The following is a 288,358-nucleotide window of genomic DNA, read 5'->3' as shown; positions in this document are numbered from 1 at the left end:
AGTAGAGCAGGAGAAGTTACTGCGCAGCATTTATGAAGGTCGCGTAGATCCCTCAGTTGTGCAGTACATTGAAGCCCACGGGACAGGAACTGCTGCTGGAGACCCCACGGAAGCTGCAAGCCTTGGTAATGTCATTTGTAAAAACAGACCTTCCCAAGTTCCTGCTCTGAAAATTGGTTCGGTGAAAGGAAATATTGGCCACACTGAGTCAGCTGCTGGAGCAGCAGGTTTGATCAAAGTGCTCCTGATGATGCATCACGGGAAGATTGTTCCATCTTTGCATTACTCAAAGGAGATGAGCAGCATCGATACAGAGAAGCTGAACCTTGCCATTCCCACTGCGGTTGAGCCCTGGGAAGATTCCAGTGAGTATGGAAGAGTAGCTGGCATCAACTGCTTTGGATTTGGAGGAACCAATGCCCATGTTGTAGTCAGGCAGGTTAAGCAGCCAGAGCCTCTTCCTGCCTATAAGAGGCCGCTGGAATTAGTCCTGCTGTCTGCAGCGTCAGCTAAGTCCCTTCAGATGACAATGGTAGACACGGCTGAGCATCTGAGTACAAGAAGCTGCATAAGTCTCCCAAGCCTGGCCTATACATCTGCCTGCAGAAGAAGCCACATCAACTACCGGTATCGAAAATCATTTGTGGCAAACTCTCTCCAACACTTGCAGCAAGAAGTTATGTCAGCAGCAAGCACTGACTTTGGCATGTCAAAGGTGGAGCCTCAACTGGTGTTTGTATTCTGTGGCAACGGTGTAACAGTGAAGGAGTTCAGTGAGGCACTGCTGAACTCAGAGCCGGTGTTCAGGGACAAGTGTAAGGAAATAGAAGCGCTCTTTCAGAAACACGCTCCCATCAGCCTTCTGCCAGCAAGAGGTCGCAGCTCAAAGGAGTTGCTGAATCCAGAACTCTCCCAGCCCATGCTTTTTGCCCTGCAGGTTGCCTTAGCTTCTCTTCTGAAGTACTGGGGCATTAAGCCAGTTGCAGCAGTTGGCCATTCCGTGGGGGAAGTTGCCGCAGCACATTTTGCTGGGTACCTTTCCCTGGCAGATGCGGTCAAAGTGATTTATCACCGGAGCAGGCTGCAGGCAAAGACTGCCGCGGGCAGAATGCTGGTGGTTGGAAACATCCCCGTTCAAGAGATTGCTGAATATCTGCGTTCCAACTTGGGAAGGGTGTGCATTGCAGCTTTCAACAGCCCAGTTTCCTGCACCTTGTCTGGAAATCCAGACGATGTGGACTTGGTCCAGAAAGATTTAGCAGAAGCCTTCAGCCACAGAAACATCTTTCTTCATGTTTTAAATGTCCCAGCTGCCTACCACAGCCCTAGCATGGATGTGATACTTGGGGAGCTGGAGCGGAGCATAGATCCTTTAGAAGAACAGAAAGGTGACATTGAAGTAATTTCAACACTGACGGGGGCAGCGGCTTCTGCAAATGACTTCTCTCGTGGCAAATTCTGGGCCCAGCATACCCGTGAGCCCGTTGCTTTCTCTCAAGCCATAGAAACTGCAGCTAGAGGCTGGGAAAATGTAGTGTTTGTTGAAATAAGTCCTCATCGTGTGTTGCAGCGAAATATCAAGGAGACTCTAGGAAAAGTCACTAAGGTGTTCTCTTCTTTGCAGTCTGATTCAGAGTATCAGGTACTCTTTAGCTTGGTAGGAAATCTGTTTGAGCTGGGCTATAATCCCAACTGGCAGCACTTTTATGAAGGATATCAAAGTGTTCCAGTGACCATTCCACGGTATCAATTTGATCGTAAAAGAGCTGTGCCCTCTCTGGATACCCATCAGCAAGCAAAGCCAAGTGATGTCAGCTCCAGTCATCCTTTGATTTATGTAAGCAACAGTGACAACACGGAGTTTGGCAGCCTGCTCTCCCAGGAAACAACATCGTATTTATATGAGCACAAGAACAATGGTGTGGCTTTAGTTCCTGGTGCTTTTTATGTGGAGCTTGCTCTGGCCTGCGTGATGAACAGGTCAAAACCTAAAGTGCCTCTGAGTGCTTGCCAGTTGAGCATCAGTTTTTCAGCACCATGTGTTCTCACACAGAGTTCCCAAGTCTTGAATATCAAGCTGAGTCCACAAAAAGCAGTGACAACCTTTGAGATACTCTCTTCCTCCAATGCACTTTATGCTTCTGGCCAAGTGAGAAAGGTGCCTGAGGCTGATGTGGAAGAAAGCACCATCTCATTTCAAGAGGTCTATCACAGATGCACATCAGTGATTAGCACAGAGGAGGTCTATGAAGCACTGTCTCAGGTTGGCTTTCAGTATGGTTCCATATTCAGGCAACTCAGGGATGTGCATTATTGCCAGGAACTAAAGGAAGCTATAACAAGCATCAGGGTGAACAAGGAGACCCTCGGGGAGATGTACAGCTACTGTATCCATCCAGTGCTGCTGGACTGTTTCATGCAGATGACTGCCGTCATGATCTCCAGGACGCAGCAGTCCAGAGCAGGCTTTCCTTCAGGAATAGGCAGCCTGGTGTTGCTGCGACCTCTGGAGGAAGAAATGATGATATATATGAGAACAAGCAAATCCATTGGGAACTGCTTTGAGGTCTGTGGCTGCTTCATGGACAAACACGGGTCCGTTTTGGCTGAACTCAAGCGTGTTGCCATCACTTTCATGAAGCCAGCATCTTCCAGAGACAATGAATTCATGTTTGAAAACAAGTGGTCAGAAATCTCTCCATCAAAGATGACTGGCCGTTTAGAAGCAGTGCCTAGAGTCCTAGTGTTTGCTGACAAGTTTGGGATAGCTGAGCAGCTCAGAAAATATTTGCATCCTGATTCCAGATATGTTATGTATGAAGACTGGGAATCCCTCTTGGATGACCACGCAGGGAATAAGATGAAAGCAGAGGTTGAGGATTATGATGAAGTTCTCTTCCTGTGGGGAATTCAGAAGGTGAATGAAGAGTTCCCAAGTAAAGCAGTAGACCAACTCTCAAAGTGTTGTGAAGCCTATCGCCAAGTTATCGTGGCATTAAGAGAGAAAGGGTCTCACTGTTCAATCCGAGTGATCAGCTACAGAACAACAGAAAGAAATGTAGACCACGTTAACTGTGGGTTTGTATTGCATGGCATGACCAGAACTTGTGTTGTTGAAGTTCCAGAAATCACTTTTCAGATAATCGACCTCAGCTCTTCCAGCTCCCTGGACATCTCAGCATTATCAGATGTCCTTGTCAAATACAGAGGTAATGATTATCCAGAAATCTACATCAGCCAAGGAAGAATTTATGCATCGGAAATCAAACGCACTCCGTTTGTAGATGCAGATTACAGCCAGCACGTAAGGTCTGTCCAGAATTCCGAAGCATTCACTTTGTACACTGCTGATCCATACTCAGCAAAAGACTTGTCTGCTGAACTATTCACCAGCACTGCTACTCACCTGGAAAATCAAAGTGTTGAAATTCAAGTGGATAAGATATGCATTCACTCTGAAGATTATTTTCCCATTAGCGTTTCTAGTCGTAACTTTGGTAATTCGCTCTACTGGAATTCCCAAGCAGCAGACAAACACAGACTTTTAGCTCTTGATTTCAGTGGCACAGTCACAGCAATAGGCACAGCTGTGAAGAAAATAAAAGTGGGTGATCATGTGGTTTCATGTTATCCAGCTGGTGCATCATCTAGAATTCAGGTCCCAGGAGCGGTTTGTTTAAACGTAAAGAAATTTCCATGCTTTCAAAGCGTCCCTTGTGTGTCCTACTTCATCGTTGCATGGGAGATCTTAAATCAGAGACTACCCAAGGGGAAATATGGCAGAACTTTGGGTATTATTTCTACAGAACCATCATCAGTTATTTGCCGTGTTCTTTCTGTGGCAGCAGAAGAGGTGGGCTGGAAAACAGTACTTGCAAGGCCCACTCCTGATATGCTGCAGCACATAAAGGCATGCAATGCCCTTGTTGTTCTTCCTCCAGCAGGCAGACTGTCTCAGGAGGATTTGGCTCACATGTACAGTCTGAAAGATGTGGTGATAGTATGTGGCCATCAACAATCGGAATGTATTCAGAATGTCAGTGGGCTTGATCATGAAAATATCAGCTTTCATATTGTCATTCTTAGCAGTATCTTCCAGAAGGCATCTCTAAAGGAACTCCAAAAGGCTGTGCAAGTGTGGATCAGTTCTTTAGATATGAAACGGTTTAGATATCTGCCAGGCTCTGTCTTTCAGCAATCTGAGAACTTTGAAAGGCTGCAGTCTGCAATGTGCTCCTTTACCTGCAAATCTGTCCCACTTGCTGTACTGAGAAAGCAGAAAGACAACCCCGTTGTTTCAGATATCCCATTGTATGAATCTAAGAAGAAGATATTTAAGCAGAATGCTGTTTATGTAGTAGCAGGGGGACTTACTGGCCTTGGCTTTGAAACTGTGAAATTCATAGCGGCAAATGGAGGAGGGTGTATTGCAATCCTCTCCAGGAAAATTCCGAGCAAGGAGAAACAAGATGAGATGAAGGATTTGCAGCTGAAATATGAAGGCAGCAAAATAGTGTTTGTGCAGTGTGACATTACTTTGACCAGTGATGTTGAGGAATCTTTCCAGATCATCGTAAAATTATTTCAAGGTTGTCCAATCAAAGGTGTCTTTCAAAGTACTGTTGTTTTACACGATGGTCGCCTTGAAGTTCTGAAGTTTGCTGACTTTCAGAAAGTGCTGAGCCCCAAAGTGGCTGGGACCCTAAATCTTCACTGGGCTACAAGAGGCGAACAGCTTGACTACTTTGTGTGCTACTCCTCTGTTACTTCCTTTCTAGGAAACTCCACACAGGCAAACTACGCAGCTGCAAACTCTTTCCTGGATGTCTTCTGCCTCTACAGGAGGAACTGTGGTCTTTCGGGCCAATCCATTAACTGGGGTGCTTTGAACCTCGGCATATTGCTCAATCAAAACCAGATTCAAAACATTCTGGGATCCAAGGGCATAGATATCCTGGAAGTGCATGAGATTCATGAGTATCTCAAGAAGAGCTTACTTTCAAATAACCCTCAGCAAGCTGTTGTCAAGTTAAATTTTAAAACTTTATTAAATCATGTTTTTATTCGCATTATTTCTCTCAAAAATCGGTTTACTTCACTCATGTTAGAAGAATTTGGAGGCAAGCTTGAAACCTCTGAGAAATCTCAAGTCCAGGATACTGCTGCAGTCAAGTCTGAAGACTATATTACCTCAGTGATGGCTGATCTCACTGGACTAAACCCAGATGAACTGACCATGAATACACCACTATCATCATTGGGCATAGACTCTATGTTAGCTATGACAATTCAGAACCGCATCTTCCAAGACAGAAAGGTGGACGTACCTCTTCTGAAACTACTCGATCCTCACACCACTCTGTCGAGTTTAGTAGTAGTACTAGGAGAAACAACCAATGCAGATGGAATTGTAGAGAAAGAAATGTATGCAATTGCGAGTGGAGAACATGAGAGCTGGCTGTAGAAATAATCTCTTTCAATAACTGTGTAGCTTTCAAGATGAATAGACCCTTTGCAGGATCTCAGAGTATGTCATGGCAGAGGCAAGTTAGAACATGCACATACGCTGAATGTAATCTGTGTTGCCCCTGAAAGACTCACATCAGTTTCTCCTGGCATTGCGCTAACTTTGTTTCTTTGGGATAGTAGTATGACATTATACTTCTCTTTTAACCTTCATTTTCATTATTTTAAACTGTAAATAGATAGTCTATATGAATTTTCCTTGATGAGTATGTATGTTAAAGGCACATTGTGTATTTTCTAGCCGTAGTAAAGTGCTGATTGAAGTGATGAGTTCACTGTTTGAAATGGTGAATGTCTATGTAAAGGAGCACTGCATTATCCCAGTTGTTTGTCATTATTACTTTTTTAGTGTACAGTAATTTTGTGATTCTTATTGAAGCTCTATAAACTGGACATCTTTTGAATGACTTTTCTAGATGTGTATTTAAGAGGTTTCTGTTTCAACAATTTAAAATTTGTATTTTGCTTCTACAGAAATATTAAAAATGGTCAGTGAAACAGCTGTATTTTTTGTCTTCTTTTATGAAAGAGTATATAAATGAAAATAGTAACATTTTAAAAGAAAACCAAGCATCACTTTCAGGGACAGCAGGTAAATTCCCTGAAGCCATCTCTTCCAAGCTAAACTAGACCATTTTCCTAAGCTACTTATCCACCAGTTCCTTCTGCAACCATAGGACTCTCTCTGGATGCATCCCATCAGGTCCTATGAAATTTTGCTCATGTTATCAAGCATAACATGACTCTTGCAATACAAGTGAAAGGGAGAGGTTTATCCAGCCCCAAATGTCCTTTTACACAATAAAGAGATGCTCTGACTAATTGCCTGGGGCAGAAGTTAAACTGTGCAGCTCTGAGCACATTTTCCAAATAATAGTTCTCTCTCTTTCCCATTACTTTATGCCACTGCTGTGGAGAACATATCTGACTAATTTAATTTGTGGGTATACTCAGATCCGGGGAGGCAGGCATCTCTGCAGATTGGCCACACGTATCATTTCAGGATATGGGTGGAAAAATTAGTATTTTTTTCACAGGCTGTGCTAGGGATGTGATTATCTGATTACCAAACGTGCATCCTGCTACTGGGATCCTTCCTCTGATAATGGGATTAAGAGTTTGGAGACTGAGAGCACAAAACCTTTAAAAATACACCCCAGGTGGTTAATGTTACATGAGGTTAATTGCAATGACCGAACAACATTGTCACTAAAAGCTTTCTGTGAAATGTAGATACTGACTTCTTTAACAAGTGATTTATCTAATTACTGTCCCGATTATGAACAGGACAGTTTTCCAGGCAGAAAGGGCAGCTGCAGCTTTCTGTTAGCTCATGTTCAGCAGCTTCCAGCTGCTTGCAGATTTCAGGCCGTCTAATGTATCTCTGACGTAGTGTGTTGTCTGCTTGCATTTCCCACTCTGTCTTTCTGCTTGTATGTCCTATATATTTGGCAGACAGAAGCAAAAGGGCCTTCAGCTTCCTGCCACTGCTGTGCTCCCCTGTACTGCGAGCTGCTGCTGTAGGGCTGTCAAATGCTCCCTGCACCAGCTGCAGCTGAAATGGGCATCTCCTGAGCCTTTTCAAAATCAGCTTTCTTATTGTGCTTCCTGTGTGTGGGCTATAACGGTCTTGGTTTTATTCAGATATTCTGTCCCCTTTATGGCAGATCCTGAGCAGCAACCAAAAGCAAGGCACGTGGAAGGCAGGAGCTGCCCGAGCACCACCTCAGAACACAAGTGCCATCTGGAGGTGATGAGAGCCTGGCTTTCCCCACAGTGCGTGGCTGGGTAGTGCTGGCCCAGCAGTAGCAGTTTGGGTAAGAGAAAGCCAGAGAGCAGCAGTGCCATCAGCCAGCCAGTACTGGTGCTTCAGTCTCATGGCTGGACATGGCTTCACCAAGGCTTTGATCAACAGATTACTACTCAGTGTGAAGGTGTACGTTAGATTCTCAGGTATACTTAACCCAACTTCACTGCCTGCAGTGCTGAATGTGTGTAACAGCCTGGTAAGCTGGGGATACAAGCTCTGGAATCATTCTGCTTCACATGATCCTGTCCATCTCTGCTTCAGTTTCTCCTCTGTTTCCTATTTCTCCTCCAGTTTCACAAAATCTTCTTCATTTTGGCTTTTATCAGAGCAATGCAGCAGCAATTTGCAAATCACATCTTTGTTTTGGAGTAACAACAGGTTTCTCATGCATTTTCTTGTCCTTTCAAACATTGTGTATGACCAAAGGACAATGTGATTGAAGTTGTAAAGCTATAATGAGTGATAAATATTGTATGAAAATATCTGACTCTGTTGTTGTGGGGGTTTTTTTTGTTTTTTTTTTGTTTTGTTTTTTTTTTTGTTGTTGTTGTTTTCTTGTGGGTTTTTGTTGTTGTTGTTGTTGTTGTTGTTATGGCTTAATTCTGAGATTACTGAATAAAATAACGGGCTGCAGACAATAATCGCCGTACTAGAAGATTTAGTGTCAAATAAAAGCATCCTTATATAAGTACATATAAAAGTCTTCAATTAAAAATCTTCCTGTCATCAGTAGATCCCACAGCTCACCCACTGGGTTTTTGTATTGCAGAAATCCATTGAGAGATGATAGTCTCCTTCAAGCACAGTTAATTCCCTCAGCTCACAGCAAATCATTCTAAATTAGCTTGTGGTGAAAAATATACTTTGTATTACACAGAAGAGATTTCAGTTTCCTTTATTGAGACAGGAATCAACATTTTAGATTAATCTTTTTCTTTAAGAGGTGTAGTATTCTTTAATTCTATACTGAAAGATAAACTGAGTGTTAAACCTTTTCTGCAAATTATATCTAACAGATACATTCTCAAATCTTTGCACTAAATTATGCACAAAGGACTCTGACTATTAACATCACTGGCCTAAGGACCCAAGAGAAATGAAACAGATGATGAATTGAGTCCTAGGTGATCTGAGAAATATTTGCTCAGTACTGGAGAAGCTCATATTCTTCAATATTCAAAATATGAAGAAATTAGCCCTGTGCAGAACTGTGATTTCTTGCCACTGATTCAGTTTATTTCCAAGGTGTAAGGAAATCCAATTAATGCAGTGTTTGAGATTATGCACAAAGGACTCTGACTATTAACATCACTGGCCTAAGGACCCAAGAGAAATGAAACAGATGATGAATTGAGTCCTAGGTGATCTGAGAAATATTTGCTCAGTACTGGAGAAGCTCATATTCTTCAATATTCAAAATATGAAGAAATTAGCCCTGTGCAGAACTGTGATTTCTTGCCACTGATTCAGTTTATTTCCAAGGTGTAAGGAAATCCAATTAATGCAGTGTTTGAGGTTGTGGTCAGCAATACATTCTGGTTGGAGGCCTGTAACTAGCAGTGCCCCCCAGAGATTGCAGTGACCTGGATGAAAGGGTAGATGATCTTAGAGGTTTTTCCAAACATAATGACTCTGTGATCCCCTTTGGGGCATTTTTGGGCAAGGCTGCAAGGATGTTAAGGCTGTTGATGTGGTCTACCTGGACTTCAGTAAGGCCTTTGACACTGTCCCCCACAACATCCTTATGGAGAAGCTGGCTGCCCACAGTTTGGATGGGTGTACGCTCTGCTGGGTGAAACACTGGCTGGATGGCCAGGCCCAAAGAGTTGTGGTCAGTGGAGTTAAATGCAGTTGGCAGCCGGTCACAAGTGGTGCCCCCAGGGCTCAGTGAGGTTTGGGGAAGAGTAGCTGGAAAGCTGCCTGATGGAAAGGGACCTTGGTGTACTGATGGACAGTCAGCTGAACATGACTTGATTCAGCAGAGGGTTGTTAGTTTGGGTAGTATGGTTGGATCGTGGTTGGACTTGATGATCTTTAAGATCTTTTCCAACTTGAGTGATTCTATGATTCTATTAATCTGTTCTATTACTCTAATGGCAGTAAGCTTCCTGATTCCTGTTGGCTCCTTCCAGAGCCATTTCTCAACAACAGTGCCTCCTGCATGTGAGTGCTTCCTGGATGGTGTTGGATTTTTGCTATGCAACTGTGCAGGGTAGATTACTGCAAGAGGCCTTCTGCCCATCTCATGCTATCTTCACGTCTGGGTTCTTTCAGGTTTCTGCAGACACTATGAAGGTTGTGTAGTGCTGCAGTGGGAAGCACTCTCAAAGCCTCTGCACTGCCAAATCTTCAACCCTGCCCCACAAGAATCCCCGAGTCCTCTCCATTCCCAGACTCTCTGCTGAGCAACTGAGCAGCAAACTTCATGTAGCACAAACCCTTCAGAAAATGACAACAACAACAGCAGAAAACCCCATATTTATTTATGCAGGTTTATTACAAAGAGGTTCGTTCTTAGCTCAGTGTGTGGTCACAAGTGAAAAAGAAGTCCAAAACCTTTAGAATTATCACAGGGCAGACTGGGAAAGGCGTTTTTGCACTATGGCTACCTCAGCCCAGAATGTGACTGGAGCCAGCAGCTCTTTGGTTTTAGTTGGGTTACATGTTTCAGGGCCAAAGCCTGACTGCCCTCCCCTCCTCTCCTTTCCCACTGCTTCCTTGTCTCCTTGTGGCGATATAAAGCAACTCCAGAGAACTCTTCAGGAGCTGGAGATGTGAATGTGAAACCTGGGAGGTTGTAGTGGAAATGCTAAGTCATGGCTTGAAACAGTGACTGAGCATCTGGCAAGAAGGCAGAGCATATATCCAGGCATACATGAAATCTGCTGAAACGATGGACTTAAACCTGGATTTCATCCATACATTTTGTCTGGGCCTGGTGTGTTCCTTTGACTAAGAACAGAGGTATCTACATCTAAACCAGGTTTAAGAGCTCCTTCCCTGTCAATTAAGAGAGGAACTTTTGAGGCAATGAACCACAAGTGAAGTCTATGCACAGAAACAGGCACAGGACTTGAAACTACAAGTCTTGCTTTTCTCCACTGGAAATGAAAAGAGCATAAGATGACCTGCTCAGCCTTGCACGTCTCCCTTCCACCTGTGATGCTTTCCTTATTCCTCTAGATGTTCTCTCTCCATTCTCCAGGACACCAGCTTCCCTGTGTTACTGAAACCAGCAGCAGTGAAGGTGGCATGGGCTGCTCGGCTGGTCTGGCAGGGCTGGTACTGGTAAATATATTCTGCTGAGCTGCCCTCAGCAAAACTGCACAGAAATCTCATAGATAATTACTTTGGCAGGCCTGGAATTCACAGAATCCCTGTAGCAACACAAGAATTTAATTTCTTCATGGTTCTGGACTGTCCTTCCTGTGCCATGCCATGGCACGCTATCTACTGCAATGGTTACTCAGGAGGTCCACGTAAGGCCAGCCATCTACAGCATATCCTTTTGTAAACTCATTAATCTTCTTAAAGCATGTTTGTTGCACTTAGGAATAGAACAGCACACTAAAAAAAGATGCAGCTGAATGTAAAATGTTCATCATTTTCTCTTCAGGTTTGAGTGTTGCAGTAACTAACTTAGAAAAACGTTCTAACACCAAAAAGGGTAAAAAAAAGTCAAGCACAAAAGAAGTGACAAAATATAAATCCATTCTGTGCATTTTCACTTCTTCTGTTACTTAATGCCTGGCTTTTCTTGAGTCTTTGCCTCTCTGATATACTTATTATCCCATCTTTCCTATCCTTCATTTCTTAAACTCACCGGAAGTCACTGCATTTTACTCTACACAAAATAAATAAGTTACATTGTACATTTAAGTTATGGGCAGTCTTTATTATCTCTGAACCTAGTGTGTCCAACAGATGGTGATTTTCCAAAGTATCCAAAAAAGGTCAGAAATACTGGAATAAACACCAGACCGTGAAGAGCCCCAAACAAAATAACAAGAAACATGATCTTAAAAAATGTTCTGAAGATGTAGGTTTTTGCTGCGGCCAGGACAACTACTCCTAGCACAGTGGATACTGCTCCTTGTAACACTGGGTAACCCAGCTGGTGCAGAGCTCCTATTGCCTTTGCATTGGCCGATGACTCTTCACTCGTAACAAAGGCATAGGAAATATGTGCAGAAAAATCTACCGAAAATCCAATGCAAATGACCAGGTTAATCATGGATATGGAGTCGAGGCTGATGTCCCAAAATGCCATGAAACCAGAAACGCCAACGATAACGGAAGCTATAGCAAAAGTCACCCACAAGCAACACAGTGGGCTGGGAATAAGCACAAGAGAGACAATGAGCATCGCCCCAGCAGCGATGGCAACATTCTGAATGGTGTTCTGCACTATTACCAGGTACTGGTCGTAGTAGATGAATGCTGGATGGTACACCATGAGTGGAACTACGCACTGCTCGGCTCTGTCTCTTAACTGATGTAACAGATTTTTTTCGTCAACGGCTGAGGTGACATTCACTGTCTGGATGAAGAAACGAGAAGCTGCAATTCCTTCTGCAGTCTTGTCAATGTCCCACTCAAAACTGGGAGAGGACTGGAATAGTACAGATAAATTATTAATGAAATTATCCTTATTGTTTATATTTATTGAACCATTTTCAGCAATTCCGGTGTACACTCGCAGCCACGACAGTGAGAGGTTCCTGTCTATGTAGGCAATGTCCTCTAAATCCCGCATGCAAGCCTCAATGTCATTACGAACGGACTCATCCCAGTAATTCACGCTGTCAGTAACGACAACCATGACCCTGGGTCCGTATTCTGAGAAGTATTTGTCATCGTCGTCATAGTATGCAATAACGTAAGAGTCATCGCTAGCCAGGTTTCGAAGATCTATGCCCTCCTTCATCTGGGTGCATCCATAAATACTGCCACCCAAATATGCTCCATACAGCAACACCACAAGAAGCTTGATCCATTTACCTGTCAAGAAAGGACCGTAATACTTTTTGAAGAATACGCTCATTGGATGCTCGCTTTCTGCCTCGCTGGTTTCTGGCTCAGGCGGCTCACTGGAACAGCTGCCTAAACAACATGCGTTATACAAGCAGGACTTCTTTCCTACTTTCACTTGCATACAAGTTAACCAGTGTCGGTTTCCTTTCACTCTTCTATGATCTAACACGATAATTGCCCCAAAGAAGGTAATAACATAGACATAGCAGAAGACAAAGGCAGTGCCGGTGTAGAGGCAGAATGACCTCACAGAAGGAAAAGCAGTCCAGGTGCCAATGAAGAAGGACAAGACATCTGTGAGAGTGGTGATTGTCACAGAAAGCGCTGCTTCGCTGTAAGTCTCGGCCAGCCGAGATTTAGTGTCTGTTTTGTCTGCCTTGCTTGAGCTCTGTTCCCAGGAAGAGATCATGATAAACATGTCATCCACACCGACTCCTGCAAGGGGAGAAAAAGTTAACTCTGCATGGCACAAGGCAGCTTCCACTGACGCACAGCAAAAGCACCACATAAACAGCATTTAAGGTTACACCGAATTCCCAAAAAGCAGGCGAGGCTGCTGGCTTTAGTGCTGCTGTGAGTTCAAGATACAAGAAAACACATCCTTTGGACGTACTTGGCTCTACCACCTTCCAAAAACTCACGGTGACCTGTCACATCATTGATCCTTCTCCCAGCTCTGCTGAAGGACTGAGCACACCTCACCCATCTCTGACAAGTGTTTTGTGTCTGCTGTTCAAGTACCCGCTGATACAGATTGCACAGATACAAATGCATTGCTTATTCTGTCACATCTCTGTCCTCATCTGTAGAAGCATCTCCTGCTGTCCCTGGAATCTGCCTAAAAGCGCAGCTTCTAGTATTCAATGATTAAGGAGCAATCTCAGTGCTCAGCCCTCTCATTTGTGCCTGTAACTTTGATACCACGAGGGAAAGCCTGAAAATGTAACCTAACAGACCATAAACACAAGCAGCTGTTCAGACCCACAAAGCAGAAGAATAAAAAACACATAGATTTTATTCCAGAAATGTCTTGTGATTTTAAACCAAGCTTGTGACCTTTACATGGTTGGGACTGGCACTCATCTCTCTGAGCATCAGCCTGAAACCCAGGAAAGGATGAGCAGTAAGCCCTAATTTATTTCCAGCAGCATTATTGGAAGATGTTTCGAAAGCTAAGCTCCGGCTGACAAGTGGTCTGTGTAACTGTGGCCATTATACTCAGTAACTTCCTTGTGCTCTTGTGGGGTGCTGATTCTAAGAACAAGCACTGCTTTAATGTTATACCAATAAGAGACCAAGATATAGTCATTATATTGCATAGGAAATTCCACATCATCTTAAAACAAGATGAACTTCTTTAAAATAGGAGACAATATTGATGTATTCAGGCTCTATTTTATTTGACAGAAGACTACGCTCCTAATATAGGACAGAAAAGCTCATAGTAACTTACTCCCAATATTCAGCTCATAATACATATACTGGCTTATGTCACTGCAAGTTCAGCCTAAGTTGCACATGGGGCATATGCTCCATTGTGCTTGCTGCTGAGCTACCTTAAAACAGATGTGAAGCAGCCAGATAGGGAGCTCTCAGTGTACTGTAAGAAAAGGTGTTCAATGTGCAGAACAGTGGAATGAGGGCAGGCAATGTTTTTTTCAAAGCAGCCCTTCTGCTTCTCTTAGCGTACCTGCACACTAACCCGACCAGCTCACTGTGATGTAGGAGGCCAGAGGAAGCTGCATCTCCATAGGCTACTTATGAACCAACGCCACTAAAAGTGTAACACTGTCAAGTTGTTTTAATTCCTGCTTTTCTCTTCAGACCAGACTCCAACACACTTTTTCTACTTACCAAGAATAAGAAATGGAGCATTTGCTACAGTTGCCACAAACGGAACTCCACAATACATCATCAATCCAAAGCTGCTTAATACAGCTAAACCGGAGGAAAGCACTCCACAGCATGCAAGCCAGATGTTATTTCTTACACAATTCAGCCTGAAAACATTTTAAGGAACAGCTTAGTTACATGTCAAGTATTTCACCACGGCATTTGGCATGACAACTGAATTCTCTGCAGAGATACGGATTGTATCCCAACCACGAAGAGAACCTGATGGAAGCTGCTATTTGCTAGGATTGCTTCCAAGCATTAAGACAAAATGAATGTATATGGCAGGTGCCACATGTACTATTACTGCTGGCCAGTTACAGAGAAACACATCTGAGGGTAAGCACGTACGAACCCCACAAAAGCAGACGGGATGCGTGTGTACTTTGGAGAGAAGGAACAAAGAAACGTGCTTTGCCTGTGATTACATTTCACGAGGGCCGCGTCTTTGGAACCACTTTGCTCAGCAGCAGCCCAAGGAGCCCAAACGCAGCTGCACCTGCAGTGGAAGCGCAGAGGCGGCCGCTCGCAGCCCCGGGGCTTCCAGGTACTTTACCTCAGGCAAGAGACGACCGAGAAGGTGATGGTCAAGAAGTAGGTGATGGAGAAGAGCGGGATGACGCTCTTGGTGTTCCCTTCAAACTCCTCTTGTCTGGACAGCGAGGTGAAGTACGTCACCTGGTGCGGAAACAGCGCGAGGTCAGCGGACGCGTTTCTTTCCCGGCCGCCGCTCGGCCCCGCTCCGCCGCAGCCGCAGCCCCCCGCCCCGGCGCTACCTCGACGGCCGTGAGGTTCAGCTCCCGCAGCTCGGCCGGGAAGTCCCGCACGAACGTCTCCAGCCACGCCCGGCTGTCGCCCGCCTGGCCGCCGTCCTCCCGCAGGTAATACATCAGCTTCAGGGCCCGCGCCCGCTCCACGCGCCCGCCGCCGTCCGTCCGCACGCCGCCCAGCGCCGTGCCCAGGAAGGCGGCGCCGCTGCCGGGGAAGCGCAGCTCGGACAGGGCGCTGCCGTTGTCCAGCATCGGCAGCAGCGGGTTGGCGAGGACGCAAGCGCCGCCGCTGCGGGCGCAGAGCCGCTCGTAGCCGAGGTGGCGCGTCAAGTTGTCCAGCCGCAGCACTTCGTTCCGCGCCGGCACGTCGAGCACCGAGGCGTCCCCCGCCGCCACGGCGATGAGCGCGGCGTAGGCGCCCTCCGTGGGCAGCCGCTCGGCGGAGAAGCGCTGCGAGTCGTCGGTGGGGAAGTGCCGCCGCACCGAGTCCCGCTCGGCCTTGGCGGGCCCGCCGGTCGGCGTGAACTGGCCCTCGATGTCGTTCGTCTGCAGGTCCGGCAGGAAGTAGAAGCCGGCGCCCAGCCCGGCCGACAGCAGCAGCGGCAGCAGCACGAAGGGCCAGGGCCGGGCGGCCACGACGCGCCCCAGCGCTTCGAAGAGCCGCGTCAGGGGCCGCTCCACGCAGTTGGTGTTGCTGCAGGAGCAGCGCTCCCGGCCGGACCGCGGCTGCCCCATGGCCGGGCTGGCAGCTCCTCCCCGCGGACCGGACGCGGCCCTTCGCCCCGCGGGCAGACGAGCGGCCGTTCCCCGTCCCGTAGCGGAGGCTCTGAGCGTTCTTTAGCCGCCCCTTGCAGGCCGTCCCCTTGCCGGCCGGTGGCCGCGCCCTCCGCCCTTCCCGCTCCCTCACCGCTCCCTCGGCCGCACCCCCTGCACTCAGGTGGGGCTGTGGTGCTGCCCGCTCCGCTCCGGGGTCGGTGGCCCCTCGAAGCGTAACGCTTCTCCAAGCCAAAAGCAGCGCTCGGCCTTCGGAGCGTGTGAGGAGCCGAACAAACTCACTGAGGGGCTGAGGAGTGTAGGGTGTGCACGGGGAAAGAATAACGAGCAGACGGACGTGGGAAGAGCAGCAAATTAGGCCGGCACGGTTGGCTCCAGTGAGCTTCTGTGTAGCTCATGGCTGGGGAGTCCAGGCTGCTGTAGCTGAGCACTGTAAAAAAGTTGGGGTTTGATTTTTAGGGTTATGGGAATAGTCTGGAAACGTAACAGCTCTTGTGCGGACCAGCTGGGCGTGAATGTCTCCTGTTTGTCTATAGACGTAACGGCTCATTTCTGTTTCTCTCTTTGGAACTGCAGAACAGGGGGGTGTTTCTGTATCCAGGCTACCTGTGGAAAGTGCTTTGCCAGATGTCTATAGACAAACAGGAGACGTTCAGCCCTGAGCTTCCTGACAAACAACACAGGCACTCTGGTGTGCACAAGAACAATTACAAGCAGGACGCTAATACATTTCTTTGTCCTGCTCTTTCTGCTGTAAGGCAGCGTCAGGTATGCCCACAGCACTTCTGAAGGAAGTTTGAGTAACTTGTTCTCTGTGGTGCCCACTGTTGTGCCCCACAATGACAGCAAAGCTGCCTTCTTGCCCAACACAGCCTTTCCGACCACCTGGATGGGGCGATGTGCTCAGTTGGTTGCCTACCTGCTTTTTCTGTTTGCATGCACGGCTGCCATCAAAGATAGGTCTTTGCCTCCAGTGCTTGGCAGCAACAGTTTGTATCCGTGACTTTAAACATGTGCAGATGATGGGAATGATGGGGATGTAGCCTGGTGATGAGCTATGTGGTGAGTGAATTCATTATTTCTTCTAGTGAAACTTATCTACTTAGGTAATAACTATTCTAAAGAGAACTTTGAGGTTACTCTGGCTCCAGGATGTGGGATGAGCTCATATTTATTCACACTGAAGATTTGCTTTTGTTATGCATAATAATTCTGTGGAATTGCCATCCACTGAGCAGTATCAGGATGAGTCAGGGTGCGTGACTGCTGCTCCTCTGATCAATTCTAAGAGTGGTGTTTGCTGTGATTATGTAACCTTAGGCCATGCGAGGAGGGACAGTGCCAATGCAGGTGGTCAAATCGTATGAAAAACTGTGACTGCCTTGTGTGGTATGGAAGAGTTGTCAATGTGTGTTAGGTGTGTTGTGGGGCTTTTCAGGAATTTCTGTACTTAGTTGAGTTTATTCATTTTTAGGAAGCGTGAAGTTGCATGTAGATTTTTAACTGACTAAATCGTGGGTATCCAACGTTTTGACTTGTCTGGGCTGCACTGTGTGAGAATGAATTTGTCTTGGGTCTTTGCTTGATCTGAGAGAAACCACTGAGCACCTAGGCTTACACAATCCTGAAATAAATAAGCAATGTCTCTCCTGAGTTTGTGATGATCGACTTATTGCACGGCGATGGCAAATCCATTTTATGGACAACAACATGGGTAAGGCGTGATTGTGAAGCGAGGGATATTTTCCTCTGGTAAGAAGAGGTCTTAAGGAAGTCTGGTAAAGAGATGTGATCAGATTTGATATCTGACTGCAACTCTACGTTCCATTTGAAAACTTTTAGGTAAAGTTTTTATGTCAGTGGAAAATGGAGACACGCAAATACCAAAAATTGGTGAGTCTTTTCAGCAATCTTGAAATTTATTCTCAAATCCCTTTATCCAAACAGAAAACAAGACTGCATATTTTTCACTGTTTGCAGGACTGTATTTAGGCAAAGTATCAAAATTTGCCATTATCTGCCACAGCTTGAGTGGGCGCCACCCCCCCTGTGCCCTGATTTCATCCCAGACAGCACCAATTATACACCTGTGTTTACATCTCCATATCCATATCCATATCTCCATATCCTTACATCTGGTCTCCATAAATATTCAGCAAGCATCAATGAATGTCGATGGGTGCAAATTTTTCAGCATGGAGGAATTCAGTTCCACAACTTTGTTGCATATGTACTTGTACGCCAGACACCATTCTGTCAGACTGCCCCTGTGCTGCCGTGTGTCATATGGCAACAACATATTGGTGTTATTGGGATATTGGATATTGGGATATTGGGATATTGGTGGGAAGGTTCTACCTCTCCTGCTATACCACCAACATCTGCCTTTGACATCTTGGGCCAACATATTAGAATAGGAGGCATTACTTTTAGAGGAGCCCCTGCACATGGGAATGGTGGTTGGAATTTCAGCTTGTTAATACTGGTTACCAGGAAGACAAGGTGAGCTGCTTGATTGTATTGTTTAAGCTCTGGGAATATTTCTTTTAGAGCTGCCATAAGTAATAATTCCTGTCTGCACAGTGATTTCAGAATAACGAAAACTGCTCTAAATTACACTTTTAAAACCCTGGAGGGCCATAAGTACTACGTAATGTGAGGATAATGGAGAACCTCATCAACTTTTGCATCACTACTCCCTTTATAAGAATTATAGAATTTTTTTCCTCAATAAATATAAATTATTTCAGAACTTCAGTGGAAACTGTAAGAAGTCAACCGCTTTAAACGTTATCTTATCAGTGATGGGGATATTGCCTTTGCAGGTGTTGTTATATTACACCTTCGAAAGCTTCCTTGTAAAATTCCCGGTAGGGTCAAGTAAGGGGAACAAATGATATAATTCTAGCATTTATGATGTTACCTATATAACCCATAAACTTTCATAGCTTATTACGGGAAAATAACAGTATACTTCACATGGATGGAAACTTTCTGCTAATCAATATCTGTGCCATTTTTCCTGTAACAAGAGAATGTTGGCAAAATTATCTCCTTCTCACGTCAGTCAAGATTGCCGAGGCATACGTATTTTTTTGTTATCAGCGTGACCAAGCAAAATAGCCCACTGTTGCTGTTGCTGTTGCGCATTCAGATCTTGTATCTTCACTCTTTTTCCTTGCTGGTCACCTACTGGAATACTGTTTAGAGAAATCTTTCCTGTTAGGCGAGGGATCTTCTGAGATTACTGTTTTTAAGAGAAAAATGTACCCATTGCTCCTACTTCCCATTTACCTTTCTTGGATAGAAATTGTTCACTTACTGAGAGTCCTTTCTGTCCATTTTCTGGATCATTCCAGTGCCTCTACTTGGAGTGGTATCAATGACATCCATCTCACCTACATTTAGATGTCTGTAGTGTAGGTAATTTTATGTGAGTGAGCTGTCTAAGTTCTCATTGTTTTTGGAGGTCTAAATGTTGTGAATGGGAGGCTGGAAACTGCATTGGTCAAAAGGCCAGCTCTCTGCAAAACTCCTCTACTTTTGTGGACTGTATGTCCACAGGCTGTAAAGGACACTTAGACACTCATCTTCCCGATGACTGTACTGTCACAGTCTAGAGTGACAATTGGTCAGTGGGCAATTCTTTGTAAAGACTCTTCAATTTATGTGCGCACCGTTTAGTGTTTAAATCTGCAGTTGAACCCAACTTCATAGAATCATAGATTGGCTTGGATTAAAAGGGATCTCAAGGATCATCAAGCTCCAACACTCCTACTGCAGGCAGTGCCGCCAACTTCCACATTTAATACTAGACCAGGCTGCCCAGGGCCCCATGCAACCCAGCCTTCAACACCTCCAGGGATGGGGCATCCACAGCCTCTCTGGGCAGCCTGTTCCAGAACCTCACCACTCTCACAGTAAAGAACTTCCCCCTGATATTCAACCTAAATCTTCCCTCCTTCAACTTAAAACTATTTATTTCCCCTTGCCCTGCTGTTATCTATCCTTTCAAAGAGTTGTCTCCCCTCCTGCTCATAGGCTCCTGTTAGGTACTGGAAGGCTGCAATGATGTCACCTCAAAGCCTTCTTCAGGCTGAACAAGCCCAGCTCCCTCAGCCTGTCTTTGTAGGGGAGGTGCTCCAGCCCTCTGATCATCTTTGTGGCCCTCCTATGGGCCCTCTCCAACAGTTCTCTGCCTTTCTTGTGTTGGGGGCCACATACCTGGACGCAGCACTCCAGATGGGGCCTTATGAGGGCAGAATAGAGAGGGACAATCACCTCACTGTCCCTGCTGGCCATCCACTTCATGATCCACACACCTGCCATTTCCATATAGTCTGTTTACAGGAAATATTTCTTATAAAGGAGTGATCTGAGAGTAAATATTAATATTACAGTGCTGAATATTAGGATACGTTTCCTTCTAGGTTAATCTTTTATGCTGTAAGGTGCCAAGGAATGCCATTTTGCTTCACACTTTGAACTTTTTTATGGCTTTTAAAGGAAGCCATATGTTCTTTGTACTTGATATTTCTGTGTGATGATATATCAGCTGCCTTTTCGGGAAGCAGCTTTGTTTCATGTAACGTCAGTATCAATTGTGGTCATGAGTAATTTTATGTTTACGACATTATTTTACAGTAAAAGACAGGCTTCTAACTTAGGGCAGACTTAGGTTTTCAAAGCAGCATAGTATGATTTCTGATTGTTTTCTGAATGCAGTAGAGAGAGCTTTTATTCTCAGTCCAGGCTGTGTGACAGTAGAACCATGCCTTGGTCAAGCAAATACCATTCCCTAGACTGGGAGAAAAAATTGCCAGTGAATTTTGGAGGATGCAGAAAGTCGTAGGCCTTTTCATTTATACAGTAACTACACAGATAAACAGTGCTATAAACTGAGGTCTGAACCTTCAGAAGATTCAAAGTTAAAAACAACAGCAAAAGTAGAACTTGCCTAATTTCTGTGTCTTTTGCCCGAGACCCTATAGAACAGAGCAACTGCTGAACTACTCATACAAACAGTGAGGCAGTCACATCTTCACCTGTACTATATGTCCAGAGGCTGCGTGGAGCATTTTCTTGCGCATCTTTTTTTCTGTCCAAAAAGTCTTTATGCTCTGTGGTGGATTTCTGTTCTGTTCTGTGCTGGTTTCCTCTGCCTGTGGCTGCGTACTGGGTTTGGTTGGGATGGAGTTAATTTTTTCCACAGCAGCCTGTATGGTGCTGTGGTTTAGATTTGTTACCAAAAAGGGGTTGCTAATACATCTCTGTTTTAGATCTTGAGCATCAAGTCTTTATCATTCTGCTACTTCTATGAATAGTCTGGGGATGAGCATGAAGACAGATGAGCAGGGGTCACATCTGGGATGTGTGACCTGAATTAGCCCAGGAGATATCCCATAGAATATAACACCATGCTCTGTGATAAAACTATGTGGAGTTTTACCAAGGTGGCCATTGCTCAGAGTCTCACAGCTCATCAGTATGCACATGAGAGGTGGCTAGCGATTGCCTTTGCTTCACCTGCTTGTTTTTTCCTTTTCCTTCTTTACCTTGACCAATCGATAATTCTTGCTTTTTTTGAATTCTCTTTGATTTCTCTTTTGATTTCTCTTTGTAAGAGGCACAAAACATAACCATGTTGCTTTCCAATCCAGTGCAGGCACATCCCACAAGAAAAAAATAGGTGACTCAGAGACACCATCAGACATCTTAGTTTGGTGTATAGAATCAGTAAGGGAATTATACAGTTTTCTAGAACCATGGTATATTACTATCCACCTTTACTAACGTGTTGGGTTTTTGTTTTCTTTTTTAATTATTCCCAGCACAGCAGAAAATTCCAAATATTACCAGCACTGCGTAAATTCTGTTGGTAGATCCCCTGTGACTCTCTGGGAGAAAGCAAAAGCAAATTAATACATTTGGGAGCTGTGTCATTTTTTGCACAGGCACATCACATTTTGGCATTGCTTGCTGAAGAGGTCTGTGGATTTATAAGCAAGACTATGGCCAAAAAGAGGGGAAAACTGCTGTTTGATGGGTAGGTCCAGTTGAACATTTTGGTGGTGGACACTCTCCTAACTGTTTGGCTTACAGACTTTAACCCAGAAACCAGAAGCTACTGGTAGGTGGCTATAGCTCCCCAGTGGGCTGAGGAGACAGAACCACAAAAGCCTGAACCACATTTTTATTTTTGTCCTGATGTAAAACTTGATTTCTTTAAGCATTTACTACCTTCAAGGAGGGAGCTTTGAACTTTAGTCAGGGAGAGGGCAGCTGACTAATCATAATGTAATTACTCAGTTACTGTTTTTCTTCTAAAAGGCGTTCACATTTTTGCTACGTTTTAGCATGCATTTGAATAAGAAACCTCCCAGAATGCTATATAAGGGACTTCTAGAGACTCAGCCTGTCACTCACCCCTACTGGAATCACATAAGGTAAGAGTTACATTTTTCAATGGTAGCTGTCATATTTAATGTTAAAAGGAGAAATCCCTTATTTTGTCCTATTAAATGCTATTTAGGTCCTAACTTAAAACAAGCGCTTTCACATATCTTTGTGGTAAGAGTATCTGTGTTGGGCTTTGCCACTTTAGGTTAGCAGTGAATTAAAATATGCAATAGAAATAACACGGAAATCAATAGAGCAAAAGTGGAAATGAAAAGCAAATTTAACTACAAATTTAATAGTGCTTAAATTGTGAAATGGAAATAAATCAAAGCTGAAACTCAAAATGTAAATTAATGAAGAGCTTGATAGGAATAGAAACTAGAATGTGAGGTTAGTGTAGGGGAAAAAATCCTAAGTAATAGATGTGTTTAAGATCATATTTATTTCCGACTATTTGGAAGGGATCTCCAGTCTTAAAAACAGGAGATTAGGAAAGAACCAGAAGTAAACATTTTATGGCATTTTACATTTACTATGACTGTTAAAATAGAATTTAATACTAGAAAGCTAGATCCTGACTTGCTTGTATATGCTAGTTTGTTCCCTAACTTTTTATCGCACAGTATGAATCTTAAGAGTTGTTTTAATTACCCATTCCAAAGATAACCTCCTTGAAATCATAGAGGTGATCTGTTGGACAGTGAATCAGCTTCATTTCTCCTTCAAAGCAGTCAGTAAGTCTGAAGGGCTCTTTGGGACCTACTCTGCTATGATGCTACAAGATGCTTGTGTTTAAAAAAAACCCTTTCACTGTGAATCTTCTCAGCAAGGGCTTTCAGGCAGGATTCTTTGGATGGAATTCATTTTTGTCTCCCAATTTAAATTCCCAGAATTAAACAAAGAAACTGACAAAAGAATCTTTGAAATCTATGCTGAGAAATTTCATTTGATACAATTTTTTCCCTTACCTTAATGTTAGTTGAAAAACGTCATGGATTTCTTTTAAATTTCTCATTTATCACAAGCTTTCTCTTTGAAGCTGTGGATGGGATACAAGGCAAGTGACTCCAGAGGCTGTAGCGGTGCTATTTGCAAATTGCTCAGTGTCAGGAATACAGAGGCTTGCTGTTGGTGGCTTTGAGCATAGTCTGTTCTCTCATTGAACCTCTCCAGTAAGAGGCAGTTTAGAGAAAAGGTAGGCAGCCATGGGATCCGCCAAAGCCCTGCCAAGAATAGGATTTTCTTTTCATGCGCTTTTTCAGAGAGTGGATGAAGCAACTTTTGTTCCTTCCCTTATCTGATTGTCTGTTGGCTCTTTAGCTGGTCTGATTTTAACTGGTAACACGCAGAACCTGTTTGGGAACTGTGCTTTCCGCTGAAGAGCAGATGAGGTGGTGATGGGTGTATCAGAGGCTAAAGAGTAAAAAGAGAGGTCTGTGTGTTAGGGAGTCTGGGGAATTAGTTAGGGACTTTCCTCTAAATGCAGAGTGTTAATGAGAAACACTCCTAAGGTCTGGCCACCTTTCTCACTGCAGCCAAAAACAGGGCAATCAAAATAAGCCAACCTTTGAGCAAATCTGTGTACTTATGTGATGATAATCTTTTAAACTAATATTTATCTTACGGTTAATGTAAAGTTGTATATTTCTAACTACACTTTGCTGCCCAGATGATGAAGATGGAGACAGGAGATGAAATTGCTATTGTGGGAATAGCCTGCAACTTTCCCGGAGGTAAGTTTTGAGTAAATACAAAGCAGGATGCTGATTAAATATTGAAAGGCACGGTCACTTGTTAATATTGAGGTGGAGTAAAACATGTTTTCCTATTTGTACAATAGGTGAAGGAATTGACAATTTCTGGAAAGTGCTGGAGGAAGGCAAAAACTGCACAGTAGAAATACCCCCAGAGAGATTTAATACCAAAGAGTGGTATGATCCAGACGGTAACAAGCCAGGAAAAATGTATACAACACGAGCTGCTCTTCTCAATGAGTAAGTGTGTTTCTGTGCCACAGATTTTTTTCTGTAGCTAGTCTGATATGTCCCACTTTTCAGAGAGAGCAAGCCACAGGGAGATTTTATATATTGGATGTAGAAGCGGGTTTTCTTTCATCTCACACATTGATCTTTTAGTTTTCAAATTTCAGGAATTCCTGTGATGGGACAGTTATGAGCACACTTCTTTGCAGGCTGTGATCTTTGGATCAGCATAATGCAAGTTGTGTATGCATACTTGTCATGCAATGAATGCATGTACGTTTTGGGTATATGCACATACATTATATACAAAAGTGTGTGTTTCAGATCTGAGATGGGCTACAGCCTGCCAAAGGATTTGTAAATCCAACTTCTGGCCTGTGGCAGAAAGTGGCAGAGTATGGACTCTGATAACGGTCTGCCTGTTGAATCTTGCCCAGTTTCAGTTTGAAGGTTGACCAGATCTGCTGGACTTCAGGTCGTAATTTTGTGATTGCAGGGGCAAGTAGCTCTATTTAAAATGAAGCTGTGCAGTTTTAATACAAAGTAAGGAAGTCCACATTTGTTAGATGTTCAAGAAGGGCTTCTTATGCTCAATTTGCTTGTGAAGGTGTCCACTTCTTATGAACAGTATTATGAGAACCCTGAACTGGACCATAATCAATCCTGCTTTCCCCTGAACTTGTACTGTCATGAAACAACAACAACAAAAATAATAAATTTAAAAAAATATAAAATAAACAATAATAAATAATAAAATATAAATAATAATAATAATAATAAAAATAATAATAAATTCACCCTTTTGACTCAAGTCAGTCCTTCATCATACTGGGGAATTATGTGTGCATAAATATTGGTTAATAATCTGTCTAGATTTAAATGAGTATTTTATATTCTGCTCTTTTTTGTTCTGTTTGCTTTAGATTTAACACATTTGACAACCAGCTGTTTGGAATAAATAGTATGGAAGCCGAAAGCATGGATCCACAACAGAAGTTATTGATAGAATGCACATACAAAGCACTGGAGGATGCAGGAGTCCCTGTAGAAGCCATCAGTGGCACCAAAACAGGTGTTTTTGTTGGTAAGACATAATTTCATGGTGAAGAATGTTCACTTTACACTCATTAAAATTGAACACTCCTTTTTAAGTTTATGTCTATCTCTGGCATAGGTGACCTTAAGGCTACTGCATTATGACACTACCGGAAAATTTTGATGAAGACAGACTCTTAGGTCACTGTAGAAGTTCATTATTAACGTTTAATTCAAGTTAATGTAATTAACACATCTACTTTTAGATGTCCCGGTTAGTACCTAGATGCACTGGTGTTGACAGAAAACAGTTAAAGTCTTCACCTCGCCAAGCCCTTTCCAAGACTGATACTCTCAAGCTAGTCTGACACCTTGGTATTTAGCAGTATACCAGTGGTTAAGGTGTTTTTGAGCTTAAGATTGTTTGAAAGCACCAGACATCATCCTGTAGTTAGTAGTATGCTACCGTGGTGCACTTGTCCAACTGCTGTTTGTCCCAAGGAGCTAACCCGTTTTTGGTTGGTGTAGTGTGCGTCTATTTCTAGAGTTGTCTAGCATAGTAAGACTGACAAAAGGTTAGGGACAAGCTATTTATGTTGTTCTACGGTCTGGAATATGCTCTTGCTACACCAAGGTGATCGTTCCTTGCTCTCTATATACATGTACTGCATTTTCCACACATGCCTTTGTACTTGAGATCCACTATAATGCAAGCATGTGTGTTCTGAGGGAGGGGGTTCAAATACTCCCCCAGAAACATGTCCTGTTCCTTTTTACTTCTCTGTTAACTTAATGGATCACAGTGAGCAAATTAAAGATACATGAAGAACACTTGATGTGACTGGGTTGTGTGATATTTAACTTAGAGCATCTGAGGAACTGAAGGTAATGCTCCGTAAGTTTCTGTTCCAGCTGCCCTCATTCTAACCTGTTAGTATCTGTTAGTATCTATTGTCATAGATAAGCCAAACCAACTACTCTGAAACTGAGATTCAGGGACCTAAACAGGCTATGTATACCTTAACTGTGTCATACAATGAGCTAAGCCAGTAGGATAAGTATGTAGTTTACTGTCTTTTGACTTGAGTAGAAAACGCTTCACAGTAGGAGTCCTTTGCTAAGTAGGTTAATGATGAAACAGAAAGATCAAAACACGGTGTCAAGTTCAGAGCTATACATCCCTTTTGTTTGCTCAGGGCAATGTGACATGTCTTTGTATTGTTACAGGCCTTATGAATCGAGACTTTGAAATCATAAGAAGCAAATCAGTAAGTGAAATAAATCATTATGCTGGTACAGGATCAGCAATGAGCATAGCTGCTAATAGGGTCTCCTTCACGTTTAACCTGACTGGACCATCGCTGACAGTTGACACTGCTTGTTCGTCATTTCTTTTTGCTCTGCATTATGCCTTGCGCGCAATTAAATCAGGTAATGGAACTGAGGAGATGGCAGGCAAAGAAACTTTGCATGTATGATGTAGTATGAAATTGCTGAGATATTACTATTTCATGTTTTCATTCTTCCTGAGATGTGATTAAGACCTTCATGTTCACCAGTAGGTGCCTGAATGGATTCCAGTGCCTCAGAAATATGCACTGTACCTGCAGAAGCAGTAATCCTTTTGCTGCAGGAAATTCTGTTACTTTCTCTAGCATATCCTGTTATAATTTTAGATAACTGTATTGGGTACTTTTCAACATCCAGTCACAATGTCAGATTCAATCTTAATAATAAAGATAGCACGGCTAAATTAGAGTATCAGTAAAGTCTTTCTGTAATATCTATCTTTTCAGTCAACCGTGTTATAGTTAATGTGTTTCTATGGGTGACCTTGAACACCTCAACTGAAATATGTTTATATTTTACTCCAGGAGATTGTGAGGCAGCTATTTGCGGTGGTGTGAACAGCATAATAGTTCCCAGTACCTTTGTGTCTCTCAGTAAAGCAAAAATGATCTCTCCAGATGGAATGAGTAAACCCTTCTCCAAAAAGGCAGATGGCTATGGAAGGGGAGAAGGCTGTGGTGTTGTTTTGCTCAAACCACTGAAAAAGGTAAGATTGTTGGTGAAGAAGCCTAAAATAAGCCTGGCTTCTTACTTGAATTTTGTATTTCCAGTTCTCAGAATTACCGTAGCAAAAAGCTTTTCTAATTCAAGCTCACTATTAGCATTAAGGAAACATTTATGCATCTCTCCTGCACCGGGAAATATACCTCAGATTTAAGGGTACTGATACCATCTGTCTATTTTGGGTTCTTTTTCTTGCAGATAGATAAAGGATGAGATGCTTAAAGATGATTTTCTCTTTCTGTGAAACAGGCAATGGAAGACCACAGCAAAATCTGGGGTGTTATAAACATCAGTGCAGTCAATCAGAATGGTCGGTCTATAACGCCAATCACAAGGCCATCCCAAGTAGAGCAGGAGAAGTTACTGCGCAGCATTTATGAAGGTCGCGTAGATCCCTCAGTTGTGCAGTACATTGAAGCCCACGGGACAGGAACTGCTGCTGGAGACCCCACGGAAGCTGCAAGCCTTGGTAATGTCATTTGTAAAAACAGACCTTCCCAAGTTCCTGCTCTGAAAATTGGTTCGGTGAAAGGAAATATTGGCCACACTGAGTCAGCTGCTGGAGCAGCAGGTTTGATCAAAGTGCTCCTGATGATGCATCACGGGAAGATTGTTCCATCTTTGCATTACTCAAAGGAGATGAGCAGCATCGATACAGAGAAGCTGAACCTTGCCATTCCCACTGCGGTTGAGCCCTGGGAAGATTCCAGTGAGTATGGAAGAGTAGCTGGCATCAACTGCTTTGGATTTGGAGGAACCAATGCCCATGTTGTAGTCAGGCAGGTTAAGCAGACAGAGCCTCTTCCTGCCTATAAGAGGCCGCTGGAATTAGTCCTGCTGTCTGCAGCATCAGCTAAGTCCCTTCAGATGACAATGGTAGACATGGCTGAGCATCTGAGTACAAGAAGCTGCATAAGTCTCCCAAGCCTGGCCTATACATCTGCCTGCAGAAGAAGCCACATCAACTACCGGTATCGAAAAGCATTTGTGGCAAACTCTCTACAACACTTGCAGCAAGAAGTTATGTCAGCAGCAAGCACTGACTTTGGCATGTCAAAGGTGGAGCCTCAACTGGTGTTTGTGTTCTGTGGCAACGGCGTAACATTGAAGGAGTTCAGTGAGGCACTGCTGAACTCAGAGCCGGTGTTCAGGGACAAGTGTAAGGAAATAGAAGCGCTCTTTCAGAAACACGCTCCCATCAGCCTTCTGCCAGCAAGAGGTCGCAGCTCGAAGGAGTTGCTGAATCCAGAACTCTCCCAGCCCATGCTTTTTGCCCTGCAGGTTGCCTTAGCTTCTCTTCTGAAGTACTGGGGCATTAAGCCAGTTGCAGCAGTTGGCCATTCCGTGGGGGAAGTTGCCGCAGCACATTTTGCTGGGTACCTTTCCCTGGCAGATGCGGTCAAAGTGATTTATCACCGGAGCAGGCTGCAGGCAAAGACTGCCGCGGGCAGAATGCTGGTGGTTGGAAACATCCCCGTTCAAGAGATTGCTGAATATCTGCGTTCCAACTTGGGAAGGGTGTGCATTGCAGCTTTCAACAGCCCAGTTTCCTGCACCTTGTCTGGAAATCCAGACGATGTGGACTTGGTCCAGAAAGATTTAGCAGAAGCCTTCAGCCACAGAAACATCTTTCTTCATGTTTTAAATGTCCCAGCTGCCTACCACAGCCCTAGCATGGATGTGATACTTGGGGAGCTGGAGCGGAGCATAGATCCTTTAGAAGAACAGAAAGGTGACATTGAAGTAATTTCAACACTGACGGGGGCAGCGGCTTCTGCAAATGACTTCTCTCGTGGCAAATTCTGGGCCCAGCATACCCGTGAGCCCGTTGCTTTCTCTCAAGCCATAGAAACTGCAGCTAGAGGCTGGGAAAATGTAGTGTTTGTTGAAATAAGTCCTCATCGTGTGTTGCAGCGAAATATCAAGGAGACTCTAGGAAAAGTCACTAAGGTGTTCTCTTCTTTGCAGTCTGATTCAGAGTATCAGGTACTCTTTAGCTTGGTAGGAAATCTGTTTGAGCTGGGCTATAATCCCAACTGGCAGCACTTTTATGAAGGATATCAAAGTGTTCCAGTGACCATTCCACGGTATCAATTTGATCGTAAAAGAGCTGTGCCCTCTCTGGATACCCATCAGCAAGCAAAGCCAAGTGATGTCAGCTCCAGTCATCCTTTGATTTATGTAAGCAACAGTGACAACACGGAGTTTGGCAGCCTGCTCTCCCAGGAAACAACATCGTATTTATATGAGCACAAGAACAATGGTGTGGCTTTAGTTCCTGGTGCTTTTTATGTGGAGCTTGCTCTGGCCTGCGTGATGAACAGCTCAGGACCTAAAGTGCCTCTGAGTGCTTGCCAGTTGAGCATCAGTTTCTCAGCACCATGTGTTCTCACACAAAGTTCCCAAGTCTTGAATATCAAGCTGAGTCCACAAAAAGCAGTGACAACCTTTGAGATACTCTCTTCCTCCAATGCAGTTTATGCTTCTGGCCAAGTGAGAAAGGTGCCTGAGGCTGATGTGGAAGAAAGCACCATCTCATTTCAAGAGGTCTATCACAGATGCACATCAGTGATTAGCACAGAGGAGATCTATGAAGCACTGTCTCAGGTTGGCTTTCAGTATGGTTCCATATTCAGGCAACTCAGGGATGTGCATTATTGCCAGGAACTAAAGGAAGCTATAACAAGCATCAGGGTGAACAAGGAGACCCTCGGGGAGATGTACAGCTACTGTATCCATCCAGTGCTGCTGGACTGTTTCATGCAGATGACTGCCGTCATGATCTCCAGGACGCAGCAGTCCAGAGCAGGCTTTCCTTCAGGAATAGGCAGCCTGGTGGTGCTGCGACCTCTGGAGGAAGAAATGATGATATATATGAGAACAAGCAAATCCATTGGGAACTGCTTTGAGGTCTGTGGCTGCTTCATGGACAAACACGGGTCCGTTTTGGCTGAACTCAAGCGTGTTGCCATCACTTTCATGAAGCCAGCATCTTCCAAAGACAACGAGTTCATGTTTGAAAACAAGTGGTCAGAAATCTCTCCATCAAAGATGACTGGCCGTTTAGAAGCAGTGCCTAGAGTCCTAGTGTTTGCTGACAAGTTTGGGATAGCTGAGCAGCTCAGAAAATATTTGCATCCTGATTCCAGATATGTTATGTATGAAGACTGGGAATCCGTCTTGGACGACCACGCAGGGAATAAGATGAAAGCAGAGGTTGAGGATTATGATGAAGTTCTCTTCCTGTGGGGAATTCAGAAGGTGAATGAAGAGTTCCCAAGTAAAGCGGTAGACCAACTCTCAAAGTGTTGTGAAGCCTATCGCCAAGTTATCGTGGCGTTAAGAGAGAAAGGGTCTCACTGTTCAATCCGAGTGATCAGCTACAGAACAACAGAAAGAAATGTAGACCATGTTAACTGTGGGTTTGTATTGCATGGCATGACCAGAACTTGTGTTGTTGAAGTTCCAGAAATCACTTTTCAGATAATCGACCTCAGCTCTTCCAGCTCCCTGGACATCTCAGCATTATCAGATGTCCTTGTCAAACACAGAGGTAATGATTATCCAGAAATCTACATCAGCCAAGGAAGAATTTATGCATCAGAAATCAAACGCACTCCGTTTGTAGATGCAGATTACAGCCAGCACGTAAGGTCTGTCCAGAATTCTGAAGCATTCACTTTGTACACTGCTGATCCATACTCAGCAAAAGACTTGTCTGCTGAACTATTCACCAGCACTGCTACTCACCTGGAAAATCAAAGTGTTGAAATTCAAGTGGATAAGATATGCATTCACTCTGAAGATTATTTTCCCATTAGTGTTTCTAGTCGTAACTTTGGTAATACGCTCTACTGGAATTCCCAAGCAGCAGACAAACACAGACTTTTAGCTCTTGATTTCAGTGGCACAGTCACAGCAATAGGCACGGCTGTGAAGAAAATAAAAGTGGGTGATCATGTGGTTTCATGTTATCCGGCTGGTGCGTCATCTAGAATTCAGGTCCCAGGAGCAGTTTGTTTAAACGTAAAGAAATTTCCATGCTTTCAAAGCGTCCCTTGTGTGTCCTACTTCATCGTTGCATGGGAGATCTTAAATCAGAGACTACCCAAGGGGAAATATGGCAGAACTTTGGGTATTATTTCTACAGAACCATCATCGGTTTTTTGCTGTGTTCTTTCTGTGGCAGCAGAAGAGGTGGGCTGGAAAACAGTACTTGCAAGGCCCACTCCTGATATGCTGCAGCACATAAAGGCATGCAATGCCCTTGTTGTTCTTCCTCCAGCAGGCAGACTGTCTCAGGAGGATCTGGCCCACATGTACTGTCTGAAAGATGTGGTGATAGTATGTGGCCATCAACAATCGGAATGTATTCAGAATGTCGGTGGGCTTGATCATGGAAATATCAGGTTTCATATCATCATTCTTAGCAGTATCTTCCAGAAGGCATCTCTAAAGGAACTCCAAAAGGCTGTGCAAGTGTGGATCAGTTCTTTAGATATGAAACGGTTTAGATATCTGCCAGGCTCTGTCTTTCAGCAATCTGAGAACTTTGGAAGGCTGCAGTCTGCGATGTGCTCCTTTACCTGCAAATCTGTCCCACTTGCTGTACTGAGAAAGCAGAAGGATATCTCCGTTGTTTCAGATATCCCGTTGTATGAATCTAAGAAGAAGATATTTAAGCAGAATGCTGTTTATGTAGTAGCAGGGGGACTTACTGGCCTTGGCTTTGAAACTGTGAAATTCATAGCGGCAAATGGAGGAGGGTGTATTGCAATCCTCTCCAGGAAAATTCCGAGCAAGGAGAAACAAGATGAGATGAGGGATTTGCAGCTGAAATATGAAGGCAGCAAAATAGTGTCTGTGCAGTGTGACATTACTTTGACCAGTGATGTTGAGGAATCTTTCCAGATCATCGTAAAATTATTTCAAGGTTGTCCAATCAAAGGCGTCTTTCAAAGTGCTGTTGCTTTACACGATGGTCGCCTTGAAGTTCTGAAGTTTGCTGACTTTCAGAAAGTGCTGAGCCCCAAAGTGGCTGGGACCCTAAATCTTCACTGGGCTACAAGAGGCGAACAGCTTGACTACTTTGTGTGCTACTCCTCTGTTACTTCCTTTCTAGGAAACTCCACACAGGCAAACTACGCAGCTGCAAACTCTTTCCTTGATGTCTTCTGCCTCTACAGGAGGAACTGTGGTCTTTCAGGCCAATCCATTAACTGGGGTGCTTTGAACCTCGGCATATTGCTCAATCAAACCCAGATTCAAAACATTCTGGGATCCAAGGGCATAGATATCCTGGAAGTGCATGAGATTCATGAGTATCTCAAGAAGAGCTTACTTTCAAATAACCCTCAGCAAGCTGTTGTCAAGTTAAATTTTAAAACTTTATTAAATCATGTTTTTATTCGCATTATTTCTCTCAAAAATCGGTTTACTTCACTCATGTTAGAAGAATTTGGAGGCAAGCTTGAAACCTCTGAGAAATCTCAAGTCCAGGATACTGCTGCAGTCAAGTCTGAAGACTATATTACCTCAGTGATGGCTGATCTCACTGGACTAAACCCAGATGAACTGACCATGAATACACCACTATCATCATTGGGCATAGACTCTATGTTAGCTATGACAATTCAGAACCGCATCTTCCAAGACAGAAAGGTGGACGTACCTCTTCTGAAGCTACTCGATCCTCACACCACTCTGTCGAGTTTAGTAGTAGTTCTAGGAGAAACAACCAGTGCAGATGGAACTGTAGAGAAAGAAATGTCTGCAGTTGTAAGTGGAGAACGTAAGATCCGTCTGTAGAAATCCTTTCTTTCAATAATTGTGTAAAGATGAGTAGACCCTTTGCAGGATCTCAGAGTATGTCATGGCAAAGGCAAGTTAGTACATGCACATACGCTGAATGTAATCTTCTGTGTTGTCCTAGAAAAACTAACACCAGTTTGTCCTGGCATTACGCTAACTTTGTTTCTTTGGGATAGTAGTATGACATTATACTTCTCTTTTTACCTTCATTTTCAGTATTTTAAACTGTAAATATGTAGGCTATATGAATTTTCCTTGATGAGTTTGCATGTTCAAGTCACATTATGTATTTTTTAGCCATAGGAAAGTGCTGACTGAAGTGATGAGTTCACTGTTTGAAATGGTGAATGTCTATGTAAAGGAGCACTGCATTATCCCAGTTGTTTGTCATTATTACTTTTTTAGTGTACAGTAATTTTGTGATTTTTATCAAAGCTCTATAAACTGGACATCTTTTGAATGACTTTTCTAGATGTGTATTCAAGAGGTTTCTGTTTCAACAATTTAAAATTTGTATTTTGCTTCTACAGAAATGTTATAAATGGTCAGTGGAGAAGCTGTATTTTTTAGTCTTCTTTTACGTAAGAGTATATAAATGAAAATAGTAACATTTTATATGCAAAATCAAAAGTGTATTTCTGTGCTGTTTTAACTTTTATCCTTCCCCCACAACTCTTAACTTTAAATGTTTGTAATAATAACAGCTGCCCTTACTTTACTCCTAAGAGAAAATACTGACTTTCCCCTGTGTGCACTGGAGGAAACTTGGTCAAGAACTGTTTAAAATGAGGACAATGTCCTTATATTGTTTCTCCATTTTATATCCAGTAGCCATTCCCCCTCAGATTTCTCTTGCACCTCTGGGAGCATCTGGACCTAACCTTATACAGGGATAGCACTACACCTGGCTGAGAAGGGAAGGCACCTCTGTAATAGTACAACTAATGCATGGCTTGCTTGCATGCTAACAAGCATGAATGTCACTTACAGTCGTGTGTCAAGCAGACAACACACTACGTCAGGGATACATTAGATGTCCTGAAACCTGCAAGCAGCTGGAAGGGAAGGAAAAGTTATCCAGAAGCAACAGGATGGCCTGGGAGAGACACAGAAACTGACTACATTGCTCTATGAGCAGTGACAGTCCTGCATGCTTTTCTGTACGACTAAATGTCATCACTGGAGCATGAGAACAGGCCTGTGCAGATCTTCCTCAGACCCCTGAATTAATTTCAGTGTTCTTTTTCTTCATCAAATGCTGTCTAACCTGAGCTAACAGAAAGCTGCAGCTGCCCTTTCTGCCTGGAAAACAGTGTTCCGTTCATAACTGGGACAGTAATTAGATAAAACACTTGTTAAAGAAGTCAGTATCTACGTTTCACAGAAAGCTTTTAGTGACAATGTTGTTCGGTCATTGCGATTAACCTCAGGTAGCATTAACCACCTGGGGTATATTTTTAAAGGTTTTGTGCTCTCAGTCTCCAAACTCTCAATCCCATTATCAGAGGAAGGATCCCATTAGCAGGATGCACGTTCAGTAATCAGATAATCACGTCCCTAGCACGGCCTGTGGAAAAATATTAATTTTTCCACCCATATCCTGAAATGATAACGTGTGGCCAATCTGCAGAGATGCCTGCCTCCCCGGTTCTGAGTATACCCACAAATGCAATTAGTCATGTTTTCCACAGCAGTGGCATAAATTAATGGGAGAGAGAGAGAACTTTTATTTGGAAAATGTTCTTAGAGCTGCACAGTTTAACTTCTGCCCCAGGCAATTTGTAAGAGCATCTCTTTGTACTGTGAAAAGACTTTTCAGGCTGAACTACAATTTCATACAAATAAACAATTATGTTTCTTGTTTTGCATGGATCATGTAATGCTTGATGATGTGCAGGTTGGACTGCATATGTGGTTCAGACTTGCATCAGGGGCTGTGGCCCCTAGCATCACCTAGATCTGTCTCCTGAAAACTTGATTTCCCCTACAATTTTTGCACCTGCACCTGATGTACATGGCAATATGAACAAGTGCTACCAAGAGACAAAATAGCGTTTATGAGACCAAGGCTTATCTTCATTTGCCAGGATCTGAATAGTGAAAAATCAGGTATAGCACTTTGCTGGGCAATGCACAAGGAAAGTGCAGAGATCTGTGAAGGTTAGGGATTGAGGGCTTGAGAACAAGTTCATGTCCCAGTATGTACCAAACCTGCTGAAGTGGTGGACTCAAATCTGGATCTCACATATGAGTAAGCTTTGCTTGGGCCTGATGGGTTGACTAAGAACACAGATATTCTCATCTAAACCAGGTTAAACAAAGTCCATATAAAGAACCAAGCACAGGAACTGAAACTACAAGTCTTGCTTTTCTCCACTGGAAGTGAAAAGAGCATAAGATGACCTGCTCAGGCTTGCACATCTCCCTTCCACCTGTGATGCCTTTCTTATTCCTCTGGGAGATGTCAGATGCTTTTGCCATTCTCTAGGACACCAGCTTCCCTGTGTTACCTAAACCAGTAGCAGAGAAGGTGGCATGGGCTGCTTGGCTGGCCTGGCAGTGCTGGGACTAGTAAATATTTTCTGCTGAGCTGCCCTCAGCAAAATGGCACAGAAATCTCATATAAAATTACTTTGACAGACCTGGAATTCACATACTTCCCGTGGCACAGCAAGATTTTAATCCATGCATGGCTCTGGACTGTCATGCAACGAAGGGCAAATTCTTAAAACCCACCTTGCATCAGAAGACTTAACATGCTGACTGTTTGTCTGTCTAAAATGTGTTTGCTTAATTCGCCTTTGAAAAGAACAAAACGCACAGAATTCAATATGCAACATGCAAGAAGAAAGTAAGTCTGAGAAAGAGGATGAGAGAGAGGGGATCAGTTTATATTCTGTGCCATGTTATATCAAATTAGAACCATCCTCAGCATCCAGACCACTTGTCTGCAGGTGGAATTTTAGCTGCTCATCCTGCCACTCTCCATCTTATGTTGCACTATTGCTTTTTTGTTCCACCTCTTTGCTCCTTTCTGTTTCTTTCTTTCTTTTTTTTCCTCTTTTTAAAAAATTTATTTTATTTGATTCATTAGTAGAGAAAATGCTCCACGATGGAACAATCAAAAGTTATGAAAGAAAATGCCTGTAGTCCTCCTCACAGTTACAGAAGTATAATGAAAGACAGCAAAGGCTGAGCCTGGGGAGCAGCTGGCATTTCATGTACAGAGCAACCAAAGGGCAGAGAGGACACTCAGCTGCTTCACTTACCTAGGGAAAACCTACAGCTTTGGAGATAAAATGCCTCTTTAAGTATTCTGAGGAGCGCCTTTAGGCCAGGCAGCCTGTGTGCACAGGGGACACAGGGCTGGAGCTTGCAGGTCCCATGTGGAACCTGGGGCTGGGTGTGGGCTCTCACCACCCTGCAGAGCTGCTGATGGATCCTCACCCCGTGCTGAACCATGGCAGTGGGCCAGGCAAACCCGTTCCACCTAATTTTCCCCCTTGACTTTCCACTACAGCCAGACTCTTCTGCACTTCTTCCTCACACCAGCACTGGGCAGGGAGCCCGTTAGCTGGGTGCTAGGATGATGGGATGTTGGCTGTAGGAAACACAGTTCCTGAAAACATTTTAGCTGTCAGTAAGATGATTTCCTTTTAAAAAAATTATTATTTTTTTAAAACTATTTTTCCATAATCTTTTTTTTTTTTCCTGTTTTTAATTCAGAGTCTTATGTTTACTTGCCGCTGAGGCCTTGGCAGCACTTTATCTGATGGCTCAAGTTTGGGGTAACTGCCATGAGCAGACAGGCCAGATGAAAAGCAAATACTGAAAATGCTGGCTAGAATCAGCAATGTCAAAACCAGGGAAGGAAAAACAAGAAGGGAGGCTAACAGGGCCTAGAAGGAGAAGCAACTATGCAACTAAAAGCACAGTCAGATCTGGATGGTGTGCAGAAATGTAGGAGAGACTTGTTCCAGGATTTTTTCTTCTGTTCAGTATTTTGAAGAAAGTCAAGGAAAAGATCCTAAGAGATAATTCAAAACAAGATGCATTCTCCTGGAACTTTTCTTGGCAGTTCCTTGTGTAGCCAATCCTTGAAAAAATCCTGCAATAGCAACACCACAGCACCCTTAAGTAATCTGTTTCAGCACTTAGTTACACTTACTGTAAATAAAGCTTTTCCTAATGCCTTGCTCTCCCTCTTGATATCTCTTTGTAATTCTGGCTGCTTTCATGGAATTGTTGAGTTCTATATTTATGATGCTTTGAAGCTCTATATTTGGTTTCTTAAAGCATCGAGGCAACTTGTTTTGTTTCATATTTACCACCGCTGATGATTCAGTTCCAAAATTGTTTTCATTTGCCAAAAACATTTCACAAATGTATGTTCACAATGAAACTATTTGCACTGCATATTTCTAAAGCAGCTCAATGATACAAGTATACTGAATCGGGGGAGGAAGGACCGTCTGTAGCCACATTGATAAAATTAATAATGTAAAAATTACCCTTGAAAAATATACACTGTCTGTTACACAGCCCATTGTTTCTTACATTTTCCTCCAGTGACTTCCCCGATATCAGTTATCAGTTCAGTGCTGAGTGAATAGATTGGCAAAACATTCAAAGCTTTCCGACTTGGCAGACCAGTGAGCACCAAAACCAGATGTTCATTCTGGTGTTCAAAGAAGTAGCAAATACACTTATTGCACAATAAGAAAAACAATAGAAATCAAGTTCTTTCCATGTACTGTGGATACAAACCATACAGTATGAGTTGGGAGAGGACATGCCTTCTTTTCTGCAGTGGCAAAATTAAAAGTTGTATATTTTTCTTAAAAAGAGAGCAACAACTGTCACTAGCATTACATAAGAGAGATCACTGGTTCTACCCTGCAGTCAGCTCAAAAAAGCAAAAGGTATGCATGGAAAAGTTATACTTCTCCTGCCTGCTGAAGGGCATGGAAATATCTGGAAATTGCTTATGGTGAGGAAAGAAGTCCTACTTTGAGATAAGAAGAAGAATATTTCATGACTTCTGATGTGCAGTAAGTTGTTTTGATGCTTTTGCTTTGAAGGGAGAAACCTAAACTTCTGCCAACTTAGAAATTAGAGGATTGTCTACATCAGCTCAGGTTGTTTGTATTCTAGGCACAGAGAGAAAACATCAATTTCATTTAATCCTCCAGGCTTTACAATGACTTTTTCACCAACACCTGGAACTGCTGGCCATGTAATATTTTTCTGCAGCCATAAGCTTCTGGGCAGCACGTTCTCTCTGTCTTTTGTTATTGTCAGCACTAGTCCTGCCATAATTTTAAGGGACTGCATCATAGCAAAGGCTCCACTGCATTAGGCACTGCGCCAAGGCAGATCAAAAGCTTCACAAACTTCACCTTTCCAAACGCAGCAGTAACTCTCTGAGTAATGTTTTTAAATCTGCCAAAATGACTTGGGCCTCTAAGCAAGAAATGACTTAGAGATGTAAGTTTGTAGGGACAAAAGTGTTTATGCTGTGCTTCACTGTTTCTCTGAATCTTTATGTGCCAAAGGGCAAGAGACAAGGAGACATCCATGCAAAATTTTCAGTTCATCCTTCCTGTACTGCTGTTGATTACCTTGTATGCATGGTGTTGAGTAAGTGGAAAGAGTAATGTCAGAAATACACACATTCGTCTCTCTCACACAGAAACATTTAATTCTTTGCAAGATTTACATTTTGGTGCAATGACTTCTGGCCTTCTTCTTTCTTAATTCCTGGTGCCAAAGCCGTATTTCTACAGTACAAATCTTCCCATGCTAACAGATTCTGGTCACACAAAGCTGATGGAACACGTACACTTTCCTGCCGACCAAGGAGGTGTTTCTTGGAGGTGATACAGCTAACTGTCAGGTCAGTGTCCCTCAGTAAATGTTTCTCAAAGGCAGCCTGGCTTGTTTGGCTCCATGGCTGATCCACTGCAAGTCTATGGCCCATGAGGAAGATCTCAGCACTTGGTCTTGTTGAAGCCTCAGCCCCGTGGTCCAGCTCATCCAAATCCTTCTGTAGGGCTCTCCTACCTTCAGGAAGGTCAGCACTTCCTCCCAGCTCAGTGTCATCTGTAAACTTACTGAACGTGCACTGAATTCCCTCATCACAGTCATCACTAAAGATATTAAACAGGACTGGTCCCAGTACTCGTCCCCAAAGAATACCCCTTGTGACTAATTGCCAGCTGGATTTAACTTCATTCACCATCAATCACTGGGCGCAGCTGTCCAGTTAGTTTTTTTTTTATACAGAGAAGAGCACACCTATCCAAAGTATGGGCTGCCAGCTTCTCCAGGAGAATACTGTGAGAGACAGAGTCAAAGGCTTTACTAAAGTCTAGATAGACTACATCCACAGCCTTTCCCTCATCCACTAGGTGAGTCATCTGGTTGTAGAAAGAGATGAGGTTCAGCTCCTTCAGTATCCTGGGGTAGATCCCATTTGTCCCAGTGGACTTGTGACAATCTAGGTGAAGTAGTACACTGTTAACTGTTCCCTTCTGAATAACTGAGGGTTTATTCTGCTCCCCATCCCTGACTTCTAGGACAGGGGCCTGAGTACCCTGAGGATAACTGTTCTGACTACTAGAGACAGAAGAAGGCATGGAGAACGTCAACCGTTTTCTTATCCTCAGTGGTAATGTTCCCTGCCGCATCCACTAAAGAACAGAGATTCTCCTTGACCCTCCTCTGCTGTTAATATATTAGTAATAACATTTTTTTTATTATTTTTAACAGCTGTGGACAGTCAATGGGGAGCTCGAGGGCTGCGCTACGGACAGCGCCCGGCAGGGGGCGCCAGGCGGCCGTGCTGAACGCTGCAGCGTCCGAGCGGGGCTAGGCGGGAAAACGCCGGTACCTCAGCGCTGAGCTCGCAGCCCCCGGAGCTCACCTCAGGTCGCTCAGAGCTCACCTCAGTTCCCTCAGAACCCACCTCCAGTTCCTCAGAGCTCACCTCCATTTCTCTCAACTCGCACGTCTGACTTCTCCGAAATATCGTGATGCCAAGGGCGGTTTTGGGGAAAGGATGCTTTCTGGGGAGCTGCTTGCAGTGACTGCTGGGAAGATCAGCAGTTCCCCCCCCTCCCCCTTATTTATTTGTTTAATTTTCACTTCATATAAGTGCAGAATTCAAAATGGAAAATCCAAGATTAAATCTAAAGCTGCCAGCTTACAAGTGAGAGGTGAAAAAGTGACAGCCTTCAACGTAATACTATTCCACATGGCAACCAGCAGGACTTTCCATTCCTGTTATTCTTTTCAAGTGTTTCTTTCTGGTGCTGCTGCACTTCTCACCCTCTTGCATGCTTTGATTTTCGATACAAGAAGTGCTGTGAGCTTGTCCTTGTTGAAAACAGCTCTGAATTGGGTGAGGTTTTGGTCAGACCACTTTTGAGATTTTGAAACCAGTTAGCAAAGGTTCTTTTGCTACTTCTTTGTCAGAAGGATCTGTATTCTTGACCTGAATAGATATGATATAAATACTATGTACTGGGTATATACTGAGCTGCTATATCAACACCAGTTGCTGCCATTGGATCACGATACTGTACAGAAAGGAAATGAGCCTGACAAATAGGATACATAGAATGTGTACAATATACTATGTAGAAAGAGCTGCCATTAGAAACCCCTGCTGGGCAACAGCAGTTCAGAGATAAACAGGAGTTGTGTAAAATGCCACAGCAGCAAGCACAGATTTCTCAGTTTCTTACTGCATATTTGCTCGCTGCAATCACCACTGTCCTAAGAGAAAAACTGGATTCTCAGGCATAGGAAAGCTGATGACTGGCGAAGAAAAGCAACTATAGTTGGAGGCATGGGTGAGAAACACACCGTGTCCTGAATTTGTCAGCTCCTCCTGAAGAGACTGGCAGGTATTTAACATTATAAATCCCCCAAGCATGTTTCAGTGTCAGAACCATGAATGTGTGCTGCATATAACATTTCAAAGCGATTGTACTGTTAGCACATTTACAAATACACTTGATTAAACCATCCTGTGTTATGAAAAGAATTTACAAAACCAATACATTCAGGGCCAATTTTTCTCCTTGGCACAGACCTGCTCAAGTAGGTTCAATTTACTGGCATAACCCAGCGGAGAGCTAAATTGGTGCATGAACTGTGTTGTCGAGTGAGTAAATTATACTTCATTGCTAAATTATTTTTGCTTTTTTCATTTGTTTTCACAGGGACTAAGCAGTGGGATTTGTGCTATTCGTACAAACTAGCAGGGAGACTTTGCAATATAAAAGTCCTGACACAACTGAAACATGCAGTCGTAGCCTCAGATCATTTCATTCCCTTTCCACTAAGGATGATGGTACTCAGCTCAGTCAAATAAGCCATGCATGGCTCATTGCTAGTAAAAATACTCTCTCTCAATTAATGGATCCTGACAGGAGGGTAGAGTCAGCTCGCAATCTAATGTCTTGAACATGCCATCCACAAAACAGTTTACTTAAATATTTTCAGGCACTTGATGAGGATCCAGTATCAGATGGATTGTAAAAGGAATAGAAATGACAGGAAGATTGTGAAGATTTTTGGGAGAGACTCGAGGAATTAAAATGTCTTTTCCAGATCTTTCCAGCGTTCCACAAGTTGGCTAAAAAAGGGAAGGCATTTTGCATCTAACGACTATTTTGGTAAAGAAACAAGAAAGTGCTACTAGGGGAAAATGTTACCTTTGAAAACATCTTGGCTATCAAAGGAAAGAATTAGACTGTCACTTGGGCTGTTAAATTCTTTGAAATATGAAGGATACTTTTGAAAGGGGTATTGGAGATGATGGATTACACCTATTTGCTACACAGTGGCAAAAGAGATGCATAGTCGTGTGGTTTCTAGTGTGTCTATTTTTTATTTCTAATGATTTACTGGCAAAAGGCCTGCAAAAATAATGGAAAATCAAACAAAGTAACCTGTTAGTACAGAAGTGATAGCATTAATGCTCTTAATTGGTTCGAAAGCTTTATTTGTATTTTAAATAAGATTAGTCACTTTTTAAATAGGGCATTGTCTGAGGATAGGGCAGGTACATGGTGTTTGCATAATTCTAAGGGTACGGAGCTCTCTGCTATTTCTAAGTGCTCAGAACACCATTGGACCAAGACTGTGTATTTAAAATGCCCATTAATTTCTCATGCATCTCTGATTAGAATTCACACAGATTACTTGAATGCCTCTGTGATGTTTAAAACCCTGTATCAAGGCCATGCCTGTTTGAAGAAGTGATTTACAACAAATGAAAATACACTAAGGCTTTTTACCTTGAGAAATTAAGCTCTCTCAGCAGAGTGAAAAGGTCTGAGTAGGAAAATACACACCTTATGAAAAGCTGTGGAAAATGTATAAGAGGAAAAAAATGCATCAATTGCTAATATTGGCAATCTGAATCTTTTGGATGCTCTAAAACTGAGGTTTATGAGAACGTGTGTCCTGCTGGTGAGATATCCCCACTGACGGAGAAGGAACAGCCTACAAATGCATGGACATAAGGGGTATGGGATAAGAACAGTTTACCAGAAAAAACAAGTTTTGAAAAGCCCCATTTCAAAAGTCTGTTTTTACAATGAGGGATGCAAAATTACTCATCAAGTGCTTAATCATAATCTTCTATAGTTTCTTGGCTGCTTGCTAACATGAGTATTACCATCCAGACTGATTTAGTTGGCTCAGGTCTTCCCTTGATGGCTTAGATGATTTACTACCCATCCCTCTGAGAACAAAGGCTCCAGGAACACTTGTTCCAGTCTCTGGGACATGCCTGCTCTTTGCTCTGTGCCTGCTTTGGAATAGGTGTGGATTTATTTTATTCTATTTCTTTTTTTTTTTTTTAGATTTCTTTCTTTTCCCTTGGATCAAACTGCTGACAAAACCAGCAGTTTATTGAGATAGCTGTCACACGTGCCATTTGAGCCAGTTCAAATATTACAAGCACACTAAAATTTGCCAAGGACTGTTCCAAGCCGCCCCGTTCTTGTGGCCCTGCACGGCTGCCTTGCTTTGAACAGCCTCTCACCTGCCTCATCCATATGTTCTTGCATCTGCTGCGTCCGCACGCAAATCTACTGCAGTGAGTTCAGCAGTGAGTTAGGGGTAGAACATCTAAATGAGCAGCCTTCTTATCAGTGTTTTCTACGTTAGATTCTATTCCATATTCTACTAATATGATCATTTCTATAGAAACAATGCTTTATTCTGTACAATTTGAATACACCAAAGTTTTGCCTACCTTTTCTTTTCCCCCCACATATCAAGATATCAAAATCACCACTTTGGACAAGTTGAGCTATTTTACATGAAAGATTGGAGCTCCAAAAATTTTATAGTTGTTGTTCCATTTACAAACACCAGTGTTTGCAAAACAAGGCCATAAGGTTTTCATTGATTACAGTGATGCATTTTGCAGTCATGTTGCTTGATATACTTCCTTTGTAACCAAGAGACTTTTCCTGAGGTATCTAAGTAGCCATTTCAATAGGCAGAATTAATCCAGGCTACAAATTGGCTGGAAAATCACTAGGGAACATGCCTAAGAAATGGCACGGATGATTTGACAAACTGCACACTGCCATCAGAACAGAACAGATGAGCATCCAAGAACTATTTTGAGAAGTGCTGTTCTGGGGAAGTCACTCACTATATTTTAGGTAAGAGAAAACAGTCTCTCCCTGCTTGTGGTCATCAGAGAGCTTAAACTACTGGTGTCAACACCAACACTGAGGCCAAGAGCCATTCATGTCATTACCTTCCCCAGCCCAAATCCCCTGGCTCTTTCAGAGGTATATGATACCCTTCTTTACTTCTGACTCCAACCTTGTGCTCAGAATCGCTCATCGTTAAGCAACTACAGCATTCCCTCTAGAGGCAGTGATTTCTATCTCTGAGCTGCTATTTAACATTTAATATTTCATCCTTCAGCATGCCCTGAAGGAGGGAGATACAGATGGCCACAAGGCATACGTGAATGTACGTGCATTTTAGAGCTTTCTGTGTAACTCCCAAGCTGAATGCTGCTCACGGCTGGCAGCAGTTTGAATCTGGAGCAGAACTTTGCAGGATACTCATGCTTTGCAGGATACTAATGATATAACTTGCATTTCTGAAACCATGCTGCTTTCCTTCCCCTTCCCTTGGAGGATAAAACAGGTCAGCTCTAGGCACGAGTGTGAATTCTGCGGTTTAATCTCTTTACACAGGGATAATAAAAGAAGCTGCTTCTTTTATTATTAGGCCTGTTTTCCTGGGCAAGATGCTGCTTCAGTGGTCTTTGGCAGATTGCTGCCAGCTTGCTTTGCCTTTTAATTGTAACTTTTTGAATTTTTCAAGAGAGAAGGCTGGATCCTTGCAGCTATCTTCCTGTCTTCGGTACTGAGGTCACTGAAGGCATATTTCTACCATATTTTATGGGACTTTTGGACACCTTGTCATCCAGAAGAATACAGTCAATCCCACAGGAAGCTCTTACAAATGCCCAGTAATTAGTGAAGTTTTTAAGCAGCAGGTAATTGGTATTCAGGGAACAGATTCACTCTGCAAGTAGATAGGGCTGCTATTTATTTTTCAGTTCTCTTTTATTCCCCAACTTTTCTGCCCTTTTCAGTTATTTCTCTATTTCTAATGGAAATTAGCATGGTGTGGCTTTCTTTGCAAGACATCTGAGCAGCAGTTACTTGGCTGGAAACTTAGATGGATACTTAGGAACCTTGCTTAAGTGGAATCCATGGTGGAAGACATCCAGGAAAATCTATTGGCTGCTCAGAGTGTACTGAGTAGTGTTAGAAGATTTAAGTCTCTCCAGAGATGCTTAAATGTCAAGTAGATTCGGCAACTGAAGCAGTTGCTGCAGCTCTTGTTAAAAGAATAAAACAATACGAAAAGATAAAACATCAAATAGACATTTAGTACTAACAAACCACACTCACGTGAAAGGTGGACCTGGCAGCACGGAGTCTAGAAAGGAAAAAAGAGATGTAACTGAAACCATATCGGAAATGAATTTCACCAATGTCTGTTACCAGACAAAGATTTCCCAGCATCAGGTCTTTGTACAGGTAAATGAAGCACTGGAAACAAACCAGAAATGTTCAGCTCTGACTCAGTTTCACCTGGAGAGAGAAAGTCACTGATACAAAGAACGCAGTGCAAACAGTTCTGTTTCAGGACTGTCATCCACATTTTTGTGCATCTGGAACGTATTTTTCTTGGAGCACAAGTAGAGATAAATCCTGATTTGAAGCCCAGAGAAGTCAACAGAAGTCTTTAATTGACTTCAGTGGGTTTTTCATCAGGACTTTGACTGGCACATCATATAAGCTGAAGTTTTAAGTGAGAATCAGATTAATTCCATGGGCTTGCTCTGTTACAGGCACATTTCTTAACATTTTTTGTTGCGGAAGCAGCAATATTTTAATTAAAACAATTTGCTTTGCTGCTAATGAGAGGCTAATTCACTATCAGTGATGAAGAAAACAATGTCAGGGCCTTATGAAAAGCAAGAAGCAACAGAGCACAGGAGGGATGTGACTCTGTGAGAGCTAACCCATGCATTTAGTTTAAACCTGTGTCATTCGCTGCTCTGGAGCCAAGTACCCAACGCTAGGCATTAGAAAGCCCTCATTGCCCTGTCATCAGGATGGTGCCAAAGGGACTTAAAATACCAATTTGAGGAGTTCAAATGTTTTGTGGTATTATTCACTATAGTTTTACCTCATTCAGCAGTGCTTGAGTTTCTTTTGGGCTTTCCACGAGTAGGCACTGACCCAATATTTGGCCTTTAATGAAGAACAGAAGCATTAAATGCTCTAAAGTTTTCCAATAAAGAAGTGAGCCATTACTGAAATTCACTCATTTTATCCTAATAACATCGCATTTCCTGCCAATAGCTTAAAATATGCTGTTATTCTCCCTGAAAAGAAAAAGGTCTTAACTCTAAAATAAGACTCTGGAAATGATATAATATAAACATGTGCTGACATTAATTACTGTAATATTTATCTATAAAACAGATGGTAGTGCTTTCAAAAATGTGTGAGCAATGATCAGAATGAATTCATTAGGCATTTATACTGCTGTCATGTACTTGCATAGGTGTTGCCTTGGACCCTGCTGTATGCTAAGGGGCTCTTTCTTTTTAAGTGAGGTTTTACCAAACAGATGGAAAACATTATTAACTACTGTTTTCCTTTCTTGTCAAAGATGTTTTGTCTAATCATCGCTATAATTACACATCCACATTGTAGTAAATCATGCTGTATAAACATTTAGAACAGAGTGGATTATTAGGGTGAAATGCAAAGTATTCCAGACATTAAAACAAAACAAATATGGACTAGACTCTGCTGAATAATAACAATTTTCAACATCAAGGACAGACAAAACATAATTTAATAGCTTTGGCTTTTCTTTCTTCCATTTATGTCCCATTATTCTATGTACAGCGTATCCTGGGTGCTTTCAAAAGCCTCTCTCTTTTCTTTGTGTGAAAATCTTACTGAGGAAACTTTTCCTTTCTACAGCAGCTCCTTTCAACATCTTGCTGCCACTGTCTTCTTTTAAGTCAGGACCACAGAAGCCTCCCAGAAGAAAGTGGACAATGAAACCTAATGTGGGTCCTTTGTTTCCTCAAATAGCCGCAAATTTCCATTCTAGTTTGAAGCAAGTGTGTTTGTCCAAGGTAACCAAGTATTTTGGGTCTGGGTCTGCAGTATCTCCCTTTCCACCTTCAGGACACCTCTGTCGGAGTGCAGCTGATTTGATGGCTGTAGTATAGATGCCTGTATCTGTGCTGGTCCTTTAAAGTCAATGGAAGATACAGAAGATGATGTAGTACTAATTGAATTGACTATACTGATAGTGAATTCTGCTCTGGTGCCCAGATCTTTCTCCTTCAAAGCCCTCTGAATTTCTATGGTTTAGAATATCCTGCTTGAAAGAAATCTTTTCTTACCATCCCAAAGGTTTGTGAACATGGTCTTACAGTGTTGGAAAAGTGACTTTGTTCTCCCTCTGCAGCCATCAGGAAAGGTGTCTATTCAGTTGTTCCAGTAAATAAATCAGATTTGATCAGAGAATAAAAGAAAACTTACTGCATCTACCACATGGTTCAGATTTAGAAAACAATGAATACTTCATCACTATGTGTGTTTGCAGGACAAGTTTCAGATCTTCTTTTCCTAATATTCAGGATGCATCTAGAGAGAGAAATAAGTAGCTTCCATGGAAAACAAACCAGTTATGTTCAATGGGAGAAGAAAAAAATCTGCCCGTACAGAACTGATTCACCAGGCACTGGAGGCTGGATACTCTGGTCTTCTGTGGTTCAATATCAGTATCTAATTAAAGGATAAAAGTGCTCATGTCTTTTTAAAACAAATAAGGAAAGACAGTTTTACCATCCATGATATTTCCAAACAAACAACTGTAATTTTCCCCCTGCACCCTACTCTGATTCCTACCTTTGAAAAACACCAAGCAGTACAAACAATGTTTTACTGCTGCAGATCAATATCTTTCTATCTGCAGACATTTACTCACTTGTGTCAGAAGCTGATCATGGCTTTGTTTTATCAGCAGTGTTCTCCTTATTGTATTTTTGTACGTTCCCTAAGGAAAACTAGTGGCACGAATCTGGCTATTTCTACAGTCTCATTAAAAGTCTGCAGCAAGTTGCAGGTGCTTGGGCTTGGTCTGTGTCTGTTATGATACAAATACTCATGCAAATTGTTAGTACAGCAAAAAAGGTTGATCATCACTACGTTTGCTAGATCTTTTCTTTTTACAGTTTTATAGGATATAGTGCCCTCTCAGCTTTGCTACATGGGTTGCAGAGGGTTCCGAGCAGCTTAGTTTTGCTGTGTTGAAATGATTTCACAGAACTACAGTGCCATTAGTTGCAAGACAGGAGGCGCTTAATGCTGCACTTTCAAAACCCAGTAAATCCACCAAAGCCTTCCTGGCTCAGCCGACTCATTTCCAGCTGATTCACCCTGCAGCATTGCACAAGGACTGCCTCACATGGTCACCTTTTGTGTCCAACTCTGCTCTGAGGTCAGGCAGACCAGATGACGGCTCCCTACATCAGTGCTGGCACACAGTTAGGATCAGTCTGCTTTAGTGGTGTGCTCTTTGTGTTATATTAGAGCACACCATAATTTTGCAGTAACCACTGTTAAGGAGCACCATGCTATTTACCTCTATGGGCAGCAATGCGGAGGCCCGGCACATTGTGGCATTTGGAAAAAGTGGATATTCATGAAGTCTTTGAGAAGAACCACAAATCCGTGCTTCATGAAGAATCTCTTATGGTGTTTCTCTCATGTTATGAGACAGACAAGGACAAAGCCAGACCACTGGTTGTTTTGAAGCCACATGTTTGTACTGTGACAGGCTGTACAACACGTGGTCACCCTCATACCACATTTTGATGCTGACACCAGCAAGATGTCAAAGCAATCAAGGGCAGTGGAACCGACTGATAACAGCAGAATATCATCTCTATACCAGAATGTCTCTGCTTCATTGTGTATGGCAGGAGGAAAAGAATCAGCACCAATACCTCACTGGTCACCCTGATGGGGGAGCCTCATTTGGTAAGTGCTGTTCCTGTACCATAGTAAAGCAGGTGGTCTCTACTCTCCTCTCTACTATGGTAGAGGGGTTCTGTGGTGCTGCTGGACTTTTCTAAGGTCCTTTTACAAGCTCCTAAGAGGTACGATGATAATAGCTGATGATACATAATAGTGAATATAATTATATATATGTCTGATGTTTAGAGTTAAAACTCTGACTAGCTTTATTTGAGCGCTGTATGTTGCTGCACTGGGCAGGTGTGAATCACTAAGTAGGCTTTAGTGTGTTTAAAGTGTAGAAAGCACACTGAATGAAGCATATCATTCTAAAGACAGCATTGTGAAGATGCTGTGTCTGGCTTTTCATTTCCACAGACCTCTTTTCACTTCTTTCATTTCTTTCTGCCATAACAAACCCTTGCCACCAAAATGCAGCTGAAGAGGTGGATCAGGAACGGCTGTGAGGGAAGGAGCAGTTTAGAAACACTGGGTGCTGTAAGTGAAAGCAAAAGCTCACAAAGTGTCCAGTTGTGTGACTCTTTCTCAGCTTCTGACTGCCTTCAATAACACAAAATGCACTCATATTCCTTCACTCAGCACATCGATTTCAATAATATTATTTTATACTGAAATATATATTGGAGGATTGTAATAATGAGACATGATTTCAGCCTGTTTAATAATTGGAGCATTGCCCTGCTCAGGTGAGCATGAGGAATGGACTAGAAAAAAATGATCCTGATTCCACAGCTGACTCAGCAAGGACCTTCTGTGGCCCAAGCAAACATAGGAAGGAAATGGGACACACTGGGGTAGATCCTGGAAATCATAACGATTGCCTGGGAATGTGGCTCTGACAGCATCTGTACAGCCTGCACAGGCTGTAGGTCCTGCGAGCAGCTCCTTCCACCCAGACTGAGGAGTGAAGTTTGGGAAAAGAGATTTCTGGGAACCCATTGTTGAACTTCCAGTCATACACAAGGGCTTATGCCTTGGCATTTGATTTCTAGTTGTGAGGAGGACGACAAAGACCCACTGCCACTGAGCTCCCTGCCATGGCTTCCCTGGCACCTTGGGGTCCGCAGGCAGCAGAGCTGCTGCTGCGAGGTTCACAGCAGAGATATTTGCTTCCAGCTGAGGACCTGAACTGCAGTATTGCATGAAATCAGCCTGCTGTTTCCTTTAAGATTTTTCTATTGTTGGCATTGAAAGAGAATGGGCTAACACCTCTGGAAGAAAAAAAGCTGCAAAATCAAAACCCGGTAGGTTTGCTGTATTGGAAAGCTTTTGGCAGACTGTCAAATTTATCACTAGAACTGCCAGATCCAATAGTGTTTTCTCCATGTTAGCCAGTAAGAGATCAATAACAGTCCTAATCATGGAAGTACAAGATCATAAGAGAGCAGTAAAACAAGAGAAATTGTGAGTTTGACCTATAATTCCTGTTGATTCTGGATGGTTTCTGCTAGTAATTTCATAATTCATCATGAATTTCCATAAGGCAGAAGGCCCAATCTATGCAGAAAGAACTTGTGGAATTTTTGCCCATAAGGATGAATGCTTAATAAAGGGAATTTTTTTAACCTGTGGAAATGCAGGCTGAGATTGCAGTAGGGGACAATTAGCCCTTTGGGCTCAGGTCTGACAGTTGTCTGGAACACCCCAGTGAGGTGCAGATAACCGTAACCTCCACACCTTCTCAGTCTGAGCGGTGAGGCCCCATGGCTGCCCCAGCAGCCTCTTTAGCTGCCATGAGGAACTGTTCAGATTTAGTTAGATGACTCTAGGCCTCTGACATTGTGAAACCAGGCACAGCTCCTTGAGTGTGCAGCTCAGAACCTATCCGTACTTAACACTAGAAGTATGCTGAGTCTGCAAGAGTCTAGCTTGGTTTACAAACAGAAGTGACAGAAGATGAGCTGAATTGTGCAGGAATAGAATCACATAGCTGCATCTCAATATTTGCACCAGCGTGCTGTGATGCACAGGAGAGCCATTGATTTCTCCCACATGTCAGCCAGAGGGAGCACTGCAGGGACAGGACACAGGCTGGGAGAACAATGGGCTCCTATTCCCTCCTAGCAGCCTCCTCCACCCTTCTGTGCTCAGCGTGAAGTTGAAAAGGAGACTCTCCAGTACTTCTCTTCTGGGAGAACACTTGTCAGGAGATGAAGCCCAGGGCTGAGGAGGAAGCAAAGAGGAAAGAAGCTTCCAGACATCGATTATAAAACAATCCCAAAGAGCAGACTTTAAACAGATCAGCTCAGAGCATAGGAAACTATTTATGAACATATCACATTCTGTTTTTCAGTAGACTGAACACTGAGTATACAGTACATGGTCAGGTTACTCCACCAACACATGTATACATACCACTTGCTGAGGGGAAAGGTGATGTGCCAAGCAGCAGTTTACTGAGCTAGGATTAGACACTCAGAGTTTTAAAAGGGGAGGAAAAGTCACATTATGATATTTTTGAAAAAAGAATGTAGGAAAAAATTTACAGAATTAGGAGGAAAAGCCCATATATTTTTAATGAAATATTTTGTGTTGGAGTTCAGCTTCAGTACAGGAACTATGGAAAGAAGTCCATGCAGCACTTGGCTGATTACTTAGAAGAATTACTACAGAACTTCTGCACAGTCCTATGTCTTATCTCAGGGACTGTGCTATATTTCCATTCAATCAGACACAAACAGTTGTCACACATCCAGTCTGATCAAAGCTGTGGTCTGTAGCATGATCAATATGCATTTGAACCAACTATGGAAGGAAAGTGCAAAGTCCAAAAGCTGTTAAGAACAATAAATAAAACATCACGCTATCAGCAGATGGCAATTTTTATTTTGCTAGTTTTTCTTTCCTCATTTTATTCCTTGTGAATTCAAGAAATTACATACTTCTGGCACCTCTGGAGTTCTGCTGTAGCAGAAAATACTCTGCAATCCTTTATGAAGGCCTGTTAGTTTAGAACTTCTGAATTCTGGATCACTACTAAACTTGAAGTATTTAAACAGTTAATGTACAATTCTTCTTCTGACATCTGTTAGTAAAAAAGCCATGAAAAATACCCAGTGTGTAGTGCTGAGGAATATCTGTGCTCTTAACAAGTGCTCAGATTTTATCAGTCTTTGAGCACTTCTCTTAAAAACCTTCTCTCCTTTCCTTAAACAGTCCTATTTTCACTTGGACTGCAGCAGTCTCAACATCACCAGTCAGGAAAATCAAATTGGACAAGAAGCTCGGAGTTGCATATATTTGAATTAATTTAAGGCTAATGGAAGGTATATTGGCTGCAGACGTGCCACCTGCTTGATATGAGCTTTGAGAGCAATGCAATGAGCACAGCAGCATATGTGATGTCTAGAGAGGATAACACAGAGCTGCTGGTTGCTGTTTCTTCTACGCAAGGTTATAATTAGGTGACATATTTTTGATTATGTAATGTTTGATATTTTACATCCTGTTTCCATAGTTTTGGTGGGTGGAATTTCTAGACTAAAGTTACCTTAGCAAGCAGGTGGATGCACTGTTTGCCACAAGGCAGACATTCTGGCTTAGGGATTCTATTTATGAATCAAGATAGATCTCAGTGTAAACATCTGTACAACTTTTCCAAGTAATAAAGCTAAAATTAAAAAAAGGAAGAAAATTAGTGGAGGTAGAAAACTCCTGAGCTTTAGTCAAAACAAGGTTTTAGGAGCTGCACTCTTTATTTTCATCATGTTGTAGCACTTGAATTATGTAACTCGTTTGCTATACTGGCACATATATTCATCTGGAAATTACCGCTGACTGAGGAAAGAGACCATCATTCTGAGAGGTGAGGAAATGATAATCTGACATGTTTCCTAAAATACTGATGGTTTCATTCTCAGCTTCTGCCCTGGACCTATCCAATATTTTGTACAAATTAATCATTGAACAATACTTTAGTTATTGCTTATGATTCTATACCGTTTTGTAGCCTGTAGCTCCCTTTGACATCCAGGCAGAGCTTACCTGCTCCTTTCATTATAAATATGAATTGCACAGGGGTTTGTTAGTACTAGTTGATTGATAGAATATTTTTACTAATAGCCACAAATCTTAATTTAGCAACTTTTCATGGGAGGAAGAAAAAGTCCTCTTGTTTTACCTCTTGAAGGGATACATTTTGGAACCTGCCCACAGACAGATGGAAAGGCCTTTCTATGGGAGCTACGAGGAGGAAACAATCCTTCTCTATGTTACAAATGCAACCTCAGGGCTGTATTAGCTTTTATATCTGATCTATTGCCACACCACAGAGATGGTGAGGGAATGATTAGCGGATCTGGGCTGCCCTGCTCTCCCTGTTAAGTAGGAATAAAACCTGACAGAGCTCCTGCACTGTGCTCCCAAAGCAGATCACATAAAATCTCCTTCATTCTAGACTCTGCTACACCCATGTTTTCTTTTTACAAAGACATTTTCTGATAAATGAAGCAACAGATGTTTCTGCACTGTCAAACATTAAACAAGACAGAGAGACAGGTATTCTGCCTGAAAAAAAAAATATTTTGTTTGAGGATTATTACAGATTATTGAGAGATCAATGCACACAGGAAATGATTCAGACCATTCACACCAGTACTTTGGAATCTCCTGCCACTTAAAGGAGTGAACATACTGTGTCTCATCAGCTCCTGTTATGATGGAGATGATTTAAACCCATATTATCTTAAAAAAACAACTGTGAATGTGAAATATCAAAGGACAAAATATATACAAGAAGATCTGCAAAAGTGCTTCCAAAGCTCAGCAAGTTTCAAGAACCTGAGGTGGAAAGCTCAAATGACAAATGGAAACCAAAGGCTTTTAAGTCCTTACCAAATGCTAAATATCAATTTGTAATTGAAATACTTTGGGAAAAAACAGTTGACACAATGGATGGTACATGATGGAACAAAAGATCTTGAAGGCAGAATACAAGGCCCTGGGGGCTCTAGTAGTATATCCAAAGACTAAATGACAGATCTGAAAACTGTAACTTCATTCAGGCTACCAGATGCACTACAGAGAATTGAGCAGATGAAACCAGAGGATCAAGGGGAAGTATTACTGTGATGCAAAAAACCCAGTGGAAAAGTAATCTTTTCAAACCCAAGGGGAACAAAAAAGCTATATGTATTGTATAACAGAGAAGGATTAGGTGAAAGACAAGGAATAATTCTCTCATGCCAGGAAAATTCAGTCATCTAATTCAAACTCCTGATCCAGAAGAAAATATTTTGGTTTGTTTGCAAGTGTTTTGGATGACAGAAAATTATACTTAATGTTGCCATCCAGGACCTTAAGTCTGATCACTGTTTGGAGACAGATATCATCAAGAAAAACTCAATCTGCTGCGGGGAAAATTCTTGCCTGCATAAGTAGTGCTAGTTTTACCTTTCAGACATTTTAGAAGTTCCGTGATTTTGCAGAAATGAATACACTGTTCTAATGAAATTCTGCAGGCATGTGTGCAGTGGAAACAGGAACAATTGGAAATCAGTACATCAGCTTGGTATTAAAGATGCTTGCTCATTTATTGGCGCTGTTTTGTATAAAATGAGAGATATGAAAAAAGATTATGAGTATTAAGTGAAGATTCATGTTGCAATTTTTGCAAGAGAATAAATGTTGTATTAGCATTATTACATTTTGACTATGTCCACTTACAATTTGGCTTCAGTTTCAAAGAGATCATAGTTTGCCTTGCTCTCTCTTCTGAATTGTTTCTTCAGCTAGAAGTTCTATATAATTTCTGGCTTCTTCCTTAGAGAACTGCACTTCAGTACTTGTTTAAGAGCCTCCTCTGAAGTTTCTAGATAATTTCAGAAGAAAGGGTTAAAACAAATATGCTATAAAATTATTATAGTTTCTTATGATAGGCATGGTAGGAAGAAATACCGACTACCTACATCTCTTAGAGTTGCAACATATGATCACCATGCCTTGATATAAAGCTATATTCCAAATGTAAGATAAACGTGAAGTTACTGGACCATGCTATTACAAATGCTTCCAAGACCCTGAAATACTGCACTTTTTATAAGTGAAGATCTAATGGTGCATGCTGTTTGTTATTGCGCTGCCATGGCCACCTATTGAGGAAACTGCTTAAGAGAAAGTGAATATAGGCAGCACAGTTACGCCAGCCTTGGCATCAGTCCTCTGTTGGACATGGAAGCAAAGGTCCTTTGCCGAGTATGCTGGTGGATAAAATAAGCTGTGTTCCTTGAAGAGAGGTTACATTACTTGAGATGTATTTATTTTGTAATGCTCACGCATTCAGTGGTGCCTAAACTTTGAAGACTCTGCAGTCAGGTATTCCAGGTATGCTGGAGGTATCGCCTTGGAGAGACAGTCCATCCTGTGCCAAATGCCCATTTCCACTTCCTCTCTTTATTACAGACACATTACAGTAAAGGAACTGTTACATGGCTGCTGTCACAGATTTATTATCAACCAGCTTTTGTGTTGGGGAAATTCTTGATCCCTATGATTATTACCTCTATTAGTAGTGAGGTTTTTACAGATGGGTATCTGCTTTACATGCAGACAACAAAGACTCAGGACTGGGAGTGTGTGGTTGGCTGCCTGACCAAAGAGATTAGAGGAAGACTGACATGAGGAACCTGTGAGTCAGTGTGAGTCTCTCAAAGATGCTGAGAGGAAAGGAAACTCAAACAGCAACGAAAACTTACCTTACACCCAAGGCAGGTTACATAAAATATCATGTCCAGACATGGTGCTAGGAATGAAGGTTTGGATGTCATCAACTTCATTAAACATGTTGCTCAGAGCAAATGGAAGAACAATTCCTGATTTTGTCCTGAATGTCAGGAACAATCTAGTTCAAAACAAACTGTGAAAGAGTATTAATGCAACAACTGCATTCAACAGCAGTGCAGCAATGACAAACAGCAGAACATCCAGTGTGTTCAAAAAAAAAAAAGAGAGAAAAAGAAGAAAAAAGGTAGAGGAATTTAAAAGAGAACTTAAAGAAAGACCAAAAGTTAAACTACAACAGCAACATGCAGGCTCAATATAGGCTATTTAATGACACCGTGCTTGAGGATTTGCATAGCTGTAAACCACCTGTCAGTAGCAGTTTTGGAAAGATATGGATATGGATAAACAAATATGGATAGAATTAAGAAGGCATTCCAAGAGGCAAAGAAGGCTGGAAGCCTCCTGGGTTTTATTGGGTAAAGCTCTGCTGGCGGGTTGAGAGAAGTGATCCTTCCTTTCTGATCAGCACTGGTGAGGCCACGTGTTTCTCTGAGATTCTGGGATTTCAGATGCATAAACACTTGCAAAAATGTAGGAATCAAAGAGTAGGAATAAAGCTGCAGTGTAAGGGAGTAGGAAAAAAATATATATAATACACAATTCTATGCAAATATCAGCTCAGATCTTGGTGGTCACCAGTGAAATAAACTGACCATTAGAAAATGTTAGAAAATATTTGTAGAGTAAAACAGAAACCATTCCTCACTGGCATTCATATTTTGCATACTTTGTACACTTCTAGTCTTCTCATCTGAAAAAAAAAAAAAAAAGATACAGTAGGCAAGTGACTGTACAGCAAAGGTAAAACAGAATAGCTAAATTTGTAATGATACCCACGTGAGGAGTGATAAGGAAGATGAGGATTCCTCTTGCTATTAAAAAAGTCCCATAAAACTATCGGAGGATATGATGGAAATCTATAAAATCATGTGTGACATGGACTAAGCTGATATATAGTTGCTCACTGTCTGTTCTAATATGAGAAGAGGAATCAAATGAAAGTAGCAGGCATAGAATATAAAATGAAAAGAAGGGTATATATATAGTTAGCTCTTTGCCAGAGGAGGCTTTAGATGGTAGATGCTATTATGGTTTCAAAACACATGGATAAGAAATTCATTTCTATGAAGAAAAATACAATTATTATTGAAGAGAACTGTAGTTATTATAGAGGAAGACTGTCACTATGGGCTCAGAAAGTCCTGGGTCACAAACTGCTGAAAGATGCATTAACATTCTGGGGAAGCACCATTACATGGTCCTGCCAAGGACTGTTCCTGGTGCCAGACAGGCTCTGGTTGGACCCAATAAAACTGGTTGCCCCCATTTGAATTCACATTTTGTGTGCATTTCTTCCAGTGATTCCTTTAACGTAGATTGTTGCTTGGCCTACTTGGCAGACACTGTCTTGATTCTGTATCTCTGCCCTTTGCCCACCAGGTCCTGAGATTTTTCACGATTGCTTCATAAAGTGTTTTGCAAAGAGTGAGATACCGATGACAGTGGTTACTTAATCCACCCAGTGCCATTCAGACAGCTAATCCCACTGGCACATAAACTAAAGGCTAGATGAGGTATGTTAAACCTTCAGAAGGGATTACGGATAAGACGATCCCAAAGTAGGGATGGAGTTATCTCTTCCCTTCCTCACTTAATCATAGAATCATAGAATTACCCAGTTGTTTTTCAGCCTGGGTAATTCTATGATTCTATGATTCTAATGTCATCCATGTTAAGTACTAGAAGCAACTGGACAAAGTTACATAAATATGTTCTTTTTGAAATGCAAAATAAATCGATTCCCGATTCTCCTCCCTTGAAATGATCACTTAAAGTAAAACCTCATTAGAAATGAGAAGTTCTTTCAGAACAGCTGCTTTCTGAGAAGGATCCCCAGTTGTCGTGCTTGTGGGAAACAACAGATTTTGCTAATGTAAAAAAGTACTCCACAAAGACACATACTTACCTTATCGTCTTTCACAAGATTACTGTATTCAGAGAAAGCCTCTTTATCTCTACCACCAACAAAGGAAGTCCAAAATAAATCCTAAAGTTGCTTCTGAAAAATTCATGAAGCAAAGTAGAAACAGCAAGCTTTGGAAAATGCTCTACTACTTTAAATCTCACTGATATTCAGAGGAAATACTTCATGTGAACTAGGTTTGTCAGGTATTCTTTGATATTTTTTTTTTTTCTGTCTTCTGATCTTAATGGTAAATAGATTACACATTGTGCTGCCCTGGATACAAATACACTCGAACAAAGAACAATTCACAGCACAAACTGTTCAGTGTTGATGAAGTACACAAAAGTAAAGTTGGACTGCAGGAAAACTCTAATACCCAAACTGTTGTTCTTTCTTTGTCTTTGAAAGCTGTCACCCAACCTTTTTCACTGTGGGATTAAATGATTAATCAAATGATCCGAACAAAAGTAAATGGAACTAGGAGGTGGCCAGGCTTATCACCATCTTCCAGTAGATGTAGTTGTTCTTGTTCTTCTCCAAACAGCTGACTCTTGCCTGTAGTGACTCCAACACCACGTGTAATCTATGTTTTAATACTGAGTTGACTATAAGCAGCGTATTCTAATTGTCAACAGCTAATGTACTTACAGTGTTAAATCTCCCCTTTCTGTCCACAGAAAATAAGCAGGCACTGAGAGGATCAACAGAAAGGAGTGCCCAGCTCTGGCTGCTGTGGAGATGAGGGGAGAGATAAACATCATGCAGTTGCTTCATAAAAATAAGCTGGATTCTTCAGAAAAGGAGTGGCCAACCACAGTAAACACATTTACATCGTGGTCTCCAGAGAAGTCCTCCTCAGAGTTCAGAGACTTCTGCAGTACTTTCATTCCTTGCTGCTACTTGCTGAATATGAAATCATAAGGTGTTACTGTGTTTAAGGTTGTCATGCAGAAAAGGAACTTCCCTGAATCTGACACATGATGACAGTCACTCTTACAAACTTTGCAAATTCCTGCATGAAGAATAAAGATTGAGCATGTGTACACATGCTGTTTCTGCCAGGAGTCACCGATGAGCTTCATTGTGAATCATAACTGCTGACTCACTGTCAGGACCATAAATACTGTGGGTCAGCCACACAATCTGGAAATGGGATAGAAGAATATCTCTTTGCAACAGGGGACTTGTAGATTGCTGTCAGCATCTTTCTGAAGTGGCTGAGCTTCTCAGCTTCTCTCTCACGTTACTGACTCATGTCTGACATGCTCATCTTTGTTGCTAAGGGTTTACCACTGCAGGGATGAGATGGATGATGTCCTTCTAGCCCTTGCTTGCCCGCAGTGGCAGCCCAAGGGATCACAGCTGTGCAAAGGTGCCAGGGTCCCCTGAGGACACACAGAATTCAATGGCCCTATCATTACAGACCTCAGCATTAAGGAAGAGGCTGTAAGTAACTGCCCATCTTCTGAGAGAGGCAATCACAGTCTCTATGACCTGTTTTCACCATCAATGAAATGGCTGAAAATAAAAGGGCTACCATCTCTCTTTTCCTTAAGCTGAGAATTAACTGAGACAAGGTGCTTTGGGTTCTCTGAGCTGCACTTTTATACCACTAGGATCTGGATGCTCCAAGACTTGGGGAGCACAACTGTGAGAACGACTGTCCCAGATCCATAATATATTGGACACTGAATTTCAATACTGAAATTACAGGAGATAACTTCGTCAAGATGTTTTCCTTTCTTTGTCACATCCCTGAAGTAATCAAATCCTTGGGAACACTGATCTCATACACTTGCTGCAGCTGAGTTGGTGCTGACATTTTTCTGTTTCTGAGTCCTGGTCAGGAACCAGGCAGTTCTTATGAAAGACTATAAAAGCATGGAGAGAAGTACTCTGTACTCTGAAGTGCAATATTCATCTTTCTTTCACTATACATCTCCATATGTGGGAGGACTTGGAACCAGTCATGCTAGTTTCCCTTAGCAGTTTATGAGGAATGAGGAGTGTACGTATAATAATTTATAGATATTGTATGCAGATAAGTTAATCTGTTTGGTACTATTCTGATAGAAATTAGAAGAGATCACTGAAAGAAATAAAGAATAAAGGGATTAGGAAATAAAAATGCAGTCAAAAGCTCTCCATTGTTCTCTAGGCAAAGTAATAACCAGGCAATGCTAATGATGCTGTTGTGGCTTGGCCCTCCAAAATCTGAGGCCAGGATGAAAAGAGAACATAAAGGACAATCAGATGAAAATTACACAGCTATTAAAGAAAAGATTTGGGTTAGTTGTTATAACTGAGGACACCTGATCAGTCCTAAGAACCATGCAGGAAAGCAGGCAGACAGATATGAATGACAGCAGGCTGGATGTTGCTCCCACATCAGAGACAGCTTCACTAGGAATATCCTACACGAGTTTCGTGGCAAGATAAGTTAATATTTAGTTCTAATGGTTGTATGTTCCTTAGTGAATTATACTTTGCTTTGAAGGAACTATGTCTGAAGTGCTTTAATCATCCACTACCTCTGGCTTCCGGGGTAGAGGTGGTGTATCACAACACGGCCTGGCTTTCTGGAGTTAAACAGGAGTCACTGACTGCGAACAGGTTCAACTGCTGCAGACAGACATGATGGCAGATGACTACACGGCTCGGTCTGTACAAGGACAACATAAAGAAACACCTGTTCTTAAGGGGCACAACCACAGCAAAAAAGCAAAATCACACCTTCAACAAATCTCAAATTATTACAAGTAAACAGGCACAGTAAACAAGCACAGTACTGGTCCACTGCCAGCTATTTGCACAGGCTTAATTATAGAACATGCCTTTATAACTATTGTTATTGTTATTGTATTCATCTTAGGAGCTTGTTTTGTGAGGCAAAAGAGTCACGCCCCACCCCCGGCCAACCCCAGCTCGGCTCGCTCCCATCTGCGCATGCGCCGCCAGCAGTGCGCCGGGGGGTTGTTTTCCTCCCGTTCCCCGCTGCCGTCACACCTGCGGCGCATGCGCGGGGCGGCCCGCGAGGGGGCGAGTGCCAAGGGGCGGCGGGGCGCGCATGCGCAGGCGGTGCGGCCGCAGCCTGGGCAGGGAGCGTCTGTGGGTCGGGGCCGGGCAGGGCCGACGGGATGGACGAGGACGTGCTGACCACACTGAAGATTCTCATTATCGGCGAGAGCGGCGTCGGCAAGTCCAGGTGAGGGGCACCGCGACCGGCGGCCTCTCTGCGGCGGAGCGGGGCAGCGCTCGGCCCGGCCTAGGGCCCCGCGGCGCCGCGTCGGACACTCCGCCCCCACCTCCGCCTCTGTGCGGCCTGGGCGCGGCCTGCACGGCCAAGGGGGGAGCTGCCTCAGCCCCTGCGGGCCGGGCTGCTCGGGCTGCCGGCCTGTTCTCTGCTGTGCCGCCCCGGGGGAGAGCGGTGCTGCTGCCTGACACAGGCGGAGGCGCGGCCGAGCCCTGCGGGCTCTGACACGGGGACTCGGGCCTCCTTGTGCCCTCTGAGCCTTTGTCGGCGTGATGGCGTGCTTACTCATCTTCATGTTGCATTGGGGTCAGGCCTTTCGTGTGCGTGTAGTCGCACACAGGTCCTAGTGCTGACAGAGGGGCACATAAAGTACATATCGAAGTCAGTCTGCTGCTGACTCTTCTGTAGATGTTATACTGGTGTGCTTTCCCAAGTCCTTTGGGGTTGGTGTTTCTCATTGCTATTGTATCTTTTGTCTAAACTCCCTTCTTTTGTCTTTCATTTTTGATGCCCCGTCCTTGGAGGTGTTCAAGACCAGGTTGGAAGGGGCCCTGGGCAACCTGATCTAGTAAAGGTGTATGTTTGGTGGCCCTGCCAGGCAGGGGGGTTGGAACTACATGATCCTTGAGGTCCCTTCCAACCCGGGTCATTCTGTGATCTGTGATTCATATCCCCCCCTGCCTTCTTTTTTTTGATGGTGCCATAGACTTCAATAAAATAAGAGATTTTTGAATGTAGGTCATCTGGGAACAAAACACACTTCTTATGTTGATTATTGTTATTTCCTTTTTTAATGTGTATAAGCTCAATACCATGGCCTTGAGTAACCCGTAAGTTGCTAATTGGAGAAAAAACAACAACCAACACCCTATTAATTATAAATGTTAGCCACTCCTTGGAGTTAGCTGCTGAATCAACAACTCAGTGTGGTAGGCCTATTATGACAGACATGACTTGAGATTCTCTCAACTAAAAGAAATCTACTTCTTTATATGAGGCTGTGTGACACACGAGTGCATAAACAGGCATTCAGAAATGTATTTCTTCAAAACAAGAAATGGCTGCCCCTTGGCTTGGATGTTTTGGATGCTGAACTTGGGTTGTTCTCACGTAGCACGTGGTTGCAGTCCTGACTTCTCATCCAAATGCTGCTCTACACCTGGACACTGTAACAGTGCTGTGCTTTGTAGAAGACATCTCTATATGAAGTAATGGCAAAATGAGAGATTGGCTGAGTTTAACTAGCTTTAACTGAGTTTAACAGGCTTACAAACTGATGTTTTTATTCCAGTAGCAGTATGAAGGTTCCGTATTTGGCCTCCTTTAAGCGGAATTGGTTCTAGTTGTCACTAAAATAGCTGCTCTTAAATAGCGTCTCCCAAAAATTAAACAAGGCTTTGTTTTGTTTCCCCAGCCTGGAAATGAACAGAAGCTGTCAGTCATAGGCAGCAGCTGTCTGCCACATGGCGATATTTACTCCCCACAGATGAATAAGGTTACTGACTTAAAAAGAAAAAAAGAAAAAGAAATAGTGTACTAAGAAACTTTGTCTTGACAAAATATTTACATTTGGTACAAGTGCTGTGGCTTATGGGTACTTCTAGGAAGGACCCTACTACTGTAATGTGGGAGTAAATTTTGCTTGCATCTGGTTTATTGGTAGCAAACAGCTGTGGGTGGGGAGAAATGCTGTATATGTTAAAGCTGTCATATACAGAAAGGATACAAAACTGTAAAATGATTTGGAGTTATTTCTGCTGTTCAGCGTCTGTGTCTTTTTGTAATGGGTGCACGCCTAATTCCAGGAATTTCTTAGATAAAAAGCTGACTTGGAATTTTCTTGCCAAGCTTACAGAAATAGTGAGATAACATGAAACTGAAAGAATCTTATGGTCATACGGAGTTCTGAGAAAAGAGGAATACAGGCAGATCACTGACTGTTCAGACAATTGATCTGACAGCTTGAGGGGCACTTCTTTCAGAGACATACTCTGTACTGGGTGTATAGGAAAGGGCTGGGCTCTTCTGACACATCATGGCTGCTGTATTATTTTGTTTCCTTCTTTGTTTTATATTGCAGGGTAAGGATGGAAAAATGAGATGTGCTTTTTTTTAGCTATGTAATCTTACTATTTCTTTGAGATTTATAGGCTTTTGACAAACTGTGGATATGCTGCAATAACTAAGTCTTATTCTTTTTTCTTTTCCTATTCCCATCAGCCTTCTGCTGCGGTTCACAGATGATACATTTGACCCAGAACTTGCAGCAACAATTGGTACGTATGTGCTGATGCTACCTGAGAAAAATTCACACCAGCTGTAGAATAAAACAGCAGATTGTTTAGACTCGCCAAACCAGCAGTGAAGTTCAGTCATGTCTGTTATTCTGTCAGGAAAGAATGATGTGGGCACAGTTTAGCATGTAGCAGTAATTGGTGTCTTGTCTGTACTGGGATGTGTTTGTCCCCTTTGTGGTAAAATATATCCTTGTCTAGGAAAACAGCTGATAAATGTCACCCTTGGTGAAGGTGTAAGTCATGAGTGTGGGTAGTGGGAAGCTCTGATTCAACAATCTGCCAATCTTTTCTAGCATTTCAGACTAAAATGGAATCGTAACAAACACCGTTATGTCTCCTACTGTTTTATTTGCAAAGTAGTTATGAAGATTTTTGGGTAGTCCAGAATTTGTGAGTAATATGATATTTGGGTAGCTTGAGTGTTAAAAATACTTTGGGCACTACTAGGGGATGTCAGCTTTTGCAACTTGGGCAGTACTGGGGTGTGCTAGGCAGCGTGTAGCTTCTGCTTTTCCCATACAGGGAAGAAACTACATGTATTTTGTTTTCTTTTTCTAGTTAATAATCAGTTCCTTGACAGCGAATACTATTGAAAAATATTGAAGAGAGCCATGAAACTGGAGTTGGGGAACAAAGGATCATGGCTATGTTGGTATGATGCCTACCAACAGCAAAGTTAATAGTGTTTGTGTGGAATGCAGGATACCCTATGTAGATTGTTGCATCGTGTTCTTAGAAGTTTAATCGTGCTTCCTTTGATGGCCAGCTGTGCCACAATAATAACTGAAGTAATGAAAGAGTAACTTTTCTGTACAATGCATTTCAATTCTAAGACTTTTTTCCTCTGCAGAGTTCTGGCTGAGGGCTCTGATTAGGAACAGCCAAATTTAAGAGAAAAAAAAAATCTAGCTTATATTTCTCTTTGTTTAATAAGTCTTCAATAATGTTAATAAGGTACAGTAGCACTTTTCCTGTGGAGCACTGAGAAATGCAGTGATAATGACTTCAAGGCAAGAAAAGGCTTAATAAATAGTATTGCTTCTCTGTGTGGCCTCTGCTGGTTGTGACTGCCATGTGGGAATTGCTGCCCTAAGCACATTAAGGTTGGAGAATAATCATATGCAAAGGCAGTGCACAGACATGTGTCACTAAGCACTGCTGAGGCTTTCCTAGTAATGTTGTGTAACTTCCTGAGTAGGTGTCAGGGGTGTTTTTCTCCCAGCTGATATTCCTGGTGCAGTACTGCCCAGTTAAAACATGCTGACCTCCTCAGGAGTGCAGGGATTGTGGTTTTATCCTGAAGATTTTAAAACTTGAGAAAGAACTGAAATCTACTTACAGATGGAGATGTTTTCAAAGTATCCAGAATTTAACTTCATATATCTGCCTAACAGGGCAATGACAACATTCCAGAGTTGGTATTGAGCTTGTAAATGATAGCTTCCATGTGCCAGCAAGCCTGAATACAGTGCTTCATCACCAAAAGAACAGTTTGAATTTGTCCCAGAAAGGACAAAACGCTCATTTAAGCTGCTTCTGCTTTCTTTGACAAGTGTAGGCCATGAGAAAATAATTGCTGGGTTGTGCATTGAGGTTGCTCATTAATTTGCTTGTTTTAAATAAAAACAATAGAACTTCAGGTAGGACTTGTGGGATAGCAAATTCCTATGGAGTTTTTTCCCCTATTTAAGTGAAAAGGGAACAGAATCTGGGTTGTACTTGTTTGTTTTCTTCTTTTAAACAACTTAGCTGTGGCATCTCCATTCTTCTGATGAATGTATTACTGGGAGGCTGCCTTTCAGCTCTTTGGACAGAATTTGTTTGTAGAGATGAAGTATTAGGGGATGAATTCTTAGAGAATTGTTTGCTACTACAGGACAAATCCTAGATGTTTGCAAGATGGTGAGATGCCAAAACATTTTGTGAATCTACTTGGATCTTTTCTTGGACTGATTCACTTTGAGTTTGGGGCTGGAAGTCTTTTCTCTTGGGACTCCAGAGCACTGTGCGTTTCCAAAATGTGTGGATAGACTACAAAATGCTATCTTTAATGTCATCTGCTTACGGACTGCTGAGTTTAGTGAGGTGTCTTTAGCTTTTACTTAGAATAAGAAGTGAAGAGAGATTACTGGGTAAAGGCTTGGCTGTAGCAAGACTGGTCTCTCTCCTGTTGAGACACAAGCAGAAGTGATCTTTGTGTCTTGCACAAACCTACAGCTACTGGGTCCAATATAAACTTCAAAGCATTTGTTTGCAGGGTTTTAGTGGCTTCAGTAGCTTCTGCAGGACTAACCATGTCTTATTCTTCCTACCAGATCGTCATCCTCCTTGTGTTCTATTGAGGCAAGCTTGTCGCAGGGCTTCATCTCGTGGATCAGACTGTACCCCACTATTTTCTGTTGTCCTCACTGCTTTTTGCCTATCTCCTCTTGCTTTATCTTTGTATGAGAGATTCTAGATAAACTTGAAATGCAATCACTTATTTCATAAGTGAAGCAATGTATTGCATACATCTCTCTTAGCTTTGTGGCCTTCCTTGCACTTGGAGTCCTGCAGCTCCCAGCTGCCTGGCTTCTCAGTTACCTTTAGCACAGATAACACACTCCAGCTGACTGCACTTGGTACAAATACGATATGACATGGTGGACTAAGAGCAGTGGCAGCATGAAGGGGACAGAGCTATTTCTTGCAGACTGTAAGTCTGTTGGTGTGTAGTGCTGGCTCCTTTTGGCTTGGGCAGTATATGCCTCCACGCCCGAGTACAGTATAGGACCATGCTCCCTTGGTTTTGGCTGCCTCCTACAGCGTGGTGAAAAGCACTGTCAGCTTTATGGTGTCAGGGTGAGAAATGTCAACTCATCTTGTAAGCTTAGAACTGATGTCACAGAATTTCACTGAATTATGTACAGAACATAAATGCACTGCTGTGCTCTTTGACAATTTTCTAGAGGACTAAAGTTTTCTTCTTGCTCTTATATCATTTAAAAAAATATTTCCTTGTCTTGCTTTTAGAGAATATTTGATGTGTCTTAATCACTTGAAAAGATACATTTTAGCGTGCTTTTTTCTTTTAGCAATCAGTCTGTAATACTTGAGGCTTATTCACTATTGTAATTTCTTAACTTAAAATTTGCACAAGCAATTTATATAAACATTACCTCCTGATCTTAAGCTTATCAGTAAGGCTTGCTTAAAGGTGCACGTGCACTTTCCATTAACTGAAAATTACAGAACAGAGATGACATTTGGTCTGTGAAGTTAATGGCAGCACAATAACCTGGCTTTGAAACACAGTTGATGCTCTAAAGGGGAAAAAAGTCCTTGAAACTGCTTTGATGTGCTTTGGATTTATGTGAAGTATCCCATAGACTCATAACACCTACAGCTGTAGATTTTAATATCAGATTGGTGGGTAAATCTGTACTGTGAGCAGTCAGATGTTCTAGCTGAGCAATGGTGATTTTCACAGTTCGGGGAAAGAAATACAGCATTGCTGTGGAGGAGGAGATTCCGTTAGTGTGAAAGTTCCTGCTGAATGCCAAAAAAATGTTGGGACTGGATGTTCTTTAGGACCGAGTTGTGGCAACCTGCTATCAGAGCAGCCTGCTGTGAACTAAGGTCTAAGCGCTGGTGTTTAAAAGGTGAAAAGCTAGTGGTGGTGCTTCTGTGATCTGTACAATAATGTGCCACGCTTGTGAGTGGCATGAAGCTTTATATTACTGCTTAGTTGGGGATTAAGAGTCTTTGCCTCTGGAAAATGACGTTGTTATACTTCATTTCAGGGCTATTGGCTGATGGGGGGGGACGGGAGGAGGGGGTGAGCAAAATGAAGCATAATTGTACCCGACCTCTCCCTCACTTGTATTGCTGTAGCCTTTAGCTTTGTCCTCCTGCTGCTGTGTAGCTTTCCTTGGGGAAGTGATAGGCTCTGAATTCCATTGTTTTTGGTTTTTTTTTTTTAAAATCCTGATGTTGAAGTTGATTATTCTTATTGACAGTAGAGCTGCTACCATGATGTCTGTCTGTATCTCCATCGTTGCATGCAGTACTTGTGTGTTCCTAATGCTGCTGGAGTCCTTATAAGAGACATACCGCATGTTCAGATAACCTGGAGCTTATTTGATGTGCTCATTAGAGCAATTAGTGTCATCTGACATTATTTCTCATAGGGTAGATGTCATGTATTAGATCAGTCCCTGTCTATCCCAGTCTGCCTCTGGCTGACCACGCTGATGTGACTTGGTCAGGTTGTTAGAAATGAGCTTATTTGCTCTGTTTCACTGCCTTGCTGCAGCTTCCTTGTTTGTTTTGTAAGGATGTTGTTCAAGAGCAGTGATGTGCTCATGGACATGTCTTTGGGTGATGAATTGAAAGTTGACCCATTTGAATTCAAACTAGAATGCTTGGTATGGGAAGTGCACTTTAGTGTTGGAAAATTATTTTCCCCCCTCATTTCCATATTTGAGATAATGGTCTAAGATGTCATTAGGTTTTTACGAAAGCCGTTCAATAAAAACCTTATGAACTTTGAGAGTGAGGTGTGGGAGTAACCAATAGAACTTATTACTGCTATCCAAGTACACCTTGTTTTCTGAGTTTGATTTTTTTTTCTTATTTTCCATTTCCAAAATGTGGAGTTTATATTTGAAGGTATAACATATTTTTTTTTCTTCTCCAGGTGTAGACTTCAAGGTGAAAACTATTTCAGTTGATGGAAACAAAGCTAAACTAGCAATATGGGTAAGTCTTGCCTTGTTCTTAATTCATTGCTTTGTTTTGGGAATGGTAATGGATTGTATGATACAAAATTGTATTACATCATTTTATGTTAAATAGAATGGTAACTGGGAGGAGTTGGGGGTTTTAGTACCTAAAGTTGCTTACGTTTTTGATATGTGTAGTTGCAGCATGTATACTGCTCCTGTAAATAAAATTATACTCTGAACTTTGACAGGGAATGAACAGTTTTAATAGCCGATGGGCTTTTCTTGTTCTCTTTGCTTAGCTGTTGACACTTCAAATTTGAGGATGTGAAGCTGGATTTGCTTTAAAACATATGGGCTTCTTCCAGCTCTGTCAAGGGATGTCAAATTGCATTTCCCTGGGTCTTTGGACTGAGGTGTTAGAAGTGAGGAACATACGTCTACCACAGATTTTGGTGCTTGTTATAAGATCTTAGTGTTACAGCTGTGTTTCTGGCTGGCTGATGCCCTGCTAACTAGAACAAATGCTACAGCAGAGATAATCTAGTTGTTCTCTAATCCAGTTATTCACTGCACTTAAGAATTTAAATGTCTCAGAGTTAATGTGAGTGAAACAAACAAGCAGTTGTAAATTCAGATTGTTGCATATGCTAAATTACTTTGAGTCGTAAGTTGTGTATTCTGTTGGATACCTAAGAGCTAAAATAGATTTTGCTCAAATTCTGAATAACAGAACTTTCTGGATGGCTTTTTAGGATACTGCGGGTCAGGAGCGGTTCAGAACACTAACACCCAGCTACTATAGAGGTGCACAGGGTGTTATTCTAGGTAAGTACAGCTTTGCGTGCAATTTTTGAATAAGTTGATGGTTTTCTCATGCATTGAAATACCAACTCACTTCACCTTTCCGTACTCTCTGATTGATGTTGAAGGTTTTTGTGCCTGTTTATGGAAAAGATCCTGTACTAAAAGATATTGAGTTTTATGTCTGGCTACAGTATTGGCTGTCTCATGGGTCTGAGAAACATGGATTGTGCATGAGCTTAAAATCTGCTGCTTCTTAAATGGATATCTTAGAGCTCTTTAAAGCTTTTGTGACTGGAGAGGTTCTTGACTAAACTCTTCAGTTATTGTCTCCAGTCCAACTGATTAATTTGGAATAACCTGTCATGAGATTTCCTGGTAGGTTTTGTTTTGTAGATCCTGTTTTCCAAGTTCTGTTATGTTCCCAATATAGGAAGACACTGTCAAAGCATGTCTTAAGTTTCTTAGTTGTTGCCACTGAACTTAATACTTAGTATCAAAAGCCCTAAGAGTAAGAAAGTGCCATTTGGAGCTAGAAAGTTCTGTTGGGATTAGCTCTCTGACTTTTAAAAATAATCCCCTACTAGTTCTTTGTTGATCAGCTTTCTAGAAATCAGACTGTTTTTGCAAGTATAACTGTTGGTTTGAGTGAAACCAGCTGTTAATACTTATCTACATATGGGGTGGAGAACGAAGAAAAAAGATTTTTCAGAGCTTGAAGAAGTTATTATTAGGTAGTCATTGGCTATTGAAATTTAGATCTAAGAAGTGTAACTGTTAGTGTGTCTTATTACTTGTACCACGTATGAAATGCTAAGTAAAATGGAATGCTGACATGCTGAGGATTTAGTTGTCAGTTTATTTTCTTAGCTAAAAATGAAGAGTGACTGAAGAAATTGTGGCTGTTTGGTCTAGGGGAGGCTGAAGGGAGACCTCATTAATCTCTACAGCTACCAGAGGGGAGGCTGCAGCATGGAGGATGTTGGTTTCAGGTGACTTAGAATGCAAGGGAGCAGTCTCTAATAATGCTGGGGGATGTGGTTAGATTGGATATTAAGAAGAATTTATTCATAGAAAGGGTGATAAATGGACTGCCCAGGGGCTGCCTTCCCAGCCCTGGAAGTACTTTAAATGTGTGGGCATGGCATTATGGCATGTAGTTTAGTGGTGAGACTTGGGAGGTCATTTTGATGGTTGGGCATGATGATTTCAAAGGTCTTGTTCCAACCCAGATGATTCTACAATTCTGTGAGCACCGCAGCAGTGCAGTATAAGTAACGCTCTTAGCAATCACAAGTGAGATGCTCGGTGCAGAAGGTCGTGACATCCTCTAGGTGTATCTTCTGTAATGATGTAAGTGTCCTGTATCTGTGGTTTGCAAACACGGAATTCTTTGAAGAATAGTAGTCTCTATCCTGTAAACCAGGATGTCAAAACATAACTGAATCTTAGGGATGCTCTGCATTTGTGTCATCAATAATTGGAGCTGGTGAATGAAGTGTAAACTGGACTCCTTGGGGTTTCTTTGGTTTTCTAATTCAAAAAAATATAATTTTTGCTCCTGTTCTAATGTAGGGTGTCTTTCTTAGAAAAAATCTGTGGAATAATATTACTTATATCTTTCAGTTTATGATGTTACAAGAAGAGATACTTTTGTCAAGCTGGATAACTGGTTAAATGAACTGGAAACGTACTGCACAAGGAATGACATAGTGAAAATGCTGGTTGGAAACAAGATTGATAAGGTAAACTTGGTTCAACTGCAATGGATGTTCTGCTAGTGTATTTTGCTAATAATACATATTAATACTTTCTTGTAGGAAAACCGTGAAGTTGACAGAAACGAAGGTCTCAAATTTGCAAGAAAACATTCCATGTTGTTCATAGGTACGTTACAGATAACTTGCAGAGATTTTACTTGAGTTTTTATTACATGATGGAAGGTACCACTTCTGTAGGACTGATTTTTTTATACAAATTAGCAATGTTTCTCAGCTGCAGTAGGTGCAAAGATAAGTTAACAGCCATCTTCTTTAAATCTGTCTCTAAAAGTGTCCAGTGGCCCATCTTAACTGTGAGTTATACTTGAAAGCTCAGTAAGAATTAAGGGTGGAATACAGGGTTGGCTGTAGTTTGACAGAAACTGTTTTTGCTTTGAGGTTCTGCCTAATTTCTTATAATTGTTAGGTTTTTTCCCTTTTAGTCCAGACCTGCTGCTGTGTTACAAACAGGAGCAAAATGAGTCAGGGAAAACTGGTACTCTGGTACTAATAGCCAGTTTTCAGTATAGCAAAATAGCTGGTACTCGACAAACCTACAGTAGAGCTAGAATGTAAAAAGAAGTGGGAATATAGTTAACTTGTAAATGGTGGGTAGGATGGAATAGTGACCCTCCTGATTGGAGGAAAAATGTTGGTCTTATTTTGCTGTGAATGAAATGGGTCTAAAATAAAATTGATTCTTTATGCACGAGTTTGTTAATCCTTTCATGTGAGGATCAGCAAGAAGTACTTAATAGGATGGCTCAAGTAACAAAGCAGTTCAGTGACGTGCTGTGTGTTCCTCTGTCTTCCTGGCATGGATGTGTTCCTCATCTGTAACTAATAACACGTTTTTGCCTAGCAGTTTGCAGTGTTTTTTGGCTTTAGAGTCAGGTGTGGAAATGGAAGAAGCTCAGAACTGAGGTGCAAGCTGTTACGTGTATGGAATATAAAAGGAAGGAAGCATGAAACAATATGTGTGTTTGTGCGTGAGCAATTATCTATGTTACTGTACAGAAGAACAGGGAGAGCCGTAGTGGAACTGAACAGTTACAAATGGTTTCTGTTTGCTCTCAGAATACACCCAGTGGGCAGTGTTTTCTGCTTTTGATGAAAGACATTCCTGAATGAGATTATCAAGAACTCTGATCAATGCAGAAGAAATGAGAGCCCTGTTCAGTTTTTAACGGAATGGTTTTATCATGGAGGTTGACCCAGAAACCTGCAGTATGGAGTCCTTCCCTTCTAATGATAGTAGTACTACAGTTCTGGCAGCAGGCAAATTTTCCAGGCTTTCTTTTTACTGAACCGCTTTCCACAGCAAAAATAAACTTTAAGTCTCCATATATTCTAGTGACATTCAACCTAAAAGCTCTCTTAATAAAGCAGCAACTAGTGGAAACAAAAATCTATGTACCTGCTGATTCTGATGCTGCTGCATGTTGTAGAACGTGTTGCAGAAGTTGTAAATCTAGGTGACAGGTTAAGAATTTTCTGAAAGTAGCACTAAACAAATTATTGGAAGCTATGCTAACATTGGACTTTTTGTATTGCTTTTCCAGAGGCAAGTGCAAAAACATGTGATGGTGTACAGTGTGCCTTTGAAGAACTTGTTGAAAAAATCATTCAGACTCCTGGACTGTGGGAGAGTGAGAGCCAAAACAAAGGTGTAAAATTATCAAACAAGGAAGAAGGACATGGAGGAGGCGCATGTGGTGGATATTGTTCTATGTTATAAACTTTGGGAGGCTTATTCTTTGCATATTTAAACAGATAGTGACATCTTTCTGTAAATAAATCCATTAAATGCTATTTTTAGGGACCTTGCAGTTTGCACATACTTGTTTTGTATCATGGCAGTGAACACTTGTAGGAAAAATGTTCTGCAGCTTTCCCAGTTTGAGAATGTTATGGTAAGCATGCCCAATTTGCCATCTTCAGGTTTTTATACAGTAGCATAAATAATGTGCAGGAACAAATGCACTAAAAGTTTTATGACTGTATACATCCATCATGTAAGTATTCTAAACAAATCCATCTAACACATGCACATTACTACATTGTCTGCTTTCTGTCTCATTTTTAAATACTCTCGAAATTACAGAACTACGTAATGTACACAGACCTTGAAAACAGTGTAAGCTATAAATGTTACATTTCATCTCTTCTAGTGGATGCTTTTTTGATATTAAAAAAACCCAACACTATTATACAGTTCTTAGATAAATGCTGAATTTTTATTTCAGCTGAGCTGTTCAAAATGCAAATTGGCACAGGCCATAATTGTTATTAGCACCTTCTGGAAGAGATGCCTTGAAAGCTTCCTTTGCAAAGTTGAGGGATGCCCTTTTTTCTTTTTAATCATCACTTCAGTCAATGGCTTAACTGGAGTTTTAATCCTGTGATATTTATATATTAAATTTGTGGTACTCTTGCACTCTAGGTTTTATGATGCAGTCTACTCTAGGCCTGCTGTAGGAAGTCTTCATTTTTGGCAAGGAGTCTAAGTGACATCTATGTTCTTCCATTGTAAATCAGTTTGCCACTTTTCAGTACAGATGCCTCATTTTCTTTAATGTTTATTACTATCTCAAACCGTAGCTCACTATGGCTGTGAAGATCTGTATTATGTCTGCTTTGTGTGGCTACCTGTTTGGAAATATAACTTCCTCTCACAGACACTAAATGAGAAGCTCTGGGGCTACTGTATGGAAAATACTATTACAATGAGTAACTTGAATTAACTGTATCAAAGCCAATGGTTTGTTTCAGAAGACTTGTATAGACTAATAAATTTTTTTTTCCACAGTATTCAACTTTTCTAACCTCTTTCTATTGTAGAGTTGTATATTTTCTAGCGCATGCGATTTAAACAAGGTCATTTCTTACAGAGAAATTATTTCTGATTTGTGAAGGACAAGACAAGGATGCTGTGTTGATTTTTATTTTTTTAATATCACTATAGTGCAATCAGTAACGGAACTCTTGGGCAACTTCTTGTAAATACAGTGAATGACTGCCTTTTCTTACTGCAAGGTTTTGTGTACATGTCAGCGTACATGATCTGTATTTTGCAGCAGATCTTGGCTGCTTCTGTTAAAATACACTTTTCTTCACATGGAAACTGCTTTCTATTCTGTTTTACACTTGCTTGAAGACAATATCAAACTTTGGAGACTTAACCACGCTAGTTGTTTTTACCAAATATTGTATCTATAGTATCGTTGATGTAGTAGGATAATTTAAATATGTAAATGTAATTGTTATTAAATACACATACATATTATATCGAAGTGTTAGATTTGTATTACTGTTTCATGATGCAGAATGTGGGCTGAGCAAATCTTACTGTTTGTGTTGAGGTCACTGGTTCTTGTTTTGAGTAGGTTAGCATCAGTGGAGACCTGTGGAAGCATTAAAGCTCTGAATAACTTATTTTGGTATAATTTCGCTAATATCGGGCAAATGTTGTAATGCACGCAGAGGCCTGTAGTACTTCCTTACCTGTTTTTCCATCTGGTCTGGGCGCGTTTTTATATCAGGAAGGGACTTAATTTTTATTTTTTCAAAAAGATCCTTTTATCGCAGGACTGGGATTCATCTTTTATTCTGATTCTGCCTAATCTGACAGCTTCTCTTCCCCAAGGGGGAGGAACTGCAGGGTACTCTGAATAGTGCCATTGTTCTTCAGAAGAATGAAGTCATTTGCTCCTGTCCCTGGAAAACTGGAGATGGGGCGACGGGAGAGAGTAGTGTTCTGAAATAGCATGCTTAGCTTAGCAAGACTCAGAGCTGTCCTTCCCTTTTTTTTTTGGTGGGGGGGGGGGGGGGGGCTTATTTTATTATTTTCTTTGTTGTTTGTTTTTTGTTGGCTGTTTGTTTTTTTGTTTGGTTGGTTTTTTTTTGGGGGGGGGGGTAGATTTTCTTCTTTTAAGTGTGTTTAGATACATCCCTAAGGGAATGGCTTTTTCTGGAGTCTCACTTCTTCCCCCATTCCTCTGTTAGGAAGCTGCCCACTGGAGGGGTGGGTTCCTGTGCTACCCCTGTGTTGGAGCACACTTAGTGTCATGGGTTCTCCCTCTGCTATTTCTTTTGTTTCAGACTTTTTATTTTATTTTAATTTTGTGGTTGCCATCTTCCAAATTTTTCCATACCTTCATTGTTTCCTCATTGCAGGTGAGTGTTGTACCAACACTTTTCCAAGTGCACTGTCACTGTTAGACATGGTTGCACATTACAGCCAAAAACTACTCTGGGATATATCATGATTTCTCTCTCACTGATTTAAGGCTGAACTGCTTTTAAAAGCATATGAAACAGATCATTCAGTCTACCTTAACGGGTAGCTGAGGGATAAAGGGGATGATAATTATTAATTTTCATGAGGTAATGACAACTCTTTTCTTCTTCAAATGAGTGGTCATATGTTGGAATGGGCTGCCCAGGGAGGTGGTGGAGTCGCTGTCCCTGGGGGTGTTGAAGAAACATTTAGAGGTTGTACTGAGGGACATGGTTTAGTGGGAAATATTGGTGACAGGTGGATGGTTGGACTAAATGGTCTTGGAGGTCTTTTCCAGCCTTGGTGATTCTGTGAATGTCCTCTTCCATGGGCAGATAGTTTTACAAGCAAATGCTGAACCGCAGTGAGATAACTGGGAAATCTTACGTGATCATGGAAGAGAATTTAGCCTTGTGTTCAGTTATTTTGTTTTCAGTGTTGAAAACATCAAGCAGTAGTTAGGTGCTGATGGCTGGCAGTGGTTGTCTGTAGCCTCTGGAAGCCTGGAAGAATATAGCGGAGCAGATTGATCATCCTGAATTTACGCTTCAGGATACTTCTGTTATTGTTTTGTCTTGGATGCCTTCCTTTGCTTTTTTAATATATTAAAAAGGGAAGATGATGGGACAGGCTTTCGGTGCAGGCTTCAAGATGCTCTTTTTATTGGTCTACTGTTTCTGCTAGAAGGGCTTTTATCCAAAGGACAGAGTCACTTTTCCCTGTTCTCCTGCTGCAGTAATGAGATCAGCAGCTGGCCTGAACTAAGCCTTAACAAAATGAAAATGTCAGTTCAGTAAATCCCTGAACAATGCCATCAACTGTCTCACTGACCTTGGCAGCGCTTCAGGAAGCAGCAGTGGTCTTGATGTCGTTATGTACGGCAGTGGCAACTCCTCTGTGTGCTTTGTTTTGTTTTCCTTGTCTGTCAGTTGCCTGAAGGATGCACAGTGGATTGCAACAGTTCTTTTAATCTTGGCCGGTAGTTTTGTGTAGTTTAAAAATCCAGTGTTTTGAGGCTGAACTGGATGTGGTTTACTTTTTTTTCCTTAAAACACTTGCAGCACGTGGCCAAGCTGTGTTATGATCACCACAAGTTACTGCTGGTTACCTGCTGGAGGGTTGGTGAAGTGCTCAGGGCACCGCATTTACCCCGTCATGTTATCTTATTCAAAGCTCCCGTCATAACTTCCAGTGTCTCCTGCCTCCTTGATGAAGCAGCATTAGGATGTGCAGGGCTTTCTCATGTTGCCAGATACATCATTGGATGGTTTATATAGTTGAACCTTAAAGGCTAAATATAAGGTGCATTTTGTGGTAATATTCCAACAGTGTTAGATATTTGGTGTGGGGGGAGAGAAGCACTATGTTAATGCTATATTAAAACTCAGGTTCTGCAAGGTTTCCACTCACCTCACTTGTGAGCACCTTAGTTAAACATCTGAGGGCTGTATGCAGGCATTGAATGGTGAAGCCATGTTTCCAAGCTGCTGCATGCCTACCTTCCATGGCTGATGTCAGTGCAAGAGTAAAAAGCTCTGACCTTGTGCTTGTGCCAGAGTAACATCTGGTCCTTTAAGTTACAATAGTCCTGGAGATTAACTACTGAAGTTTTCTCGTAGTGTTGGATTCTGCAGCATCTATGCATATAAATAATACAAAATTCCTAGTGATGTTCCGGAACTCTTGGGCTCCAATTCTGTTATCTTACAAGCTCCAAAAAACACAGAAGAACCTGTAATTAGAAACTATTCTAGTGAAATGATCAGCTCTGGGTTTACTTGGCTCTGGAAATGCCTTCTAGTTGGATCTTTTCAGTAGGAGTTCTTGATTCCCTCATTTTAATGTCTGTCAGGCTGGGCTTTCTGCTAGGATGAAGCTATTGCGATGTTGGTGAGAGCATCAGCCTTATCCTTTAACATGAGCTTTCTAGGGTTAGGACCAAAGCTATAAAGCAGAGTTCAGGAAACAAAGTGAGCAATAGTCCAAGGCATGGACTAATGTGAAGGCATTTATCATATTTTTATAACATATAAATATTTGTATGTAAAATCTCTGAACTTTATCCCCAAACACAATGGGTTACTGTAATTCAGGGTGGGTGCCACGCAGCCTGCAACCTGGTTTCATCCACAATGAGATTGCCTTGCCTGCAGTACAAGAGTGGGCTTTGTGTACTGACAGTGCCTGAGCTTGGTACGAGGACAAAACTGAAGTTCCTGGTCAAGTGCGTAGTCGGAGTGCCAGAAGATGGAGACCATGTCTGCCTCGATGTGGTTTGACTAAGAACTTTTTCCTGATGCGTATCCTTGATGAGGCTGGTGTAGGTCTGGGTCCAACTGATCCAACCTTCTTGTGCCAAGAGTATCTTGTCCTGTCACTGGGCACTGCTCAAAGCAACTCTTTGCTGTCCGGTGTTTATACGCATTCACAAGCTCCCTGCAGGCCGCCTGAGTGTTGAATAGAGGGGAAGGATCACGTTCCGTGCCCTGCTATAACTCCTAACGCAGCCCAGGACACCCATTCCCGTTGGGCTTTAAAAAGGAGCCTCCGTCCCTGGGTGGGCTCGAACCACCATCCTTTCGGTTAACAGCCGAACGCGCTAACCCATTGCGCCACAGAGACTTGTGCAGATGGTGAGAGAACAATATTCCTGACTGCATCTGCATCAGCTGCTGAAGGTGGAGCTGTGTGTGTTGTGAGCATCGATCGCAGCCCACCATGTACCTGCACTGAGCTGGAGGGGTCTGCTTAGCAGAATAACACAGCAGATGTAAAGAAATCTGCTGCTGCCCACTGCGGGATGCAAAAGATGAGTTTCATTTGGAGAAGCAGCTTATGTTGCTCAGGAGGGGAGGGATTGAGGTGGTCGACCATACTCGGATCTCAGAGGTGGGTGAGCTGTACCCTTCCTCTAAGCCAAAGCTGCAGAGCGGCCCAGCAGCGCAGTGCTTGCTGTGTGTATGGGCACTGCTGTGAGAGCACTGACAACCTGCGCAGCTCTGAGCTTTAATGCAGTTAAAGGCATCTATGTACTCATTGGAGCACGGGCTGAGAGACGGCCGTGATGGTGACCCCAGGTGTGTCACTGTGCCTGGGGACTGGAGGTTGGGCATGTTGGCTGGCTGGAAGGTAAAGTGAAGATCTCAAGGTTGAAATTACATTTTATTTATTTATTTATTTGTGTGCTACTCAAACCACAAATTAAGATCTGGTTTCTTGTGGGTATGTTCCTCCAGCCAGGAAAGGGCAGGGTCTTTCACTATCTATTTCCCTGTAAGATTGCACTTCCAAATACTCCTGACAGCACTGTTGGCTAAATCCTCCTGTATCTTAACTGCATGAGCGCAGGAAGGCATGTGGCTAATTGTGTTAGAATGAATTTGAGTAATTTGCATTTGGAGGGTTAGGAGACACTAGGTAAGAGAAATGGCATGGGGCACAGCTGCAGGTTCTGCTTCATCCTGACGTGGAATTGGAGGACAGCTGAGTCCCATGGGCCTGAGCTCCAATGCAGCAGAGTCAGTGTAGGGAGGGGGGTGGAAAAAAAACTGGAGAGCTGAACTTAGTATAGAACCTTCTGTGTTTTTAGGTAAGTGTTAATAATGGTCTTTCCAATGGTTTTCATGATAATCTGTTGGAGCACTAACAGCATTCAAGCTTTGGCAGTAATGTTTGAACTAAGAAATTATGGGTTTTCAAGACTCTGCAGGCATTACTCATACGGTCTTTTCTGTAACTTAGAGTTTGAGACAAAGCTTGGAGGAGAGAGAAGGTGTTAAATTAACAGGTTGAGCTGGAAGAGCCAAGTGTTCAAGCAGGGAGGTCCTTTCTCAGCTCTGTGGAAAGGCTGCAGTCATGTTGTTGGTGCGGTGCATTGCTTTTTCTGGGTGTGAACAAATGTGTGATGAAATATGATGGGAAAGCTAACAGGTTTCTTTAGACCAAGCCAGAGGGTGAGTTCAAGCATAGGAATATGTTGCTTGCCTCTCTTTGTCCTTTAAACAGAAAGAAAAAGCCATCTTTTCATGCTCAGTTTTCCCTCCTTTCAGTATCTATAGGGGGCTATAAGAAAGAAGGGGGCAGATTCTTTAGGGGGGTGTGTTGTGTCAGGACAGAGGGAAACGTTTCAAACTGAAAGAGGGGAGACTTAGACTGGATATAAGGAAGATGTTTCTTACACTAAGGGTGGGGAGGCACTGCCACAGGTTGGTGCTCCATCCCTGGAGACCCCCAAGGTCAGGCTGGACGGGGCTCTGAGCATCTGATCCAGTGTGGGTGTCCCTGTTCATTGCAGGGGAGTTGGACCCCGTGACATTTAAGGGTCCTTTCCAAATCAAATGATTCTATTATATTATAATCTACATATACATTTTTGCTTCCACAGATCACCTCTTCCACTGTTTTTTGGAACCTTACCAGGGGGTGCTTTTCCTCCTGCTTGGCTTTATCTCCTTTCACTGGGTCTGCTGCTGACAGCAGCATTGCAGGTGATGCATCCATGCTGAACGGAACCAGGCTGAAGGCTGCCTTGTTCATGACAGGTAGAAATGAAAAAAGCAATTAAATTTCTTGCTGGGCTAGAAAGTTGCTCATTGCAAAGCGATGCCTTTTTAATATTTTCTGCTTTTTAGGATAAATACAGTGCAGAACTAGGACTGCAAATTCACTCTGAGCACTTGTATGGCATAACCAATATGGGGAAGTGAGGGAGCAACTTCGGAAGAGGAACAAAGGAAGAGAAGTAGCCCTGTGAGGTTAAAGATGCTGTCTATCTCTCTGCCTCTATCAACCCCAAACTGGCTGCAAGACAAACTGTCAGCAAAGCCCATTTGTAGGAGGTCTGTGCCATTGCTCAAATGCATGTAAGCCCTAGAAGAAAAATAACAGCAAATCATGTGTAAAATGCATTTAAGCTGCGAATTTGTGTTCTCATTTTCTATGTCCTCTGCCTCCCGCACAGACTTTCCTGTAGGCTTTGCCTTAGTTAGAGGAGTTATCACCAAGCAGAACTCTCCTCAAGAGCTTCTATCTTTAAAACAACCCATTGAAAAATTCCCCTTTTCCTTGTGTGTGACTGACTTTTATGAACTCCTGTTGAATCTCCTAATCCCGTTCTGGTCTTTTGGTGCAATTTACTTTTATCCCAAAGCTCAGCTCTCCAAATTTGCCAAAGAAAACACTGGGCACCACAGAAAGACCGGCTTAAGTGGAGCTGCTTGGGGGAGCTGGTAGGGAAGTTTAAAAAGACAAAAGTCAATGTGTTTTTCATATCTTTATATATATAAAATCTTTCCTTTATGCTCCGATTAGGGACTAAGTGGACCCTTGAAACCACAGCCTCTTTCCTAACTGAAATTTTATATTTCTCAGTTAATATGGAGCAATGGAAGTGCTGGAATTTTTATCTAAAGAACAACATGAACATTGTAATAAGATATTTGTAGGCATAACTAAGGAGTGCTGCAAAACTAGACTTTGCAAAGTGATAAAAGAGAAAGAAGATAGTCCATTTGTCTCAGGCATCTGCAGCTCTTCATTATCGTAGTGTGGAGCTCTCCAGGTCATTTGCTCTTTACATCCCTTTGAGATGGGTAGAGTTGCAAAGTCACTGCAAGACTGGTATTCATTTCTGCAGAACCATTTGGGTGGTGAGGTGGCAAACTCACTTTTAAGTATTTGGATACAATTTTTCAAGTGAAATTTGTCAAGGACAAAGAAACCTTCAGCTTGAACCGACATGCCTGAGGTCCCATCTGGTGCAAACATGAAGTGAAGTGGTTCTTTTCCTCCAGTGTGGTATCTGTGGCTTCTTAAAAACGTGGTGATGCTGTGTATGAACTTCACATAGTGACACTTGGAATAGGGGGAAATAGGGATTATGGCTTGACCCAGGAGCCATTGGTTTGTGTATCCAAGGGTGGCTGAGTACAGTTGTTACAGTGTGGCTTGAGGTAAGAGAGAGGGCACCATTATTCTTCCAGTGGATTTTAGCAGACCTCAGGGAGAGTTTTGTTCTTAGGACAATGTAGAGGTGATGTGCTGGATGCATATGCTCTTGTACAGGATTTTTCTTTAGACTGCCTGATACTGATGAAGGATCAAACTCCTTTAAAACCTGCATCATTTCTCTTACTGCTTACGTTGCACTTTCTCTAAAGAGGGGAAAATATTTTCCTGATGAGACCTATGTCTAATAAACAGCATTTAAAGATATATATATATATATATATATATATATATATATATATTTGGAACTGTACACAGCGTATCCCAGTAAAGCTCCCTGTAGTCCTGCATATGCAGCTCTTTGTGCCTTACAGGTGGAGAAATTACAGCCTGGTGTACGTGCTGGATTCAGGCTTAGCTGGATACTCTCACTTATCCTAGTAAGCACATTAAAAATTACACCTTTAGTTAAACTGGTTCTGCTGGCTGTGCAGAGAAGGCCAGAGATGGAGCACAGAGAATGGCTTGCTAAAGATGGAGCAGAAGTGATGACTTTATCCTGCAGAGGCTGATGGGCCCCAGCTGGCTTTGTTGGGTGGCACAAGGAGCCTTGTGTGAGGCGTTGTGCTGCCCTGTCACAGTGCTCTGACTAACACAGGAAAATCAAAGCTGAAGCAACTTCCACAAAGCAGAATTCACCACAGTAGGCAGATCGTTCTAAATCAAGGAATTTATTTATTATTTTTAGTTTAAGAAGTCATTATTAGTTACACTGCAAACCAAATAACATGAGAAAAGCAGCAAAGGGGAAAAAGCTTTTAGGTCAAATGCTTTACAAAGCCTCTTCCATAAGATGGCAGCAGCTTATTTTGTGATCTACGCTGCGAGGCGGAGTGGAAGGAGGGCTGTGGGAACCTGTGGAATGGGTGCTTCATCCCTGTGGTCTGTGTCTTTTGCTTGGTCTGTGACTGACCATCCTCACGCAGGTTAGTCAGCGGCCTCACTGCACGTGGTAAAACATTTTCTCGTTTGGTGCAGTGGTGATTTTACATATAGGATTATGTATGTAAGCATATATAAGTGTATAAATATAAACACTGGCAGAGATACTAAAAAGAAGCTGCAGGAGCCACAAGTATCTGCTCACACTTCAGCATTTGCAGCAGTCAGGTGTGCAGAGGGAAGGGGAAGGTAACACCATACGTTGTTTGCCCAGTTTCAGATCTTCTTTCTTGAGTGTGGCTGTTAAGAACTGCCCAGAGCCCTGAGTTCTTCAAGCAGGAGAGGTAGAAGAAGGAGGGGGGTTTTCTCCTTCCAAAACAGGAGATCTGTTTAATGCCACAGTCAAACCGACCTTGCTTTGTTCTGAAGGAAGGGATTGTGGAGAGGGCTATTACCACTATTGTTTGTCTAACAGAAAGGGGCTGAAAGAAAACGTGTTGGAGATGAGCTATTTTCTGCAATCTTTTGATATGAAAAATTTCATGTCCCAGGTGTTCTGGTTGTCCTTCCTGAGTATGTTCCATATTCTCAGTGATGCCCACCGTTGTGCGTGCAGTACGTACTTACACACATTGTCTCCTGATCTTCTGATGTGTTTTTTCCTCTGCAGATGCATACCAAATATTTAATAGTCATAAACTGCTCTGATTTGCTCTAACAGTAGGTTCTATCTAAGAGTGAATTATGGATTATTTTCTCAGTGGTTTTCTTGTTCTGAATGACTGGGTAACATGGGAGGAGCAAAAAGAAACCTCCTTTTTGTTTTCCCCATTTCCTGCCTCCTGTTAGGCACTGCTTGTGTTCCCTGTGGCCCTTTAGCATCCATTCCCGGCATTGTGGTAACAAAGTGTAAGCTTGAAGAGTGGGGGGAGCAAAACTCATTGGTATTTGTCTTCCAGCCACATTTGAATAGAACCACTGGGCTTTGTGGTTCTGGTTACTGCAGGGATGGAGCAGAGTGCAGATAAGTCCCTCATGAGCCCCTCCCACCTTGCTGTCCTCTCCCTTGCTTCTGGCTCACTAGGGACTGGATCCTGTCTGGAAGTGAATGGGCCAATCACGGCAAGGAAGTACAGTTCCACAGGCATGCTGGCAAAGAGAGATACCCCAGCTCCCAGTGGGGTTCTGTTGGCCTAATCCCTTATCACAGTTTGGGAGGCTGAGAATTGCTCTTCCTTAGCTCTTGGACTTGCTTTTCTACTGCAGGCAGCAACAGAGGTGGGATGCCTCTATTTTCCTTTCTCTGAATTGTATCTCAGCTTCAACTAGGAAAAGACAGGCTTTCAGCTCTCAGATTTTGGCCAGTAGTAAAGCTTAAGGAGTTTGAAGAAGTTATGCTTGGCAGGACACACAATATTTTAAGGGGTCATTTCATTGTTACTGGTCTGCAGTGCATGCTGCCTGATTTATACCAAAGAGACTCCTGGAATGCGTCCTGGTTACTTCTTTCTTTCTTTCCAATTAACTTTAAGGAAATAAAAAGAGAGATGAAAGTGAGTTACTTGAATAACATATAAGATGTTTTATTTATTCTAGAAAGGTTCAAATTCTTTCCAAGAGTCCAACAACTTCCATTTTCAGAACGGAGCCCTTTTCACCTCAAACTATTTGTATTGCGATAGCATCCAGGGCTTTGGTCAGGATGGCTCCAGAGGGCTTGGGGAAACAAATGGGGTGAAAAGAAATGGAAAAGTAAATGAGAGCAGTTTGGAGCATATGGGTATTGCTGGGCTCCATACAGATCAGCATGGAGCTGGAGTGCAAGATGGAGGCTCTGGCTCCCAATGCTTGGGTGGGGTGGATGGGGCGAGGGGTGGCCAAGCTCTGTGCCAGCTAAGGATGGGGCTTCTTGTGGCCACATGAGCTGCTCTGCTTTGCCTTTCTGCAAAGTTCTGTTATGAAACATGTTAATGGCAACCATTTTGGTTAGCAACTAATTCCTTAGAGCAAATGTCTTTAAGTCAGTTGTGTATCAGATGTTGCCGCATATTACTTTGTTTTGGTGTTTAGCCACAAATAGCTTGTGACAATGTTTTTGTGTTATAACACACCATAATTTACTTCTAGCAAGCATGTAATTCCTAAGAGATGGAGTGGCACTCAGCCTATATGTTCTTTGGTCTGTGCTATATTCAGTCCAACACAATGGGTGCAGCTGAATGATTTAATGTCATCCTGAAAGAATTTACACAGACTGCTGAAAAAGAAAACCAGCCATGGAAATAATCTGTAACTAAATGCATACATAAATATAGGGCTACAATGCACACAGAAGCAGTGTAATGTCGTCCCCTGCTGAACTTTTCAACAATCTTGGAGTTGTGCCCTCCTGGGGGATAAGAAAGAATCATCCTGTAAGGTGAATTTGGTTAAATAGTGAGCTCTGTGAAATGCTCCTTTGATGTCAAACAGGTGGAAGCTCTGGATTCCTTTTTGGGAGAAACGAGGATCATCCCAAACGTGCAGGTATTCTGTTGACCCACTGGTTTGAAGTATAAGTGACGAAGGACATCTGCTCCCATCTATCTCCCTGTGAGGTGAAGGGAACCTGGTGAGGTTTCAGGGCTGCTGTGTGTTGTAGCAGCAGTTTGCTACTTTCGTGGTGTTGGCTGGAGAAGAAGAAGCCTTGGAGCTGATGGCTTTAGTGTTCATTGTGGAGGCAAGTGCCCAGCCTGGGTGGGGGCTTGCTACATGTATGAGTGTTCCTAGGACAGGATTCTGACACAACACCAGCTGCAAAATCATTACAAGTTTAGAGTTCTGCTTGATGAACCAGTTATCTGCTGGGCTTGATAGTTGGAAAGGCTGATACTTTGTTAGGATAGGGGAACAGTTTGCACCATTATCTTGCCTTGCACCATTTCTAGCAAACTACGTTTTGATTTTGGAGGAGTTACATTTTAAACTTCTAAGTTTTCAACTCAGAGAACCCATTAACCTCTTATTTACTGCAGCACCCACGTGGTTCCTTGCATTAGGATGCTCATTAATTTTGCCATGTGTTAACTGTGTCAGAAGTCCATTGAAGTGAGTTCAGAAACTTTCCTTGCCAGATATTTCAGCATACTTCTGATGATTTATTTTATTCTACTTCTAGCTTATTTTATTTTAAACTTATAGCTACATGATATTCCTGAATGTGGGCCTAAATAAATCATTTTTATTTCAAAAAACAATGGAAGTACCTTCAACCATACTCGGAAATATGTTGCTAAGCAAGTGTAGTGCTTGCTGTATGGATTCTCTTTTGAAATAGTGCCTACAGCAATGCTAAATCAGACCTTGGGGGTAAAAATGTCCCCAGATCTGTAATAGAATCTACCAGTTAGCAAGCTTGCAGCCTGAATCCCACCTGACACTGAGTGACGGTGTGAGCTGAGGCAACACTGAATCGTTACGGTTGAAAAAGACCACTAAGATCATTATGTCTAACTGTCAGCCCACCCCGCCATGCCCGCTAACCATGTCCCTCAGTGCCTCATTAGATGTTTCTTGAATACCTCCAAGGACGCCGACTCCACCACCCTCCTGGGCAGCCTGTGCCAATACCTCACCACTTTTTCTGAGAAGAAAATTTTCCTAATATCTTACCTGAGCCTCCTGTACTGCAACTTGAGGCCACTTCCTCATGTCCCTTTGCTGTTACCTATGAGAAGAGGCTGACTCCCACCCCACCACAACCTCCTTTCAGGCAGTTGTAGAAAGGTGAGCAGTGCTGCCAGGATGTGTATGGTGGCTCTCAGGAACGGCGAGTCCTGCAGCACATCTTTGACCTTCACAGCTGCGAGGGCTTGGGCTGCTGCCTGCTGCTCTCCTGGTGTTGCAAGGCAGTTAAAGACCAGACGGAATGGACAAAACACAAGAGTTTTCCTCCCCTTTTTGCATCCATGCAGGCTGATGCTGTTTAAAGTGCCTGTTCTTTGAGAGATCGGTACCAATAAAATACACACCGGTAAGAAGCCAATTTATGTACCAGAAATGACTACATGTGTTACATAATTAGAATACCTGCCCCAACTCCTGAAATCCATCACCCATGGGCCTGCTTTTAATCTTGTGTCGTCTCCCCGGCTTATGAGATGAAATGTAGCTGGGGAGCGTTATGGGAACCAGATGGAGGGTTTGGCTGTGGGGCTGCTTGGAGCGCGGCGTGTGCGTACCTTGCAGGATACCTTAATCCATGATAAAGACAGACAGCTCGCTCTTCCAAAATCAAAACCATATCCATCAATGGTAACCTCTTCCCAATGGAGCACGAGCTGCTGCCGCTCATATATAGGCAGCTTGGAGCTCCTGACGTAGAGCTGGACAGCAGCCGCGCATGGATGAGGTAAAATCAGTTAGCTACCTCATAAATAAATTTGAAAGATATTCTAGGATGATACAAATTCAAGTACTATCTTGATTTAACTTGATCCCAGAGGGGTGTTTGCTCCACCTTTCACTCACTGGATCCTGATTTATAGCACACATTTTTAGGCTTTATTATTCAAGAAAGAAAGCCTTCAAACTACATCTGGCTGACCCAGTGTGCTCTGCCCAGAGAGCTTCATGCTGCTTAAATTAATACGACTTGTTCAAAAATGTCGCTGAATGGATGGGTTTTTAAGTCTGCAAGGATTCAGTTTGGGTAACTGAATGTTATTCCTACATGGTAAAATACCAGTAGAAGTAAAGTCAATAAACTCTAAAGGCAAATATATTAAAGAATTCTTATGCATCATGATTTTCCTCTTGCCATCGAGGGAAAAGATTGTATTTTATACAGGAACTGAGATGTTTCCCTTTCTGTAGTCCTGTGTGGATTTAACTAAAGCAGCAACTAAGAGAAACAAGACGTTACATAAAGAAAGCCTTGTTGATAATTATAGAGTGGTCGTAAGCGTATGTTCATGGCCTTTATTTTTCTTGTTCAGAACTTTATTATGAATCTTTAAGTTTCAAATGACTCTTGATACTTTGCATGTGTGAGACAGATTCTAGATAAATAAATATGACTTATTATTTTGGGACAATACTTCAAATATATTTTAAAGGTCATGTTCTTTGTTTGACCACATATGACTCTTACAGATCTATATGCTGACTATTCCAAACCAGATTTTCAGGTGGTAAATAGGAGAGGACAGTGCAAAAGGGAGAAATAAATGCTATTTCTAGGAACAGTTATAGTTCTGGCAAATCAGCCTTACCTGAAGCAGGTATAAATTATGTAGTAGTTACTCAAAGTCTTCATCAGTGTCAGAGGCAGAAAAATTATCCATAATGACATAAAAATATTATGTTTATTTATGTAATTGCAGGCTGTCTCTAAGTTTGCAGGAAAATAGGAGTCTTTGACAGCTGTCTCGTGAACAATCTGTTGTGATTTTTATCTCCCGTGTGCTTCATTAAGAGTGGAAATCAGTTGAGAAAAACAAAGCTTTAGTCAAGGAAGGAGAAGAGCATTCTCCTGTGAGTTATAACAAATGTTACTGACTTCTTACACGCTGGAAGGCCAAGAGCCCATGGTCTGTCTGGCTCAGATTTGTTCTGTCTCAAGGTGTTGGGCGGCTGCTTATTTGTGCTTTATTTGGGATTCCAGCCACTTAAAGAATGCTGTTCTGCTAGTGTATACAAAACATTTATTTTATTGCACATAGCTGCTTAGTTATTTAATGCCACCCAGAGTCTTCAAGATGGCTTAGACATATAAGCAAAAGGGCAGTGTCAACTATTGATATCTACAAATTAACCAGACCTGATACCACAAAGGGAAAACCATTAATCATCAGACACGTGAGTGCCTGCACTGAGACTTGCCCTTGCATGGTAAGAAAGGTCCCATGGACAGATCCAGAGTTATTTGGCCCAGCTCCTCCATCTGCCCAGCACAGCAGGTGCCTGCTGGTGGCTTTGTGCTGAGGAAGGCAGTGGCAGAGCTCTGATTTCTTACTGGCCCTGGCACTGTCTGTACCTCCAAGGGATGTTTTGTATGATTTGAGGCAAATAGTGGAGACGTGGGTGTGTTGAGTATCCTCTGAGCTAATGTTCCCTGCCTGTCACTTGCTTCATATACAATATATTTCATTGTGAAGAGTATAGCTAGAGTAAATTGTTCCACAAAGAAGAAAGCGAAGCTTTTCACCATCTAATCAATATTTCCTTAAGAACGTGCCAATGTTTACTGAGCAGAAATATGGTCCTTCTGTTATAAATTATATTATTCTGACCCAAATCCTTCCCTGCCCAGATGTCCTCTCCCCTGACAAGTGACACTTAGAAGAGGAGTATTTACATTTAGGATGGGGACAGTGTGTGCTATGAAGCACATACTCTGGTGCAGTGCATAAAATAATCACTGAGTTAGTCCTGATGACAATTTTTGGGAAATTCTGAATGCCTCAGTCCATATGCCAGATTCCTGGGCTGTGTCCAGGAGGGTATTATTTATAACAAACAGCAGAACTGCAGCCATCCACTGCAGCTAACTGCCATCTTGGAGGAAGATTAGTTTGTACACTTGTACTGCACGCAGACATATACAAAGTCTGGCTTTCTCTTGAAAAAGCTTGATGTTTTGGTGACTGACTAGATGAATAAACATATAAACTTTCAGGAGCTGGCAGAGCATTATCCAGTTCTGGTTACCATCTTTGCTTCCCTCCACCCTTTAGCTCTCACCATAATTGAAGACAACTGCTCTGGCCACTCAGCTCAGCATCTGCAAGATGAAATTGTACATCTCAGGACTGAGGTCTCCAGACATGGCACCCAGCTGCCAGCACACTGCTTACTCTGGTAAGCTCTGGGCCTCGGCCTTGGCCTTGGAGCTGTCTACCTGTTTCTGAGACTGCTATGCTCTTCTAGCCATAGTATAGCACCAGATTCCTGTGATGCACTCTATAATGTTATGCAGAGGGGAAAGAATGGGTGATATTGTGAGAGACAGTTATATGAAGCTATCGGTACACCCTTGCAAATTCACCCAGAGCAAACTGGCTGTTCTCACATCTTTCTGCGACCCAGATGTGAGCAGAAGAGCACTCTGCCGCCGTGCCGTGGCTCAGGGTACACGTTCTGTAGCAACAGTGCTTGATTTTCTATTTTATTTTATTTTTAGTGGAATACTATTACCAGAAAATTGTTAACATTTGCATGGAGGAGGTTAACTCTTTTAAGTGGCTTCATGCCATTAAGTAGGAATGTAACCACTCAGTAGAGCAGTTTATCCATGGAGAGGAAAAATAACCCTTCAAAACTCTGGCAGCAGTTCCACATTAGAGCTAAATTACTGTAACAGATTGAAATGACAAGACTCACATTTTTAAATGAGCATGTAAACGAGGCATGTGCCCAGACTGGCATGGGACAGGAATCCTAATTTTCACATATGCTTTGGGATTTGCACACACACACAAAAGCAATTAAAAAATAATCTGGTGAAGCATGTCTAACACAAAGCTGAAGGGATGAGTTTAATGTTCTTGCACTGGTGGTGTGAAAAGACCTAAGCAGACTTGAAATATTCAGTATTTTCTATAGTAGACAGTATCAGGATGGCTGAGGGCAGCTCATCACAAATAATGGAGAAACATGATGCAGTATCTGCTCCAGACTTTGTTCATGGATTTGGGTGAGCCACAGACCTGTCAAAGTGCATCCAGAGGAGGGCCACAAAAATAATCCCAGGGATGGAACACCTCTCCTACGAGGACAGGCTGACAGAGCTGTGGCTGTGCAGTCTGGAGAAGAGACGGCTCTGGGGAGAGATGAGAGTGGCCTGTCAGTATCTACAGGAGACTGTAAGAGGGCAGACTCCTTAGCAGAGTGTGTTGGGAGACGACAAGGGAAAATGGATTCAAACTAAAAGAGGAGAGATTTAGACTGGATATAAGAAATACAGTTTATAGCCTAAGGGTGGTGAGGCACTAGCACAGGGTGCCCAGAGAGGCGGTGGATGCCCCATCCCTGGAGACACCCAAGGTCAGGCTGGATGGGGCTCTGAGCACCTGATCTAGTGTAGGTGTCCCTGTTCATTGCAGGGGAGTTGGACCAGATGGCCTTTAAGGATCCCTTCCAGCTCAAATGATTCTATGATTTCTCCATGAGAAGATGGTATTTTATCATCAGGCTGTCTAACACCATTGGATTTTGTTGTTATAGAAGCAAGTACCACACAGATGACGTGACTGACCCTGATCCAGAGCCTTTCAGACAGGAGCTCAGCTCTGTTGCTGCTGAAACCCAGATTACGTATCTTTCTTTTTGCCTTTTTTATTCTGTTTAGTGGAAAGCTGTGGAGTGTCTGTGCTGTCCGTTGTGTGTGTTTGTGTGCACAGATGCTCACTTGCAACCCACTTGCTGGCAGTGTTACAATGCACCAAATAATCACTTTTTAAAAGTTGGTTTTAAAGACAATTTTAAAAAAGAAAAAAGACATGAAAAAGAGTCATGGGGTGGCTTTTCCAATAACATCTTGAACTTGTAATTCTGCAGTGTTGTCTCTGAGCCATTAATGAGATCCATATTGCAGGGATGGCCTTCAAGTAATGGAGGAAGGCAAAAGCAGTTGTACTTGCTATCCTGTGGCTCTGTCTTTTTCATTATTCTCACCCTTTTTTTCTGTGGTGGGGTGTATTTTCTGAAGCAAACAAGCTCCCCAGGGCTGGCATGCTGTGCTGCAGGTTGAGGGCTGGGGATCTGATGCTGTGAACCCGCTAAGAAGAGCACTGCGGTCCCTCAGAAGGCAGGGATATTTTCCGTGGGTGAGAGTCCTGGCACAAACATCTGACTAAAAGACTCTGAGCCTATAACCAAAAACCAACCCAACCAGCAAGATACTGCCAGAGTTAGCCGAACGATCCAAGCATTTCACACAGTTGACGACCAGGGCAGATTTATCCTCCCTGAGTGACACATTGGAATAATATTAGCTAACTGTCTGTTAGCTGGTTGGGGCGTCTCCTTCCAGACACATAATTGTTACTGTCACCTCTCATGCTGTATGGTATGCAAGGCTGATGCCTGTGAATTTTGCCCAAGTGCTTTTTAAGAGCTCTGGAGGCAGCCAGCCTTGAATGCTGAACAAACGGTGATGGCTCAGTTAATAATGGGCTGAAAAGTGCAAAATTAAAGCATGTGTTAGAGTGCGTGCATTAGCTAGATAGTTTTTCAACAAACTGTCAGCCAGCATATGTAAGAAAAGTAGGGCTACCATGGTGGAGACAAAGACTGCCCTTGAGTAACTGAAGCACGGCCCATCTTTGATCGGCCTTGCAGAGCTGGAGCTGCTGTGCTTCTCCCAGCTTCCCGTGAGCAATGACTGCCTGGAGTGGGGCTGCAGCTTGGATGGAAGAGGAGAGCCCCAGAGGAGGGGTTAATCCCCGTCAGCTCTCTGCAGCGCGCAGACAAATCTTCATCCTAATGAAAAGCTGTGAAACTGAAACAGAATTTATTAGACACTGGCTGTGTTTTAAAAAGATCACAATAATATAGGCGCATTGCTGCTTGATTTTTGGCTCTCTGGTAGCTAATTTCTCCCAACTTGAACCTGCACATTTGTAATGCAAAATGTTTTACTTCACATTAAAGTAAGAGTGTTTGTTTATGCAGTTTCATTTCCAATAAAAGCTATGCTTTACAGCGCATTATACAGAATGACAGCGGTGCACTGAACTACAAGGTCACGCTATAGATCATACTCCCTCTGCCAAACACCCAGCGAGGAATTTTGAAGTCATAGTAAGGGGCTGAGCAGCAAGCAGAGCCAGAAACAATACAGGTTAGAAAAATGTTTGTTTTATTTAGTGAAAGAAGAAAGAGCTTGACTTATTAGGGGGGGTTTCCTACCGTATTCATTCTGAGTCCAGATTCTGGAAAGAATGTTTGGGATGGAACTTCCTGCAGTTGACCCTAATCTGTCCTCAGAGCCTCATGCATCTTTCCCTAAACCGTGCAATATTGGGTGTGTTTGAAGATCTAACTAGCAGTTTATGCTTAGCATTATTACATTACCAGACATGGCTTTTCCATAATGTGTGTGAGGATGCGTCTGGCAAAAGGTGAGGAAGTGTCATCTTCTGCACGCAGACTGGCTGCGTGCTACTGTGCTCCTGAGAGCTGTGGGCCTAGATAGTAAGAGTGCCTCTGTCCAGATGTTCACAAGGATCACAGAAATGATCTAAGGGATGAAACACCTGCCCTACGAAGACAGGCTGAGAGAGCTGGGGCTGTGCAGCCTGGAGAAGAGAAAGATCCGGGGAGAGCTGAGTGTGGCCTGCCAGTATCTACAGGGGGCTGTAAGAAAGAAGGGGTCAGACTGTTTAGCAGGATCTGCTGTGACAGGATAATTGGAAAGTTTCAAACTAAAAGAGGGGAGATTTAGACTGGATATAAGGAAGTTTTTCAGCCTAAGGGAGATGAGGCACTGGCACAACCACCCAGAGAGGTGGTGGTTGCCCTGTCCCTGGAGGCACTCAAAGTCAAGTTAGACAGGGCTCTGAGCACCTGGCTGAGCTGTAGGTGTAGGTTCATTGCTGGTGGCTGGATCAGGTGGCTTCTAAGGATCCCTTCCAACTCATACAACTCTGATTCTGTGGTCTTCTAAAAAATATGCTTGGGAGCAGAGAGGGTCTTGCACAACGCAGCCCCAGTACTTGCATTTGTGCATTTACTGTGTATGGAAAAGAATTTGGAGATAATTTTTTGGATATGTAGATGGCCAAGAAGTGCTGAAACCAACATGGTGAATGACTTCTGTATGGGAGTCAGTTTCTCAGCCCATTTCAGATATAAGAGAAGCGGCATGAATGGTGAAAACAGACACCCACAGGAGGAATTATTGTCAGACCTGCAGAAAACCCAAGACCAAAGTGAGATCTCAGTGTCAAATATGCTGTTATCGAGATGTGACCAGTGAGATGAACCTGAAGATGAAGCTGTCTGTAGTGAACTGTCTTCCAACAAAACCAAAGCTGAGTCTCTGCTCTCTTTTATTTCAGCACTGGCGGTATTCCCCAAGAGACAAAGCTGGATAGTGCTTTGGGAACTGAGTTTTTGGTGGGGTTGTACTGCCTGAGGGGTACAGTTTGTGCAGCACAGAGATAGTGTGGCCTCCTTAGAAGTCTCTTTTGACTTGGACTCTACCAGGTTTTTCTCTGAAGATAAGAAAACTTGATGGAATGAGGAGCTTCCACTGCAATGTGATACTTTGTTGATGCAGAGAAAGTATAAGAAACTAAAAAATGAACAGTGGAAGACATTTCCAAGCTTCTCACTACCAGTGAGTTTAGTAGGACTGCTTAGTTCTTTAGACCCAGCATTCAGGGCCTGTGTTAGCAGTGATTCGTTGGCTGGAGACTTGAAGTGATATTGCCTTCCAGCAATCACACCACACCACATGGTTTTGGTTGGCAGACACTGTTACGGCATGAGATTGATTCTTGTAGTGCCCTGAAGCTCAGATCTCTGTTCTGAATTCTGTTGGAGGATTCTGTTTGTGACTGAGTGCTTGCTAAGAAGCTGAGTGGCTTCTGTGGCTGACCCAGAGGAAGGCTAACTCTTCTGTGGTACACTTCAAGGAATCCAAATGGAAGCAACGTCAATGCCCTAGCTGAGGAACTTTCATAAAAATAAGTGCTCTGTCACTGTCATGTTATTGCAGTTCTTTGCTTATGCTGCACAGCCTGTATCTACACTTCTGAACGCAGTGGGGTCTGCAGTATGTCATACCAGGTCAATTAATCATTCTCTATAACCAAAACATATTTCCACTCCCCTGCATCTGCCACAATTGCCTTCTGTCCAGAGTCCTTCAGTTTCAGCACATGGGAGGACAATGTTTTCACTCAGCCTAAGAGGACTTTGCAGTGCTATGGCCTCTGTGGTGAGCAGCACTACCAGCAGAGTCTGGAACAGGCTTTACCGGCAGCTCATCATTGAACAAGACTGTTCCTTGTTTTAGGCTGCAGATACCACAGGGCTGCAATATCAGGTCAGATAAGTCACACCTTTGCACTGGGTGGAAGTGGGTGGCTTTTGCTAGAAGCTACTGTCGTCATGTTTTAAAGAAGACTTCTTTTCTGGACAGATTAATGTTTTTGTCACAGTGGTTACTTCTGGAAATCCATTAACTCCTCAGTAAGTGAAGAAAAAGCAGGTCTGGCTGCAGCAGGATAGATTGCTTTTATTGAATTCTTTAATTAAAGCTTTTACTGTTTTCATGCTGTTTTGGTGTCACAGTTTAGAATTTTTACATTGAATGACAGGAGAAGGGGGAAAAAAGAGGAAATGTTTATTTAATTCATGTTATAGAATGTAATGACAAGAGATTGTTTCCATACGTACTGTTTTTCTTGACCTTTTAACATTTGGAAATGTCAGGAAATACCATTACTGTAGGTCTATCCAGCTTTAACGCTACAATAACTTTATAGCTATTCACAAGGGAAATTATTATATGTTGCCTGAAACAGTGAAGGTGCATACACACAGATCTCCCTTTCTCCCTCCCTGCCAAACAGATCTTTGTGGCTGCATGCATTCTTAGCTAAACATGAAAGTTTTGTGTCCTGGTAACTATGACTTTTCTTTATAACCTGCTGGATTTACTGAGACAGCAAAGAGAAATATTTCTTTGAAGTTAAAAGAAATTCCTACTATTGTAAAGTGGATTTTGACTTCCTTTGATTACACAATGACCAAAATCATGTACAGTTTTTTCAAATATAAACACTAATTTTGGTAGCTTTTTTTTTTGCTTTATTAATGTTTTTGAGGGGGCCTATTGAGATCCAGAGAGGCTCAGGAGGAATTTTGATCCTTGCACGTCATCCACCCTTTAAAACTGAAGAACAGATTCCTATCATGACTTTGATACAATGAGCTGTGAAAACCCTGGAGGGTCTGCTGTTTAAGTAATGCACTTCTTGATCACAGTAGTGGTGCTGTACACACCTGTGTCTCGTCATTGCCCAGACCTTGATGCAGAGCCACGGGAGGAGCCCGTCACCTTGGACAGCACCAGGCTGGCCTGGACCCACGTGTATGGGGTCACCTCCAGTCCCACTACCTGCGGCTGAGGTCCCAGCACAGCAATGTGGGACCAGGCTTGGGAGATTCTGGCCCATCACCAGTCAGACCTTCAGTGCTTTGTCCTTTGTTTAGGAAGAGAGGAACTTAACACATGATTGGAATGAGTCAGCTGAGATCTCTGAACATAAAACAAGGGAAACTGAAACCAGAGAACACACATACATGTATTTTAAAAAGTAATCTAAAGGATTAAAGTTAATAATGGGGGTGTGCATAATGACTGCTTGCTTTACAGAAAACAACCACTTAAATGTTAGGGAATTACCCATAAGGTCATCATTAGCTTTACACTGTCTGCCCAGAAATATCCTGGATCTTCCATATGCTGATGCAAGAAGCTCTTCTGTCTTCAGGAGAATCACAGTCAGCTGTGGATGTGGTCGATTTCACTTATCCTGCATACAGTTAAGAAACAGCAATCCCCTGAGCCCCCAGCTAGAAATGCCCTCCACCATGACTGTAATGTGAACTAGTGATGTGGTCCTCTTATTATCACTTTACAAGCTTAATTGGATTTTTAAACAAAGTAATTCTGAAGTACAACAATTGAATAATAATTGTCAGGTGTAATTTATTGCTTTGCAGAAGTTTGGAAACAAGAACTGCGAAAACTTGCTACCCTAGAGCATGAACAAATCTCTTTTATTGACTGAGATCAAGCTCTCAGATGAAGCTTGTATGGGTTGTTGAAAGAATTTATGAAAAGGGTTTAGATTTTGACACAATCTGGATTTACTTGCATATAACCTTTTAATTATATGCAATTTATGTGTGTGTTTCTTTAAATATAGTCTCATCCACACAGAGTAACCTGAGTACACTGTCGAAGTTCTCCTTTGTAATTATTTTTTACAATATCGGTGTTTCGAAATGTTAGCTTCCAGATGTACTGAAAAAGGGGCTGAACATATGTTTTTCAATCATAATTTCCTAAATGTTTTTGCACAGTACGGGTAGTATTCAGAACACTGAACAATAATGAGTTATTCTGGTAATGACTTAAACTTCTCTTTTTCTTATTCATTCCATCAATTAGGAAAAAATGAAATTAATTTTTTTAGAAAACATCATTGAAAAATTTAGAGGGTCTTTGCATTTAAGCATATGTAGACATGCAGTTATATCGGTATATATGTTCATATGCATGTATGAACACACACACAAACACACATGGGATTCAGCCTCTAGGAGAAATTCTCCATACTTGTGGACAGCCAGTTTCCAAAATGTGCCATAATTGTAAACTATAACTGGCAGTTTAAAATGGCATTGTCCCACTGTCTTTAGGATTGCAGAGTCCATGTACTTTATTACTTTGTCTCAATAATAATTTACGATCTTTAGTTGTAAACTCATTCACTGTTATATGTATGGATACTAACAGTTGTGCTTCACCTGCAGCTGCAATATAGTTCTAAATAATTACATGTCATTTCTGGCAGTGTATATTGTTTTTCTGACACCATTCTCATTTACATACTAAATAGAATTTTCCATTTTAAAAAATTTGGATGATTTCTGATAAGCATAATTAAGTACAAAAATGGTCATTAATTCATCTGACATCCAGTACATCAGCCTAGTGGTGACCTTCTTCAAGACAAGATTTTACATAGGTTTTTCCAGACTAATCTGAGTCCATGAAGGATAAGAGAGTTATTATCCCAGGCTGTTATCACTAGTGCCCAAAACAGAAACATGGCTTCAGTGCTTAAGCCTGTTCAGAACGCCTAAGTGCTAGGACTGGAGTGATTCCCAGGGTGAGACACAGGCAGGAGAATCAGATGGCTGAAAGAAAACCTGAAAGAAAGCTCTATAGAGTAATTGCTTGATATATAAGTCCATTACTCCTTGTAAGAGAAACTAAAATTTGCAGTAACTAACTTTGAAGCCATCTGGAGTTGTCTCTTATAAGATGAGCCAGATAACCTGACCACTGGGCTACAGACTGGGGAGAAAAGGATGGAGAGAGGACAAGGTTGCCTTCTCCTCACTTCTGGGAGCAGTGAGGAGATAATAATAATTCAGAACATTATGAATGTTCTCTGCCAAATCTGCCTGTGTTATCCCACAGTCAGTCAGGAATTGCAGTGGACATCTAATCACAGAAGTGACACTCCTGGCCCGGACCAAGAGGTGTGATTCCCCTTTTTTAATCTGCCACACTGAGCAGCAGAAGAGTGTTCAGAACTGCCAGCCTGCTTGCACAACCTTAATTTCTGTACAGCTACGCCTCTGCAGTTATGTTGCTTTACTTGGATAGAAAAATGACATATTAAACAACAGGTATATGAGTCAAATTACCTAAGTGAAGTAGCAATAGCCTTGAAAGGGTGACAAAAGCTAACACCTTTGAGGTACTGTGACCCCGGTTTTGTAAAAACATCAACAAAGACTGCAGCAGGCTACAGTGTCGGGTACTGCAAACCAGCAATCCAGACTTAGATAGTGCTCATAAAATGCGAGGCTCTCTGCCTCCTTGCCTGCATTCCCTTCAGTAGTGGAAAAGACAAATAGTGCCTTTCGGCAGAAGCTTTTGTCGAGAGCTGAGCAGTCTTCAGGCAGGAGTGGTAGGTGCTAAAAGGGAAAAATGTGCATGATTTGATGCGTATAGATTAGCAATGAGCACAGTGTTGAAAATTCCTGGCTGTGAGTCAGTTTAACATAACATTTGGACAACATTTGCCTGAACTGAATTTTCTCAGTCTGGAAATCCAAACTGATGATAACAATTAGTTGTTCCCTTTGCTTCTGCCCTTAATTAATAACCTATGGGAAGAGGTAGGGAGGGAAGCAAATTAAAAGCAATCAATCATTTTCAAACCTGTCAGAAGGTGAAAGTCAACCTGAATTTAAGCTGTGGCTTAGGTTTGATTCGGATTTGATCTGCACCACCACACACCCCTCATACTTTAATATGTCCTAGCAGCCAGAAGGGCTGCATTTTCCCATCACTTGCCAGACAGCGACCAGATAGCTCCCTGCAGAGGGCTACGAGGAACTGAAAAAGACAAGAGGTCATCAGTGACCACTGAAGGATCAAAGAGGGGAAGTTGGGTGGTTTTGTACAGTGAATCTCCTGTGGTAAATGATTTTATATTGCTTAAAGTCCAACTCTGGTGCAGTTCATTTTTACTGCTTTTCAAAATACCCTGACTTGTTCAGAAATGCAGTAAAAAGCTCTTGTCCCAGCCCATTCAACTTAAAAAATGGAAAACGAAATCCTCTTAATCCCTGCTTGGATCAGCCTGCAGAATGAAGTAGCCAAACTGGTAGTCACAGTATTGCTATGGTGCTCAGCCTGCTGCGATTCCTACACCTTTTCCCTCTCGGATCAGCAGTGGGATCAGTCATTCTCTATTAGGTTGGAAAAGCACAGAAAATAAGAACAATAAAAATGTTAAATGTGCTGTGGAATTTCATTCCACTTCTATAATGAGCTTAGCAAACCCTAAAGCAGAGAATACATAATTTCAAACAGATTTTTAAATAGCTCTTTTGTCAGCTCTCTTGGAAGAGGAGCAGAGCCAGATGATGATATTTTTTAGGAGTAGAAGCAGCAGCTTTTGGGGCCAATCCTGCAAGGTGCTGGAGCTGCCTGGGGATGGGTGAGCTGCACCGTGTGGACACAGACCCATCTGGGGGGGCTATTGTGCTGTGGTGGCAACAGAGGAACTCCTGTTAATCAGGCGCAGAATGGCCAGATGGGTCTTGTGGGGAACTGGCGGCTTCTTTTTTACAGGAGAAAGAGGCCGTAATTATAGTTTCAGTAATTCCTTTGCCATGTGAAGCTTCATCTAATGCACTCCTTAACAACTCTCTGCTTTGAAGGAGAAGCGGAGAAGAAAGGCTTCTCTATCATGGGATTTTTTTTGGGCACCTAAAACAATGGCTATAAAGTAGAGCAGGAGGATTGCAACCCAACACCATCACATCTCTCTCCAAAGTCTTTCTCTCTGTTCTTAATCTCATTTGACTGGTAACTGCAGCAGAGCAATAAGAAAAGCATTTGAAGCACCCCATCAAGCCAGCAAAGATTTTTAACACAAGCCAGTCCAATTAGACTATTATGGGTGGCCAAAATAAGATCCTTGTGCTCTTGATAAGTCAAATAAATAAAGTCCTGGTTGATCATGTTGTAGTGAGCTATTTGAAGCTGAAAGCAAGACAGTTTTGAGTCTCAGTTTCTGTCTAGAAAAACAGACAAGGCAGAAAGGCTCTGCTGGTCTTGATTTTAAAAAATACAGCTGGAAATGAAACAGATGAAACCATTAGTTTATTTCACTTGAAAGCTTCTGCTTTGAGGAGAGCTATGCCATATTGTTCTGTACAAGGACACCAGATTAATTGCCTTTTCTCTCCTTCACCTTTTATAGTGATGCTGCACAAATGGTATCAAGCTGACAGAGAAAATTATAAATATACTGTGGCTGCAATTTAGCAGCATTAATCACACAAATTTAGTAGTTTTAGATGGTAGTAGGTCATCCATTAGCTGAGAAGTTGACAGTTGTAGCATAGAAGCCTGAGTTCAGGCCTCATCTTCCCCTTTCAGGTCATCTATTTCTTTCTCGGCAAAAACATCTGGTCATTTCAAAACTGTAATTTTCATACATTTTAGCTAACAGAGGAATGTTGAAAAGCTGTTCTGAAAAACATAGTTCTTTCCCGTGCCAAACCAGTTGGCCTAGAGTTAGCAAATGTTGTTATAAATCTTCCCTTTGCTTTTTCAACAGCTCTAAAACTACAGAATTAAATGCTTCATAAAGACTAGCCAGTGGACACAGGTTAGTATGCTGGAGAAGTTAAGCATGAAAAGCCACCAAGTCTTCTTGAAGGCTGCCCCAGTCACCCTACAGAGCTCAAGCGTGGAGAACCCCAAAGCTGTCTCCCACACAACGATTTTGGAATCATTCACAGAAGAAATAAAACTATGTCCTACCTTCAGTCACATGTGTGCATGCTCTTCATTACTGTGAGCCAGTAGGAATGGTCTTTCTCACTGCTTGTTCTCCAAATCTAGCTCCACCCTTCAGTCATAAATAGTAAGCTCGGGGATTTCACCTTATTTATTTACCAAAATGAAAAAGAAGAGAGAAAGAAAAAGTATCACAGCTTTTATCAACCCAACACAATTAGCAATGTGAATAAAATTTTGGAAGAAATAAAACCATTCCTTCCAAGTTAAATTTCATTCAGTGAACACTGAGGACATCAGGGGTGTGTCAGCCAGTGCACTGCTTAGACACACCAACCCACAACTCAAGAGCCCTGGAATGGAAAACCCAATGTCTTTTTGCACTGGAAGTGCAAACCCCTGCTGTTCCAATGGCACGTAGAAGACATGCTGCACACAGGTCTGCTTTGGCCAGAAACCCTGTTCTGAGCTAGGCATAGAGATACATAACCCCATCTCCGCTCCCCATACAAGCACCCCAGCTTCTGCTTTGGAGGTGAACACAGGCAAGATACCATTTCCTATGCTGTGAACAGTGTGTGGATCTGGAGGCAAACCGGTGGTTTTTTAAAAAACATGACATGAAAGCAGACAACAGATGTAGGTGGGGATAGTGGTCCTGGTTTATTGAAAAGTATGGAACTACTGAAGCTTCGAAATCTGAGCCAACTTTTTTTTTTTAATTGTCGTAATGACTTTGGGATCCTGACGAGGACAGCAGGGATAGAATGTTCTTTACCACCAAGTCTTCACATGCTAATGCTGCTCATCGAGACCAGCAAGACAGCAGGAGGAAAACACTGATTGCAGGGGATGCTTTCTCAGGGTCAGGATAAAGTTTCTGGTCAGAGAGAGACAGCTAGAAGAGCCCAGCAGGGCAGAGTACTCATTTAACACGTGAAGGAGGAAGGTTCAAGTTGCTTCTCTGCACAACAAATCCTCAAACAAGGACAAAGCTGCCAGGAGAGCTGGGTTCCACTTACTCTCGTTTTTGTTGTCTGTCATGTGAACTGCTCTGCTTTGTGTAAAAGCAAAAGTGAAAACCGGAGCTGCAAACTGTGTCCGTGGATCTCCTCAGAACAGGCACCAGCCAGCTTTGCTCCTGTTCCATAGGAGAGGAAAAGACTTAAAAACCCTTCACCTGATACAGAGCAGGGACTTGAATGCATGTCTTTCCCAGTCTAGGCAAATGAATTCAAATGCTGGTATTCTCGACTTGCACTCACTTTTTCTTATTCTACATAACAATATGAAATAGCCATATTTTAATTCTGAATAAGACATTTGTAGAACTCCCTAATGTAACACAAGCTGGGAATCTGAGTAGAAGCTTTTTAGGAACCGGTCATATGTTTATGTTAGGAAGAAGAACCCCACAGAAAGAACCCCACAGAAAGAACCCCACAGAAGAACCCCACCTTTAGCCCCTGCTGCTGGTCATGAACGTGGTGCCTGGCAGCCCAACACCTAACCACTGGCCAGGGATTCTCAGTACCTTGGGACTGTCCTTGCAGATAGAGTGCAGAACCAGCCACAAGGATTGCCTGTTTCTGAGCCCTGATATTATAATTTGCTCGCAGGCAGATCCCCTCAGCTCAGCCAAGACCTTCTCCTGCTGGCAAGCAGGCAGATAATACCTGCTCTCAGAGGGACCAAGAATTGCAGGTACAGGAAGGTATGAGCCCAGGCTGTCGGCTGGATGAGCTCCCAGGCTCACGTTTCAGTAGAGCTCACGTGGAAAAACGTTTCTTATTTCCAACTACTTTAGCCAGCCATGGTAAAACTGCAGACTAGCTTGTGAGCCAATGCCTCCTGTCATTTGCTGTCTGTGAATGTGGAAGCACATTTATTTACTAACATAAATGAACCAAGCAATGCTGCTTGCTTGCTTTTAGACCAGAATTCTTTACACACTGGTAATGATATCGGAGAAGGACTTGTTATCCCTTACCTCTGCTCTGCCTAAGTAGTTGAAGCCATACGCCTATACAAAACATTGTAAAGTGATACTCTGCTGACAAGGCGCTATTATATGGCAAAACTGCAGAGGTAGATGGTGACTTTGCACGTAGTAAGTTAGGTAAGAACCAGACTGTAGTTACACTAACATTCTCAGATCCTAGAAACAGACTAGAACAGGGCATGTATTTCCAAGACACCTGTGTCTCCCCAGTGGCTTGCTCCCATCTCTTCACCCTGCAGGCAGGTGATCAAGGCAGCAGTAAAATTATCTCAGTATGTCACAGAGACCCGGCCTTGGTTTTAGCTTGCAACAAATTTAATTCCCCTCTATCTGCCCTACACCACCTCACTGTTGGGCCTCCTGCCTGGATTTGTTTACCTAAAACATGCTAACAGTTATTCTGTTAGGAAAAAAAAAAAAAGCATCCTCCAACTTCTCCACCTCATTTTTGCTCTGGGCAGCAATAGCCATGCAGGCTCCCTCCCTCTTCCACGCATTGCTCTTCTCCCACAGTCTGGATTTCTGCATGCCCCACAGCCAAAAGAGCCACACTGAATTTTAGTGCTGATCTGGGAAGCAGGGGCTGCCCTCCCACCTCCTGTGCGTGCAGGGCAGGCGCAGTGCATGGCTCCTGGCCGCCGCTCAGGGCTGGCAGGCCCACAGGCTGCAGCCTGAAGCCAAGGAGCAAAAATGTAGAAAGCTACTTAACAAAGAGATTGCACATGTGCTGCTCGACCTGAGGAATGAACAATTGCTTTTCTGACTGGTCTAAAAGGGGGCTGCTTTATTTCAGTATCAGAAAAGAGATTCTGGCTTCCTCCCTGGCTACGGGCAGAGCAATTCTTTATTAGTGACGCTGAGTGGAGACTTGTCTCAGCCTCAGAGTGAGCTCAGCTCCTTAATCTCCTCGAATACACTCTGCTTCACTGTCATTTTTGCCTCAAAAATGGCAGTCACATGGCTCTCAACACCACCCCTTGATCACTGCCGTCTCTGAGAGGGCTCCTGGGCTGCAGGATGTGGTCTGCCATTCCTTGCTCCATCTTTCAGCAATGACTCTGTTTGGCCTCCACACAATGCAAAACTGGTAACTACTTTTAGCCACGGGGGCAGAAGGCAGAAATAAAAATCTGAACTCAAAGCAAGGAGTGTCTGTTGCGATAGGCAAACCAGCTGGAGGAATATTCTCTCTGCAAAGGGTATTGGAAGAGGACAAAACAGTACAGAAAAGATGGGACATGAAAAGGGAAGACACAGATGAAGCCTTGCTTTCAGAAAGTGCTGGAGCCCTTGCAGTGAGCTCATATTGCTTGCACAGTATTCTGTACAAACTGTTTATGAATGCCCAGGATTTGAATTACGGTGATGTCTCTTTGGAAGAAATAAAACAGCAGCCATTAAAATTTGATGCACTGGAAGTATTTGATGCTGGTTGAGGCTCAGCTACTGCTCCAAGGCTCTTGAAAGAGTTTCAGAAATAAAAACAAAATTTAGGGTTTTGTTTGTTTGTTAGTTTGTTTTCTAGTTTATCCCATCCTGAAAAGATGAAGAAAAATATCTGAGATGTCCTCTCAGACAGAGTGGCTACATGGAAAAAGAAGAATGAAACAATCCCTGAGCAATTGCACTAGTCTCATACAAGAGAAAGTCTAAACAAGAATTTAGGAACAAGCAGTGCACCAGGATAACAAATACACAATGCTCCCCCCAACCACAAATATGTTGTTAACTATCTGTGATGAGTGGAATAGGTTGGATATTAGGAAAAAATTATTCTCAGAAAGAGTGGCAATATACTGGAACAGGCTGCCCAGGGATGTGGAGGAGCCTCCGTCCCCTGGAGGTTCTCAAGAAATATGGAGATATGGCACCAAGGGACATGGTTAGTGGGCATGATGGTGATGGGTTGACAGCTGAACTAGAGATCTTTTCCGACCATAATGATTCTGTGATGCTATAAATTAAGCCTAAATGGAACTTTGGAGTCGTTCTCTTCAGGTCAGATCACCCATCAGCAGATTAATTTGGCATTTGAGCCTTATTGAGATGCCTGAAGGGCTCACCCTACTCCCCAGTGCTTTTACTGGACCAGCAAGGAGGGATATGCGGTGCTCAGGTCTTCATTTTATCCTGCACCAAACTGCCTGGGGTAAAAATCTTCAGCTCTGGGCTCAGGCAGTTTCCAAAAGCAGAACTCATTTTGCCAACTGAGGCTGCTCCCAAATTCCATAGCAGTGTGGCTGGACCCAGAGCCCCTTTATGCACGCATAGGGATTCTTTCAGTACTGGATCTCACACACTTCCCCTCTCTCCCATCTAGCAAAATATTAGCAGTGTTGTGTTCCAGTTGACTTGTCTTCATTTTGTAATCTCAGAAGCAAGTATTCATCTTATCTTGGGTTTCCACGTGTAGCAAACAAGACTCTGAGAAAACAAACATTTGTAATTATCCTCAGCCACCACTGGATGTCAGTGACTGCTGGATTTTAGCAGTTATTTTGGTTTAAAAAAATTAAAAGGCTACATTTTCAGTAGTGCCTGTGTTGCACACAGGACTGAGACCAGGAAGTGCAAGTGCAAGCAGATGGTTTGACAGACCAGCACAGAAACAGATGTGCTCATTTGTTCAGACCACGTGCTTGCATTTGCACCCACCCACATTTATACGCAGTGGTTTGTAAAAAAGGCTTCAAAGCAGAGAAGAGATCGGTGAAAAAGAAGTGTGTTTTTGGCTGACAGACCTGGTAGAGCTTAATTGTCTCAACTTGAACTGCTTTGCTGCAGGCTCAGGAGGGCATTTCAGAAGGTGCAGTCTGAAAACAGACACAGGGAACACAGCAAGGAAGAAAAGGCCTCTTGTTTGTGTGCAAGCATTCTCCAGGGCAGCACAAAGGAGAGCAGAAGGCAAAGCAAAGCAATGCAAAAACATCAGACAGGCATCCCCTGGTTCTTGAAGGCATTTACACCAAAGGTAGTAACCAGGCTTGCAGTCAGTGCTGGTAGCTCCAGGCTAAGATCTGGTCCTACACTGGAGTTGGACGCAAAAGCAATGTTGTCCTCCACGCAGTGCTTTGAGTGTGCTGAATGCTTCCCATATAGATTGATAAGTCTGTAATGGAGGGGAAAAGCTGCAAACATTAACACTTGGGTAACAATCTGTGAGCATGCTATAAGGTCACAGGAGGGATGGAAGGCAGGTTAACATGCTTCCATAGTTAAATTTGAGGAAGCACATGAATGACAAGTAAACAACATGTTGCACTGCAGAAGCAGTGGCAGTGAGGTGCAGGGTGCTCAGAGGTTCTCAGAAAGCACCAGACCAAGAGATTGCCTCCAGCAGCAACAACATTTAGTTCAGGTCCTCTCATCCCCAGCAAAACATCCTGGGCTATGTGGGAGCACCAGGAGACATATCCCATTTTTAGCACAAAACTTTCACAGGACTGCCAACTGAAGCATGCTTGCAGATACAAATATGCCCTGAGAGTAAACTCCATCCTCTGGTGACCTAGGAAGATAAATGCCCCAAGCCCTGTGTCCATTACTGTACTATGGAGGATCATGTGCTTGCAGCAACTTTATGATGTGCTACATCTGGGACTACGTACAAAGAACAAGATGAGATGAGAGACTGAGGAGGCTTCAGTCCTGTGCAGCACCCCTCCAGGCTGCTTTGCTGTTGAGCAGTGGCTTTGTACCACGCTGTCTGTGGCTGCCAGCCATGCCCTGTTACACTATGGGACTGCTGCGGGGGGCTGTCCCTACTCCCCTCACTCCTCCCAGCACTGTGGCTCCCTGGGGAGGTGGGGTCTGCTGGTGGCCTCCAGGAGCCCTGTGCCTGGGCAGGGAGCGAGCTGGCCTGCAACCCCATGTCCTGCTCTGCTGGGACAAGATGTAAAAGTTCTTCCCTTAAAGCCTGTTACTGACTATAAAGGCTCCTTTCAGTGTATTGTTAATGTGTGTATTGAGGCAGTTCTCCCTTTCTAGGGCCTGGTTTCCCCAACCCACGGGGCCCACAGCAGTTCAGTTGCCCACCTTCCCATCACACTAACTTGTATGTGCTTTCAAGGAGCTCTTGGGATTATTTGCCACAAATCATGTGCTCTGAATTGCTTGTTTTATAGCTAAAAAATGATCCCTTGTCCCTGCTGTCATCATCATGCTTGTGAATCAGATTTAGCCTGACTGCTGTGGGATAGGAATGACTGTTGGGCCTGACTTCGATGCTAGCCCTGCAGAACCCACAGCCATGAGGAAACACTTGCAGCCCTGTCCCAAACAGGTACTGAGAATACAGCTGGGACAGGTACATTTCCAGCCCGCCTCAAAGCAGGGTGTGACTGCTTTGCTTTTAGAAGATAGCTGTAACAAATGAAGCAGATTTCCTTCCTGAGCATATGCTTTCTGCTTCAGTTTTTCTGTGTGTGTTGTTTTATATCTCCATATATACCCAGAGGCACATTTTTAACATCTCTTGGAAAAATGACACAGGCACTTTTTTATTTCAGATTCAGTAATTCTGTGTCACTCTGCACAGAAACTCCAGTACTATATAGCAATGTATTTCTCTGGGTGTATTTACCGCTGCTATTAGAAGGCCAGGAAGCTGACAGGTGTTGAACTAAGAGGAATAGATTTCAGGAGGTCCTTTTCAGACTACCACACAAAGTGTTATGTAAATCCTAGTCTTTAGGTAAAAAAATAAAAATAAAAATCTTGAAATAAAATAAAATAAAATAAAAATCTGAGAGAGCTCAGACGAAAGGAGCAGATTAATTTTAGATCTATCTACCCTGACCAACAGGTCATAAGGAGCCAAATTTACTTTGAAAACTGTTGTGCCCCTCAGCTGTTAAGTGGCATGAGGAGACCAGGAGCACCTGTACCATTTCAGCAGTGATCGAACCAGATTTTGTGTAACTTGCTTGACTCACAACACAAGATACACCCTAAAATGAGACAGAGCACCTACATTTAGCTGTGATTCTCTGTATAAACCGATCTCCCAGCAGCACAGCCAACCAGCATCTCCCAACGTGGGTGGCAAGGCAGGTCTCGGGATGCTGATGAGCCCTCACAGGGGTGCTGGAGGAGCTGGAGCAAGCCTGGAGCATTCACACAGCCACTGATTTATTATCCCATAACACGCACGCATGACTTCCATTGCTAATAACAGACGCTGCTCACACAATGAGAGAGAATAGACTTTCAAACTACTGCTGACGTCCGTTCACCTCCTGATCACTGTGTCCCATGTGCCTCTGCTGGTCTCCATCATACCCTGCTTAAGTGTTTTGCAGTCATTACAGGCCAGGCTCTGCACTGCTTCTCACCTCGTGTAGCCATTTGCACCTACGTGAAGTGAGTGCAAAGTTAAGTTTATTTCTACGTTGTGCAGGTGTAAATGATTAGACATCCATGAAAGCTAAAGACTCCCTACAGCGGCTGCTCTGGCCAGAAATTGTATCTCTGCTGAAGCGTAAAGAATCCATGGAAGGCAGGTGATACAATTATTCAGGAGGAGAGAATAATGAATATGCCATGGAGAGAAAGTCCTTTTGTTTTAGTGTGGGCTTAACATATCTTATAGCACACAACCATAGTTCTCAAAGGCACAATGATAACATATGACTATATATTTGATTTACTTTAAGGTAACTATAACATTTGCTGTTCTGTCACATGGGAGGGGAGATGAAGTTGGGAATGAAATAGAGCTGGAAGAGTTGCTTGGCTTGAAAGAATTTTTAGATAACACACCCATTAGCACACAGATGCACGTCACCTCATTTTAGAAAAGGACGGGTTCTTGCCTTTGTGAGTGGAGCAGAAAACAAAGTTTGAATGTTATTTTTGATGGGAAAAAGTGTCTGGTTGTTCTATCAGAAGGCAGTTGGTTTTACAATGTAAATTTATTGGCTGGAGGAAATCTGACATCACATAGATGAAGAGAGTCTTATAGAGAATGCTATAAATACGTCTGTAATTACAACCAAAGTTCACATGTATTAGTGATGATCTCAGAAGGTTTAAGATAAAATAGAAGTATCACTTTCTGATCTGGGAGCTGCATACAGGTGCTACTAAAAGGAGAAATTGCTCACTGAATTGTGTTGTTTTGAATTCATCCAAACTTTTCCTTCTCATTGCAGGAGGAACTGAACACTGAAGGGTTGGCAGTCTCCTCAGAGCTCCTTGCCTTTTGGCAAAATATATTTTTTTATCTTTTCATCAAGATTTTGGGACAAAATACTCAATTTCTTTCTCTTCTGTTATGTTTTATCCCTATCTCAGGCACCCAAGGTTCCTGGGTGAGACTAAGATACTTGTCTTTCCATGTACATCTCTGTAGTGACGGCCAAGTTTCATGTGAAGGCTGTTGATATGAATTCCACAGAAGGACTTTATGTCTTCTTTTTGAAAGGCAGCTACATTTAACAGAATCACAGAATGACAGAATGGCCCAGGTTGGAAGGGACCTAAAGGATCATGAAGCTCCAACCCTCCTGCTTGGCAGGGCCACCAAACTTCCATGTTTACTAGATCACTAGATCAGGTTGCCCAGGGCCCCGTCCAACCTGGCCTTGAACACCTCCAGGGACAGGGCATCCACAACCTCGCCAGGCAGCCTGTTCCAGGACCTCACCACTCTAACCTTTAAATGACCTTTATTTCATTGTCATCAACATGGAATCTACAATGGTTGTTTTCTAAAGAGCATGTTCTAGAACAATAAAACTATATCTTCACAATGTGGTGTGGTCTAATCCCTTGCCCCATGGCAGGGCTTAAGTGGCTGTATTCAGTGACTGCTGAGGGTTGTATTCTGCCACTGTGAAGCAGACATGGTTCCACAGCTGTTTATCAACTCTGGAGTGGAAAACAAATCTGTCTCTTCTGTGACAGTGTTCGTTGCAGGACCACAGGATATGGGGCTGCCCTTCTCCTGGACAACCCAAGGCGATCGCTCAGTCTTTCCTTCCTAAAATTCCCAGCTGCCCAGAACATCTCCCACCCTTTGCTGCTGTTTAGAAGTGGATGCTTCATGACTACTTTGATGTACCTCAGACTTGGGCAGTGAGAGGGAGAACAAGTCCAAAAGCCTCTGCAATGCTCTGTAAGCCATCCTCAGCTGCTTGAGGAAATGCTCAGCATCAAACAGCATTCTTTTGCATTTATCTCCACTCTCTTCCTTCTCCTCTTTTATGTATATTTACAACATCTGTTTACTTAGTCATGCTTTTTTTGCACCCATTCCATTTTTTCCCCCTTTTTATTTGCTCCTAGTCTGACATGTCTAGCAGACAAGGAGTGGGCAGATGCCTGCTTCCAGTGTACCAACACTTGAGGAAAAATCCTGTTGAGATCCTAAGTCTCTAAAACAGGTTTTAGCCTCTGGGAAGTAATTTCTTTGACTAGAAAGCTTACTTATAATGGTGCCTTTCCCTGTTCTCTGCAAACCAGTTGCCTACAAATCATTTTGCTCACCTGTGCCACATATTTATGAAGAATTTTCACAGACAGGGTCTGTAAGACATGGTTTTCCTGGCACTTACTCAGCTGTTAGGCATAATGAAATCCAAACTGTTTATTAGCTCATCCACTATCTCGGCTATCCAGAAATCTAGCTCAAATTCCAGATGTCCAATTTGCAAACCCAACTTTCCCAACTGTTGGACAGGCACACATTTCCCTGTCACTGTCTCCATTCAACAGCAATTAGTTGGTTCAGTTTTGGACAGCCTACCCCTTACTGTTTTTAGCATGTCTGCTCTATTAATGGTTATCCTCAAGGCAATGTCCACTTTTTCCATGCATTTCCCAGATACTGGCAGATGATTTATAGCCAATCTCCTCTTTCTGTTGTTCATCTGTGAGGATCTAAACAAAAACCTGGGATTTTATTTGCTTACCTCTGGATTTTCAATGTGGCGTCCTTGCAACGCTCAGACTGGGAAAAGGGCTTTTTAATAGGCTCTTATGTTGTTTTGTTCTGGCCCAGCCTTCTATTATAACAAGTTGACATTTTATAGTGAACTTTTTCTCTGTACCAGCACTTAACTGAACTGCTTTCTTCAGATTTTATTGCCAACTTCTCTTGTTTTACAAACCAAATCTATCACTTTTCCTAATTGTTCAAAAATGCCATAGACCAGACCAGAGTCACCTTTTCCATTTGACATATCTGTGCTTATGGGGCTCATGGCAATTAATGTCCATCTAGCAGCTGCTTCCTTTCCTGGTTGGCTGCTGTGGAGAAAAACTCAAATTGTGGGGCAAATTCCCCAGACCTTTGGGGTGTCTGATTTCTTTTTGCTGATGTGGCCCTGCAAGTCCAAGTCCAGTTAAACGTGTATAAGTTGTTCCACTGCCCATTTATCCTGGGAGTCCTTGTTTGCACCAGATTATGCCAAGAACAGGTCTTGCCTGGTCCTCAGCCAGGCTAAAAGGATTCAGCTTTCCCCTTGCTGCTAATTCTCTGATCTGGCTCTTTTTGCCTGAGGGTTGCCTGCAAGCCACATCTCAACAGCTCCTGCAAACTTGGAGCTCTTGGTCGTCTGTCGTGAGCTGCTCCATAGCACGGATGGAACTGGCGTACATGGACTGGCTGCTGGAAACCTCTCCTATTCCTCTTTCTAGCCACTCACTTGGGTGAGATGCTGAGCAGAGCCAAGAAACCTGTCAAGGAGTTTTCCCTCAAAGAAATCAATTTTTGCATTATTTGAACTGGACAATCTCTCCTTTCCCTCACTGGCCTCTGAGGGTTACAAATGGGGTAGAAAATAGTTTTACTGAGGTCATTTGGCTAACCCAGTTGTACAACCAGGTGGCTGAGCGAGGTCTGCTCTGACCCCTGCCTCTTTCATTGCTTTCTCAACACAGTTTCTGTGGTCTGTCATTCCTCTCTGCTCACGTCTATTAGCAGATTTGGGGTTGTCAGGACACCTTTGAGTCTGCCTGGCACCATGGAAATCCTAGGTTCAGAGCAGACAGGTCTCTGCTCCCAGCTATGGGGTTTCCAGTCTGTCTAGACATTTTGTAGTGCTTGCTCCAAAAGCAATTCCATCCACCTAGAAGTCATCTCTCCACTATTATTGAGACTTCTGGATGCTTTTTCTTCTTCATTGGATGTTTTCTCCTTTATTGATGCACCACTTTGCTGGCTCTTATTGCTTGGTGGGCTGGAACGAGCTCACGTGTGCTTGGGGCTGTCCCAGCTCTTTTCTATCACCACACCAGTAACACAAGGTAACACTGACAGCCAAATGGCTGACACAAGACAGCCCTATCCTCCATCAGTTCATCACCATGGACTTGAGAGGAGTTGAGGGAGGAAGGGTAGTGGAGCTCTGGAGGTAAGAAGAGATGAGCAGGAGGAGAGACAGAGAAACAGCAAGATTTTGATTGCCTGCAAGCTCCACAGCAGGCAGCTGCCAATTAGGTGCACCCTGTGAGCACCACACTCTCCACTTGGATTTCAGGTTTGCTTACACCATGGCTGATTTGTTGGGGCATCTCCATCGCCCTGTCATATACAGTTCTATAGTTTTTTTGCTCCTGATGTGCAAAGTAATGTATTCTGGGTCACCTGCCAAAATTCATAGTGCTCTGGGATGTATTGATTAAGAGATGAAGTTGATAATAGAGACAGACTTGTTTATTGTGGTCCTGTGTTATCAGGGGGAGTGCAATGTGCCATATCCCCAGGCACAGGAGGAATTAAGAGCTGATTTTTCTAGTCACAATTGTCTTTTAATCAGCACAGCCAAAATCTCTTATTCTTTCCTTCCCACTGCTCTGCTGTTGGTGCCATAATCCTGGTGTTTGTTTAGGCTGTGTCCTTGGCTTCTCTGATCTGCTCTGCCTTCTTTCCATAAACACACAAAAACAATAACCAGTGAGACACGAAACACCTGTAAGTAGAGGTAATTATTCTGTTTGTGCAGGAATGCGTGTCTCTGCATGGAGACTGCTTTGGTTTTCTGGTTTCATAAAATATCTTGAAGAATTTTGTTTCTCGTATTTATGCTGAAGAGATGGTGAATGTCACACTGCACTGTGACAACTCTGAGGACAGTCTCAGTGCTTGTCTGGCACCGCAATTGGCATCTCACTTGAAAGAAATGGCAGCATTGTGTTTATAGAGGTTTTTACCAATTGATTAGCCCTAGTGTGACTTACTTTAGCACAGACTAAGTTACAAGGTTAGTACAAAGCCAGGAATCTTTGTGGTGGCCTTAGTTCCATCCATTTAGATTGGTGTTTGCAGACATATACAGCTGCCCTGGCTGAGAACTATACTGGGATCATTAGCAGCTGACCACAGCAATGAGCAGGTCTGGGGGAAGGAGAACCCAATTCTGCCCATTAGGGAGGGTATGGAGACAAATTAGCACAGTGCAGTCAGAAAGGCAGCTCTGCAGCTTCCTTTGCCTGCTGTGGACAGCAAGTGGGGTCTTCAGCCTCAAGCACAGCTAATCAAGGTTCTTCTGCCAATGCTAAATTCAATCATTAGGAAAAAAATACTCACTGGGGACCTGTTCAAGTGTGATGCAAAGCAGCACGGGTGGGAAGAGAGGTAGAGAACCAAAGAGTGGCTGGACCAAAGCTCTGACTCTGTAATTCAAATGGAATGAGCTCAAATCCTTTGAAGTTTATCCATTTGAAAACATTTCTGCTAACTTTTTTTTCCTCTCATCAATTTGCTTATAGATTAATTTTTATAAGCTTTCCATGGGGGGAAAAATTGATAATGTGACCCAAAATATTTCTCTTCCAAGAATGGCCAAGTTACAGTGGAAAAAAACAGTTCAGCCACATAAAGATGTGATCGCTATAAAAGCAATGTGAGGAACTAGCACAGCTCTCCACCTGCAGCTGCTAATTAAGAAGCAGAGGCTGAAGTCAGATCTTTCCCCTTCGTCGGAAAGGACGGCTTCCTGTCCGCCAGCACGACAAAACTTGGGGCCTGCATCTGTGATTACCAACTGCCTTCAGCGGGCAGCCAGCACCAGGGGAGCATGGTAGTTAAAAGCCCTTCCCAACAGCAATTGCTCTTTCATGGAGGTTGTAAATAATGGCAAAACTAGGCCCTCATTCTCTCTTTCCTGCAGGGTTTTAAATGAGAGATCAAAGCAACAGCAGTCTTAGAAAGGGGTTAGACTTTTATATAGCCAAATAAACAGCTTCAGTGCCTGCAGAGGTGCTGTTGTCTTAGGTCTGCTACCCCTGTGTGGAGGGACCAAGATGGAGCAACTCATCCTTAGCCACACAGCAAGCCTCTAGGACACTCCGGAATTCAGTTCTTCTATCACATCTGCACTGTCTGGAGATATCCATAGGCCTATAATGTGCATCAAGACCTCCAACATATCACTTCTGCATATAGGACATTTCTATGTGTCGAAACTTTCAGTGCTTTACATCTGCACTGTCTAGGTCATCTCTAGGCCTTTCATGTACCTCAAGACCATCAACACATCCCATCTGTGCAATATGGGGCAGCCATTGGTCAGCCATGTACCTTGAGACCTTCAGCATCTCTAGGCACTGCCAAAGCTCAATTCTCACTGCCTACCCTCTACCCCTCACCCCTCTGCACCCTTCCTGCTCCGCTATGTCCAAACCTGGGGTCTTGCCAGGGTCAGGCAAGGCAGAAAGGATGCTGAAAGCTCTACTGAGAATTGTGCAGCCACCAGGAGTGGGGTGTCTGCCATGCAGCTTGTTTCATTGACTTGAGTATGTGCCAGAGGAAGCCACATCAAATGGACCTGCAACATGACTACCTCAGAGGCTGCAGACCTCTTTTGGGATTTGTGTTCGAGCTCATTTTTGTCATGAGGGATACATGATCTGCATTTGTTTATAGACTATGGCTGCAGTCACCTTTTAATGATGCACAGACGGAGAGTCAAGCACTGGATTTATGGACTGAAAGCACAGAAGAGAAAAGCTATGTAACCCTTTAACTTTCCATTTACTGTACCTCCATAGGTACATGCTGGGGCCTCATATTTGTTCCCCAAATGCCTTTAACATCCAGGCCAGAACAGGTCTGCATGCCTTTCCATTTTCTTTCTCTATGCAATGAACCTTGGCAGAGCAGCCAGTGTCCTGCTAGGTCCTGAAAACAGAGCTTGTTTCACTGCACTGCAGCTGTGACACATCTCTGAGGGCAGGTTTCACTGGTGACTACCACCTATGTGGGGTATATATTCTGAAGGTAGTTGTCCTCATGTGTGGGAGGTAGAGTGCAGGTGTAGAAAACTTACCAAGAAACTGGTGTTTTAGTGGGTGCCAAGTCCCTCTGCATGCTCACTGGCAGTTTGGATGTGATCTCTATCATATAGTTGGGAATTTAAGTGCCTGTCTCACATGGAAACTTTTATTTACACTCCTAAATTTGGTGTCTCAAACTGAATCACACCATAGGGGCTCAGCAGGAGCTGTTCTCAGGAGAGGATGCTCCTTTTGCTCTGGGCTTACTTTTCCTCCCTGGATCCAGCCTCCCATTTGAAGCTGTTCTTTATCCTTCCAGCTGTATCCTGCAACCATGATACACTGACATCGGGATCTCACACCAGTGACATCCACTTAACCTTCAGATAGAGCCACAAGAGAAAGACACCAAGAGGTAGGGTCTCATGTTAGTTCTAACCAGATAATGTCCTATGGAAAATGCTTCAGCAGCTGGCCTCAAGACCTGTCGCCAGCCTCTTTGTGATGGTAGAAGAAAACCCTGTGACAGCCTCCTCCATCCCCTTTTGGAGCTGAGTTGAACACCAGGCTCATAATATGTCCCCAGCCTTGGAAAGAGAGAGTATTTCTTGAAAGCTCCAAATCCTCTGCCACAGCTGTGCATCAAACGTGTCCTTGATGGTCACTGGGTTCCCAGCACATAATGCCACTGCAGGTTGCTTTCACATGTCTGCACGAGCTCTCCTAGTGCCTCATGGTGCCTTGCACAGAGCAGGCATGACCTCTGCCCGAAGGAATTCCACAAGGCAGTGAGATGTCTAGCTGTTAGAAAATCACCTGCAATTATTCACACCCTCAAAATTGCAGGAGCAAAATGAAACCCTGCTTTTCAAAATCAAGTCCATTATGTGTCTGCAAAGTATATAATCTCCACATAATTCATCAACACCATTAATCTAAACTCCTATGTACTGAGCTCAATAGCGCATGTGTTTTCCATGTGTGTGTAATATCAAACAAACGTGTGTTTAACTTGTCAGAATATAATCAACTTCCATTAATTACTTCAGCATGAAGTCTCCGGTACCAATGGTTCTTCATATAATAACTCAAGAAGCTTTTATTGGGGAGCTAAACAGCTCAATAACACTAATTAATTGTGTTTCTTGGACAACTGAGATTGTATAAGTGGAAAGGTGGTTTTGGTACATTTCCCACTACATTGATTTTCACATTTCTGGAACGCATTTCCCCGTAATAGTCATTAGTGCACAGAGAAAAGAGTTGGAAAGGTGCGGTAGGAGCACGGCATTCCTAAAATATGATTTGAGATTTGTACTGGATTTGCACTGTTTGCCAGAAATTCAAACTCTGGCAAATAACTTAGCCTTTCTAGGCTGGTTGCCCAATAGGCTGAGTGAAAAAAACAGCAAACCTAAAAATCTGCCAATATTTATGTACCAGTGTGTGATTCAATTGTTTTATTGCAGAGTGAAAGTGACATAAGAGAGAGAGGGAGAGGAGGACGGAAACTCTGCGAGTCTGAGGAAAAATATGAAGCATTCGAATGCTAGTGTTAAAGAATTTTAAGACCTTTAATTAAACCACCCCAAAACTCACAAGCTCCACAAAACTGAGAAAGAAAGAAAAAAGAGCAATTGCTCTCTTGGGGCTTTCAGGGCTTTACTTCTACACATATTTTTCTAATTCCACATAGAGGAAAAAGAATGTGCTTTTCCCACCTGAGAAGTGTTGTTTGGTGATTCATGAAGCTTTCTCCCCTGTCTGAAGCAGAGATTTCTCAGTTACGTACCCCAGGGCTGCGCCATTCCAGAACGGAAGAGCTGGCGGGGAGGGTGTGAGGCCCACAGAGCATTTTGGATCAGCAGGATATTACTTAGTGTCTTGTGTGTGTGTATTTATATATTAGGAGTAAATGAATTCTTGTACTCAATGGCATGCAAAAGTAACTAAAAGCCTCTCTTGGCTGCATCATGAATGCTGGTTGAGGGTTTGGATCTGTGTTTCAAGGCTCCATTCAGTTTTGGCTATTATGCTTTCAGGCCCTACATGGAGCTCCAGTGTTATCTCAAAAGCACCATCCTTTTGTCTACACAATATTCAGCAGCACTCAAAATACAAATCTTATCCATGTGTTCATAGCTTTTCCTTTGAAGCCTTTTCCCCCCATGACATCATCAAAAGATTCAGCTTCCATTCAATGGAAATAAACAGCACAGTCAGTGCCTTTGTAAATCAAGATCCAACTGTGCTTAAATCTTGAGGGAGCTTATAGTAGTAAACATTGTCCCAAAGAAGTCTCAGTGTAAGGCTATTGAACAGGGTTCTGTAAAAGCCAACCTAGCCCTGAGAAGACTTCCTCTGTGAAGTGGTAAATGCAGGTTGGGGAGAGTGATGAGGGAGGAAAAAAAGCTGCAAATAAATGTACTGTGATGGCTTAGGGCTTTACACTTTCCCCTGTTCTATAAGGCAGTGTTGATTTAGACTCGTGTTTATCTGAGAAGTGAAGTCTGTATATTAACTCAGTAGCTCTTGGAAAGTAACTAAATAATTAATAATGATAATGATTGACAGGAACTGGAACCTTCACTATCGTGTTGCTTTTGCTGGTAGACTGGAAAGCAGGAGGTCCAACAATTTTGAGAAATAATAGAGAAAAGTGTCATCACAGACATCCAGACTCTAATTTCTAAAAGGACTGTTTGTAGATAATTATGTTTCTCTTCTTCATTCTGATGCTGACGGTCCTCTCAATAGCCATTTAATGGAAAGCTGCTGTCAAGAGACAAATAACAGCATCATGTTATGTGTAGTTCCTGTACGAATCTTATAAGACATTTCTCTCATTCTGCACATAGGTATGCTTTTATAAGTCAGTTTTTGCAACTTTTGTTAAAGATGCAGAATCTTAATATGAGAAAATGGATGTTGGCCTAAAAAAAGATAGGCCTACAGTCTCACTGAAATCATGATCAGAGCCTCTTTAATCTCTGTTGCAAAGTGGAGGTGAGTGAGGTGTCCATGTTCTGTCGTTAACAGATCATGTCTGGTGTTGGTCAGATCTTTCAGATCTGGGACATCTGGCTCTTAGCATGCAGTAGTATGCTTTAATAATCAGCCTTCCTTAGCAATATCTGTTTTATTTCTCTTTTCTACCTTGAAAGCCAAAGCCTGTTTCTATCAGGCTACATTTGGATCTGTTTCGCGTTTCATCGTCCTCCTGAATGTTTCTGACCACTTATGAGAGTCCTTTGCATCAAGAATAGCTCAGCCTTCAGCGCAGTTGGATTGTCAGCCTTTGCAGCGAACACCTTGTGAATCATGTAGTTGGCAGAGAAGGGAAATTGTATTTGCACTGGTCACTGGATCTGATACAATGGTAATAAAATTCTTGTCTCTTTTATATCAAAAGGGATTGTTTATCTCTTTGGATAATGGAATTGCAGGTGCTTGCAAAAACCCAACATTTTATCATAATGAATACATGCGAGACTCATGGGCTCTGATTTTCTTTCCCTCTTTCTATTTCTGGCTCAGCCTCCATCTTTGTGCGCCATTTGACTTTCCCTATCCACTCGTTTCTTTCTCAAGTAAGCTGCTTATACCTAGAAACAAATCAAAGTGTCCCTTTGAGTTTATGTACCAAGTTTTTTCATACCCAGCAGAGCCTTACTTCTGAATGATCCATCTTGTCGTGTAAGGAACATTCCTGATGTTTTTTAAATATCCTGCCGGCGCGCTTTCACAGCGCGGCTCTGGGGATTCTCCCACAGCAATTTCCTTGGCTTTGTGGCACGATTCCTGACTTGGACTACAGGCATTTGTTTTCCTGTTAGTTAGCGGCATTGACCACAAACCAGCCTGTCAGAAAGGGTGTCGGTTAACATGTTCAGCCACCCCTTTTGAAGCTCGAGGTAAACTGTGAAATAATTTCTTCCCTTGTTGGCATCTTTTGTGAAACTAGAATTTCTCAGCAATCGCCCAGAGGCTCTGGAGCAAGTGTTATTTGAAGCAGCTCGTAGGATCTATTCCCGTGTTTTTCTTTGTGGTCTGCCTGCCTGTGTTAGACTCCAGAACACAGTGCAAATGTTCAGTCTCCCATGACACTGAATAGGGGGAATATAGGCTAATCCTGCAATGTGGCCTTCAGAAAGCTCAGCGCAGGAACTCCAGGTTCTGCTCAAAACAAACATACCTTCTGGAGGGTTTCTGCCCAAGTATTTTCTGTGGAGGCCAAAAGCACTTACAGAGCTCGGAGATCTTTCAGGAGTTGTTCCATTGCACCTAACTGGAAATTTCCTAGCTTTCTTTTGGCAATTTTAACTTTCATGTTAAATGTACATCCCTCTCTGTCAGCTTCCATGTTTATCAAGTCTGTTGTTGCCTTCCATCTGGGAACCACCTTTGTCCTTCATGTTAGCCTCCGAAAGACTGGGAAACTTAAACAGCCTCCAATGGATGTCTGCCCAGTCTCTTCTGCTGGCTGGCTGGTGGGATCAGAACTTGCTGTCCTTCCCCTCCACTCTTACGCCTGGAATGTAAACATACCTCCTAAAAACAGCGGAATAAACCAGCTGCTATTCACTCTTTTAACCATCTACTGAACAGCAGAATTCCATGCCGTGTTTATAAGGCAGACTGCTGAAATGGAAAATAAGAGTGAGAAGGCAACCTCAAGAGGCCAACCTGCCCCAAAGTAGGATCAATTACACCTATTTAACTCCTGATTAATATGTTTCTAACTTGTTCTTAAGAAAAAACTTCAGCAATGGAAAGTCTACCACCCACATAGGTAACATATTCCAATGCTTTTCCATCTAATCCCTCTTCTTTCATTGACATAATCTACCCAGTAATGAACCTACCATCTCTTGTGCTGCAATTAAAACCCCCTGTTTCTTAGCTGTAATACAAAGAATATCCCCTTCATCTTCCTGCTGGCCACATATATTTGAGGATTTCCATCTTCTCTATACTTAATAATCTAAGATCAATCAATTTTTCCTCTTAGATCTTGTTTGCTCCTAATCCAATGACTATAGGCTCCTCCTGTTCGTTTTTACCTCCATTAGGAGCAATGCTTAACACGGTTCAGTGCAACCTCAGCATAACTCAGTAGTGTGGAAGAGTTAATTTACATGTCCCATACACCTAAAAATACAATTCTGTATGGCATTTCTTTGTTTATTTATTTTTTATTGATTATTATTTTTATTACTTTATTTATTATAATTTTGTAACAGCAGGATGATTTTGGATCATGTTCAATTCATGTAAATTTCTGAAGAATTCCCAGCTATCTCCCCAAGCTTTGAGCACTTCAACATTTATTTTTTTTTCCTCAGGCCTTCTATATCTAGCCTATAAATTCTGTTATTTTTCAGGTAATTCCTACATTTTGTAAGGGGGATTTTGAGCAATACTGCCTTCTCATGTACTGGCAAGGAGCACCTATTTGAGAACAAAAAAATATCAAGATTCTGCAGTGCAACAGCTCCGCTTTCTTCTACACCACCATGACAAGCAGTAGGAGCAGAAGGAGTACATCCTGGCAGCAGCAGTGAGAGATCTTTTCAGAGCTGTATGTCCCCTATAAACTGGTTTCATGAAATGAATAGCACATATCCTGCAGCCAGGGAACCTCTGCCTTATTCCACTAACCAAGCTATTTTAAAAATATTGAACAAAACCAATGAAAGACAGACCTCTGTGGAAGCCTTTCATCCATACTTCTACAAAGGCCATAAATGTGGTACTTAGGGACATGGTTTAGAGGGCATGGTGGTGATGGGTTGGTCTAAGCAATCTTTGCCAACATTAATGATTTTGTGATTCTATGATTCTATGATTTTTGACCATGAGTCCCTGGTAACTTCTCTGAGGAAGAGTTTTTAGGGCTTTTTTTTTTTTTTTTTTTTTTAACAATCTCAGTGATAATTTCAGATACAGGTTATATCCTCTGTTATTTATCAGAATAGCATGTAAAACTGACAAAAGCCAACCAGAGTCAGTGTGGTTGTCAATGTGGTAGTAGGGGAAATGCAGATGAGTGGGACTTCTTTGCTCTCTGGGTTCGTGCAGCAGTGTTTCAGGGTAGATGATGCTGAATCACCAGCACGTGCAGCCTTGTTGCTCTGCCTGATCCTGACCTACTGCCTCTCTGGAGTGTGTGTCCTGCATGAGTGGCGGGATTCATCAAAATGATATCCTAACATCAAATCCATTGGTTTCGTTGAATTCAGCCCAGGGGTTGTGACATTTAAATCTTCACAAATGAAAAGGTCTGAGTCCTCCTCATCCTACACAGGACTGTTTTTCTTTTCATTCTCATAGAACAGGTTTAAAAAAAAATTACACTTGGTATTTGATTTCCATGCTACCATTCTGTTGAGGGAATGGTGCAAGTAGCTCAGTATTAGTTTACATAATAACATTTCCACATGCTTGTATTTGATTTCCAGTTGTAAATCCAGGTTCCACCAGATCCCTCTCTCATGCTGGTACATGTCTTTGTGAAACAGATATAGGGAGTATTTCATCTTATGAATTGGGTATAGAGTTCCCAACTTAGCTGCCCATTAGGAAAATGAAGAGATTGTAACCTTCCTGTATTTTTGTTCCTGAAAGGAAATGTAATCGATGCTTTTGGGAAGATTTTTAATATCAGTTGCATCATGTGAAGAAGTATTTACAGTTGTTTACATAGTAAGCACTCCTATTGCAAGTAGCCTTGGAGATAGCAGTTACAGAAATGTGTTGAAATCTTTGATCCTTGATCAAAGGATGGTTTTATATACACTTCAAAGTGACAAAAGCACCAGACTTTCTAGTTGAGTACCCTCTGATTTAGCCCTGGACATCATTCAATGATGCCAGCCTGGGCAAGCTGCTCTCAAGAAGATCCTTCTGCTGCCCACACATGTCAGAAGCAGACACCAGCTTCAGGAATGTAGTCCGGAGATTGGAGGAGTGGAAGAAGCTAAGGCACTTCTTGTTTCACATCTCAAAATGTGGAGGGTCGCTGACATTTGTTTGTTTCCACATTTTTAAAATTTGGTTTCACTGCCAGTAAAATGTGGCATCAAATCCTGGACCACGCTGAGCCTTCTGGTTTCTTTTACACCAGCGGAGAAATATATTTATTAGTGCTATTATACTCTCTTTTTAAGAGACACAGATGCTATCTTCAGCCTCACACCTTTGCTTTCTCTTGCTTTCTCAGTTATTTGCATTCAACAGGTATGAACAAGACCATGGGTCTCAGGGTCTGGCTGTCAATTTACTTAAAGGGCATGAAAAAGGAATGCAACACTTCTTGGAGTGACAATTATCATCCTCACACTCATGAGGAGGATGAGACAGATTTGTTAAACATTTCCAAGCCACAAGGATGCTGCTGTGTGAAACATCTTACATCTGAACATTTATATCCACAAAGTATTGTACTAGAACAGAACTTCATTTTTCAGCTGGATAGAGATATTTTCCCCTTCTCGAGATTATTATTTTATTTTTTATTTTTTATTTTTTTTTCATGTGCTTCAGTGTGCTCCTCAGCTGATGATACAGAGAAAGATAGATAGTGCTGACCTAAGTCCAGCAGGTCTCTTTGTGGTTTATGATTTAACATCTTTTTCTTGTTTCCTCTGACTTGAGCTATGTCTGGTTTGGACATATAGTCTCAGTGAGAAGCTTGTTTTCCTGTTACATCCAATGAAGAAATTGAAGTGCTGCAGAAGGTGTTGCCTGCTCTGTGACATTTGTCCAAGATGCAGATTGCAATGATAGTAACCTCAGATGCCTAAAGTTCTCTAAGAGCAGCAAACTGAGGGTGCCACTTAGAAAACTGCCCTCTCCTGCCTTCAGAATCTCGTAGCAGCAGGGTGAGCACTGAGGAACATCTTGTTGGTATGATCCTCATCTCATCATCCACTCATATTCCACAGTGTTTAGAGCATCCCCCAAAGGAGAATGTCAGCACCCTCAAGTGGACCAAACCCTGGATGAGGATTCCCAAGGCTCATACTGGAAGCTTGCAACAGAACATGGCCTGTAGTCTAGTTTTTCACAAACAAGGTGTCTTTTCTTACACTCAAGATAATGTGCGTTTACTGTAAAGAAAGAAATGTCCCTAATTTGTGGTTATTTACAGCATTGTAAATCAGGCACATGCCACGAAGTACCAATAAAAATTGTTTAAAATCAGCCTTAAATAGCTAAACTCTCAACAGCAGCTCATAAAATGAGACTTGGCAGTTCCTAGGTAGTTATGGTTAAATTGACGGTCCTTTTGGGAGTTAAGATAGCCAAAAGTAGTAGTAGTTAGGAGTGAAGTGATAGACGGTAGAGCTTGTTGGTTGAAGAGCCTCCACTGTACACTCCTGAGACTTCATATGTTCACTGACCCCAGGCTGGGAGAAGGAAGATATTAGACTTCACCACTGAACACTGACTTGTTGAATCATATATGCATCCTTCACCTATGTAGTGCTAGAAGCTGCAAAGCCAGACAGAAGTATGAACTTTGGCATGAAGGATCCCATTGCTCTCTGAATGTAACAGGAGACTTTTCAGGCAGGAAGAAAGAAAGAGAATTAAGTCCAAAACAGGCTGGAAGGAAGGTTAAGGAAACCTGAAGAAGGGACCAACACCACAAATGTAAAAAAGCCCATCCCTAAAGAAACCAGATCTCAGCTCCTTTTAAAAAGTCAGGTGTGTGAGTTATATTAGCCTTGAGCCAGGTCTAACTTCCGCTGCCAATAACCACTTCCACTGCCAATAACCCAAGCTGACATAACAGCAACATTTAGGACTTTGGAGATTTTTTTTTTTTCTGTTGCATTAGGCATTGATGTCTCTTTTCCCAATTTTTTTTCTTCTTGTCACAAGGGAGCCAGCTCCTCCCTTCTTGTTAAACAAGATGAGTTTCAAGATGGGGCCCAAACCAAAACTCTGGCTCAGCAATGCAGCACTGTGAAAGCCTCAAGGTGGGTTGCAGTTTTGCTACTAACAAAGACTGAGTACACTCAGTGTTTGGCAAACCAGCTCATACAACATGAGCTCACATCCAGGCAGTGTTAAAATTGTGCTTTCAGACAATTCAGCCCTTTGCATCATGCTTCATCACTTTCCTGCCTTAGGTAGCTAATCTAGGTAGATATTTCACCAGAGCAGCTTCCAGCTGGCCCTGTCCATCCACACAACAGTTCAGCCATGTAGGGCAGTAATGTCGTCCTTTTTGAAGTGCTAACCGGAGACCAGAAAAATTTGAGGAAATTTCTATGGGCAAGTGCAGGCATAGACTAAGCAATGCTCCATAAGTTATATAGACATACTCAGACTGTCCTGAGTCCAATCCATGCCCTGCTGAGGATCTTGGTTTAGCAGCACAGGCTCGATGCCATATTAAGGTGGCTACTTGTTTCTGAACTAGAACACTTTTTTTACCCAGATAGCTCAGAGCTGGCAAGAAACAGCCTGCAACTAGTATGTGAATAAAACTGGTTGGATTTGCTAGATTAGGAACCTGGTACCCCTTGAGGTTCATTCTGATTCTCCAAGAGTCTCCCAGATTGTTCATAGTAAAACAGGAATTAAACTGCAATCTGCCATAATTAAAGCTATTACTGTGACTTCTGAATTGAATTTCAGAGCTTTCTGGAGTACTTGAGTGTCTGACATCTTCAGTCCAGGCTCTATTCTCCTTCAAGTAGGAGGCCAAGGTTTAAGAAAGCATTATCACACCTAAGGACAGTGTGAAAGGGCAAGTTGAGTTGAAGGACTTCATTGCAAAACATTGAGATTTCACAGTAATGAAAATCATGGTGTATGTGAGAAAGGTGGCTGTGCTAGGAGACAACTACACTCTTCCCTTCACTACAGAGCAAGTGGGCACCTGGAACAGCAAAATCTCTGCTGTTGCAACTGCTTCTTGTCAACACTGGGATGCTTACTTTGCCAGAGCTGCCATTTTGAATGGGGAAGTTGTGACTAAGACGTGAAGCACTGGTGAGTTCTGGCTGTTCATGACTATCAGCAATCCCACCCATTTTTAACATCAAGCCTGCTTTCTGTAGTAGCATCTCATGCTCAGTGTATCTGCACTGGTGGATAGTTCAGGTGGATAAAGCACCAGGGCACATACTGAAAAATTAGCTTAATGAAGGGATAATGAAGAAACAGGTTTAGGCCCACGTGTGGATTATCTGTACCTAAGTTAAATCCATTCTTTGCACAGTACAGAGGTGATATCAACTCTTCCACATCTTCTAACCCAACAGTGCAGTGGTTACTTTATGCATTTTACACGTGGGCATCCAAATCCAGGTACTGTCCTTCACCAAAACTCCAAGTTAGAACTTAGTTAAGTCCAAGACACCAAATAATCAGATGTCCCCAGAATGCTCTGTATGTTGGCCTGTGGCTTTGCTCTCGCTCTCCTTGGTTTAGCTGCTTCATTGTGAGGCCACAAAGTGAGAACTACAGCTTAGTGGTTGTAGCTGTTGTATGAGACATTCCTGTTTTTCTTTGCCTGTCTCAGGCTTATATCACATTATAGAGTAATCCTGCCTCTAAAAGGAAACCAGAAATGCAAATGACTAAGGAGAGATAAATGAACATTTAATTCAAACCAGCAATATGTTGTTTGCAGTTATTTATTTTACTAAAATGGTTACATATGTTGAAACAAAGAAGAGCTATAGTAATAATGTTTGTTTTTCCAATATCATAAATAATTATTGAGTCTTCATTAGCTGTTGGCTCAGCACTGATCATGATTCTTGTTATTTAAAAAAAGACACACAAATAATTCATTAGAATTTGTGTTTTCAGAAAACTCTAAAGCAGCAGTAGAAAAAAAAATAAATTAAAGGAAATGGTAACAAGAAATTATGCCAAGTATTTCTTAAATTTAAAACCCACTTGATGTGTATTACAGATTATTCTTTGTGCTTTGATCATTTTAAAGAAAGAACCATGAACAAGTTTATAGTATGGCTTGTCTTCTCCAGTTTTGCTCCAGAGAAGTCACCAAAGGTACCATTTTTACATGACAAATGTTGTTGTCGTTTATGCAGACAAAAACACTGTGAATATTCCTAACAGAAAAGTTTGTCAAAACCATCAATTTATTTTCACAAAATATTTAATACCAGAATAACTTATAATAGTATGAACAAAAGTGAAGTATTAACTCTCTGCTATTAGTTATAAACTCACATTATTATGTCAAAATCCAGTAAAGTATCAAAAATTAATGTCACGGAATCTTAGACACATAATGATGCAAGTCAGTAAAACATATACTTCAACTGTTCATACAGTCATGACAACATACATTTCTCGCTTGGCACTTTAAGTCAATGCAAATCAGCAATTTAGAAAACAAAGTAAAAATATATATGTACAAAATATTCTTATATCAAATCATTTTCATTGTACACTAAATAAACCCAACAACATGTTATGTTACATCAAGAAGTTTCCTAAGAAGTCGCACCAAGGCTGATACTTGCAATGTGTCTTGACTATTTTAGTGCAACTGGAACAACCTATTCTTGCAAGTTTAGTTTAATCATCAGCACAGTCCTGCTTCCAATGAAGTGGGAATTTGGCCATTGAACTCAGTGGGAGCAGGACTGAAGTCTTATCTTGTTCATTGATGGCTCATGAAAGAGGAATGGGGAGAGGGATAAATAGGAAAAAACCTGACAGGATAACCACAGGAAGAAAAATATCCAATTCCTAGCAACAAACAGCTCTTTTCCAGTTTTCTGTAACTGATTCAGTATAAATCGTATTTGGCTTTGCCACTGTAAATTGCTGTCATTTAAATTCCATTCAAGCACTGTAAACCTCATTAGACTATTGTTATATGATTTAAGAATAACTTGTACGCCCAAGAAAACCCTTAAAATAAGCTGGGCTTTTTGATAGTTATTACGCTCAACAGCAGTCAAGTATAGAGATGTGACATTTAATACATTTTAGTATCTATTTAAAACCCTCCAACATTGAACGCTGGGATTTTTCAATGTTTCAAGTCTCATTTGTGTTACTACTGTGGGCTTTGATAGTTTACACTACAGCTTTTTCTCACTGAAATGTGAACTGTCAGTCAACTGTCCTCATCTATGCAGTACCTACAATAAAAAAAACCAAAAAACAGAAAACAAAAACATTTAAAACACTTTGAAGTAACAATTTCCACCATGGAAACGTTTTTGAGTTCCACTGCAAATAATAAATGGCACTATAGATTCAGTTTTGTACAAGAAGAGATTGACTTTGTTTACTCATATAAAAACTTCTGTAAGTCACTAGCAGAGCTTTAGAACAATAGAAAATGGACTTTACAGCTAGTCTGGCTAGAACCTTCTCAACTAGAAATCTTTAACAAGCAACATGGCTGGGAGCACATGTGTAAGTTCAAAATGATCCGAACAATTAACTTATTTCCTAAATTTGTGTGTTCTAAAGTATTGCACTTTCCAAAGGAATGATTTTGGTATTTTAATATACTGCATATACAGGTAAGAAACATGCATAACAATCTCAATGTCACTTTGACAAAACATACTGTACAATTTTTATAACACTGTTGATTAAAAAAGAGAGAAAAAAAATGATGTAACAATTTTATTAAGACTTGTCAATTTGTTCAAGTCTATTATGCACAATTCTCCAGGGCATTCAGCAGTAATGTGTTTAGCCCTAGGCTGCTTAAGCCCACTTGGAATAATACACAAAGTTTAAGCATTATGGCATTGTCATTTTGAGGCATAATACTGTTGTACGATGCCCACGTTATAGCTTATTTTTGGAAAGCAAGGCACTTACTGTAATAGCAATGCAAACACCTTATGCGCACTTTGATTAACATAAAATAAGTTAATGTTTTGATAAAAACAGGTTTGTTTTTTTTATATAATTTACATGCCTTTTATAGAAGCAGTTGAACATTTCATTTAATACAATGAAAACGTCAGAATCTGAAGGAACACTGTTTTTTCAAACTGACTGTACTGTAAGAAGGGACCTATTTTCCATGTCTGCCTCATATCTGTGAATCTGATTTTGCTGAAACCAATCCTGTGAGGAAAACGTCCGCTTGACAAGAAAAAAGTAACTCATCTCTTTAAAACTGCTGGACTAATGGCACTTTAACAGTCTTTACTTCTGATATATGTGAGGATTTCTGGATGATGCAGCTGGTAGTTCCCTGCAGTTTGTCCTTCCCTTGGGCGAGGTTTGTTAGGGCCATGGCTGCGTTGATCTCCTTCCAGTACGTTTCATCTTTGCTGGTTCCTTTTCTGTTAGCTGCGCTAGATTCAAGCAATAACAAACAGTTACATACACAGCTTACACAGCAGTATCTACTTCCCATAGCTGAAAGGAGCCTACAGGAAAGCTGGGGAAGGACTTTTTGTAGACATGTAATGACACGACAAGGGAAAATGGCTTTCAACTCGAAGAAGGTAGATTTAGCCTAGATACTGGGAAGAAATTCGTTACTGTGAGGGTGGTGAGACACTGAACAGGTTGCCCAGTGAGGATGTGGATGATCCCTCCCTAGCAGCATTCAAGGCCAGGCTGGATGGGGCTGTGAGCAACCTGATCTAGAGGAATATATATATATATATATATGTATAGCAGGGGGTTGGAACCAGATGATCTTAAAGGTCCCTTCCAACCCAAACCATTCTATGATTCTGTCATCTACATAGCAGCTAAGTGATGTTAGGAAAACTGTAATAATAATCGTACAGGGAAATAGCATGTTTCCTTACTCACCTTTCATACTTATTTGGTCCATTCTCCAGAGTTTCTGAAAAAGAAAAAAATACATCTATTTTTCTTCCAGTAGTTTTTAAACAAGCAAATTCATGAAATAGGCAAATAGAAAAATAACTCCAGATTAATTCCAAAATTGATACCAAAACCACACTTTCTTTGGACACATATAAAGGGTCGACTTCACTCAAGTGCCTCTCTGGAGAAATCCATATTGAGGTTGAAGCAGACATGAGTCAAAAAAACCCACTGTGGAGAAATTTCAGCCATGGGGAGGCTCCTGTGCCACAGCTATGTAAGAATAGGGTGTGCTGGGGCAGAGTTTGCTGAGCTTCTCCAGCACCACACTAACAAGACCAGTGCTGAATCCTGCCCAGAGCACCCTGGAGTGGCCCCGTGTTTTATTGGCAATAGTGAGAATAATGCTGATCCTGGAAGTTCACCTACATTTTGCTGGGTGATGGAGTGAGTTTTTCAGTACATAAATCCCAAGGACATAAGGAATTACAAAAACTAAAAATAAAACCCAGTTTCATTTCCCTTTAGTGAATGCCCTCTTGTATGCACTAAAAATAGGACTTTCACCCCTACACAGATGATGTGTGTGTTTTTAAAGCTACCCTTGCCCAGGCTGCACCTCAGTCCCAAAGGCAGGCTGAACAGGACACAAGGAACAAGCACACGTGGCTAACAGCCTTTGGAGGTGAAATTGCATCACAGGAGTAAGCTACACTTTCCCATCAAGGGTCACATTTGTTCATTCATTAAGTCCTCGCATTGCAGAGAAGCCAGAAATATTTGCCAGGCAGAAATCTGTATGCTTTAGTCAGTGGACTTCCTATCCTAACACAGAAACGCATTATAGGGGAATGAGAAGCTGATGTCTAACTGTGGAGAATGAGTCAAACAAAAGAAAAAGCTTGAGCATGAGCTTTAGTGGCTACATGACCGCAATAACTCCTAAATCTCGTAAAGCAATGAAGCCAGATACCCAGCTGGTAGTCTACCCTACTGCTAGGTTCCAACCAGATTATTAATTAAAAGCTGATCTTTTCTTTAAACAGAGTTTCCAGGTGAATACATCTCAAAGCACATAGCATCCCTTGCTAGCTTCGTGGTTACAAGTGGCTTCACCCGCCACCAAAGGGTGGCCAGTTTGCTCTTGCAGCCAACACAACCAACACCTTGGCAAAGCCATGTTCCCTAGTGCTTGCAGGTGAACAGCAAAGACCACAGGCTCACCATAAAAAATGCAGACAGACCATCTGTAATTTCACTGGTCAGATGTTTGCCAAGCCGTTTGATTTAACAGGACTTCATGCTTTTGCAAAACAGATTTATAAATGTCCACAAGTCCTCGGGTTGATATGTTGTTCCAAAACAACATATCTTTAGTCATTGTCTCTTGAGCTATCCTAGATCACTGCATGGGGGAAAAGTTCAATCCAGGAAGAAAAGAGAAAACCAAGGATAATAAAATATATATTAAAAAAAATTATATATATATAATTTGCAGAGATGTACTGAGTGGCACCAAAAGTTTCCTTCTTCATAATATACTGGGCTACAAACAGTTTTTCAGCCCTGCTTGATTTAGTGTTTGCTGGTTGTTTTTGTTTTTGTTTTTTTTTTTTTATTTTTAAATAGAGACAGTGTTAAAGAGGAGGTTTAGGACTGAATAGGTCAGTAGGTATAGAAATGGAAATGGCAAGTAACAGAACACTGTTGCCAGAGCAAACCTGGATATAAATACACTTCTCTCATGCATCTGTCAGTTTCTTTTGCTGTTGGAAAATATTTCCTATGAACAAAAAAATTGCTTGTACAAACTTCTGAGGAAAGTAGGTGTGAATGGTGACACACATTCCAATTCCAGCGTTTATTTGAAGGAGTATTTGCAAATATTTTTTAGTGGTATTTAGCCAGTTCTAAAAGAAAGCAACTTGCCCACAGTTTAAAAAGCAGTAGCAAAGCTAGAAAACACAACCCAAGACCAAAGAGTTACCCCTTCTTTAATTTTGCTAGAGATCTTCTTTTATTCCATTCAGACTTTATATTTTTTAAACAAATAATTTATGTCCGAGAAATATGAAACTGGATTACAATAAAAACATAATTGATAATTTGCAAAGCTCTTGCCAATAGGTGTTGTAAAAGCATGTTAGTACAAAGAAGTCTGACAATCCATCATTTGAATGCACTTTTTCTTGCCAAAAATCCTTTTCTGCTATACCAAACCTATTATAGCATATCTCCTTTTGCAGTGCCACAGCATTCAAGGCGCTCACATTTGTCTGAACAGACCTTAGTAAAGGAAATGAGTATGATCACCATCTTTGGATGAGGAGAACCATTTTGAGAAAGGCAAACAAGCAGTTCTGCAATGAATGTTGGTCTCCATGTCTTTTTGCCTTCTGAGGGGATAGAGCATTCCCAGGCCTTCCTTGACACCTTGCAGGTCAAGCCAACGTGACCAAACTCATAAAGAAGGCTTAGTTTAGCCTGGTGGAACTGTAGTCTTGGACATGTCTGGCTCTTTACTGACATGAGAGGGAAGGTAGAAGGCAAATCTTACTGAATTAAAAAAGAAATGAAGTGAATCTTACCCAACATTAGCTTAGTCTTCACCATCTTTTGCAACCTGCCTGCTCTAACCCCACTTAATAACTTAAGCTTCTGATAAATGCTTTTGACACTTTAAATACACACAAAACTATTGCAGTCTGTTTCAACTGTATAAGCAGAATGGCAAGACTGGTAAATGAATGCAACCAAAGAACAGCATTCCCAGTACATAAAGTGTTTATTCTATTTTACAGGGTTGAAAAGATGCACCATAGCTGCCCTCCCCAAGCACTGTGAAAATCTTTAATCCAATGCACTTCCTAAACAAGCTAGAGTTGCGCTCAATCACATATTAAGGAAAAGCCAAATCAATTAGCTAATGATGAAAGCAATTTTTTCTGTCTCAGAAAGCAATGTGGGAAAGGATGTTAGTAGGCTCTCAGCAGATCCTTAAAATTAAGCATTAGAAAAATCTTGTTTTTGTTACAAGTCCTGCATTTGCTTAAAGAAATTTGTTACCTGGTCTACAATTGGGAAGTTTAAAGCACTATGAAAATGGAAATACAATCACATATAATTGGGGACTGTCATAAATGATCCCACTTACTGGTGCTCCATTCTGCTCCCACTGCAAGTATGCAGAGAATCAGCTTTTGCCTGGCCAGGAATGTCTCATTCTGCTTTCACCATCCGCCCAAAGAAACCAGCGGTGTAGGATATTTGTTCCCTCTTGTTTATAATAGGAAGTCACTATAAATCATTCACAAATGGAATCTTGTATACCTTTCCATTAGTATGAGTTTTCAGTATACAGTTTACCGTAGCATGCTGTGCCAAGAGTGTAGTCACTGGACAATACCATCTTTGTGATACAGTATGGCATTTTTCAGGACTCACATAATTATTAATAATACACGTAGAATATATATATATTTCTTTTTCACCATGAAATTTCTTCATAAATATTCACTGGCTGATCCTGACAGCTCTCTTGCAAGGTAGCCTGCAGTCCCATTTTAGCAGAGATGGAAATGAGTCTCAGAAGTCCAAAGACAACATGGCTAGGCAATACTTTGACCATTTATGTCAAAAGCATTTCAGAGCAGACTTTTCCAGGTTTTCTCCTATAGTTAAAATATTATCTTTTGTTCTTCTGCTATCAGAAAGGCTTACCCAAAGCAAATAAAACCCAGTGTTCTTGAAAGTAACGTATCCACAAACTGAACTGTAATACCACTTTTCTCCAGTGCACTGCCATTACATTTGACTGTTGTTGAAGTAATATTCAAATAATTTCCCAGAAGATATGTATCTAAATATGTACACAGTGCCCTTTTAAACAGCATATCCAGCATTGGAGAAGAAACACAGCGTATAAATGCTGTAGCACACGTGTCTGCTCCAATTTACCACATATAAAAGCTCTCTGGCTACGTGGTGTTGCAGCACATTCAAATATTTCAGAACAATTCAGACCCTCACAGTTCTTTGAGTCCAGACTCAACTTTCATATACTTGGATACCATTAGGGGTGTGCTAACTAATGCTAATTTTAATTATTTTTTATCCCTTTGAAATAGGAATTTTGATCTAAAGAACACTGCATGTGTGTGGTAATGAACTGACCTCAGCCAAAAGCCCTGCAGGGAACAGTGAAGGAAAGACTGACCACACTTACATGGGACCAAGAAGCATTCGTGCATTCCCACACTCAGTGTTTCTTCTACACTGTTCAAGGCAAACTGCAACAACTGGCACAAACCCTGATTTGTGTTATCAGGTATCACTGACAAAGTAAAGATGGCTGGAAACCAAGAGGTGAAGGAATGTGTGAATGAGAGAATGAGACAGAGAGAAAAGGGCACTGAATACTATACAGTGGAAAAAAAATGGACATGGAAATCAAGATGCTGTAAGCTGGTTCCACATGGCTGTAATATTACTTGAAGCTACTTGAACATGTACAGATTCCTCATGAATTACACACCACCTACTCCAGCTCAAAACGGAGGGGAAAAAAAAAAAAAAGAAATGCTGGCCCCAAGTGGTGAATACTATAAAATATTTGTTGGTTCAATAAAAGGTCCTGTATAACTTATCTTCATTTTAAAGTTGGCAGTGTTATTCAACTGTTTCTCTCCCTCTGCCTTTCCTGAACTTTCTTTTGTTGGTTTTGGAGACTCTTGCTTAACATGTGTTGACCAGCATTTTCAAAACAAGCAAGAGGAGGAAAAAGAGGGAGGAACAGGAAATAAATGGGGCAGCTGAATGAAAAATGAAGTTTACATATGTGAGTAAATTAGTGGTGAGATGAGGTATTTCTGTAGGTCACACAGAAAACACACACACACTATCCCTTGAGTATCTAGTATTTTCCAAACCACAATTTCAGGGCATATATGACTTTCAGATCTCTGTTTTTCCAAGAATAAAACTGGGTCAACTGGAGCTAATATTCCCCTACTATTCTACATTGATTCAGCTCCTTTTCTCCAAAAAAAGATCTTGAAGTAAACCATGGATCACACAGTATCACCAGCATTCTCCCACCTCTGGGAGGGAAAGTGGCTTAACACAGGCTGCTCAGCAGTGCAAAGGAGGGAAAACTAACAGGGATTTATAGCCATAACAAGGATTTATTGCCATGTCCATTTATTGGGTGAGCTCTAGGCCTAGGCTCTAGAGGAATTTTCTCTTCAGCAAAGCTTTCATTTACCAGTGCTTGTGCCTTCTTCCAGGAGGAGGTTGTGGAGCAGCCTGTAATGGTCATCCCCATGACCCTGACACCTCACTTTTTTTGGCTTCACATATCAAATATAATGCCTGACTCATCAGCCACCATCCTTTCAGATAAGCAAGATGCACAATGACAACAGAAGGTGACAAGACACTGGCGCAGATTGCCCAGAGAAGCTGTGAGTGTCTCATCCCTGGAAGCACTCAAGGCCAGGCTGGATGGGGCCCTTGGCAGCCTGAGCTGCTGGGTGGGAACCCTGTCCACAGCAGAGGTGTTGTAACAAGATGGTCTTAGAGGTCCCTTCCAACCCACATCATTCTATGATTTGATGATTCTGTGAAGTTATGCGCACAGAGTGACTGTTACATCAAGTAATTTTCTATGTTCTCTGTGGGTCTTTCAGGAACGCCTCTAGCTGTGGTGGGACATCTGTTAAGATGCATAGGTTGGGTCTTGCCAATGTTGGAAATCTCCCTTTGCCGTCATGCCCCAGACCAAAGCATTTCAGGGAAAGCCTTCTCTGAAATTTTCTTCTTGCACCAGAACATCAGATCTGAGATTGAACAATGAGGGGCTGGTATCACTCAAGTTGTTTTTTTTCTGAGTACCTAGGAAGCTGAAGACTTTTTCCCTGTGCAGTCCTAGAGACTGCTGAAGAGGGAGTAGGCATCTAGTTACATTTTAATACATGTGATTTTTATGAAATGAGTGTACATGCCCACAGAGACTGGGATAGGTGTATTTTATAAACCATAAAATAGAATTGAGTTTGCAGATCTACATTAACATTTACATTAATAAGTGCACAGAAAGCACCACATAATAGCAGGCTTGGTCCAAATGGTCTTACAGTCCTGGGCTGTGCACCTGCATGTAAGAATTTATTGGTTAGCAAACTAGATACAAACCTGGTGTAAATCACTTCATTGTTCTGGCTGTCATGGCCAGCTCTGTATTTCCCATGGCTACTGACAGTGTGTTCTCTTTGCTGAGATTCAGGGCACTGTGTGAGATTTGTTTTTTCAGCCAGGCTTTATTAGAGCTTATAATGGGAGTCAGTGCCTTGTGGCATTAGAGGCGAATTGTTAACGAACCGAAGGTTGTATGGCATTATGTTCTTTTCAGGTTTGCTGCAAAGCTGACTGAATCAAATTTTTCCTCATTGAGTTAGCATGTAATTAATCGTGTAATGTTGTCAAATACCCTGGTGATAGTCTCCTGTGTGCATTTCATAGTGGATAAACAAATATCTGACAGGCTTCATTTTTTTGGGGTGTTATTTGGAAAGGGATTTACAGCGTGTGCCTTGCTGACTGGAAGGATGAAGTATTCAGCCCTCCTATTGCAACTGTGGGTTAACATCAAGAAGCAGGCTAGGCAGCAGGGAACAGGGAGGATGAAATAAAGGAAAGAGGAGAAAGGGAAGGGAGAAAAAAGAAATAAAGGAGTGGCTATGGGAGATGTTAAAAAAGGGAATAAGAAAACGACAGATGAAAATTTGCTATGAAAAAGAAGAGTAAGGAGTATGGAGGGAGAAAATGAACCAGAGTATTCATTTTCTTAATTTTAATAGAAAAATATCCTTTTCCCACCCAGGAATTTCAGTGGTGTGCAGGCAGGCACGTTCAGGCTTTCACTCTGGATCTAAAAAGTTTAATTGGAAGCTCTTAAAGCCTAAAATAAAGCTTTAAAAGTAAAAAGCTAAAGTCAAATGCAGCCAGGGTAAGCACTATTACACTCCAGCCCGATTGTTTTTCATTAAAAATGTGGGGTGAAAGGGAGGGTTTCAAAGCCATATTTCAACCCTAGGCTGACACTACAGCAGTAAAATCTGATTTTGTTATGCTAGTTGGCTGTGGGTTTGGGAGCAGACCCTACATTTTCAGTGTAAGGTTATGATATAAATGCATGCACAGAGGATATTTTCAGAAGTCTCCTGCACAATTCAGAGAAATGCGTCCCCTGGCTCCCGCGGCTCCGCTTGATACGGCTCCAGGAGCCAGCTCCTCTCCTGCCCCCCGGGCTGCAAGCAGGCTCAGACATGGCATGGACTGCACAAAGGCAATTTAAATTACAAGGTGCTGTATTTTCAGGCAAGTGGAAGAACTTCTACACGAATGCCAGAACTGATTTCCAGGGTGTGTTTAGCCAGCAGTACTGAGTAAAGAATGGGTAAGTTAGAGAAAATTCACTGCTTCTTTCACTTGCCTGTACGACAGAAATAGATAAATATGATCTTTTTCAGCCTAGCTACTTCCAGCCACAGCATGGGGCACTGTGTGTCCACTGGGATGCACACAACACTGACGTCCAGCCAAATACTAAAACCCAGGTACCAAAGTTGTAGCTCAAACCAACTCCAATGAATGATCACAGGTATAGAAATTCAGGTAGTTTGTATTGAGGTACATAGGCACATGTATGTGCCCAACAGTCAAATAGACGTAAGGCTGGTTGTAGGCTGCAAAGGGCTTCACAGTAACAAGATTCTATAGATCAACTGATTGCATATGAAATTTTAAAAACATATATTTATGTCTATAAGGAAATATTGAGATACTCAGAAATGTATCTGTATCTGTTTCTGCTTCTCTACCACATGGGAATAAAGACGAGAATTCCAAGCAGTCTGCCTTCCCACCAAGTGTACTGTGAGATACAGAGGTGCGGCTGCACATGGCGCTTGCTTTGGCTGCCACCTCACAGAGACACAGGACAGACCTGCCTGGGGCCAGAGCCAGGATGGCAGGTGAGACCTTTCCCCCACAGCCTTGGCATCACTGTGCAGCTGCTGCAAGACCACTGAAGTAGGGAACACAAGCAAGTTGTCAGACAGTTTTATCACCACCCAGCAAACCGTGATGACAACTGACAGTCCTCAGTTTGTACCACAAGGCCATGTGTGGGGCCAGAGGAGCTGCTCCAACCAGCCTTTTCATATATGTTCATGTACCTTGTCCAGTCTCTGAACTCTGACCCAAGCCTGGGCCTTCATCAGTGCTGAGCACTTGCAGGTGTAAATAGGGTGAACATGAGCTATGCTTTGTGCACATGAAGAGACACAAAAACACGAGAATCCACAATGTCTTAGGTATTCAAAAGTAAGCCAAAAACAGAGTGGTGCAGTGCCTCAGTTCCCATCTGTGAGATCCTACAGACGTGATGAAAACAACTTCATTCAGTTTTATGAAGGACCAGATGGAATGCCTCAAAGAGTGCTGAACAGCATATCATTAATTACCTTCTCAGAGAAGCTCAGCTGCATTCACTTTAGGCTTTACAAATATAAAAGGCGAGATGAGCACCTGGTGAGGATGTGAGCTAGGATTTGTTGCCCTTTCCAAACTGGGCTACCTCACATATGTCAGAAAAGTCTCTCTTTTCTCCTCTACGTGGAGATATGATGGAAGCCCCTTCATTTTGCACACTGAGGAATTATAGGAACCTACACAGAAAGCTGTAGTCACACATACCCTGACCTTACTTAGAATAGACAGCAGAAAGTAACGTTGGAACTGCAAGGGAAATAGCTGCCCATGGTTTATTTTCATCTTGAATTGCACAAAAAACATTTTACTGTTTGAATACAGTTTTTTAGTTAAGTTTCTAGTTCTGCTGCCTTTGCTTTTCCCTCGTGAAGCTACTGTGGCATTTGCGCTCCTGCCCACCACAACTCATACTGTTAATATTTCCATTACAGTATTTCTTCCCAAACCTAAACATTCCCAGACACCTTCTGAACAAGTCCTCAGAGATTCTAGTAAACTGGGAAGTATCTCAAGAAGGGCTGTGTTTCCAGTTCTCCTATTCAGTGGGACAGTGCAGCAAAGCAGGCAAAAGGGGGAAGGTTGTTGGAGCAGAATTGCGAGACCAAAATTATTCAGGAAGCTATATCAATTTGCCAAGAACTTTTGAAGAAGCAGAAACAGCTTCTTCTCCAAGCATCGTACAAATGGTTTGAGTCTTAGTGCAGTGCAATTTCAATCACTCGGCAGGAGAATTGTACTTAGGAGAGCTGATAGAGCGCCCTGGCTATCATGGAGATTGGTGAAGCACAATAAATCACCTAGACTGTGCTCGAGTCCTCAAGGAGCCGCAAAACCTTAGCGCTGCAGATGCTCACTAATTGAAAGTTGTAAGAGCCATTCACTGCGGAGACAGATGAGGCTCCTGCACTCCAAAGGAGCATGTGTGGGAGGTCCTGAAACAGTAGTAGGCCAGCATTTAACATTGCAAAGGCCTTGGATGTGAACAGCTTTGTCGAAGAAGGCGGAACTGCTCTTTTGGCAAAACATGTGAAACCGTCTGTGATAACGGGAATGTGAGCAAAGATGACTGAACAAATATTTGCACTGAATGCCTTGTCAGGACAGGGGAATTGCTACTGATAACGATCTTTACTTTCAACGTTACTGCTTCTGACAGTCTTACAGACTTTGCAGATGTTTATTGGCCACTAAATCATTCTTCAAGAATGTTGGCTCCATTCCCAAAACTGAAGAGTCTGAATGTGAAGGGGTTTGTTATTCAACACACACGGCTGCTTTTGGAGACAGCAATTTTCGAGAAACCAGCTCTCAACAGCAGGGAAGCATCACCAACTGATAACGATGTAGGACTGGGTTCAAACTTCTCAGAACTCAGGGCATGAGGCATGCCAGCATCAATGCGTCACCTACCCCACGTGGCACAGCACCACGTGGGGACACTGCCTGTTCTGTCAAAGCAAGGCCACATCAATGGACCTACATTGCTGCAAGAAATGCTGGGGGAAGGCAGCACTTAAAAGCCTATGCCGACCTCAGTATACTGCCTGCAGTTCTTGGTATAGCAAAAAGACTGCATGAATTAATGGGCCTCTGTCAAACTCAGTGAGATCATGCTGCAGAGACTGTTGTTGCTCCACTTGGCTCCTCTAACTGTAGGATACATTGCACAGCAGCCAGGCACAGTCATACCCTCTGCTGTTGATCCCAGGAAGAGCAATTTGCACAGATGCAGTGGCTGAGCTGTAGAGGACAGTGAACCATGGGATTTCAATCTAAGCATGTTTGCTTTCAAGCAGAGAGCATCTGAATCACGGGCAGCAAGCCCAGACGGTCTGAAAGAAGATGCTGATTCTCTGAGATCACTGCAAACAGTGCTCACCTGTAAAAGCTTTTCTGGCCAGTGGAACCACATCAGCAGTGATAACAACTACGACAGTGATAACACATATCTTGTAAATATCAAGAAAAAAGAAGAATCCGTGCCTTTATACAAATAAACCAATAAATTACTGAAGCATGACGTATTATCACTAGAATGGACAAATATACTATCTGGAAATATTAAATATATTTTTTTCCAAAAAAGGCAATAATTGTCTTGAGTAGTGTAACCTGTTTCATGATAGTGAGTATGATCCAAGAGCATTAAAAGCCAACTGTCTTCTCTAAAACCTAATTTTGTTGCCAGCTATCAGCCTCCATCATCAAAGGCAGTGCTGCCAAAAGCACTCCTTCATAATGCTTTTTCCCCAACTCAAGTGAATACTGTTTGGTTTGAAATGTCAGGTTGCTGATGCAGAGACAGCGTGCTTCAAAATTATGTAATATAGGTGCAGAAGGCAAGAGTGTCATTTTCACTGTGTGCTTGTTCTTCATTAGCTCACACAAGCTTCCCTGGAAGTCAGGAGATTTCTGTAAGGGAATCATCTGTTACGATTTGCTGTAGCAGGGACTTAAAAAACACATACATGTTTATGACAAAGCCTTATGGTATTTATGGTTAAATCAAGTGACAAGCTTTGAAAAACGAGCCTTTTGGCAAAATGTGAGTAATCTGAAAGATCTGTAGATCAAAAACAACTCAGAAATTTTATCAGCATGGATGAACAGTCATTACTGCAAATCAAACAAAGAACTTCATCAGTGAGGCTTTGGAACTGGGGGAAAGTGGTCTTACATTGCTGCATAAGGATATGAAAAATGTCTGCATTCGTAGAATACAATTCCTCACACGCAAATCAGTACAGATTTTTTGCTCATGTAGTTACAAATGAACTTTACCCCTAAATCACACGTACCTACATAGCTTGCTCACATGTCCTCCCTGATCTACTCAACTGCTTTCACAAGGGTAGGCAGCTTATGCCACGATCATATATTTGTATAGCTAGCCTTGCAAACTCACCTTCCTCTTATGAGCTAAAATCCTGGATTTCCAGTTCTATAAAGAAAAGCATACAACAGAAAGCCATGGCTACAGACATAAATAACATTCTTTTTTTTTTTTTTTTAAAATAACTACAGTGAAAAAAATGTAAGATGATTTGATTCCCACCACACTGCCCAACTCCAGGCTCTGAGCCTTTGGACAGAGGATGAGATGAGAACTCTGGGCAGCCACGCAAGCCAGGCAGCTACAACACAAAGGCCTCAAGCTCTGTGAATTTAAATGCTTCTCTAATTAACTCACAGCTATTATTAGTAGCACTCCTGTTTCCACTTTTAGACTTTTTCTTTCATTTTGCAAGAGTTTTTACTTCTTTCTTTGCCTGGAAGCCAAAGCTTTCCTATAGAGTGATAGTCTATACACCAGAGTTTGCAAAAATGATGCAGATCTGCAAAGGGTCTGCAAAGCATACACGGCAAATCACACTCACACATGTACACAATGCCTGTTTTCTTCCCCACTCTGCTTCTGCAACACTGGGCAAACAGACAGTGTCCCCATAGCAAACATTTTGTTTAAGGGTACAGATTCACCACTTTGTGTGCCCGTAAAACCTACGCAGTTGGCTACCGCCAACCACCTCAGTCATGTTGAGAGACAGTATGTTTCACATTAGTCGTATCTGCTGAGATTGCTAGGTCAGCAAACTGGAAAGGCATGTCAAGACTCCAGAATGGCAACAATCAAAAGAAACAGTAAAAGAACTAGATAAGCTCAGGCAAAGACAGCTGTGTTTTCATGACTGAAAGCTGCCTGAGCAACCACTGAATTGAGGATACGTGACCACAAACTCAAATTCAGGTGGAGATTGACGACTTGGAATAAGGTGGAAATTTCAGGGAAAGTATGAATATGTGTTAGGCAAATAATGAATATATATATTGTAATTGCACGTAGTCATGCATGCAGAAGCAAAGGTAGAGAGCTGCTTTGGGTGTTAACCCTCATTCTTTCACACACTAGAATAAAGAATACCTGCTGATATGCTCACTTTTCTTTAGGTGCAATGACAGAGAAAATGATAGAGAAAGAAAAACCTGAAGCAAGAAGAGATTCCATTGCCAGTATTCATCTGAGACAACCTGGTGGGATGATACATGGTATGTGGAGATGGAGTCATACTGTAGCAACACATGAAATAGGAGGCTTTGCTTGGCTACTGACATCAAGTTGTCACCATAAGGATTTGTCAGAAATTTGACATTTTGATTGCTAGTCAAAAAGAGAAGAAGGCAGATTGGGAAATATGACTTGTGGATAACAGGCACAAGGACTTTGGGAAAGTTATCTCTGCACATAAAGCTGGGCATGTGCAACCTCCCCCTCAATTATGTGTAGGCTGGCTTAGACAAAGCACTTCAAATGAAAAAAAACAACATCCTTACAGAAGTGCCTGAAAGCAGAGATACAGGCAGTAAATGAGACTCATTTACTGTAATTAGTGAATGTAAAGTTTTGAGGAAGACTTCTTATATTTTGCTTCTTTACACAAGACTCCAAATGCTGTGGCCTTTATAATTGATGGAAAAGAATGTTTTCTGTTTAAATGACTGACACTGTAAAAGCAGCAAATCAGCACATTTAAAAGAAGTCTTAAATTGTACTACTCTTTGAATACTGCTCCACCCCTTCCTCCCTTCCTTCCTTTCTCCCTTCTTTCCTTCCTTCCTCCCTCTCTTCTTTCCTTCTCAGTATCTCAGAGAAAAATAGCAGTTGTAGAAAAAGGTAGTAGGAGAATAGCGCAAAAGGTGTAAGTGGAAATACTGCCTTTCCAAGAATGATGAAAATAGTGTGTAGGTATGTAGGGGTATGAAATCTGCTGCCTAAATGTTATTGTACTTGCACAAATAACTGATAAAAATATATGCGTTTCTGTTCAAAGTAAAAAGAAGAAAATTTTCTCTGATGATATAAAGAAGCTCCAAATGAGCTGACAGCTCCTTCTCTAACCATTGTTCTTGTTCTCACATATTTGTGCAAGATGCATTAATTCACAAAACATTCCTCATTTCTAAGCAGCAGGAAGGACGCCCTCCTTTGGGCAAATACACACTTTTCATTCATTTGGAGAAAATAAAATAAAATAAACAGAATGAATTCCCAATCAACACTTGTTAATTTGAAACACAAAGAATTCTCCCATATTGAAAGCAGACTGTTCTGTAAAAATGCTTGTTTTCAAGGTCATAACAGTGCTGGCAAAACTCAAAAAAGTTATAGTCCAACTTGCTTGTGTTCAGCTGTGTTTACTTAGCCTCAACTTGACAAAAGTCTGCCTCTGATTATACATAGCAGTCATCTGCCCACAGATAAATAGATATTACACAAACGTTTGGAGAGAATGACATTTGGCTACCATTATTTTTGGAATAATTTACCCTGCATCCTGAGCTTGAAACACCAAAATGATTCATAATGTTTTTTTGGAACCAAGTATTTCCATTTGACAAATAAATCGACCTCTATGACCCTTGTGTACTTTACATTGTGCACTTCAGTGGAAAAAACAGAACAAAAAAAAAGGTAATTTTTATGAAATCTTCTGTATATTTGGAAAAGGTGGATTTATTCATTCAGGCCTTCCTCTGCCCAAAGCCAGTGGCACATCTGGGCAGAGCCCAGCCCCTGCACTGCAAACAGCTGCACAAGACATCCTACCAAAGTAACCTGTGAGCAAACACACAAAACTCAGCTACCTGCAGAGCGGGCACCTGCACATGTAAACCTAACAGCAGTGCCAGAGACACAAATGTATTTTCTATTTCAAATGTACTTACTTCACACATCAACTTAATAGCTTTCTGCTTATTATTTATAGGAAGAAAAATGAATACATACTGCTTATGCTCCCAGATGCCAGACTGAAATTCTGCCTTATTTGAAGACCTTTAAGATCATCTAGTTCCAACCCTCATCCTATAGATAGCGACACTCCCTCTATACCAGGTTGCTTACAGCCCCATCCAGCCTGACCTTGAATGGTTCCAGGGAGGCGGCACTCACAAGTCCTCTGGGCAACCTTTTCCAGTGTCTCTCCACCCCTACAGTGAAGAATTTCTTCCTAATATCTAGTCTAAATCTACTTTCTTCCATTTTAAAGCCATTTCCCTTCATTCTGTCACTACACACCCTTACAAAAAGTCCCTCCCCATCTTTCCTGTAGGCTCCCTTCAGGTACTGGAAGGCTGCTATAAGGTCTCCTCAGAGCCTTCTCTTCTCCAGGCTGAAGAGTCCCAAATCTGTCAGTCTGTCCCAATTGGGGAAGTGCTCCATCTCATGACCATCTTCATGACCCTTCTCTGGACCTGCTCCAACAGCTCCACGTCAGATGTTTCACGACATTTATAAAATAACATATATTTTACAGCAGACCTACAATTTCTCTGATGTGGATAAAATTTGTGTCCAGTTAAAAATGTTACTCGGCTTAGGGCACTTTATGCTATAAATTATCTCAAAATAACGTAAAAACTTACAAATAAATTACAGTTCCTTCCCCCATTCCTCCCCTGATGTCTATTCCTAGTTCTTGCTCTATAAACCCCTGCCAGTTCCCAAACACTGACTGCCGCATTCAGTGCTTCCATATCAAATCCTGCAAGTATCAAGGGCAATTCAAGGCCCATTAGAAATACTGTCACTGCTGTACATTTAAAGTGGAACATTTTTCTTGAAAATAACAACAGATGGGAGAATAAAACCTAGACAAGGCAGAGAGACAGACAGATTAGTTTCTGTAAAGTTAGCACGCTTTCGGAAATGTCTTTTCAATTAGAATACCAAAATTAAGAAAGGCTCTGATGCAATAGGAACCATATGTGTTTGACATATCCAGCTTCTCTATCTTTGACATCTAAATATTCCGTTTAAAGAAAATTAAGACATTTGTTTATGAAGAACTAGTTTATATGTTTACAAGACCAAGCTGAATGTTTTTAGATGGAGTGATTATATACTAGTCATTTCCTCTCATTTTCCCTTGATTCAGAAAGGAATATTGCTGTGAAGATGGAATGTATTCTGGATGTGAACAGCTGAAGGTACAGAAAGCAGATTTCTGTCACATGGATCTAACAGCTAATTCCTTCTGCTGAGACTGTTTTTCTACAAAGACCATGTATCAAGAGCTCATCACGCAGTGATGCAAAACCCCACTCCTTCAGAATTGTGCTAATGGTCACAACCGAAAGAAGAGTTAATTCAGATGGAATCCAGGAAAATGAGGCAGCACAGAAACCTCATCAGCAGTCCAATCACATGACAAAATGTGAGGCATCTCCAAAGCCACTGCCTGCCAAAAAAAGAAAGGCTGCTGCAAGAAAAATACTTTCACAGCTTGATATCTGGGTCTTGTGACTGCTATCCAAACAAGGAGTAAAAGTGGTACTATATGATGTGGCAGGGTAAACAGAACCACCCACTCGTCATCACCAATCATGTTTTTAATTCAGATAAATTCTGTTTCTTTTAAAAATGAGGGGGGCGGGGGGAAGAAACAAAGCCTTTTGCTCAACTTGATACTTATACGTATCATCTGATTTGGCATGACATATTTTAGGTTCATATATACCATGAACTATACAGGAATACATGATCTGCCATGCCAGATCAGACTATTGGTCCATCCCAGGCAATATCCTTTCTCGGCTACTGACCAATGCCCCCAGCCAGCTGTGCAGCAGGTTAAGATTTTCTATCTGCAACTTACAGATGATGAACTGAAAAATTTTCCAACAGGTGACCTGATCTGAAGATTACAGAAAGAAGGAGACTTGGGAGAAGTTCAGTCTTCCAGGAATGCTGGATAAAAGAAGCCTCCACATTTTGTTGACCTGTCTTACACTAGCCGGAAAACTAGTTACAGTTTTCAAAATAGGTCTTGGTGGGAGTCTCCAAAGGCTAAATTGGGAACAATGAAGCCAAGGAATGAAAATGCTATGTTTCCGCATCCAGCTTTATTGGGAGTGCAGATGTGACAAAAAACAGCCACACACCCCACACAGATGTCCTCTTGCCACCAAAACTGGGGTACTTCTTAGCTATGAACTTAGTTCAGGTTTTCACTGAGTTGTGAGCAATACTTTGGATCAATTTGTTTTGTGTTTTAAGCAAGGTCATACACTTTTCTAGATGTGCCTTTGCTCCAGTCTGACTAACACAGAAAAAAAAAATGCCAAGAAATAGTAATTAGATTCAAACGTGCCTTCCAAGTAGAGTGGTAAAACGTCTCTTGATTGTCTTGAAGTATGCACCCACCCTTACCCATCAAACACTTTGAGAGGGAAAAATGTCTAACCTCATTCTGAATTGTGTAAATGCTTCTATCACTTCTCTAATTTATACTAGAGCTCTTCCAACTGCACCCAAGATTCCTAACAATATTTCCATCATATCTACTTTACTTTCTTACCTTCATCCCTTCTATCTCCTTCCTTCCATCAGTCTTCCTTTTCCAATTCCTTTTTTCTTTTTCATTCCTACTCTCAATTCTGCATTCCCCTTTCCTCACCTACTCTCCCTCTTTACTATCTTCCAAAAGTTTATATCCATTATTTTCCCACCTGTATTTATTTCCTGATTGTAAATTTTCCTTTTTCCCTTCTTCTTCTCTCCTTTCTTCCACCTTTCACCTCCTAGAGCTAAAATGATACTCCAGCAATAACCTACCTGAAAAGCGAATTACATCTTTTAAGTCCATTGTCAGTGCTAAAGGGATGGAAAGTGTCTCAAAAAGAGCTAAATGACTATTCCAGTCCCTGCCTCGGACAAACAAGTGTAGCTGCCACTGACAGCTGGAGGAGTTCAACGCCTGAGTCAAGTAGTTCCCCATTTGCTACCAAGCACTGCTTTGTGCGGGAGTCCTGCTTTAGCAATCTGTCCCCACACCAGGGCACGCCGAGACAGACAGAATTACTTGTGGTGGCCGCAGGGTGTTGGTGATGAGAAAAACAACTCAGATAATGTAAGTCCTTTCTTCCCTCTTGACTGGGACCGCGCATCTAACAGAAGCTAAAATTTTGCTGAAACTTAAAAGAACGACAAAGAAGTTGATATGGATGTGGACACAGATACGCACTGCTTCACACCCTGATTCTTATGGGTCTCTAAGAAAATATCAAACCACAGTAAGAAAAGTTCCTGGTCTGGCATGACCAGCATAATTAATACTGCAGCTAATGAAAATCTTGTGAGACTTCTCTCTCTCTCGGCTTCAGGGGAAGGAAAGAGGTGAAAATCACTCCTGGTTTAATGTCCCTGAAAGGGACAGAATTACACCACACTAAGCAGCACTGATCCCCTGAATTTTTTGAGATCTGCCCATTGAAACAGTAAATGTTATCTTTCTGAGATGGAACAAGTTAATAGAAACATGCACTGGGAATCGTATATTCATGTCCAAAACTCCAAAAAACAAACAAACAAATAAAAACAAAAAACTGGGGGACACTTGTTTTTCATGGTAAATTTCTTGGCCCTGGGACACAAAAGCCTTGCTCCCTGTTCAGCTGCATGGTATGGGCAAGCTCAAGCTGCCTGAACGCAGCCCAGTTCAACTTGCACACCCAGTCTTTCAAAGATTCCTCTGCTTTCTTTGTCTCACTATTTTTCACATTACTTCTGGTGGTTTGCATGTTTTTTTGCTGCCACTTGCTTCCCACCCTCATTGCTCTCCAACCGCTTGCCGGGCAAGCGCAGCAATTCCATGTAAGGAGCACGGTGAAGAAAAGCACGCCTTGATTTTCAGCACACAGTAACTCGCACGACATTTGATCATACACAGAGATTAAGTCATTCATGAATAGGGCCCAAAGGGAGGAACAGCTCCAGAAAAACAACCCTCCTCACTGGTAGTGCAGCATCCAGAACTCTGCAGTCACTGCTGCCACACTTACAGTTTGTAGTCTATCTGGCAAAGCCAGGAATCCAACTGCAGGCTCTGTGGTTTAAATGAAATGTATCTACAGCAGCTTGGATCAGTGTTTAAAAATGTTCCATGTTATTTTAGTCCAAGGACAAGCTTTTAAAATTAAAAGAAAACTTTGGCTTTAATTACAAATTAAAAGTGAAAGTTGTTGAAAAAGAATGCAAATTCTGAGCAGAACAGAAACTATTTAAAATTTAAAACTCGTTCTTCTCTCCCCCAGTGTATGACAAAATTCCTTGTAAACATTTAAAACAAAAGCTTGAAAGTGATTCATTCGAGGACACTATCTAGGGTGCTTCTGCCTCGCCGTCATGGATCTCTGGCATCGCTTGATTTTTTCCTACATTTATGTTTTCAAGTTAAAATAAATGTCAGATTTTGACGTGTGTTGCAATGGCCAAAAAAGAACCACAACAGTAACTTTCACCCACTTTTTCCCTAAATGTTATTATATATGTGCGATGCAGTACATCACCACCCTATATGTAAATGCAAAGGGTTTATTCCCAATCAGCTATGAGCAGTGTGATCCCAAAGGGGTTAGATGCTACAATGGAGAAGCTGCCGCTCTTGGGATGATTTTCAGCAACAATGGCCCATCTGAAAATCATTAGTGCATAGCAGTGGATTTTCCACATGTTCCTACGCTGGACAAGCAGGTTGCCCTTGAAGTATGGTTCCCGGGGGGAAGAAGGAAAACCCAGAGAAAAGTATTCTATTGTCAGATCACGGTTTTGCTAAAGCCAGACAAAAATATGGTCAAGCATTCACTTGTCTGCTCTGCTGGCAAAACTACAGGGTACCGAAATGGAGACAGCTAATGAAGAAGGCAAAGAATGAAGCTCAGGAAGATCTTAAAGGAGGACAGATTTATTTGTTTTTCTTTTAAAAAAATCAGAATTAAGGTTGAATATGCAAATTTCATGACTTTTGTATTACTGATCTTTATTTTATAAGGCCCAAAAGGTTTGGAAAAGGTAGACTTTTCTCAATACAGTATCTCATCTTTTAATACAACTATGTTTGAAGGACCAATAAGAAAATAGTGAAGAAACCTAAATAAAAATAAGGATGAATATAACTAGGGAGTATTTGATATTTAATGCCACGTTAATTGATAATTTGACTTGAAGGAGGAAGAAAAGTTGGCAAGAAGGAATGGAATTCTTTAGATCCTTGTTTTACTTTAGAAGGATTCCCAATGGGTTTCACTTAAACAAAGAACTTTAGTTTTCCACTGGAAAGACAAAAAGAAAATCTTGGTCTAGCATGTCCTGCCACATGCTTTAACTACACAGTAAAAGAGTACGTAGTTGGATCACAGGCATATTTCAGAAGTGTAGTATTTATTAGCTGCTCTGTTGCCAAGTTCCACTATTATCATTTTATTATAACTAAGGTATATTTTTACTAACTAAATTATATTCAGGGCTTTCATTTAAGCATTTGAAGGTATCAGAGTGTCACGTACAGATAACATACAATATATCACAGGAATCTGTTGATTTTCTCCCTCCTCCTCTCCTCTATAAACAGTTATCCTATATCTGATCTTGGGGGCATCTGACTCTTCTAAACCCATAACCCAGCTGTAAAGACACATAGGGGTCAATGGGCAGTGCAATCCTAGCTCTGTGCACTGCCTGTTACACCTCATTACAACCTCCTCTGCTCCCCTTTGCTCAGCCTCACTCAGACCTGAGTTTTTGCCAAGACCTCCTTTCTCATTGGCAGGAGACGTGGGTTGGTTGCATACACAGATTCTCCACGAGCAAGGCAGGGACATGGTGGTAATGCTGAGCTGTGCACAGAGGCAGTAGAAACAATGGGATGGGAAGAGGACATGGCCATAATGATGGCAGGGCTTTAGTGGGCTCATGAGGATGTGTGTTTCTGTTGATCTGGGCAGGGACATGGTGTCTCCAAGCAGCTGATTTCCACAGAGAGATGACAGAGCTCCTCAAACCTCAGCAAATGCAGCAGTACCACAGGGCTAAATAAAGTCTTTATTTTTCCTATTTCGTGCAAGGAATGAAGGAAAAGCAGTACCCAAATATAAGCACTGACATTCTCCAAGGGTCACAGTCTTTGATCTTTGAGCAAAGATCCCACTGAAAGCAGCTGGAGTCCACCATAAGAAGATTGGAAATCTTTGGAAACACACGAATTTTGTGTGTCAAACCATGTGGTGTGCTCTGGAGCCAAAATACTTGAAAACCAGACCAAGCCTTGGTGAAATGGATCTTTGCTTCATCCAACATCAAGCATTTCAAGAAGCCTGATTTTAGAACATCTGAATGCCTGTCCACTGATTATCAAGTCAGCCTATAGGCACCGTGAGTCAGACATCTGAAGTAATTATTAGCTCATTTTGAAATAATGGGGCAGGGAGTCAAGGATATTAATTTGTAAGTGTTTTGAATAGGGCCCAGATTATTAAGGAATACTGGTGATTTTTCTCTGTGGAGGTCTACAACAAATGTAACAAAAAATAATTCTTACACGTGTTTGTAGCCTGAAGAAATTATATCATTCACAGTCTAATGAGATAACAGCTGAAAACAGACAGCCAACGTTTTATCTCCTTTAAAATGATTAAACAAACATTTCTTTGGTTTAGCCAAAGTCTAGGCCTGCAAAAATGGCCTTCACATAAACCATCAACTTCACTGAGATTACTAGTTGCAGGTAAGCATCATAATCTCTTCATTAATGGGATTTTGGGCTTTGCAATGAGCTGGAACAAGCACAGGAGATACCTAATGACTCATTGGTAGTGCAGCTGGGAGACTAATTTTCCCTATCTTTGCTACCATTGCCATACTGAACTCCAGTGCTTCAAGCTGAAACAGAAAATGTGGCTAAATGGCAAAGTCACACAGAAATTACAATTGGAATACAGCATTGAGGGAATGTGTGTATGCCTATATAGACAGGTATTTACATACAGAAGCATGAATATATTTCATAGATGTATGAACATATGTATGTGAAAGATTGTGTGGTCTACACACATCACTACAGTCTCTGGAGCTGGCCAGAGCAAGAGAGCTTTTTTGGATTCTCCCCATACAGTGCATCAATACTTCACAAGCCCATGATCGCTTCACCCGCAAGTATTGCTGAGGGGAGGAGGCTGCAAGCTCATGCAGTGCACACATAACACCCATGGGAAGGCAGTCCCAGGGCTCAGGGAATCAGCTGGCAGTAGCGACAAGCTACACACCAGCTAAACCACAGAAAATGAAAAAAATAAAGGGACACAGAGTGTGTCCATGTGACTCACAACCCACCACCCAGCCTGTAGGCTGTGTCATCTGCACACCACTGCCATAAATCTGGAGCGGGCCATGCGACATGCACACAGAGCGGTGGGAACCATTCTGGATCTGTCCCCATGCATCTGGACACACCAGGGCAGCCCCACACCTGGCTCCTTGAGATGCAGCAGCAGCTTGAGGAGTGGGGCCTTGGGTGAACATTCTGAAGTCAAGGGCACAGAGGGGCCTCCAGTACACTGAGGCCTCATCACTGACCGCAGTGTCTAGCCCACAAAGTACATCCAGTGCAGGAGAGTGATCCTGCTGCTGTTTTGCAATGCATTACAAAATAGTTTGGCGAGCAGCAGGAATTTGAGGCAATACGCTCCTGAAGAGCCAGGTCGTGAGGAGCCTTCGTTTTTCCAGCAAATTGGATTTAAGTTGACAAATAGGAACTGAGAGAAAAAAAAAAAAAAGCCTGACAAAGTAAAGGGGAGATGGAGAAACCGACAACATTTAACTTGATCTTCAATGGTGTAAATCTGTCAATACCCACAAATGACCGCGAGGCCTCACGCCAGCTTCTACTCTGAGATACCGTAACTAAGACGTTTGGCTGGTACCTCACATTGGAAAGAAAGTTTTTACATTTAGAAATGTAAAACATTGTAACATTTAAGGAATTTTGGCTACAGCCCACTAGCCAGCCTTCCGCCAGCTCCAGCTAGAGGATTATTTTGAATGCTGCTTTGCCTTTCATGCATCTGTTGCCTAAATCAATGTGGAGGCAAGAGGGAGGGACTGAAAACTGGCCTTAGAAATAGTGGTATATTTCAGTGTCGTAACCAATAGTCTTGGCAGTCTCTTTTAACTTGAAATGTCAGTGCCATACCGAATATCTGGTCATCATAACCTCAGCTTCTGGCCATCAGTAAAAGAACAGAGATAGAGGATCCAACACCAGATTCAAGACCACAGCAAAAAATTAAGGAAAATGCATTTCATGGCTCGTTGGAGTTTCACTTTACCTATTTTTGTGTGCTTCTCTTCAGCTGTTCCAGCCCTTGCTGTTTATCTGATCTCTTTCTGTTTGAATCATTTTACTTTTTCCAGATTTTCTACAATTCAGCTTACTTTCACAACTGACTTTCCTGCTTAAAACTCCTGCTGTTCTTCTGTTGTAGCTCACATAAACCTCACGTAGTACATTACATAAAACATTTGAGTGCTTTGACTGTTAGGATGCATTTCTTCTTTAACATATCTAAAACCAACTATCTGATGCCATTTGCATTCCATAAAGCATAAGAGACCTTCAATAGCCTACAGGACTCACTGACAGTTTCCACATTTACCGCTTGTTTCTCACACCCAAATATCTACGCTGAGAATGAAGTGGACTGAACAAAACAGAATCCAGCTCTGCTTCTCTGGTTTTGAATACACTGAAATTATCTGATTTCCACAGATATGGAACATTCTGTGGGAGCAGGTGTTTCTACAAGCATTCCCCCAGCTCAATCTCATACAGAGCACCCACAGACTCTCCACATTTTCAGAGCACAACCTATTCTGAATGTCAAGGCATGGACTCATCTGCAGCCCACGCAGAGAGAGATTCCAGGTTCCCTCAATCCTCCTGTCAAATTGTGCCAAAATTTCTGGTATTCACATTATGGACAAATGACCTAAAAAATTTCAGTTAAACACATAAAGGAGTTTTTAAAGTTGTGGAATGACTTTCAAAAACCACAAACCTGCAAGAGGAAATAGGATTTGCTGGATCAGATAAGATTACTGGTCTATCTGGTCAGACAACATCCCACTTGTAGCCTTTTAGAAAACAGTGATGGTGAATAAAACTAATACTAGTCTGGCTTAATACTAAGAGAGTTTTAAAGATACTCTGAGAAAAATCCGAATCAGAAATCCCACTCAGGACAAAACAACCTCATCTTTTTATTTCTCATGATCTTTTTTCTTTAGTTATGTTCAATAGATAAATTCCAGTGCTCACACTGATGCAGACAGAGCTTTTACGCTACCTGAGAGTGATCAAACTCTGCTGTGGAGCAAGATGCTACACAAGTTCATGCATTTTTCACCCATGTCAAAATATTGTCATGGTAAGGAAAATCCATGTGCCTGTGCATGTAAGCACAGAAAAACTCAAAGCACATCTTTATTTACTCTCTGTACAATCGAATACAAGCATGCTGCTTTTCACCAGCCTCATCAAGAGCATAAAATATTTCAAACTCCAGGACTCCTAAGCAGCTTACTGATTTATTCAGCAGTCATCATGCTCCAGATTTACAAGCCCAGTCGAGATGGCTACGATTGGGATGTACCTGCTCAAATCCCTTCCCCAGATGGGAGAATGAATGCTTCCCATGCCAAGTTTCAGTCTGGATTGAATTTTTACAGCTGGGTCATAAATTTGTGGATTAAAGGGGTTCTAATGGAAACACAGATACAGCCCTAACTACAGCAACATGAACAGCAGTGCCGCAACACTGTGCAGACAGCCCACGCTCCGAGCTGGATGCACCCAGTTACCCAACGGTGTGCTACTGATCCTAAGCCGAGGAGGGACACTGGCGCAAAGAGGAACCCTGAGCCAGGTATGAAGTTTCAGTTTGGGTATTTTTCCAGAGAGAAATGAAAAACTTTTATGGGCTCCCCATTCTTTCACATTTACTGCCACAGACAGTGCAATGCTGTCGGCCTGCGCCCAGCCTGACTGTACCCTACCCTTCGGCTCACGTTCGGCATATTGCGTATGGATTACTCTGTTAATATGTGTCACCAAAGACAGCAGTTACTTGTGAAGGAGACAGATTTCATATATGAATGTAACTCACTGGGCAAAATGGATGGATTTTGTCCCTGTAATTTATCTTCTTTTCCACGCAGGTGCCACACGATGCGGGTGCATTTCACAACTGTGTAGGGTCCTTTTCACTGCATCGCTTTTCCCAAATTATAGGTTCACACACACGCTTTACATATTTCTTGAATTAGCTGCTAATTTTCTTAATAATTTCCCTATTATATTCATTATTAATCATACAGTCTACAGCAGAAGCTGGAAAACACTCTGATTTATGCTCCTGTGCTTTTCCACACGCATAATTTCCTGAAACATTTGCATTTGGCTTGACCCCAGGTTTTAAAACCAAGCACATATTTGAAGCCATTTTTAACAATAGGAAAAGGGGGATACTTCCTTCTCCTTGCACACACACCTCCATTAAATGAATGAGGCCTGACGCTTGGCCCGGAGCATTTGCTAACTCTAAAGAGGAGCATTAAAATATATGGTTGTTGGCAATTTGTGATAGCACTGTTCAGTTTCCCTGCTGTGTCTGAGAGACATCCTAGGCAAGCACAGGGGTCTCCTGCTGTTTGGCTGTGGCTATGAATATCTGCACTGGGGAAATCTAATGGTCCTAGAGCCACCCCAACTGCGGCCCTGGTTCTTATGTCTCACTGGGTTTTTGGTCAGATGCTGTCACTTTTTCAAGTCATTCACATGAAAGCATCTCAGCCTCTGCAATGCTAATGCTGTCAGTAACCATAGGGGCTGAGCCTCTGCCCCAACGCAAGCTGCCCCATGGCCAAATGCAGCACATAGAAAATACTCTGTGACCACAGCAGCAACCAAACCAGCAACGGAGGTGAGTGTGCACCTCCCCTGGGTCTCCACATCAATTACACCCAACTCTGCCCATGAACATGGTCGCTGGCAGAAGCCTAGCACATGACCCATTCTCCAGAACTCCTAATACTCCTAATTTGTTTTATAACAACAAAAAGCACAGCACAACGCAGTCTTCCTCCACTCTGCCACCTGAGACCTTCTGGTTGAAACAGGTACATTTCCACCAAAAACAACGAAAATCAGTTTTGATGAAGCATCATTTTCCAGTGTTGTGTGGAAATAACCCCGACCCATTCTGCGTGCAAGTGCCGAGAAATCAAGAAACTAAAGAGGGATAGAAAGAAAAACTAGAAAAAGAAGCATATTTGATTTTCTCTGTTCAAACTGAAAGAAACATAAGACTTACCATGATGAGAGTGGGAAGGATCTTTAAAATCCTCAGGTTTGGGCTACCATTATATATATTGACTCTGACTCTGTCCCTGTAGCATGGCAGTTTCCTTTTAGTCTTTCTTTAGGAAAAGCCATTAAGGCAGCAAATTAAAGACATTCTGCTCCTCCATTCTCAATTCCACGCTATTTTAGTGTTGATGAATCTGGTCGTGTAATAATAAAATTCCTGTTGAAATATGATCTTAACTGTGCAACCTTCACACTGCAGTTACACTGCTTTGTGCGTTTAATACTCTGCTCTACATTCCCCTTTTCAATTTCATTTCTGGATGACATTAGGATCTGCAACAAGGTCCTCCTTCAGCTCTCCCTGGTTTGCATTTATTTTAAAGCATCCCCGAGGTCCCCAGCACCATTTAGAAGGAACCTGCAAAAGTCACTAAAGCTCGCAGCTTTTGCTGGTCCCTCGAGCTGTTTCCAAAAACAGGTTCCATTGTGTCCATATCATGCTTTTACATTTTATGGCTCGTTTTTAAATTACATGTTAATTTCTACAAATGTTAAATTGAGAGGAGAAGTTGGCAAGGACCACACAAAACCACAAGTCCATAATACAGTCTGCGTGTCTGCAGGGTGTTTCTGTGAGCACCCGTACACCCAAATGCCATGCAGGAACGTCAGCCCGATCCTTCAACGTGCCCAGCGCTCTGTTTGCTGCAAGAAGCACCCTAGGATCCTGCTTTATAAATCACAGACTTTGCAGGATTCCAAATTAAAGAAAAAACAAGGAAGGCAAGAGGAAAAAAAAAGGGCAGCAGTAATGAAAACATCGCAAGCAAAACACACTCCCGAGTATAAATGCCTAAAAATAGAGATCAAACATCTTCAAAAATCAACCACTCATTCAGGAGTTTTTTTCAAAGCCGCCCTCCTTCACAGACCTGCAAGTCTTTGGTTTCCTCACTATTTTTATTTCTTCTGGCTTTTCTGCTGCTCTAAGTAACACATAAAGTAAAATCAATGAAAACCTGCTGACATAAAAACATCTGAAAACTCCCTGTCCTGCCATTTCATCCCTCCCTCTCTTTGTCTCATTTTAATTTTTGCTTTCCTCTATCCAACACAACTCACCAGACAGCGATATCCCAGAAAGTTGGGATTTTTCATTTCCTTGAACTCCAGCAATGCAGAACACTTTGTTTCTGCAGGTAACGAACAACCTGGGGCTCACAGAGCACTGCACATAATTACAAAAATAAGTAAAAGTGCCGGCAATCCATAAACCAAAGCATGATGTGGGTGCTTTGAATTAATATTCAGGCTCACTACAAGCTTTATTAGATCTTTTTCGCAGTACATTTTTGGAGTGCTTGTTGCAGTTTGACCATTGTTTCTACGTGCATTTGTGCATCAACTAGAGATAGGCATATCTGGTTTTAGTTATTGGTGTCATACAGGGAACCTGCAGCGATGACAGCCTGCCAAGGAGTTAATGAAAACTTCTTCTCTAACATGGATTCTTAACTAAACAAAAGTACTCAGTGCCTTTCAGTGGTCAGTTTAAGGCATATTTGAGCAATTATACTTACACATTATACCTGTGCAAGGACTAATATGAACAGAAATTTTCTGCCTTAAGTGAACGCATTCACATACGTCACTATATATATAAGCATATCAGCTTACGACAGAAATGCTTTCATATGTGACATGTCTGAGTATGTTCACAGGTCTGATTATGCTCACAGTCTTTTCTCAGTGCTCTGTTCTCTCGGAGTTGGCTGCAGCACATCCCTTCATGTTGTGCACCATGTCCCCTTGCATCCAGTACCACCTCCATCTGCATCGCACACCGTATCCCCCTCATTCTGCTCTGCATCCCCCCCACCCCGCACTTTATCCCTTGCATCCCACACCACATCCCCTGCATCCTGCACTGTATCACCCACATTCATCACTGTGTCCTGCTGCATCTCAGGGAGGATGGGGCTGTAGGAGCTGTGGACACAGACACCGCAAGTGCAGGGACAGAGCCTTGGTGTTTGGTGCTCCTATTCCAGCAATAAAAATGCTCCCCATGAGCTCACAATGCAGAGGTACAAACCAAGGCTGATTTCTCGACACAGCGTTACACAGCCTGTCATTGATCTTTATATGGGATTTCGCAGTTGCATGAATGCAGAGTAGCATATGGGCCAGTGTTTATAAGCATGTTAATGACTGAAATGGGAAATGGCACTACCCATTTTCCTTATAAACTTTAAACTGCAATTTCTTGTTTCTGTCACCGGACACTGCTCATACCCAGCTAACGCAGCACACTGCAGCCGAGCCGCCTGCAGCCATGCGAACTGCAGGCCCTGCAGGCACCAAAGTGGCGGAGAGCAGAGAGCAGCCCACAGCACGGAGCAGCCCCTAGCAGTAAACTCTCTGCTCACAAACTGCTACAAAAAAGCTGCTTTTCCAGGAAAGCACAATAAAGATTTCCCTTCAAAACAAATGACTTCCTGCTTGTGGGAGCGCCGCAAACTTGCCAAAGTTTTCTCCAAAATTAAACGTCAATCAATTTTCACTGCATGCTTTTTGACATCCCATTGAAAATGTCTTTATAAACATCTATCAAGAACTTCAAAAATCTGCTTCATCCTCTTTCTATTAAAAGTTCACTGCTTCGCATAACACAGCACTGCAGAGGGGAGCTCCTTCTAAGTGCTGACACCACACCTAAAACCGCCCTTGCTGCTCCCAGAGAGACACAGTCAGACACACTCTGCTTTCTCACTCAACCAGACAGGGTTGGTTACAGCTATTTTGCACAAACTGTTGCATGACTGCACAGCAAGCTGCCATCCCAGGTGTTCAAACTACACAGAAAAGACTTCAAAAAATAAAACACCCGTATTTATCTCTTCCTATTTAACAGTCATTTGGGCTATTTCATTTATTCCTGAATAGGTTTCAGGATAACATGGAAATATCTACCTTTAGTCATGATCTAGTCAATTCCTGCATGTTACAATATCACCAGAGCAGCTGTAGCCTTATAACTGACAAAAGCCTGTTTTTACCTACTATTTCCTGAACATACAATACACGCGAGCAGGATATACCAAATAATTGATCTTTTTGTTTCTGCCGTCAGGCTACTGCTGGTCTGCTTTGGGAGCACAAAAAGAATAACACTATGTCCTGAAAGCTGCTGATGTATTCTCACCAGAGCCCACGGCACCTCAGAACATTAACAAAGATGTTTAAGAAGTGATTTAAACACCATCTCAAGAGCAGCCTCAAGAACGCTAGTTATGAACTTTATGGACAAATGCTGTTTTTTGGTCAGCCCAGCCCAGCCTGCAAACTCACTGCCGTCACAGCGTGCCCGCCTCAGCCTTCTCTTTGAAGACCGTATTTTTCAGTGCAGTTAGAAACTTGGCAAGAACAACTTAACCAGTAGCAAATTTATTATGATTTTTAAAAAGTCACTGCGTCCGTTTTTAAGTTATGGTATAAAAGTACAGAAAAACAGAAGTTTACATATCTGAGCTGCTGCATCTGTTCTTGAGTAACTTTTCACTTAAAAATAAAACTTGGCAGACAATGTGCCCATAATGCAGACCAAATGCATTTGGTATGTTGAAAAAGAAATATCTTAAATGAGCAGAAAGAATTAATTTTGAAATGTATTCATCATGTGTGCACTGTTCTTGCTCCCCATGTTCCTCTATGGGTCCTCCATTCCCCCTTGGTCATCCCTGAACTACCTACATGTACCAACATCCTCCCATCCCCACCACAGCATTAGACCTTCTGAAAACTGGCTACTCCCCCACAGGGACGCAAACCATGTTAAATATGCTTGGGAAGAAGGAGCACACCAAGACTGCAAAACAGAGGGGCTGCAGAGGTGATGGGCAGCCAACCAGCCCACAGGGGAGCCATGAAGAGCCAAGTACTGCATCTACATCAACGCTAGTTAAAAGCAAAGCCCTCCAGCATCTTGCAGCAGCGTCCACCCATCCATCCACAAAGCAATGATGCTTGAGAAATGGCCAACCTCATGGGCTGCTGTAATGGGTGTAAACCCTGAGGTGATGGTGGAGGCCTCCAGAGCTTATAGAGGAGCACTTGCTGCTCTGCAGGGACCTAAGCAGTTCCAATACTGCCCTAATTTATGGTAATCTGCTGGCATGGACCAGGCAGTGCCACATTCCTTCCTCTGAACAGCTACATAATGGATGGTATAAATCATGCTTTTATGCTGTTATTGATTAAAGTTATAAATTACATGTAACCTCTTCAAAACATTAAATCAAGATATTCATTGGTCAAGTCTATGGCCTCTTAGTCCGGTACACTGTGCCTGGAGAGTGATGCAGAGATTGATCTGAATTCATGTAATCATAAGAGAACCAAAAGGCCACAAGACAGAGGAAGCACCCTGAGGACAGTGAATAGAATGAACAATAGGGGACAGAGTCACGTGCACACCCCCAGTGAGCATATGGCCACAAACAGCCACCAGGAAAGCACAAAGCCCTTCATCCTCTGTCTGGGGCTACGTGGCACTTCTCTCTACTTCTCCAGCCCTCCCTTACTAAGAGAATGCTCAGGACTTGTCTCCCTCATCGGGTTTGCCTTAGTGCCAGCAAACAGACCTGTGAGCATCCTTCAAAAATCTGCCCTGCAGCTCCATTTAAAAGGAAGAAGGAGCTTCACTGAGCAGCCAGTAACAGCATGGAGCTTCAGTACAGCAAAGCAAGCAACTCCAAGGAACAGGAGGGGCTGGACAAGAATTATCCATTTTCAAACAAAGGTATGGACAGGAGTTACCACTCCTATAGCAGAGGATGGACAGGCTCTTATAAAAGGCCCAAACAGACAACGCCCATTCCAGGCGAGAACAAGCACCAAAGCTAACTGTTTCAAAAATGATGCAGGAAGAATCCCTTACCTGTCCGGTAGACAAAATTGCCTTCTGTCTCTGATGATGATGGAGACACCAATTCCTCCTCAAATTCATTGGAACTAAATGAACCAGAGTGATTCCTTTGCCTTGTTTTTTCCATCATAGCTGCATTAGTAGCCATGACATGTCTCAATGAGTCATTCAGGTAACGATTCAATAAGCTGTTTTTGTATTTGGGAGGTGACACGTAATCCTCATTGGCACTTGTTTCTGGTCTCACTCCTGTTTTTATGACTGAGCTTTCAGTTTTAATCACAGTGTGATGAACTGGTTTGTTGTATCCCCCTTCATTCATATGGTTTCTTGGAGGATTTTCTCCATCTGAAAACAAAGGAAGAAAGATATAGTAACACAGCAAATATCTAATATTTAACAAAAGGCATTCTCTACGTGTTTGAATTGCTAAAGCTAGACAAGTAACTTTTTACTTCAGCGTTAGAAAGTGATTTTCGTTTTCTTCTGTTCACACATCGCTCACTTGAGTTTCCAGAGTTCTCAGACACTCCAGCTACTATTATCAACTGTAGAAACAGTCTCTATGTCTAATTTGTTCATAATCAAGGTGAGGCAGGTAGAAAAAAAAATTAAAATGAGAAGTGCTTTAAACCATTGATAAGTTTCTCAAAATATGGATGAATAAGATTAATTGTTCTCATCTGAGCTTCTCCTGAACAGTAGGGCATATTTAAGTATATTTGGTTAAATTAGACTTTTTTGGCTGTCGTGCAACCAATCTTTCAAAGGAAAGTTCAGTCCAAACAAATGTGAGCACAAACTGAAATTGGAGCATACAGAACTAAAACCTGAAACTGAGCACAGTCTGAAATGTCTTCTAAAAATCTACACACACATCTCTGGCAGCATTCTGTAGCCCCCATACATGACTAGTAACAATGTTCTATTAAAAATGTGGCTTGATGTTACTGACGAGAACATTGCTACATTTGTTAATTTGGGCGGGAGAGATTTCCAGTTAATCTTTAAAGCAAATGTTTGTGGGTAAAATACAAAAACTAAATGCAGTACTAAGAAACTACACACAGTATTATTTACAGTGGTGTACATGTTAGGGTAAAAAAAGCCCCCTGGAAGTTAGTAAGATTCTCTTGATTGTGTGACATCAATGCACCTCTTCCTTCTAGGAAAGTAACGGCCCAGAGACCTCTCGTTTCCTTAAATTGACAAACGAAAGCTTTTTTTTTTTCTTTTAAATCAGAATAGCCTTGCAGAATTTAATGGACTAGCAATTCTTTTTCTATTAGGAAAGCTATACAAAAAAGGCAATTAATATGCAACCCTTGAATAATCTACACAATCCCATCTTGCAAGTGTTTTGCAACTACTCCCAATAGTATCTGGGAGCCAGAAATGTTACCAAGTTCACAACAAGTAGAGGTGGCTCTGCTGAGTGTTATGAGAAACCAGAACTAACCTGTGGTATTTGAGACTTTCTAAATGTATTTTGATAAAATTGGTTAAAAAAAAAAAAAAAAGCACCAACAAACCTTCAGAGCACGAGTCATCACTGCTCACACTCAGCCTTTCAGCATTCCCTTGGACGTATTTGTTGTACAGTTTTATTCGCAAAGCCCAGCTGAGGTCTGGTTGCCTGACCGTGTTCTTAAGGCGACGTCTTGCATTGGCAAACCAGTTTGATACCTGCTTAAAAATTATTGTATTAGCTTCTCTGGAAAACAATGGAAATAAACAAATCTAACACACACGGAGTACACAAACTTTATGTATGTCCTAAGAAAAGAGCAAATGAGGGAAACACCCTGGGGTGCCGGGAGTCTGAAACCGACACTGAGCAGCTCCAGTTCTGCCTTTCTGCCCTTCATCCACGTCAGCAAACCCTCAACAGGTCATTAACAAACATTTAATAAAGGTGTCCTCAAATATTCATCTTCTCTTTTTTAAGGGTAACACCCTGAACTTCCCATACAAGTCTCTGATATAGTACTAGCATCCTAAATTAAATTTAATAACTGATGTTAGGTAGTTTGCATTTGACATTTATGTGTGCTATAATAAAACTGCTGAAGAGCTGTTCTAAATTTGGTTATCCAAAAGCCTAAATTCTTCCTTGTTCTGTATCAGGACACAGAGAGCAGTGAGGGTATCAGGGCAGTACGGCACCAACCACAGCACACTTGAGTTGCACAGAAATCAGGCATTTGCTCTATGGTGCAGCAGCTTCTGCAACTGTTTCTATCATGGAAAAGGTGAAGACCAGCAGAGATACAAATCCCTTGCACAGTGACAGTAAAGATGGGAAGTTACGCATTTTTTTAGCTCCCAGATGCAGGGCATTTTCTAGAGTGTGACACTTCAAATGGACACGCAGCGTTGTCCCTCAGGTCCACACGGTCAGCACACAGCCAGGCCTGAGCACAAAGCCGGGGGCTGCTGTGGTCATAGTGTGACCCAAAACCATCACACCATTCAGCTGGTGTCACCTACAGAGCTGGCTGACACGCGTATTGCTGGAGGGCCAAGCTGCGGGCCTCAAACTGTGCCTGGCCCTTCTTCTGCCACCTGCGTATTGCTGCATGGGCTGCCTAGGCAGCATGGAAGTGCCAAATTGATAATCTCTTCTGGAGCAATGAAGAGAAAAAGGAATCCTGTCTCCTGGAGGACAAACAGGTCTGAAGCTCAGAGCCCTACACAGGAGCCAGCAATGGCACTTCGTGTCTCCCACTCAGATTTTGCATAAAGTCTCACTTACATGAAGCAGGGCTCCACTGAAAATACCGCGAGCCCTAGATCAGTGCAGAGCAGTGGACAAAGCACACAGTCTGCAGTGACAGGTTAGGAAACCAAAGCTGTAGCTGGCAGCATAGAGTAAGTAAGTAAGTAACATTCCCTCTCCTCCAAGGCTTCTTGTTTATATTCATCATATTGACACAGCAATCATTATAGTAAACCAGAAAGGGTGGCTTGGCACCCATCCACCTTCTGATGCAATGAACAAACTCGCTGCAGGCCGCCCAGCTGCAGCACGAGCCACCTGCCCACAGCGGGATGGAGGGGAGCTCGGAAACCAGACATTGGATGATAAGAACAGACCAGCCTGGAGTCGACATCACCTCACCAAGCCAGCAGCTACCTACCATCTTGCAAGAGGAATTTCCTTGTGGTACATACCATCACACTTTGAAATATTTTATCAATATTTCATCATAGGAAAGGAAGAGAGGATAGTATTAGCGTGACTCATACATAAAAGCAATTAAATGTAGCGAGAGTGATTTTTGCCTGGTACTCTTGGTTTATTTTGGGCTCATTCTTCCTCTGCCAACTCACTGCATCCTGCATATCAGTGTGACAAGATGAGTCATATTTCAAGTTTTGTGCTATGAGAGGAGGAAGTAGTAGTTATCTGATCGTTGTGGAATAACCTTCCGTCAGCATTTACAGGAGAGGCTTTCTGGTAAAGCACAAAGCAGCAAGCACTCACTCCAGAAACTCATTCCAAATGCAATTAAACAAGGCATGCCGAGGATGAAAGAAAGTTAAGTAAATCCACCCAAAAGCCAGCCATCTTCCATGAAGGTCCTGCCTTATATTACTGTGATGTCCAAAATCTCAAAAACAAAACAACAAAACTGCATCCCAAAAAACTGCATGACCAAACTCATTTCTCTTGTCAGCAACAATCATACAGCTGTTCCACAAAAGCAAAAGGACCAGAAAAAAAAACCAACAGGGAGAATGATAATAGGAAGTGCTTCCTTGCGTTCATACTTTACATCAACTCAGCCATTCCCAGAAAGCACCAAGTACTTATATCGGCATCAAGAAATATTGACCCTCTGGCTTTGCTTCTGAAGAGCCTCTTCAGACCCATTGTGATTTGTTCTGCTTCAGTGCTTAAGAGCGGCTGAGGTTTCAGAATGGGAACAAGTCAAGCAATGCTCCTCCCCCCGTAATCCCGATATGACTGTGTGGATCCGAATACTATTAAATCCACAGCAGCGCATGACCCGTGTATTAATCCTAGTATTGCAGAAAGCTGCTCTTCTACAATACGGCTATTCATGTTTCTTTCTGGAAGGAATAGATGGCCATTTTTCTTTTTTATTTCACAAGGATGTCTAAAACAAAATTTAAAATAAAATAAATCAAGCACTGCGGTAATAATACAAATGAAAATGTAGCACGTTAATAGCACATTAATAGGAGAAATTATTGGATTCTGAATCAGAATCTAATTGGAGTAAAACATAAAATGCTTTCTCAATTTATATTGCTTTTCTGGTTTCCTGCTTTGGCAGTTGGGGAAGCAGAAAACTTTTGACTGTTGGACTGCAAGCTGCAATAACATTTGCCTTGAGGACTCCTGAAGACCTGGTTGGACTGCTCAGGAAGAATTCAGCCCAGAATGTGCACTGGGTTTTGCTACTACTTATTGAGAAACAAGATGATTTATGATTGCTGCAAAATCTTACCTCCCTGAAAGAGTCTGACTTCCCCTCTGAAGGTGAGAGAGCCCCTCTGTCACGCTGCACCAGGGAGCATGGGGCTAAGCCAAAGTAATGGGGAGGGAGGAGAAATTAATTTTAAACCAGCCAACTGGGTGACAGCGGAACTAATGAAAATAAAATAGTGGAAAATTTGGTATTGTGATTCTGTCCCAATGATACAGTAAAAAGCGGAGCTGTGTGTTTACCTATTTATCTCACAACAGGATTAGCTACATCCACGCCACAGTCCTACAAAAGTTCTTTTGGGCGGATGGCACAGACTGGGATATGGTATGTACTGGAGTAAGCTTTGTCAGAGGAAAGGAAAGAAGGGCTCCAGCCTCACCACCGATGCCACAGCAATCAACACCACACCCCAGATGGCTGCTGAAGAACTTCCCTAAGGTTGGCATATAGGTGAAAAACAGGAAAAGTCCTCAATTACTCACTGCCTCAATGACATTTCGATGGAAGCTTGGAGGGATTTTCAGCAGCACCTTTTGGAGAAGAGAGCTGCAACTAGAGAGCTGAGAAATGGGGGAAGGATAAGATGTGAGGTCAAATGAAGATGTGTAACCCAGAGAGAAGACATCACACCGATTCCTGGCTCTCCAGTGATGTTTGGTGTTATTAGACTAGAAAAACAATCCACAGAGACCCTGTGTGGGGGAGAAATAGAGCTTTCCAACAGATACTGAAGCCAAAACCCAAACTGCTCTTGGCTATAGCAGCCCCATCTGAATGAGCTTGGGCTCCAGGGAAGTTGTTACAGATGCACCCAGTGTGGCTGAGGTATCCATGAGCAAGAACACTGATCTGGACTGCAGCCTGGCTCACTCTGGGCACGGGAATGCCAAGGAGGGGTGGATACTGTTTTGTTCCTCCAGGCTCAGGGATTGTTGCTGCTGCCAGATCTACTTATTTACCCCTTGTGCCGATGCTACGCTATTCCTGAATTAAAAAAAAGCAGTGCACCCAAGTGATGGAAGAAACATCTGGGGCTTCTTTTTGATGGAGTGCTCCTGTAAATGAAGATGGATGTGCCGCTTCACACAACTCTTTCAAATGTTCCATTTTGTAGAAATAAACTGCTCAAATTCAGCTTCGGTGTAAATCCAGCAGAGCCATGGGGGTCTAGCAGGGATAAATGCAGCACTCTGTAACTCTTTTTCATTTCATCCTACACCTGACATAAATCACAGCACTCCATGTACCAGTGGCCGTGGCTCCCTTGGTGCTGTTACAGAGACAAACACAGAACATCCCAACCGGGACCTACTGAGAAACACTGCAAAAACCACCACCAGACACTTTCCCATTGTGTATTCATTCTGTGGCTTTTATGAAGAAAAAAAAGAGAACTCCTCAACATGTCACAAACGTGAAATTCTCCAGACACGTATTCTGGATGTACGTTTTAAATTTCATGTAAAAATAGGGGAATATTCTGAAAGCTGCTCCTATTGAATTGCGGCGCTGAATGGACAGTGTTTATCCAACCGTATTTTTAAAAGTCTGAGCAAACCTTACATGCCTGTTTTTACAAAGTGAAGAAGTTATTTTAAGTGTATCTTCCAGCTGTAATTGGCGTTTTCTGAGACATTAATATTATTTTTGTCGAAGTAATGGTGTTTTGGTAGTGCGGGAGTTCCACAATGAGGTACTGAAGTGTAAAAGTGTCCCCTTTCGCCAACGTTATGAGAATGGGAGCTGCAGGAGCTCAGAACCATAACTATGGTTTGCCACCTGCTCTCCCACTCTGACATCTTCAGGTCTCCCACAGTGACACATCACAGATTGGGCAGAGCATTGAGAACCCATCCCGCCAACACGTGTTTCATGTCATGCATCCAGCAGCAGTATGAGAATGAGACCATTCACAATACAGCAATCTCTGCAGCATCCAGAGCCGGGACAACATCACTCAGAAACCGATAACATCGCCACCACCCATTTACACAGAGCACCAGATGGCCAAAGGGACTGAAGCCATCACATTTACCAACATGTGCAGCCAACTGTACCCCTCCTGATGTGGCAGCAGGGCTGTACCCGTAAGCACAGCTACCTCTGGCTTCACTGTGTGACACCAAAGCGCTCCATGAGCTGCTGAGCACTGCATGCCCATACAGCAGTGTGGGTTTGGAGGTGGCAGGTGGTGACTGCTATCGGAGCATTGCGATGCTTTCCATTCCAGACTGTTTTCAAAAGGGAAACGAGTTGCTCCCTACAGCTTCCTAAACAAGCCCTGCCGCATGCTGACATCTCTCGTAATTGATTCTGGGGGGAACTTGAAGCTTTTTAAAGACCATGCAAAACTCCTTCCGTTGCACTTATGGATAAAGGATGCAGCGCCTTCTCCCAGCAGGGGAAGAGAGGAAACGCGGCTTTCGCTGCCGTCCGCTCTCACAGTCCACGCGTGGGAACTGCTATTCGCGGGCACGGGGCGATGCTGGAGGGCGGCAGAGGGAAGGACGCGCCGATGACCCCGACGGCACCTGCGGTCCCAGCACTGACTGTCCCCGTCCCTCCCGTCCGGGCGGGGGTGTCCCTTACCTGCACCAGGGTCATCTTGGTGATGATGGCCAGCATGATCTTCTCGCCCTTGGTGGGGTACGGGTTCTTGCGGTGCTCGTAGAGCCACTGCTTGAGCGGCCTCGCCATGTCCTGCAGAGCCTGCCGCTTGTGCCGCACCTTGCCGCCGCTCTGCCGCGCCCTGCAGCCGAGAAAGGGGCTCAGGGGGGCAGCGGACAACGGAGGAGGGGGGGGTGGGTGGGGGGCTGGGGCTGTCCTGAGATGCGCAGACGGGGTAGAGGGGGGGAAGCGCGGGGATTTCGGCCCTGGGGTGGTGAAGGATGATGCTTCGGGACGGGGTACAGCGGGGCCCGAGCGCGGCTCTCTCGGCTCCGGCAGCTTCCGCGGGATGAAGCCGCCCCGAGCACCCCCCGGGGGGAGACACGCGGCACCGAAAGGGCAAAATGGTGAGGGGAAAAAAAAAAAAAAAAAAAAAAAAGAAGAGAAAAGAAAGGTTAAGCGGTTAAAAAAGGGAAATGAAATTATTTATTTCAGCCACTGATAGGAAGAGAAAAAAAAAAAAAGGATTTTTTTACAAAGAGTAAATAAAAAAAATAATAAGGGGGAAGGTGTTCGGTGTTTGTTCTTTTTAAATAAAGCGTCGGAAACGAAAAGCAGAGCGTGCCCGGGGCAGCAGAAGGGCGCGGGGGCAGCAGGGGGCGCCGCGGGGCCGGGCCGGGCAGTGCCGGCCGGGACACCCCGCAGCCCCGAACCGCCGCGCTCGGCCGCGAGCTGCGCCTGCCTGGGACGCGCTTCGAGCTGCCGTCCCACCGCGTCGCTACCGCGGGGAGCTGATGCAATCGTTAAGGTGGAAACGAGGAGCGAAAAGAGCTCCAAGGAACGGTTCGAGTTCGGTGTCTCCTCGCCGCGTTCCTTTAGTTTCTAAAGCGGACCCGAAACGCTCGGTCGGCGGCCGCCGGTTCAACCCTCCGCGCTCCGGCCGATCTCCCGGGTCCTCCCATCGCCTCCTATTCCACCTGTCCCACAGCGACACAAGCAGCCGCGGGCGGCTCAGTCCCAGGTGCCTTCGGAACAAACCCCCGCTCGACCGCGGGTCGTTATTCCGCTTTAAATCCCCATTCCGGGAGCGCACCGACACCGGCGGCGCCTTTCTCCCCCCGGCGGCTCCGAGCGCCGCGATTACGGCGGCAGCGGACGGGTTGCGAAGGGGTTGCGAGGGGGTCCCGAGGTCCCGCACCGCCACGCGTCCAACTAAGGGCAGCGCCACGCGACGCGCCCGTGATCATCGCGGCTCCGTTTTGGGGGTTTCGTTACGCGCAGCGCCCGAGCGAAGGGGACCGAGGATCTCCCCGCTCTGGTTGTGCCCGAGCCGGGGACGGCGGTCGCGCACCGCCGGACGGACGCGATCTGACAGCTCGGGAGCTTCTGCATCACCCGTCGGCAGAATCTGCCACCGGGGGAGACCCGGGAACGTCGTGGCGGGGGCGAAGGGAGCCCGTCCGAAACCCCCCTCCACCGACGACCCCAACCCGTGCCGGGGCCGAGCGCGGGGCATACCCCGTCCTCCGGTTGCGCAGGCTGAGGCTCTCCTTGATGGACGGGCTGTCGGGGAGCAGCACGTCGGCGTGGTGCGGGCCCTCCACCACCCCCACGTAGGGCCGGCCGCCCCGCTCCCGCTCCTTAGCGTCCTCCTCGAAAAGCACCTGGCCGCTCAGCTTGCTGAAGACGATGGTGTTCATGGTGGGGTGGGGGGCTGGGGGACGCCGTCGGGCTGCCCGCCGGCTCCGAGGTGCGGGGGCTCCGCTCTGCGCTGCGGGGAGGCGGCAGCGGTCACCCGGCGGCCGCGCGCACCGCCCCGGGCAGCCCCGGGCGCCGCCTGCCCACTCCCGGGGGCCGCCCGCCCCCCGCCCGCTCCCACGGCCGCGGCCCGCTCCGCCCGCACCTCGCCGCAGCCTCCGCCGCTCTCCTCGCTCCGTGTCGCAATAGTTCGGAGCGCGGCTTTCTGTGCCGTTTCTCTCTCTCCCCCTCCTATTTTTTTTTCTTTTTTTTTTTTTTTTTTTTCTCTTTTCCTTCCCCTCCCCCGGAACGATTTTCCCCTTCCCCCTCCCCAAACGTGTCGGGGGGGAGGGAAACAAATTGTTTTTAACGACCACCAAATGCGCAGCGCCAGCGCCCGAGGAAGGCTCAGCCTCCGCGCAGCCGCCCGCACCGCCGGGACCGCCGCTCCCCTCCTGGGGCCAGGGGGGCACCGCTGGTCCGGGGGACCCCGCGAAGGGGAACGGCCCCGCCCGGGCGGCGCTGCGGAGGCGGTCCCCGCGGTGAGCGGCGGGGGGGTCTCGGCCCAGGACACCCGATGGGGAAGCGCTGCTCACGAGGGAGAGCCCCCGTCGCGGGGCGCAGCCGGCGCCGGTACGGGCGGAGTAGTTTCGCGCTGCACATTAACGCCTCCGTTAACGGAACCGCTCAGGGAAACATCGCCCTCCGCTCCTCTCGACCCCCCCCCCGTCCCGTCTCTCAGGGTCTATAAATGAGGGCGCAATCCGAACCGGAGGCAGCTCACGCCCTGCAGAATTCCCGATGTTGTCCGCACGCCCCCGGCCCGCACCCTCCGCACCCCCGAGCCCGGTCCCTCCGGGTTTCGTATCTCGGTTCTTGCTCGCAGCAACGCAAAAGATGGCCCCGGTCAATATTTACACGGATGTCATTCAGACACTGTTTGAGCAGCACCGCCCGCCCCGCGCTGCCCCCTCCCGCGGTTCGGTCCCCTCCGGCCCCTCAGCTCCCCCCGGGGGGTTTTGTCGTGACCGCTCCCGATTCCGCCCGCCGGGAAGGGAGTGCTTCTGCTGCAGCGTTTGGATGGGAGCGTGACGTCACGGCCGCGCTCTTTGACGTCACACAGCCACGCAAGCTGCAAAGGAAGCCTGTGGGCACTAGGGCGGTAGGGTCATCCACCCCGTGGTGCATGCAGGACAGAGATGGGAGAGGGGATGTGCTGAGCATGCCCCCATTGTCGCTCGGGGGAACAAGTCACTGCTCCTCCCTGTCCCCACCATGGGGAAGAAAACCCAAACATGTCACTGATGGTTCTCATCTGAGGAAAATCCAAACAGATAGAAACGAGAACACCAGTGCAGCCAATGTGCAGTGCTGTCAGGGCCTCTGGGGCAAAGCACAGCACGGCGGCCCTGTTACTGCCATGCCTGAGTGAGCTGCCTGTAACCTGGAAGGGTCATCATGGTTGTGTTACAGAATAGAGAGGGCTGAGATGGTGAGAGTCTTTGTGAGAACCAAGCACTGCCACACGGAGAGGTGACCCTTCCACCTGCAGCCGTGCTGCTTTCCCCTCTCTGCTCCCAGCTGCCTACTGAAGATGAGTGTGCTCAGGGTGGGGAGCCTCAGTGGAAGACACTCATTTCCACCTCTGGGATCTCTGGGCAGCTTTAGGCTGTCCTGCAGGAATAAACCCCACAACTGCTCCTCCACTGTCCCAGTATGCACTGTCCCATGCCTACACCCATGGCTTACACAGACTGTGTGGGGCCGCATGCCGACAGTGGGACCGTTCCTTTAGACACTGTGTGGACAGCAAAGGGAGGCCTCTACCCTTCTCAGACAAAGGGGTTCCCCTGCTGTTAACTTCTGATGCCACTCAGTTGAGCTGCCCTGGCAGCAGGACCACAAGTCACTGTGGGCCTGGCATCTGCACCCAGCACGAATCACTGTGACCAGAGGGCAGGAATCAGCACTTGGAAAGTGGTGCTGGAAATAACCCAAACCTGTGCAGGGCAATCGCTACCAAGGCGAGGAGCAGCGGCAAGAGCTGTTGGCACTGAAGCACCTTCTGAGCCTCTGACACAGCGACATCTCCCAAATCATCACACGTAAACCTCACACACGTCCGCCCCCTCCATATTTTATTTCTTAGATCACAGTTGAAAAGCTTAAATGAAAACAGGACTTCTATTTCCAGAGCTTGTTTAACATCGTCAGTGTGATAGGAACTGCAGGCTTCGTGTTTTTAATTAAGGTGACTCAGGCTGCCATGCATAGCAGAGGAAGTGCCTGCTCGAGGCCAAAGCAACACCGTCAGCACGGGGTGCCCTGATCCCACAGAGGGCAGGTGACACCCCTGCAGTAGCCGGTGGATGGGCTGCTTTGCTCCCTCCCTCCTCCATGGGTGTTTTGTGATGCTTTCAGCAATACTCCCCTGACAGTGCATTCTCAAAGCATCCCCCTCCAGCTGCAGATTCCTTCCCAGTAAACATGTGTGTTGGAAATTCCAAGAATTTCCCTGTGTCCCTGGTACATGGTGCCATGGTGCGCTGGGCGGCTGAATAACTGCGTGTCAGACGAGTGTGGGATTGTTTGGGATTATGCAAAATGGGTCTTATCTCCAGTGCAACACAGCCACCCGCACAGGCAGTGTGGCTGCAGAGAGCACTTCCATCCATGGGAGCATCACAGGGCTGGCACTGGAGGTGCATAAGGACCACCTGGTGACCAGAGGTGGATGAAATGGTGCCTCCTGGGATGTGCTCTGCATCTGCAGGCAGCCAGAGCCCAGCTGTGGCTGCTTACTGCCCCAAAGCATGGGGATGGCATCAAGCAGGGATGGAGCTAAAACCCATACCAGTGAAGTCACCATAGATTGATAGAATCATAAAAGGGCTTAGGTTGGAAGGGACCTAAAAGATCATCCTGTTCCAAGCTCTGGTTGCCAACCACTATATCAGATTGACCATGGCTCTATCCACCCTGGCAGTGAACACCTCCAGGGAAGGGGAATCTGTGACTTTTCTGTGCATATATTTCTAAGGAAGGAAGAAGGACCTACCCTTGGGCATCTCACAAGGTCTGTGCCCATAGATAATGTTGCTGGGCAGACAGCACCTATGGTGGTGATCATTTTGTTGTCCCTCTGGAAAGCAAAGATTGGCTGTGAAGTTGCCTCCTGTTTATATGGAGCTTCCTACATGCTCAAAGCTGTGGATTGGTGAGATCTGGGAGGTGTCTCAACAGCACCTGAAAGTATCTGAAAGACAAAATGTGGGCTTTATTTTTATTTATTCCTGTACGGGCATTTGGTTTGGAGAAATTCATAGAAAGATGTACTGATCTGGAAAGCTGTGTGCAGGACACAAATACACCAGCACAGTGTGTGACTGAACCCATGTCTGCTTTGCTGGTGTCTCTCTTGGCATAACTCATAGAACCATGGAATTGTTTGAGTTGGAAAAGACCCTTAAAGGCCATCAGGTCCAACCCTCCTCCAACAAACAGGGACACCTACACTGCAGATTGTGCTGCAGAAACTTCCTATCTGCTTTGAAAATGCAGGGATAAACTCTGAACAGTTGATAACAACAGTAATAATTATGGCAGTTTTTCTTCAGCCACCTGTGCAGCAGTAAACATCACAAAGTATTATTGAACTTCCTTACAGTTTATTCCTGTTTTCCCATCTAGCATTACTGAAAACTCTGAAGCCAGGTATGTCTTCAGCATGGTGGACGCAGAGGTCCAGTCATCATTTAAATAATCCTCTGCTCCAAACCACGGGGGAGCTCTGAGCCCTGGGTGGGTGGACAGCAGCATGTTGTGGTGGCAGGACCCCCAGCTCCACAGCACCTTCAGGTGGCTGAACACATGACTGATGCCAGCAGTGTGAGGAGGTGAGCGTGGGCTGGGTAACATTTAGGGTTAGAGTTTTAGGGTTATGGTTAGGGTTAGTTAGGCTTAGGGTTAGGTGGAGGTTACTGTGGCATGGTGGGACCTTGCTTCCTGCTCAGCCACATGCATTTCTGCACGACCTCCAGGATTGCACAATCTCTGCGCCTCTATTCTGCAGCTGCAACGTGGGAATAATAACACTTCCTCTCCTTTCCCTGCTTCCTCCTCTGTTTTTGGCACGCAGCTAATGCGAGAGGGCTTGATCTCAGTTGGAATCTATCAGTGCTACTGACATGTTAATAATACTCGCAGAGACGTTTCCTCTCTGCCTTGCACTGACAGCGCTCTGCGCGGGGCTCCCAGCGTGTCAGCCTGCACCGTATTCCCTTTCAACCCCAGATCTGAGGCTCTTTCCGGAGACAAGACAGAGAGTGTGCACAATTCCTTCTGACTTTTAGGGTTTTAAGCAGAGAGACGCAGCCATAACGCTTCATTTTGATGGCCCTCCTGTTGCTGTGTAGAGCTCCCAAACACCCTGAGCTGTTTGCGCTGCATTAAGCCTTATATGGGTCATAGAATCATTAAGGTTGGAAAAGACTTCTAAGATCATCCACTCCAATTGTCCACCTACCACCCATGTTGCCCACTAAACCATGTTCTTTAGTACCAAATTTATATGTTTTTTAGCACCTCCAGGGATGGTGACTTCACCACTTCCCTGGGCAGCCTGTTCTGGTGCCTGACCACTGGATAACCTAATATTCAGCCTGGACATCCCCTGGTGCAAGTTGAGGCCATTCCCTCTCATCCTATCACTGTTACCTGAGAAAAGAGGCTGACCCCTACCTCCACATGACCTCAGTTCACACAGTAATGTGAGTAGCTTCTTTCAGACAGTAGTACAGAGGGTCAGGAGGGCTGCAGGGTTGCTCTGTCTCAAAGTGGATGCAATTGAGGGAGATTTGTATTCTGTGGGGAAACCCAAAGGCAAAGCACCACATCTGCAGGCAGTGTGGGTCACTGTGGGCTGGTGGGACTCCGCTCACAGTGCTTTGCTTGGGGTCACCCTACAGATGGAGCCTGAGAAAGTCAGAGGACAAAATTGGGTTGTGGAAAGATTCTCTAGAGATGCTTTGCAATTAATATTTTTGGCCCAAGTTTGTAAATGTCCTTCCTTATAACTTGCAGTTACGTAAAAATGCCTCCCCAGTTGCTCTCGTTCTTACATAATTGATCATTCATAAATCTCTGATGACTTAGATGGTTTCTCTGCGTTTTCCAGTAATAATAAATACAAATGTTTGTCCAAGCAGATTAAAAAGCCAGGCAGATCCTATTAATCTGCTTAGCCAGTGCTGATAGCTGTATTCTTTTCTTTTAGTGGGAATGAATTTAAAGCTCTGTGAAGAGTTTTAAAACACACAAACGCCATTTCCAACAGGGCCAAAACCAGCAGTTCAGCAGCAGCTCGGTGTTGGTCATGCTGGCAGCCTCCACAGCTGATGCCCACCGAGGGGCACTGAGCTCACGCACCATGTTTTCCTGTTTGTTCACAGGGATGGGTCCTGCAGGGCGCAAACTGCGCGGTGCAGCACTGCAGCTCCCGTACAAAGCGTTCGTATTTATTATTGGCGAGGCCGAGGCGTGCACGCCAGCGGAGGAAATAGCTGGCACATCTTCATTAATTCCTTTTGGTTCTAAAGTAGTTTTCAGGAAATAATTCTGCAAGCCTTTGGCTCCGCACACAGCGCATTTATTCAGAGCTGGCAGGGGCAGCAGGAGCCATGTAGTTCACTGAGCCCCGCGTTCCTCTGGATCCTGGAGGTGTTTATCAGAAAGGGCTCTCCAGCCCTTTTGCAGTCCCACACATCCATGGGGCGGTTTCAGGGCACCCACTGGTGACTTTGAGCACCTGTGGCTCAATTCCTGCCCCCTCCCACCTGTGAATCATCATAGGGAATCCCTCAATGGCATTAGGGACATGGTGGAGGGGCTGCTGTCCATCCGAGCGCATCAAGTGAGCATTGCCTTTGTTGGTTATTTGCCTGTAACTGCTATCTTTTCCTCTGTAGCGGCACTATTTGACTTGCAACCTCAGGAATACTTTTGTTGTCGCTTTGAGATCTCGCCATGACTAAAACCAGAAGTTTAGAGATATGTTCAGGCTTTCTTTTTTGTTGTTTTTTTTTGTCTGAAGAATAGACTGAAAATCTTGACTATCAGTCTCCCTCATGAGATGTCCTGATTTCACGCATTACAGCGGGGCCAGAAATAACATGAGAACAGCTTTTCTCACAGTATTTCGGTAGTTCTTTCCTGGCCATTGCCAAAAGCAGGATGTGAAGACATGCATGAACATTAAAGCAAACTCTTATTAGAATAGTTCAAGTTCCTCCAGCATTGTGGTCAAAAATTGTGTCAATTTTTATTCTATTCAGACTGTTTCAGCCCTTTCAGTACTTCAAAAATCCGTCAGTGTTTTCTCTTAATAAATCATTCTGCTGGGTTAAATGTGATTTGTGGGTTTTCATCCTTTTTCTTTCTTTCCCCGTTTTTTTTTTTTTTTTTTTAAAAACACACTCCAAGAAAATGACAAAGCGCTCTGACCTAAATTGTGCATTTGATCGTGTGCATAAATGTTGGCTCTCCCACCAGCCGCCCCTTTGGCTTTGCCATTTCTCCTCTGTGTGATGTACACGTGCAGTGCAGTGAGTGTTTGCTGGGCTGGGACAGGAGCTGCCCCGAGTGCCCGGTGATGATTCACGGGATCATGCCTTGTGGTGTAAGGACAGAATCAGCCTCAGCTTTGCCTATTAAATTGTTTCCTTCAAAGCTGTCAACAAATTCAGGTGCCAGTCACCTCGCGGAGTTTCCACAAAGTAGCAAAAGGGTGTAGAGTTACTGCTGTGCTGCCAGGGTAAACAGCGGCCGTGAGAGCGAGCGGAGAGCGGGGTCACAGTCTGCTGCTGCTGCGCCACGTGTCCGCACAGTTGCAGAATCATTATGGTTGGAAAAGACCTCTGAGATCACCTGGTCCAACCGTCCTGCTGCCACCAATGCTGTACACTGCCCTGTGTCCCTTAGCACCACATCTACATGTTTTTTTTAACACCTCCAGGAATGGTGACTCTACCACCACCCTAGGCAGCCTATTCCAGTGCCCAACCACTTCCCTAATATCTAGTCTGACATCACGTCCGTGTCCATGTGTGTGCTCCTCTGGGTAATCCACACCCAAGGCAAGCAGCCCCACTGGGCTGGGCATGTCCTTGGGCTGAAACTCCAGCCAGGAGAGGTTCCCTGTATGTACCAGTCCTGATGATACTGATGGGATCCTATCCTTCTGGAAGGGAGAGGTGCTCGAAGCATCTTTGGAATGGTGCTTCAGGCATCTTGGTGTGGCACAGCAGGGCATCTAACCTTCCCGGACTCTGCCTTCTCCATCAGGTTAAAACAACGTATAACCTGGCATGTTTTAAGGCTGCGTTTGCCTGTTTTCTCCTCACCAGTTCTGTAAAGAAAAAAATGCAGGGAGTAGTGAGCAGCATTTCAGACAGTGGTAGCAGGGGTGATGCTTTTCCCGCTGCCTCTCTCATAACTTCCTATAAACCAGGTTCTTCAATGAGAGGGAAAGTGTACAGCACCATGGACTTATCCAGGCAGCACTGAGAGCCCAGATCTCAACGGATCTGAATGTTGGCTGCTAGCCCAGGACCAGCAGGTGTCACCAGGAGGTTGGCTTACACACCGCCCTTCTTAGGAAAGCTCTCAGCCTGTTAGGGCCCAGGTGAAATGAGTCAGGCCATGGTTAAGTACAGAGAGAAGACCTATGCTTTTATGCTGAGAATCTCCCTGAGGACAGCTGAGGTACTGGTACCTTTCTCCAGGTGGGTCTGGCAGCCACAGTTGACCAGGATGCTGACAAAATCTAGCCCACACTTTGTGAATCCAGCCCAACCATTATGAATTCTGGATCTCAGATCAAGAGGGTACTTAGGAACAGACAAAGCCAATGCCTAGTTATGGATTTTGCTGTTCACTGTTCTACAGACAATATCTGGGTTAAAACCACTGAAACCACCCAAGACCAGGTAGATTATACCATTTCAAATTGAGTGGTCTGAGGGGATTCTGTTCTGGATATGCTTTCCATTCTCTGTTGGGAGTTAAGTGGAGATGTGTAGCTGAAAAGGATGGGAAGAAGGTCCTCTCTGTGAGATTCATGATTCTTCTTCAGGTGCTCACGTGACCTCTTTTGCCCACAGAAGCAGGATATTTGTTGACTGCCTTTCAAGAGCCTTGATCTGCCTCTGTGCATCAAATAAAGTAAAATAAAAAATAAAAAAATAATAATAAAAATGAAGAAAATACAGCTTTTTAGGGTTCTTACTCATGGATTTGCTTCAAGCAGTTACTGTGCTTCTGCCCTCCCTTGGATAGACTCCTCCACCCTGTAACCAGGTGGCTGTACAGAAAGGTTCAGCTCCTTGGAATGGACACAGTCATGTCAGTCGTCTCCACTGAAGGTAGCAGTCACAAACACGTGGGTTTGCCAAGTCTTCAGCTAGTTCCAGGAAGCCTTCATTTGTTTGCATTGCTAATCTAGCGCAGTCTGGGACTGCTTAGGGAGATATCGAGCCTTTTGTAAAATCTGTCTCATACCACTTCTTTTGAGATCTGCAGGGTAGAAACCATCTGAGAAGGCTTCGGGAGACTGACCTACTTATTGGTCTGAGACAGAAGGAGCTGTTCTGAGCTGGAGGCAAGGCAGCCCCTGGAGCCCAGCACGTTTTCATTTTGCAAGTCTTCTTTTGCTTTCCCCATGGTTCAGCTTCTTGGCATGGGTGGGAAATAATAATGCAGAGGGGTCAGGATAGACTGATGGGGTCCCTTTCTGAGTGTTTCCCTTTGGCATTCAGTGAGTGCTAGGGCAGCAGGTGGGCACTGACTTACAGGTCATGTTACAATCCACACTGCAAGAAAGGTTTCTGTAAGCATTCTTGGAGCTCCCTTCTCATAGGAGAGTGAAGAGGATGACTGATATCACCACGGACTTTCAAGCTGTTAGGAAAAGGAGAGCAGCATGAGAGTAGTGTATGAAGCATCCATCTCTGGATTTACCACCTGCAGCTGCCCAAGGAACCTTTGCCTGCTTGCAGCAGGTTGACTCTTATCACACCCTCAGCCACCAGGACCTTTCCTGCAGCCCCTTCTGTCTCACACCATCATCTGGGGAGCAGTTGTTTAAGATCACAGTTGGCCAATGAGAAATGTTACCTGCTCAGGCAAAGTGAGAGCCAAGGCCAAGACTTCATGTGTTTTTCCACAAACATTATTAATTAAAACCTTGAATGAGTGCCTGCAGGTGGCAGCCACCTTTTGTAATTGCATTTCTTCCACATTTTTAGTAGTTTGCAAAACTGCCACTAGTTGATAATATCAACACAATTTTCTTACTTTGTTGGACTGCTTCATTTTAGAAATGTAAATCTCATGGACTTCTGACAGTTGCTAACTTTCTTGTTGGATTAAATTCTTAGACAGCTTTATTGTTTCATGCTGTGGGGTGTTCCACGGTTTTCTTTGGCCGGGTCAGTCTTTCTAAACTGCCACTTAGATCTACTGTGCAAACACGTGCCTCTGTGCACCCAGTGCACTCTGCCAGGCACATGGTACAAGCCACGGGCCCAGGTGCACCATGCTGCTGGATGCTCATGGATCTCCAGTGCAGGGACCTTTCAGTCCCCCCATGTTGCTTTCCATATTTTTGAATATTTATGGACATTTCTCCTACATGGACTTGCTCATATTCACCAAGCTTAGGGCCTGCAGCCCTGGGAAACATGGTAGAGAAGCTCCGTGCTTGATCTCAGCCCTCCCTTTGCTGTAGCTAGCAAAGAGCTGCTGGAGTTGAGCATTTTGGTCAGTACCTTCTGAGGTCCCAGTATCACAGCTGCATTTTGCCCTGCCCTGGCTGTCCATGATATAAAATAGCCGTTCCCAGGCCACAGGGCTCCTCTCTCACATCAACTTTCTTTGATGAGGATTCCCTGGGCTGTGCAGAAAATCTGAGGGTGCTGCTTTGGCATTTAAGCCTGCACTCTCCATCTCCCAGAGCATGGATGCTCATGGTGGAGTACAGGATATTCCAATTTTAAAGCTGAAATGTGCTCTAATTCTTCAGGATGGTTAGTGTGGATGTGACAGTCATATGTAGGAGAGGAAACATATGATTCACATTCCCTTCTAGCAAAAGTTAAAGTGGTTTCTATTACACATTCCTACAAAGTTCAGACTGGATTAAGTGGTCATTAGATATCAGTAATTGCCAGTGGAACTAAAATCATAACACAGCTCTCAGTAACAGTGTTGATTTAGACATGCTGGCAATTAAGAATCTATGCTGGTACTTGTACAGACCTAAGACTGTTGAGTGTGGGCATGTCCACAGGATGGTAGAGCCTCAAAGGTATGCAATGAGAAGAAAGTTATGCTTTGTGGGTTCTTTTTCTTTATGCTGAGTTTGGAAAGAATTAGGCCTCAGCCTCTTCAGAGAAATCCCTCTCCTTTGTTTTGCACCTCTTTGTCCCACATCAGATCCAGTGCTTGGCAGCCACCTCCACTCCTGAGTTGCTACGCTGAAAAACATTCACCTAGTCATTACATTCTGGGAAGCATACCAAGGCTGGCCCACAGATGTCCGCTTTTCCAAATATTTTTCCTTTACATGACACCCCACCACAGACAGTTGTGGAATGGGCTGGAAGGAGGCATCAATCTGATCGTAACTTCTGCTTCTGAACGTACTCTGCCCCTCAGCTGCAAGTGCACACTGAATATTTCTCTCAAAGAGCTTCTCCAGCTCTGTGGTAAATATTTCCCTGCCTAAGCTCATGGTGAGGTAAGGGCTACATATTCTGCTTTCCAAATGGTCTAATTAGAAAAGAACATCAGCCATGAGTGTAATGTAGGTCTGCAGAGCAAGACAAGCATCTACAGGGAAATGAATTTTCCAAATACTGGGCAAAGAGCTTAGAAGGTGCCCTGCACTGGTGCATCAATCACTATTAAACACAGTTATGAAGGATGAGGTGCTTTTAGTCAGAGTGAAGCAGCACGTGCCTCTTCTATGAGTACATCAGAAGCTGGCTTCCTTTCTGGGTTGCCCCCAAAGCATTTTATGCCTATTTAATACAAGGAGACATCCCTCAGTGGGTCTAAACATGGCCCCAGTCAACCTCAGTTCCACAACCAAGGCTTACTAACCTCTGACCATCCACCACTGGGCTCCTTTTAACATTTTTTTGGAGTGTCTGTTTGTCCCAATATGGGTTCCCCCACCCTTCCGTCACTGGAAGGTTTAATGCTGAGTGAAAAACCACGAATAGACTTTGAACGTGTTCTGCCAAGTCTCTTTACAGTACAATACTGGCAGGAGCAAAACACTGGGGCCAGGCAAATATGCAAGCTTCATCACATTAAAGGAAGCAGAGCAGCATGGCTATTGCATCATTCTATGGCTTCCCAGACGCTGCTGTTATTTTTTCATTAGAGCAACAGAAATGCACTTGGTGCTTTTTGCTGAAGAGCCAAGGAGGCCCCAAAAGGCTGCAGAGTGGAGGAGAATGCAGCAACTGGAAAGATGAGCGGTTTACTGCACTAATTTTATAGCACAGCCTTTACCAGTCTGTGGTAGAGGGAACCAGCAACATGATCTGAGTTCACATTTTTTCACAAAGAAGACACATAGCCAAAGACTTAAAACTATTTGCTTGTTCAAGACAAGTTATTCAAAAATTTGAACTGCTACCGAATCAATTGGCATTTTTCATTTCAATTCTGTATCACATGTTTTTAATTTTATCAGCATCTGTAACTTTTTAATTGCCGTTTTTATTAAAGCCTCCTTTTATTTTTTTCAGAAGCAGTACACAAATCCCTCGTTATTTAACCTGGGTATTAGAACGTGCAGCTCACAGCTTGGCCACAGAAGCGAATCCCCGCTGCCAGATGTGCCCGGCAGATCATAGGTGCTCTGCGCTGCTCTCCTGCAGCTGCCACACTCCTCAGAGAAGCTGAAGTTGTCTCAGCATGGCCAGACAGAAATTACCACTGTGATTTTAATGAACATCTTTGCCTCCCAAAAGCGTCTAGGCAGATTTCCACCTAGCAAAGAAGAGGGAATACTTAAGGCACTCAGGGTCTTACTGCAATGGGGAGTTTTGTGGAAATTAATGTTTTATGACCTAATGTTTCGTGGTTCAGCATTAAGATAATGTCATTCTTCTGGCCCTTGTCCAACATACACTCAAAGTGACAACATGCAAAGTTTTTGACTGGCCAACTGCTATCTTATCATCACGTCATGATTCTCAAATGTTGGATGAAAACACACACAATTACCAAAGATGGTTTTGTCTTGCTTGAGAGCTGCAAATGTGGTAGGGTTAGGCCACATTACATAATTTGGTAGACAAAGCTAAAGCTACCTTTATGGGTTTATGAATGTTTCAGGAAGAAAACCTTTGTAAAAAAGTAAAATTGATTACATTTGTCATAATAGAAAGGTCAGACAACTATGGGCGCTGTGCTGCCTGTAGACTGGGATAAAACACACAACTTGCCAATGACAACTGGGAAAGGGAGCAGACCTTGCCAACTGAAAGGTGCCTGGCAGATAGCACACAAAAAGTTGAGAGAATAAACACAAGCTGAGGCAATGCTGTCCAAGGAGATCCTTTGCAGCAAGCAGTGGCTACTACTGAAGTGAAAGCCAGGCAATTGGACAGAAAGCACACAGCACAAAGTCAAACTGCGCTCAGGAAAAAGATTCCTGAAAGTGATTGATTCTTGACTTGCTTCAGTACCCGAAGCAGCAAAATGTGAAGCACTGAATGAAACAATAATTGGTAAGATTTTTTCCTTCAGAAGCTGTGTAATGTAACATCTCCCTACCGTAGCCGCAGCTGCAGAAACTTTCGTTCTGTCTTGCATCAGGCCACTGAAGCACAGGTGAGGCTGTCTGAATCTAGCCATGGTTAACCATGCTTCCTTCTCTTGTTCTGAATCTTAAGCAGTGTGTGCAAAGTTTAAGTGGCTAAAGAAGAGGCAAAACACAATTTACAGTTGGGGAGCAGTTAGCTTCTGCCTCTGGAAGCAAGCTCTGCAAACTGCCTGCATGAAAACTTGAATACCATTGCTAAAGAAACATATCATATGTTTCCATTGTAGTCATCCTGCTGTCGTGTGTAAGACAAAGGTAGTTTCATAGAATCGTTCAAGGAACAATCATATAATTTATTATGAGATGAAATTCTTTAACTTGTTATCTTGCTTAACCACCTGGGACAGTTCCCATCTGACCCCGGTGTCAACAGCTCATTTGACTCATTTTAGGTGACATGGACTAACAGAGATATCACAGTTTCACAAAGTGATTACGACAGCCCCATGAATCTCTTGCTCATTCATTCGCCAAAGAAAAATTTTGGTGACGGAGCAAAATAACAGCCCCTAATACATCACAGATCCAGCGCACCCAGGCCGTGAAGTTTATTTTTCCCCAGCAACTTAGAGACAGTGTGGTGTGTCAGAACACATGCACTTGCCATTAGCATGAACATTAAAAGGAAATGAACATAAATCCCTGATTTAAATGTGCAGTTTGAACATCCTGGGGCAATTAAATTATTGATAATGGTTATCTGTCACCAAGCAATAAATCATGAACTCACAGAGTGGTAAAAGAAAAGCTATCTCGCTGCTGACAGATGCACAGACTGAAAGATTTGGTGGGCCCTTCAGGTTCCAGAAGTAATTACATCAAGGTGAAAGATTTCTTCTCTTGCTTTTTTTTCTCACCAACTCTAGTATTTCCATACTTGAAACAGCACTTTCTGCTGACAACCTTTCTTACTTGGCCTCTAGATTTTCTGACATTTGGATGAAAATGAGGAACTTTTGACATTCTGATGAAAGTGAGCTGCTTACAGGAGCAGCTGGGGAAGAGCAGGCCTGTTATACCACTGTGAGCTGCAGCACAGAGATCTGCACTGATGGAGGAGCTCCCAGAACTGTGAACAGTGATGAGTACTCTCTGCTGATGGTAAAACCAGTGTAAATAAACAGTGGGTGGTAAAAAAACTTGAAAATACAGAAAGAGATCAGGAAGGGAGGACCAATGCACAGCAAAGGAAGGGGACAGAGGATTGGTTTTGTACATCAGATTGCACTGAAAATAATAACTCGAGTGCTCCACATCAGCATATTTCCTTGGAGTCTGTGGGGTTATGTGGGTAAGAACTGAGAGAGGGATGGATGCACTCCTTGCCAGGCTCAGTGAGGAGCGAGCCAGCCAGTGCCCGGCTCTCAGCACTGCGAATGGCGGGGCCGCTGCCAGGTCTGAGTGGGCTGCGGGCCTGCAAGTCCTGAATGGGCCGTGGGCTGCCAGGAAGGGATGTATGTGGGCCTGGCACCCTGCTTTGTGAGCTGCCAGCACCCTGCTTTGTGAGCAGGCTTTTCAGGAGGCTGCAGTGTTGTGGAACTCAGCACTGCTCTGCTGAGAAAGTGGAAGCTTTTCCAATGTACATGCTGTACTGCGGCCTTTAGGGGAGCCAGGAACCGGGTTCATTTATTCATTTTCCAACAGCTAAAGCTCTTTATACTAATTATGCGGAATTTAGCAGCTTTGGCCAAGAAAGATGTACTTTTTAATACTGATCCTTGGACTGTGTAGAGATCAATTTCAAAACTACTTCTTGTACAGAACATAAAAAGTGTGGGCATGGTAGAGGAAAAGAAAATAGCACAAGAATGATTTGGCTTAAGTCTGGGATGAACTGTCTGAGACCTTAAAATAAAAGACTTCAGATTAACTACTCAGAGGCGTATGGGCTACCAGCCTGAGTGTGAGTGTCAAGCTGAGGCCATTTAATTGTCAGGAACCTGCCATTTATTGCCCTGACGCCTGTATCATAAAATTAAGTATACTTTAGAACTTATTCCATATGAAATCTGTGTTGAACAGTCAAGAGTGCCTTAAAAGGTCATGTTAAGGACAATTATTGTCAGGGAGTATTTTTACCCACAACAGAAAGAAAAATCATCCATCAGTCTGTGTATTTTTCATAAGCAAGACAGGGAAAAACTGTCTATACAGCTACTCTTACAGAAAAATAAATTAATAAATAATAATTAAAAAAAATCAAGTCTGTCCTCTTCCAAATGAATCTGGCAATTGTATACTCGTAAGTATTTTTTGGCACAGCAACGAAGCATACGATATTCCTACAGCAGTGTCATCAGAATGATGACACGGATGTATCTGGTCTATAGGGCTGAGCTGGAAAATACATAGACTAATATTTGCTTAGTTGTTAATAGAATTGGTGACAAGCCCATGATCGTGCACTTATCAGAAAATACTAATTGGATTCATATTTTTATCTGCACACTGCCAGCACCTGCCCTAAGTTTAAGATACTCTATTACTTACCAGAGGGCATGACTCAGTCCTCCTTTCTCAGGACTCTATCAGTCTTCTAAGAAGAAATTTTAAATGAGCTTTTAAAGGAAACACAAATGAAAAGCTGGATTTACATTTTGTCTTCATTAGAAGTTTCTGCCAACAGTAAAATAAGTTGTCTTTAGTAGCCATGATGGATAGAGGAGTAATAACTGAATTATAAACTGCTTCCAAACAAGAAAATGGTTAATTATTAAGTGAAGCAGAAAATCATTCAGAAGTGGGTACTTGACAAACTCCAGTTATTTAAACATCTGGTTTGAGGTGTATTTTCTTTTCTTTCAGATCTGTCAGATGACTGTGCTTATAATTAAGACATTACTGCTCTCAAGGAAATGTCTTTGTGTTATTTGTTGGGTGTAGCATATAAAGTGGTTCTCTTACCTGTAGTAACAAGAAATGCTTATGTGATTATTGAACTGAACTCTGTGAACATAATTGTATGCAAAAAAGTAACTACATCAGTACAACATTGTACTCATTTTAAAAATGGAAAAACAATCAGATAATGTGTAAATATATGTAATGCGCTACTTGTTACATACAGCTGGTAAATTTTAATATTTTTTTTTAAAGACATAAATTAATTAAAACACATTTCACCAGCTACTTGTAAAATTAAGCTCTATTTTGTTTGATTTTGTTGGAAACAGGAAATTTTGAGTGATGTCCATAGCTACAGCTGTTTGCAGTCCTTATGTAACACCAGATGTGAGACTGATGTATCTGTATTTTATCCTCTCCTGTGAGTTGCAAGTGATCAAACAGGCAAAACCATAATGACAGAATGATTAGACTAATTTAGCACAAAGGGAATTGTTCAAGACATTCATCAATTGCCTCACAACCACACACACAATGATGGAGAATGTATTTATTGCAGTGTCACAGGTAAGCAAAACCACTTTTTAACTACAATTCATTTCAAAGACAAGCTTTTTATTGTAGAAAGCATCTCTTAGACATAACTGGCATTCTTTTATAAGATGTAATGCTAAAAGATCCAGAAAAATAGCTGTGAGTGTCTTCTGACCTTTAGGCGTGACAAATCATCAATGCAAAAACAAACACCATTTTCCACAGATGTATTTTTTTAAATTAAACTATTCTCATTTAAATGAGCTCTGCTATGAAACATCAATGCTAGAAGTAATCACATATTCAAATGTCGTTGGATTGCAACTCAAGGGTGTTGGTAAAAGCTGTTACTGCATCAGCCATACTTTGCTTTTTCTGTTGCTAGAGCCAATCTGCGAATGTTTGCTATGCAACCAGCTGCTGCCTCCTGCAGAGTTTGATCTGTAGAGCCTACCATAGCCAGTAGGAGCTAGTGAAAATAACAGTAAAAATAGTGTAAGAAACAGAAATAAGTACACTACTATTTAAAAAAAAAATAAAAGCAAATAATATTTTGAACAACTCTATGCATTCACTCACGTACACTGAAATAAAATATTGAATATTATATTAACAAAAACATTGTACTATTTAGGTACATATATCTACACATTTATGTGTGGTTTTGTAGATCTACATGCATTAGCATACGTATGGAGCACAACACTTTAGTTTTCATAATATTTGTACCTGTAATTTGATATTTTCTTGTCTGATTTTCTATTTATTTTTTCACGCCTGTCTACTGGAATTGGATTTTTTCTTATAAGTAGAAATTGTGTATATGCAAACCAAAATCACTGTTTCCCCTGGAGGCGTACTAATGTATTTGTATATGCTCCAGACTTCTAATAAACAAGACTGTGCTTTTCTTTTTTGGCTTCATCATAAAGCTGGATCCATGTGAAGGACCCTAGTGTCCTGCTGATTGCAGGAGGTTTCTTTACTGTCATAGAAACCACTCGTGTGAAACTGATTGACGGATACAGACCTGGACGTACCATTATTACAGATTTGCATGGAAAAATACAAACAAAGGCTCAACAGAGGCACCGGACTTTTGGGGTCCATTCAGCTCTTTAGTCATGTGGAGCAGATCCTTCACTCTGGAAGTCATTCAATTTCATTCCCTTGGAGTAAGGAGCTGTTCCACACCAGCATGACATAACACAGACCTTGATGATAAAACACTTCTACGTATCAGAAAATCATTAATTATACCTTGGGATCTCTTTTTCTTAGAGTTTGCAAGTCTGTGATGCAACTGTAATACAATATATGCAAGAAAACAGCAGAAAAAGCAGATTCTTTGCTAGGTTAAATCGACACCTCACAATCCTCAGATTTCTGAAAAGCATAGTGCCAAGCATAGTGTGCGTCCAGGTATTTTAGAAGCTCAGACAGCTCTAATTAAAACCTATATTCTCAGTCTGCAATACTCAGGATTCTGTGTTCACCCAAACAATGTTGAATCAAACCACAAAGAAATCTGTTATCACTCAACTCCGGTGCATATTTTTCACACAGCTAAAATATTACATAAAATTATGAACTGCTAAATATAAAAGCATAAATTGAATGCAGACATCAAATTCATACGCTACCTTTTTCTAACCTTCCAGCAATCGCGAGGCATGGGCCACAGCTGCACACATATGGCATTTGCTTATAGAGATCAAAGCATTTCATACTTGAGGAAGTATTTGTGTTAGCCAATTGTACCAAACAAGCATCTTGCCAGTCACCTTTCACCCTTTGACCCTTATATGTAACTTGTAAGAGTGCCAGCAACATGCTCATATCATGTCGAAAAGACTATTATGTAAATCAAGCATCAATCATGCTATTTTCTAGTAGTTCTTCTTACTATTATTTCCACTTATGTAACCAACTATCTATGTCCAAGTAGCTAGATAAGAATTCTTAAAAGTGTGAACACTTCTGATTGGATATAGCACAGGGGAAATGGCACAACTAGAAAATGAAACAGGAAAGCTTTATACTCCTGTGCTTTATTCGCAGGAAAAAATCCAAGCCAGGATCATTGGACAGTGGATTCAGTGAAGCTCCACCACTGCCTTCAGCTGGCAGAATGGCCTAGCAGTGTGTCTGTGCAGTGCTCAAGCTGCTCAACAAAGCACAAGGGCCAGAACACAAGTCTTACCAGGAACCTAGCATTTTTTTTAAGAGAAATATTGCTAAAATTAAGATCTTTCTTCCTTCAAATTTCTGCTAGCTGGTTTCTCATTAACCTTAAGTATTTCTTTGGGTGCCTCACACCCTTCTTGTATAACTTACAGACAAAAACTGGTATAGATCCTTCACATCCCTGACTCAAAACCAAAAATATGTATGCACATACCGTTCATACGGTGGTTTTGGTAACACCATAAGTTTCAAATTTGGGAGCAAGGAAGCTATATGCCTTATGTGATTATTCACTGCATCTTCACAGGCCTAATGCAAAGCTTTCTGAATTGTAGTGAGTGTGTAACTCAAACTTTCATAATAAATTCAGTGTGAGATTTTTTATCAATTCATGAGAACAGAAGCTTGCCATGAAATCAATATTTCAGAAACACAATTTTAGTAGTAATATAGCAAACAATAATAATAATAAAAAAATCCCAACAAAAATAAACCTCTGCCTCTGTTATGACTCCATGTTAGGTAGTCCTCGATACCAGGTTACTGCTGTCATCTTTACTCATTGCTTACTTCTGGGATCAGAAAACTTAGGCAAATAAATACTTTTTTGTTTCTTATTATGGTGAGCTCAGTATTCAGCAATGGCAGTGGTAGAGGCAGGGTTCAAAGGGGTGATCTCCAGTCTTAATTGCAGCTGCTTTTTGGAGAATATCAAAGAACAACACTTTACAGGACACAGACCTGAAGTATCTCTTCAGATGCCTAAAGAATTAGTGGTATACAACAATATAACAGTAAATTTTACAAAAACATTAAAAAATGTTTTTTTTTGGTTTTTTTTTTTTTCCTTCTGACTTTGGTGCTGAAAGGATCAATTGCTCTCTGATTTGTTGTTCTTCTAAATCACTTGCCAGTGGTAACATCCATAAGAACTGCCACGTTATACAAAATCCTCGTTCAGGATTTTCAGAACATGACTTCAAAGAAATATTCCTGGAAACAGTCTAATACAGTAGCAGCCGCTAGGGATAGAGGATATACAGAAACATTTGTCTGTCAACTTATTCCCTGTTATAATAAGAAGTGGAGGGAAGATTATTGAAAATGCAAAATATTTAAATGTGAGCGGGTATTTCTCACAGATTTAGGAATCTAACTTCAAAGATTTTGATATAAATGCTGTTTTAAATGAAGCAAAATGTTATCATTTTCACATATACCAACATAGCTAAAATTCCCTCACTTCCTGCTGCCTCTTCTTAAACTTGTGTATTCATTTCAAGTTACTGGCGATTTGGGTCATCCAATTTGGCAGTGGAAATGTATTCATAGAATGTATAGGCAGACCATATCCAGATATTGCATACATTTGACAAGTCCAAGAAAGCTTTTTTCTTTTTAATTCTAATACACCAACACAGTATTACATGTCCTTCTTGAGGCAATGCCCTTGAACTTTGTGTATCCCTTCCCTTTACTGTTCAGGTATTGTTTTCTGACACTTGTAAATGTTAACAGATGTGAGAAGCAGTAAAAAAAGCATGTGGTATAAATGCTTCTTTCTGGCACATAAGAGGCACTTTCCATAGACAGAGAAAGCATTTGCAGTACTATGCAGACTTCATTTTCAGTTGGCAGGTATCTATATTCTAAGGCAAGTGTCCAAAATTTTTTGCACAGTTAGCACGTCATACCAGCAAATAAGCACAAATACAAGCTGTTTGGAGAACGTACAGAGCATATGTAGCATTTATGGGTTCCAAAAGCAAGAGTTACGCACGGCCAAATCATTTAAATATTCAGAACAATTAAGAAGATTTGCTATTACTATCCTAGCTTTAAAATAGCACCGAATGGTGTGGCCACTCAGGGCAGCAAAGTCAGACTAACCCAGAATGGAAAGGATCTCAAAAGGTCTCTGGGCCAGTTAAAGCACAAAGCAGGGTCAGCCATCAGATTAGACCAGGTTGCTCTGAGATTTTTCCAGCCTGATCTTGAAAACCTTTGAGGACAGAGACTGCACGATCTCTTTGAGCAACCTGTTCCAGTGTTTGTCTGTCTTCACAGGGAAAAGATTTTCCCTATATTCAGCCTCTCTTGTTTCAGTTTATGCCTGTTGACTCTCACCCAAAAGCCATATATCACTAGGAAAAGCCTTGCTACATGTTTGATGACGGACCTCCTTGTAGGTACTGGAAGGCTGATGTTAAGTTCACCAGAACCCTTGTCTTCTCTGTGCTGAAAAACCAACTTCCCCAAGTTTTTCCTCACAGGACAGGTGCACCAGTTTTGATCCTCATGGCACTCTGCTGGTCCCACTAGCTCTGGTTTAGCCATGTCTTTCCTGTATTGGAGGGCTGGCTGCAGTATTCTAGGTGTGGTTTAACGAGTACGATGGAGAAGAAAAATCGCTTCCTTCAACATACTGACCACATTCCTGCTATTGCAGCCCAGTACTGTCTTTGCTTTCAGGAGACACTGCTGGCCAATGTTCAGCCCACTGCCTACTGAAATCCTCATGCCCTTTTCTATAGAACTGTTCCATATCCACTCAGTTCCTAGCCAGTATCACTGCCAGGGCAAGTGCAAGTGCAAGTTCTTCTCAGTTGCAGGATGTTGTATTTATCCTCGCTGAATTTCATAACGTTCCATTGACCTGCTCCAGCCTTGCCCTGGACTACATGGAAACCACCTCCCTCTCTGGCAACCATGTTCTTTGGTACACCAAAGTCATGACAGTTGTTCTTCAAGGCAATAGTCAGACATAAGGGGGCAAGGCAGAATACTGGCTTGCATGTTACTGTATCATGAATGATGCTGCCTAATAGTCTCTGAAAGCAAAGCTTCCTTAGAACATTATCTCCGGAATCACAAAATAACAAATTGAAAACTTCTTTTTTCAAACAAAATGAAACAAGTGTCAGTAAAAGAACTTGTAAATGTGTCCTTCCAAAATGGGTAATAAAAGTTAGTAATTCTTTTCTGTCAAGATGTCTTACTAGATTTTTCACTTTTACAAAAGCACAGTGTAAAGGGATTTAAAAGAAAAAAAAAATGAAGACAAGGATTCCCCCAGTAAACCAATAAACAAAATCCTGTATGGTTCAGATGCTCCATGCACTGGGTACAATAATTCTTAAGTACTCCCTTTCCTACTTTCCTTTAGTCTCAATCGTTGCAACTTTCAGACTCACAGGTGGGAAGCAGGAAACAGAAGAAGCAGTATTTTCAGAAAGAATACAGTTTGCATGTATTCTTTAAAAGGGGGTTAGTCACTTGATGCTTCAATAAGTTTTCCAAAACAGTGGAAAGTGTGGAACAGTACTAATGGGCAGAGGCTCCTTTGCTCATGCAAAACAGACATAGATCAGCCTAAGAAATACTTGAGTCCTGTGAAAATGAAAGCAAAAAATGAAGGAGGAATAGCTACCAAAATAATTTTTAATGCCAATTTTTCAAGCGTTTTTAATTTTTAGAAGGAAATATAGACCAGCTCCTTCAACAAGATTCATATCTATACTGGGAAGCCAGTCACAGTTCACATCTAGCTTAAAATTCCTGGAAATAAAGACACTCAACAATACTGCTGCTTCTATCTGCTCTGCTGGTGATGACATCTTGTAGGCTGACGTCGTGTTTCCAGTTGGTGATAGGACTTGCCATTTCTTTTTTAAATTCAGATTTAGTATCTGAATTATTTTATTTGCAGCATTTCCTAAATACTAATTTTCCAGCACTGTGATTTTCTAATTGAGTAACACTTCTTTTCCAAAAAAGACATTTTTCACATGCTTTTTATAAACCTAACCTAAGTGAAAAAAATACTTTAAATAAAAGCATATGGTAGAAGCTTATCCAAGAAAGTATCAGTCTGGATCCAGCCAGCAGTTTGCTAACTTTCAACACCATAGCACACACTGGAAAATATTAAAGCACCTAGTTTGAGTATTACATTACACGTATTCCTATGAAAATATTTCTCATGAAATTAAATTATAAATAATAAAGCATACTCCTCAATCAAAGCATAATTAATGCTGAACTAAGCTGCTGCTTCTAAATTGAAATTCAGAACCCTTGTCTGACTTTCTCTTTCAGCAGAAAGGATGTACCATCTGCAATACCATCTACAATAGTCCCCTAAGAAGATACTTATGCAAGTTCTGCAGTGTTTTCTCCTGATTCTGTTTTTCTCATGCAACACAAAGACAATAAATTTCTGATGTAAAGTCATTGGGTGAGGAAATGCTGAGCTAGCAGAGGTGGAAAACTCAGTACTACAAGTCCCAGTAAATACAAAAAATGGGCAGGACAGTCATGCAGTTTATTGACTGCCTCTCATGGAATCCCTCCCTTCTCTGGAACTAAAGTCAGTGCAGCACCTGGTGTAGCCCAGCTTGCTCACACTGAATGTGAAGATGCAGGAATTTAAGCTCCTTGTTGGGCATGGTGAAATCCTAGGAAGATCCCCACCTAGTATCTTTTACTTCATTCTCTCATTCCTATCTTTCCTCTCCTCTCTTCCTTGAAACACATCTTCATTCTAGCAGCCATGGAAAAAAGATAACAGCCTTTGAGAGTCAGTCAGGCACTACAGAGGGATGAGAAGGCCTAAAGGATGCAGCTGGGGCCAAGGCACACCCAAAAGTGGTGACAGTCAGCAGCTTGGGCAGGAACTGTCTCCTTTGTCTCATCTTTACCTTACTCCTTCAGAAGCAAACAAACAAATACACAAACAAAAACAGTAACAAGAGTGCAGGAGAAAAACTGTACCCTTTCTGCATACAGGTGCAGAACCAGGTGAGAAAAACTTGTCTGCAATTTGCAGCGCACTTTGCTAATTATTCTTCTTACACATTTCTTTTGCTTAGTTACAGCAAAACCAAAAAGTATCTTGGGCAATGGCTCTCTTTCTTTGCCATGTCTGAACTGTGCCTTCCTCGCTCTTGAAGAGAAATCTTCTTAGGCAAACACTAACAAAATACAAAATAAAATATAGCTCCCATACTATCCAAGTATTTTAAAGGTGGCATTGCTTCACTTGTTGGCAAAATACATACAATATAGGTGCCTAAAGGAAATTATAATACAGTATGCAATTTAAGTATATGTACATACTTCCAAGTCTATGTATATGTACAAAATATGAACAAAATATTCTACAGCTCATTCAACACATCATCTGTATTAACTGTCTATTTTTCACAGTAATATAATTATTTTAGGAAGGGTGTCCCATTTCTGTGCAAAGATATAATAAAAAAGCAACAGATCCTGAATATATGACAAGGAGAATGGTAACAAAATGCTAAATGGTAAAATGTAGAATAGTTTTAAAACTTGGTAAGATTGCAGGCCACTTTAAAATACACTAAATTGAAAGGCTTTTCCATCACAAGTTGTTAGGCATAGAACTTCAGAGGAATATTTCCCGCAATTTCAGATGTAAGTGAATATAAACATGTGATAGAAAGGTAATAAAGCCAAATAAAACTAGTAATAAAAGCAACTTTAAATCATTGTTTAAAAGGTATGATTATATGCAACCTATCAGAGCCCTTAAAGGCAGGTAGTTTGAGTCCACATTCAGCTGTGGGAAGTTTGGTGCAATATTAAGAAAGAATTCAATCATCATGAACATTCCAATGTACAGAAGGTCTTACAGGATATGAAATTCATCCCACAAAAAGCAATAGGCAGATCTGATAATCCAGAAGTGATGAAGCCCAAGGTCTTACAGCATGTTTTTATTTGAACCACTTCATTTTAACCTTGTTTCGTGTCGTTTTCAAGAGAAGATTAACACATAAAAGGCCCTTGGTGGCACAGAGAGAATAAAGAACTTTTTCATAACATCATACTGTTGCATTTAGAAAAAAAGCTTTTTTTCAATTCACTGGAAATTCACTGTATTAAAACAGGAGCCTGCTTACTTAATGACATGTAATGGACACAAGCAGGCTCACGGACGTTTCTTTCTTTTCATAATGAAGTCTGGCTCTGTAACACATTGGAGACTATTTCTTGATTTCACAGTGTCCTGATCAATCTTTCTTTTTACTCCCTGCTCACTTTCAGTACTCATCTGCTGTTTCATTCCTGCTCTTTTCATATTTTGCTTTCTTTTTTTCATCTTACAGGAGCAGAACTTCTACCTTCCCTTCCTTCCTTAATATTTCTGTGAAGGGAATGTAGGAAGTTTGAGAAAGAACTGCTAATTCAGTTTTAATAAGAATACTGTCTCTGTCTGTCAATTTGTCAGTCACATGAGGGCTATTTAGAAGCTAAGGGAGGTCAGTTGCCAAGGAGCAAGTCAGAAAAAAGAGGAGACTTGAGCTGTCCAGGACCCCTCATACACTGACAGATTCTCCCTGACTTCCCATCAGTGCCCTGAAAACATCTTACATGTTGTTCTTTTGTTTACCCAGTATTCCTGTAGTGCACTATAAGTGCTCTATTTTTGAAGTCAGTACCAAACAACAGTAAAGAGAAACCACAGCTTCCAGACTACTGACAAATGTTTCAATGTTTTCTTAAGTTGCATCTTATTCTGAGGACAAGATGCAAAACCTGACAGTACTACTATTTTTAAAATATGGTATGCATGGACCAACTTCAAACTCTCTTCTGTATTCAATTCCAAGTACTGATTTTGATCTATAAAGTCAGAATAGACTCAGGTCCAATGGTCTAAGCATATGTCTCTCTGCCTTAGTATGACCATAACGATCAAAACCAGTGGGGTGCTTCTACTAGAAAACCTTACATATTGTGTTCTGGGGATAAAAGCAGGACAGTCATGCTGCAGACATGTAAAACAGCATTTATTTCAAATAAAGATTTGAGTCACTTTTTTTTCGTGGTGTACCAGAAGAACCATATCCTCATGTTTTAAGATGTGTGGGTGGCAACAGTGCATATATTTACATAAACTTGAAGATGACTGGCATTGTTCAATTTATAGTCTGTTTTTAAACTAGAGAACATTCAACTAGAACATTTTATGAAACTAATACAAAAAAAATATAATACTATATATAGTCAAAAATGATAAATGACTTTGAAAAAATTGAAAAATTGAAAAAAGAGAATTTAGTAATAATAATAATGATAATTTAATTATGATTTAATTTTTCACATTTAGAAGTCCCTTCTAGCTGAAGGTAACTTCCAAAAACAAATAATATTTAACATGAAATAAGAATAAACGCATAGATAACGTAACTATCCCTTTGGACAGGGTTAGAAAATCTTCCAGTCTAGAAAGGCAATAATTTCTTTTAGGTCTAAATATGAGAAGCCCATTCAAACTGATTATTTGGATGTTTGTCTTCCTGCATTAACTTCTTCTATGTCGGGTCACAGTCACTAAGGAGAATTAGTGGAGTGCAACTACATTAAACACAGGAAACAAAAAAGAAAACCAGCATAGCATAAATCAGTGTATGGATGGTATGAACATGGTTCAGCTTTACTCAAACAAACATGAAGTAATGAATGAAGAAAGAGAGAAATGAACTAAGTTGATTCACAAACAAAGGTCTGTATATAGTCCACATATTAATTCATATCTGTAGATTTAAAAAAAACTTGTCTACTTGGTTTTCAACTTTGTAAGATTTTGCTTTGGATTACAGAGAGAGATGAATTGCTAGAATACATTTTCCATCTTTAAATTGATTTTGGCATTTACAGGACTCAGTATATACTGCACTTTTTTTGTATGTCTTTTTTATCATTACTTTTATGACATGTAAAGGACAAAAGATGCAAAAGTAAATGTATGGTATATAAAAAAGCTGGAAGTTAGGAATGAGTTGAACACTGCTTTATGAACACAGTATGATCTAGTGGTGCTTATGCTAGCACAAGGACATTAACAGCATGTTAGGCACTCTTGGGTGAGGATATGTGGAGAACAACGCAGCCTAATTATTACAGTATGGGTAAGTTGGTGTAAAGCAAAGTACTGCACCTGTATGAGTAATGTTTACTTTTTCACTTTTCAGCTCCCAACTCAAAGATGTTACTTTTTCAGGAAAATACTCCATCTCATGCTTGCATCATGCTGAAATTAAGGAGATTAACACCTATTCCATCTTTACGAAGAGCTCTGGCACTTGCTTAAAAATGGTTTCTAGAAATATATTTCTCTCAAATTCATCAGCAATGTTTGAGAATTAAACAAATTATCCGTTTCTCTCCTCACTCCCTAGGAAGTCTGCAGAAATTTAAAGATAAAAATTCCTAAGGTTTACTGCAAATTCAATGGGAATTCTGGGACAATGAGAGAAAGAGCAGAGAGATTAACAGAAACAGCCTGAAGAATCGGAAGCAAATCCAAGATCTGAAGTCAGAGCTTCAAAGAGTTCCTACTTCTATGTTACACAGAATTTTTCTTGTCCCTTTATTTATTTTTTAAATGGGGACTTAATTGCCTTGTCCAAATATCAGAACATATTTACAGCTCTAACAAATTGTTACTGACTGTCCCTATGCTTGTGCTGCACGTGTGTCACAGGGTCTGGTGCAGTAAATCCAATGCTTTCATGAAAGGTTTTAACTTTGCACCGAGCTGAAATTTCTTTGCACATGAGGTCTGACACCCACAGTACTGTGAACTGCAGGTTGCAATCTGTTGTCATCTCTACTACAGTGAAGGATTCGATACTGTAAGCCAACTTTGTCAATGTTCGTGATGCTTTTCATTACCATTTATGACATACTGAATGGCAAGAGCCCTTGGCTGCAAAATCTGATTTTAATTCCTAATTCCTAGAACTCAATTTCTAACCTCCAGCCAATTATTCATCCTTTCTAGGACTTTTTCCTCCCTGTAACACAGCAATTTTATTCCTTTATGAGTTTTTGGTGAAGAGCTTTCTTGAACAGACTCCTAAAACACAAGGGGGGTAAACCCAATACTTAAAATAAGAAGAGGATTGTTGCTCATGAATAGCTACCGATGAGAAGATGAAACACTCCAGGAAGCAAAAGACTAATAAAATATCATTTACACAGTGAATGCTTAGGAAATCCAGGACAAAATTATGGCAGATTCTGAGATATATACGCACTCCATTAGCCCACAATAGCTCTGGAGTCCAGAAATTCTCTCTTTGGATTTCTGTAAAGGAGGTAAGCCAATCTAATGACTTTTGGATTCATGCAGGTTTTATGGATAAATATATAGAAGTAAAAATATCAAATTTACCCAGATTCTTCACACATATCTGGGCTCAATATAGGTGATAGGCAAAAAGTGGTGAACTCTCCAGGGCAATTCTGAATTTAGGTATTCTAAATCATGGTTGGAGATTTTTTTATCTTTTGGTACAGAAACCAAAATTATATATCTTACCCTTAGTCAAGTATTGGAACTGTAATGTCTGTATGGCATCATGGAAGCACCTTTATGCATGCCTGCTTTCTCAATTCTTTATCATGTACAGTTTCTTATTTTCGTCTTTATTGTCAACACAAATGCAGTGAGCATACTGGATATGACCTAAATTCACTTATGATTTATCTTTCTTGTTTCCTACACATTTTGCAGTTTACCAGACTCCTTTTGTAATGGACTAACAATACTGACCAATATGCTCTTATTTCAACATTCATTTCTTTCTCTTCAGAACTTCCAGAGATTAAAAATTAACATAAACAGTTGCAATTGGTTGCACTAATTAGTAGCTGGTAAATGCAGTCAGTTATGATTCTTGCAGATAAATGTGAAATTCAATAAAAAGAAATTTCTTATAAAATGAAAATGCATGGACTTTCATAGTCCAGCAGAAGATATATTTTAGCCTTTGGTTTATTTTTATATAATCACTACTGCAACTGTGATTTGTAAACTGATCTATCCCTCTCTTAAGTCAGCAGCGCAATTCTCATCAACCTCATGTGCCCTAGCAGCCTGGTCAAGTCTTTAGACTTTGTGCCAAAGTATGGAACACTAATCAGGAGCATTAACACAAGGGCCCATCTACACATTGCAAAAGGACTTTTCCTTAGCATCTTTACCCTGAAAGTGACAGCAGCAAGATGTGCCGGGTTATTAAAAGATACTGCAGAGTGCTCTTTGAAATGGCAACATGAAAGAGAATACAATGACTAGGGCTTGGGGCCAACTCCAACTGAGTGATTGATCCACCAGGAAGAAGAAGAAAAAAGAGTTTTCATAGATGACAACATGAAAAGTAAAATTTGCTAAGTTAAGGACTCCTGAATGACAGTTCAGTCTCTATTTACACATATGGATTACAATATGTCTATACATATATATATATATATATAGCCCTTATTATTTCTCATGTTCATCTTCTTTGAATAGCTCCTTACAGACAAGGAAACTAGTTTTGATCAGATGAATGCCAAAAATAATTACCTGGCATTCTGCCCTTGAGCATTAAGCCAAATATCTCTCAATTAACAAAACTAATTCTAATGTCAGACAATATAGCTACTGCTCCATGTAAAATAAAATATTTTTTTTCTTATTATTACCAAATTGGAAACAAATATTTCACGCAGACACAGGGATGAGGGTTAGCACAGGGAGCTACACAATTGCAAGAAGCTGTTCTGTGTATTTCTGCGGTTTAGAAATAGTGCCAAGTCGGAAGGAAAAGACATTCTCTGCATTTTCTAAAGCAAGATAAATACAGAAAAGAAATATAGATGAAAGATGGAACAGCTATCTATGGACTCTGCCAGATTCCTTGGCTTTTTGGCACACCTATTGATGCTGGCAGACTTAGCCAGTAGCAATCTTTTCCATTAAAAGAAGCACCATATATTTTGGTTTAACATACTTTGTTTGTGCATTTTTAAGCTTCAAAAAATGTCTATTTAAATTTTTTTTAATGATTCCTTCTGCACAGTTGGCTGCAATTGCACTTATTTGAAGCAGCTCATTTATCACTAAAAGAGCTGCAGGGCACAGCTACTGTTAAACAGCTCCAACAAACCTACAGCTTAGTGGGACAAGCTTCTTTTTATAAGACTGAAAGATGCTTAAATTGTGCCAAGAGGAGTTTTATGCCAGCCTCTAGGTTTGTTATCCAAACGTTACTGAATTAGAGGTCTTCTGAAGCATAGGATTTGGGCAAAGATAAGCTGATCTCCCTCGGGCTGCTGTTTTTTCCTATCTGGGATAAGCCAGATTTTAACAGAACACTTGCTACATATCATAAACTTTAGTAGTATGAAATTTTGAAAAATCATTGAAAGTCTGAGGCTTGATCTACACTGAAGTCAAACTTCATTACCTTTGGCAATGGTGCAAAAGCGAAATGTTTTACATGTAAGTACCCCTACTTTATGAATGGTGAATTCTACCTATTATGAAGGTAGAGGCTTACAGGTTTCTATTTCTTGGAGCTGAAACTGTAAGAAAAATGTCCACACCAGAGGTTGCCAACACAGTAGAAGTTGCAGTGCTGTAACATTGTCAGTTATTATTAATCCTTCTGAAACAAGACAACAAATGCCAGGATCGTATGTAGCTTGTGGAAAATCTTGTACGTTTATGGGTGAAGGAACTGGGTGTAATTCCTGTAGCCAACAGCCAACAGCCAACAGCAATTTTGCCATCTAGTGCCCTCTTCTTTGACATCTAAGAGCTGCAACAACTGATTTATGAAAAACAACAGGTCTCAGTCCTGAGGGGTTTGCCAAACAACTGTATCTCCAGTCTGAACAATGGAGCCTGAATAGAGCCAACCATGACCATTAAAAAGAGGATTCTTCTAAACTGAAAATAAAAATGTAAACATCTGAATATGCATGTATAGATGTTTTACACATGGACAATATCACTGCATAGACACTATATAAAATATTTGGGATTGATTTAAAAAAGCATGTTCTCACAGGTTAATAATGTAAAACTCTATATTCTGAATCAATGTTCTCAACAAAGACCCCCACAAAAAAACCAAACAAAACCATCAAACCTTTGATCAAACACACCTAAAGAATTAGGTGCAAGTGCATTTGCATTTCAGTTTCTGATCCCCAGATATATCTGATATATGCCAAAGAGGGAGATTTTGAAAATTTCAGTAAAAATCACTAGTAATCAACTTCCATATTTGGTAATTCACAAAGAATATCTTATGAAAGCCTTTTTACGTTAAAAAAAAATAAAAAATTAGCCAAAATTTGGAAGGATTTATGGTTTTAGAAAATAATTACCAAAATTTGGAAGCAATTCAAAATAAAATACCCAAAATACATTCTTTAATACAGTCATTATAACAAAGTATAGAAGAACTCTTCAAACAGAAAAACATCATTTCACAATAACTTTTATAAATCATGGTTAAACCAGCTATTTTAGATTATTACAGGGGAAAGGAAGAGCCTTTGTGTGATTAACTTTTCTACCATTAATAACAGAACTCAGAAAGTACAAATACTTCATAGACTAATTCATAGTAAAATTTTGAAAATACATCATAGCTGTGACAGCTTCTTTGCCAAAATAAAAGCTAACAAAATGAAAAACAACTACACATCTCTTGAGGATATAGCATGATGAGAAGAAAAAATGTGATGGATTAATTAAAAACATCTATTCATATGTACAAGCGCATAGACACATCAAGAAGCATCTTGTACACTCCTAGAAACATGGGACTCTATTTTGCCTCCCTTATATCAAGGGCTTAAAATTAAGTTCTCAGCATTCCCTCTGAAGATCCTACTAGCTCTAACCAATATTCCAGAAGGTATCTACTGATATTTTGCAATATTATGAGAACTGAGTGCTCCTTATATTGTGCAAATAATTCAGTGAGATCAAAGAGCAAAGCTAAAGATCAGTTCTATACACTGGAAAGTTGAATGGGCACTTTCAGTATTAAAAACTGTCAGAACAAATTGGAAAGGCTGATCTGCATTTCAGTTATGCACTGCAATTTGTGGATCCTCTGGCCCAAATATGTCTATATGCAATGGAATAACAGGTGAAAATAGACTTGTACATAGTGCAGGAAAAAATACCATCTTGACATCAACTTTTCTGAATAATAAGAACAGCCCAGAAAAAAAAAAAAAGAGCTCAACAGAAGCTGTCATAACTGACTTCCTGCAGCCTTCAGCAGAAGGACAATAGCACCAGCTATGGCTCTCATGCAGGTTAAGAACCTTAACGTCTGGGTGACTGGGTATTATCTGGTGGCTTTGCTCTCTGGATTTTCACAAAAAGCTTACAGCCAGTAACTGGTATTTATATTTTGCTTGCAACAACAGAGTTGGAGTTACAGATTAGTAGGGATTGTATCTTGGTTTGCTTGAATTTACCAAACAGAAGCAATGCATGTGTTTTTAGATTTTTTTCCTATTATTTAATTCCTATCTGGTCACCTCCAGTTGTGTCCTACATTCAAACAGTAGGTTTTCTAAGGTCTTTTTATGATATAGCTATACATCACTGCCTATCACAGTGAACAATTCAACTGTGATCAATGGCTTTAAGTGCCCTGGCAATGTAGATGAACAAGTGAGGAAGTTTAATGACATTATTCATTAGTTAAGAATTCAAGCACAATGTTTGCTTAAAGTCAAGATGCCAGTAGATCCTTATTCATCTCACTGGGAAAACATCCCTGAATGATTTAGAATATCTGTGTACCATCTGATCAGCTGCTTGCAAATGTGAAATATTCAGTAAACAGAATGGGTGTGTTTTAACAATCAAAATAATTAATATGCTTTTCATAGACCATAATCCACTTGTGCCTACATAGTTCAACTTTTAGACAGCAAACTTTAGTTTTCTAAAAAATCATATTTCTACCAAAACTGGAATCTTCCACTATGGAAAAGGCAGCATTTTGTTTTAAAGGCATTATTGGAAGAGTTACTGTGTTGGTGTCTTAACATTTTCTTCCCTAAAATAATAAAATGCTTGAACGCATTTTGTGTCTGCTTTTATATTGTGAATGATTAATATAAAAAAGACAGGTAACTCATCTGAGATTTACAAAGTGTACTGACAAAAGTTAAAGTCTGATTTAATTTCTTGGGGGAAAAAAAGAGCTTACTTCACTAGGTCTGAATTCACTAGTGATTTATATCAACTGTATTACCTTATGTTAATTTTTACCCCTGTGTAGGAAAGCACTATAGCATGGGAACAGTTAGCTCGGTGAACAGTCAAAGGAGAAAACTGGCCAAATATGAACTTTGAGGGCAATACTGAGGCCAAACTGAATAATGACAATCTCTGATGTTCAAACAGAGCTTACGTAGAGACAGGGAAGTTATTTTACCTGTTTAAAAAATTTATACTACTATTACTGGAACAGTGAATTCTGTCCTGAAATATGCTGAATTGAGTCCAAAAAAGGAAAGTTCAGAAAAAAAGATTCAGAGTTGACTCACCAAAATAAACAATTGAAAAGACAGAAATTACACTGGAGATTACACTCATTAAAGTGATGATAATGGAGTGATTTGATTTCACTATATGAGAACATTTGTGAAAACAGAAGCTATATAAGGCTTTTCAGTTTACCAAGCAACAGTATCATACATGTAACGGCATAAGATAAAACTTTAGTCTACAAATAAGGTGCAAATGTTTTTATGGGGAAGGTATTTAACTACTGGAAAAAGTTTTGATGGCTCTAGTAGATTTTCCATTGCTGGAATTTTTTAAGTAAAGAGTCAGTGTTTTTCTAAAAGATATACTCTATTCCAAACAGAAATAAATTGAAGCCATGTCTCTGGTTTGTATGAGTAAGGCTCATCAGACCAGACCATCACAATGATCTCTTCTAGTATTATAATGTACAGCGTAGTACTATAATGTATGTCTATTATTATTCAACATGAGAATAGCGTCCAGTTTACAGGACTGTAATCTTATTTAGTCTTTTAAAATACTGGCACACTACTTTTCTCTGAACCCTGCAAGTTTCCCTGTACTGCAAAGCTTACTAAAAATCAACATTCAGGAGGGATAGTAATTTAAATTTAGCTGTCTGAAAGCCAGCTGTTTAGTCTGAGCTACAGACCTAGGTCTTTTTAATACTCAGTGGAGAAAACAAGAAGCCTTCACGAGCCTACACTTATCCAATATCCTGGGCATCTATTTTCAGCTAGCATATATATGCAGGTGCCCCTCTTTCCATTGGCTAGTGAAGGTGTCTTAGTTTAGATTTCTTTAAACACCATACCTAAAAGTGGTCAAAGTTAGATGAGAGGAATCCATCCCTAATACTCCAAAGTCCTTCTTCAAAATCCCTGGATTCAAGTTAGTTAGATCCACTAATTCAAAACATCTGTCTTTGTTATGTCATGTTTAAAGTCTGCTTCAGTGACTGTTGGGCATAGTGTTTCATCACTAACATGTCATAAATACATCTCATCTGTATTTTTCCAATAAAAGAATGAAGTACATTTTTAATACCTCTTTCATATCGCACTACTATTCATAAGTATGTCATTCCTATCTAATAATGAACTGGACTGCAGTCATTCATGTCCACAAATAGGAGCTTTCTGAGGCACCCTCTTAAACACAGATATGGGGGAATGCAATTGTGCATATATGACCTTCGTACCTGCACTTCTGGTATAGTTAAAGGAGACCAGGCAGTATTGCTGGTAGAGAGTGAGGTGCCCTATCTTTGCATAAAAGCCCAAATTAGGAGACAGATGAAACACAGTAAAAGGGTCTAGAGATGAAGAAGCAAAAGGAGTGGCTGAAGCTCCTTGGCTTGTTTTCTCTGGTAGCCTGTGATAGAACCTGAGGGAACAGCACAGTGCTGCGACAGGGGAGGTTCAGGCTGGATGTCAGGAAAAGGTTCTTCATCTTAAAAAAGAAAGCCTGTAAAAAAAACTATACTGCCTACCAGAGATCTTTTCTTGAACAAGTTTGATTGCTGTAAAGTTTCAAGAGCACACAGTCACTGTTTTCTTTGCAACAGCTTCAAGTTTCCGTGAAGAATTCTGTGATCGCTGGAGAATTCCAGTTGTCTGTGATTTTCACTATTTCTCTTCTCTGATTGTAAGGGAACTCCAAGTGTGAAGCTTGTTGCCTAGCACTCATGCACATCTTGGCTAAAGGTTTCTAATCCACTGCTGGATTTCTCTTGATCTGTGACAGCTATTTCCCATCTTGAACTCAGGGAGATGCCTGTTCCTTACTCTAACGTCTAAAAATTCCCTGTGTTCTAATGTCCCACACGTCATTACTTGCTCTTTGAAAATACTTTTCCAATACAGCCATGAATTTTTACTTCAGAAGGAGGAAGTGTTTTCTGTTTTTTGATAGAAAGAAAGCATTGATTCATCTGTCACATCATAACCATCGTTTGATTCCGAGTCAGAAGAATATTGAGTGTGGAACTGAACATAAAAGAAAAAGCTTCCTTCATTGCCTTTCTAAACTTCCTTCAAAACTGTCCTGTTTGTCTTCACATACACCTCTATTTCCATAACTTTTTGCCACTCAGACTTGCATAAGAAAACTGACTGTACAATGGGAACAGCTACAAATAGTTGAGAACTTGGAACTGGTTTTCTCTCACAACTGTTGCACATATACCTGTTGTTTTGAAACAAGTGATCATCAATTCCTGTTCGTAGCAGTAAAACATGGAATATGAGAATCTGCCTGAAATGTGTTTCTCCACATATTTTTATTCCTGGTTTCCTGGACAAAAACTTGTACATACACATTATGTAGAGAATAGTCAGAAGTCTCATGATCCACAAAGGGCTCTGAGGAACTACTCAAGCATTCAGCAGATGTGTTGTTCATGCAGAGTAAATGTTTACCTGAAACATCAGACTTTCTGTGCACTTGAACATAGCACATGAATGAGTGTTGAGGATTCAGCATGTACTGCAGCCTAGTCAGAGTCACAGTAGCTATTCTATTAATCTAATTAGTGCCTTCAAAAGTTATTTTATTTTTACTGCCAATAAGGAGAATAGGCACTAGAGAACCTGTGTTCCCTTTCCCACTAAAGTGTTTGGTTCATGGTCACCTCCTAGCTATAAGAAGATTCCAGTCTACCAAATGGAACAGTTAATGGCATCAATTGACAGTGGAGCCTTTTAATATTACAGATGATATTCCAAATCAATTCCAAAAAATCCTTCCCAAGACTTTTGTATATTGTGATACCTAGCAGGTATGAAGAGCTGTTCCAGGTCATCAGTATTTTTGACTTAATGCTCTCCATTAATCTCTTAATACTTGATCACATTATGCTGCATTTTAAAGACCTGTTATGAAACTGGCTTTTATTTTTTTTTCAGTAAAAACTGTTTTCCCCTAAAAAACTGAGATACTGTGAACAATAGAGGAATGAAACTTTGTAGAATTCTGAAATACTTTAAGGTATAACACCTTAAGGTGTTACACATAAGGTATAACTTTAAGGAAGAACACCACATCTCTTATTCACTTACATTTGAAAACCAGACCTAAAATTCAAGTGAATTGGCTGTTTATGGAATGAATATTCCATTTCTGAATGATAAAGAATAGGATTCAGATACTTTATCCCACACTTCTCCATAACTATTTAAACAGCAGACTGATTATATCTGTTACTTTAACAGTACTTGTTTTGAGATGCTCATTTCACAGAGTACACTGAAGAAAGGGTGACTGTTTATGCATGGAGGATAGAAAAGGCTAGTATCACAAAAATTGGCTATTTTCCCTAATTGGATATGCCATAGGAATGAATCAATAAAATACACAGAAAAGATGGTGTATCCTGCTCCACTACCAAAGGACTGTTCTGCAAACATCAATCATTATTCTCCATCTGTTAGAAATCATATTATCTTGATTACTGAATTACTCAGGTTTGAAGGTTATTTTATCAAGGCTGACCTTCTGCTCAAAGCAAAGTCAGCACAGAATTCAGAAAAGGTTTCTGATTTCTTTCAAGAGAGGTTTTCAGACTTTCTTGGATGGCCACTGCAGGTTTTTATTCCAGTGTACCCTCCCAGTAGAATGATTTTTCTTATATCTTGCTGGGAAACATCAGTTTCAGTCTGTGACCATTATCTCTTGTCCTGGTATCATGCAATTCAGTAAAGAACTTCTCTTTGTTGTGAGATAAAGCCTTTCAGAAATAATTTGTATAGAAAAAATCTTTCTAGAGCCTTTGCAAAATGTTCTCCTGCTGAACTCTTAAAATAAGATTTTTCATGACTGCACAGCTTCAGGTACAATTCAGTTCTTAATTTTAATCTTAAATTTCCCCCAAACCCAGTTACACTCAGTTCCAAGGTGGCTTTCTGCTACAGTGGCCAACTATCCACTATCCAACTATATTAAAATGCATGAATCATGCATGCTGAAAAAATGCTGAGGTACATCACTACCAGGTGAGGTAAAAGACAAGTGAAGCACTCTAGAAGTAAATGTCAGTGTCATAACAACACCAAGCTGCGATGATTTTAGCACTGAAACACTCTTTACTATTTCATTGCAATCAAGCTTCCTCAAGTACAAAGCTCAGAATATTTGAGGTACTCTGCAGTATTTAGAAGTTATTTCAAATGAAATATCTCTTTTCCCAAGTCAAATAAGAAAATTTCTACCTCACCTTCACCACTCCATTTTCATGCATGGTGATACAGTTGCTGGGATCCTCTGAAAGCTGATATAAAGCCTGAGCTGTAGCTCTATGGACCAATGGATCATTTGACTTCAAGTAATGTACTAAAGGAGCTACTGCCTTGTTCTCTCCAAAGGTAACTCTATTGCTTCCCCACATGCAACACTGAGAAATGGCCTCTGCTAAGTGATGTCTTAATTTGTCATTGTTCTGAAGAAGGCAAAAACATAATAAATTAAAAGAAGTATAATACAATAAAAATGTCATAGAAAGCAGAACTACATTCTCTAACGTCTTTAAGTCATCTCTAATTGCAGCACAATTAAGAACTGGAAAGAACTGTGAGGCATGGAGCTAGTAGCACTTTGTAAGAAGTGCTGCTAGTTTTTATACTGTTTTGAACATACTTTTAGACTGGCTGGAAATTTTATAACTTTAGCATCGAAATTTAACACACATCTCTATAATTGTGATTCTGTGCGTGTTTCAGATTTATTGCTCTCTCAATTCTTCATCCTTTCTCCATACAGCAGCTGTGAGAAGCAATATTCAGCAACAGTGATTACTAAAATGAAGCTCATCTTCCAAAGCAATTTTAGTACCAGCCGCAGAGTGCTTTCATGTCCAAAATACAACTCACAGAGGAGGAATTCTATAGTTATTCCTAATAGCTGCTGAAAAATCTATCAGTCTTGTCACAATCTTTTATTTGGATATAATGCAGATTAACGAAAGAAATTCAGATACTTAATGCAATATGTTTAGCTGTTACTTACTGTGTTCACTAGTTTAGACAACAGGGGGACGACTCCATGATCTGTTATAACAGCTAAATTTTCTTCATCTTTAGCTATATTTGTAATGGCTGCACATACACTTGCTAAAACTTCTTTATTCTTTGACTTTAGCAGATTGACTACAAGTTCCAAGCCACCAACAAAGGATCGAACCATTTCCCCTGCATCCTAAATAAGAATTAAAGGAAACATTATCTTAGAATACTCAGTCTATATTATACTAAAATGTTACATACAATAAATAGATTGTCATAAGAAAAAATTAAAAGTGCAACTAATTTCTTCACCAAGAAATATGGCTAAATAGGAACTTCAAACTCCCATGACTGACAGACAAGAGGTAGACTGTTTACATACCACCATGTAGGCAAAAATTCAATGCCTAAGTAAAGGTACCTACCTGTGTGATGTGGTGTACGGAACCTGCTTTGGCAGGGAGGTTGGACTTGATGATCTCTAGAGGTCCTTTCCAACCCCTACAATTCTGTGATTCTGTGATTCTGTGATTCTGTATCTAGTCTCATTTTAGATACCATGGGATGTTCTTTAACCTTGTCATGACCTAACCTTGTCACTCCAGAAGGCATGCAAGTTTCCCACACCTGTTGTATTGTATTTGCCAGGATGTGACTCATATACTCTATGGCATCTAAAACGACAGTGTACACACTTGTTTAGAATCATAGAAACCTTAGAGTTGGATTGGACCTTTAAAAGTCACCTAGTCCATCTCCCCTGCAGGGAACAAGGACATACACAGCCAGATCATGTTGCTCAGACCTTGGTCCAGCCCCACCTTTAATGTCTCCAGGGATGGGACATCCACCACATCTCTGGGCATCCTGTTCCAGTGCCTTACCACCCTCACCGTAAAAGACCTTTTCCTTATATACTACCTAAATTTACCCTCTTTAAGTTTATGCTCTCCTAAATATCTTCTGTTTCTCATGCTGTCTGACAACTGAGACATAAGAGTGGTAATATTCTTTTCTTCAGTGCAAATCACTCTTCAGGAATACTTTCAGACTTATCCAAGAGGAGGTTACACAAATCATGACAGCAGTGGTGAGAGAATCATGTGCACTTCAGAGTATGAACAATCAACATAAAATGTTGGTAACAGATACAAACACAATTCTAGAAAACTGTTATTAGAAAAGAAGTAGTAAAGTAGAATGATTAACTCACTAGAATACTCAAGGCTGTAAAAGTAAAAAATGAGAATGGATATGATAGAAATGTATCAAATCTTGAGATGAACAGCAAGATCATACAGGAAACCTCTCTCCTAAGAGAACACTGGAAGCATCAGTTGAAATTAGTAGATGACATGTTAGCATGGTTATGATGTTGAAGTCCTTGGAGCAGGATTATAGGGGCTGTTAAAAGTTTATATGTTTGAAATTCACTGGACTAATTCACAGAAAAAAAAAACCCACCTCATTAAGGTTTACTTAATATAAAAGCATTTCCTCTGATTTTCAAACTTCAAGGGTTACAGATTTCTCAAAGGTGGGAGAGAATTCTGGGGAGAAGAGTCACTGCTATGAGTTTGCCACATTCTTCTGTCTTTCTTTAGGCGTCCCCAGTAAGCCAGGATGAGAAACAGAATACTGGGTCAGTGAACTTTGGCCTAACACAGAATTGGCTCTACTTACATTCTTGTGTTTATTAGTTAACTCAAATTAGCAAGCACATATTTACGTGTTAATGTGTAAAACAGAAAACCAGCAGTTTTGGCACTGTGAGACTGAGCTAACAGGTATGGAATTCATTTGGTTGCCTCAGGCAAAGAGGAACTGGCAGTTATCTCATAAAGTGGCATGCAGCATGCAGTACTTCATGTACCCTTAAAGACACACAGGATATAAACCTAAGTTTTGTTTAAGCACATATTCTTAACTTATTAAATTACATAGTCACTGACTAATACTGTACAACAAGATTCATTACAGTCCATTAGTCAGAAAGGAAACATCTCTATTTCTATGTTAAGATGTTCCACTATGCATTACTTTAGACAATCTCTTTTCACGTTGCTCCTGGACAGAAAAAATTCCAGAATAGAAAAACATCAACTTCTTTAACTGTTTTATAAATATATTTCTTCAGTCTGTAGTTAATTTCAAGAAGCATTCTGTCACCAGCCTACAAGAGATTCTCAGGATGCCTACTTACAAAAAGCCTGGGACACAACACTGTGACTTGTAGCAACATTTTCAGAAACTTAATTTCAAGCATAAAAATTAACAAATTAGCAAAGATAATTAGCAAAGGTGGATGGAACATCAAGTGCCTAACCAGAGATACGAAGCATTGCAATATAACCTAGATAAATCACTACTGTTGTCTGAACCAGCCCTTCAGTTACATCAGTGGACCTGATATTATCACTCCTTAAAATAATCTGTAATCCAGCCCAACAGTCTTGGTAGAGCCTCAACCTTTCAAGTATGGATGTGGGAAAATGAGCAGTTGTCATAAAGCTTTGGCCAGTGAAACACAAACTAGCAAATGGCTAAATTTTGGTTAACAAGAATTTCGGTAGAAGCAGAAAACCGAACCTAGTCTGGATCAAAATGGATGGAAAATGTGGGGAAGAAAAATTTAAAAAAAAAAAAAAAGATCTGCAAGTGGAATTTAATTCACGTACTTTCCTTAAAAGGTCAGTAGGAAGAAGTTTGAAGAAAACAAGCAGAATCTCTCTTGAAACCCTTCTGGAGTGAAAGGTTTTTGGATTTCATGAAAACACAAATACAGACAGTATAAACTTTCCTAGGGCTAGGGAGAGACCATAAAACCAATAATGGTTTAGATTATATTTATTTCTTTTTCTGATTTGATTTATAAGCAGAAAAGGGCTCCAACTGTATTGTGCTAGTTTTGCTAAACAAATCAATCAAATTGCTCATGGACTTGGTAAATAAAAATTCCTACTTTTCTAGTTCTGGGTTTATATGCCAAACAGAACTCTTAGCTGTAATGTTTGAATTGCTTTGAACAAAAAGCAAAAGCAGTAGGAAGGTCCATCAGGAATATAACATTTTTCACCACAGGCAAGGAAGTTCCTGAGACTGGAAAGGAAAGGTTAAATCCATACAGTTTGAGGGTCAAAACCAGAAGCCACAAAATGTGGGGAAAGGGTAATATCCAAGAGCAAACATTAGGTTTAAGTCCCAAAACTAACTGAATGAATAAATAACACAGGTTCTATCAGAAATTCAAAGAGGACTTCGATGTTCAGGCAAAATAAGGACAACATATATTTGTGACTCAGAGAAGCAGCTGAAACAGGGAAGGAAGAACAGCACTCTGCCAATCCTATTGTCATATGAGCTGCATGAAGGGAGGTGGGCTTACAGCATGTTTCCCATGGATATCTAGGACAGAGGCCTCTCTATCGTCGCTGGTTTATACTATGTATGTATGTATGTTCTATATGCAGCAAAATGAAAATGTGTCTGCAATCTCTTTAACAAAACAATATTTATTGATAAGAATTTTTGTGTCTTACTTGCTATTTTAGAATTTCACCAAGAGCTGGAGAAAATGTGAAAAAAATCTACAAAGAAATTACAAATTGTATGTATCAGAGATCTGGACAGCTAAGTGATTAGTTACAGGAAAATAAAAGGAAGATATTTTATATTTACTCAAATTCTCTGAAACGTACTACATAAATGTACATGACTTTGTGTCTAAACATCGGCTCAACAAATGAGAAAGGATTCTATCCAACAAGCAAACCCTACTGTAAGTATGTAAGATTTGTATGGGGCCCAGCTATAAATGTGAAAGATACGGCTTTTCTGCATGGTTCCAATATCCCTGTATTAGTTGTGTTCTTTGAAAAAGTCTTGTATGCTCCTACCTGTACATATTTTCTTTCCAGGTGATTAGAAACCTACTTGTTAAACTTCTCTTCTGACAAGATTGTATTTTCCACATTTTTTAAAAGACTACATTCATATTGAATGAACAGAATAGTATATAAACAATCCAGAAGTAAGTAAAAGAAGGGAGTTTCAATAATTGTCTGTGAAACCAGCTAAATGCAAGGACAGAACTTTCTTCCAGTGATGAAAAGCAGAGGGAAACTGCAGAAACCACATGTCAGGAAAGTTTCCCAAATGTGATTGTGGGTGTAGTCTGGTGTTCTGTGCAAGACAAAGAGAAAAGCAAGAAAGCAAGAAATTTGAAGAACAATGAGCAGAAAGACAGAATGAAATGAAAGCTTTGAAATCCATTGTTACATTAAATATATATATATATTCTTTCAAAGAAATTTAAAGAGTAAATACAACCTTTTTGATATAATTTAGCAAAACCATAGATTTGCTTTGTAGAGTAAATTTCCACTTTCTTTTCTTCTACTGCAATGTCTATGTATTACATACAGTTGCCATATTTTATAGGCATTTTCATGTGAAGAAATTATACAAAGCTGTGCTTGTGATTGCAGGGGTCTGGATTCAATTCTTTTGAATCTGTGTTTGAGTATAATTTTATTAATGATCAGGTAACTATTCATACTAAAAAGTCTAAAGAAATTCCATGATTTTGGTTTCCAAATCAGTTACCCCATGCATTTTCATCTGCATTTATTTTTGTAACATAAGAGAAGAAAAATCAGATGTAAAATGTTTTTGGAAATATTATTTGTACTTTTGGGTTCAGGTTACAAAAAGATGGCAACCTTTGATTTCCACCTTTAAAAATACTCAAAGAATAGCTTTGTTGTGAGCTTTAACACAAAGATGTTGTCATTTACAGATAATTGTGTGTATTAAGCTTTCATATTTACTTGTAGCCCTTAAAACTCACTGCAAAAATGTACATGGCATTGTTTCAAAGTCAGGGCTGTACAACCAACTTACTATTAGAAAATGACAATCAAGGAAGGACATTTAAAGAAGCAATAAAAATATAAAAAAGCATAGGGCAAAAACACTTTACTGTACCAACAGCAAATATCTTCATTTTAGATCATCAATATTGCAAGTTTTAATGTAAAATTTAACCTAATGTGACTGAAAAGAATGTGATTTGTTAACAACTTCCTAAGTGGTAGGAAAAGATAGGAGGAAACAACAGGATTTTTTATTACTGCACAAGACTGCTGACAATAGCAGGACTAGCAGGACTAGGGGAAATGGTTTTAAGTTAAAAGAGGGAAGATTTAGGTTGGATGTTAGGGGGAAGTTCTTTACTATGAGAGTGGTTAGGCCCTGGAACAGGCTGCCCAGGGATGTGGATGCCCCGTCCTTGGAGGTGTTCAAGACCAGGTTGTACAGGGCCCTGGGCAACCTGATCTAGTAAAGGTGTATGTTTGGTGGCCCTGCTAGGCAGGGGGGTTGGAACTACATGATCCTTGAGGTCCCTTCCAACCCGGGTCATTCTGTGATTCTGTGAAGCCCACATGTGTCTTTGTTTGTGTTCTCAGAAAATATAAATATTACTTCAAAGGTGGATTCAAAGAGAGGAGTTTGCCATTTCAGTAAGTTAAATAAATAAATAAATAAATGGCATAGATTGTGAGGACAGCAACTTTTATTAGCTGCCATGCTAGTAAAAGGTTCATCCTGATAATCTTAAATCATATACTTTCATCTTGAAGAGAATGATTAGTAACAAAATTGTTTAATTTTCCCTATTAACAAAATTAAGTGTCCCTATCCAAATATTTGTACTTTGGCTCTGCAAAGAGCAGAAATGCTGTGAGATAGACAGTTTTGGTTTTTTTTTTAAAAATTATTTTTTAATTTTTCAATTGAAAACAGAAAGCATTACAATATTTGCAGAAAAAACAGATTTGGAAAAATCATTTGAACACTGTATTGAAATAATCATTGTGTTTATCTTCAAAAAAAAACTCTGCATGAAAGATAAATGTTTCCCCACTAAAAACAAGTCATATTTTACTCTCAGAACATCTTAAAAAGCTTAAGGTGTCAAAGCTGATTTGTCAAATTGAAATGCTTTTGCCCAAAAAAGTGATGGTATGGCTGTGTAGATAAACTCTAATTATCTAGAATTATCTTTGGTTTACCTTTGTTTTACTGAAGGAAGCAGTCCGTTTCTATCCCCTACTGCCAGTTGAACAACTTACCATAATGCAAAATCAATTTAAGATTTTTAAAAAAAAAAAGAAAGAAAAAAAAAATAGATAAATTTCTATATTACAGCTGTTTAGTGGAAAAAGGAAATACAACTTATGTATGGATATTCCTATTCATTTTTCAAATTAAATTTAACAGTAATATTAATTCAACTGATTTTATATGTAAAAATGATTAATTTTATTCCAGTGCTTCCACTGTAGATCTAATGAAGAATGCCTTGCAAGATAAGATTACTTCTACTACGTCTCACAACATTTCCTCTCTAGACGGCAGTCTTGTAAGAAAGTAACAGCATACTACCAACATGTATTTTTTTCTGTCCTCTTTACATCACTGAAGCAGCAAAAGTCAGAGAAAGCTTGGTGTTACATTAGTAGTTTCAGCATGGCTCCAGAATAGGATTAGAAGCAGCTTGGAAGAGCAGGATCATCTGTTCCTGGTTCTCCAGGGAGAGGATCATTGCACACCTAAATACTTGGTGAGTATATTGCTATTGATAGTTTCAAGAAACAAAGGTAAAGTCCATTAGCAAATCATACAGGCCAATAAAGTGTGCTATGCATATTCTCTAAAAGTTCATGGGGAAAAAGGATTTTCATAGTCTCTCATGCAATCTATAGAAGTCCTTTTGTCTGTTCCTTACTATATTCTTTTCCTCACTTTTCAGCCTGGCAGACTACTCTACTCTTCCTCCCCTTCACTCCTCACAACTCTTAGTCTTGTGTAAATGCCAAATTCTATTTTTCTTTTCACAGAAGCAGTTAAACTACTAATATGAGAGTCCTTTGAGGCCACAGTGACAAAAACACCATTGTTTGCTTTAAATTATTTTGAAAAACATTATAATAATGGAAGCATGAGAAACTGATGACACTGAATAATTGGAAAAACTAAACATTGTTTCCATTGGATTTTAGTTGAACTGAATCCAAGTAAGTGCTCAAAACATTGCCTCTAAGTGTCTAAGTAAACTTCTTCATATAATTATTAACATACTTATAAAACAGTGGCAGTAACATGTAGCAAGCCAGTAATATTAGAATGTTCCAAGGACAGTCTAGCAAAATAATCAATGCATTGACCACACAAACAAATAAATTGTTATAACAATTATTGTTTGTGTCATTGCAACTCATGGCATGGTTCCATAAATTAGAGTGGTATTTGAGAAGGCAATCATATGATATTTTACCAATTACAATTACAGACCACTAAGAATCTGAACAAGCAACATGAGGTATAATATATAATTCAGTCAAAAGCTTCTGGACTAGATAAAATGATTGCTTGAAATGGTCTGGTTTGTATTATGCAGCAAATGAGACACAATGATCTCCATGCTCTTTTTTTTTTGCCTTAAAATCTACAGCAGTCCCATGTGGTAAGGGAGGGGATAAAGACAGAAAAACATGAGATGGTCAAGGATAAACAGAAAAGAGATAAAAAACTGGGAGGAATATGAGCCTTAAGCTTTTTATAGATTTTAAAATCTAATTAGCAAGTCTAATTTAAAAGTACAGAAGCTACATGACAAGCTGTTGACTAGTATATGCAGCTATTATAAACTGTGCTACAAGGAAAGCTGGTCGAATATTTTCCAGTGGAATAGTATTCCATCAGAAAATGCTAATGGAATGGAACCAAAACCTACCATAAGAACACGACTTCTTGAAAAGTTTTGACAGAAACCAGGCATAAAGGCAGGCTAAATTACCAACGTGCCTCTTCATCTTTCTCTTGTCAGCCAGATGGCTGATGAGTAGCCTGCCAGGCTGCTTGGCTTCTGGTTTTCACAGAATCCCTGACTTCTTGCCCAATAAGCTGCCAAACAGCTGGAAAGCCAGGTCTCCAGGAGCTCCTACGCTTTTTGGCTCCTTAGGTTCTTCAAGCTCTCACTCAGCTGCTTTGAATGGAACTTCACATCTGAGACTCCCCAGTGAAGGAGACGTGGGTTATACTGTTAGTTTCCTGTGGCTTCCCAGCTTTCAGGTTGTGTTTTACGTGAATTGGGCTCCTAAGGACCTCTGGGCAATTTATGTGAGTCCCTTCAAGATCTCTAGGACATGTCTATTGGAACCCAAACTCTCTGTGATAGCTGGTTCATTAAAATTCTATGCAGCCTGTGGCAAAAGTCATAGAAAAGGCTGGTTCTTCATGCCCCCATGGCAGCCAAGTATGAGTTCACCAAATTTGACTTCGTAGACATCCTAAATCTCCAAGGACCTTGTTTTTCTGGAAGGCCTGAATGGCAAGCTAAAAATTCCTCTTTGTCTCTCTTACAGTAACTTTTGAAATTCAATTCATAAAAATAGCTTAAAATTTTGGAAAGTCTACATTCAGATAATAGAGATTAAAAAATACATTATAATGAGATCAAATATAGAGTAGATATGAATGACATTAAAGTATGATAATGGCTAGAGATAGAAATCAGGAAACTGAGAGAAAGGAGTAAAGAGCGTTACTATGAACTGCCAAGGTTTCTGTGCATGAATATAAGAGGCACAGAAACAAAAAGAAAGAAACCGAAAAATGCTGTACCTACTCAAGCCAGGAATTCTGACACAGGTTTAGCAAAAGAATGGTATGTTAATAACAATACATATGTATGGTTATGAACAGTTTTTAAAATATAAGCAAATGAACAGCAGTTTGCATTATGGGGAAGTACTAAACTTCATACAGACGTTATTGATCAGTGAAATGTATAAAATAATCAACCTAATTCATATAAAACAGTAAATAATTTTAGCATTTTTTGAATATCAGAAGATCTTGCAAGTTGAATTACATTTCTTTGTTACTCTAATACAGAAATGTCCTTGCTGATTTTATACATGTGGCTACATTAAAACTTCTGAAACAAGAAAATGTTATATAATACTAAATAGCATGGGTTATCTGCAACACATTTTCAACCCATAGGTTAACTCCAGATCACTGTCTCCAGTAGAGTTCAGTTCCTCAGTGTATAATACTTCTGCAAAGTGAAGGCTACTTAACTGTCACGCATACCCATCTCTAGACTTTCCTGCCTAAACCTGGTTTAGTTTTGCTTTTGTGTTTATTTATTTATTTATTTACTGTGTGTGTGTCACTGTGGACATTCTCTTTCCCTTTATTCAGGAAATACACAGTGATCTTTATATATCCAGTCATCCTCCATCACACCCATGAAATTACACTGCTGGGCTGAAAAGGAGGCAATAGCACTGGGGGAGGGAAGGAAATCACACTTTACTAGAAACAGGAGATAGCATTTTACAAGTACATTTTAAGAAAATAAGATTAAAAAAAATTCTTTCTCTCTTCCCTCAAATCAACATTCTCAGACTGTTTACTTAAATTATTTTGACAGACATTACGCATAGCTTATTTCCTGAAGTTCCTTAGGAAAACCTTTACAGTTGTAGTTATAACAAAAGTTAGAATTTAAATGTAAAAAGCTGAAAGCTAATAAGCAAACACAGACAAAAGAAAGAGGAAACGATGAGCCTAACATAAACTGTTTGCACCCAAAACTATTAAATACAGGGAATGAAAATAACCCCTATAAACTTCTTTTTTGTTTTGTTTTTATTTCAAAACATGCTATTTAAAGGTTAATCTGTGAGGAAATAGGTATTTCTATACAAACTCAATTTGGCAGTGCTTGTCTTTCTGGCAAAATACCTTTGAATTCTATAATAACTTAAATAACATCTTTGTATAGTTTCTCTCAGTTTTTCTGTCTGGGCTGATGTACATGGGGAAAACACTATGAATACTGTTTTTCAAGGTAGCATCATAACCAAGTACTGCTGTTCCAACATCAGCAGAGTTGAGTAGACTTTTCTTAGCAATTTTTCATAATCATTTGTGTTTCTTGGACGGTGCACTTATACTTTACCAATGTGCCTGCAGTAGTAACCTTTCCTTTTGGAAGGAACTAATTAATAGGAACCTGCTTCCATTACAGTAATTCACTTGGGAAAAAAACATGACAACTCTTTTAGAATATTTTAAAGAAAAGTGTACACTAATCTATCCAAAATTACAAGTAATTTTTTTCTAAGACTCACAAATAGCACTGACAGGTGCAGTGCAAATTTTCTCAGGAGAGTTCTACCACCTAAAATATGCCAGGCAATCTACCTTCACATCTTCACTCAACAAACATTTCTGAACACTAAAAATTTTTAAAAGTAATGCTGGTCATCAAAAGTGAGGACGGGCATTAAACCAATATTATGATTGTCAGAGTCATAACAATTTATGCAGTTCAATGTATAATTTAATCCTCTACTTTATAAGTCTTCAATCTGTCACAGATCAAATATCACTGCCCTAAATCCTATTGATGTAATGAACAATATCACTTAACTATAGCATATGGACCTATTCAACAATGTTGTCAATCAAATTCTATGATACTATTCCATAGGAAGCATTCTGAACCAGTTACCATGAAGTAGTAACTGTTAGTTCATACAATCCAGCCACAGAGGCACTCAGATTCTCCACCCTTGTTTTCTATTAACTTCCTGCCTTGCAACAGGCAAATTACTGAGATCCAAATGCTCAAAACTATTTTTGTGATTTCAGGACTGGGCATTTTTTGACTGTACCTTCTAATTGTAAAACAGAAATGGTGGATTTTTTAATCTTAGATAGACTGTGGCAAGATTAAGTGTGTAAGATAATTGTGCACTCATATTATGGCAGTAAAAGGCAAGTGATTCTATGAATATCATAACAAATAAACTCTAAATCATATATACAAAAAATGTCTGTTCAGGTAAGTGGATGCTGTGCTGCATTGTTACAAAATTTGTTTCTGGTACTGTTAACAAGTTCTGTTTTACCTATCAACCTCAGCTTTACAGAAGACAGTCACTATAGAAGACAACCATCTTCCCTAAAAACGAACAAACAAAAAAGCAGATTTTGATATAAAATCTACTTGAAACATGCTTTGCAGTCTCAAGTACAGGCATGGAAAATCCAGATTACCCATAACTCGTTTAAAGTCATATGTTTATTCCCACATTTGAATCAAGCATTGCATAAACCACACTGTGTTTCTGAAAGATCATGTAAACTGTTGAGTATTATTAACTGTGAATAAAGATAAAAATTTTGATTAGATAGAAATAGTGACTGTATCCCTGCAGGTTGGCTAAAATTGTCATTTTATACGTATCTCTTCCATTTAGAGTCAGAGGACAGGGTATTATTGGAAGGTTTGTTTCAGTGTGCCACTCTGCCTCAGTCTCACACAAAGAACTCTTTGTGAGGTCGCAGATTAGCATTTGGGCAGGCAGCCAAGAAAGATGAAAGGAGAGTGGCTACACTAAGGATGTACATACTTGCACTCATCAAATACCCGGAGGAAAAAACAGAAACAGTCCACATCGTCTGTAATTTCAGTTGCTATACTCTATCCTTCTCGTTTCTGAAAAAGCATTTTTAGTGGAAGCTCTATGAATGCATAGTTCCATTCTGACACTGCAGGTCATGGAGTTTTATACATAATGAGTATTACCTCAGTAATGAGATAAAGCGGTATCTTAACATTTAGTTACAGAAATATTGTTCGTGAAAGAGGCAGATATGGCCATCCCTTGACAGAAAAGACAAGTATGCAACCCATCAATCGGTAATATAAAACTTTTATGCTAGAATGCATGTTAATAATAATAATAATTCAGAATAACCAGGATGTTTGGAAAATTGCAATTAAGATATCATTGTAAAAATCATTTTGAAGAAATAAAAACTGTGTAAGTTATAAAGATCATAAGTAAATGTTCTAGAAATTCCTTCACCTACATCTGTCTGTATTGATAAACAGCAACCACACAGGCTCAACTCCAAACAAGAAATGCTACCTGCAGAGGATGGTAAGGATAACACTAGTTTGAGTGAATTTCCATTCTTAACATAGTCACATTGCAAATTATATGTAGAAGAGTATGTATGTGTGATATAGGAGAGAGAAAATGAAAAAGTTACACTGAATTGAGAAAAGAATTAGAAATTGAAGATACTGCTGTACAAAGATTAAGGTTAATATTTCATAAAACTAATGAGAGACAAAATCTTCTGCATTTGTTTTACCAATTCATTGAAGATGAGCTACAGATTATACACATCATTTTATCTCTGTGTGGGAACCAACACAAAATAAATGAATAGCTCAGTCTTCTGTGCATAACTGACCTGCACAACAACCACTATTCACAACTGGCACTTTTTGTTGGCAGTCTGAACAGAAAATCTAAGGATTACATTGGCAGCAAGTCTGAAATATGCACTGAAAGCAAAAGGCAGTCTCTTGAGAACGCAGCTGAAGTACCTCATAGTGGTGAACAACTCCAACTACCTGCACTATTCATAGGTCATGGGTAAAAGCTTTCTGTTTAGAGCACTGTAAGATTTACTTTTTCAGCATACTTTGTTTGGAAACAATAAGTTTGGATCCTGCTCAGCTACTAAAATGAATTTTCCAAATACAGTCACCGATCTTAAGGAAAAACAGAATGCCTCTTTCTGGTTCAAAATAAGCGCTAGATGGAGGAGTTCTGCTGCATTCTTAAATAATTATTTCATCAATTACTTAAAGCAGTGAAAAGAATAGAGTGTAAGTTGCAAATAGCAAAGTATTGCTAGAAGACATCTATCCAAATACAACAGTTATACGTGACTCTATGTGTAACAAAACTATTATTTTCTCACCTTGGCATTTTCAATGCAAGGACAAATAGCCCAAGCTGCATTTGCTTGAACATCTGGATTAGGATTTTTCAGCAATGACCATAACAAACGAACTCCATCTAAACGGTCAATTATCCTATTGCAGAAATGGAGCAAAAAAAAAAAAAAAAAAAGAGGTATTTAATTATGGAGTACACAATGTTCAATTTCAACTTATGTTAATTTGTTTGGTAAATTGCTGTAAGAAGTATTGGTATGGTTTTCCTTAGCATACCGTTTTGCTTTACATCAGTGCTTGTGTTTTACTGTCAGTTGATTACCATCAACATATACAGTAGCCATTTCTTGCTATTGCAGATGAGTATGAACAATTTATGTTAGAATACATTTTCTAAATCTCCTGCATCTTGTTTACCTTTTTCTCAGTACTGTGATGTGAAATGCTTACAGAAGATAAGTGAACTGCATTATTACCAGAACTCGCATGAAAGTAAAAACAAGTATGTGACTTTTTAATGATCTGCATGCAAAGTAAAATCTGAATTCAGGCATACTAGCTTCTTTCACATAGTAACAAATACTTTCCAAAACAAATATTTATGCCCCAAACTATGTACTTAACTTTTTATTCAGTCTATGCTTAATGTATTTACTTTACTGTACAACATATTTCAAAGCTCTATGTTGCTAATCTAGCATTAGAAATTAAAATGGTCACACCACACTGCATCCTTTGTGGGTTGTGAATAATGTGTAACTTGTTTCCCAGGAATTCCTCACCAACAAGACTAACACTGAACACTACGTTATAATTACTTAAACACACTGTAATCAAAGTATCTTCACGACTAGCTGAAAACTGAATTATCATCAGAATCATCTCTATGCCATCTGTGTAATGTTTACATATCAATCAGACTTGGGGATCATAGGGTCCAGGGAATACCTTAAAAGGAAATGAAGGTCAAACAAAACTTAATAGCCTTTACAAACTTGCTTTTCTTAAAAAGGTGTATTAAACACAAAGCAGATGAGCTGAAGATAAAGAAGAAAAAGTATACTTCGATTTTCTAACTTCAGAAGTATAAATTCCATTGTATACATGGTAGTCTACGTCTTTAATTCTAAGTACAAAATAAGAGAAACAAAATACAGCTTGCTTCTAAAAAATATCACTTAAAACATCTAACTTCTGTTCACTATATGCATATTTACCATGAAATTTCACAACTAGTTATAAAATTACTTACACACACAAATCTACCATCTTTTGAAAGACAAAACAAAAATATATAAGGATACGAGCTCTATCTTCAATAACCAGGGACTTCATCTGAAACATTTTTGTCTGAGCTGGTTAAAATAAAGTTTGTTTTCAAAGCAATGACTTTTCTGCTTCAAAGATCAGTTAAGCTGATGAACTGTTAATTTTTGAGACCTGATAATTTTAATACAGCTTATTTTACATAGTCAGCTCCAAATTAACTACATCTAATTATTTGAAGGGAAAACAGAAACACAACAAATTAGAATAGCATCATCACAAACCGCACAATAACATGTACATGTTCACAGAGTAAGGATGACTTCAGTAAAAACATCTAAACAAGCTTTTAATTCACTCCAAATCCCTGCACTTTCAAGCAATTTTTAATAATGCTTTTCTATAATTTCAGAAAATATGAATATTTTTTCCCATATTGGAATAACAAAAAAAAAAATAAATAAAAAAAATCCAGATGTCTATCTTCATGACTCAAGCAGACTGCTGATCATTTACCAACATGAAATACTTCTTCCCCAAGAGGAACTAAATATGAATCAAATCAGTATATAAAAATCAAGCAATAGAAGTCAAACGCTGAGCTCAGATTTTTCAGTCATGTTTGAGAAAACAATCTGAGGGCTGATTTATCTTTCCTTTCCTTCTCATTTAAGATTTGCTTTTCAGTTTTCTTGTCTTCTGCTCAGGTTTTCTACAGTTCCATTTGTTCCAATTTCTTTTAGTTGAAGACCAGAAAGAGCGGCTGTATTAGACCCAATGGAATAGTCAATCAAAGTAGAAACATTTAAATCACTTTAATAACTAATTGCTTTCTTTTCTTCAATATAAGTAGGTAACAACACATGAACACTCAGATCTCAAAAATCAAGAGCCCAGATTCTGCACTATGATGGCTTAGCATGACTGAAGTTTCTCAGAATAAACCTGGATCTCCTCTTATTCAAAATTATGACACCCTGTCATAGACTGCTATTATGTGATAACTGATACAATTTAGAATATAGTGTAAATTATTCTGCTCCTCAAAAGCCCGATATGTGATTGTATTGGTGGGTGGAAGCAGGTGGAGTGAGGAGGTGCCTCTGTCATGTGCTCTAGTACCAGCCAGACGTGATGAGATCAAAGACAAAGGGCTATGTCTGCTACATAATGTTTCCAACATCACTTTTTCAGAAGATTAATTACAGGGCATGTGAGCATACTGCTCTTCTGGTTTCCACACAAAACAGTTTATGTATGGTGAATATAGAATACACCTTAGGGAAAAATAATTCTAATGCAATTAATGCTATTTGTAGACTACTCCAGATTTGAGATGATCCTCAGAGCAATCTCAGGTTATTGTAAATTGCTATTTGCTACTTGATCAGTACAGGTAGTTTAACAAGATAATTTTTTTAATTACTTTCATTGGCTTTTTATAGATGAAAGTTGTTTAGTAAAGGTTTTTTTTTTTAATTGTCCTCCTCTTAAGAACTCAGATTTAATATTGAACATTCCAGTCCAGAAATGTCAGAATGAATTGTTGAATGCACACACACACATAGCCTATACGTCTGTTTATATCTGTCATATCTATCATCTTTTCCTGTTACAGTAATATTTGCCAGATCCTTTGAGAACTCTAGTTTTATAGCCTGCCAACCTAGACTACAAAAACAAGTGCAAATAAACAAAGTTATACTGACTGTATTGTGCTCACTGGTAAGATTCAGGACTGAATTCTAGTAGAATGTAATCTTGTCTTTACTGAAACCACAATTTAGCATGTTTCTTAAAACCTTCACTGTCTGCTATGAAGTGCTTTGTACCAGTGAGTCAAACTCCATCTGTCTGGCTAAAATAGAGTGCTCACCAGAATGCTATACATTTACCTGTATTGTTTAATATGAGGACTTGAAGACTAGAAAACTGTTTATCTGGTAGGTATCATAAAGCTGTAGCAGCATTTATTTTCAAAGCAGAAATTTGTAGATGCTACTACACATAAACTACCAAAATATAATGGTAATTTCTGGTCCATCATCCCCTTTGAGGATGTAGCATCACAGAAACACATGACAGCCAATACTTGGAACTTGAGCAACCATGTAGTGTTCAAACTCTAGAATTCATATCTTAATTATGAGCTGAATTGAGCAGAAACACATCAGTGTTTCTTGATGTTAAAAAAAAAAATTCAAAAACAGAAGTCTTAGTCCCAGTTCTGTAATTGGAACAAAGTGGTGTTACAGAATATTTACATTCCTTGTATTTGGTCACTTACTCTACTCAAAAAAGAGAAAAGTGGTGTGTATGAAAAGCTTGAATTCCTTCTATGCTGGTCTAAGGAGAAGGAAAAAGAAATTGATAGCCTTTATTTCTAGAGGGAAGAAATTGAGTACTTTGAGACTGCTAGAGACAAAGCAAAAACCAAATGAATTTTTTAAACATGAGTAGTTGTACTGACATCAATGTCTGAACTAAGCATTTTTAAACATTTTCCTGGGTTAAGATCAAAGTTGTCTTCACATGGTTGAATCACATTTCTGGTAAAGATAGCATTATCTTTTCTAGTGCTGCAAGTCTGGACTTCCACTAGCACAATACTTCCAGCAAATGTCACATGTAATGCTCACTGAAGCAATTTCTATGTTTATATATTAATTAGCACATTTTGCTCCTAGCCTAACATCTTCCTTATTCATTAATATTAAAAAACAAAACAAAACAAAACAAGCTAACAAGCAATAAAACTTTTTAAATGTTGAGAACCTTCAGTAGAGTATTTTTTCATATGAACTGAATTCAACATTTGAATTCTCCACCAACTCTTGGCAAACTTTGAAATTTCCTCCCAAACAACCTGCACTCTCTTCTGAAAAACAAGCCGGACTTTGTTTTATCACAATTTTAGCAGCAACCTGCGTTATTTTTGGTGCTTATACTGACAGCGTTCCAGTGTGAGGCTGTCAATACTGGATAATAGAAGTGATAGTCCTGAGTCTGAGATTTCATAATATCAATTTATATTCATTGGCTTTGAAATTTCCCATTTGATTTTCAGTGTTAATTTTGTTAACATATTCCTGCAAAGGTAGAAGTTTAGCATTCTTCATTTGAGATATGTAGTGAAGATTTTTTCACTTACATGCACTTCTACACTACATGGCTAACAGTTCACGCAACCCATGTTTACAGTTGTGTACCGTCTATCCTTTTGCCACTGGGTGACAGCCAAAGCATGAAAACAAAAACCCTATTCAGGATAAGAATTCCCTGCACTGCTATATGAATATCAAGTGAATTATGCAAATCAGAACAGGAGGAGCTTACTAAAACTCTCCAACCTTCCCTCTGTGTAAGGAGGGAAATATGCTGAGAATCTTGAGGTAAATATCCCTGCTGGGGAACAGTAAGCACAGTAAATGAGTATTCTACCTCAACTTTTAACTGGAGTGCTTAATCATAAAGATCAAAAAGCTTTGTAAGCTGTACAAATCTACATAACAAAACCAAACAGAGTAGCAACTCTCGGTAAAAAGGCAGTCTTTTTCTTCTTTCTAGCAAAGAAGTAAGATGGGGTAAAGGGAGTCAAGGAAAGTACTAGTTCTTAAATGATGAGAATGGAAAAAAATTATAAAATAGGGAGTAATAACACTTATAAAATAGAGAGTAATACTCTTTCAAAAATTCCATATTATTTTTTATGACAGTAAATGCACACCTTTCTGGAATAGCTTTCTCTAATTTATGAAATTATTATAATAAGAGAACAGTAGTATAGTAGATACTCCTTCAACTTCCTGACTTAAACACCATTAACCGTAAATATCTTTTCAAACATTCCTATTACATGAACTAACTATTCTATAATTGCAATGCCATAAAATTCGACTTGAATATAAGAAAAAAAAACAACAAATAACTATTTTTTGCAGTAAGGAAGTTCAAAAACTGGAGCAGGTTGCCCAGAGAAGCGGCTGAGCCTCTAGCCATGAATATATACATCCCCTGATTGGATGTGATTCTGGGCAACCTGCTTTAGCTGACTGTGCCTGAGCAGGAGGGGTGGACTGAATAGGTCCCTTGCAACCTCACTGGTTCTGTGATATCTGATTACTGAGATACATTTATTTTTTTTAATACTATGTAAAAAAATTAGCTATCATCACATTAGAACCTTTAATGTTCACCCAAAAATATTATCAGTGTCTCTGCAAGAATTATTTAATATTTAAAAACATGAATATCTTACATCATATTTTCAGGTTCTGTTGCACAAGATCCCACTGTTTTCGTGACGTTCACAAGTAATGTCTGATTAGTTCCAATAAGTAACTTCACTAGGGGTGGTATTCCACCACATCTACGGATAACTGATCGATTTCCTGGTTCTTGGCAACACTCCGCCAGGGCTCCAACGATATTTACAAGAACTTCTTCAGGTTGATCAGTCAGCAGTCCTACCAAAGATTCTGTGACTTTATATTCATTAAATCTAAACAACAGCAATAAAAGCAAAGTTATTATTTTCAGAATGTTACCATTGTGAGGTAAACCTAAGTAAACTGAACAAATCACAGTACAGGTAAAGCATTCAAATCAAATATGAAAAGTGCAACATACAGCATCACTTCGTATCTTACATTTTTTAATATATTTCTCTGAATCTACAGAGTCATTTGAGGGCTGTTTAAAACTTAACATGTAGATGCATTGTCTATAACTAGCTGAAAACACACTGAAAGACTGGCAAGTAAAGTGGCATCCTAATTTCCAGTTTTCTTTCCTGCCATATTAATAGCTAGAGCAGGATTATATCATACTCTCTTACACTTCTCTGGAGCCAAAGGATTACCTTTACTTTTCAATGAATGTTAGTCTCACCAGTTCTGTATCTTGCTCAATCCTAATGTGCAGTTTCTTAATTCTTATTGTTTAGATTGGGATGGCATATTTACAACAGTTACAATAGAAGTTAATTTTTCCAAGTTGATTTTAGTATAACAATTAATGTAAACAAGAAAGGAGAAACTCTCGTTTTTCATGATTTGCTTGTTTTTAAAGAAAAATCTTTCTTTGTTCAATTTAATTTGGAAGTGCCTCTTTTTCTCTTTTTTCAAGAGAAGACATTCATAGCATAAAAAAAAAAAAAGCAACAAAGTCAGTGAAAAATTTAAAATATGTTTGTTTATTTCTCTGGTTACTTTGTCTGTGTTGCAGATCAATTGCTCCATAGGTGGAATAATATGAGCTGGCCCTGTGACGGGCAGGCTATAGACTGACAGAGTTGCTGGCTCAGGCCATCTTGTGTCCAGAAGCAGTACGGCTGCTTGTGCACTAATGGATCTGAGCCGGTCAGGACCAGGCACCTGTATCAGCCCACTGCTGAGTCAGCACAACTTCTCAGCAATTTATATCATGTAAAGAAAGAACTGTGCAGCAGTCTGAAGATAATTAAGTGTCCCTGCAGGAACCAGTCAGCTTTGCTAGTTCTACCTTTGTGCCAGACTCAAGCTCATCCCTCCTTATGTGTTTTCACATTATCCTCCCTCACTGTTCTGCAGCATACTCCCATCCTGACTTTGGATAGGATTTACTGCTTCAGACTCAGCAGTACATAATACATTAATTCAGCACAAGTCTGGAGCAGCGCCTGACTAGTAACCTTCACGGAACTTCATGCCCTTGTGAAGATATGTGAGTAACCCAGAAAAAAAGTCTGTTTGCATTTGCACAGAATTATTGGCTATCACTACGCTAGCTATTTATTTAGCAGGCAAAGGCTCATTCTGTAGCCCTGAGGATGAGAACATAGCATCCATGTGACTAAAATCTTTTGTCCTTACCATTCAGGGTGGCCTCACCCCTTCTGCTTAATGGAAAAAATCTATTGCCTGTGCTGGCAGTGCCTGATCCTTCCCTGGAGACTACTTCCTGGGACAGGTCAAACTGTGCAAGAGACTGCTCTAGAACTTAAACAGTATGGATGACCATCCTTTAGAGATGGAACCCAAGGTATAGACCTACTTATCTCATTAATATAGATGGAGACATTCAGTTCATGCAATCATTGATCTGCAACCAACATGCAGATACCCAAAGCCCACCAAAAAAGGAGGATTCACCTTTCTGAAAAGCCAGGTTACTGTAAAATGAGGAACACAAAAAGACATAGGACAGAAGAAGAGTACGTAGAGAAAAAGGCTCTGTTTAACAACAGTTGGGTAACTCATACAGAACAATAAATAGCCAGCTCTTAAACTAAGATTTTTGGATTTTTTTTCACATTTTTATCCAGCAGTTACTCATTGTATCTGCATGTCCAGCAGAATACACTGAAATTAGGGCTGCAGGAAGAAGTTACTTCTTACTGTTTCACCTCCCAATCTTGCATTCTTCTGTAGAGGGTAAGGTAACTTCAGCAGGAAGCCTAGGGCATACCTCAGTGGAACATGCATTTTTGTTTGCTCCTTATTAAGGTGCATTAATCTGATGATTCAAGATGAAAGGGGCTACACATTCTCAGTCATTAAACTGAGATTAAATTCAGGTCATCATAAAATAGTGAGAGTGATAACTCCTGATCCCAAATTCTCAGATAATCATTCTGGGCCCTGATACTGAGAAAATATATTCGTATCAATGCTAGGACTCCTAACAGTTAAATCCAGTTCTTTACAAGGTGAGTGTCCAGATTGTTGCTTTCCTGAGTTTCTTTTGTAGTTAAGGAGAGAGAATTCTAGGTTAATTCTAGAGTCTAATATATTTCTAAAACAAGTGGACCTAATGTCTGCCTCAGAATGAAATAATGTGTATAATCTCTCGAGAAAGAAAAGCTAAATGTACTGGCTACTCTCCACCAAGTAGCCATGATCCCAGTTTGTAAGACGGACAGGAGTAGGGATATCAGATACACCCACATGTAAAATGTTTTCTGTTTTAGTATGCCTCCTGTCTCAGCATTCTATATTCTTCAGAGCCACCAATTCTCCACGCTCACTGTTAAGATTCTAGGAAAGTAACTCTGTTTCCTGGGCACTCAGATGAAGTCATACAGCAATTTTTCGGCAGTATCTAAGTTGAAAGCCTCACTAAATAAAAAACACAGATTTGTGGAATCATGACACATTTTTTGCAAAAATAGGAGCCCATAAAACAAAAACATTGTAATGTAATAAAAAAATTGTGAAACTAAATAGTTACATCGAAACATTTTCTTTGCTGATTGCACATTTCCAGATTGCTCCAGTCACAGCTGCTAAAAGTTTTTTATTTTCAGAGTTTTTGAGTAGAGCAGACAGTGGTTGAAGACCTCCATGCTGTCTAACCAGGTCACGTGTCTCCTTATCTTCTGCACACTATACAAAAAATTAAATACATATATTATGCAAAATATGTAGAGCAATATCTTCAAAATGTAGGTGTTTTATATTGTAACTAGTCAAAACTCATACAGAAGAAAATGGAAATATTTTATTAGATTACTTGAATACGCAAACATCTTACTAATCTGGCAGTAAAGAGTTACTACATATGTAGCAGTGCTTCTAATGTCATATGATGTCACACACAAATAAACAGAAAAACATTTCATCTTGCACCACCTCTCCCCATTGGTTAGCAGTGGAATTTAGGTCTTACATACAAGAGAAGCAAGAATGGGACTGCGATATCAACTATGCAGCAAAAACACCCTCATAAATTTAGCAAAAGAACATCAACATTTTTGCCAAATAATTTCTCATATGTTGAGGAAACAGTAAAACTGAGGAATATTAAAAATAAGCATTAACTACATATGAAAACAAAGTGCAAATCCTGGCTCCTATCTACTGATTAATTTTAAATTAATTTTAAATAATAAAATTACCTTAAATATGGCACTAGCACAATGCATTTGAAGCTCTTCATGTTCACTACTCAGATTTTTCACAAGGTTTTCAATCATTCCTTCTGTTCTTATTGCAAGTCTGTAACTTGGCTAAAAAAAAAAAAACAACACAAAACAAACAGTACATTTTAAGCCCTGTATATTAACAGTGACAATAGTCAATGCAGTCCGTATCACTAATCCCAGTAATAACACAGTGCTAACATTCTAGGCTTTGCTATTGTGAAGCTTTGTATTGTATTTTAAATTCAAGTCAACCGTAATGCTTTGAACATACCATTGATGTTCACAAAGGTAAACAAATACATAAATTCACTGTGATCTTCTAATCCCCAATAAAACCAGGAACTGCAACGCCTGTAAATATAGCATCTTAATTTGCCAATTTTCATTCATTAAACACCATGAAAAAATTAGAAACTTGTTAAGTATTTCATTTCTATTTCTTACGTAAGGTACTCTTAGAATGAAAAATAAAAAGAAATGTGGTCTTTAATACAACGTGCAATCTTCTCAAAAAGACTTTGCACAGAGTATCTACATCCAAAGTGCAAACTTCCTGATGGGATAAATGCCATGGTAAGTGCCCTGGAGAAAATTCATTTCTAAATGACAGTCAAGTGTAATGCCTCCTTTTAATAGACAGTTATCTTAGTGATTAGAAATAGCATATATGTGTGTTTTACTTACCTCTGAGGCACACTCTTGTAATATCCCTACAACTGGCGTTAAGATGTCTACATCTGAACTTTTAAGCCACTTAGCTAGTAATGGAATGCCACCAGCTTTACGGATTGCTTCCTTATTTTTGGTACTTTTGCTGCAGCTCCAGAGTGCTAAAGCCCCGCAGCGTGCTTTTTCAGTATCTTTTGCTTGATATTGTCTAAGTGCAGTTGATCCCACTGACGTACTATCCAACAGCCCAACCTAACAAAAACAAACATATTTTTAATTTCCTACAAGTCTGTTTGATACTATGCTGCTTTTCTTGGTGATAGAAACTACTATTTGAGGAATCACATAAACAACAAATCACAAATTATTTTGAAAAGAAATCTCTGCATATGGGAATCGCACTAATTTTTTTAATGTCTGCTTACCAGTCTCTTGATTCCTCCATAACGTCTTACTGTGCTTCGCGCTCGTTTAAATCGAGCAACATTAGCAATTGTTTCAGCAGCCAAACATCTTAGATTTGTATCTGGAGAGTCCAATATTTTCACCATGATCTGTAAGCCTTCAAGATTCGCAATTGCATGTCTGATCAGTGTATTTTGACTGATTTCCTTCAGGATTTTTAATGAGCCAATCTAAATAATGAAATATAATGTACAATAAATGTTATTTAGGAATACGTAAATAGAAAAAATATTTAAAATGTTTAAAATGCTGGATTATGTAATACTTCATTTTCAGATAGGATCAGAAGAAGGAAACTGAAAATTAAGGAAATTATTTTTTCTAAAAAGCCATCAAAACTGAGAAAACGTAGGAATAAAACAAGAAAAAAGAAGCCATTATTTTGTATCCTATGTAAGCTTGAAAATTTGAAAAAAGGTATGTTTGCTGCTCTATTCAACAAGGCTGCTTACCTGACATTTAATTTCTTCTGTATCAAGCAAATTAATTAACACTTCAAGACATCCAATGTCTCTGATGGCCAGCTGGCAAGTTTCTTGAGCAAGGTTGAAGTCTCTCATGGCACACAATGCAATTACAGTGGCCGTTGGATTACCTCCCTAAAATATAGCAAATAATTAACATATATACACTGTACTAAATATAAAACTTTATCTCTCCTTCTAATTCTAGTAAAAAACTACTTCTAAAGGAGAAACCTGTTCTTTTTTTTTATTTTTTTAATTCTACATTATTAAATAATATAGACATAATAAGAAATGGAATTGTTGATCAAGACTTCAAATGACAGGTAGGTTGAAGTGAGAATAATTAGCACAGGTGAGAAATGACTAATACAGCCTATTTAGAGTGGAATGGTAAATTAGATAGTCAAGTATTGAGAATTCTGGTACCTCAGTTTCAATAATATTACTGTTGCAGTGTAAATATTTGATGGAAAAGCAAAAATTATACAAGGTTTTTACAGTCTAGAAGAGGCCTTCAGTGTTAGGGATAGCACTGAGCAAGTATATAGGGACTGACCGTTCAGTCTCTCCTTTATTAATGACATAGTCTCTATCAATAATGAGATATAATAGGCATCAGGTTAAAAATAAATAAAGGAAGTTGGTTCCTACCAAAAAAAGGTATTAGACAAATAGAATTAGTTGTGACAGGATTCTGTGAAAACCAATAGCTTAACAAGAATGATTTCACAAAAAATACGCAATTGAAGTTAAGTAAAACCATAAATATCTCAGTTTTCAACTGCCTGAGCTAAAAACAGATAGGGACTGGGAGACCAGTAGAGTAGTAGAGTTGTGTTTGCCATGTTCCTACTCTGCCCTGGGCATTTGCTAATGGGTCTCTGTTTCTTCCTCCTTTATAGATTACATGCAGAGTTCACATTACAGTTAGTTATGTACCAAAATTTCCCATATGTGGAAATCAAAGGTTAGGTGATCTGGAGTGCAAGAGATGAGCTTTAAGCAAAGAAAGCTTTTGTTGTGAACATAAATATCTTCCTTCCTGTTGCAGTCAAGGTACTGGGCTACATATACTTATGATCTACCCCAGATCATTCTCATTCATGCCCAAATTCATGCTCTTACGTGTGAATAGAAATAGAAGTTATTGTAATCCTGCAAAACTGTTGCATGAAGACAGACAAGAGATGCACTATTCAGTTTATTATTGAGTAGGTTAAGGTATGATTTATTAATAGTGAAAGAGTACAACTATGAGGAAAAGTAATCACAGAGCAATCAAGCAGGTCAGCAAGATGTGTGATTTTAAGTTAAAGGTACTCAAATTTACACTAGGAGTAAAGTACAAGTTTTTCACTATATTGTTAATCATCTTTTGGAAGAAACTACTTTGTCTGACATTAAATTTTCCAGTAGTGGAAAATTTTTTTCAGTCAAGACTGGACTGAGTATATCTTAGCATCAGCTACTACAACAAGACTAAGAAAAAGATCAAAAATAAATCCAATGGTAGCCAGAAAGTTAAACCATGTGACAACAATGGATTCGTTTGAGCCCATAATATTTAGTGTTTATTAAATCAGGGAGGAATCCAGCTGCACAGAAATTAGGACGGTTGAGGTACAATGGAACTGCAATAGAAGCTGGAGTGCACAAACAATGCCAGCTGGTCCTCATGAGGAAGTTACAACTTAGTGCACGTAGAAAATCGAACTACTGTCTCAACCTCCCAGATGCCTTTGAATTCCAAAGAAGCTTTGGCTCACATCCAGATCTGAACTGTGCCAACCAAGTTCATCTCCTCTAAACGACACCTCTGAAACTGTCTAGGACTTGAGGGCAACACTCTCCAGAATCTGTTAATCTGTGCACAACATTTTGAAATACAGAACATATAGAAGATGAGTAATGTTTGCTGAAGTGAAACAAATAGATCTAGCAAACACGTTGACATTTTGCAGCATATCTTTAAAATGTAAACAGAAACAGTAAGACAAATACACTGTAAAAAAGTATTTAAATTTATCACGCACTTCAACAGATACCATAAAAGGTAGCAGAGAATCACAAGTGAGAAAATACTTATAAAACCAATGTGAGAAAAATACTTGACAAAGTTTCACATTGGTAAATTATAACATATTTGATTCTGATAATCAAAGAAGTACATGTGGATGGCACTTCATAGCTAATATTTAATTACATTTCTTGTAACTACAGATATCCACAGAATTTTTCCACAGCAAACTGTTTAAACATAAAGTTATTTTTTAGCATCTATAACATATACTGTACTGAAGAAAGATTCCTACAATTTTAGTGTCTTATTTTAGTTTTGTTATAGTTTTGATTCCAGAAGAAAAAGAAACTTGTGATTAGCTTTAAGAACACATTTTTATCTACTTTGGAGACACGTCCTACAGAATAAAATACTGTAATAATTCCTCAAATACTTTCCTAAAGAAATAAGTTTGTCCACATATCAAGGTTCATGTGATCTTTTCTAGTGAAGGTCTGAAAAATATGACAGCAAAGCACACAGGACATTCTGTAGCTTAGAAGAACCAACACCCTTTTGTAAAGTTTCTGATCTTTTCATACAGCTCAGACTTAGAGATTTACTTTGTTTTGAATTACATTGTTAAACTATGATGTCTCTTCTTTTGAGAAGTGCTTTTCCTATAGGAAAACTACATTTGCACATAATATAGTAATTCACGTTTCACTTATCTTACATGCAGAATGCTTGGCACTAGATATTTAATGTGGCCCAAATTTTACAAAATAATAATACAAATTTATTTTTCCTATACTAACTACAGAACAGTATATGAAATATGCATACATTCATTTACTTTTTCAGTTTCAAAGCTGATGGTGAAAACACAAAACCTATTTTTAAAATAAAACCACAATAAAATCTTTGTCATATGTTCGAAAGCATCAGTTCTATGAAGTAAGATGCTACAGTTTCAAAAAATATTTTTTCTTTCTTGAAGTTATCATTTCAGCAGGTCTTCCAATACTTACAAATTTTAACATGTGTAGAAATAGTTACTCCTCCACTTAGTCGACATAAAATCTGCATCATATTGATACAGCATGTGAAATCTGGTAGGCTAGATAGAAAACTCTACAGGCAATAATCATTTTAAGGCTTCACATAAAGCACAAATTTAGTTTGAAGTTTGACTCTCTTCGTGCACATTGGTATAACACACATACCCACAAACTGAATGAAAATAGAACTTTATTACTGCTAGACTATAAGTAAAATGTCTTTTGTGAAACGTGTGTAATGTCTCTGTTCTGATACTCAGAGCTCAGCTGAGAATTACAGAACAGAGAGCTATATAAAATTAAAATAGAATGAGTGGCAAAGCTTCTGTTTCTCTTGCTTTTATTTTTGAAGTGTTTAATTGAGCACTATTATAATACTATTATGCACATATTAATCTACTTAAAAAATCTAATGTATGAATACAAAGGCAGCTGTATTAAATAACAATTGCCCACACATTTGATATCTGTGAGTACAATCTCGCTTTCTGTACTGGAAGGAGGATTAGGAAAAGACCTGTATGTGATCTTACCCAGAAAATTTCTCCTTTACAGGACATGGAGTGGAGCTTGTCTTTCCTTAATTTAAAAGGATATTTCAGAAATGGTGAAAGTTACAGAGGTTTCACACAAAATTTGTTATCTTTTCATTCTTAAAAAAGGTTTTCTGAAGACAGCCCCTCACTGTTACGTGTATATTCTGAATTCTGTGTGCCCATCTATTTAACTTCACACCCAGACATCATGAAATACATTTGAACTGAATGCAGACACCCCGCCAAGCAACTCAGATCTGCATATGAGAGCTTGTGTCCAGTTAATCCACTTTTTTTGCCATTTCCGGTGCTTCGTAGTCAGTTCAGTATTAGAAACATCCTGATATGGTGATGTTTCCCCAACTGACTGAATTTATCAGTCAGCTCATGCGAGTGCTCAGCAAAATGCAAGCTTATGCAAGATGTATGAACATTTGCCTGCATCCAGGTCCCCTTTTCACTTGCGTGCATCAGGCCTTCAGAAATTTTTCCATAGGATCTCAAGGAATGCTGGGCTTTGCTCTGGGAGTATTCATAGAATCACAAAATCACAGAATGGCCTGTGTTGAGAAGGATCATAATCATCACTTAGTTTCAACCCCACTGCTATGTGCAGAGTCGCCAACCATGAGACCAGGCGGCCCAGAGGTGTCCCTTCTGACACCTTCTGGCAAAAATGCATTCCAGAACAGCATGCCTCCAACACACTGCTCAAAGATCTCAAGTTCTGGTTTCTCCACAACAAAAGCAGTGGTACAAAAGCACACTAAGATATATATATATATAATTTAAAAAAATAATAATAAAGTGTACAAGATTAACATTTCAACATCACTTACCCCATCCACTGTAAAACCCTTTCTAATCACTATAAAACTTTCAATTTTGAAAATGTTAATTCAGTTCAGTAAGACTAAAGAAAGATATAGAAGTTTCTCTGGAGTAACCTCTGGATCATTAAAGTTTTTGCAGATGTTTTACCAGCAGCTGGACACACCAGCTCTTCAGAGAGCTGAGACTGTAAGGAGCTGTACAGGAGACTCATGGAGTATCTAACCCAACCGTTTTCATCTGGTACAGTCCAAGTTACATGATGCATTGATCCTTGCTTTCTGTTCAAACCCTCCAACATTCGCATTATAGGAGTACAAATAATAAAAGTACTAACAAGGCTATAATGAAACGGATTCCAAAAGTGTTGCCCAATTCATAGGAAAATGTTTGTACACTCATGGAAAAATAATATTATTATAAAGAAGTTGCAGTGCATTTCAGTTCCTTGAGGCAAAAAAATTAATAAAAATGAAATATATGAAACATTTGACTCAGAAGCATTTCTGTAAATATACCTATTCAAAAGTTCATTTCTGTATCAATACATTCAACTTATATGTGGATTTAGATGAATATGCTTGAATATAACCAGAAAAGGAACTCATAGAACAAAACCATGATTAAAGTGGACTTCCAGCCCAAACTGCCTCTCTTACAAAACAAGAAAGGAAAACAAGTAGTAAAGTATAAAACAGAATTCTTAATTTAAAACTTTCCAACATTTTGATTTTATATTGAACTTGACTCAAATCTCAGATCATTGTGATTTATTGCTGGAAATTTAAAATAAATTTTGATAAAGCTTAATGGAAGACCGAGAACTTCAGTATATTATGTATGATATGCTTCAGCAAGGCAATTTTTATATGTTAGTGAACCTCCAAACACTCCATTTTGTTCTGGTTTAAGTACAAGTTCCAATTTTTCATTTTAGTTTATAAAACATACAAGCTGCAACTTGTTAGAGATGAGTTATGGACAAGTATAACTCAGTTGTGGAATAATTCCCTTCCCCACTTCCTGAATCTTCTAGAGTTCTTGGGCTATAGCCTGGCAGTGTGTAAACCATAACAGTTAGTATTATAGCTAAAGCCAGTGGAAAATAACAAGCATCACAAAAGCACACAATCCAAAATGTTTATGTTGGACTATAAGTAATAGTGCACAGAAGTTGTGTGATTTTAGTTGCGGATTAATTCTTTCACCTTGCTTCTGTGTCACAGTGGCAGAAGCAGCACACATGTTAGTACCCAGGTTCAGTGAGTTAATTTGTTATGACCTTTTATGAAATTGAAAAAGAAAAAGAAAAGTGACTTTTGAAACAAAAGAACAAATCTATTATTACTTTTTTCTGAGTGAACTAGAAGGTTTTGTTAAACAGTGGAATTCCTTCTTTGAAAACTCTGCCTGGACATATACCCACTCTGTTAGCTTTCCTTTCTGGCACTTAGCGATTGGATTTGGTTACAGAGAGGAAGAGTCAGTGAAGTACATGTGCAAATATATATAAACTATATATATATAGTGTTTTAATAGAAAAGTAAAAAGATTATACTGTGGGCAACACACCCACAATCCCATTATTATATCTAGATCAGATTGCTGCAGTATATATTAATGTGAGATTTAATCTAACAGATCAATCAGAAACTACTGCTATTGCAAAATGTCATTATTCATGAGAATGTGTAAACACTGAACTCATTCTGAGTTTTAGCTCTGGCTTTGGTTTTAGCTACCACACACCATCTGCAGTAGCTTTGGTAGCCATACCAGAGTTCAGACTTCAGTTTGATCTTGAAGTAACCATAACTAAGCAGTAAGTCTTAGACTGTCTCCAACTCAAACCATAGGCTTCCAATGACATTCCAGCATGAAAAAACTCAGCTTCAACAACCATCCAGAATTTCCTCTACCTGACGTAACAGCTCATTTCAGCATATATTCATTGCATGACTTCATCTTCCATCATTCTCTATAAGAGAAGCAACCTTCCTTGGTCCTCATACCAGCAGTACACTGTCTTCAACTTCCACTGTCACAAACCCAGATGCAGTCCATATTCAAATGACTTACCTCAGCATTAATAATGAAAGGACCTTGTTTGTGCAAAGTAACAGGTCACACATTTCCTCAGGCCAAACCTTAAGAAGGTTACTCACTCATTTGTTTGTTCCCACTGACTGGAAAAGGGGAATCACAACCCCCATTTTCAAAAAGGGAAAAAAAGAAGATTGACAGAACTACAGGCCAGCCAGTCTCACCTCTGTGCCTGGCAAAATTATGGAGCAGATCTTCCTGAAGATGATACTAAGGCAAATGAAAAATTGGGGGTTGGTGGTATTCAGTGTGGCTTTACCAGGGGAAAGTCATGCTTGACAAACTTGGTGACCTTTTATGAGAGTTTTAGCATCAGTGGATGAAAGAAGAGCAACTGATGACATCTACCTGGACTTGTGCAAAGTGTTTGACACTGTCCTGAATGACATCCTGGTTGGATTGGAGAAAAATGGATTTGGGAAATGAACAACTCACTGGATAAGGTATTGGCTGATGGTCACACTTGGAGGCTTGCAGTCAGCAGATCAATGTCCAAGCGGAGGCCTGTGACAGGTGGCATTCCCTAGAGATCAGTGCTGGGACTGGTGTTATTTAACATCTCTCTAGGTGATATCAAGTGACCCTTAGCAAGTCTGCAGACAACACCAAGCTGAGTGGTGCGGTTGACACGCTAAAGAGAAGGGATGCCATCCAGAAGGACCTGGACAGGCCTGAGGGGGCAGGCCCATGCCACCCTCATAAAGTTCAACAGGGTCAAGTAAAAGGTCCTGCAATGGGATCAAGGCAATACCAAGCACAGATACGGGTTAGGTGAAGAACAGCTTGAGAGCAGCCCCAATGAGAAGGATTTAGAAGTGTCAGTTGATGAAAGATTCAACATCAGCTGGCAATGTGCCTTTGCAACCCAGAAGGACAACTGTATCCTGGGTTGCATCAAGAGAAGTGTGACCAGCAGTTCAAGGGAGGTGATTCTGCCCCTCTATTCTGCTCTCATGAGATCCCACATACTGGGACTAGTTCTGGTACCCCCAACACAAGAAGGACATGGAACTGCTGAAGCGGGTCCAAAGAGGAATGAAAATGATCAGAGGGGTGGAGCATCTCCCACACAGGGACAGGCTGAGAGAGCTGAGGCTACTCAGCCTAAAGAAGGGAAGGCTCTGAGGACTCATTATAGTGTCTCTCCAGTACCTGAAGGGGGAAGCCTACAGGAAAGCTGGGGAGGAACTTTTTATAGGGGTGTGTAATGACAGAATGAGGTTTTAAACTGGAAGCGGGAAAATTTAGACTGAATGTCAGGAATAAATTCTTTACTGTGAGGGTGATGAGACACTGGAACAGGCTGCCTAGTGAGGTTCTGAATGCTCCCTTCCTGGAAGCATTCAAGGTCAGTCTGGATGGGACTTTGAGCAACCTGGTCTAGAGGGAGGTGTCATTGACTACAGCAAGGGAGTTGGAACCAGATGATCTTAAAGGTACTTTCCAACCCAAACTATTCTACGATTCTTCCTTGTTTTTCATTGAATTTTCCTTTTTTCTTTTTTTTTTTCTTTTTTTTTTTTTTTTTTTCTTTTTTTATTTCTGTCTTGTCTCTCAACAAATCATCCAGGAAACAAATAGGAATGGGGGATCCTTAGGACAGTAATTAAACTCTGTTATACAGAAATTCATTGGAGTTGGTGTTTATGGTCAAAAATCAACTGGCAGTTATATATTTTATGTGTCTCTTGTGATTAGGAATGATTGTACAGTATTTTGAGGAGAGAGCTATGCAAGTTCTTTAGAGCTGCCAATTATAATAATAATAATATGAGAGTTCTCCATTTGCCAATATTTCCTACCCAGTAAATTTATCATAAAAATTCTTTTTCATGACCAGCACTGGCTGAATTGTTAAAAAATACAGATCTTAACTACAAAATATAGCTTTTCTATGTTTTTATCCCACCATTTTTTTCAGCATTCATTCATTTGTTTATCTTTTAAAACAGAAATTTAAAAGAAAATCTCAGCTAATACCAGAAGATGGGAACAGGAGATGTTCACATGTAGTGCAGAAGTGAGGGATATAAAAAGATTACTTGCCAAAGCTGACAGGTTAGCCAAATATGTGCCTAGAAACACTAGCAGCTGACACATGATTATGTCTCATGTGTTTGGTATTTTCTGAAGAATATCAGTCTACCACTTAGCCAAACTACTACAAAATTATTTTTTCATCTTGACCCTAAAGTACAGTTGAATAATCTCCAACAAATACTTTTGTAAGGGCAGATGAAAGGTTTAGTGTTAGGTACTCTGCTAATAAGGTCACCTAAATTATTTGCAAACTTGAGAGTTCTTAAAAAATGTGCTATGCACTTATAAAATTATTTTATGTGAAAATATATTTATCTTCATATACCTAACATATATAACACATATCTTCATATACAATAATTTAGTAGCTAAAATATACTCAAATGCAAGCCTTGCTAATGTGATAGCACAAAGAAATAACTTATATTTTTCCACAGAATGTGGAAAAAAAATCACATGCCACATATTTCCTATACAGATATTTTGTTGCTATTAGATTCTAATATTTGCTTCTGTTATCCATCTAGGACTGGATTCCAAGACTACAGATAAATTCAACTAACAATATTGCATGCAAAATAATATCTGAGTTGGTTACATATCTACTCAAGTTCCTAACTTCTGTGTTAATCTTCAGACTATCCAGTTATAGTTGTACACTTCTACCCAGCAGTAAATCTTCCTGGGAAAATGGAAGCCAAATTAAAAAAGACAGTTACTTCCTCAAAAATGGTATTTGCAGTTCTATGGGCAGTTTGATATTCAGGGATATCTGGGAACACTCAAGTTCAGACTTTTTCTACTGCTAACAGAAAATATTTAAGCAATATTGCAATATGTAAAATAACTAGATGAGCAATTAATGTTTTAAAGGATACACTGCAACATTAATGCCATTTTTTTCTTTTCTTACAAAATTCAAAGTAACTTTTAATTACTTTCCCTTCAAATGAATCAGTATTGGAAGACCATTTTATTCCTTATGCTAATATGTTTGGGTCTATTTTGAGGATCAGTATTTGAAAATAAAATTACTTTTCTGCTACTCCCCAAATATAACCAATTTCTTAATCCATGCATATTTTTGGAGTTGATCTGAAATTTTATAATGAGTACAGTGCAATGGATTAAGTATATGGAACATTTCCAGTATCACTGTAATTTAAGAAAGCTATATTTCTCAGATTTGCGGTTAAAAATACTATGCCTGTCCTCTATTTCACACAGAATATGAAAAGAAACTATAAGCCACACCAGTGTTTAACCAAGTGCCATAAATTCATAATTGATTCTTTTGAAAGAGTTGCTGTATACATGACGTGTTAAACTTCAGGAGGGCTGAGATTACTACATAGCACTCTTCAGCTAGTCTTTCATTTGCACAAGAAAATAATTGGTTATTTTGAAAGGCTGAATGTTTTCTGCCACAAAATTTTATAAGAAAGTTTCAGATAACTAAAACCTCAGACCTCAAATACGAGAAGTCTCCGATTATAGACAAATTGTGATTGACTACCATTGTATAGTAGAGGGGCATGTATGCCATTGTTTTGGCTTCTCCTTTCCGCCTAAGCAGAGAAATGTCACACTGCAAACCCCACAGAGTGCAAAAGAACTCCCAAACACACATGCTTCTTCCATTTAAGACTGTTTTGGATATTCTGTGTTTAATGTTCTGAAACAGGCCCTCTGTTTCTGTAATAGGTTGAACTTTTCTTGTCCACACTTCTTCCTTTCATTTTCTGCACATTCATATGCTCCAACCATCTAAATTTCAATCTCCAGATGTCTCTCTGCCTTTTCCTTGGGAAGAAAACCCTCTCACACTCTTTATTAACAATATCTGTATCAACATTTCTTTCCAAACTCTTCATCTTAGCTCCTGTCAGAGTCTCCCTGCATATTTTCATTATTTCACCTGCATTTCTAACAAGTACATTTCTTCCCCAAGAATGCTAGTACCCTCCATGTACAAAATTCTCAGCCAAGGAACCATTGTGCCTTCTTGCAAGCTCCATTTTTGTAACTGATAAGTTTGAGTTCCCTAAGAAACAAAAATAAATTCTTCTACTAGATACATGACAGTCTTCCATCTTATCTCTGCTCACACTGCAAAGAGGGATAATAGGCTGCAGCTCTATCCCAACCAGTACTCACTTCAACACCTGCACTATAAGAACTTGCCCCATAGCTTAGATTTCTTTGATATTCATTTCTTCAGTCAATTTCCTAGGAGAAAAAAACAGGACTTTTAGATGAATCTTTAGGTGAATTTTATTTTATTTTTTTGATAGATCAGTTTTTGCTTTAGTTTGGTTTGTTGTTTTTTTTTCCCAGTGAACAGCCTCAGCTCTGTTGAAAAGAAGATAAAGCACTGGTACCCCTTGATCCCCATTTCTAGCAAAAAAAGTTGGTGCAAAATATGGCCCCTTCACTCTATTCCTTCATTTTTATTATTATTTTTCTTTCACACTTAAAATGTAGGCCTTCCTCCAGAAATCTAATAAGGCAGAAACATTATTTTTATAGATAATGTAAAATCAGAACTAAGATGTAACAGTAGTATTCACTTGGTTGAAATATTAACAATTCTTCATTCCAGATATACCCAGTCTAGTCCCAAAAGACTGCACACAGTGCTGTCACCAAGCTCACTGATTTCCCTTTATTACCCATTCTAAAGCCGATGGGGAGACATGGCAACAAGACACATGCTCTATCTTCTGTTTCACAGCTCTGGGAAGCTTGAAGGTAGGACGAGAAGCCAGACCACAGAAGCAGCTGCTTCCCAGTGGAGCAATTCCAACATGGTTGCTCTTTCACAGAGAAGGGCAAAAAGTCAGAAGGGAAATTCCCCTGTATTAGAATTTTTGTCCTTGTCATTGTCTGCAAATACAATTCACATGACCCAGCGTTTGCTTTATACAGGATGCAACTGTCTTTTTAAGATGGTAATCTAACAGAGCCATAAAAACCAGGTATTTTTCAGGTTTTATGGAACTTTTGTGTTTGTAAATTAATGTTATAGTGTATTGCTGAACTATAAACTGTGTTTACTACAGCAGATATCCAAAAATTGTTGCATCAAGAATGACTGTATTTTCTAACATCTATTATTTATTTGATTTGATTTTTAAAACGTGCAAACAATGTATTCAGTTTTTCACAACACAAGCCCTCCAAAATTAATGCTTCTATATAAATATGTTTGTAGATACTCAAATATTGCAGTCATAAATTTATTTTCTCTTATGTTGCATGTGTCATGAACACTTGCCTACAAGAACAACAAGAATGCCAAAAAATCTTCCAAGTCTGGCCAGAAGTGCAGTATTTATACTTGAATTAAAATTAATTCCATGTGCAGGCTAAAGTAGCACTCCATCAATAAAGTATTTCAACCACTGTCTGTGGTATGGCACAGAGGCATCCCTTTTCAGCTTTATCTGACACTAGGGATTTCTTGCTTTACATAGCTAAAAATTGACAGAGAACTATTTTAAGTATATCTTCAAGTACTTTGTTTAATTTATATCTAGTTTAAATAGCTATTGGAAGACTTGGTGCACATTAAAACATGAACAAGTATACATTTGAATCCTGAAAACAAAGTCTTTCCATATGATGGAATTCTGTATTAAAAATACATCTTACCAGGTACTCACTACATGATATCCATTCTAATTCTAGTTCTAAGCCATTAAGAAATTTTGCTTGTTGACATCTAGAATAAAATACACTTATTTCTAAAATGGAAAAGCATGACAAAATTTATTTTCCTATCTGCCCTTCTCATACTTCACTCAAAATGATTTCCAGCAAGTGTAAATAAGCTTCAGTACTGAATCACATTCAGTGCTAAAATCCAAACACATCTATATGAAGGATCTAAAGAGGAGAAGGATTTGTGAACTACAACATCGGGAGCCATTTAGGTAAAGAGGGTGGTTCATAGATATGCCAATGAAAAGATTTCTGGTAGTCCATCAACAGTAATGAATTTCAAGTATTCTCTACAGGGGGGATCAATCTGAGGTTATTACTAAAAAGTCACATGGTTATTTCTCTCTGTTCTCAGAAAGGTACTAAGAGGTGGTCCATAAAACAGAAGCAAGCTATCAGTCGGCTGAGAGATTTTAAAACCACATCTTGGACTGAAATAACATGCAAATTAAAAAACAAACAAACAAACAACAACAACAAACTGCATCATAGAAGCTGTATGTGTAGTGAGTGGGTTCAGCATTAGGGATAGCTGAACAAGTTACTTGCTGGATGTTATGCAGGATTAAAATTGCGCAGACTTACTTTAGCGTAGCTAAAATGACAAGAATATAGAGGTTAATTCTAGGAAGGATGAAGCATAAAGAATTTAGAGACTTGTATTATCCATCCGTTTCCATGCCTCTTGTTATGTACAATAGCACAAGTCCCACAGACATGAAATGAGAAAAAACACTGAGAGTGCATGAAAGTACTTTTCTCCAATGCTGAAAGGACTGGAAGAAGACCAATCTGTGCTTACTCCTCATTAGTAATTTTGTTGTACGTACAAATACAACAGTACAATCATACAATCATTTTTGTCTGTCAGATGCATACATTCTGTAGCTGTACTAAAAAAAAAAATAAAATAGACCAACCAGCAGCTTTATTAGTAACTTGCATTACTCAGATTCCTGTACAAACTTGTGAAGGATTTTTCCTGAGGGAAAAATATGACTAGTTTTAGAATTTTCCAGAAGAGTTGAAGGGATTTGTTTTGTTTTGTTTTCAGACATACACAGAAGTCTAAGAATCTTTACTTGTAGACTCCAAAAGATTTTCAACAACTCTGCATAAAAAGTCTTTTTTGTTTTAGAGGCTCTGTTTATCATATATTTTCTTGCTCACTAACAGCAACTATCCAGACACAAGACCATGTTATAACTACTTCAGTCATGCGTTAATCATAGTTGATGAAAGACTTTAGGCAAGTATTCAGTTATAATAAAAACTCCTGAAAGTTATTATCCACATAAAGAAATACCTTGGAAAGTTTCAAAAAGCAAAATAGAAACCTAATAATTAATAAAGAAATTATACCATCTTAAGTTTTAAATAACACTGAACAGATGGCTTGATCTAAGGGTCTACATAAGCCAAAAACAGCAGATAAAAATGCAAGAGAATAAGGGTGGGTGATAGGAAAGCAAACAGCTCAAGTCTTTAAACATTTAAACATGTGACATGGCAGGGCTACTGTAAAATAAAAATAAAATAAAATAAAAATAAAAATAAAACAAAACAAAACAAAACAAAATAAAATAAAATAAAATAAAATAAAATAAAATAAAATAAAATAAAATAAATAAAAAACACAAAAAATACAAAGAATGAGAAGCTTATATGGTGTACTCAGATGCTGAAAAGAAAAACAGAAATTGGCATTTTTTATTATTTTTTTCAATCTCTTAACTTACCCTTAAATATTTTGCAAGTTTCTGAATTCCCCAGTATTCTGATGGCAAATCAGTGCTTCCTTCCTGGTGATGTACAGGCTGTTCTTCATCTTCATCAGTCTCTGAGGAACTTTCACTAACTTCTTCAAACATTTCTGATGTTTTACTAAAAATGAATGAAGAACATCACACACTTTAGTTAGCTATAAAGTATTATGAACAAGCATATTTTAAATATATATAACAATCCTGCCTCATAATAGCATTGGAAACATGTAATTATCACTACCAAACACTAACCATGGTGACAAATACTGTAAATACAGGAAATATTAATTAAAATGTTGAAGACAAGTGAGCCATACCATTTCAAAGCTGACTCTATTTTGACAGATTCAGAAGAAATAATAGAGACTTTCTTTTTTTTTTTCCCAGACACAGTATCCCTTTTTCGTTGTTCTTTTTCTCTTGCAGCTTTGTCACTAAAATGTAAGAAAAAATGTTTGAATACATATTATATCAGTACATATAAGTTTATGAACCTGCACAATATATTTTGTTAAAAAGAAAACATGCTGTATCGTAAATGACTGATTTTAATTTATAAAAACAGTGGAATATTATAAAATTTGTATTACCCTAACATGTATGTAATACAAAATGAAAGAAGTATATGCAGCCTGACCACCATCCACCTGTCCTCGGATAACATCTGCAACCATGACCAATAGCAGCTTTCTAGGTAATAGTGTGAGAACAACAGAGGAATACTTTTTTTCCAGAATATTCCTCATAAAATTATTGTTCAGGGAAATCTTAAGTGTCCTCACATAAACAGCTTTGGATTATTTTTTTTTCCCATTAATTTCTCTGTTTGCTTTTTTTATCTCAAGTTTAGCATTCTGTGGCAAATAATAATAATAATAAAAGTAAAATATCTTTAGAGCTTAGATGTGTTTTTTGGGAAAAAAATAGGTCCCTTTGTTCTGAACTTTCAATCTCACCGAGGCTTGCTTCACTTGATGTTTTTGTATTAGAACAGACATCTTCTTCAGTCATTACTTATGTTTTCAAATCCCTTGTTTTCCTCCAGGCATCTTTTCTCCAGGTAGAGGAGTCCTAGTCTGTTTAGCTGTTCTTGATATTGAACTGTTCCACTGTTTCAACTGTGGGCTCAGTATTATGTAACCTCCTTTCCTTGTATTCCAAGAAGAGGCCCAAGGCCCAACTGAGCAAAACTTCTGGTGCTTTTTTGGTTCCTAATTTACAATGTTGTGAAAATGAAATGCAATTTTTTGCCTGGGTTGGTCATACTAAAATAGTATGAACTCTAATTGCTAGCGCAAGTTAGGGAGAGCTGCGGAAAATTCAATTATAAAGATAACTACTTACTTGTGGGCAGAAGAATGCCCAATATTCTTCCACTTCATAGATGGTTCTAATATCTTCTTGTCAGTTGATCTGCTTTTTTCAGCAGAACTTTTCTTTTTCTCATGTTCATTCTTTTCTGTGTAATCATCAAGGTTTGGAGATTGATCAGAGACCATAGCAACTGCTTCTACAAGCTGATCATTTGTCTCATCTGTTGGTTCTTTAAAAAATGCAAATTCCTTACAAAAGGAGACATGGTTTGTCAGTCATACTTCCAAATGAACAATGGACATTACAACAATAACTTACCAGCAAAATTTGAGGTGAAGGGCTTAAAAATGTATTTACTAAGTGTAGAATTAAATTATAGGCATTAAAAGAGATTATCTTTAAGAGAATAAAATGTTTGATTAATCTGGAAAGTAACTGTATGCATACTAAAGGTTTTGAAATAAATGAAATAATTGGATTTGGAATTTCTTGAATAGACTTGGATATTGAGTGCATTTCAACTCCTAGTATGTTAAATAATTTGCAATACAAACACTTTTATAGAACTTAGTGCCCAAAGATTTGGTCATGCTACTCTTTATGGACTATTTATATTAAAAAATATTTCATTGCATAAAGCATTTACAAAAACATTCCATTAAAAAAAAAAAACAAAAAAACCATAAAACTGAAAATAACTGAAAATAGGCTGTAACAAACTGTTACTCTTTGTTTCCAAGTAATTTAATTTGATATAGATTAGAATTAATGTAAATGCTTTCCATTTCAATTTTTTTTTCATTTTCTGTCTCTCAAAAGACAATGGTGAACAAGTCACATGCCAAAACAGAGCTGAGTGGCACCTACCACTCCTTCAGCTGTCAATGTCTGGTATCATGGCTGATCAAAAACATCCAGAACAGCAAAGACTCTTGTCAACTGCTATTTTATATTGGAACATATTCAATTTTTACAGGAAAGAGAACATATGATCGCTACTTATTATTATTGCAGCTGTCACTACCAGATAGGCAAAGACATTCTTTTTTGTATCTGATTCAAGGCAGTTTTAAGGAGACTGTCACAGTATGGTCTGTCTTCGATTAGCCTCTGATGAGAATCGGCTGTTTCTGGCTTGCTAACTCAACTGTCTAATCGTAAATTAACTCTTGTTAATTCTCCCATTCTAAAAAAATAATCTAAACAAGACAAGTTAACGTGATCATCAGGGAATTGGTGCTGGAGCTAGACCAGTTAAACATATTTTTGAAAGTATATTTCCTACAGCAGTGCATACTAACACAGACTTGTAAATGTTAACAAGGCTAAGAAGATATTATACAAGGTAATTGGTTCTGCAATATATGTGTACAAAACGAGCTTTTTGAAACACTCTTCTCAGAAAACAAATCAAAACTATTTCCAGTTGTACTTTATTTTATACAGGCAATCTTGAAAACAGTTTTTCTGTCCCTTTTATAGTTCTAGAACAGAGATGATTTTCCTTTAAACACAAATGTAGTGCTGCTCTACAGAAATAACTTATTTATATTCTAATTTTAGAATGCAGAGTGTACTAAAATAGCTCATCAGCAAGGCAACTGGATATGATATTCCAGGACTATCAAAGTGGCATAGCTGACACTCTTCAGTGTAAACTTCTTTACAGTATCAGGGAATACAGAATCAATGATTTATATGACAACTAAAGGAATATAAAAAAAATTATATTTGTTTAGTCTTATTTAACATTTAAACATTTAACTTTTAAACACAGTTACAGAATATTAGCATCTCTGTTGCCATTTGAAATTAGAATTGTGAAAAACAGTAAAATATCCCCTTATTATACATTTCATGGCCATTACATGAAGCCAAATCACTTTGAAAACACATTGAAACAGTAACTATCTAAAACATTTATATCCTGGCCCATTTATGAAATGTAAGCCAATATGTTGATATAAAATTAAAGACATATTTTCATACAGGATAAGTAAAATCCACTTTAGAACTTTTGCACTCACCGCCCTTTTGAACAAAACAACTTGGAAATTTAATTACATTACCATTACTGTAAGCTACTGTACCTATGTGTACAATTTAAGATGCACTGTTCTTTCAGACCTGTCACATTTTCTTGTCTAAAAAAACATCAGTATCAGTCCTAAACCTCCCCAAACTGATACCTATGCATCTGAAAATTTCTCTGTTAATGTATTCTTCCTCAAAATAATTAAAATTGCATACCAATGACCATAATAAAATTTTGACAGGTTTTAGCCTGTAGGGAATTTTACCACAAAGCTATTAATCTGTTATAAGCACAATAGGAGTCTGAAAAAAATGTGGGTTTTTTGTGTTTTGTTGTTGTTGTTGTTTTTTTGTTTTGTTTTTTATAGCAGGAACGATGGAACAACAAAAATTATAGTGGCACATCTGATTCTGTTTTAACAAACAAAACATGATGCTCCTTGCTCTAATTTAGAGCTTCAAATAAATGTCAAATACATTTTTGAATGACTGAAACAACAACTTTGTAAGCTGGACACATAACTCTTAGCTCTGAAATTTAAATCAGGTAGTTCTTGTAAAAAAACAATTGGTCTACAAAAAAATGAAGATAAAAATTCAAGTGGTTTTGATCATGGGAAAATATTGCCATAAAAAGTTGACCTTTTCTGTAACGATATAATATTTTCCTACTCTGACATTTCCAGTGCTCCATAAGGAATAACACCAGAAGACAAGTAGAATTTTTTATGCAAAATTAGAAGCTGACCTCACATGCTGGATCAACCTTCATGATACTCTATGATAGGACTACAAATGAAATAGAGTAGTATCCACTTTCAAGCAAAGAAAACAAAAAACCCACATCCACAACTCTAAAATGTAAGCAATTTTATTAACATTAAGTACTAATACTACAGATCAAGTGCCTTGTTTGAGGTAATTGTTCTATCATTGCTCATGTTGTGCTTCCTATTTACCTGCGAGATTTTTTCTTCTCTTTATTTCTTTTTATTTGTTTCTTTTGTGATTGGGCTGGGTCGTGCTAAAATATGCTATGATTATGACCAGCTGAAGCAGTATCAGTTGCATAAGGCTTGCAGATACACTAGCTTCCAATGGAGGTTTATGCTGCATTCAGGCTGATTCCAGAGGGAAGATGCGTTTGTGAGGTTTCAGTGAAGCCATGCTACAAAGGAACAGGCTGTGTAGTTGTACACAAGAAGTACAAGCTTTCTCCACAAGTAAGAGAGTCCCAGGCAACTCCATGCCTTTTAAACAGACACTAAGACTTCCTTTTACGTACAAAATTCATGGTTTTATGATAGAATTGTTATTTTCAAATAAACAAAACTATGAATAATTGTACCTTTCAGAAGCCTGGAACACATACATATGTTTTATTCAAGACTACATATCAATAATTATTGCTTATTAAGATTTGTATCTTCCACTTCACTACATTGGAGCTAACTCACTCTGAAACTCAAACTGATCTTACAAAAGGTTTAGACATGCCATAAAATAAAAGTCTGTGATGTCAGTACTTCCTAAGCTCACAACTACCTGAATGTAAGCTGGCAGCTATTGCACTTAGAGTTGCATTACAATTATCAGGACTGTAAGCTGGTTAGAATAACAGGGAGTCTGAATTCAAGGCATGATTAGAGTAAGGATGAAACTTACTCCTCCCGTGAGAGAGAATAACGCCATTTTACACCATGACTTAATTATTCACAAAAAAGAATGTATTTAATTGAGATATGAGAAAGCACAAACTAAAATAACATAGGCATCTCAGACTTCAAAATTCTGCATTTAATCAAAGATTTAACATTCAGGTCTATAATGTAATTTTTATCAATGCACATTTGTACAAATTAGAAATACACCTAGAATCAGTATATACATACCTGCTTAGCCATATTTTCCACAAATTTAGGTGATCTTTCTCTTAAAAATGTGACTATATCTTTATACATATCACTTTTTCTTTCATAGTCAATTTCACCTTTATCCTTAGTTTCACCCTTCAAGAAAGAATAAATTTAAGTTATTAGTAGTATTGCTAAATTTAATCTGTATCATAAAACACTGCTAAAGAGTACACAGGTCATACACCGTAAAGAATTAGGTGCAGAAGCTTCACACTTCACATAGTTCATCAGACTTCAGTAACAGGCAGTGAAGATTTATGGATCACTTCTATGGATCCCAACAGATAATTAAGGTGTTATATGCAGTTCTGCAAGTTAAAGTTCATTGTACTACACACTGTTCAACTGAAAGGGATTTAGGACTCATAGCAAAACAAACAGACAAACAAACAAAAAACTGAATGTGAGCTATTTTTTTAACTCTTAAGAAAAACAGTTTGTAAAGTTATACTTGATGGACATCATTTTCTCTTCAAAATATTGGTCATTGATTAAACTGCATGAAGGACTACACAAAATCTATCTGCAAAGAGCTAACTGGAATGAAAAACAGATAAAAAGAGATAAAGAATTTCTAGAACAGTTCCACTGAAAGAGAAAGAACTGCTTATATCTTATAAGAATACAAAAGCAAGCTATTCATATAACTGCCAATATAAAGCATCATCAATATTAGCCATACAGTAACATCATAGCCTAGATCAGGAGCAACGAGGACCTAGAGATGTACCTAGTCCATAGACCTTTTGATAGGAGTACTGTGAAGAACTCCAGGCACATGCAAAGACTAAACAAGCTCTGCTATCAAAAACTTAAAGAAAAAGCACTCTAAATGTATGGGAAAATTAGTATATTATTCCTTCCTACTACTAGCATTACTATTTCTTCTCCATCACTATAAGTAAACTAACTGTTCAGGTCTTACAGCTTAAATACCGTTACCTCAACCAGAATGGACTGTTTACTATAGTACATACAAATATGTGTTACTCCGTGGTATTCCTTATTAGCACTTACTCCATTTAAAAACACTCCTGCTGTGCTGCAAGTGATACACAAAGGATCTGTGTCATGTGGTTTGATGATTAAGTAACAAATTTCCCCGTGCACTTGTCTCCAAGGAGGAGCTCTGCATCCATTAGAGAATATGTAATCTGTAACCAAAAAGCATTAGGGATTTTATCCAATTTAGAATTATATTTCCATAGTTATGCCAGGAGATTAATAAAATACACATGCAAATCAAGCTCCCAGAACAATATGCTACACTTAAATATTCACACTCTGTTGGGAATCAGTCATATAAAAGTCTGTGCACCATGGCCTAACCCAACAAAGAGCTGTGACTATGCCTAGCATGTTTCATGTTCAAGGACTCAGTTTATTACCTCTACTTCAAATGAAGACATATGATGAGATATTTCTCTAAGCAAAGGCTAAAGTAGCACATTCCATATCTGAAAATACATTTTCTTTTACTTCCAATCTTTAAAGTGGAAAAAAATAAATAAATTTATTAATGAAATTATTTTAACTCTTTCCACATAACAGACAAGTACTTTAATAAGTGTATGTGTAAATATTAGATATGATAAAATTTGGACCTGATGTATATTCCAGTGATTCCAGTACTGTATCCTCTCCTTCCCCAGAGAAACTCTTGAGAAGATTCACTTCATTATTCACAGCAGCTGGATTTAGTCTTACGTCTCTGCAATTAATAGAAAACAGTCTCAAATCTATTCATCGAAAGGATGTGCATTGAGATACTAAAATGGAATACAATAGGATTTTTTTCTTTTACACTGAGTTTTAGTAGTAGCAACTGAGATCTGGGGATGGGTCACTTACCACTGATTTTCTTTGTTTTATCTGTTAGTTCAAAGACATTTAATTCATAGCTAAGAAGTTCTTGTAACTATGAAACAGACTCATTGTGTTTTCATGAAGAAATAATCAGTTCCTTAAAATGTTTAACTGTTACTTTGTTATTTGTTCAAATTACTTCAATTTGCTATGAAATGCAAAACATATGCAATAAAAAACCTAAACACTTGTAGGCACACACTCACATACCCACACTTAAAGCAAAACTTTAGGGAAAAGAATTTTTCAGTACCTTAGCAGACAGTGAAAGTTATCTCAGTAAATATATTACATGAAAAACACATGTTGTGGGTTGAAAACAATCTAATTTAACAATAAAATGAAAAAAAAATGCATGAGCTGACATATTTAGGCTGCATTTGAAGTGTACTTACTGTGAAATTTGTTTTAAAGAACTGTTAAGGAGTTGCATATCCAGCTGATGGAGAAGAATAGCGATTTTCATTTTCATCTCTGTCTGAGGATCATCATCGTTTTTCATTTTTTCAAGTAAACGCAACATGGATGTATCTTCTCCTTCAACAGTCCCATATTCAGGGCCAAGAATTTTAATGATAGGATCTCTGTTAGCTGTAAACACGAAATAGAATATATATAATGGAGTACTACATTAAAAAGATTAGTTAGTTAGCAAGACTGACACTTTTTATCTCAACTGCTGAATAATTTTATGTTTTATTTTACAAAACTGTTTTTTAAAAAAATTATTAAATCAAGAGGTGATAATTAAATACTCCCTTTTATCAAAAGTCTGTTTTCCTGTACATCTGTCCAGTTGATCATCAAAACAGGAAATCAATGGGCTTAACTCACTGAAAGCAGATCATTTGGGAAACAAGGTTTAGTGTTAAAGAAAGTACTTAAAGTTTTCTAGTAGCATTCCCAATGGCTCCATTACTTCCTCAGCTGTGCCAGCTGTCCTTTTTTTTTTTGGTGAACGGTGACATAACTGCATGTCAATGGGTTTTACAAAAACGATTTGCCCTCTTCTTGAAGTCCCATGCAGCTGTGAATGTATCAGCATAATATTCTGCCCATATTATTAGTCTCCATTATTCATGGTTGATCGCTGTCAGCGACAGGACCCCGGGTCAGATGCATCTTTAGTTTGATTTGGTGCATTTACAGTTTCATATTGCAGATCCAATTTCTATTGAGAAATACTTCTGATCTCTTCTACTTCCAGTGAGAGAGGGATATCCAGTTTAGCATAGGGATCTTGTCAGTTGGAAACACTAGTACTAGAATATGACATAATAAAAGTAACTGTGCCTGTATTTTTAACAGTTTTTGTGAGAAGAACCTGGAAATGTTCAACATGAAGCCTATGTGGGTAAGAATGTCTTAAGCACGTGAGGTTTTCCTTGAAAGTCCTTACAGGATGTAACATTTTTAAAGGGCATTAAACTATTAGCCTCTAATGATACATTCTTCTTCTGAAATGTAAATCAACTGTCCATTGGAATAGATTGTGTATTATTCAGTATACATTATTTTGAATATGCAAATTAGCTGTTTAGTTTTATTTCATATTTCACTCTTACTGATTACTGTGAAGTAAAAGAACAGAAGCTTCATTAAGCCCTGGATCAGCACTTTCGATCACATTCTTGAATCAACACTTTTTCATATACCTAAAATGAAGGCATGCATTTCTTTCTTCACATTTCATAAACACAAATCCAAGGAAAAGAGATATTTTTTGAGAGAGAGGAAAGGCTGGAGAAAAAAAAAAGAAATAAAAAAGAAGAAAGGAAACCTTCAAGGCATGCCTGTGCTTCCTTTAACTTTTTATCTGTAATAATTTGTAGCAAATGGGACAGCTGGTCAAAATTGCGAACTTTGAGATTTGAGGCAGTGAGGAGAAGTAAGGGTTGTCCATTTTCATCTTTGGCTTCAGACTGAACAGTTGCTTCACTGGAAAAGAAGTAAATGATATCTTTAAAGTAGGAACAGCAAATTTTAAAAGATGAATCTTGAATGTTATTCAAGCTCCACATGATAAATCATTACAATTTCTTTAGAATGTATTTCAGTACGCTTCCAGGGTAAACCAATTTATTCACTGCAGATCACACCTGTAACTCGTTTGCTTAACCCCAGTAACACCTTTAAATAGAATTTTGAAAGGCTGAATTTGTGACAAAATTGCCTTACAGGACTGAGATCTTTTCAGACAGAATCAATCAGAATCTCTCTGAAGTCTCTTCTTTAGGCTTAGGTTACTGTATTTTATAACAAAGCTTGCTACTTCCTGTCTCCAAAAGTATACAGGCATAAATACTGATCACAAGAAAGATTCAAGTAGCATAGAGAAGGGTCTTATCTGGCTGTATTTTTACCATTTCATTAGATTGAAAAACTGGCGTATACCTCTGGATTATTAATTTTTCAACACTAGTTTTTGAATTCTAGAAGAATTCTTACGGCATTTGACAAGTAAGTCATAGCAGTATAACTGCTATGCTGATTAAGACTGAAACTGTATATTAAAACTGCCTGCTCACAAAGAACTTGGAAACTACAGTTCCCAAAGAAGCTGAAATTCAAGATTGTGCTTGTTAATCCACATCAAAAGCAGCATTAAAACCTACACTTCTAACATTTTTGGGAATCACAATGTTAATCAGATAGGCAGATTGTCAGAAGTCATAAGAACAGACTTAGCAATTTGTACAAGCTGCTGACCAGAGTGGTCTGCATCACAACCAACACAGAATGATTGCAAACTCTACAAGCAAGCAAACAAATGATCAAACAAACACAACCACATTAGTAAAGGTAAAAATTTCTATATACAGCAGTAAAGAAGCTCACCCTCTTTAGCACCTGAAATACACTAAAGCTTTACAATGAATTGGTACAGTTTCACTTTGTTGTTCACCTCCTACATTTTAAAACATGCTACAGTTCAGACTTACTTTATCTCATAACCCTCTCCAAACGCTGAGTGGTCCAACTGCGTTTTCCACTCTAGGGGATCCTTGAAGACAAATGCTGCTTCCTGAGGGTGTCTAGTGCTGAAATCCTCTGTAAACTTAACAATCTGATTTAAAAGAGATTCATTCAAAGGAGTGATTTCAAGCGTGCCAGTTCCAGAACCAGCAGCAGTCCATTGTGCTGCTCTTGTCAATGCCGCTCCCATGGTCTTGGCTTGTCTCACAGGTGGACACCTTATCAAACAAACACAGAGAATGACTAAACTGAGCTCTCGAATGATAAGGACAATACGCTGTAATTAGACACAGCTGTAGGTTTCCTTGTTCACTGCAGGAGAGTTGGACTAGACAGTCTTTAAGGGTGCCTTCCAACTCAAATGATTCTATGATTCTGTAACAAACATATCTACGAACTGGATTATTTTATTTCGAGTAAATTCCTGAAGGGGGGACTGAAGAAAAGAACTAGACAGATTTTTTCAAGTGATAGGGAAAACTGGTGGGAAGAGAATTAAAACAAAACAAAACAAACAAAAAAAACAACAAGAGAAAAAAAAACCCTTTCTCATCTTGATGAATTCCTGGCACTACCAGTAACCCAGGGAGCTGACAGCAGATCTGTCAGGGCTAAAACATTCATTTTCATAGAATCATAGAATGGCTTGGACTGGAAGGGCCCCAAGGCTCTTAAAGTTCCAAACTCCCACCACAGGCAGAGCCACCAGCCTGCAGATCTGGCACCAGAACAGGTTACCCAGGGCCCCTGGGCATCAGAGCAGGTTGCCAACCTGGTCTTGAACGCCTCCAAGGAAGGAACATTCGCCGCCTCTCTGGGCATCCTGTTCTAGCACCTCACCTCCCTCTCTTCCTCCTTGAGCTTAAAACCATTCCCCTTTGCCTTACCACTCTCTACCCAAAGTTGACACCGCTGTTACAAACTCTAGGTGCGAGAAGGACCCACGTATACAACTCCCCCATTGACTATCCCCATTTGCTTTCTTTAAATGGAGGGTTTAAAAGAATGTTCTAGAGCCTCCCCTCAAGCCTGCAGAGGCCATACCTTGCCCTGGACGAGCCGCGCCGGCCCCCGCCATCGCCGCTCGGGCCACAAGCGAGGCGATGCGTTGCTATGGCGGCAGGGCCGTTACTCGGAGCAGCGGGTAAACAGCGGCAGCGGCGGGAGGGGCTGAGGGGAGCGGCGGGGCTCGGCGCTGTGGCAGCGGTGTTGGTGCTGAGGGAAACTGAGGTAAAAAGGGGATGGAATTTCACATCGTGGAGAGGGAGAGGTTGTGCTTGAAGACATTGTTAAAGTGTGGAAGAGGGAATAAGTTTTTGGCGTGGAATTAAATCGTTCAGTTGGTTAAAGCTGCTTCACACCACAGTTTAAAGGAAGACCACTGACTGCTTCGTAGGTTGAAGTTGAGCCAGTGTAAGTCAAACCTTTCGCTACCTTTTGGTCATTACAAGAAAACAACTTTAATTCATAAGGTTAATGTGGACCATTTTTATTTCTTGAGTCAGTGTGACAGATTATGCTCGAAATGCTCTTTTATTAAAGAAAATATAACATGAAATTAGTGCCTCTTGAAAGAAGCAAAGGAAATGAGAGTAAGCCATGCCACTGAATAAAGTCCTCCTCACATATTAAGGGCAAAATGATAAATATCCAAGCATAGCAGCCCAGGCATGGGGAGGAAAGCAGTGCCGTTCCCCCAGGCGTGAGGCCAAATTCCTGTTGTGTGGTGGCAGCCAGCTTCAACCCAGGAGGAATAACAGGAGCATCCTGGCTGAGCCTAGCAAGCTGTGTTCACCTTACTGGTGTTCATCACCTTCCAAAGGCATAGGAAAGGAATCCCTTCAAGGGCAGTCCAGCAGAAGAACCCAGCTGTCCCAACAACACAGAGTTAACACAGCCAAGAGTTATTTTACCAACTGAGAACTCAGCTGGGTAGGAAACCGCTAATAATGAGGAAGGTCAGGAAATGTATGGGGGATGTAGCTCGAAGAATAACAGTGTGGGATTAATGCATTTTTTTCATCGAGATGATTGTCCATACACATTTTACTTACTGAACCTTTCCAGCAATAACTATAGATGAGTACATGCAGTCTGCACAATAATGACTTAAGAATAGCATTGGCTTTTCTTGCTTCGCTGCATAAGATTGAGAAGACAGAAAATGGATCTTTTGATTAGGTGAAAATGAAAGAGCATTTTTCGTAAAAAGCCTGGCATAGGACTTAGCGCAATTATTATTATTTTTCCTTTTCTGAACAGTATTGACGAAGGCACTTCCAGAATGGATTGCACCTCTTCTTTTTACTGAGATAATGACCATTTAAAAGTTGAAATCGGTAGGCAGAAGGTGCAAACAGCAAAACATGGAAGGGAATAAAAGCATGTTGTACCATGGGTGGTGAGGAGTGAAGAGAGTGAGTTTTCACACAGAGCTAAGTATTTTAAGCAAGAAGTCGGTGGAGGAAGAAATAGAATTCTTAAATGAGATCACTCTGTTCTACTGAATAGTGAGAAAGGAAGATATTTTGGTGGCTAAGACAAATGGCATGTTTTGCCCTGACAGGGCACGCATCTCCACTGACCATAAAAGGAACTTGGCTTCATTAGCAATGGAACTTCCTGTGGGGACAGATAAGTTTAAAAAATGAACATGCAGTACATGTCTGGTGAGCCAGCAATGAGGAGTCTGTTAATAGGCATTAGTGGGCTATAGATGGTGTATAGAGGTTGGTACTTCTGCCCTTTATTTCTTGGTAGCTCAGCTGTTCTTGTAGGAAGACTGCTGAGATTCTAACACTTCAGAAGTCGACTATTCTGACTCAGTTTCTAACCTTGTCTGATTAGTTTGTGTTTATTTGGTTATGCGCCTTTACCATATTTTCAACAGCTATTCTTTCTCCTTCGCTTCTACACCCAGTTTGAACTGGAGATTTTTTTCTTACACTTTACTTCAGTAGACTAAACAAGTCTAGCTCTTATAGACTCTGCTAGCAATTTATTCGTTTATCTTAGTATCCTTTATTTGCCTGTTTCAATGTGAAGTTACTTTTCTTAAGTATCTATGACAGATTTCTAATGCTATTTTACCAGGACCCTTCAACGCAATTGATTATCCTCATTTCTTTTGGGGTTCCTCAACTTCTATATTCTATGTTGCATTTGTTTTGAGGCTGTTGTTGTCTTATAGTTGAATTATACAAACAATTGTTTCTCCCTTACTTTTATGTGCAGCTGGTGAGTTAGTAACTTTCTGTAGGTTTGAAGCAGAATGTAGCAGTTTAGCCCTACAACATCTAGTTCCATTTGTAAAGGAAAGAAAATACAGCATACTGTCTTCAATGCCAGAACTCTTCATTCACTCCCTTATGTGATAGGAGCTATTTCTGTTCCTGTTTTCAGTTTCTGTGCACTGTAGTCTTTTGCATGTTATCAGATGTAAGTTGGCTATAACAAGTCATTGCTGCTGTTATTTCACTGGTAATGAAGTCCTGGGTGATTTCCTTGGTTGTGTTCAGGCTTGTTTTGCTGGGTGACAAGAAGTCATATCTTCTTCTATCAGCTGTTACAAAAATATATGCACATAGGAACTCTCTCCCTTTAGCTAGACTGAAGGATATTATTTAATACCACTTTTTGCTTTTAACGGGTTTCGTTTATCAGTGCTCTTAGCACAAGTCTATAAACAGTCATCTTAGAAAGTTTCGTCCAAGAGCTCAAGTTTTGAGCAATTTTATAAGAGATGTGGAAGTATTCTTGTGGTGACTCGAAAACACAGAAATCAGAGACGCAGTGAAAAATGTGTAGTCATTTGCACCATTTTTAATGTGACAAATAAAACAGTGGGTGAAATGTTTGCCTGAGCTTAGTCAAAGATGAGATCATTAGTTACTGGCGCAAAGAAATGGGTAATATGAAGAATTTGTTAGCATGGAGAGAAAGGCAGTAGGAAAATTTTTTACAGTCTCAGAGTTGCAGCCTGTTTTGCTTGTGTATTTTTTCCTCCCATTTCAGTAGAATGCTTTTAAAGTAGAACAGTAACACGAGTAGTAAAAAACGCTTGTAGAAGCTTACATAAAATAAAAAGGCCATTCAAGGTAAATAATATGATCTATTCATTCCTTTAAATAGCAGTTTAGCTGTTCACGGGCAGTTTGTCAGACAAGTTAAAAATCGGGAGAAAATGAGTTCGTATTTGTCAGATTCTGTTGGTTGCTCATTAACTGGCTTTTGTTGCAACTATTTACATATTTTTGACATTAATGGAACAAACAAAAGTTCTGCTGGTTTGATGAAGAGGTAAATGAAAGGGAAATGAAAAGATCTAGTAGTTCTGTTGCACTTACTTTGTTGTGTGTATATAAAGGCAATACTGAGGTGCCTGGGGTTGTTAATGAATATTTTTAATGCAGCTTAAATGTTTGTAACCTGTTGTTACATCTTTTTAAACTAGTGTTTTGCAGGGTTTCAGCTTCAGAGCTCTGAGAGAATGCAAAAAGAGAGAGGACATGATGAATCTGTTGATATCTTTTCTTTCAACATTCATTTTCATTAAAAAAGCATGCTTAAAACCTATTCTTTGAAAGCACGTGACCTCTCATTTTTCACCACATCTCTGATTTCTGTGTTGTGAACACCTTCTTACCTCTTGTTTTCTATGTAATTACATGCTTCAGAAAGGCCGAATGATGTCAAGTCAGCTTTATTAAACATTGGACACTGTTCAGTATAGTTTCTTGGCTCTTGAAATTAAAGAGAAGTGTAAAAAGCCGTTTTTTGAAGTGGGAGTGCAAGAAACAAAAAGGTTTGGTGTTTTGTGCATGGGCGTCTGGCAAAGAGATGGTTACTTCAACAATCTTCAAGGAAAATGAAGTAACAAAATATTTTGGTTAAGGAGTTCTGGATGAGTATCTGGATAGTTCTTTTCCTAACAATGACAATAACAGAGATGCTGCTGTTCTTTTTTAGACATGGCTTCCAGATGGGAATCATGGTGTACAGTCCAAGATTGAACATGATTTAATAAGGTTTCTTTATCTGTAAAGAAAATAATATTTCAGAATATGAACTTTATTATCAGCCTGTGCTTCCATCTATTTTAGATAGTTGTTTCTTCTCTTATTTAGTTCATTTCTGTTTGCCCAAGTATTTGACTATTTCTGAGTATAATTTGGAAGAAAAAAGCCCAATATTGTATAATAACCTTCTGACTGGGGCTATGTCATAACAACATTTAGAGTACCAGGTAAGAACACTGTGATTTTTTAACACATAGTAAATTCCTTCATATATTTTTTTTGTAGCATCAGAGCAAGATATGGTTCAGGTTGTCACAGACTTAACCATGTGGAGATGTCTTTTCAATGAAACCCAGTCCTTTTTTTTTCTGAGTTAGTAGTACTTTACTGGGGAATTATTACATTGAACGATTTTTTCTGTTAAATTTCTGCACTACCACACTATATCCTCTTCAATATTTCATCTTGACATTTCTCCTATTAAAATGTGTGAACGTGTAATAACAGTGATAAAAGCTTTAGAGAAAGATATTCTGGAACACAGATATGTGACTGTATGTCTCACTTGTAACTTATTTTAAAATGCTGATAGTAGAGAAAGAGTCACTGAAGTATTGGTTCCATACAGCACCTTCACTTCCTTGTGTAGCAGTGCAGCCCTTTCTATGTAGAAAAGATTAATGGCCATTTCTCGTCACATTTATGATCTATTCTTCCATGCTTCATTTTCCACTTTTTTTTCCCTTATGTATATTTTTCTAGATAGAAGAAGTATCTTTGCATTCTGATGGTTATATGAAGTACCTTTGCTGGAGCTACTTAATTGTTTTGACTTTAACAGCATGGAAATTCAGACAAACTACCCAGCATTTTTTAAAACTTGTCCATTAGTTGAAGTATAACTAAAAAGTGAATAGGGTTTCTGTATCAGAAGGATACAGAAATTTTTAAGGCTTCAATGTCAATCAGTGTTTCTAATTTCTATTATACATAATAATGGGACTTCAACAGTGACACTGTTCTCCAAAGCAGTCGAGATTTGATTACAAAAAGCAAATCAGAGTTTTTTCCCTGAGCAGCCTGTGCCAAGCAGTAACCCCAAATCAAGCACCCTGCTTCTAGAACCCTTTCTCACCTTTGCAGCTTCCAGAAGGCTTTGGCGATCTGCTCAGTTAAACAGAGATCTGGGAATTAGTTTAAAATGCAGGAAACAAAATTGCTACCTCTTGATACTGTTAGTTACTGTGTTTAGGCTGTGGTTACAGACATTGGAAATAACTTGATAGAGGAGTGCTGTAGACCAGTGTGTTTCGTGCCATGATTGAAGGGTGTTTTCTACATTCAAACATAATCTTTTGCAAGTGAATGCTACTTAGATGCCCAAATGCCTTTTGCTTTCCTGCTGGTTTTTAAAAGTTCTCTCCTCTTTTCAAGGGAGAAAAATGGGAAAGGATCGGGCTGTTTGTTTTACGGTGAGAGTGTGAAAAGGGGATTGTTTTAAAATTAGAAATAGTATGTCATAAGTAATCTCCATTTATGGATTTCTTTTCCTGGAGGAAAAATGAGAAGTATTGGTGGAAAGTATGTTGGGCTTTAACTTGGCGGCATTAATCAGGAAAGAGAATTTGGCTGTTTCATAAAGAATATTTTCTCACTGATATAAACATGCAGAAGACACTACACTACATAATCTTATTTTAAAAAGAGGAAAATCATAGTCCTGTAATGATACCTTGACTGTACAAGTTTCAAGAGGGCCAAGTGTCAGGTCCTGCATTTTGGTTACAACCACCCCAGGCAACCCTACAGGCTGGGGAGGAATGGCTGGAAAGCTGTCTGATGGAAAGGGACCTTGGTGTGCTGATGGACAGTCAGCTGAATATGAGCCAGCAGTGTGCCCAGGTGGCCAAGAGGACCAGTGGCATCCTGCCTTGTATTCGGAATGGTGTGGTGAGCAGGACTAGGGAAGTCATCCTGCCCCTGTACTCAGTGAGGCCTCACCTTGAGTACCATGTTCAGTTTTGGGCACCTCAGTACAGAAAGGACATTCTTTACAGAAAGGGCTGTTAAACGCTGGAATAGGCTCCTCAGGGTGGTGGTTGAGTCACCATCCCTGCATGTGTTTACAAACCATTTGGATGCGGTGCTCAAGGAAATGATTTAGCAATGGGTTGTTAGTTAGAATAGTATGGTTAGGTCATGTTTGGACTCAATGATCTTTAAGGTCTTTTCCAACCTGAGCAATTCTATGATTCTATGACCCTTTTTGGGTATTTATCTTGCAGTTATCACAGTGATAGTCCCAGTTCACTCTCTAAGCAATCACCAGCGCAGAATTACTGTTCTGGATAATTCCCTGCATAGTTCATAGAAAAGTAACTTAAAAATAAAGAAATAAAAACTCCAGATCATTTTTCCCATTATATAATCAGAAAAAAAAAAAAAGAAAAAAAAAAAAAGGCCAAGAAAAGACATCAGGGTTCTTTCCCCTCTTTGTAGGTCATTGTAAGGCAGAAATTCAAGCACCCTGGAGCAATCACAGGTTTTGAAGAGACTGCTTCTATCATTTATGGTGATATGGTAATATTATACAGGAAAATGTGAAATAGTGAGAGAAGCGCAAGTCTGAATAAAGCCAAATCGCTACAGGGTTTGAGCAGCAACTGGCTGTAAAGATAATGTGGAGCTGAAGCTGGTTGTTGCAACACTGAACGTTAATCCAGCGCCTGGTAGAAAAATAGTTTATCATCTCAGCTTCTGCTTCATTGTGATTATGTTCTGCAAACTACTGAACAAAACAAAATAAAATAAAACCAACCCTCAAGTCCATAGGTTATATTTCACAATTCTGACATCTTCAGTCAATGTGAAGACGAAAAATACACATTATATGTGTGGGAGTAACTCCATTCCAAACCCATTTCCAGTAGAAGTTCAAACTGGGGAGGAAACTTCTTTTTATCAAAATTATTTTTACTGAGAAAAACAGAACTGCGTGTTACATATATATGTCTTCTTGCATAGTGTACATTCTGATACAGTTAATTCAGCCAATTTTCTGGTATTATTCTCAAGATCTGTGCCATGGATATTAGCGTCCTCCATCTGGGTACATTTATTCCTCTTGCTTTTTTCCACTACTACTTCTTGTAGTAACTGCAGAAAATCAAGTGTTTTAGTTGAAATTTAGAGTCATTACAATGGTTTTAGAGGATCTGAAGTTCTCTCATATTTTATTTTTATAGAAAAAGTTGTTACATCTTCATTGATTTTTTTAGTTCAAGCAGAGGTGTTTTTCAAAGCCCTCTATTCTTTTTACACCAAATTTATCCATAAATGAATATTTCAGGCTTTTTAAAATCTTTTTTCTTTTATTTTTCCCCCCAAAAGTTGTGGATTTCCAGCAAGCTTTCAACTCAGGCTGTAAAATTTAGGGGATGGAACTGCCAGTTTTTCAGAATGCCAGCACATGGGCTTTGCTTGGAGTTGGGAAGAGCAGCACTGAATATTTTGAGCGTCAGTTTTCCTGGAATATCAAGCTAGCATCTATTGCTGTAGTATTGTAAAGGTCGCTGATTGTGGTGCCAGGACTGTTTTATGGGTTGGTTTGAAATCACTGCTCAGGTTTGAAAAGAGATTCTGTCCCTGCTGGAAAATCATACAGTGCAAGGCTTTAGTATCTGCTCCCACTGCCGTCGGTGTCCATGGATTTAGTGGGGTGAAAATTTGCCCATCAGCAATAAAGTCAGACAGCAGACAGTAAAACTGTTTTTAACAGACTTTCAAATCACCTCGTATCTATGGTTTTCTGGAGGAGAATGTAGTTATATTAATTGAATTTCTTGTCTGAGTTTTCAGCATAAAAGGTTTGTGATTCATTGTGGTTTTGGTAAAGGCTTTTGCACTGGAAGTAAGGGTGGTCATTGTATGACATGGTCAGAAGCAGCTGGGAAGGAGGTCCTGAAGAATTCTTGTGATTGTCTGTCATTTAGGGAGATCGATAGAAGTTTATTTAATTGCGTAAGCACAAAATGCTGTGCTGGAGTGATCGATTCTACAACGTTGTATTTTTTCGATATTTTTGTTAATAAGCACCACTACATTAAAAGCAGTGACGGTGAAGTGCTCAAAAAGTTCTGTACCATTAAACGAGCACAGAACAGGATGTAAGGACTCCAATCTGCAAACTTTTTTAAGCAGCAGTCCTTTGCTGGATGTGCTGTACTGCACAGGGAGTGCGGTGCAGAGCTTGGTGCCAGAGCTTGCTCATGCCCTGGAAGCAGGCGAGCCTATTTGTGCAGTGCTTTGCCAAAGCTGATTTACTCTGCTAAGAAACGGAGTAAATGAGACAGAATGTGACACTAAGCGATGTGGTGAAGCTGCTCCCCTTACCCAGGCTGGTTCTTCCTGAGCTGCTCTGGTGATCTCTGCTCAGCACTGCATTGTGTGATATCGGTGTGTGTAAAAGTGTTCAGGCAGGGAAGCACTGATGAATTGTATTCATCCTTTCTTCTCCAGAAAGAGAATCTGACCTCAGATATGTGCAGAACATACGGCAAAGCATGTCTTCAAATACCTACGGTGTAACTGTCATTGCGTTTGACCTCAGGAATGTGATTCTCAGAGTAAACACAGTAAATGGAGGCAGCACAACTGATTGTAATTAAATATAAGTGGCTAAGCACAAATCTGTGGTATAAATAGATGTGTTAGGGCTGACGGCGAAAGTCTGAGTTCAGCTTACATGCTAGTCTTTGCATTACTCATGTAAATCAATGTTCTCACTTACCAGAGAAACCTCATAATTTACCACTACCCATAAAGTATCCTCTCTGTAATCAGTGGTGATTCCACTACAGAATTATTGTGCAGGGCACCCTTTCTTCCATCCATATCCTCAGTGTGATTGCTGTATGGTTTGGCAACACAACAGAAGATTACCCAGTGAGCTCAGTACTTCTCTGTGTGGAAGAACTCAGCTGCCCTAATTTGGTACAAAACTTCCATTCAGCTTAAAGTAAGCAAAAGTGGAATTAAGTACTCCAAATGGAGATGGACTAGCGTGATCTTCAGGGGAAAAAAAAATGATTCCTATCTATCTCCCTGTGTCTAAACTTTGCATTGAAGTTCAGCATTTTTGTTGTTTTTCTATCTGGAAGTGGAATGCACTTATTCCTGTCTGCCATATGGATAAGAGCATGGACAATGTGGCCATTCTTCCTTCTCCATATTCCGGTTAAATTTGTATTTTGCACTTGAGACTGAGTGCAGACCATATTTAGATGCACCTCAAAATAGAGTTCTGCTTTCTGATGAAGTGGCCGCAGCGTGCCTACAAAGCAGATCAGTGCTGAGGACAGTGAAGTCGTGGCTCTGGGTTATACAGGAACCCAAATGCTTCAAGGCTTGTGGTTTCCTTGGAAAGCCCGGCTGGGTCCCAGAGACAACCGTGGGGTGGCCAGGAAGATGCCAGAGTACATGGTGTAAAGGGAACACCTTCAGGCCTGTCCTTCCTGGGGTTTAGAAGAAGCTGGAGCTGGTAGTTCAGAGAAACTGAAGCACTGGCACTCAGCACATTGACTGGACCAAAGTGACGGTGCCGAGGGAATTCAAGTTTTACAGTCTGTCAAGCAGAGGTATTCTGAATTGCTTTTGAGGATTTGGATTGCCTGAACTTCATCTTCGGTTCCTTGTGAGCATCCTGAGTGTGCGGCTCTGTGCTCCAACAAAAACACAGGCTGCATCTCAAGTAAACAAAATGTAGGAAACAAATAACAGTTTTTCCATTTCGGTATATGATCACAAGGACTGCAAGAAAAAACTCATGCAGTTTTCTGTTCACTGACATAACTAATGCCTATGGTGGAACTGAGCACACCTCTTTTGGAGTGAGGTGCCCAGGGAGGGATGTTCAAGAAGCCTATACAGATGTGGCTGTTGGGTGCGGAGGGGATGGGCTGGCATTGGACTAGGTGATCCGAGAGGTCTTTTCCTAAAGAATCCTCAAGGATTTTAGGATTCTTCTAGTTACATGGAACAGACACTTGCAAATGTAATGCTTCACAAAGCCATGATTATCTAATGGGGGGACAGAGAATTTTCCTGATAAAATATGGTAAACAAAGTAAATAAATGGTAAGCTTATAAGAAATCACAATTCTCCATGGCATTTGATTAGAGCATGTAAGATTGAAGAGTGACAGACAAAGTATATTTAAGCCAACAATGATATTTATACAATAGAAATCTGCAAAGTTGAATGCTTTCCTGGTCTCTCTCTTTTTTTTTTTTTTTTTTTTTTTTTCATGAAATCTGTGGTTTTTTTCCTTTTTCCTCTTGATATATGGCTAGCTGTGTATATAAGTGCTATACATTTTTCCTTTATCATTACATAAACCATCCTGTTTTATTTTGAGAGTAAACAGAAGGGTCATGCATCACTTCTAGATGTATTTTCAGTAAAGTGTCTGATGTATCTTATTCAACTTTCACCAGCAGAGCAGCGCAGTATTTTTAGTGTTCTCTTCCTGCTGTACAGTGTTAAGACTGTGGGGAAAATACACAGTGTCCATTGAATTCCTAACAATTGCTTTGCATATAGGCAGTAAAAATAGACATGTACTCACAGTACTGATTCATTAATGGCGTCAGTGACTGTTCGGGCTGTGATATAATATCTCCATTTGAAAGCTTAAAAAAGCGACATGCTGCAAGGCCAGACACGTGCTGAACAGCAATGTTCCCAATCCTCAGGTTAGCAGAAGTATCTTAAACAGCGTTGCTCACAAATGCTCTCTCTGTATTTAGCCTGACATTTGCTGTTCTAGTTTTAGGTACAAGGAAGAACAAGTTTGAGATGTTTCCTTCCCCCTCACTGCTCACAGCCCTCCAGCGTCCTCTTCCCTTCACTATCTCTTCTACCGGCAGGAATGTGGTGCACAGGAGGTCCCCCCATGGTTCCTTCCTGGGCTTGGAGAGTCACAGGGACAGTACCACAGGTGAGAACTACACAGGTAATTACTGGCTTCAGTCCATCTACCGTGTGGCTCCTCAGAACAGGAATGAGCACAGTGTGCACAACTCAATGACAGCTACTGGTAGCCATGTGCAAACAAGCAGCAAACAAGGAAGCTTTACTTGCAGAGTAGCTTGCACAATTATCTTTTCCTGGAACAAAGTCGTCATAGTGTGAAAGCTGATTTTACACAAAGCATTGTCAGAGAGCTGAGCAGCTCCACAACTCCTCTCTTATTAAAACCTATCATTTTTAGTAACAAAAGATGCCGCTTCTAACTGTAATAAGTACAGATGTATTTCTTGGAAATGGGACGCACCGTGTGCTTTCTTTGCACTTAAAAGCTATTTCAAAACAGGACTAACCAAATCCTAAGTAGCATTGTGCACTTACAGTAACTATATTCATTTTCACTAAAATTAGAGTAAAGAGAAAAGAATTGCCATAGGTGGGAAATCAAAGGAGAAAAGTGCAAAACTTCCAAAGGGGTTCACTGCTCCATACGGCACATGTTATGCTTGGCCATTCCATCACAGAGCGAGTGCTGTGTGATTTAAGGGTTATTTGCACTCAGCACAATCCACGCACCTTCTCTGCTCTGTTACTCCCATGTTAGCAGGCAAACAGACAGCTTGGATTTAGCCTGGGAGCTGGGAGGAGTACTTTTAACACACACATGCTGCAGTCTGACTGCAAACTGTGGTGTGTAAGCAGGCGTCTGCAAGAGGACAGGGAGCGACGGGCTGCTGTGATGAGAAACCAGGGCTTTCAGTGAATCCGAAACACTGCAAATGGCTCAGAACACACATTTAACTAAAAGTGGATGTTTCTGAAACAAATTATACCAATCATTTATAAGTGTAATCTGAAAGCACCGTGGCTCCTGGCTTCTGTACAGCTGCTGTCTGGCAGCACGCTGTGTATCATCCGCAGCGTCTCGTCCAGAATCCCAGCACCCTGGCTTCAGGGAACGCTCTAAATCTCCCTAAATTCTGATGATTCTGATGTCATTCTCTAAGCTTACAGCGTTCTTTCGAGTGACATCAATCACGGCTCAACCTGGCCTCTCCTGCCACAGATGACAAAGGCTCCTATTTTTAAACTTTCAGACAGATACAGCTTGGATAACTTTTTTTTTGCCAAAAATACGTCAGTTCGGATCTCACTATTCCAAGTGTATTCTGTTCTTCTGGGATGCTTGTCAGCTGGCCTATTTATACCAGATTTATAAGAAAAGAGATGTATTTTCAGAAGTAAAATAACAGACTTGGTGAACAGTGCTTCCACCTTGCAGTATTAATAGAATTCCTGATAATCTGTGGCGAAATTGTCAGAGAGTGCGGAGACTAACTGCAAAGAGCCAACTATTCACTCTGCGTGGTGGTTACGATGGATAAATGGATAAAAATGATTTGTATGAGTGCCTGCAGTCTCTTGTAAATGTCAAATAAATACTTGACATTCTAAAGCCCGGGCTGCACAGCAGAAGTGGGAGAGCAGCATTTCGTATTAATTGAAAAATGCATAAAACTGATTGCCCTCTCTGAGCACTCCACATTTTGCTATTGGTGACAACCCTCGGTGTTGCTGAGAGCTGGCAGGAGCACCGCATGCCATCAGCTTTCTGTATCTCTCCTTTTGTATTCAGGGGAGCAGGGACTGTTTGACTTCAGATAAATAAGATTTTACTTCTTGTGTAACAAGGTATTTATGGAGATTCCCCACCACTACTTCTACTCGGAGAATGCTGTAAGGATTCACAGCCTCTGTCCTCTGTCATTCCATGGATGAGGAGTCTGCTCCTTTTGTGCTCCTTCTATGTAATCCCAGCCACATGTGTCCATCTTCATGGATCTCAATGCTGTTACTTCAGCTCCTCACTGCTCCCTTTAACCAGCCAGCAGGGCTCGAAGAACACCTGGATGTATTCTCATCTGCTGCTCCTTAAAGCATTTACAGAATGTACTTGTGCAGATGATTTATGATATTTCCTTGCTTCACCCCACTTGTGTACTTACCATACATCTGTTGGGCTCTGGTTTTTACTCTGCTGTAGCAGAATGATGCACAGGTGAAACCGCACTGACAAAAGTGTTAATATTTCTCTAAAACAGATCACTTATATCCCGTACAGCTGACATGTTGCTCATTGTTCTCGTTAATACCCACGTTTATTCCAAAAGTGTTGTGAAATGAAATCATCAAAAAGCCACCAGCTGTACAAGTCTTCTGAAGCCGCTGTCGTCTGGCTCTGCCTTACACATTGCAAAAACATGCAGAAAGGCTTAGAGATAGCTTAAAAAAAAAAAAAAAAAAAAAAAGAGCAGGAATATCCAGGTGGCTTTTTAACTGTGGAACACAACAATAAAAAAGAGTTTGGAAAGTATTACACAGAAATATAACGAAAAAACAAGATACGCGATTTACAAGTTGAACTCTGCAGGGCCGTGCCCTTGGAGTCGAGCCCAGCTGGCGGGCAGAGCAGGCTGTGTGCATTCACAGGGACAGCCAACAGTACCAATGTCCCAACATGTGTCCAGCAGCTCACAGGTGTGCACAGCAACACAAGGAAATCCTTAAGGGTTAAAGTTAATTAAGATTAATTCTGAAATTCTGTTTTGGTGAGTTCTGCACTGGGTGCTCAGCGATGGGGGTGAATTGTGGCTTCTGTCCTGAGAGCAGTTAGAAGTATTTGAGAAGGTAGGGCAGGGACATGCCATAGGTGTAAAGGAATTGTGGCACTGGAGGAGTTGAGCAGCACAGGGCATACCAGCCCGCTTAGCACAACCGTGCAATTTAAACTGGGTAGTGCAGGGAAGTCTGAGTGTATTTCTCATCAAATTCATTATTGTTTTCGTATTGGGATTTATTTGTATCTACACCCAGATTCTAATCATAGAATGGCTTAGCTTTGAAGGGACATTAAAGCCCACCCAGTTCCAACCCCTTGCCATGAGCAGGGCTTGCCTCACCAGATGAGTCTGCCTAGGGCCCCATCCAACCTGGCCCTGAGTGCTTCCAGGGATGGTGCACCCACAAGTGAATGCCAGGCAATGATCCAAAGATAATAACTAAGCAGCTTCCCACATCTGTTGGCTCACTCAACTATTGACCATCGTTGCTGCTGGCCCCAGTGCCAGTCCCTGCACCCGGGGGAGCCCTCAGCTGCAGCCCATCGTAGGCGGTGATCACAGCGACCACACAGTGAGCACAAAGCTGGGCAGTACATCAGCCAGGCCTGGCAACAGATTACAGCAGCTTCTAAGTGAAGATCACTCCTCATTTCCCAGGCACAGGAAGACCAGAGGTAAAACCCTGATTCTGTTAAAATCAAAATGAAACTTCCCAACCAAGTTCAATAGCACCGCTCTTGTTATCCTCCGCCATCTTCTCCATTTTGCACTTAACTGCATAACCAGCCCCGTGTTTCTGAGTGGTGCAGATGAGCCGAACTATAGTAGGAATTCCTACTGTCGCTTATTTAGGGCTTGAAGTGGTGTCAGGTATCTGCCGATATTTCATCCCTGTCCCACACCCCTAACACAGAAAGCAGCAGCAGCCATCAGATATGTGCAGTGAAGCAATCCAGACTAAGCACTTTCCAACAACACAAAATGAGGCAATTTACCAGGAAGAGAGGGAGTTGCATTAGCATGAAAAAAAAATAATAATAATTCTAAGTTATTCTCAAGATGCTGAAAGAGAAGGAAGACTCATCAATCCTGAGCACTGGAACCGTGAGGATCCATAAGGACTTTACATGACACCAGTTAACCTCAGCCAAGGAACCACTGCTGGAGCTGAGCTGCACAGGGAGCAGCATAGTACAGCTGCCTCTCTTTGCTCAGAGTGACCAGTCTCAGATTTAGGGAGAATCTGGCCTCACGTGTTTTCCATGGGAGTTGTGATAGACAAGTGGCTGTCATTGGGAACAACCAGGGAGTTCCTACAGAAAGTCTGCCTGTGAACATGAGGGAAGCTCAGGGCTGAGGATGCAGCTGTCCAGTCAACAACATGGGTACAACCGTGAACTTCTCAGGACCCAGTGGGTGGGTCTGTGACTTGAAAAGTCACAGAAATGTCTTTACTTGCTTGACCTGGTAGCTTTGGGTGATGGGAACTTTTGGGATGACATTTATACAAAGAATAAATTCCTTAAGACAATTCTTGTCTTCAGGCAGCCCGAAGAAAAACAGAAGAGTTTGCAACCATATTAATAGTGTCCGAAAATTAGAAGTGTCAAATAAACTTCAGAAGATTAAAAACAAAATAGTATTTCCTCTCTTACTCAGTAATTTTTGACTCTTATCTGAAACAGTATCTCCACTTCTGAACACGGGCACAGTCCATGACTCTATAGCTGCCCTTCTGGCCCAAGGGCTGCAGCGCCCTGGTCTGAGCCTGGCCCATTGGCAACGGGGAGCACGGCTCAGGAGGGTATACATGTTAGTTGGATGGATGTTTGAAGAGAAAATAGAACTTGATAGCTCTGTTCCCACAAGATGCCACCACAGAGACTATTTGCTGTAAAACGAAACCTGTGGGGTGATGTTTTACACCACAGCATTGCAGGAAAGGCAACAGGCAGCCCAGCAGTACTCCTATACCAACAGATCCCACATCTTCTGACAGCTTCACATTTCTCTATCTGGCATGCTCGAAATTGTGGTCTGTGTACAAAGCAGCCCTTTTATTTAGAGAACAATTAAGCTAATCCCAGCAAGATTTCATGTTTAACTAGGTTTGTAGCAAACACGTTTGTAGTCTGCATTCAATCAAGCTCTTTTGACTTTCACAAAATAGGGGAAAAACAGTGGGTTTGAAATGTAAAAATCTATGCTGCCGGGGATATGTGCAAGGCCTGAGTAAGTAGAACTGCTGCTCTATTTGCTGAAATTTCACTATTTCATCAAATAGATGTATTTCTTCTGTTAATCTCCCAATTAAGCAATAAGCAGTTTGCAGAAAACCTGCCTTTTCCAACACAGCGATTTGGTACACACTGCAGCGCTTGATAAATACACACATATGCATACGTATGCACACAAGCACAACACACAATAAAATAGAGTTGATGTTGGCATAGATAGGGGTAACGTTTGCTGCAGTCATTACAAGATGCAGGCTCATGGCCCTCAAGTCTCACCTCTTCAGAAATGCAGTGCAAGTCTGTGCGCTTATAGATCTGCTTTGAGTTTGGGTTGGATCCAGCTGTGGCCAATGATGATCTGAATTCAATGAAGTCACAAGAAGATAATAATTCAGCTTCGTTTCTGTTTTTTGACAAAACAATGGTTCAAATCAATCTTTGGTTTTGGTTCTACTTCCTGCTTAACAGCTGTGTAAAGAAAAACATCTGGAGTAATGCTCCAGTAGGGCCAATAAGTGAGGCTGCTCTTTCATACTATCCAGATAGCACCGATAATAACAAAACTTTCAGGCCAGTCTTAAATAACAAGAAAAACAAACAAAAAAGCACACACAAAAAAAAGAAATGTTGTGCTTTACTCCTCATAGCAGCCAGGGCTGCAAATGGGACTTCATCTGTACCATCAATGGAAATGAGCCTTGACCCAGTGCTGTGGCTCTGAACAGCTGCATGGCCCAGCACAGCCCGCACAAATGCAGCCCAGCCCACAGCCTTGCCATCCCAACCATGCCTGGGCTGCACCCAGCAGTGAAAACCTGCAGAAGCCCACAGCACTCTGACTCTCTGTGAGGTGCTGGATCCCACCTGCCTGTCCTGTTGCACCCACACAGCCTCTGGTGTCATCTTTGTGAAGGGCTGCATCCACTGCATCACTTTGAAGCCTCTTGCTGGCCCCCAAAGACTGGTTGTCTCTGTTTTAGTGAGCTTGCTGAACCAGAGCCTACCTTTTGTTCCCATGTTCATACAGTGCCTTACACAGGCCAGCCTTCGTTTGGGAACAAGCCTCTGGAAGCTGTAAGTTTAATGGGAAAGCATCACCCATACACAGTATGCAAAGCTCCCGGGAAGAGTGAAGGGCTCTGTGGAGTGGTCACTTGTGGCCTGTTTCATCCCACATTGCTCTTATGAATCCAGAGCTTTTGTATCTCCATGGGACAAAACACAGCTCACGTGCTCTCCGCCTGGGTCAATCTTTTCACCTCTTTGGTTCAGAAACAAAGTGCTGTCAGTGTCCATTGGGAGATAAGTAAAAAAATGTCGCTTGACAAAATGTCCAACTGTTGGAGCCTCACCGTTTCCAAGGATGCATCAATTATTGAGATTATTCAACTAAATCTGTACAAGGCCATGAGGAAAAACAGAATTGCCATTGCTACAGTTAAGCACAGTTTGGTGAGTTTCTGTTAAAGCTGCGCTATTTGTACTGTTTCTGTAAAAGTTAACAAAATGAGAAGAAAACAGCAACTGCCTCATCGACCAACAGTACTACTTCTGGGTACATTTCAGTTCCTCCAAACTAATTTTGGCTTTGCTTACCTGTAAAGATCTACTGGCACTTGTTTATATTTACCAAAGAGGGAAGAGAAACCACAGAGCATTAGCAGCCAGCTCGCTAAACTCCTCATCCAGCGACTGACAAAACAGAGATGGTTCCCAGCACGATGCCCTCGTCGGTAATGTTCCCAGACCCTCTCTCTACCATACCACTGATCTGCTGCCTTTACAACATGCACTGAAATCCCTCAAACTCTTCCCGAAGTCTGAATGTGATCCTATCAGACACTGGTGACCTCTTTGTTAAACCACAAATCTAAGCTTCACTGGAAAATTATGTCAGGCGTTCCGTTACTCTAACATGGGTCAACTCCTGAATATCAGTATGACTCCTAAAAGAATAAATAGTTATAAGAGAAACTGTAACTACATTTTATTTCTTATCAAGGAGTTTTCAAATATTTTTTTTGTGCTGCTGAAACCCTCCTGGGAGCTCTGGAGGTATTTATTCTCGTATTGAAATGTGTAGCTGGCAGCTTTGTGCCAACAAATCTACAAGTGTTTGTTTAAACGTATGTGTCCCACTAATACAGATGCCAAACAAAGTGCTGATAATCATGGTTCACCCTCTTTGTTAAAGTTTGGATGTCAGCTACACCATATGCTACAGTATTTTATCATCGAGATGCAAACTCATTCCATGCAGTCTTCCAAATATCCAACTTCTATTTCAGACAAAGACACCGAGAGGGAAAAAGCACCCAGATGCATAGAGCTCCAAATGCTCTCATTTGTACTGTCATTTAAAATAAGACAAAATTTAAGACCAGACTTTAACTGTTTCCAAATGTTTTTGTGTATGCTTCTGCTGAAACCTTTAGCCATTAACATGTGCCAGAACTCTCAAACAACCAACACACACTGTGCTCCTTTAACTTTGCTTTCAGACATTTTTTCTATTGAATGCTTGTTGTCACACATTGATCATGGTAATACATGATAAATACTTAATGACTTTGAGAGCATCTTGGGTAAGTTGCCAGTACAAGTTATTCTAAACATTAATACGCAGAAAACTCTCGCTCCTGTGGGGAACGACAGTAGAAACCACAGTAGCAAAAACGCACTCAGATTATAGTTTTAATTGTAAATCTCTGAAGAAACGATTCATCCTTCAAAACAATCCACAAAAAATCAATACTAGCCTTACTGAGGAAAGAATTCTGCATGCACAGGAGAAACCTGAACCTAAATATGTGGGAAATGCAGAATACTGCACTGAAACAAAACAGAAGGGGCTTGAAAGCGTTCTCTCTAATCCTAGCATGTGTTGGGCTTTTACTCCTGGAAAAGATGTAAGGCAGTGCAAAAAGCAACTTAGTTAAAGTATTAACTTCTGTAAGAGGTAGGAATGAGAACAGCCTTCCCCGTAACCTGTGAGCACACGCGGCAGACACTTTGGCTGTTGCTCCATGCGCTTTGCAAGCACAGCAGTGTCTGCCTGAACTCCTGCAAGGTGCCCACCTTGGAGAGCAAACAGGTTACTGGGGCGTGTACAGGAAACGGTCTGATGGTCTCCAAGGAGAATGCACCAATAGAAATGAAAAATTAAGCATTTCAGACATTGCTCTAGGTTGCTTTATATTCCCATTTAAAGATAACTGGGGTGTGACAGTCAATAATAAGAGACCTACAAAATAGCTTCTGAGGCAGTTTTTATTTTGTAGTCAACACATTTTTAAGTCCCCATGTTTTATGGTGTACATTACAACAGAGAAGAAAACACCTTCTGTGATATATCAATAATTTATTGTTTTGCATAATGGAAGTGAGACCAGAGTGCAGGTACAACATCAAGCAATGACCTGATGGTGAACTCAAGTACAGAGCTTGGTACAGTATGAAAAAATACTACCCTTTTTCTGACTATGGCAAACAGCTAAAACACAACAAAAACATCTGGGCTTGACCGTCAAAACACACATTTCCCTAAAAACCCACACAGCACAACTCGAATATGTGGAATATTGAAACCACCTTGAGTCATCTTTATTCCCAAGTGTTAGGAGTCAAAAGAAGCCCACAGCCCTCCCCACGGAACCTCAGAACAGTTCAGCACGTGCACTTGGAGCAGGTCCTGTGCTGTCAGAACTGGTGGGCTGAGACATCTTTCTGCCTTGAACTTACATCATCCCTGCCTGCCTTGCAGAGCCCAGAGCTTTCTTTTTTTTTTTTTTTTTTTTTTTTTACTTTTGGAAGCAACCACTGCAATAACATTGATTTTCAAGAGCAATCTAGTGATTTAGCTAACACCACCTCTCACTGTGTGCACGTTTTGCTCCACAGGATTTATGTTTTTGTGATTCCCTTCCTTTGCAGGTGTTACAACTCAGGACTCGGCTCCCGGCCCGCAGACAGGGCAGGCAGCCATCTGCCTCTCCGCCTCCGAAGCGCCTGCAGGGATGCAGCAGCCTCCCCATGAAGGCAGCACAGCACAGCGCTGCCCATGACTGCCCAGCACAGAGTGCTGCAGAACGTTCTCTGAAGCTGCATCGACCCAGGAATGGGAACTGCAATCTTTTTAAAAAGACAAGATAGACAGCATGCAGGATTGCTTCAGACAAGGACTTTGCAGAATATTCCAGCACCTCTTTCTTAAAGAGAAAAGCAGGTCCCTTTTGGGAGAGTTATTCTACACCAGTATTCTGATACACTGCAGGTCAGAAGCAGTGTTGAGAGGTCCTCCTTGAGGTGGGAAGTGGCCAGGTCCCGAGGGATGCAGAGTGCCCTCTCCGAGCTGTTGTTAAGAAGAGGTGGTGAGGGCACTCAGTTCTTTGCAGACAAAGGCAAAGGCAAGCAGGCACCCAATTCCAGATCCCCAGAAAAACAGTTTGATTTTCAGTAATTAAAAAAAATAGAAAACATTTTCTCAACCCACATAACCCACATGCAGTTACCTCAATAGAATCTCGACTTATGTTACAAAAAGGTTTAAGTCCCCCGAAAAAAGTTGAATCTTGACATAAGTTACACAACAGCGATTCAAACAGAGCGTTTACCGTACTGAGATTCTGTACATCTGTGAATCCTGCATAAACATTTCCAGACTCGGAGGGAGTTTGCTGCTGTTGCTTACATTTCATTTGTTTTACACAACTCTAAGCTACGTGCAATGACCCACAAATTAAATATGCATAATAAAATAAAACTGCAGAATCTGATGGCTTTATCAGCACGTGAACTGAAATAAAATATTTACATGGAATGTTGAGCTCAGTTTACAGAGACAGTGTTTTGAATTACAGTCTTTGTAATCTGTTTAATAAATGATCACATTGACAAGAAATTTAAAAACTTAACATCCCTTTTCAAGCCTTCCATAAATATATAAAGTTTCACTAAATTCTTTTTCCTTGAAACAAGACATCTACATTCTCTTTACAGATTAACGTGAAATAAGTTTCCTGTTTGAATGCCACAGATGTGATGACCTGAATTTACAAGCTCCTATGCACGTTCTTTACTTACAGACACATTCACAACACAACACACAGGTGTTACTTGGTCTTTACAGATGTACTCATTTCCTGCATATCAGTAGTAAAGAAAGAAAAATACCAAGTTATCTATATTAAAATACATCATCTATGATACATTTGCTTACACTGCCACATCAAGATGAGGTTTCCAACTATGTTGGACCACTGATGGAGATTTTTTTTTTTTTAATGAGGACTACAGCATTAATTTGTTCCTGGATGGAGACAAGATGTCTGTTACACTATCAAAACAAGTACCGCTACATACCAAACAATGGAAAGAACTGACTTATTGCAACTGCTTCCCAGATCTCCACGGTATCCTCACCAATTCTGAAGGGAAAACTGTTCTAAGGGATGCTAAAAAATCTTGATATCATTTTAAAGGAAAAAAAAATTACTCTTTACTTGGTTGCTATTCATACTGCTTCGTCACCCATTTTACAGATGATTAATCCTATAGACTTTGTAGTTATATACATAGTAACCCTATTTAAATAAATATTCCCATGAGTTCTCTTTGTTGTGCCACAAAGCATGCATGAAAATACCTTCAATCCCTGCATGCTCACAGGAGGGATCTTCACAACTGAGCCACTGAATACATCTTTCTTTTCATGACTAGGTAAGTGCAAGGGAATACTGCAGTTGCTCTGTACATGTAAGACAAGGCTCAAATCTAGGAAAGTAAAAACACTTATCTTGCTGTGCATAAGATGTCTTCTCCATAAAAACGTTGGTCACTTTTGCCTATTTCAGTTCTCTCGAGCACTTAAAGGATAATAACTTCCAAGTGCTGATGTGCTTTTTACGAGAGCAGTTATACTTAGAACCACCAAAGCGCTGATCTCCAGTATTAATTACTATCTTCTGCAGACTCTCCATTAAAAAAGCTTACCTTGGAAATGGACGTGAGAGACATTTAGCAGTTTTGTTACGTGAGCATTAGCTCGCTTTACTGAGCTCAGTAAGACTTCGGTTCCACATGACTGTCCCAGAACTGTGAACAGGAGGATGAAAACACAGGAAAACAAGACCAGTGCCAAGTACGTGAAGAGTGCACTTGCTGCTCAGGTAGAGTTAGAAAGCCCTCCTCCCAAGAAAATGGCCCTTAAGTATTGCCTAACCACGCACACATTTGGATCGGGACGCATTGGCTGCCTTGTGAATGGGAAACGCTATGAGTGCAACCAGCTGACGGGAACCCAGAAGGTCTCAGTCTCCAGTCTGTCAAAGGTTGCCTTAAGCTCACTGTAGGCTGTTGCGAGGTCATCGTTGACAATCACCTTATCGAAGAGGTGGCCGTACTGGCTCTCCATCACCTGGGCAGACTTAATCATCTCTTGAAAGTCTTCTTCCTAACGAGATCAATGAAGGTAATAGTCAGTCCACAGAAACATCAACTAATTCCACAGTGAATGTGAAACTACTTGCCTATGGAAATGGAAACTGGACTTTTGATTGAAAAAAAAAACACAAGAGAAATGACCCTTCCAGATAATGTCAGAGAACACTCCCACAAGCAGAGTTTGCTCAACGGACAATTCTTTCATCCTTCCCCTTGCAATAACACACTTGGTCACTGCATGGCAATTTCAAGCCATCTTCTGTTAGCAGCACCAGTAGAAAGCATTTCTAGCTGTTTACATTGATGATACCCTTAGGGTTTCATTACTTAATTCTCAGCTTGCTATTAACACATGATATATTATGAGGCAGCCTGTATTCTTTTAAAAGCCTGGCAGGAGCTGTCTTCCTGTGCCTTGGTTAGTCTTACTTGGGCCTGGTTGGGTGCATTTCTGTTCGTGTCTGGGGAGGGAACAAATCTTAGGAATTCAATTGATGACACAACTACGAGTAAAACGGTCCTTACTAAACAATGTCCTGAAGATTACTCTTAAGAATGAATTCCTCTTACATTTTATAGATGACAGAAAGTATTGTTACACAGTGTTATTGCCACAGTGGTTCAAAAGCATGTCCTACAAAGACACAGTCACAGAAATAAAGAGGCAATACGTATCTGTATCTGCTTTATCTCAACTATCCATCTCTGTGACACTGCTCATGACTCAAATTAAAAACAGAATAGAATAATTCCTAAATAACAACTTGTATATGAGTACGAAAAGTCACACACACAGTAAGTGTAGATAAAATGTGACCATGCTTGGCTTTCATTTAGCTTCAATTAAAATATTTTTAAATTGTACTTCCAGGAAGTAAATAAGTTACTGTTGGGTAATGACTGATCTTTTTTTCCTGGTTATTGAAGAAGCAGCACTTGTTCCTTTTGCTTCCTTAGGTATTTCACATTCTTTCTTAGAATATTCATTTCCCTGTAACATTTTTTAACTGTGTGTCTTATTCACAAATATGGACTTTTTTATTAAGGCAGCATTTACTGTCTCAACTGATGGTTGATGTTTGAGGATTAAGACTCAAAAATAGAACTGACAAAACAAGGAAATTCATATACTTAAATACAAACCTCTAAGCCCGCACGCAAATGTCTTTTTTTAAAGGAAATCCACAGCATTACAAGGGTTCTTCATTTACATAGACTCACACTGAGTACCATGGGCATGTGAATATCCATGAGCACAGCAAACAGTGAGAACACCACAGCAAGTTTAGGGTGACAGAAACTGAGAAATAACATGTACGTTGAGCCTAAGCCCTGACAAGAACTGTGGATGAGACCCCAAAATAACCTTTATTTCCAAGGTAAAAACAATACAAACTGTTAACAAGTTCTCATGCTTTACCATGTTTAAATATACTTACTGTAAAGGGTTTTGCAGTTCCCCTGTCATCTTTACTTGAAATAATCTTGGCATTTTTTCTGGTCTCTCTCAAGCGGTCGAGTGGTGGAGGCTTTATAAATATAACAAATGGCTTAAACTCGTATGTCCGTAAGTGTTTCACTGTCTGATAAGAGGAAAAATGTAATTAACTGACTTATTTCTCACAATGGAATTTACCAGAGTAAAAGAAACTATCTGCTAACCAGACTGAACTCATAAAGCACTTCTAGACGTCTGTCTTTCAGTTATTGCCATCCCGTTGTGTTGATCAGCATTGATTCATACAAGGAAAGTTTTCATGTGAAGGGTAAGAAAAACTTTGTTTCTGCAAATGTAAAGTAGTGCCTGAAGGCAGGAGGAGGATGGAAGGCAGGGCAGGGAGCAGTGTGAGCATGAGTCTGTGCCACAGTCACAGGAGGTCAGCTGCTGCTCTGCAGTGCTGTGTACTCACAAACAACTCCCTGCTGCTTACTGTTCCTGAGAGTGAAGTGATGCTACCTATGAAATTAGAGGTCCACAACTGTGACTGCAGTACAGCGTGGAGCAGGGATGGCCAGCCAGCGTCTGGTCATCATTGCATTGCCAGGGCCCAGGAGAAAACAACATGACAGAACATGACCCCAGAAGGGCTCACAAGACCAGGTCCTCTGGAGAATTCCGTGGTTCACTGAAAAACTGGTCTGCACTGGGCACATGGAGCTCTCACAAAGCCCCAGAAGCCCTGGACAACTCTCCTGGTGTGAGTTTAGCTTCCCCAGCTGCTCCTGTGCTGGCACAGCCCACTTGCTGCTTTCAGGCAAAGCCTCACATCCAAAAATGCACCGGGAAATGCTCACAAACTGCTGGGGTGCAGAAGCCACAGGCTGGCCACCCTTGGAGGAGAGATACTTTGGCTTCATTTAAACAAACTGGTCCAACTCCTGGAAGCACGGCAGTTATTAGGAGAATAAAAATTCCCAGAGCAGCTGTTCAGTTGGGTTGAAAGACGCAGTCAGGGAAATAACAAATGGCTTAGACAGGAATGTTCTTAACAGTTATCCAGCCAATAATACACCAACCATGTTCCTTAACTCCTGTCTGCCTTATGTGGAAACCCTTTGCATGAGCAGACCCACTAAATGCAGGACAGCGGCTGGGCTGCGTCGCAACTCAAAGCCATTCTGAAATTTAAGTTTCAGAAAGAACCTCCAACACAAAACAGCAAAAAGATGAATGAAAATTTGGAAGCATTTTATAATGTCTGTGGTATTATGCTGTGGGCTTTTAATATGATAATTCCTGAGCTGAATACTTGCAATATGTATTGGAGTTTACTTCTCCTTCCAGCAAGTCTTGACGTGATAAAGTGACCGATCAAGCCCAGTCGGCAGTAATTCGGGATGGAATAAAATATATTTTTTAGGGGCAGTTAAGTTTCTGGAATCCTGATACTCAACACGGAGAACTACAAGGTTCCTAAAGACACGCTTACTTACATGAGGCTGCACATCCAGCAGACAGACTTTGTTTTTAGCGAGGACTGACCGAACGGAATCTAAGCTTGTGCCATAGTAGTTGTTCTTATACTCGCCGTACTCGATAAACCTATAGCAGAGGGTGAAGACATTAGAAACATTTCCATTTTCTCCAGCAAAAACTTACTGGTTTGGTTTATAAGATCTAATTCAGGAGCAAATATATGTTACTTTACATGCGAGTTTTACCATGTTTTATAAAGGAAATGCTGTCAAGTACTTCAACATGTCAATTTTAAGAAATCTTCTATTTTACCACGTTCAAATCAGTAACACCTGCTTGTATTACAGTTAAAGAGAAAAAAGCACTATAGTCCAACAGCCCACTAATGTTTTCCATCACCTCTTTTTCTGAACTAATGCAATGCAATAAAACAGCGGATAAGCCAAACAATAGAAACTACTGAAATTTCATTGCACACTACAGAATATCCAAATTCCATCTCAGAAGAGGAGGAGGAGCTACGACAGTGCTAATGGAACCAAGGCGACTGCTTATGTGCTATAAAAGCATAAGTACAATTTGCCAAAAAAGCAAAGCACAGTTTGAAGTTTCCATAAAGCCCCCAGCTTTGTGTCTAATACACTTTTGCCCCCTGAAACACTGGGACAGAATTTCAAGCTGCATTATTTTACAGGCTGCCAGTGAGCACGATGCTACCATTGCCTTCATTTTTAGCTTAATTTCTGGAGTGTTTACAGACAGGGGCTTCTCTGTTGGTCTCTAAATTCAAAAGCACAGGAAGTGCCTGTCCTGAAAGGTGCAGAACTACACAAACATTGATTCAAGTGTGTTTGCAGCACTTCCAGGTCCCCTGCTCCCAGTGCTGCAAGGCTTCACTGCCATGAAAGAGAGCTCCCCCACCACAACACCTACAATTTCAGGGTCTTATTGATGTGCTGAAGTACTGAAACTCCTTGGAAGCACAGAAGCATTTATGCCTGCATATACTGGGGTGGTTTTTTGTTTGTTTGTTTGTTTGTTTCAGCTTCTTTGAACTGCTTTTGTATCACAATGTAAATCTAACAGCTTCAAATCACCACAGCTTACATCCACTTTGAATTACTATCTAAAATTACAACCAGCCCGATTTAATAACACAGCCATTGTCTTAACTGTGGTTCGAGTTAAAACCTCTTCAACATACTTGTTATTCTGTACGTCTGTCTCAAACAAGTGCTTGGAAATGAAAATGTATTCAACACCATCGCTTTCTTGGCTTCTTCTTGCTCGGGTGGTGTCTGCAGTTTCATTAAAAGAAAAAAGAGAATAAAAAAGAAAGGATGCACAAAACAATATAATGCAAACCAGCTCAGGAAGCACTCCGAAGCCCACAGGCCTTGTGCAACACTCAGCACAGCAGTTCCTCCCTCCTGACCGACACGAGGCAGCACTCAGCACGTGACAGGATTGAGTTTAAAAGCACGCACAGGGAAAAAAAAACCTACTGGGCAAGTCTCAGATTATCATTTTTATTAACTGGTGGAAAAATCCAATAAAATGAGGACAGCTGAATAATAAAATGAGCAGCAGTTCATAACAATTACCCCAACCTTGCCACTCGTTAAACTTATTAGCATACAAGACCATAAAGGGAAACAAAGTTCACCAACCTGATTTATAAAATGTTACATTCATTAGCAACGCTTGCAGCTCAGTATATGGAGCATGACAGTAAAGAAACAGGGTGTGAATTTTATGATTTACTGCTTTTCGTTTTCTGGTGATTCCTTTTTCTTTCAGTGCTCTCGCATTATTATTTGCACTCTTTACTTGCCTTCAAGCCTAGGCATAAAGGCTTTGCTTGAAAATGTGTGGGGTTGCCACATGTGGATGAAAAACACGTTTAAAACTCATATTTGATACCAGATGCAGATTACAGCACCACATATTCTTTGTTATTTATGAACACACACAACCTGCCTGCAGAAGCGCAGCCTGGAATGCCATTTGATGTTTCGCTCCTCTTAGGTTGACACAAAGAGAAACATTTCCAAGAACGCCATTTCTCCACATAAGTCCCGACATACTGAATTTCAGGGGGAAGGATTTCTTTACTTGTTTGTTTTAAATCATAACCACAAATTTGGAAGAGAAAAGAGAAAAGGCAGCTTGATGAATACTGGCAATTTTTAGAGAAATACTTCTGGGCGAATGACTGCAGACGCAGCGTGTTCAATATTTGGGAACATCTGGCTTTTTTGTGGCAGTTTTCAATACCCAGCTGAGGCAAATATTTGCAAATGAAATGACTTGCTGAAAACAAATGTATTCATTTTTCCACCTAGAAAATTCATTCATATGTACTTTTATATTATACCTGCACTTGTAAAAAAAAAAAGCATGACAGTATTTCCTGGATTTGGTGCTGGACCCATAGTTTGAAGGATCCCTACAGGAGGCACAATTACAAGTACAAACAGAACAAGGAATGGAAGAGCAGGTAACACTGTGAAGCCCTCCACACAAAAGAAAACCCAATGAAGTACTGCAGAATTCAGTACAGAACAACTTATTTGTCATCGTTCAAATTACACTACACGGTCAGACGGGGGGAAAAAAAGGGAGAAAAAAATCCTCAAACCAACTTTTATAAAGCTAATCAAAGGGATTAAAATCATTTATTCATGGAGGTACAAAACTGTTTATCATCCATCTTTATTTTTCAGCCTTAATGCAAAAGGGCATTTTGCTGAAAGCAAGCATTGCTAACCAAGTACTTTTTCACTGCTTTGCAGCTAAATCCAGTGTGTTCTTTAGCTGAGTTTCATTTACCAAACACCGCTGACATCAATCACACTAAATTTGTAGTAAAAATCTACTGCAGCGCCTCTGAGCCAAAGCGTCCTATCAATTTAATCAATGCTACTTAAAATACTACTGCAGCAGCACTTTCAGAAATTAGAAAAGTAATCTGGATGCCAAGCATGCATTTAGAGACTCGAATTTAAAAGTGCCTTAAGTTAATGCAATAATAAAGGGAACCAAGTGTAGCATCAAGAGAACAGAAGTGTGTTTCTACTTACGTGGCACTGTTACGCCGTAATGCTGGGTGTCACTGATCAGCAATTTTCGTTTGAGCTCATTCAGTCCAACCCCCACTGGTCCTAAAAAAAAAGAAACGGTGCTGTTTCCCAGCAGCCAGGTCTCTCATCTTCAGACACAAGCACTCTCTGAGGTAAGTCCAAAGGGCACAACAGCTATAACACACGCTGTCTACTAACCATTTAGAAATGTCTATGGATATAGCTTCTCCTAGGATACACAGTGCTGACAAACGTGAGGGGGCAGCTGGTGGTTTTTCTGGCCTGACTCTACCACTGAGGAAAAAAAAGCAAGGAAAAAGTAGAATCATAGAATCATTTGAGTTGGAAGGGACCCTTAAAGGTCATATAACCCAAAGCGAAGCAATTTCTACACTACCCTCAACACATCATATTCCCACCCTTGGCCCTACCACAGGCTTGGCACCTTAATCAAAATTGGCGTGGCTATTCATTTTGCCAGAACATCTCAAACTCCTGGACCAGAGCCTCCCAGCCAGCAGGTGGAGGCCATTCTCCTCCTTTCTGAGAGTCCAGGCTGGAAATGAGAGGGGAAAGGAAGGAAGGGCAGCTCCTCTCCATACACTTGGCGCTCCCCAGGTCACAACGCATTTGGGGTGCTTCTGATTCCTTCTTTGTTGTTGGTTTTCTTTTAAACTCTGCTCATACACTGTCTGCTGTCTGAACCAGTCCAAAATAAATGCTTCCTCCTTCATGCAGCTGCCAAAGGGAGACCACTCTTGGAAAGAGGTTGGCAGGAAGAAACAAAGACTGCATGGTTGTTTTCTGACCCATCCCCTCCACCTCCACTGTGTACTCCACTTGAGTACTGCTGTGCTAGAAATTACTGAGAAGGCATTGCTTTTGACTTATCAAGAGCCCCCAGCTCTTAGCCATTTGATAATGGTTCTTAATGTTTCTGTAAGGGTACACTGTCCTAAGAAATCCCAAAGGCTTAATGGGGAATCGCTTCCTACCCACTGGAACCCTATTTGGTGCTGCGGGAGGATTCGTGGTATAAGTGCATGAAGAAGCCCAGCTGTAGGTTGATGGGTTTCTGATGGAGCACTGGCTTTGTTTCCACCAAGTCAGGTCAAGAACAAAATGCAAAAGAGAATCTTTGAATCATATCCCAAATGAAATGAGAATAATGCAATTACGGAAAATTCTTGCTATTGTATGAAGAGTGATACAACCATGCAGTCACAGTTCTTTCTAATGAAGACATTTTAGAGATTAGAAATACAAAATGTAATAAGCATGTTAATGGAATAGTGATATACTTGTTGGTTACTAATGAGATTCTGGTATCAAAAAGCAACGAGTGACGCTTCACGCCTTCAGGTACCTACTTGCATCCACCCTGTGTGAAGTTAGAAACACGTGATGATGAAAAGCGCCTCCTACCACCCCCAGACTGTGGCTCCTCTGTAAAGTCTCAGAGCTTCTGCATTTAGAATTTTATGTGTTTACATAAGTTAAACACACAACTACATTTCAAGTTCCATCTCTGACCTGCCAGTAAATTAATCTATCAGTAAGTATAAATGTTTATTTAATATGGTGTACAGCAGCCTCTACTGGTGCATGTCTGTAGAGAAGAGCAATGTGTCATGCAGATAATGACATTACTTATGTGCTTTCTATTTTTTTCCTCTTTTAATGGCACAACTACTTAAACAAATACCTTATTTCAGAAAAGTAGTTAATATTCTCAATATATTCTACTAACATTGAGCGAAACAAGTGGAATTCAAGTAAAAAGAATCATTAAATTCCTTTCAAGAAAAAATTTTGTCCCCATCATACCTACACAAATATTATTTCCTTCGACTATACACTGTCAAATCAACAAGATTTCAGTTCTATTTATATATAAATAATCCAGGCTTCACTTACTGTGATGGATGCTTTGGAAACTTAGATCAGATCTGTTTTAAGATCTAACCCTCATTACTATGCTGTCTCCCCTTCCAGGTTACCATTTTAAACTCGTCTTTAAATTTAACTACTGGAAGGTGTAGATTCCTCTTTTTCAGCACTGTTTTTACAGAACTCTCTTAACTGCAGCATATGGACACTGAGGACTGATTCATGCTCTGTAATGCCATCCATTGTGCTTCTTTTTGCACTACATCTCCTGAGTGTAGAGAATACTTCTATTCTGATTCTTATTTTCATGTTGATGCTGCAAAGATGCTAGTTTTTAATAATCAGAACCTGAATCTGATTTGACCTATAGAAGAGAATAAAGCACTGGGATTGAGAAGGACAATCCAGATTCTCATTGCAGAATGCCAAGCAAGTGGGATACATAACTGTAGCATTATTTTAGTTTACCATCACTCACCCCTGGCAGCAATATTAAGTGTTACTGTGACAGATTTAGTAATACTTTGCTTATTTTTTTGAAGCAACATTTACTTTACTTGCTGTTCCATATTCAGTGATGTCAACCAAGTAACCATAGTACCCTGCACAAACAAACTGCAACACCTAACTCATCTTATTGACAGCCACTTGCAGAATTAGACAACCAACAACCATGGAGCTTTGTACTATTCAGACATGCCTCAAGGAATCAGGAAAAACTGATAGAATAAGTTCAGGTCTCTGGAAGATTAATCCCATCGGTTATTCTTCAGCAGCAGGCACAGAGGGATCTCCTAGAAAATACCTCCTAGTCTACTTGAAAGTGGTCTTTCAGAAAAGGTTTTGGGAGGTAGTTGCCACCCCCTCTGCTGAGACCATAAAGACCCTGTAGAACATGTGCACTGACAGAGGTTCTGCAGCTCAACTATTCCTTCCCTAGTAAAATGGATCAGTGTAATGCAATGACTGCATACGTATGTCCAACTATAACGCAATGACACACAAAGCAGGAAAACAGAACATCATTTTTCTGTTTTTCAGTAAACTGTATCTAGCAGTATAAATGTACTTCTAGATTGGCTGCTCGCTGAAGCAAGACTGGGAGTTTATCCTGCTTTTCTGATTGGCAAGGCTAGCTAGTGCAGATTTCTGAACCACGCTGATCTACCAATGCGTTCAGCCAGAAAGGTTTAATGAAGATATCAATTCTAAGTCTTCTTTGTTTCCAAATGGTTTACGTGGTATAGCATGGTAATATAGCAGGCTGCTTTCCTACAGCATTGCTACAGAGCTATTACATTTGTGTAAGTTACTACTGAACATTTGTTAAAGGTAAGTCAAGAGATGTAGGAAGATAGGAGCCACCTCTGTTTCCAGGGGTTACAAACCTCTGGCTCTTGCTTCCAGCCCTGCCCAGGGCAGATGTGTCACCACAGATGACCAAAGGCATTGGGTGCCTCTGGTAACAATGCTGTATGCACACAACTCTGTGCAGTCTAGCACACATCTTCACGGTTTGCTATTTCTGACCTTGCTTTATTCTAGCATTGTCTCCAGAAATTTCTGTCTTAGCTGATTCTGCACCATGTACAGTGGAAGTACATGGCACATCCATTCTAACTCTGCTGGTTTGGCTTTCATCATTACTGAAGCAGAAGCCTTTGCGAGCAGGAATTTTTCCTTGTTAATGTAAATGAAAATCCTATTGTCTAAATACTATGTTTCATATCAACATATTTTGCCTCCGCTTGATAAAGCTGCAAAGTATCATGGTTAGGATGCAGACAGTATTCTTGAAGACCTGAAGGATTTTCTGTAGCCTAGGAATGGTACATTGTCACACGATACCGGATCATTTCACTTTTAGCAGACTCATCACATTCATAATACCTGAGAGACAGCACAGCAGAAGTATCTGTAACGTTATCACTCCAGATTATCCATTATTTTAGCCCCAAGGATATACAGGGCTTTTTTCATAAGCGTACATTTGCAGAGAGGGTGAAAGCCTGACAAACTAATACATCTAGCTGTGGCTGAGGCTAATACTCCATCACATTAAAGGGCACTCAAAATTACTATGTGTGCAATTTGCATTCTGTAAATTAGAGCGGATCAATTTAAAATGAGGCCAAAAGAAATTTCTCCTTTGCAGTTGTCAAAGTCTCTCTCTGACAAAAAGGACAAAACAAAACCCCCAAAGCCTTCCAACAGTAAATTATGCATTAGGCGTCAGCATAACACAGCAGATATTCAGTGTCCCCACCAGTTACAGCTATACATTCATTATCTGTCCCTTTGTTTCCTGATAACAGTATCCACCTTTTATTTGACACATTACACCCCCTGCTGCTCCCAGCATCCACACCTCCGGTACCTGTGTTGCTCAGCTCTGCTACTTTTGCCCAAGACATTTTTATGGTATTGGCCAGACTTAAACTGCTCTTCATATCCAGAGAAAAACACCAGAATTACTGAAGTCTGCAATAAATTTCTGAACTGCTTTTGTTCCCATCAAAGCGCTCTTTCTTTATTTGATTTATTACCACAAGAATCAGTTGAAATCTCCAGGTATTCTTTAGATCAGACATATGCAATTTGTTATTAAAAGTCTACTTATCACACTTTTGCACCGCATATTGTTGATGTAAGTGTAAAATCGACTCAACCACGTTATTACAGGTTGTATATAGCCCACAACCTCGCAGTGATCACACTAGTAGGTGGCTGAATTTTAGTTCTGGGAAGTGACAAAGCTGCTTATTAAAAACTAAACTTCATGTTCCCTTGGATATGACTGATAGAAAAACACCGCTACAGAGCTCCTCAACAGCACAAAACAGACCCTGCTTGAAGGACGTATTTCTCAGCTCTGCTGCTTTCAGAAAGGAGGAAACTTTCCAGCCTATGCACTACTGCAAAAGAAACAATAACTAATGAGACATTGGTTGGTGGTAATGGTTACCGTCTCTGGGGCTCCACTGGCTACTTTTGAAGCAGTTAAGATAACAGACTTCCTGTTTGTTTTTTAGGAGACTGAAGCAATACATTTTGATTAGATGATAAATACCACAGGGAACCTACGGCAGTGACAGATTATGGAGGAACAGAAAGCTGAGGATGACATCTTAAGTCTTCTGCAGCTATATTTACATCTGCTCTTGGCACACAGAAGCCCACCCCTCATCCACCTTCCTCTCAACCTGCTTATTTTCTCGTTCTAACACAGTAGGTTCTGTTGCTCTTCATTTATATATTCTGCCTTGACTGACCACAAGTATTTATTCCATTTTTTTCTGTTTTTTTCTACTCCACTATAATGATTGGTCTTTAAGAGCAGAGCACTACCTTAATTCTTATGAGTTTCAATACAGATTAACAACCAGGTTCAGATTAGTCACCAGGGTAGCTATATATAATCATTGTCCCTTTATTTTAACAAGGCTGTAGACATTGTCTCCTAAAGCATCCTTACATACTAATTGGGATAATGTATCTTAATCGGTGGTTACAAGGCAGGTGAAAACTGAATGGACAATCATGATTGAAGGGTAAGGGTAACTTTACTGGCCTGTACTATACTGGGTAACTCACTGCAAACAGAGCTCCTTGGGGGTCTACTGCAGTATGTACCATTTCATACCTCCATTAAAAAAATGGAGGGTGACACAGAATAGCCCCTGCTGAGTTTGCAGATGCCAAACTGGTTGATTTAGATGCCTTGTCTGAGGATAGGGCTGCAACACAGAGAGACCTCAGCAAGTTACATGAATGGGCTGGCAGATCTTTGGAAAATCTGGTGAGGACAAATGCAAAGTTCTGCACATACAACAGACTGCAGCACAAGATGAGGACTGACCGGCTGTGGAGCACATCAGATGAAAAGGATCTGAAGGCCCAGGCAGCAACTGAGCTAAGCATGTGACCACATGGACACTGGCAGTGAGGAGGGCTATCCTGGGATAAATCAGAAAGGGGACAGCCACTGAATGGAGGGAAGTGATTCTGCCCATTAGTTAGACACTGTAAGAAATGGTCAGCCCATATTGGGGCCTTTATTAACTAGATAAACTGGAGTAAGGTCAGGGAAGAGTTTCTAAGATGGCTGGAAGATGAATAACCTACACGTCAAACAGGCTGAGGGAACTGCGCTTGGAGAAGAAACTGCTTCGGGGGGACCCACCAGCAACCTTCTAACAACTACTGAGATGATGTACCCTGCCATTTCACTGAGGTGAATGCTGGGAACAAAGAGAAGATGCAGTAGGAAGACAAGCTCGCAAAGGTGCCGTCATCAGAAACCTGCTCTGAACTCAGAATTGCTCCTGCTTTGATTAGACAGCTGGGCAAGCTGACCTTCTAAGATCTACTCCAACCTGAATGATCCTATGGTAAACATTGCGCTTATCAGCAGCCCTTTGTTTTACCAGGTTAAAAATAAGGAAAACAACTTACCAACCAAAACTACAAGCCTGTAT

The 288,358-nt window shown here is 40.9% G+C and overlaps 7 protein-coding genes, 1 long non-coding RNA gene and 1 other non-coding gene across 11 annotated transcripts in view; 4 read left to right on the top strand and 5 right to left on the bottom strand.

Moving 5' to 3' along the window:
* The window catches only part of LOC107308945 (highly reducing polyketide synthase cnsI-like), a 15,755-nt gene extending 7,937 nt beyond the window's left edge, over window positions 1-7,818 (top strand). Inside the window, exon 8 of the mRNA XM_015853226.2 lies at window positions 1-7,818. This exon is cut by the window's left edge and continues 95 nt beyond it. Within this exon, the coding sequence (XP_015708712.1) occupies window positions 1-5,464 (5,464 nt within the window). The 3' untranslated portion in view covers window positions 5,465-7,818.
* Window positions 7,819-9,798: 1,980 nt separating this feature from the next.
* On the bottom strand, window positions 9,799-15,888 carry PTCHD3 (patched domain containing 3). The gene is made up of 4 exons (XM_015853227.2): window positions 15,040-15,888; window positions 14,820-14,941; window positions 14,225-14,370; window positions 9,799-12,805 (listed from the first exon to the last, which is right to left on the bottom strand). Exons 1-4 carry the CDS (start codon window positions 15,766-15,768, stop codon window positions 11,217-11,219), a joined length of 2,586 nt encoding a protein of 861 aa, XP_015708713.1. The 5' UTR covers window positions 15,769-15,888; the 3' UTR covers window positions 9,799-11,216.
* Window positions 15,889-20,179: 4,291 nt separating this feature from the next.
* On the top strand, window positions 20,180-34,979 carry LOC107308972 (highly reducing polyketide synthase cnsI-like). 2 transcript variants are annotated; one of them, XM_032443058.1, is made up of 8 exons: window positions 20,180-21,853; window positions 22,164-22,253; window positions 23,876-23,939; window positions 24,047-24,200; window positions 25,112-25,272; window positions 26,451-26,654; window positions 27,098-27,279; window positions 27,546-34,979. In XM_032443058.1, exons 3-8 carry the CDS (start codon window positions 23,876-23,878, stop codon window positions 33,102-33,104), a joined length of 6,324 nt encoding a protein of 2,107 aa, XP_032298949.1. In that variant the 5' UTR covers window positions 20,180-21,853; window positions 22,164-22,253; the 3' UTR covers window positions 33,105-34,979. The 2 variants fall into 2 exon arrangements, with proteins under 2 accessions (XP_032298949.1, XP_015708791.1); XM_015853305.2 differs by having other exon boundaries at window positions 20,180-22,253.
* Window positions 34,980-48,141: 13,162 nt separating this feature from the next.
* LOC107308988 lies at window positions 48,142-59,383 on the top strand. The gene is made up of 2 exons (XR_001553028.2): window positions 48,142-48,739; window positions 58,160-59,383. It is a non-coding gene; the product is annotated as an uncharacterized LOC107308988 (long non-coding RNA).
* Window positions 59,384-60,530: 1,147 nt separating this feature from the next.
* Window positions 60,531-73,592, top strand: RAB18 (RAB18, member RAS oncogene family). Its single transcript, XM_015853225.2, has 7 exons — window positions 60,531-60,687; window positions 62,956-63,011; window positions 67,711-67,772; window positions 68,491-68,563; window positions 70,166-70,284; window positions 70,360-70,426; window positions 71,862-73,592. Exons 1-7 carry the CDS (start codon window positions 60,620-60,622, stop codon window positions 72,035-72,037), a joined length of 621 nt encoding a protein of 206 aa, XP_015708711.1. The 5' UTR covers window positions 60,531-60,619; the 3' UTR covers window positions 72,038-73,592.
* A 3,534-nt stretch (window positions 73,593-77,126) lies between these two features.
* Window positions 77,127-77,200, bottom strand: TRNAN-GUU. The gene has a single exon. It is a non-coding gene; the product is annotated as a tRNA-Asn (tRNA).
* A 47,176-nt stretch (window positions 77,201-124,376) lies between these two features.
* On the bottom strand, window positions 124,377-167,747 carry MKX (mohawk homeobox). Its single transcript, XM_015853317.2, is given in 12 exon segments — window positions 124,377-127,064; window positions 127,534-127,567; window positions 158,242-158,577; window positions 159,762-159,915; window positions 165,279-165,438; window positions 166,815-167,002; window positions 167,005-167,067; window positions 167,200-167,288; window positions 167,291-167,381; window positions 167,383-167,472; window positions 167,474-167,512; window positions 167,514-167,747. Coding segments are annotated over 12 exon segments (1,650 nt in total). The 5' UTR covers window positions 167,733-167,747; the 3' UTR covers window positions 124,377-126,877.
* A 15,563-nt stretch (window positions 167,748-183,310) lies between these two features.
* On the bottom strand, window positions 183,311-253,768 carry ARMC4 (armadillo repeat containing 4). Of its 2 annotated transcripts, XM_015853222.2 has the most exons (20): window positions 253,691-253,768; window positions 252,613-252,864; window positions 251,451-251,608; window positions 250,066-250,261; window positions 249,409-249,515; window positions 248,822-248,958; window positions 247,781-247,897; window positions 243,885-244,102; window positions 242,858-242,974; window positions 242,514-242,658; window positions 228,467-228,613; window positions 227,975-228,184; window positions 227,565-227,801; window positions 226,854-226,964; window positions 226,187-226,341; window positions 223,236-223,478; window positions 217,735-217,849; window positions 204,875-205,063; window positions 204,087-204,308; window positions 183,311-183,778 (listed from the first exon to the last, which is right to left on the bottom strand). In XM_015853222.2, exons 2-20 carry the CDS (start codon window positions 252,834-252,836, stop codon window positions 183,665-183,667), a joined length of 3,162 nt encoding a protein of 1,053 aa, XP_015708708.1. In that variant the 5' UTR covers window positions 252,837-252,864; window positions 253,691-253,768; the 3' UTR covers window positions 183,311-183,664. The 2 variants fall into 2 exon arrangements, with proteins under 2 accessions (XP_015708708.1, XP_032298947.1); XM_032443056.1 differs by lacking the exon at window positions 204,087-204,308.
* Window positions 253,769-272,804: 19,036 nt separating this feature from the next.
* Window positions 272,805-288,358, bottom strand: part of MPP7 (membrane palmitoylated protein 7) — a 92,766-nt gene continuing 77,212 nt past the window's right edge. The window contains exons 11-16 of the mRNA XM_032443057.1: window positions 288,336-288,358; window positions 281,991-282,071; window positions 280,112-280,205; window positions 278,925-279,033; window positions 277,430-277,573; window positions 272,805-276,000 (exon numbers count right to left, since the gene is read on the bottom strand). The exon at window positions 288,336-288,358 is cut by the window's right edge and continues 148 nt beyond it. Of these exons, the coding sequence (XP_032298948.1) occupies window positions 275,821-276,000; window positions 277,430-277,573; window positions 278,925-279,033; window positions 280,112-280,205; window positions 281,991-282,071; window positions 288,336-288,358 (631 nt within the window). The 3' untranslated portion in view covers window positions 272,805-275,820. The remainder of the gene's footprint in view (window positions 276,001-277,429; window positions 277,574-278,924; window positions 279,034-280,111; window positions 280,206-281,990; window positions 282,072-288,335) is intronic.

This window comes from Coturnix japonica, chromosome 2, assembly GCF_001577835.2.
Source record: "Coturnix japonica isolate 7356 chromosome 2, Coturnix japonica 2.1, whole genome shotgun sequence".
NCBI classification, from domain to species: domain Eukaryota; kingdom Metazoa; phylum Chordata; class Aves; order Galliformes; family Phasianidae; genus Coturnix; species Coturnix japonica.
Note: the sequence above shows the minus strand (reverse complement) of the source record. Positions and strands in the feature narration are given on the sequence as shown.

Coding starts and splice junctions, on each gene's coding strand:
- PTCHD3 (XM_015853227.2), bottom strand. CDS start 15,768: ATGGGGCAGCCGCGGTCCGGCCGGGAGCGCTGCTCCTGCAGCAACACC. Junction 14,942..15,039: donor TGAACCTCACGGCCGTCGAG/GTAGCGCCGGGG, acceptor TTTCCGCACCAG/GTGACGTACTTCACCTCGCT. Junction 12,806..14,224: donor TGCTCCATTTCTTATTCTTG/GTAAGTAGAAAA, acceptor CTCCCCTTGCAG/GAGTCGGTGTGGATGACATG.
- LOC107308972 (XM_032443058.1), top strand. CDS start 23,876: ATGATGAAGATGGAGACAGGAGATGAAATTGCTATTGTGGGAATAGCC. Junction 24,201..25,111: donor CGAGCTGCTCTTCTCAATGA/GTAAGTGTGTTT, acceptor TGTTTGCTTTAG/ATTTAACACATTTGACAACC. Junction 26,655..27,097: donor CTTGCGCGCAATTAAATCAG/GTAATGGAACTG, acceptor ATTTTACTCCAG/GAGATTGTGAGGCAGCTATT.
- RAB18 (XM_015853225.2), top strand. CDS start 60,620: ATGGACGAGGACGTGCTGACCACACTGAAGATTCTCATTATCGGCGAG. Junction 60,688..62,955: donor AGCGGCGTCGGCAAGTCCAG/GTGAGGGGCACC, acceptor TATTCCCATCAG/CCTTCTGCTGCGGTTCACAG. Junction 70,285..70,359: donor TTGGAAACAAGATTGATAAG/GTAAACTTGGTT, acceptor ACTTTCTTGTAG/GAAAACCGTGAAGTTGACAG.
- ARMC4 (XM_015853222.2), bottom strand. CDS start 252,836: ATGGGAGCGGCATTGACAAGAGCAGCACAATGGACTGCTGCTGGTTCT. Junction 244,103..247,780: donor TGGAAAATATGGCTAAGCAG/GTATGTATATAC, acceptor TCCTTTTGTAAG/GAATTTGCATTTTTTAAAGA. Junction 226,342..226,853: donor GTGCTAGTGCCATATTTAAG/GTAATTTTATTA, acceptor TTTTTTGTATAG/TGTGCAGAAGATAAGGAGAC.